Raw genomic sequence first — 288,358 nt, forward strand, 5'->3', positions numbered from 1 at the left:
AAACGAGGATTCTGGCTGACGCATCGAACTATTGGGACTCCGTGACTAGGAAAAAAGTAGAAATTAGTTGGTGTCTTAACATTTTCGGAGGAGACACCGGCTGTGTACTTAGCAACGTACGGAAGCGCGCACTCAGTAAACAAAGATCATAGGGGGAGATCTCAAGATAGATTACCACCAGGCAGGAATGACGGCGCTGCAAGCGACGCAGGACAAAGAGCACGAACGTAATTTACGGACGAAGAGCGCGCAACCGCAGTATACGCCACCTCCGTGACTAATTTCTCCATATCAAATGCCACCGTTTAGGTGTAAAAGTGGGAGGCTGGACAGTTTTACGACAGCGAAACTCAACCCCCAACGACGGTGATGTTAATCGAGAACACTTTTTCGAAGCACACCATCCTCTTGGAACCTACTTGAAGACATTTTCTTGTTTTACAGCGCACAGGCATTTTTCAGACAAATTTGCTACTCAGATGCGTGTGTCGTCCATATACAGTCCCCAAGCAAAGTTATGCATCTGAAGAAGAGCCGCATTCATGTTGCGTTGCTGTGCCTCAGCATTCTCTAATGTAGTTAATACAGAAGCAAAAGATATAGAGGGATGGAGGACAAATTAGCATGAAAACAGTGATGGTACTATAGTCCATATTACTCAGCGTCACGGAGGCATTGGGACCATCCGCCAACCAGAAGAAAGGTAACGCTTCAAGTAACGGTAATACTGGTTCTGTAGTGGATTGTAAAATCTGACGTTGCTGAAGCGTAATGTTTGGAAAGAGAACTTGCTCGTCGACTTCAAGGAACGAAAATTGCAAATGGAATGTGACAAACATAAAAATCAGTTCGTCCGCCTAAATACTGCAAGGTTTCAGTCGTATTGTGACTTGTAGCGCGTGAGTACCTCACCAGGACTGGCTACTGTGGCAAGCCTTACAAAAGATGGTCCCAAACAACAATCATTTAAATTTATTGGGGGACATTTTCCTTGGCGAACAGTCAACGCTCTGCAGTGGTCAACGAACGAAAACGTGTTACAGTTCCCTTAAAACACTATGTGGTTGTAGACCGCGTCATCTTGTGAGATGAAGTGTTAGAGATCCCGATGAAGGCATTTGTCACAGAGGCCGAAACATATAATTTACAGCTGTTACGAAAATATAAGAGACTGCATCGCACATACTGAAAATTAATGAAAGAGCCACAGTTTGTATTACAAATCCCATCGCATACTAAATGATATTTATCACAGGACTTCATGCTAAAATTACCGTTTCAGTGACTGCCAAGAAAATTTTCAAAGGGGCTAGTTCGTTTTTGTTTTCACTTTTTTTATTAACCGCCCTACAGTTACCACTCTGAAAGTTACAATTATCGTTTCACATTCAAGAAGACTGCTACATAAAGGGGCGGGACAAAAGTATAGAAACACCGTGAAAAATGCTTGCTTGAACTAAAATGCAGAGGCTATCGAAACCTTCAAGGTCCAGCCGTCGTCAGAACACAGTTCTGTGTAGCTGTTAATGCATTATCTGTGAGCTAAGTGAATTATAACGTCGGGAAATAGCTGGCGTACGTATGGTGGGTGATACCATAACGAAGGTAGCCGAAATGGTTGGCGTTTCAAGAGGCACTGTATGGAAGATTTATACCTTATACAGGGAAAGCGAAAAAACATCAATGGCTACGTTACAATCCATTGCTGAGTATTGTAGTGAAAAGTGACAGGACTACAGTTAAAACGTCACTGCAGAACTGAATATAGCATTGGAAAACACTGACAGCAGCAAAACAACACACAGATAGCTGGATAAATAGGGAATATCATGGCGAGCTGGAACTCCAAAACCATAGATCAGTGAGGCAAATGCCCCGAGCAGGAATACGTAGCACCCAAGCCATAAAACCTGGACTAAGAAGTAATGGAAGAATGTCATTCTGCTCGGATAAGTCTTGTTTCATACTTTTTCCAACTTTTGACTGATTTTTGGTGCCATGATTGGAAAACGACAGAGATTCGGGGGTGATTTGGGCAGCCACATCGTGGTACTCCATGGACCACATGGTCACATTGCAATTTCATATTACTGCCAAGGTTTATGTGACAATTTCGGCGGATGAAGTCTATCCCATTGTAAAATATTTGTTCCCCAGTGGTAGTACTGTGTTCCAAGATGAGAGGAACCCTCTTCACGCAGCTCGCATCGCCCATGAACACGGGGGTTAATTGTTTCATCTCCCCTGGCAGCCCCTGTCACCAAATATCAGTATTACTGAGTGTTTGCGGTCTACTTTAAAGATGAGGTTGCGTCATATCTATCTACCTCCATCGTCGTTACCTGAAACTGTTACTATTTTGGAGGAAGAATGGTATAAGATTCACTTGAAAACCATACAGGACTGTATCAATTCCGAGACAACTGGAAGCTGTTTTGAATGCAAACGGTTTTCTTACTATATAACGCAGGGTACTTTGTTCTGTTTCTGGTGTTTCCATATTTTTGTTCACGCCATATAGATTACTTTTTGTCGCTGTTTCTGTTAGCTGTGATTTTTTTATGAGGAATATTTGAATTTCAGGCTAAGTAAGTGTGCCGACCACTTATAAAAGACAAGTTTCCGATACCTGCACTGTCTTCTCTAACATCACAGGGGACTACATGGAAACCATCTTCCTGAGGAAGCGGGAGTTTAAACGACTGAAAACAAATTAAGCGATGCAACATTTTGGGACACCTAGCTGTAGTTGTCCCTCTCAAATCCCTGTCATATGGTTACATTTTGACAATGAATTAAAGTATAACAACAATGAAAGATGGACGTGTTCTGGAGTATACAACTGAATCGATTAAATCTGCCTTTGCTAAAGTTAACTGAAATCATTTACGGGATATTGAATCGTATCATATGTTTGAAATTGCTAAAGAATAGAGGCATTCACATTTGAGTTCGGAGGAAACGTCGTCAACAAGCAAACATCTAACGCCGAGTATATTCTAACTTTAATGAGAAACTTGGGACAGCATAAAAGTGTGTGAAACCTGCTAAGACAGTTGCTCCAGGACATCAATATGGCAGAGGTTTCTGGAGAAACCTTAAACCTGAAAGGGGCAGGCCTATAGGCTGTTTAGTTGCATGGCTTATTATGGAAAAAGGTATATCTTCTGTGTGTGTGTGTGTGTGTGTGTGTGTGTGTGTGTGTGCGCGCGCGCGCGCGGAAAAACACAATCAATGCCCTCTACTTCAAACTGCCAGACCAGTGCGACATAATACGTGCCGTGTATCGCTCCCGTAGTGATGAAAAAAACGGTATTACACTAATTACAGAGTCATCCTTCCAGATTTCTGTATTCTAACGAAATGGGGAGAAACAATGTTACATGGTTGAATAGTAACTAATCTCTAGCATGGACGTAAATGACACCTGTATTGCTAGTACCACTGAATGTACCAGGACATCATTCTGAAAAATATTGAGCGGTTATTAAACATTTCGTAATGTCTGGGAGAGATGATTAAGGTCGTTCGTTCTTTGGATTTTATAAACGATATTGCCTCTGACACTAAAAAAAGTAAGTAAATAGCAGGATTGTATTTGCTATTACCTCCAGCACATTGGCTGGAAACGAATGTAAGAAAAACGTTGATTGTGCTTCAGACTGTAGTGTCTGATCCGAAACAATAAGATAAGCTATGTTATTAGAAGTATCTAGACACACCTATATAATGTGCCAGTGTTATATAACCATACTAGGAACCAGAAATGGGTAAATATAAATAAAATAGTCTGTACGGGAAATGTGTTCTAAATTTTAAGCACTTGATGAAAACGATGAGACAAACCTATGGCTCCAATCTGTCACATATTAATTGGCGCTGAAATGTAAGTAATGTCGTCTGAAAAGTGACTTTCTGGACGGTAAACTATTATGACGGATGCAACAACGGCATAAGAATTTGAAAATTCATTCTAAGACTACCTCGTGATGTCTATCAAGTGTACAAATGAATTCCATTTCCGAATTTGCATTTAAGGTTTATGCATTTCGTATCGTCTTCTTTAAGTCCACGACTTTGCACCGCAAGTACAAAGTTGTGTATTCATTAGTTACAATACTTTTTATTTTAGTATCTATCTACACTTCATTCCTAGGATCTGTGTACTGCGACACACAGCATCTGGTGTTTAATCTACTGTGTATGTCATTTTGAAGCTGGTGAGTAACTTTACATTCCACCAAGTTAAAACTGGAAACTTTGTTCTGGAACGTGACAATTTAGCGCTGTTTTGCAAAGTACTGCGTCGTTTCCCATAAAAACCTTCCTGTGACAAATTAAGGAGTGGTAACCGTCGCGCACATGATGTAGACAATGAACTGCCTGCAGAAACCGTCCGCACTCGCTCGTAAAATTATTGTATCGTGGTGGTCACGGTGTCCGCCCAGTCATGTACAATTCTATACTAATAAGTAGCTAAAACGCACACAAAATCCCGATTACCGGTTGCCTGTCTAACGCCTGTCAGGGGCTACAAAAATATGATTTTGAGTATTTCGTGTAATTAATGACCGAATTTAAAAGTTTTAAATTCTGTAGTAATCAACTGATTCAGAGGTATACAATCTTACGCTGAAGGTTTAACACAATAAATTACGTATTACAGTTATAAACTGTGTAAAATTCTTCAGGCAGCGTGGCTCATGGCGCGCAAATAACCGAGACTACATTCATCCACTATTTCACAATGAGAGTACTTAGTGACTTCAAACAAACTTTGCACATAACTTCAAAATTTTTCGAAGCTTTTTCTCGCTAACCCGAGTAATGTAAGAAAAAAAAGGCTATCGCTTACTACATTTCCGCTATTCACGCATGCTTAACGTCAAATATTTAACATACTAATTGATTCGTGAAGTAATCAGACGTTTGGAGCTCTTTTACTCAAGTGAGTTCGATTCTTTAAAGAATTGAGGCGGGCGGTTATGGTCTTGTTCTATTTTGATGTCCCTTACTTTGGTTTCCCACTGTCTTTTAATGTCGTCAGTGTAGATACTAAATGTGTGAGTGTTAAGGTACGTCATTGTCCCTCGCCTCTACAGGACTTCAGTCTTCTCTCTCCCTGTAGTTGTTATTATTTTTGTTTCTAGGTACAGGCATTTCGTAACTTTTATTAAGTGCATGGGTTCCCGCATTTCTAAAATACTCTATGAAATCTGTCGGCCGATTCATTGAAAGCCTTTTCTCGTAATCTTCATATCTAGTGTGTTTTCCATGTTAAACTCCCTCCTTTTTTCTAGGATTTGTCTTATAACAGTAATCACTATAGCACCTGCCCTTCCTAAATTCACCCATAAAAACGAAGACAATGCTGACTACACTCCTCAAAACGTGCACGTTGCGAAGGACTACAGTGTTTCAGTAACGCTGACTGGTGAGTGTGTCATGTTCAAATATCAGGAAGGTTGCACGCTCATGTAACATTTTACCTCCCCGTATCGTAACACCTGGGCCGCTATTACGATCATTTCAACAATGTTCCTGAGAGCATTACTGGCTCCGACCTCTCCCCATAGCCGGCCGCGGTGGCCGAGCGGTTCTAAGCGGTTCAGTCCGCGACCGCGCTGCTGCAACGGTCGCAGATTCGAATCCCGTCGCGGGCATGGATGTGTGTGATGTCCTTAGCTTAGTTAGGTTCAAGTAGTTCAAAGCCTAGGGCACTGATGACCTCAGATGTTAAGTCCCATAGTGTTCAGAGTCATTTGGACCATTTGAACCTCTCCCCATATGAGGGTACGTCCAGCATTTCAGAACATGATTCTTTAGGCGGTCGAGATGTTATGCTGGGGGGAGGCATGATGTTGCATGAGCGTACTGTCCTCCCAATCTATGAACACGATACACTCAAGTCATCATTGTGACACTGCACCCCTTCCCCTGGTGCGTCTTTTCGGGGGTGCATTCAGATCTGACTCCATTTTTACGAATGGCAATGCGCCACCACATCGAACGACGCAAGTGGAGGACCTCTTGGAACGAGAGGATATTCGCCGAACGGATTGGCTTGACCATTTCCACTACCTAAATCCCACCGAGCATGTGTGGGGAGCGTTGGTGAGAGGCACTGACAACCATACAGCAGGTGCTAGCTCCACGCTAGTGGAGTAAAGGTCGCCCTATAATAACAACTCCTTTTCAACTATGTGACCAGCGCGGAACCACGTTGCGGAGCATGCACTGCGTCCGTGCTGATCAGACGCACTATTAAAAACCATGTCCCGCATTTTGTAATGTCTAGGGAACCAGCATGAATCATGAGGACTTCTGCATAATTACTTTCTTTGATTGAAGTGCCATTACTGTTCGTCCCATTTCGTATTTCACACAGTTGCCTTTCGTAATATGCTGCAGTATTCAAATTCCATCGAGATATATTATTTGTCATCACGCGAAAGTTACTTTCGTACTTAAATTTCGTTCACCAGCGTACTATTGAGACCAATACAGAAGCTGGTGTATGGAGTTTTGCGGAGACGCCTCATTATCACGCAGCGGTGACCGGGTCAAACTGCGTGAATCAGACTCCTTTGGAGCGTCTCAGCTGCCACCTCCCACCAGATCTTGGCGCTGCCGTGCCAGCGGAGGGGAAGGAGGGCAGCGGTGTGAGGGAGGGGCGGTCGTGAGCGGTGGAGGGAGAAGGGGGCGTGGCCGGCCGGCGTGACGTCAGGCACAGTGGGGGGCGTGGCCACGGCGCACCGCGCCGGCGACTACTCGGAGCGTGGTTGCCCCGGCAACGGGCGGATCCTGCGGTGGGACGGGTCGTGTCCGTGGCGACGGTCGCTAGGCAACGCGTAACACCGCGCCGGCTATGCCAACAGAGGTAGACGGTGGCGTGTGCTCTCCGCAAACAGGACGAGTGCGCTGCCGCCGCGGCGAAATGAAAATCGCATCAACTGCGGCGGCGGCGGCGGCGGCGGCGAGGTGAGTGGCGGGGAGTGCTTGCGCACACAGTAGGTAACACTCGTACATGGCTGGACGCTCTTTCTGCCCTGGCGAGTAGTCATTTGCGGCGTCGGACAATGGCTAACAGCGGAAAAGGGCCAGTGAGGTGCGCGGGAGAGAGAGGTAGGGAGGAAGTGGGAGGGAGGAAGGGAGGGACGGAGGGGAAAGGAGGGTGCGTGGGAGGTCCAGTAGGAGACAAAGTGGGTGAGGGGAGGGCAGCGTCGGCGAGAGGCTGTCTCTGTGGGAGGCTTAACTCGATAGCGGACGACATCGATACTGGCGGGGTTACCAGGTCAAGGCGGAGCTGCTTCCTGTACAGAAGTGGCGTCTCAAAGCCACAGCAGAGACACGGGCCGTCGCCACGCACAGTGAGAGAGGTGGGGGCCAGTGCAGAGCTTACGCGTCCTGTCGACAGCAGAATGGAGAGAGACAAAGAGCCGAAGGAAATCAGCCAAGGCTTGCTCCAAGCAACCATCTGCATGTACGTCTAGATACAGGGCGACAATTATTGAACTGTATGAAATAAAATCGTCGTAACCTCTGAACAGTTTGCGTTAGAACGTTGAAACTGGACGGTAGCCACGCGGCGTGATGGGAACTGGTATGCGCTATATGGTTTGGTTTAGCGACGAATCTCATTTTCATTTGGATGGGTTCGTCAGTAACTGGCGCATTTAGGGAACTCTCCATCCTCAACGGGTGACTGTGTCGTGTGCAGTGTCCAGTCAGGGAATAATCGTTGCGATATTCTTCGATGGCACGGTGACTACCGAACGGTGCGTGAAGGTTTTGAAAGATGATTTCGACTCCATTACCCAAAGCGACCCTGAATTCGACAAGATGTGGTTAATGCAAGACAGAGCTCGACCCCATCGAAGCAGGAGTGTGTTTGATGTCCTGGAGGAGCACTTTGGGGAATGAATCCTGGCTCTGGGTTACTGGCGTGGGCTACGATTGGCCGCCATTTTCTCATAATCTGAACATATGCGACTAATTTTTGTGGGGCTACATTAAATGCAAGGTGTACAGCAGTAACTCCAAAACCATTGTTGAGCTGTGAACAACCATTCAAGAGGCCATCGACAGCATCTATGTTCCGGCACTTCAGCGGGTGACGCAGAATTTCGCTATTCGTTTGCGCAACATCATCGCCAACGATGGCAGGCATATCGAACATGTCATAACCTAAATCGGAATATTTGTACTGACTTTTACATATTGAATAAAGTGTATGCACGCCGTAGTTTGTAATTAATTTACATTGTCTTATATAGTTAAATAACTGTCGACCATGCACATACTCCTCAAGCAACATAATGGTGCATGGCGGAGGGTGCCTTGTCCCATTACCCACCATTTCCGGGCCTACCGTTGTGGCCGAGCGATTCTAGGCGCTTCATCCGGAGCCGCGCGACTGCTACGATCGCAGGTTCGAATCCTATCTCGGTCATGGATGTGTGTGACGTCCTTAGGTTAGTTAGGTTTAAGTAGTTCTAAGTTCTAGGGGACTGATGACCTCAGATGTTAAGTCCCATAGCGCTCAGAGCCATCTGAACCATTTGAACCACCATTCCCTTTGCTGCTCCACTCGGAAATAGAGAGAGTGGAAAGTGACTGACTGCATGCCTCCATACAAACTGTAATTCCTCCGATCTTATCTTCCTAGTCCTGACGTGGAATGTACTTTGGTGGCAGTAGAATCGTTATGTACGCAGGTTCAAATGGCGCTTCTCGAAATTTTCTCGATAGTGTTCCTCGAGAATAAGACCTCCTCCTCTCCAGCTATTCCCATTAGAGTTCCCGAAGCATCTCCGCAACACTTACGTGTTGTTCCATCCTACGGGTAACAGATCTAGCAGCCCGCCTCTGAACTACTTCGATCGCTTACTTCAAATCTTACGCCGTGGGGATCCCAAACACTGTGGCTGTACTCAACAATGGATCGTATTAGCGTTCTATATCCACACTCCTTAGCAGATGAATCGCACTTTCCTAGAAACCTCGTAATGAAGCGAAGTAGACCATTCGCATTTCATCCTGCAGTCCCTACATGTCCATTCCGTTCCATATCCCTTTTCAGCGTTTCAGCTAGACATGTAACCGACGTCGCTACACACTACTAGTATTGAATTCCAACACTTCGGGGTTGTTTTCTCTTTTCATCCGTATCACCTCACAATTTTCTACATTTAGAGCTAGATGCCACACATGACACTAACTAGGAATCTTGGCCTAGTCATCTTGTACCTTCCTACAGCGGCGCAACAACGACACCATCCCGCACACCATAGCATTATCAGCAAACCGTAGCGCACAGACCCTCATCATGCCATTCACATCATTTATGTAACGGAAAATAAGAGCGCTCCCATCACATTCTCTTGGGGCATTCCTGACGCTTTCCTTGTCAGTGATGAACACCCGCTGTCGATAAAAACGTACTGAGTTCTGTTACTTAAGGAGTCTCCGAGCCATACACGTCTTTCGAAGACCACGTGGCAGATAACGTATGCACACCGCATGCAAAGTCACGCCGAGAATACGAGGGTAAGTCAGTTATTAACCGCAAAGTAGTCATAAAATTTTATTGTAATCAAAAAGGAAACTTACAAGAACATTTTTCGACATAGTCTCCTTGCGTTTCAACGCACTTGGCCCATCGTTGTACAAGCTTCCCGATGCCATCATAAGAGGTGGTTCTCGGTTGAGCTGTAAGCCAGGAATGCACCGCTTCTTTCACTGCTTCGTCCGAGGCAAATCTACCGCCCCTTAATGCCTGTTTGAGTGGACCAAACAAGTGATAGAAGGAGCCAGATCGGGACTATATGGAGGATGATCCAGTGCTTCAAATTTGAGTTTCTGGAGCGTTTCAGCAGTGTGGGCAGCAGTACGTGGACGGGCATTGCCGTGCAAAAACACCCCTTCTGACAGCAACCCTCAGCGTTTGCTTCGAATTGCAGGCATTAGCCTGGCAGTAAGCATCTCACTGTAACGTACACTGTTTATTGCTGTGCCCCTTTCCCTATAATGTTCCAGTACTGGACCTTGTGCGTCCCAAAAAAACCATGAGCATTAGTTTTCCTGCGGACGGTTGGGACTTGTACTTCTTCTTGCGCGGCGAATTTGGATGTTTCCACTCTGCCGTTTACTCACCGGCTAGTAATGATGGATCCATGTTTCGTCACCAGTGATGATCCTGCCTAAGAAGTTGTCCCCTTCGTTACCATAGAGATCGAAATGTTTTTTTTTTTTTCACATGTCCAAGCGCGTTTGTTATTCAACTGTGTGAGTTGTTTTGGGACCCATCTTGCACAAACTTTATGAAACACAAGTGGATGATTTCGTAGGCAGAATCGTCACTAATTTGCAGAGATTTGTCACTTCGTCAACAGTTAATCGTCTAAGAGAATCATTTCAAGTGAACGCTCCACGGTTTCTTCATTTGTGGCGGTGAAAGGTCGTCCGGGTCCTTCATCGTGCGTAACACTAGTGCTACCATTTCGGAATTTTTCCATCGATTCGTAGACACTCCGTTGCGGAATAACACTGTTCCCGTACTAAACCGAAAGTCTTCGATCAATTTCGGCCCCTGATGCGCCCTCCGACCACAAAAAACGGATCATTTAACGTTGTTCTTCCTTGGTGCAAATAGACAGCGCAGCAGCCATAATTAACAGCACGGCAGTGCTAACGAAACGAACATAACAGCTTGAAAGTTGCAAAAATATAACAAAAAATAAACAAAGCATGCGTCGTCAACGTAAAGCGACAGTACAATGAAAATAAACAAAAGTATAACTAAAGTGCGGATAATAATTGTCTTACTCTCGTACGAGGTGCATTCAAGTTCTAAGGCCTCCGATTTTTTTTTCTAATTAACTACTCACCAGAAATCGATGAAACTGGCGTTACTTCTCGATGTAATCGCCCTGCAGACGTACACATTTTTCACAACGCTGGCGCCATGATTCCATTGCAGCGGCGAAGGCTTCTTTAGGAGTCTGTTTTGACCACTGGAAAATCGCTGAGGCAATAGCAGCACGGCTGGTGAATGTGCGGCCACGGAGAGTGTCTTTCATTGTTGGAAAAAGCCAAAAGTCGCTAGGAGTGGGACGGACGAGTCCATTTACTCGGGGGTAAGGCACGTATGTCAACAACGTTACCCGCCTATTGGCGCGAAGTGTTCCTGTATTGAAACTTCCAGTGACACGGTATACACCGACCGCACATCGTTCTAATAGATTATTTACTAAGGCTGTGGACGACGGTAAGCCTACAACGATTCTGAATTGCTTCTATGTCTTCCGTTAGTCCGATCTGGTCGGAAGTTCCACTAATTTTTCATACTCCGTATCCTAGTTACTCGAGTTCCATTTTTCTAGAACGCTGTCAATAAATCAAAATAGACCGTTTTCATTCTCCACAGCTGAAGTTAAACAGTCGTTCCATATAACGACGTTTTGCAACGTGACGGATAGATATTCAGTCGAAGTGACTAGGAGCAGGGTTACACGCTACGAGCGTGATGTACGAGGTGCATTCAAGTTCTAAGGCCGATTTTTTTTCTCCGGACTGGAAAGAAATAGAAACATGCGCATTGTTTTAAAATAAGGCCGCGTTCATTGTCAATACGTCCCAGAGATGGCAGCACCGTACGCCAGATGGAATTTTACCGCCAGCGGCGAGAATGAGAACTGTTTTAAATACTTAAAATGGCGACGTTTTTCTTACTTTAACAGCGTGCGATCATTCGTTTTCTGAATTTGCGTGGTGTGAAACCAATTGAAATTCATCGACAGTTGAAGGAGACATGTGGTGATGGATTTATGGATGTGTCGAAAGTGCGTTCGTGGGTGCGACAGTTTAATGAAGGCAGAACATCGTGTGACAACAAACCGAAACAACCTCGGGCTCGCACAAGCCGGCCTGACGACACGATCGAGAAAGTGGAGAGAATTGTTTTGGGGGATCGCCCAATGACTGTTGAACAGATCGCCTCCAGAGTTGGCATTTCTGTGGGTTCTGTGCACACAATCCTGCATGACGACCTGAAAATGCGAAAAGTGTCATCCAGGTGGCTGCCACGAATGCTGACGGACGACCACATGGCTGCCCGTGTGGCATGTTGCCAAGCAATGTTGACGCGCAACGACAGCATGAATGGGACTTTCTTTTCGTCGGTTGTGACAATGGATGAGACGTGGATGCCATTTTTCAATCCAGAAACAAAGCGCCAGTCAGCTCAATGGAAGCACACAGATTCACCGCCACCAAAAAAATTTCGGTTTACCGCCAGTGCTGAAGAAATGATGGTGTCCATGTTCTGGGACAGCGAGGGCGTAATCCTTACCCACTGCGATCCAAAGGGCACTACGGTAACAGGTGCATCCTACGAAAATGTTTTGAAGAACAAATTCCTTCCTGCACTGCAACAAAAACGTCCGGGAAGGGCTGCGCGTGAGCTGTTTCACCAAGCCAACGCACCCGCAATTCGAGCTAACGTTACGCAACAGTTTCTTCGTGATAACAACGTTGAAGTGATTCCTCATGCTCCCTACTCACCTGACCTGTCTCCTAGTGACTTCTGGATTTTTCCAACAATGAAAGACACTCTCCGTGGCCGCACATTCTCCAGCCGTGCTGCTATTGCCTCAGCGATTTTCCAGTGGTCAAAACAGACTCCAAAAGAAGCCTTCGCCGCTGCAATGGAATCATGGCGTCAGCGTTGTGAAAAATGTGTACGTCTGCAGGGCGATTACGTCGAGAAGTAACACCAGCTTCATCGATTTCGGGTGAGTAGTTAATTAGAAAAAAAATCGGAGGCCTTAGAACTTGAATGCACCTCGTATTCTACGGCCACTGACATTCGAGGGTTGCCCAGAAAGTAATGCACCGGAATTTTTGTTCTCAGCCGAAAACAATGCTACGAATGCGAAACGTTACGTATGTATTAGTTGAGGTCTCCTGAGTGAGCGCGCCAAGATCCCGTCACTTCCGGCAGATAGCGTAGCTGCAGGACAGTTTCAAAATGAAGTCCGTAGGTCACATAAGTTACAAGCAACGTGTCGTCATTGAGTTTTCATTGCAGAAAAGGAAACTGTGAATAATGTTCAGAAACGCTTGCACAACGTCTGTGGAGCATCTTCTGTCGACAGAAGTACAGTTAGTCGCTGGGCACGGAGGGTTCGGCGGAGCTCCACCATTTGCAGCGGTCGGGGAGACCATCCACGGCTGGCACACCTATCACACCTGACCTAGCCCCCTCGGACTTCCACTTGTTTAGGAAATTAAAGGATGCCATTCATGGAAGACAATTTGAGGACAATGAAGAGATGAAACTTCCTGGCAGATTAAAACTGTGTGCCCGACCGAGACTCGAACTCGGGACCTTTGCCTTTCGCAGGCAAGTGCTCTACCATCTGAGCTACCGAAGCACGACTCACGCCCGGTACTCACAGCTTTACTTCTGCCAGTACCTCGTCTCCTACCTTCCAAACTTTACAGAAGCTCTCCTGCGAACCTTCATATCAGCGCTCCACCACCAGCACAAGGATTGGTACCGACGGGGCATACACGACCTTGTTTCGCGCTGAAGGAAGGCCATAGAATGGGATGGAGATTACGTGGAGAAATAGGGGTGTGTAGATGAAACAATTCTTTCGTGTGAGTAATTCTCGTTAAGTCCAATAACGAATTGTCAAAGAAAAAAAAATGGGGTGCGTTACTTTCTGGGTAACCCTTGTTCATCTCGGGTAAGGACCACCAAGACAAATTAAGACACCTATGGAGGCTTAAAAACACCTCGTTGCCACAGGATAGAAAAGAAGATTGAGTGGCATAAGTTATCCTCCGCCATGCTACTTACGGTGAGTTGCGGTGAATGTGTGTGGATGTGCAAATACACTGAAGCTGACAACGCTTAACATGAAGATCACTGCTGTTTACTCACAGAGTAATAAATTGTACAGAATTACGGAGCAATTGTACCAAATTCGAAGTCAGTCTGTCTGTGTCTCTTGCAAGATCCTAAGCTCTGAAGCATACTGTATTCTCAAATATCATGTTATTCCTTGAAGAAAAACTTTTATCAACTAACCGGCACGGACTGACGAGACTCCACTTGTGTGGAGCTTGAATGTTTTCCTCCGTGAGAGTACATGACACCTTGCAAACAAGAGATGGAGACGAACAGATACATACTGTCTCGCTAGACGTGCGTGTACTAGGAGCGGGACGTGTACACCACGGCAATAAAAATAGCAACATCAAAAAAAAAATTAATGCAGAGTAATGAAACTTCAGGAATACATTTGTCTACGTAAGACATTTAAGTAATTAACTCTGCAAGATCACAGGTTGCTGTAGGCATGAGATAAGTTATTGCAGATGTGGAATGCTGGTACATTAATAATAGGTGTATCCGCCAGAATGTTGAATGCAAACCCGCAAACGTGTCTGCATAGTGGTGTACAACTGTCGGATGTCAGATTGCGGGATGAAGTTCCATGCCTGTTGCAATTGGTTGGTCAATATAGGGACCGTTAATGCTGGTTGTGGATGATGCTGGGATTGCCGCCTGAAGATGTCCCATATGCGCTCGGTTGGAGACAGATCTGGTGATCGAGCATGTCGAAACTCTGTAGAGAATTTTGGGTTACAACAGCGGTATGTGGGCGGGTGTTATCCTGTTGGAAAATATCCCCTGGAATGCTGTTAATAAATGACAGCGTGATAGGTTGAATCACCAGACTGACGTACAGATTTGCAGTCATGGTGCATGAGATAACCAGGCGGGTACTTCTGCTATCTTACGAAATCGTACCCGAGACCACAACTCCAGTAGTAGGTCCAGTATGTCGAGCAGGCAGTCAGGTTGGCTGCAGGTCCTGAACTGACCTCATGATGAACAACGGCTATCACTGGCACCGAGGCAGAACCAGGTTTCATCAGGAAGTACAACAGACCTCCACAATGCCCTCTAGTGAGCTCTTGCTTGACACGACTGCATTCGCAAGTGATGTGGATGGAAGTCGGTGGAATGCAGGCTATGGAGTTTCGTTGAAGTAACAGATTTCTTAACAGTTCGTTGTGTCACTCTGGTGCCAACTGCTGCTCAGATTGTTATGCCAGAGCCAACGTAGCCCCTTAGGGCCGGCAACCCATATTACATCTCAGAGGACAGGGTTGTCTACGTCCAAGGCGTAACAAAATCACCATGGTGTAAACACTGGCTATTTATATGCAATGGAAACAGACATTCCGAGCACAACTTCCTGGAGGGGGAGCTCGAACCACGGCCTGTAGAAAGTATCACTACGCCAAAACCTCACTGGCTGGAGACAGCTATTTAGGGGCTAGAACCAACCTCAAAGTTCAGTTCACTCCGGATGCCGACCTCGTGGACTTCGACCGCTGAAGATTACGTCTTCATCTCTGAGTCGGACTTTTACTAGTGTGTGTGCGTTACGACGAACCTTTGTGGAAAATTTAGAAGTGAACTTTTTGCTTGCCTTCTAGTGGAATCGTTATTGTTACCTTTCTTTTTTGTTCAGTCATCAATCTTGTAACCGTACATAATTGAAAGTTGTGTTTGTGAGAAATTGCGAACTGTCTGTCACTACACAGATTGCTGCTGCAGATGCAGTACGATACGACAGATCCATATGCCGAACACGATGGTTTTCCCTCTCAATAGTTAACATGGTCGTCCGGAGACCGGTCTTTATGCGACAGTACATTCTCTTGACCACCGCTACCCGCAACAATACACAGAAGCTACATTATTGCCAGGTCTTTCTGCAATATCGCAGAAAGAACACCCAGCTTCCCGTAACAGTTTTGGAGGACCTCGTACACACTCGGTGCGGTGCGGTGTTGATAATGGCACTTTTGTCGCCTTAAAGGCATTCTTGAGAAACATCACCAAGTCAGCGTTACAGTGACTGTTTAAATTGAGCCTGATTTGCAATCTACTAGCGCCACTCTTAACGACTAGAGCGAACTTTGAATAGTCATCATCTTTCAGATGTAGAAACACGCCTACAAGATTCTTTTATGTCGCGCAACTCTTGGTTGGTGTTGCTATTTTTTTTCCGTCACTGTATTTTGAACAAGAATTATTTTCTCATTTAACTCAGTACATTTTACAGCACGGTGTATGTTCCTGACAGACGGAAGTATGATGTATTGTGCGGTAAGGAGAGAGAATAGCTCTAGAGTGACAGTGATGTTGTCCACAGGGAAGTGTAATCGTTTGAAGATGGTAAAGAACTGCAGAATAGCTTCCACAAAATTTCCACTTGCTGCAGTCAATGGCAGCTCGTTCTAAATGTGTATAAGGACAAGGTAAAGTAAGTACCAAACAGAAAGCACCCGATAATATGACTAAGATCAGCAGTGAACATCTTGAATGCATCACACGGTATGGGTTTCTAAATATCTCTAAGTACGCTAGGAAGCGTGATGAAATGCGACAACCACGTGACGTCAGTATATTGCAGAGGGCGAACAGCAATCGTGAATTTGTTAGATCATTTAGGAGTAAAAGTAGTAGTGGGAGACCAAACTTTGCCTACAGCTACATCTGCATGTACATACACACTCCGCGAGTCACCACACGGTTCATGGCGGAGAGTACCTTATACCACTCCTTATCATTCCCTTTCCTGTTCCACAGCGAGGGTGGGTTCCGTACGAGCCCTAATTTCTATTACCTTGTATTCCCGATCATTACGCGAAATGTGTGTTAGTGGCAGTAGGATCGTTCTGCAGCCTGTCGTAAATGCCGAACCTGTATGCAGTGGCAATCCGCAAAAGTAAAAACTTCACTACACTGATTCCCATTGCTTCCATGTCTTCCATTATTCCGACCAAGTCAAACACTCCAGCAGTACACAAGAATGGGTCGCATCGGTCTTCTGTACGCCGTGTCCTTTATACGAGGGAAATCCCAAAAGTAAGGTCTCCAATTTTTTTATAAGTACAGACCGCTGTTTGTGTGGCAGTTGATCACACTGTTATGAAGAGTGCTTCACTCGCTGTGTGTAAACACGCGCACGCCGCGCTGAAGCGCTCAGTCTTGGCTTGCAGCCGTTGAGAATGGAGCTCCCGTTGGATGTTACCGCCTAATGCGAACAGCGCGCAGTTATTCGGTTTCTGAACGCAAAGGGCACTGCGTCGATTGAAATCCACCGCCAATTGACGGAAGTGTATCGTGAGTCGTGCATGGATATCAAAAATGAAACCTCCTGGCTGATTAAAACTGTGTGCCGGACCGAGACTCGAACTCGGGACCTTTGCCTTTCGCTGGTAAGTCCCTCTACCATCTGAGCTACCCAAGCACGACTCACACCCCATCTTCACGGCTTTACTTCCGCCAGTTCGTAAGTGGTGTAGAGAGTTTGCAGCTGGTCGGACCGAAATTCACGACGAGAAAAGGAGCGGGAGACCGTCAGTTTCTGAGGAGACAGTGTTGGAGGTTGAGCAAAGCATGCGTGAAGATCGGCGGATAACCCTGGATGATCTCTGGGAATTTTAACGGAAACCTTGAACTACCGGAAGGTGTGCGCAAGATGGGTGCCACGCATGCTGACTGAGGACCACATGCGGCAACGAGTTGACGCTTCCCGTGCATTTCTTCACCGCCATGCAACTGAACAGGACAACTTTCTGGACTCAGTTGTGACGAAACCTGGAGATACCACTTGCCACCTGAGACCAAGCAACAATCGCGCCAGTGGCGGCATCCTTAATTGCCAAAGCCGCGGAAATTCAAACAAACACAGTCTGACGATAACGTAATGACAACCGTTTTTTTGGGATCGTAAAGGGGTATTGTCGGTCGACCTTATGCCCACTGGGACCAGAATTAACGCTGACAGGTACTGTGAGACTCTGAAAAAACTCAAACGGGCAATTCAGAACCGGAGAAGAGGAATGTTGAGCAAGGGAGTACACATTCTCCATGTTGCTCTCCTGCAACAGTTTCAGGGGAACATAATCACCCACCCACCCTATAGTCCTGACTTGGCGCCCAGTGACTATCGCCTGTTCCCTAGGTTAAAAGAACATTTGGCCGGAAAGCGATTCAGCTCTAACGACGAGGTGAAAGAAGAGGTTCATAACTTTTGAGCAGCATGGCGGTGAGCTGGTATGACATGGGCATACAAAAACTGCTACAGCGTCTACAAAAATGCATCGACAGAAATGGTGATTATGTAGAAAAATAGCTAAATGTTCCAGCTGTAAACTGATGTAAACCATTGTAGAAATAAACAGGTCTATGTACTTATAAAAAAAAGTAGGTGACCTTACTTTTGGGATTATCCTCGTAGGTCACCTACACTTTTCTGTAACTATCCCAGTGAACAGAAGTCGACCCTTCGCCTTTCCACTAACCAACCTAATATGCGCCTACCATTTCATGTCCGTCTAAACGTTACGCATAGCTATTAAATCGACGTGACTGTAACAAACGCACATCGTTAATACCCAATTCCATTATCACAGAATCGTGTTTGCTACTCACCTGTATAAACCTACGTCATACACATTCACAACGAGCTGTCATTCATCACATCAAACAGAAACGCCATCCACGTCACTCTGTATCTTCCTCCACTTACTCCACGACGGCACTTCCCTGGACACTACAGCGTCATCAGAAAACAGTCGCAAATTGCTGCTCATCCTATGCATCACACCGTTTACGTATATCGAGGACAACAGCGGTCCTAACATATGTTCTTGGGGCACTCCTGACGTTACAACACTCTTAGTCGAGAACAACGTACTGTGTTTTATCACTTAAGAAGTTCATGTGCCTGAGAACCTGTTCCCATACTGGATCCTCTGACAGAGCTCTCGTTAACAATCAAACGTATTTCTCATATTAGGTTTCATCTAGTCAAACACGCCTATACACATAACAAAAAGTTTTTGGAATTCAACCTTTCTTCTGCAGCAGACGCTGTTTGTGTATGCGGTATTTTGAGTTTAGTGGGAATAGCTACACATGCAGTTAAGGTTAGCTGACAGAGGGTGGGGAGGGGGGGGGGGCGGTGGACCAAACAGCGAAGTCATCGGTACCATCGGATTAGGGAAGGAAGTCTGCCGTGCCCTTTGCCCTTTCAAAGGAACCATCCCGGCATTTGCCTGAAGCGATTTACGGAAATCTCGGAAAAACTAAATCAGGATAGCCGGACAAGAGTTTGAACTGTCGTCCAATCTGGCTCTGAGCACTATGGGACCTAACATCTGAGGTCATCAGTCCCCTAGAACTTAGAACTACTTAAACCTAACTAACCTAAGGACATCACACACAACCATGCCCGAGGCAGGATTGGAACCTGCCACCGTAGCGGTCGCGCGGTTCCAGGCTGAAGCGCCTAGAACCACTCGGCCACACCGGCCGGCAACTGTCGTCCACCCGAATTCGATGTTCAGATGTGTGTGAAATCTTATGGGACTTAACTGCTAAGGTCATCAGTCCCTACCCGAATTCGAGTCCAGTGTGATAACCACTGCGCCACCTCGCTCGGCACAAATGCAGATAAATTATGTGTTTAAAGCAGAACATGAAAACAAGGTGCTGGTCCGAACAACAGTTTAAAATGAGAGAGAAATAAGCATATCAAAATCTGTTGAAGGAATTGGTACAGCCTGAAACTAATGATTACATGGTACAGACAAACAGAATCAGTTATTAAAACTTGTTTAGATTTATTTCTCCATCACGCTGGCAAAGAAGACAAGTATCGAAAAATTTATTCTCTTTTATATGCTCCTCTAATGACAGTTCATAGAAATTCCACAACGTGGGAACATACAGCCTACATAGTGCGTGGCAGACCCGGACACCAGCGTAATATATGGGTGGTAAAGAAATGACATCTGTCATTTTTTTATCCTGTTCGTAATTTCCATATCTGTGGATACTCACGACACAGTGGCATCAGTTGTAATAAAACCATTGTTCACTAAACATATGCGGCGAAACATTGACATAAACAACGTTCGCCATCTTGTCCAATCTCTGTCAATGAAAATTTCTGTGAAACACGTTCTATGTTTGGCGAAAAGGCCATACAGCACTCCACGCGCCGCTCAAATATTTGATAAGCATTGTCAAATTTGACAAACTCTTTGAGGCAGTTAACAATCTGCAATGTGGCAATTTGACGAACGTATTCCGGAAATCTAGGATGGTGAAAGCTACCTGTTACTCGTTATCCACGGCTTCCGGGACATCGTGGCAGGAACGAGCTAAGTTTCACCCTGATTTCTTTAAAGGAAGCTTACTACACTGTTGTCCAAAAAGCAATAAACTGCTATTTCCCCGTCCTGCACATAATTCATGGTATAATCACACGAACTGTCAATAGATGTCGTTACGATCGTGCTCTACACGGAAGATGGCATTCCGACCAACGGAGAACCGCGCCAACAATGACGTCAGGGCACCTGTGAAGCGTAGTAGTGTTTGCAGGGTAGTCCCACATACACAGTCGATGGGTGCAGAGTCACAGACGGTGCGTTGTGTCACAGAGAAGACGCTGCCACACACACTGCAGTGAAGAGCCGTAGGAAGAATGGAAGCAGGAAAGTCACAAACTGATGTGGCCCGATGGCTTACAGGGAATCGTTGTGTTGTTTCTGTGATGAGGAGACAGTTTATAGAGACCGTAACAGGGCAGACATGTGACATCAGACAGAGGACCGTTGTTTGGCTATAAGGCCACGACGGTACCGCCTTAGTACTACACTGCAGTTGGCGCCTCACCTCGCAACAGCTGCTGGACGAGTTGTATTGAGCCAAACGGTGTACAGAAGGCTTCAGCAGAGTGGCCTTTATTGCTGGAGGCCTCCTGTACGAGGTGCATTCAAGTTCTAAGGCCTCCGATTTTTTTTCTCCGGATTGGAAAGAGATAGAAACATGCGCATTGTTTTAAAATAAGGCCGCGTTCATTGTCAATACGTCCCAGAGATGGCAGCACCGTACGGCAGATGGAATTTTACCGCCAGCGGCGAGAATGAGTACTGTTTTAAATACTTAAAATGGCGACGTTTTCCTTACTTGAACAGCGTGCAATCATTCGTTTTCTGAGTTTGCGTGGTGTGAAACCAATTGAAATTCATCGACAGTTGAAGGAGACATGTGGCGATGGAGTTATGGATGTGTCGAAAGTGCGTTCGTGGGTGCGACAGTTTAATGAAGGCAGAACATTGTGTGACAACAAACCGAAACAACCTCGGGCTCGCACAAGCCGGTCTGACGACACGATCGAGAAAGTGGAGAGAATTGTTTTAGGGGATCGCCGAATGACTGTTGAACAGATCGCCTCCAGAGTTGGCATTTCTGTGGGTTCTGTGCACATAATCCTGCATGACGACCTGAAAATGCGAAAAGTGTCATCCAGGTGGGTGCCACGAATGCTGACGGACGACCACATGGCTGCCCGTGTGGCATGTTGCCAAGCAATGTTGACGTGCAACGACAGCATGAATGGGACTTTCTTTTCGTCGGTTGTGACAATGGATGAGACGTGGATGCCATTTTTCAATCCAGAAACAAAGCGCCAGTCAGCTCAATGGAAGCACACAGATTCACCGCCACCAAAAAATTTTTGGGTAACTGCCAGTGCCGAAAAAATGATGGTGTCCATGTTCTGGGACATCGAGTGCGTAATCCTTACCCATTGCGTTCCAAAGGGCACTACAACAACTGCAACAAAAACGTCCGGGAATGGCTGCGCGTGAGCTGTTTCACCAAGCCAACGCACCCGCACATTGAGCTAACGTTACGCAACAGTTTCTTCGTGATAACAACTTTGAAGTGATTCCTCATGCTCCCTACTCACCTGACCTGGCTCCTAGTGACTTTTGGCTTTTTCCAACAATGATAGACACTCTCCGTGGCCGCACATTCACCAGCCGCGCTGCTATTGCGTCAGCGATTTTCCAGTGGTCAAAACAGACTGCTAAAGAAGCCTTCGCCGCTGCCATGGAATCATGGCGTCAGCGTTGTGAAAAATGTGTACGTCTGCAGGGCGATTACGTCCAGAAGTAACGCCAGTTTCATCGATTTCGGGTGAACTTGAATGCACCTCGTACTTGTTCTTGTGGCGCTTCTTCATAGAAGGGAACGTCTAGAGCGGTGTTGTCGACATGCTACCTGGACGGTCGAACAGTGGGCCGCTGTTCATCTCACCGAAGAGCCCCGATTTGGTCTAAAGAGTGACCCTCGACGTATTAGCATCTGGAGGGCACGTAGAACACGATTTCTGGATCCAAACACTGTGGAAAGAAACCGATATCTAGGAGGATCCCTAGTGGTGTGGGCAGTGATTATGTCAATTACTCGAACACCTCTTCATAAAAATTGTACTGGTGAATCAGGAAGACTTAACTGCTGTCAGGTACCGTGCGGGGGTTTTGGGATCTCACGCGCGGTTGTTGCGAAGTGCTGCGGGCCCAGACTTTATATTGATGGACGATAATGCTCGATCTCAGAGCAACTGTGGTTGGTTTTTTTGGAACCGGAAGATATTGCACCCATTGCGTGGCCTGCTTGCTCTCTCGATTTGAATCCCATACAGCGTGTGTGGGATGGACTAGGGAGACGGCTAGAATCACGTCAGCATACACCAACCCCACTTCAAGACTTAGCATCAGCTCTGCAAGAATAATGGGTGTTATTGCATCATAATGAGATTGAAGACATCAGTCACAACATATCCCTTGAGGCCTGTATTGATGCCAGAGGCGGTCCCATACTGACTACATTAATCAGTTGTCAGAATGTGTGTGCAAATACGTTCAGCTGGGAAAAAACGAAGAAAATTTTTGTCTAGCGTTATGCATGTAGCAGTTTGTTACGTCCTGTAAGCTTGACAATGTTTCTACTTTACTATCACCTGTTTCTCCTGTTTTGAGGCGAAATAAATGCAAACTTGCGAAATTTCCACTTGTTGCTTTGATTTTGCACGCCAGTGTATATCCGAAACTGAACTATGCTCAAGAATTCTCCATCAGACCGCCGTTAAGGACGTTACGTTCTTAGTTACGCAGAGATGAAGGAACTAACACGGGATGGACTGGCGTGGATAGCTCAAGGCTCAAATGGCTCTGAGCACTATGGGACTTAACTACTGAGGTCATCAGTCCCCTAGAACTTAGAACTACTTAAACCTAACTAACCCAAGGACATCACACATATCCATGCCCGAGGCAAGATTCGAACCTGCGACCGTAGCGGTCGCGCGGTTCCAGACTGTAGCACCTAGAACCGCTCGGCCACTTCGGCCGGCTCGTGGATAGCTCAGTCACATCAGTGTTCGGACTGAAGGTGGCAACAACAATACCTTGCCCTAATCATTATCTTGTAGTGTATACAGGGTGAGTCACCTAACGTTACCGCTGGATATATTTCGTAAACCACATCAAATACTGACGAATCGATTCCACAGACCTAACGTGAGGAGAGGAGCTAGTGTAATTGTTTAAAACAAACCATAAAAAAATGCACCGAAGTATGTTTTTTAACACAAACCTACGTTTTTTTTAAATGGAACCCCGTTAGTTTTGTTAGCACTACCGAACATATAAACAAATACGTAATCAGTGCCGTTTGTTGCATTGTAAAATGTTAATTACATCCGGAGATATTGTAACCTAAAGTTGACGCTTGCGTACCACTCCTCCGCTGTTCGATCGTGTGTATTGGAGAGCACCGAATTACGTAGGGATCCAAAGGGAACGGTGATGGACCTTAGGTACAGAAGAGCACATTACGTCCACATGCTAACACCTTTTTATTGGTCTTTTTCACTGACGCACATCTACATTATCATGAAGGGTAAGCTACACGTACACACGTGGTTTCCGTTTTCAATTACGGAGTGGAATAGAGTGTGTCCCGACATTTCAGGCCAATAGATGTTCAATGTGGCGGCCATCATTTGCTGCACACAATTGCAATCTCTGGCGCAATGAATGTCGTACACGCCGCAGTACATCTGGTGTAATGTCGCCGCAGGCTGCCACAATACGTTGTTTCATATCCTCTGGGGTTGTAGGCACATCACGGTACACATTCTCCTTTAACGTACCCCACAGAAAGAAGTCCAGAGGTGTAAGAGCAGGAGAACGGACTGGCCAATTTATGCGTCCTCCACGTCCTATGAAACGCCCGTTGAACATCCTGTCAACGGTCAGCCTAGTGTTAATTGCGGAATGTGCAGGTGCACCATCATGCTGATACCACATACGTCGACGCGTTTCCAGTGGAACATTTTCGAGCAACGTTGGCAGATCATTCTGTAGAAACGCGATGTATGTTGCAGCTGTCTGGGCCCCTGCAATGAAGCGAGAACAATGTTTCAAGCGTCAACTTTAGGTTACAATATCTCCGGATGTAATTAACATTTTACAATGCAACAAACGGCACTGATTACGTATTTGTTTATATGTTCAGATGTGCTAGCAAAACTAACGTGGTTCCATTTTAAAAAAACGTAGGTTTGTGTTAAACGTACTTCCGTGCATTTTTGTATGGTTTATATTAAACAATTACACTAGCCCCTCTCCTCACGTTCGGTCTGTGGAATCGGTTCGTCAGTATTTGATGTGGTTTACGAAATATATCCAGCGGTAACCTTAGGTGACTCACCCTGTATAATACTGTAAGTAGGCTGTTTACGTTTTTATATTGGTAACGCCACGTAGCGCTCTGTATGAAGATCACTGGCTGTGCTGTGTGCAGTCTGTGGTTGGTTGGACTCATTGTCGAAATATTTACTAGTGTAGTGTTGGTCAGTTGAATGTGAACAGCGCGTAGCGTTGCGCAGTTGGAGGTGAGCCGCCAGCAGTGGTGGATGTGGGGAGAGAGATGGCGGAGTTTTAAGAGCGGACGATCTGGGCGTGTGTCCGTCCGAAAAAGGAAATTTGTAAGACTGGATGTCATGAACTTATATATATATATATATATATTATGACTTTTGAACATTATTAAAGAAAATACATTGTTTGTTCTCTACCAAAATCTTTCATTTGCTAACTATACCTATCAGTAGTTAGAATCCTCTATTTAGCTGGCAGTATTGGCGCTCGCTGTATTGCAGTAGTTCGAGTAACGAAGATTTTTGTGAGGTAACTGATTCATGAAGGTATAGTTTATTGTTAGTCATGACCATTCTTTTATAGGGATTATTGAAAGTCAGATTGCGTTGCGCTAAAAAAATATTGTGTGTCAGTTTAGTGATGATCAGAATAAGTAAAGAGAGTAATGTCTGAGTACGTTCAGTTTTGCTCAGCTGTTTGAAAATCAAATAACGTAAGGGGTTTATCAGCACACTAATTCATTACTTTTTCTAAGGGGACGTTTCAATACGATGTCAGTGGGGTGTATCACTGGCTTGATTAGGGAGCTTCTGCTGGTGCACAGCCGGGAGTTCCCGCCAACGTGTACGACTTACCCCAACACCGCGGGCAGTCCATCGTGCTCCGTAACCTCGGGGCAGTTTTACGGCCAGGGGTGGTCCAGCCAACATACAAATGCCTCTACTGGGGGCGCTTTGGCGGCTTTCCGTTCACCCCTGTGTGTGCACTAACCTCGTGACTAATAGAACAGGCGGACGCTTTCACATCCCGCCGACAACTAAGCCCCTGATGTACTTGCGCTGGCTCCGGCGCCGCGCAAACTTTGCGAATTATTGAACGACTGCTAAATGGCCACTTTGTCGCTTTCAAACCACAGGATTGTTTTGGACGCTGTGCTTGGAATAGTAAATATTTGCATCGCTACAAAGGTCGCACTGTTCTGTTTTGTCTTTGTTAGCTTACACGTGACGTCACACGCCTCAACAGAAGTACGTCAAGAGTCAAAGTTCATTCCAGGGTCAACCGGACTGAATGTACTCACGTACGCAAGTGATTTTTACCCTTTTATAGCCACCGCATTACGACACCAACCGTAGTTTCCTTAAATATTACTACAAATTGATTGTTCATCATTAGAATGTAGGCGCAATCACGGAAGTCATGTGATCTGCTGGTTAGAAGCAACGAGAGCTGTAACACTCGTGTGTCAGGTTGTATACTAAACTAATGTACCGGGTTATATACTGGAATGAGCATGAGGCACTGTTCACTTTTATTACTACAGTAGTACAATCACTTCGTTGTGCAGAAATGAAGTAACAACAGGCAGTTATTTCGCTGTAATCTGCATCTACGTCTATTAGATTACTCCATAGTATGTCAGCGAGTGCATAGAATCACTGCCACACTTTCTCTAGCCATCAAACCACGAACAGGGCGTACTAACAAAGGAACCTCCCCATCGCACCCCCCTCAGATTTAGTTATGTTGGCACAGTGGATAGGCCTTGAAAAACTGAACACAGATCAATCGAGAAAACAGGAAGAAGTTGTGTGGAACTATTAAAAAATAAGCAAAATATACAAACTGAGTAGTCCATGTGTAAGATAGGCAACATCAAGGAGACTGTAAGCTGAGGAGCTCCGTGGTCCCGTCGTTAGAGTGAGCAACTGCGGAACGAGAGGTCCTTGGTTCGAGTCCTCTCTCGAGTGAAAATTTTACTTTATTTTCGCAAAGTTATGATCTGTCTCTTCGTTCATTGACGTCTGTGTTCACTGTAATAAGTTCAGCGTCTGTGTTTTGGGACCGCACCGCAAAACCGTGCGATTAGTAGACGAAAGGACGTGCCTCTCCAATAGGAACCGAAAACATTTGATCGCAAGTTCATAGGTCAACCGATTCGTCCACAGGAAAACACGTCTGATATATTCTATACGACACTGGTGATGGCATGTGCGTCACATGACAGGAATATGTTGTCGACCCACCCAACTTGCACACTTGGCGAATGGGTGAAAAGATTCTTCTACCTTGCTCGATTTGTTTTCTTGTGGATGTGATAATCACTCCCAAAAAAGTGATGAAAACATAAGAGTTTGTCACATAAACTGCAACAAATGAATGCAACAGTTTCACAGTCGCACAGTTTTCCCTGTGCTCTGTCAAAACATATGTTTTTTACGTTTTCAAATGTTTCCGTGTGTAGATCGTCAAATCCTGCATATGTCCAAACAAATCTGAACATGTCCTGGAATTTTGGAGAGCAAAGTTGGTTATGTGTGAGTGCCTGAACTTCGATAATTGTCTGAAAAAAAAAAAATTAAACTTTTCATTCGAGAGAAGATTTGAACCAAGGACTTCTCGATCCGCAGCTGCTCACGCTAACCACGGGACCACGGCGCACGTAAGCTGACACTACTTGATGTTGTCTACCTTGCGCATGGACTACTCAGTTTGCATATTTTGCTTATTTTTTTCGTAGTTCCACGTAACTACTTCCTGTTTTCTCGATTGACCTGTGTTCAGTTTTTCTAGGCCTATCCCTGTGCCAACTTATAACTAAATCTGAGGGGGGTGCGATGGGGAGGTTCCCTTGTAAGTAATGAATACATGTAAGTCTTTCTAATCGATCTCTGATTTCTGTTATTTTCTCACGATGGCCATTTACCCCTATATAAAAGGGAGCCAACAAACTATTTTGACATTCGGAGCATGTAGTCAGTGATTGAAATTTCGTGAATGTGTCTCATCGTAACGGAAGACTCATTTGGTTTGACTGCCACCCCCAAATTGGTTATAGTATACGTGACCTCCTCTCCCCTATTTCGCTGCCATTCTTTGAAACTTTTCGCTACCCTCCGCCAACACCACTATCTGCAACTGATCCCACAACCCAAGGCAATGCTGCAGAAGAGGACTGACAAGCATAGTGTAGGAATTTTTCAAACAACCTACGGGAATTCAGCCAGGTAATATTAACAGCGACCGCCGATATTTCGGCGGGAGCGCACACCGCCGCAAAGAAAACCGCCCTTGTTTCACTGACTGCCACCCTAACTCGGGTATCACATCAGTGACACTCTCACCCCTATTCCGCCATAACACGAAACGGGCTACCCTTCTTTCCACTTTTTCGATGTCCTCCGTCAATCCTACCTGGTAAGGATTCCACACCGCGCAGCAATATTCCAAATGGCTCTGAGCACTATGGGACTCAACATCTTAGGTCATAAGTCCCCTAGAACTTAGAACTACTTAAACCTAACTAACCTAAGGACATCACACACACCCATGCCCGAGGCAGGATTCGAACCTGCGACCGTAGCAGTCCCGCGGTTCCGGACTGCAGCGCCAGAACCGCTAGACCACCGCGACCGGCAGCAATATTCCAGCAGAGGATGGACAAGTGTAATGTAGGCTGTTTCTTTTGTGGGTTTGTCGCATCTTCTGAGTGTTCTGCCAACAAAGCGCAGTCTTTGTTTCGCCTTCCCCACAATATTATCTAGGTGGTCTTTCTAATTTAAGTTGCTCGTAATTGTAATTCCTAGGTATTTAGTCGAATTGACAGCCCTTTCATTTGTGCGATTTATCAAAAAAAAAATGGTTCAAATGGCTCTGAGCACTATGGGACTCAACTGCTGAGGTCATTAGTCCCCTAGCACTTAGAACTAGTTAAACCTAACTAACCTAAGGACATCACAAACATCCATGCCCGAGGCAGGATTCGAACCTGCGACCGTAGCGGTCTTGCGGTTCCAGACTGCAGCGCCTTTAACCGCACGGCCACTTCGGCCGGCTGCGATTTATCGGATTTCTTTTAGTACCCATGTGGATGACCTAGCACTTTTCTTTATTTAGTGCAAATTGCGACATTTCTCACCATACAGAAATTCTCTCTAGATAATTTTGTAATTGGAATTCATTAACTGATGATTTTACTAGACGATAAATTACAGCATCATCTGCAAATGATCTGAGGGAGCTGCTCATATTATCACCTAGATCATCTATACAAGTCAGGAACAGCGGAGGGCCTATGACATTACCTTGCGGAACGCCAGATATCGCTTCTGTTCTACTCGATGATTTACTGCGAACTGTGACCTCTCTGAGAGGAAATCACGAATCCAGTCACGCAACTGCCCGATACTCCATATGTACGCAATTTGATTAATAGTCGCTTGTGAGGAACGGTATCAAAAGCCTACTGGAAATCTAGGAATATGGAATCGATCTGAGATGCCTTGTCTACAGCACTTATTACTTCATAGGAATAAAGACGTAGCTGTGTTGCACAAGAACGATATTTTCTGAATCCGTGTTCGTTATGTATGAATAAGTCATTTTCTTCAAGGTGATTCATAATGTTCGTGTACAGTATATGCTCCCAAATCCTACTGCAAATTGCGGTCGGTGATGTGTGTCTGTAATTCAATGGGTTACTCCTATTTCCTTTCTTGAATACTGGTGTGACCTGCGCTACTTTCCAGTCTTTAGGAAGAGACCTTTCGTCAAGTGAGCGGCTGTATATGATTGCTAAGAAAGACGCTATTGTGTCTGCATACTCTGAAAGGAACCTGATTAGTATACCATCTGGACCGGAAGACTTGCCTTTCTTAAGCGATTTGAGTTGTTTCGTAACACCTAAGATATCTACTTTAATGTCACTCATGCTAATAGCTGTTCTGCGTTCGAATTGTGGAATATTTACTACATCTTCTTTCGTGAAGGAATTAAGTAAAACTGTATTTAGTAACGGTTTAGTGGCACCATCATCGGTAACATTTCCAGCGCTATCGCGCAGTGACGGTATTGACTGTTTTTTGCCACTGGTGTACTTTACGTACGACCAGAATCTCTTTGGGTATTATACCATATTTTGAGAAGACACGCTGACAGATGCGAGCCACCTGCTTCCCTTCACGCTTGATGTCTTCCCCGACGGCGATGTCATCTTTCAGCAGCATAATTGTCCGTGTTTCGAGCCATAATTGTGCTACAATGGTTTAAGGAGCATTACAGTGAACTCACGTTGATGTCTCGGTGCCAGAATTCGCTTGAAGTGAATCCTATGGAACCCATCTGTGTTGCTATTGGACGCACCGCACGCAAATCAGCACCCCGTTATTTACTCGAATTACATCTAATGCTTCATAACTCCACAAACCTACCAAACAAACAAACTTCCTGGCAGATTAAAACTGTGAGCCCAACCGAGACTCGAACTCGGGACCTTTGCCTTTCGCGTTCAAGTGCTCTACCGTCTGAGCTACCCAAGCACGACTCACGACCCGTCCTCACAGTTTCAATTCTGCCAGTACCTCTTCTCCTGGTAGAGCAATTGCCTGCAAAAAGCAAAGGTGCCGAGTTCGAGTCTCGGTCCGGGACACAGTTTTAATCTGCCAGGAAGTTTCATATCGGCGCACACTCCGCTGCAGAGTGAAAATCTCACTCTACCAACAAACTGTCTAATCCCTGATATGCAAAATCAGCGATGTATTTAATGCGAAACAGGACAAAACAAGCTACTAAGCAGTTGGTCAAAATGCCGTGGCTCACCAGTGTAATACTTCTCTACATTAGGGACTTTACAAAGTTACCCATGTCGTTCCACCCTAAGACCATTGCGCGACAAGAGTAACGCATTGCCAGAAGAGAGTGCATATTCCTGGTGTCGAGTGTGTGTAACAGGTGCACCACTGAGAACGGGTGAACTGGCTTGTCGAGTGCAAACTTACTCAAAAGTTTAATTACCCAGGACAGTAGGATTCTTGCGAACACATTTATCGTGAGGAGGAGGTGGAGGAGATTAGTGTTTAACGTCCCATCGACAACGAGGTCATTAGAGACGGAGCACAAGCTTGGGTTAGGGAAGGATGGGGAAGGAAATCGGCCGTGCCCTTTCAAAGGAACCATCCCGGCATTTGCCTGAGGTGATATAGGGAAATCACGGAAAACCTAAATCAGGATGGCCGGACGCGGGATTGAACCGTCGTCCTTCCGAATTCGAGTCCAGTGTGCTAACCACTGCGCCACCTCGCTCGGTACATTTATCGTGAAATTATTGCGGTATATAGACCGGACGCAATATCGTGTCCAGCCCCTGTGAAACCGGGCCAACAATTCGACGCGCGACACACACACACACACACACACACACACACACACACACGTGCGTGGTTCTGATGTAGAAGGAAAGCTACAGACATCGGCCACAGACATTAGCTCCGAGCAGTCGAGGAACTCTTTCACAAATATCGCAGTGTGGCTATTGGGGGACATTACTCAGTTGATGCTCGCCTCAACAGGCAGTAATCATTCCATCATCCGAGATTATCTGCGGTATTTGAAGTTGTGCTGACGCTGGGTTCCGCCATTACTGCCAACTCCACACAAAGCCGCAAGTCGATGGACTTACTGTAGCGTTACTCCGTGGGAGACAATGACTTCCTAACCTGCGTCATTACGGGCGATGAGACGTGGGTCCATCATTTCACATGTGCAACTAATACAGCGTCTATAGAATTGAGACACACCTCTTCGTCCCCACAGAAGCGTCTATAGAATTGAGACACACCTCTTCGTCCCCACAGAAGAAAAGTAAAGCTACGCCGTGAGCAGGGAAGATCATGGCCACCGTTTTCTTCGAGCGTGAAACACTCGTGTGCACAAAGTTTAGTCCAACCGTTCTTTACAGAAACTTCGTCATATATTTGTGTCACTTTTAAGCGTAGCAGAGGATTCAATAAAAGTTACATGGCGTGTCATAATAACCCGTAACTTCCTTTTCGAAATCTCCTGATAGATAATGACACAGTTCACGTTCAAGCGCTTGACAGAAGGTTGAACACATGTATTCCGCACAATTTCTTTATCAGGGCGTGGGAAGAATGAGTAACTATATCTTATTAGACTAGTTCAGTTCTCTCTTATTGTAGCGAGATGCTCATTCCTCTCGAAGCAATAGCCAATAAAATATTTTACCGTTTTTGAAACGAAGAGGTCACTTAACGTGATCAACCAGATGTGTCGCTGCAGTAAATACTGAAGGTGATATTTTAGTGCAGTTTTTCACCTGCAAATAAAGCAATTATTTAGCCGTGCTTCATGCGAAACTAAAACGTAGGGCCTGAAAATTGAAATATTGATTGATGATCTATTTTTCACTACATCTTATCTTTTTTTGAACATCTAAACAGCTATTATTGTGTACACTACGTTTTAGATGTGAATCCTCAATCACTTTTTTACGGTTATTTGAATATGTGGCCGCTACTGAACCGGAAAACGCAGCGCTTGCGTTGAAATTTTTGATACAGACTTCCCTAAAATGCAAACTTTCAGAAGTAGTACCAAAACTGAGTTGAAAGAATTTTAAAACAGTTTCCGCACATTTGGGTATGATGGAGATTTGAGCCCAAGCAATCCATAACTCAATGCATCCTCAAAAGAAGTGAAAAAATCGCAATCAAAGAGACGTCTGAAAAATAGTTACCAAAGCTAATGAAACTGCGCGTCAAAACAATGTCATCTTCGACAAGTTTATTATTGCCACGAGAATGTACGCGTGAGGTAATGAAGGGAGGAGATTTGTCTTACTTATTGTGGAATGTTTCTCGTTAGCCTTAATTCCTGAGACATATTTTCTCTAGTATTCGGAATAGCTGCCATTTTCATTTTCATTTGATCACGTACTGTTTTTTCCAGCGCCAAATTAGAAAGGCAAAATTTTACACCTTACTTCAACGTGAAGAGTTCCGAGTAAGTCGCAAGCAGTATACTGACCTAGTGAAATTCCCTGGAAGATTAAAACTATATGCCGGACCGAGGCTTGAACTCAGGATATTTGCCTTTCGCGGGCGAGCGCTCTATCATCGGAGCACATGCATGGGTAGCTCAGATGGAAAGCACTTGCTCGCTAAGGGCAAGTGTCCTGACTTCGAGTCTCAGCGTGTACGTTTTACTCTGTCAGGAAGTTTCATATCAGCGCACACCACGCTGCATAGTGAAGATTTCATGCTACTGACCTGTTGGCTAAAGTGACAGCTATCACTGAGGCCTGGCTTCGAAATTACAGCGATCTCAGGAGCGTACTCACCTGGAACACAGAAAGAAAGCACTTCGTTAGCCTCATACAGATTACGATCAGTTGCATTGTGAGAGTTTTCACGTTGCCCTTGTCTACAGAAAGTATCACAGTCGGAAGACAGTAAAGAATTTCAGAAAGACTTGTACAACATCTCTGCTCGCTGTAATGACCTGCAGCTCTCTTGATGCAATATCAAGCATATAAAAAAAAAAAAAGAGGAAAAATCCGTTGCCATCTGACCACAATATTAGTGGTTAATATGCTGAGCACATCGGATCCTATAACACTTTAAGGAATATAGTAAGATGAAACTTCCTGGCAGATTAATACTGTGTGCCGGACCGAGACTCAAACTCCGAACATTTGCCTGAAAGGCAAAGCTCCCGAGTTCGAGTCTCGGTCGGGCACACAGTTTTAATCTGCCAGGAAGTTTCATATCAGCGCACACTCAGTTGCAGATTGAAAATCTCCTTCTGGAATATAGTAAGATGCTATATGCAAAGGGATGATCATTGTAAAATCACCCCAAGACAACGCGAATGCAAGACATATTCTATGGGAGGGTTGCGAGAAACTGCAATGCATGCAAGAAACTTATGCGGCCAGTTATGGAGTACTGTGCCAGATTTGGGGGTCTTGTGAAATCTCCAAGACAGTGTTCAACCAGGAGCTAGGGCCATTCTTTCAGGAAACTTTCCTCAACCATAGAAGAAGAAAATATACAGGGTGTTACAAAAAGGTACGGCCAAACTTTCAGGAAACATTCCTCACACACAAATAAAGAAAAGATGTAATGTGGACATGTGTCCCGAAACGCTTAATTTCCATGTTAGAGCTCATTTTAGTTTCGTCCACATACGCTCAATGGAGCACGTTATCATGATTTCACACGGGATACTCTACCTATGCTGCTAGAACATGTGCCTTTACAAGTACGACACAACACGTGGTTCATGCACGATGGAGCTCCTGCACATTTCAGTCGAAGTGTTCGTACGCTTTTCAACAACAGATTCGGTGACCGATGGATTGACCGAGCGAGGTGGCGCAGTGGTTAGACACTGGACTCGCATTCGGAAGGACGACGGTTCAATCCCGCGTCCGGCCATCCTGATTTAGGTTTTCCGTGATTTCCCTAAATCACTCCAGGCAAATGCCGGGATGGTTCCTCTGAAAGGGCACGGCCGACTTCCTTCCCCATCCTTCCCTAATCCGATGAGACCGATGACCACGCTGTCTGGTCTCCTTCCCCAAACCAACCAACCAACCAACCAACCGATGGATTGGTAGAGGCGGACCAATTCCATGGCCTCCACGCTCTCCTAACTCAACCCTCTTGAATTTCATTTATGGGAGCATTTGAAAGCTCTTGTCTACGCAACCCCGGTACCAAATGTAGAGACTCTTCGTGTTCGTATTGTGGACGGCTGTGATACAATACGCCATTCTCCAGGGTTGCATCAGCGCGTCAGGGATTCCATGCGACGGAGGGTGGATGCATGTATCCTCGCTAACCGAGGACATTTTGAACATTTCCTGTAACAAAGTGTTTGAAGTCAACCTGGTACGTTCTGTTTCTGTGTGTTTCCATTCCACGATTAATGTGATTTGAAGAGAAGTAATAAAATGAGCTCTAACATGGAACATAACATATTTTCTTTCTTTATGTGTGAAGTGTGTTTCCTGAAAGTTTGGCCGTACCTTTTTGTAACACCCTGTATGGACATGAGTCCGGAAATGCTTTCTTCCAATCTATACCTCATTTTCTACTGCTAGTGATTATCACATTAATCATGAGTAACAAAAAACATAACTTAATCATAGCTAACACTTGGTTCAAGAAACATAAACGATGGTTGTAAACATGGAAGAAGCCTGGAGATACTGACAGGTTTCAGATAGATTATATAATGGTAAGACAGAGATTTAGGAACCAGGTTTTAAATTGTAAGACATTTCCCGGGGCAGATGTGAACTCTGACCACAGTCTATTGGTTATGAACTGTAGATTAAAACTGAAGAATCTGCAAAAAGGTGGGAATTTAAGGAGATGGGACCTAGATAAACTGACTATAGCAGAGGTTGTACAGAGTTTCAGGGAGAGCATAAAGGAGCAATTGACAGGAACGGGGGAAAGAAATACAGTAGAAGAAGAATGGGTAGCTTTGAGGAATTAAATAGTGAGGGGAGCAGAGGATAAAGTAGGTAAAAAGACGAGGGCTAGTAGAAATCCTTGGGTAACAGAAGAAATATTGAATTTAATTGATGAAAGGAGAAAATATAAAAACGCAGTAAATGAAGCAGGCAAAAAGGAATACGAACGTCTCAAAAATGAGAGCGACAGGAAATGCAAAATGGCTAAGCAGGGATGGCTAGAGGACAAATTTAAGGATGTAGAAGCTTATCTCACTAGGGGTAAGATAGATACTGCCTACAGGAAAATTAAGGAGGCCTTTGGAGAAAAGAGAGCCACTTGTAGGAATATCAAGAGCTCAGATGGAACCACAGTTCTAAGCAATGAAGAGAATGGTGAAAGGTGGAAGGAGTATATAGAGGGTCTATACAAGCGCGATGTACTTGAGGACAGTATTATGGAAATGGAAGTAGATGAAGATGAATTGGGAGATATGATACTGCGTGAAGAGTTTGACAGCACTGAAAGACCAGAGTCGAAACAAGGCCCCGGGAGTAGACACCATTCGATTAGAACTACAAATAGCCTTGGGAGAGCCAGTCCTGACAAAACTCTACCGTCTGGTGAGCAAGATGTATGAGACAAGCGAAATACCCTCAGATTTCAAGAAGAATATAATAATTCCAATCCCAAAGAAAGCAGTACACGGGACAGATGTGAAAATTACCGAACTATCGGTTTAATAAGTCACAGCTGCAAAATACTAATGCGAATTCTTTACAGACGAATGGAAAAACTGGTAGAAGCCGACCTCGGGGAAGATCAGTTTCAATTTCATAGAAACGTTGGAACGCGTGAGGCAATACTGACCTTACGACCTATCTTAGAAAACAGATTAAGGAATACTCTCTTTCAAATTCTGAAGGTGGCAGGGGTAAAATACAGGGAGCGAAAGGCTATTTACAATTTGTACAGAAACCAGATGGCAGTTATAAGAGCCGAGGGGCACGAAAGGGAAGCAGTGATTAGGAAGGGAGTGAGACAGGAGTGTAGCCTCTCCCCAATGTTATTCAATCTGTATATTGAGCAAGCAGTAAAGGAAACAAAGGAAAAATTCGGAGTAGGAATTAAAATACATGGAGAAGAAATAAAAACATTTAGGTTCGCCGATGACATTGTAATTCTGTCAGAGACAGCAAACGACTTGGAAGAGCAGTTGAACGGAATGGACAGTGTCTTGAGAGGAGGATATAAGATGAACATCAACAAAAGCAAAACGAGGTTAATGGAATGTATTCGAATTAAGTCGGGTGATGCTGAGGAAATTAGATTAGAAAATGAGACACTTAAAGTAGTAAAGAAGTTTTGCTATTTGGGGAGCAAAATAACTGATGATGGTCCAAACAGAGAGGATATAAAATATAGACTGGCAATGGCAAGGAAAGCGTTTCTGAAGAAGAGAAATTTGTTAACATCGAGTATAGATTTAAGTGTCAGGAAGTCGTTTCTGAAAGCATTTGTATGGAGTGTAGCCATGTATGGAAGTGAAACGTGGCGATAAATAGTTTGGACAAGAAGAGAATAGAAGCTTTCAAAATGTGGTGCTACAGAAGAATGCTGAAGATTAGATGGGTAGATCACGTAACTATTGAGGAGGTATTGAATAGAATTGGGGAGAAGAGGAGTTTGTGGCACAACTTGACAAGAAGAAGGGATCGGTTGGTAGGACATGTTCTGAGGCATCAAAGGATCACAAATTTAGCATTGGAGGGCAGCGTGGAGGGTAAAATCGTAGAGGGAGACCAAGGGATGAATACATTAAGCATATTCGGAAGGATGTAGGTTGCATTAAGTACTGGGACATGAAGAAGCTTGCACAGGATAGAGTAGCATGGAGAGCTACATCAAACCAGTCTCAGGACTGAAGACCACAACAACAACAACAACAACAACAACAAACAAAAAAGAAACAATATACCAGCTTTACATTACACGTCCGCTCGCATTAAATGTTCAAAATAGGATGTTGGCTACGGATGGTTGGAATTTACAGTGAATTGTAATTTTCAGGTTCACCGCCAAGTGGTCTTTGGTCCCATTCTATGAAGGTAACGTTGACACGTGATTCATTTCGATGCTTCTGTGGACATACGACTAACCTTTATGTTTTACTGTACAAATTAGCACATGGTAATGGCCGTGGCGCTGAAGTTTTGTATCTGGAGAGATTTTCAGAACGCCCCGACAGGAAGACATTTCAGGCAATGCTCTTTCTTCATGAAATAAATTACCAACAGCCATATGTATTGTAGAAACTTATTTTGAAAACTTCTTATGTGCTACCAGTTTCGGCATTACATTGATGCCATCTTCAGGCGCCACTCGTCATAGTCGTAAAATCGCTATACACGGAAGGAGCCATATAACTGGATCCGTGAATCAAACCGTTATGCAATAGCTCTTGGTGGCCAGGTCCATAATGGATCAACGAAGATTTCAGGCAATTTGTCGTCGTCTTAGGCAACATTGGATTCTACACGACAGCGTGTTAATGCACGTATCCTGCGAACAGAGAGTATTTCGACATTTAGGAAACTGTTCCATACTGTGCTCATAGCTTGTTTTTCTGTGTGTCTCCCATGTTTAATGTCCCGAAGAGTAGTGAAAACTGAGCTCTAATACGGAACAAAAAAAGCGTACCCGGACACACGTCCATAAAATATATTTTCTTCCTCTACGTGTCAGAAACGTTTCTTGAAAGTTTTCCCTTACCATCTTGTTACGCACCCTGTATACATCGAATAAATTCAGAGAACCGTGTCGGAGATTCCGAAAGATTCGTCTATGCCCTACGAGAGTTTATCACATATGGCCGTGGAACCTTATGGGGATCCGAAGTACGAAGGCAACACAGCTGTCGCAAAATCCTAGTGGGTAATCTTACAGAACCTCTGTTCTAAGCGTGACGCTATCACACGACTATCATACAATTCTCATGAGAATAAAACAAGGGAGAGTGGGCGTGTACAAAGACGTATAGGTAGCCATTTCTCCCTCGCTCAGTATTAGAATGGAATAGGAAAGAAAACTGATAATATTAGTACGACGTACTCTTCACCATGTACCGTGGAGAAGCGCGCGAAGTGAGTGCGAAGATAAAGCTTTACTGCCGTGGTATATCATCGATGACGATAGTCCGGTCATCGAATTAAAAACGAAAATTATACATCTCCAGGAGCTATAGTAAACAGGCTGAGATTCTCGGCTCCACAGATTGGGCAATACAATGACTGCGGCAAATGCTGACCGAACGTCTAACAAAATTCTGAAGACTTATTTCAAATTTAGAAGTTATATCCTTGGCAATTTATGTAACACATTACAAGCACAGAGAACTACTTCCGGCCTGTTTAAATATAGCAGTCTTTACTTCTTTACACGAAAGGTGAGAGGGGGGAAAAGACGGAAATGATTTTCGTCTGATTTTCCCCTTAATGACATCTCGTTCCAAAATGTTCCAGAAACTAATGAACTGAAGAGTTGTCCACGTGGAAACACCTTGCTTAGTACACCAAAGATTCAGTTCCCAAAAATGTGCTCAAATTAGAATTTTAGGTGTACAACACTCAACCAATTTACAGAACCTTGAATAACAAAATAATGCTAGCTGGTATTTTGTGTGATCCGTTCTAAACAAATTAGTGTTTTTTTAACTCCGCCTTACGCAAAAAACGCTGTATTTCTTTTTCATTAACCCAGATTTGTTTTGACATCTGTGTATCATCTTCAGTGGGTCTCGGTTTATTTCTGTAAAAAACCATACAAAGTTCATTGTTTTCTTATTTTAGGCCTAAAAACTATAACGTGTGTATTTTGTTTAATTGCTTTCGGCTACTCACTTGGAATTACTTCGCTTGTCAAACTGATTTTACAGGTCGGATTCTTTATGCTTTTCATTATTTTGACACCATGTCATATGCAAAGTAGTCATGAAGAAATTTACTTGACACCATGTCATATGCAAAGTAGTTATGAAGAAATTTACTTATTTTTTTAAATACTTTTTCGTGATTACAGAGAATAGCGTATGTCGCTATACGAACATTTTCAGTCCAGTCATTTAATTCGCAAACCAAAAGATTGTTTACGGGACCTGCCAGCCTGCGCAAGATGATTCTCAAACCCATGTCAAGCAAATGGTTGCGTGTACATGACGAAATTATTTTTAAAAAATCGTAGGGTGTACGGAATGAATGGTGTTACAAATCACTTGTGCAAATCGTAACCGACCGGAATCAACTGTAAACTAGCGAAAATTTGCGAAAGGAGACAAAATTTTAAAAACTGGTAGTTAATCAGGAATGTAGTCCCACAGTGTAAAATGTGAAAGGCCTTCCATTTAACACACATCAAACTGAGTTGGTAATATTCGCAGATGGAATTGATTTTACTCGCATAGTAATTCCTTTATACTGTAACAGAAAATACAGTTAACAGGTTTCTGAAAGAATTAATAACGAAAGAATCAGTCAAATACAGCATATTCAGTTGTGTAGATATAACGTTTCCAAAAAACTAATTTATATCGTGAACAGCAGTGAGTCAGCAGTATATAATGCTCCAAACCTTTCAATGTACATACTGATAATATACGGACAGCAAAACATACTGAACTTCTAAAGCAATTAATTCGCCAAATTTTCCTCCTCATATAATCTCTCATTTTTGAAACACTCAAGTCGGAAACTAAAACATACTTCTCATATTTCTTTTAATTAATATTCAATTTCGTTATATTCAGTCGCAATCCACCACGTAGAAATGAAATACTGGTTGCACAACACATTATAAAATGTGGTGTTATTGCAGTGTCTCTTCAAAGAGATACATTTTAACAGCACATTCACATTATTTATATCTGCTAATGAAATTCATTACAAATAATGTATTACAGAGTGAGGGGACTAGTAATAACACAGCTACAGTAGTTGGAAAAAATATTAGGTTCGTTACTCGTTGCTGGAACTGCTGCAGCTAAAAGAGAAAAAAAGAGCTCAACATACTAGTACAGACAGAAAAATCTTTTATCATTTGTTCGATAATATGCAATGTATGACAGATGGCAAGGTTAATTTTTAATCTACTGTAAAATCATTTCTTGTGGACGACTTATTTCATTGACTAGTATTTGTAAAGATGGATGTCATATATATACATTTTTATTATGAATTTGGCCAGCTATGGACCGCATACAACTTAAGACTTATGGTGTTTCTTTTGCTTCCGTTCTTCCCAGAACTTCATTTTCTCGCCAACTGCTCGTCTCTGCTCATCTGTCCACACTCTCTTGGGTCGAGGTTCTGGCGCATCTTCTTCATAGTTTGCGTTTTCTATAAGTAGCCTAAAGTTATTCCTGTCACGTATTATTTCTTCTGTAACACCTATTTTGTTGGCGTCTTTCTTTACAGCTTCTATCCATCCTACAGTGTTTTTCACCTTACTAACGTAATTAAAATTTTTCTTTGTAATCCGTGTTTCTTCCATTCTTTTTAAATGTCCATAAAATTTTAGCTGTCTCTTCCTCATTGTATCTGTGATCTTTTCTGTATTTTTGTATAGGTCTTCATCATTTCTCCTTTTAATCCACCTATTTTCCTTGTTTTTCTCAGGAGCTAGAATTTTTCTTAATATTTTTCTCTCTCTTTTTTCTAGTTCTCTTAATTCGCCTTTCTTATTCAATGTTAGGCACTCTGATCCATATGTTGCTTGTGTCCTAATAACTGAATTATAATGTTTAATCTTTGGTTGTATGGATATTGATTTCTTCTTGTAGTAGTTTTGTGTTAATTTATATGCAAATTCCAACTTTTTTTTCTTTCTTTATTTGTTGTGTTATCCAGTCCATTGGCATGGATCCACTCCCCCAGGTATTTGAATCTATCAAGTCTTTTAATTTTTCCATACTTTGTTTTCATAAACTTTTCTGTATTATGTTTGTGTTCTATATACTCGGTTTTTTCGTAGGATATTTTAACCCAGTCTTTTCAGCAATCTCGTGTAACATATCAAGCATAACTGTTGCGTCTGTTCGGATTTCAATTATCAATGCCACATCATCCGCAAAGGCTAAACATTTTACTTCAAATTTGTTCTTTCCTTGGCCCATGCTTATACCCTTTGTGCCTCTGTTTTTTAATGTGTTTTCCCATGTGTGTGTGTGTGTGTGTGTGTGTGTGTGTGTGTGTGTGTGTGTGTCAGTCAAAATCTTTTACTTGCTAACTATGCCTATCAGTAGTTAGTGCTTTCAGTAGTTAGAATCTTTTATTTAGCTGGCAGTATTGGCGCTCGCTGTATTGCAGTAGTTCGAGTAACGAAGATTTTTGTGAGGTAAGTGATTCATGAAAGGTATAGTTTATTGTTAGTCAGGGCCATTCTTTTGTAGGGATTATTGAAAGTCAGATTGTGTGTCAGTTTAGTGATGATAAAAATAAGTAAACAGAAAACTGAGTACGTTGAGTTTGGCTCAACTGTTTGAAAATCAAATAACGTAAGAGTTTTTCCAGCACTGCCATTCATAATTTTTGTAAGGGGACGTTTCAGACTGTCTTAAATTTGTGTTTCACTTCAAAAGTGGAAGTTTTGAGGATTAATATGTTTATTTCTGTCAAATACAAGCCACTTGGCTATTAGCTACTCTGCAGATCGCCAGTATGCTGTCTTATATATAAGCAACATGTATACTCAGATTATCTACCGAATCGTTTCGATTGACAATGCGTGTGATCCATTGAGTAAGTTATGTAAATAAGTACTTAGGGTATGGAAGAAACACAGCATCTAACTTTTTCATGACACTTTTCGCTAGTTGACCTTGCATATGACGTGTTTCATGAACCAGTTCGCCTTGGCAGATTATAATATGGCAACTTAAGTCATGTGGTGCAAACATTTTTTCCGAAAAAACAATCAAAATTTGCATTAGCCCCTCCCTACTCCGATGGCGATCCTATCAAGCGTGGAGAGTAGTTGACCTTGAGGCGTGGACTGTCACGGAAAATTGTGAAGTATAAACTTAATGAGGACGGTCATCCTAGGGAAATTTCAAACTGTAATAACAACACAGCTGTGATGTAGTCGATATAGCTGTTCCCAGTATTTAAGGCACCGTTAACCTAGTGGATAACCTTTGCTAAATACACAGCACGATTTAAAAGGTTGCATATAAATTGAAGGTACCCTACTTGAAAGGCTCCTCGCGAAAAACAAATGATCATAGGGCAATGAAACTTCGTGAAAATATTTTTAAGGGCATGTGGCAGAGAAGTAAAGACTAAACCATTGAAAGAAAGGTGAGATGATAACGTCTGTTAGTTGTGTACCATGTTTACGTTCCAGGGTAGAAACGTTGCTCAGGGTGGCGACCATCTTCATCCACGATACTCTTGAACGGCGCTAGAGGTACCACTCCGTCATTGCTGGCAGCGTTTCTCTAACGGTGGGCCATCGAACGTTCACCTGCCGTGACACAATTCGTTCACTTTTTTGCAGATTGTGTCCAGCATTCTCAGCCATGTCATCAGTAACTTTGAGAGAGGACAAGTTACCCGCACACCTATTTTTCATAAAGATTGTGTTACAACGTTACGCAACCTGAGCTAGACTCTAGAAAGTTAACGGCATGAGCAGGTGTTGATGGAGCCTGGTAGGCGCTAAAAGCATGAGGTATTTTTACGGTTCTTAGTTCGTAGAAACGGAATGTTGGAAGTTGGAAGCAAGTGGCGGCGAGCCCATCCCTCAGTAATTATTCCCGGACACGCCCGCGGCCGTATAAGGCAGGCAGAGCAGCCCTAGTCGAGACAGGTCTCCAGCAGGACAATGCTCAGTTATACCCACATTGGCGCAAGCCGAAGGGCGGGGTTGGGGCGACGGACTGAAGGGACGAGTCTACACAGTGGAGTCGTAGACCAGGCATTGTGGGCTGCGCTGCGCCACGCCTAATAAAATTTACAGGTTTCCGTGTTCGCCGATTCTACAAATAGGCCTGTGACCCACTTCCAGAGGCCGCCTCGGTCGTAGAAGAAACATGGATTCCGGAAACAGCGATCGTGTGAGACCCAACTCGCTTTATTTGTTCATGAGACCCAGAAAATATTAGATACAGGCTCCCAAGTAGATGCTATTTTTCTTGACTTCCGGAAGGCGTTCGATACAGTTCCGCACTGTCGCCTGATAAACAAAGTAAGAGCCTACGGAATATCAGACCAGCTGTGTGGCTGGATTGAAGAGTTTTTAGCAAACATAACACAGCATGTTGTTCTAATTGGAGAGACGTCTACAGACGTTAAAGTAACCTCTGGCGTGCCACAGGGGAGTGTTATGGGACCATTGCTTTTCACAATATATATAAATGACCTAGTAGATAGTGTCGGAAGTCCCATGCGGCTTTTCACGGATGATGCTGTACTATACAGAGAAGTTGCAGCATTAGAAAATTGTAGCGAAATGCATGAAGATCTGCAGCGGATAGGCACTTGGTGCAGGGAGTGGCAACTGACCCTTAACATAGACAAATGTAATGTATTGCGAATACATAGAAAGAAGGATCCTTTATTGTATGATTATATGATAGCGGAACAAACACTGGTAGCAGTTACTTCTGTAAAATATCTGGGAGTATGCGTGCGGAACGATTTGAAGTGGAATGATCATATAAAATTAATTGTTGGTAAGGCGGGTACCGGGTTGAGATTCATTGGGAGTGTCCTTAGAAAATGTAGTCCATCAACAAAGGAGGTGGCTTACAAAACACTCGTTCGACCTATACTTGACTATTGCTCATCAGTGTGGGATCCGTACCTGATCGGGTTGACGGAGGAGATAGAGAAGATCCAAAGAAGAGCGGCGCGTTTCGTCACAGCGTTATTTGGTAACCGTGATAGCGTTACGGAGATGTTTAACAAACTCAAGTGGCAGACTCTGAAAGAGAGGCGCTCTGCATCGCGGTGTAGCTTGCTCGCCAGGTTTAGAGAGGGTGCGTTTCTGGATGAGGTATCGTACATATTGCTTCCCCCTACTTATACTTCCAGAGGAGTTCACGAATGTAAAATTAGAGGGATTAGAGCGCGCACGGAGGCTTTCAGACAGTCGTTCTTCCCGCGAACCATACGCGACTGGAACAGGAATGGGAGGTAATGACAGTGGCACGTAAAGTGCCCTCCGCCACACACCGTTGGGTGGCTTGCGGAGTATAAATGTAGATGTAGATGAACTCTGGCGTATAAGAAACGTTGAGAGAGAAAATCTTTATGACACCTCACAGCCAGAACTAGCATGCTCCAAGGCAGATCTTTCAGATTGTATCTTTTCGCTTGTTGCTGAGGGAAGCGACGAGACTTCAGAGAAAAATATCATCTCCCTCCGCGAAAACTTAAAAAGGCCAGTAATTGGCGGTTTCTTTTTTTTCTAGAGACTCAGACTTCTTAATTCTGGCGCTGGTTCGACACTTATTTGTGCTATCGTGTAGGAGGGAATATTTAGTGCCTCTAAACCCCCGTGATTGGCTCAAGACGGGGTGAAGGTGGTGTCGTTCGTGCACCTTACAGGAAAACGGAATTTTTTTTATCTGGAGAGGTGCGAGGCACCCTGCTTCTGGACATTGGTCTGGAAGGAACTTCAGGTCGAAGCTCTGGCATGTATGGTTGGTACTTGGGACCTGTCCTGAGACTGACTTCACTTGTGAGTAGTTTAGACTGGGGAGCCTGTGGTGAAGTTACTGGCGAACGGGGGTGTGTCGCACTGAAATCTACCGTGATTTCAAGTCTATGGTAGGCAGTAAATTGCTATCCATCTGCCTGATCGCTGGATCGTGAGGTTTTGCATTCCTTTCGTGGGCGCGATCGATTCACCGGTGCTGTCTCTGTCGCACACGACTCTCCAGCTGCAAGTAAAATCGCTGCACGGAGCAAACATCGTAAAGTACTGCCGCTCTGGCGTTGTCCGGGTGAACAAATCCCAATCGCCACTTGCTCTCAGCTGCACTTTTCAAAACTTCTTGTAGATCATCGATCAAAGTCTGCTCAACGTCAGAACAATTCATACTGCGTTATACACTTGACTCACTTTTGCCATCCAAAATCGTTGTCCATTGTGGTCTTAAACAACCTCTTAGTTGTTTACAATAATCTAACAGAATTTTTTTACGAGGTGCATTCAAGTTCTAAGGCCTCCGATTTTTTTTCTCCGGACTGGAAAGAGATAGAAACATGCGCATTGTTTTAAAATGAGGCCGCGTTCATTGTCAATACGACCCAGAGATGGCAGCACCGTACGGCAGATGGAATTTTACCGCCAGCGGCGAGAATGAGAACTGTTTTAAATACTTAAAATGGCGACGTTTTTCTTTCTTTAACTGCGTGCGATCATTCGTTTTCTGAATTTGCGTGGTGTGAAACCAATTGAAATTCATCGACAGTTGAAGGAGACATGTGGTGATGGAGTTATGGATGTGTCGAAAGTGCGTTCGTGGGTGCGACAGTCTAATGAAGGCAGAACATCCTGTGACAACAAACCGAAACAACCTCGGGCTCGCACAAGCCAGTCTGACGACATGATCGAGAAAGTGGAGAGAATTGTTTTCGGGGATCGCCGAATGACTGTTGAACAGATCGCCTCCAGAGTTGGCATTTCTGTGGGTTCTGCGCACACAATCCTGCATGACGACCTGAAAATGCGAAAAGTGTCATCCAGGTGGGTGCCACGAATGCTGACGGACGACCACATGGCTGCCCGTGTGGCATGTTGCCAAGCAATGTTGACGCGCAACGACAGCATGAATGGGACTTTCTTTTCGTCGGTTGTGACAATGGATGAGACGTGGATGCCATTTTTCAATCCAGAAACAAAGCGCCAGTCAGCTCAATGGAAGTACACAGATTCACCGCCACCAAAAAAATTTCGGGTAACCGCCTGTGCTGAAAAAATGATGGTGTCCATGTTCTGGGACAGCAAGGGCGTAATCCTTACCCATTGCGTTCCAAAGGGCCATACGGTAACAGGTGCATCCTACGAAAATGTTTTGAAGAACAAATTCCTTCCTGCACTGCAACAAAAACGTCCGGGAAGGGCTGCGCGTGTGCTGTTTCACCGAGACAACGCACCCGCACATCGAGCTAACGTTACGCAACAGTTTCTTCGTGATAACAACTTTGAAGTGATTCCTCATGCTCCCTACTCACCTGACCTGGCTCCTAGTGACTTTTGGCTCTTTCCAACAATGAAAGACACTCTCCGTGGCCGCACATTCACCAGCCATGCTGCTATTGCCTCAGCGATTTTCAAGTGGTCAAAACAGACTCCTAAAGAAGCCTTCGCCGCTGCCATGGAATCATGGCGTCAGCGTTGTGAAAAATGTGTACGTCTGCAGGGCGATTACGTCGAGAAGTAACGCGTTTCATCGATTTCGGGTGAGTTATTAATTAAAAAAAACATCGGAGGCCTTAGAACTTAAATACCTCGTAATTATGTCGTTTTTATTTTTGGGAAAATAAATATTGTCACTAAACTAAATTTTGCTTACATTCTCAAACAAATCATCACTTTTATATAGTCACCCCAAGTGTTAACTTTCATCGTGGCGCCCCATCCCAGCATAACTTTCATTGTGTACCACCCTTCCAGGGTAATTTTCATTGTGTACGACCCCGCCAAGGTAACTTTGATTGTGTACGACCCTGCCAAGGTAACTTTGATTGTGTACGACCCTGCCAAGGTAACTTTCATTGTGTACTACCCTGCCAGGTTCTCAGTCAGTCATTTTGGTACAGCCCACAAACGGGATCACTTTCAACATCTTCAACAATCTGTGGGCTAACTGGCTGTTAGCCTCTCCTAGGAACAACTCCCGAATATTCAGTTATTTCGAATTTCTAAATCATGTTCTCCAACCCTCGTGCAGAAAGAGGACCCCTCCGTATTCCTTCCGTGCGTCGATACTCGCGAAAAGCAACAGCGGTGTTGCTGCTGCTTTGATAAGACAGCTTTAACAGTAAAGCCCCGCTCACCTGTGCAGACCCATGGTGAGTGTCTGCAACTGTAGTGCATACGGATGCTTGTGTTCAGCTCTACGTCGCCGTACCAGCACCGGCGTATAACTGCTAGTCATGACACTAATACCACTAACAATGCAAATACTGCAACATACAATGTGAACATAACTCATGTGTTGCTGGATACCCATACGGTTAATAGCTTCCCCTCTACACTGGCTGAGGTAGCGAAAATTTGATGATAACCTGCCTGCAATTCTGAGGCAGTGAAATGTTAGGAGTGTCAGGGAAGAGGGGCAGGGGGGGCGGGGGGGAGGGGTGGGGGGAACTGGCCATATGCAAGGAGGACTCGTCCACTGAGGGTTCTGTTACCAAATAAGCACGAAAGGGGTAAGTCCCTGTAGTCGCGCTATTCATCTGTGTTCTCGGTGATTTAGATGGATAGAGCGTCTGCCATGTAAGCAGGAGATTCCGGGTTCGAGTCCCGGTCAGGGCACACATTTTCATCTGTTCCCATTGAGGTATATCAACAATACCTGTCGGCAGCTGATTGTTTCAATTTATTATCATTTATTCTAGAGAAGCTGCACGGTCATTCGAGAACAAAAAAATGGTTCAAATGGCTCTGAGCACTATTGGACTTAACTTCTGAGGTCATCAGTCCCCTAGAACTTAGAACTACTTAAACCTAACTAACCTAAGGACATCACACACGTCCATGCCCGAGGCAGGATTCGAACCTGCGACCGTAGCGGTCGCGCGGCATTCGAGAACAGTTACTATCTTTATATATAATTTCATTTTGAAGTCGGACAACGTGTGACAAAAATATCTTTCTGTCATAGAACCACAGATAAACAATTTTCAGATTTTTTTCCTTTACATGTAGTATGAAATGTTGCTTCTAGCAAAATTTCATGGTTCTAGGTCAACAGGAAGCACCACATAGGTTTTCAGAAGCGAGCTTTCGAGTATCAGAATATAGAGTCCACTTCATTATTGGCGCTGTCATTGTCATTTTCTAGTGTACATTAGACGTACTTTAAGCGTCAGTTTAAGTACTACAGTACAGCAGCCAGTTCAATCTTTAGAGGTGTGAGCCATATTTAGACTGTATAATCTGATGGTGCTCTTATTCATTTGAGGAGCGCAACCCGTCAATAAAAATTTTCCAAGTGCGACTTGTGGCTGTTTTCAAAAACTTAAACTAATATGTGACATAAATGGCTGTATCTTTTGACTGAACTGAGTTAGCAAAGACCTTAAGACGTGGCATAAATTTGAATTTGCTACGTCTTCTTGGTCCTGAGGAGAAGGGTTCTTAACAGACAGACAGACAGGCAGACAACAAAGTGAAACTTCCTGGCAGATTAAAACTGTGTGCCCGACCGAGACTCGAACTCGGGACCTTTGCCTTTCGCGGGCAAGTGCTCTACCAACCGAGCTACCGCAGCACGACTCACGCCCGGTACTCACAGCTTTACTTCTGCCAGTATCTCGTCTCCTACCTTCCAAACTTTACAGAAGCTCTCCTGCGAACCTTGCACAAATAGCACTCCTGAAAGAAAGGATATTGCGGAGACATGGCTTAGCCACAGCCTGGGTCCCGAGTTCGAGTCTCGGTCGGGCACACAGTTTCAATCCGCCAGGAAGTTTCATATCAGCGCACACTCCGCTGCTGAATGGAAATCTCATTCAGACAACAAAGTGATCGTATAATGGTTCCATTTTTACAGATAGTGGCACAAAACCCTAAAAGTCGATGCACTGGTGGTCGTAAAAGTAAGTACTGAGATAATGGAGTGCTTCTGTGTACGTAAGGCTGGATGCAACTATTTTATCCATCGGTTTAACAAGGTGGATGAACGCTCTACAACACATCAAACGCTATAGAATGATTACAGCATAAATGTATTTATTTTCCATACACATAGTATTAGGGATACATAATTGTGTTTCCTAGAGATTATCCGCAGTCTGTTCCACCGGTGCTGGATTACAATGTTCACTGGCATTAGGAGCTGCAACAGCGAAAGGCTGTCCCTCATTGCAAGGACTGTCGTGAATTGGGCGTCGTCTGAGGTTAGCCTGAGGCGAATGCCAGAGGTTAAAGAGGCGTCCGGTCGAACAACAATTGCACTCACAAGGGGAGGCCGCCAATTGTGACATTCAGATTCGATTCATACTGCGCATAATAAAAGCTCATGGCCAGAGGTGTAATGTGGCAAAGCACCAAGATGCACTTCTCAGCCGTCGTCGAGAAAATCGACAGTTAAAAGAAACCGTTGCGGTGAAATACTCTCTACGATTAATAATTTTCTACAGCGTCGTGGCGCAGCGGTAAGCGCTCGTGTTCGTAATCCGAAGGTCGCCGGATCGAATCTCGCTCCATGCAATTTCTTTTCTTATTAGTTTTTTGTAATTCAAATATATATATATATATATATATATATATATATATATATATATATATATATATTAATGAATTGCTTATGCATGTTGGTGAAGGCGGATCGCTCTCCAATTGTACCGCCTCCATTCTTCCGTTTGTTTAACAGGGTGTGCCAAAGCTCTCCCGTCCGCACTGATTTTCGACAATGTTATAAGTTGCGCTAGGGACCGCATCTACCTTCTTTCGAAGTTAGCAGGCAACTACGCTGTTATGCGGCGGCTCGTTTCGGCCCATTCAACATCTGTCATTCAAGTGTAACGACCGAGCAACGGAGTTTATATTTCATACCTGCCACAGCAAATTTGTGTTCGTGGGGTCTCTATTCTAATTCGATCGTTTGACTTACGCTATACGTATTCGTTTCGAAATATCGTTTCTACGTCTTCCGTTAACTATATATATATATATATATATATATATATATATATATATATATATTTGAATTATGAAAAACAAATACTAAAAAAAAAAAAGTTGCATTGGGCGTGATTCGATCCGGCGACCTTCAGATTACGAACCCGAGCGCTTACCTCTGCGCCACGACGCTGTACGGAATTATTAAACGTAGAGAGTATTTCACCGCAACGGTTTCTTTTAACTGTCGATTTTCTCGACAACGGCTGAGAAGTGCATCTTGGTGCTTTGCCACATTACACCTCTGGCCATGAGCTTTTATTATGCGCAGTATGAATCGAATCTGAATTTCACAATTGGCGGCCTCCCCTTGTCAGTCAAACGATGAGAATTCGGCGTGAACTGGCGGCCCGACAAGAGCCACCTGTTGGTTTATGGCGAGTCCGCTCTATATGGCACCAGGTCATGGTGGCCGGTTTTAGGGGAGGTTCTGGACGAGGCTGATGAAAAAAAATTATTTTGTTTTACACAGTTTGAGTCACTAAAGCATACTGATAACGTCTCGAGAAAGATTTTTGGATTGTAAAATTATTTTAGAAGTTACAGCGTAGTGAATGGAACCGTGAGGCGACCGAAAACATCGGCAAACTACATGGGCTCGAAGAATAAGTTCAACAAAAGATTCGACAGCTGTACGCATTTCTGTTCAGTGGAGGTTTTCTTAAAAGATGCACCAGTGCCAAAACGCGAAATGACAACGAGGGCTTCAACGGGTGCATTTGCAAACTTGAAACACTGGAAGAATGAGACCTCTCCCCAGGTCACTACCATACTTGCTGACGAAAGTCATCCAGGCTAGCGCAGAACTGAGATCCATCAATGGACACAGTGTTACACCATTGATCAGTAGAGTATGCATCCCAGTCACCGCACCACTACCAACGCAGTAGTTTCTGTTGTACTAACAGCTGCCTACGATTGGGACGGCCACTCCGCGGCGCGGCTGCTGGTAATACCCGGAAAATAATCTGGGATGACAGTGAATGCTACATGGAGTCAATTACTTGTTCTACGACGGCAGGAGAAGGGGATGGGTAGAGCTTGGTGCACAAAATAGCGGTCCGCCGTTGGGGTGGTCAGACGTAATGGACAGCTATGTTCACGACAAGTATTCCTGCCCTCACATTCCCATGCAGTGAAACACAGGGCCACTGTGTCATTCGCTGCCGTAGGTAGAAAGGTTCAGGAGTGGAATTAAAATACAAGGTGAAAGGATATCAATGATACGATTAGCTGATGACATTGCTATCCTGAGTGAAAATGAAGAAGAATTAAATGATCTGCTGGACGGAATGAACAGTCTAATGAGTACATAGTATGGTTTGAGAGTAAATCGGAGAAAGACGAAGGTAATGAGAAGTAGTAGAAATGAGAGCAGCGAGAAACTTAACATCAGGATTGATGGTCACGAAGTCAATGAAGTTAAGGAATTCTGCTGCCTAGGCAGTAAAATAACCAATGACGGAACGGAGCAAGGAGGACATCAAAAGCAGACTCGCTATGGCAAGAAAGGCATTTCTGGCCAAGAGAAGTCTACTAATATCAAATACCGGCCTTAATTTGAGGAAATTTCTGAGGATGTACGTCTGGAGTACAGCATTGTATGGTAGTGAAACATGGACTGTGGGAAAACCGGAACAGAAGAGAATCGAAGCATTTGAGATGTGGTGCTATAGACGAATGTTGAAAATTAGGTGGACTGATAAGGTAAGGAATGAGGAGGTTCTACGCAGAATCGGAGAGGAAAGGAATATGTGGAAAACACTGATAAGGAGAAGGGACAGGATGATAGGACATCTGCTAAGACATGAGGGAAGGACTTCCATGGTATTAGAGGGAGCTGTAGAGGGCAAAACCTGTAGAGGAAGAAAGAGATTCGAATACGTCAAGCAAATAATTGAGGACGTAGGTTGCAACTGCTACTCTGAGATGAAGAGGTTAGCACAGGAAAGGAATTCGTAGCGGGCCGCATCAAACCAGTCAGTAGACTGATGAAAAAAAAAAAAAAAAAAAAAAAAAAAAAAAAAAAAAAAAAAAAAAAGAAGAAGAAGCTGTCTTGATACTGCACGATATGACCAGCCTGTTCAAATGGAGACACACAATTGGGTTCCTTTCAGTCTCTATCAGCTGCTGGCAACGCCGTCTCACATGAGTATGCGGCACCTCCGTGTCCTACACACTGATAGCTCAGCATATGGCACGGTTCACACTCATCATAGATGCAACCAGGCCTGGTGACTGTTGTACCTGTCACAAATTTGCTACTCCAAATCATTTACATACCATCCGATGACGTATTCGTGCGTCAAGTTAGTTTGACGCATTCGACCATGCGTTCTGCGTGTTTCACTATTTTATCGAGCTGTGTGTTTTTGCAAACAGCTACCTCCTGAGGGGTCCGGTTTCGTAGGCGTTTCGTTCCCGCCATCTGACTCAGCGTCTTACGGAGTGTCATGAACAGTACAAAATGTCAGCGTATGCTCTTCAGTCTCTGCGGAATTCTCGTCGTCTGAGCCATAGTTCGAAAAACACCAGAACATTTAGAAACTCTCCCGGAACCAAAATCAAATTGTCCCATGGTGTCAATTTTTTAGGAACCTAGAACTGCACCAGCGTAATCCCCGTCTCGCTACCTTGTCTCATTATTGTGCCGCATGCTAATTGGAATACCGAAGCAGCATCTCTGCAATAGCACGTGCTTTCTATTGTGTCCAAAGTAGACTTGTCTACTGTTTCTATGTTTCGCTACAGTGTATTAATACGTGCAACTGCTTCAGTGTTTCGAAACGGCTATGTTTCACTGTTTCGAAATAGTGGTGTTTCATTCCGCTCTGTGTCGGATAACGGGACTAGATTCGATCTCGAGACAGCCGCAGAAACTGTATCGGTGTTTCAAAATAACGCTGTTTCAGACCATTTGTGCTTGGAACGGAATAATTGTATCGTAACAGTGATGTTTCATTTCGCGCTGTCTCGGCCGAGATCCGAGCACGGTAAAGATACTGAAATACGTTTAATATACTACTTCATAAAACACTTTCAAGAGTGTCGAAATCTTTCTGACACACAACAGCATGAAGCTTAAGATTTCCGAAAATAAAGCTTCGTTTCTAATTGAGTGTTATATTCCGAAATGGTGTAATACATGTTTTATAAACGCTAACAAACAATAAAATAAAGCACACTATTCGCATTCAAAATAATTAAAGTGTGAAAAACAATCGGTTAAATTACACATCTCCTATAACATAAGCGCCGGCTGCTTTGGCCGAGCAGTTCTAGGCTCTTCAGTCCGGAACCACGCGGCTGCTACGGTCGCAGGTTCGAATCCTGCCTCAGGCATATATGTGTGTGATGTCCTTAGGTCAGTTAGGTTTACTTAGTTGTAAGTGTAGACTGATGACCTCAGATGTTAAGTCCCATAGTGCTTAGAGCCATTTTTTATAACACACGCTTGTCTGTTCATGTAAAGTAATCATATGGAAAACGTAATTAAACCTACAACATTTTGAATTAAAAAAGGCGTAGAGTGGCAGTTTTTAGATATATACGTAAATTGGATGTACTTTCAAGAAATGTGATTGACGGATCATTGATGATGTAATGGTGAACGGGAAGGGCTGAGAAGCATGGTGGATTTACAGTAAGGGCTCGAAACACCTTGGGGGACAAATTTTTTTCTTTTATACTTTGTTATTCATTCTAATTACTTGGCTTTATTTGTGAGTGTATAGTCAATGTGCCTATTCTCTACTATGATTTCACATGGAAATTGGCGGGACGGGTATATACAGGGTGATTCAAAAAGAATACCACAACTTTAGGAATTTAAAACTCTGCAACGACAAAAGGCAGAGCTAAGCACTATCTGTCGGCGAATTAAGGGAGCTATAAAGTTTCATTTAGTTGTACATTTGTTCGCTTGAGGCGCTGTTGACTAGGCGTCAGCGTCAGTTGATGCTAAGATGGCGACCGCTCAACAGAAAGCTTTTTGTGTTATTGAGTACGGCAGAAGTGAATCGACGACAGTTGTTCAGCGTGCATTTCGAACGAAGTATGGTGTTAAACCTCCTGATAGGTGGTGTATTAAACGTTGGTATAAACAGTTTACAGAGAATGGGTGTTTGTGCAAAGGGAAAAGTTCTGGACGGCCGAGAACGAGTGATGAAAATGTAGCCTCCAAGAAGCCCTGATCTTACCCCCTGCGATTTTTTCTTATGGGGGTATGTTATGGATATGGTGTTTCGGCCACCTCTCCCAGCCACCATTGATGATTTGAAACGAGAAATAACAGCAGCTATCCAAACTGTTACGCCTGATATGCTACAGAGAGTGTGGAACGAGTTGGAGTATCGGGTTGATATTGCTCAAGTGTCTGGAGCGGCCGTATTGAACATCTCTGAACTTGTTTTCGAGTGAAAAAAAACCTTTTTGAATACTCTTTGTAATGATGTATAACAGAAGGTTATATTATGTTTCTTTCATTAAATACACATTTTTAAAGTTGTGGTATTCTTTTTGAATCACCCTGTATTATCCACACTATGAATCCCAGTAGCGTATCCGTTTTTTCTGCAGTTTGCTCCCGCGTCCAGTTCCGTTCGTACTGGTTCTTCTGTCTTTAGCTACGGCGAAGATAAATCCTGAGAAAATTAAATGTAACTTGTGCTGGGCATTGTTGTTTAAAAGTAGTTCAACCTCTTGCTTAAGCAGACACTTGCGACATAAGCATCCAACAGTTAATATAAATGAATCTCGTTCGAAACCAGTTTTTATCAATTTTGGCAGTGACAAAGTCAGTTCAGTTTCCACAGCAGCTGTTCAGCACTCTGTCATTTCAGTGCCTGTGCATCAACATGAACAATCTGTGGAAGAAATACCCAGCACATCCATCGGTTCAGTTCTGGGTAGGTACGGTAGGCAAACAAAGATTACTGGATTTGCATCAAGACCAGTGCCTTCATCCAAACGAGCCAAAATGGACGAACAGATTTTAAGACTTGTTAAAGAATACCTTCCATTTAATGTAGTTGAGACTGTAGAGTTTAGAAAAATGACTCATTTATTAAATGAAAACTATGTACCTCCCAGTAGAATAACTCTCTCCCACTGTTTACTGTCTCAAGTGTTCGACAGTACATTAGTGCGAGTAAAATCTGCAGTGCTAGCTACATCCTACATCTCCGTAACAACTGATGGATGGAAAACTCTGAGTATTGAGAATTATATTGCAATGACTGTTCACTTCATTGATGAAAACTGCAATCTGAAGTCATACTTGTTATCTAGTCTTAAATTCCGTGACAAGCATACAGCGGCAAACATTTCCAGTGAATTACAAAATGTTACTTCAACTTGGGATATCACCAATAAAATTGTAGCTTGCACTACAGATAATGCACCTAATATGGTGGAGGCCGTGATGATATGCAAATGGTGGCATGTACCTAGTTTTGCACATACACTGAATATAATTGTGCAAGCAAACCTTGAACCAATTACAGACACAATGGCAAAAGTGAAATCAATAGTGGAATTTTTCAAAAGAAGCCATCAAGCACTTGAGAAATTACACAATATTCACAAACAAAAGGGCTTCCCTATTTTAACACCGAAACAAGGTTGCCCTACAAGATAGAATTCCATGTATGAAATGTTTGGCAGGTTTTTGAAAATCAAAGAGCCTTTGCAAAGCACCCTCGCTATCTTCAGTGCTGATTCAAAAACAAAACTGTCCAATAAAGACTGGTCAGTTACTGAAAAATCTTGTGAAATATGATCTCCTTTTGAACAAGTCACAACAGAAATTAGCAGTGAAATAAATGTAACCTTGTCGAAAGTTGTCTTATTAAGACAAGGTTCCCAAAGTCATTGCCTGAGACTGAAAAACTCAGGTCACAGCAATGAAGCCACTAATATCGTAATTGCTAAACTTAAGGACAGAATCTGTACCCGCCTCCTTCAATAGTTTGCAGATAAGGTAAGTGCTTGTAAAGCAACATTATTGGATCCTCGCTTCAGGAAGCATGTATTTCCAAAAACTGGGCATCGATTAAAAGAAACAAAAGACGCCGTAATTAACAACTGCTGTGCAATACGACAGAAACCCACTCGGTATTCTACAGAAAATCCACCACCAGCCAAACCGGTTGTGATGAGCACATTCACCTCTAGCAGGGGAAACATTTGGCAAGATTTTGACCAGACTGTCGGTGGCTTGATCCAAAGTGTAGACAATCCACGTGCTGCAAGTATAGACGAGCTTGATAAATATATGAAGATGCCACTGATACACAGGTCACAAGATCCACTGCTGTGTTGGAAAGAAAATCATGTTCTGTTTCTTACACTGAAGTAATGAAACGACGTCTTTGTATTATGGCCACCTCTGTTCCATGTGAGCGCCTATTTTCAAATAAGGGGCAAACAATAACAGACAGACAATCCGGTCTTTCAAGAGAAAAAGTATCAAAAATGATATTTCTAAACTACGACTTGGAATAGGCACAGAAATGAAACAGTAAAATTTCAATTGATTTTGTTCTTCTCTGGACAATGTGCACTAAATTTATATTTGATTGTATTTTGTTTAGTCTTCTAAATCGTGCATGTAGTTACCTTAGAACAATTTTCTGAAATTTTTTGCACACAGAAGACACGTTTTTGCTCACCATTCACTGACTAACTTTTTTGAATATGTTATTTATTCGTTTATGTGTTTAAGAATAATTATCTGATTTGTCTATGTATATGTTTGTGTGTTTAGTTTTGTAAATGTGATATGTTTAGTTATTACACTATAGGCATCTTGATACTTGTGTATCATAATTCTCAGGCGTATCAACAACGGTGCTTCGATACTTTAGTTTTTGGCGTTCAGATACTGTGATAAAAATTGCATTTCAACAGCAATTCTGATTTCCTGGGGAAGTTTATAATAAAATGATAATACAACTGCTTGCTGTGAGTACCTGAGGGAACTCCATGTACCTGTACCTCAAACGAACTTCTTTAGAAAGAACTATAAATGGTGTAGAGGCAGATCTGCCATGATATAGATATCACGAAGGCATTACGCTGTGTGAATTGTTTTGCATTATAATCTGGAATTTATACTTCAAAAAAACATATCTATCTCTGCATTTCAGTTACCTTGAAATGTTTTCCAGTTCTATCAAGTGTACTTATTATGAGATGTATCCAGCTAACTTGTAAATGTTTGATGAGAAACTGCCATACTTGACCATTGCGCTATATGCTCCAGTCAGTTATGGTATTTTTTTTATCTGTGTGCATCAGTCACTTTGCATCCTGCTCTGTGTGACAAACAATGGAAAATTTAACTCTCGTTGGTAAAAGTGTGAGTGGCACACTCATAATTGTTAATTCAGTGCCTCGCTTCCCAGAATGTTATCTCAATAAAAATATATCATGATAAGCGTTTTCAAGAGCACATACAAATTATCACTCACAAAACCTATCAAAATTATGCACTAGAATACAGGGAAACGAGTTTGGCAAAATCTGTTATGTGAAACATATTTAGTCTGACCACGGCCAATTGGAAAGCATGAAAGTCACATGACACGAAAGCAGCGCGCTTGCTACAGGAAATACGGAACTGCAAAGACGCCTAAGCGGAAGTTTCATAATTCCTGTGATACTAGAGGTAAGATAGATACTGCCTACAGGAAAATTAAAGAGACCTTTGGAGAAAAGAGAACCACTTGTATGAATATCAAGAGCTCAGATGGAAACCCAGTTCTAAGCAAAGAAGGGAAAACATAAAGGTGGAGGGAGTATCTAGAGGGTCTATACATGGGCAATGCACTTGAGGACAATATTATGGAAATGGAAGAGGATGTAGATGAAGATGAATTGGGAGATATGATACTGCGTGAAGAGTCTGACAGAGCACTGAAACACCTGAGTCGAAACAAGGCCCCAGGAGTAGACAATATTCCATTATATCTACTGACGGCCTTGGGAGAGTCAGTCCTGACAAAACTCTACCATCTGGTGAGCACGATGTATGAGACAGGCGCAATACCCTCAGACTTCAAGGAGAATATAATAATTCCAATCCCAAGGAAAGCAGGTGCTGAAATGTGAAAATTACGGTACAATAAGTTTAATAAGTCACGGATGCAAAATACTAACGCGAATTCTCTACAGACGAATGAAAAAACTGGTTGAAGCTGACCTCGGGGAAGATCAGTTTGGATTCCGTAGAAATGTGGGAACACGTGAGGCAATACTGACCCTACGACTTATCTTAGAAGCTAGATTAAGGAAAGGCAAACCTACGTTTCTAGCATTTGTAGACTTAGACAAAGCTTTTGACAATGTTGACTGCAATACTCTCTTTCAAATTGTGAAGGTGGCGGGGGGTAAAATACAGGGAGCGAAAGGCTATTTACAATTTGTACAGAAACCAGATGGAAGTTGTAAGAGTCGAGGGGCATGAAAGGGAAGCAGCGATTGGGAAGGGAGTGAGACAGGGTTGTAGCCTCTCCCCGATGTTATTCAATCTGTATATTGAGCAAGCAGTGAAGGAAACAAAAGAAAAATTCGGAGTAGGTATTAAAATTCATGGAGAAGAAATAAAAACTTCGAGGTTCGCCGATGACATTGTAATTCCGTCAGAAACAGCAAAGGACTTGGAAGAGCAGTTGAATGGAATGGACAGTGTCTTGAAAGGAGGGTATAAGATGAACAACAACAAAAGCAAAACGAGGATAATGGAATGTTGTCGAATTAAATCGGGTGATGCTGAGGGAATTAGATTAGGATATGAGACACTTAAAGTGGTAAAGGAGTTTTGCTATTTAGGGAGTAAAATAACTGATAATGGTCGAAGTAGAGAGGATATAAAATGTAGACTGGCAATGGCAAAGAAAGCGTTTCTGTAGAAGAGAAATCTGTTAACATCGAGTATAGACTTAGGTGTCAGGAAGTCGTTTCTGAAAGTATTTGTATGGAGCGTAGCCATGTATGGAAGTGAAACATGGACGATAACTAGTTTGGACAAGAAGAGAATAGAAGCTTTCGAAATGTGGTGCTACAGAAGAATGCTGAAGATTATATGGGTAGATCACATAACTAATAAGGAGGTATTGAATAGGATTGGGGAGAAGAGAAGTTTGTGGCACAACTTGACTAGAAGAAGGGATCGGTTGGTAGGACATGTACTGAGGCATTAAGGGATCACCAATTTAGCATTGGAGAGCAGCGTGGAGGGTAAAAATCGTAGATGGAGACCAAGAGATGAATACACCAAGCAGATTCAGTAGGTACTGGGAGATGAAGAAGCTTGCACAGGATAGAGTAGCATGGAGAGCTGCATCAAACCAGTCTCAGGACTGAAGACCACAACAACAACAACAACGACTGGCGCTCTCGCACCTCATTTGTGTTTTTGTGTCAATTTTTATACAGCAGACACGATGATGTAATATGAAGGCCTATACCATCACATAGCAAACTTTCGAAACAGTAGTGTTATGAAGCTTCAACTTTTCTACCCCTCTTCGGACCTCTGTCTACTCCAGCCGCATTTGGAATGAATTGCATGAAGACCACAACAACAACAACAACAACAACAACAATAAAAACAACAACGATTTGCGCTCTCGCATCTCATTTGTTTTTGTGTCAATATTTATACAGCAGACACTCACGATGATGTAATGTGAAGGCCTATACCATCACACAGCAAACTTTCGAAACAGTAGTATTATGAACTTTTCTACCCCTCTTCGGACCTCTGTCTACTCCAGCCGCATTTGGAATGAATTGCATGAAGACCACAACAACAACAACAACAACAACAACAATAAAAACAACAACGATTTGCGCTCTCGCATCTCATTTGTTTTTGTGTCAATATTTATACAGCAGACACTCACGATGATGTAATGTGAAGGCCTATACCATCACACAGCAAACTTTCGAAACAGTAGTATCATGAACTTTTCTACCCCTCTTCGGACCTCTGTCTACTCCAGCCGCATTTGGAATGAATTGCATGAAGACCACAACAACAACAACAACAACAACAACAATAAAAACAACAACGATTTGCGCTCTCGCATCTCATTTGTTTTTGTGTCAATATTTGTACAGCAGACACTCACGATGATGTAATGTGAAGGCCTATACCATCACACAGCAAACTTTCGAGACAGTAGTATTATGAACTTTTCTACCCCTCTTCGGACCTCTGTCTACTCCAGCCGCATTTGGAATGAATTGCATGAAGACCACAACAACAACAACAACAACAATAAAAACAACAACGATTTGCGCTCTCGCATCTCATTTGTTTTTGTGTCAATATTTATACAGCAGACACTCACGATGATGTAATGTGAAGGCCTATACCATCACACAGCAAACTTTCGAAACAGTAGTATTATGAACTTTTCTACCCCTCTTCGGACCTCTGTCTACTCCAGCCGCATTTGGAATGAATTGCATGAAGACCACAACAACAACAACAACAACAATAAAAACAACAACGATTTGCGCTCTCGCATCTCATTTGTTTTTGTGTCAATATTTATACAGCAGACACTCACGATGATGTAATGTGAAGGCCTATACCATCACACAGCAAACTTTCGAAACAGTAGTATTATGAACTTTTCTACCCCTCTTCGGACCTCTGTCTACTCCAGCCGCATTTGGAATGAATTGCATGAAGACCACAACAACAACAACAACAACAATAAAAACAACAACGATTTGCGCTCTCGCATCTCATTTGTTTTTGTGTCAATATTTATACAGCAGACACTCACGATGATGTAATGTGAAGGCCTATACCATCACACAGCAAACTTTCGAGACAGTAGTGTTATGAACTTTTCTACCCCTCTTCGGACCTCTGTCTACTCCAGCCGCATTTGGAATGAATTGCATGAAGACCACAACAACAACAACAACAACAACAACAATAAAAACAACAACGATTTGCGCTCTCGCATCTCATTTGTTTTTGTGTCAATATTTATACAGCAGACACTCACGATGATGTAATGTGAAGGCCTATACCATCACACAGCAAACTTTCGAAACAGTAGTATCATGAACTTTTCTACCCCTCTTCGGACCTCTGTCTACTCCAGCCGCATTTGGAATGAATTGCATGAAGACCACAACAACAACAACAACAACAACAACAATAAAAACAACAACGATTTGCGCTCTCGCATCTCATTTGTTTTTGTGTCAATATTTGTACAGCAGACACTCACGATGATGTAATGTGAAGGCCTATACCATCACACAGCAAACTTTCGAGACAGTAGTATTATGAACTTTTCTACCCCTCTTCGGACCTCTGTCTACTCCAGCCGCATTTGGAATGAATTGCATGAAGACCACAACAACAACAACAACAACAATAAAAACAACAACGATTTGCGCTCTCGCATCTCATTTGTTTTTGTGTCAATATTTATACAGCAGACACTCACGATGATGTAATGTGAAGGCCTATACCATCACACAGCAAACTTTCGAAACAGTAGTATTATGAACTTTTCTACCCCTCTTCGGACCTCTGTCTACTCCAGCCGCATTTGGAATGAATTGCATGAAGACCACAACAACAACAACAACAACAATAAAAACAACAACGATTTGCGCTCTCGCATCTCATTTGTTTTTGTGTCAATATTTATACAGCAGACACTCACGATGATGTAATGTGAAGGCCTATACCATCACACAGCAAACTTTCGAAACAGTAGTATTATGAACTTTTCTACCCCTCTTCGGACCTCTGTCTACTCCAGCCGCATTTGGAATGAATTGCATGAAGACCACAACAACAACAACAACAACAATAAAAACAACAACGATTTGCGCTCTCGCATCTCATTTGTTTTTGTGTCAATATTTATACAGCAGACACTCACGATGATGTAATGTGAAGGCCTATACCATCACACAGCAAACTTTCGAGACAGTAGTGTTATGAACTTTTCTACCCCTCTTCGGACCTCTGTCTACTCCAGCCGCATTTGGAATGAATTGCATGAAGACCACAACAACAACAACAACAACAACAACAATAAAAACAACAACGATTTGCGCTCTCGCATCTCATTTGTTTTTGTGTCAATATTTGTACAGCAGACACTCACGATGATGTAATGTGAAGGCCTATACCATCACACAGCAAACTTTCGAGACAGTAGTATTATGAACTTTTCTACCCCTCTTCGGACCTCTGTCTACTCCAGCCGCATTTGGAATGAATTGCATGAAGACCACAACAACAACAACAACAACAATAAAAACAACAACGATTTGCGCTCTCGCATCTCATTTGTTTTTGTGTCAATATTTATACAGCAGACACTCACGATGATGTAATGTGAAGGCCTATACCATCACACAGCAAACTTTCGAGACAGTAGTATTATGAACTTTTCTACCCCTCTTCGGACCTCTGTCTACTCCAGCCGCATTTGGAATGAATTGCATGAAGACCACAACAACAACAACAACAACAATAAAAACAACAACGATTTGCGCTCTCGCATCTCATTTGTTTTTGTGTCAATATTTATACAGCAGACACTCACGATGATGTAATGTGAAGGCCTATACCATCACACAGCAAACTTTCGAAACAGTAGTATTATGAACTTTTCTACCCCTCTTCGGACCTCTGTCTACTCCAGCCGCATTTGGAATGAATTGCATGAAGACCACAACAACAACAACAACAACAACAACAATAAAAACAACAACGATTTGCGCTCTCGCATCTCATTTGTTTTTGTGTCAATATTTATACAGCAGACACTCACGATGATGTAATGTGAAGGCCTATACCATCACACAGCAAACTTTCGAGACAGTAGTATTATGAACTTTTCTACCCCTCTTCGGACCTCTGTCTACTCCAGCCGCATTTGGAATGAATTGCATGAAGACCACAACAACAACAACAACAACAATAAAAACAACAACGATTTGCGCTCTCGCATCTCATTTGTTTTTGTGTCAATATTTATACAGCAGACACTCACGATGATGTAATGTGAAGGCCTATACCATCACACAGCAAACTTTCGAGACAGTAGTATTATGAACTTTTCTACCCCTCTTCGGACCTCTGTCTACTCCAGCCGCATTTGGAATGAATTGCATGAAGACCACAACAACAACAACAACAACAATAAAAACAACAACGATTTGCGCTCTCGCATCTCATTTGTTTTTGTGTCAATATTTATACAGCAGACACTCACGATGATGTAATGTGAAGGCCTATACCATCACACAGCAAACTTTCGAGACAGTAGTATTATGAACTTTTCTACCCCTCTTCGGACCTCTGTCTACTCCAGCCGCATTTGGAATGAATTGCATGAAGACCACAACAACAACAACAACAACAATAAAAACAACAACGATTTGCGCTCTCGCATCTCATTTGTTTTTGTGTCAATATTTATACAGCAGACACTCACGATGATGTAATGTGAAGGCCTATACCATCACACAGCAAACTTTCGAAACAGTAGTATTATGAAGCTTCAACATTTCTACCCCCATTCGGACATCTGTCTACTCCTGCCGCATTTGGAATGAATTGCTTAACACACCTGTAACACACACACACACACGTGTTGGCACAATATATACTACAAATATAATAGACACAGCTGCGAGAGGGATCAGCGTTGGTGGCAGCGCAGCGTTACAATGTGAACGGACAAACTTTAACGTTAGTAATGCTATGTAACTTCAATTACGTATTTCACTTGTCTCACTACTGTTACGAGTAAGTCTATGTATGGATCATCTGTGTAACAGGTACATTGCTGGCAGTGGCTATTACTGAACTTCCAATTCAACTAAAGTGACGTCCATTAGTACGACACTCAGTGTCAGAATTCAGTCGATTTGTTATTTCGTGAAATACTGTTATACTGTTACAAATTGTTTTAATATCTGCGTGTTGGAAACCATCATCCATTGTTCATCAGGGTAGCCGCACCTGCACAACGAGCAGATTCCGGGCGATCAATCGAGATCACTTAATGACGTCTTTAGAAATTCCAGATTACTTACAGCATCGTCGCCGAGCAGACTAACAGATTCTCCAGAAAGCTGCATGACGAACAAGAGCGAACTACTAGTGTTGCTACATTGAGGCACACCTTATAATTAATAACAACGTGTGCTATTAATACGAATCGTACCTAACCAAGGATTATTACCAGGTCTCAAGCAAGATTCAATGGTAAATAGCATTTGAATTTTTGAGTGATTAGTAATATACAGTCACACCCCAACAGCTCTGAATCAGTCCCTTATAAGGATCTACCAAATTAAGTATTTTAGCAGATTTCCTTTACCCTCTGACTTGAAATAAGACTAGCACTAATTAGACGTTATGGGTGAAAGATCTGTTTTACCTGAGAGTGCTGAAATAGGTCGATGCAGAATCAACAAGACACAGACAAATGGTAACCTACTGTTATGATTTCTTTACTGTCTAGATCGCAATTTTTCTATAACGATTAAAGTTCGATAACTAGTTACGGTTGCTAGCTGCAACCATAGTTATATCTGTAACACATGCAGGAAACATAGCGTGAGAAAAATAGGTGGAATTTCTTGTACTATGTTTGCTACATGTGTTACAGATCTGACCATGGTTGCACATAGCAAGCGAAACTAGTTACCGAACCTTGTGATTGGAAAATTGTGATCTAGGCATTAAAAACTATTACTTGAAATTTTTTTAAAATGGTTCAAATGGCTCTGAGTACTATGGGACTCAACTTCTAAGGTCATCAGTCCCTTAGTACTACTTAAACCTAACTAACCTAAGGACGTCACACACATCCATGCCCGAGGCAGGATTCGAACCTGCGACCGTAGCGGTCGCGCGGTTCCAGACTGTAGCACCCAGAACCGCTCGGCCACACTGGTCGGCTAAAAAATTTTTTTTTATTTTATAAACCACATTAAGACTTTCTGTCTCTCTCTTCCCATTTCCCCCCCCCCCCCCCCCCCACCCACCATGTTGGGCTTCGCTGTTGAAATTTTGGTATGTATGAAGCGCGGACAGGGCATCATGTGAAAATTGGGGGTGACAGACTGATACATACGCTGCCTCCATGCTTCACTGAAACGGCATACGTGTGCCAGAGCGTTTGAAATTGTCGAATTTGCTGTTGTAATTTCCACAGTCATGTCTGCAATTCCTGAAGCTTTTTCCCATCATCTATGAAAATTCGTTGTGATCATTACGCTATCACTTTGCAGAGGGTAAAGAAGGCTGCGACAGACCATCATAAATACACCGCTCAGTCAGGGTAACGTGACCACCACGTATGTTTGACGCCACTCACAAACGGCAGGTGGACCCACTACGAGGACGCACAAAAGTGTGCAATCGTCGTTGTCCGAAAGTGCATGATAATTGGATTTAGAAACATGGGTCAAAACATTTCAGAAACGGCTAAGTCTGTAAGCCGTTCGCTTGTCGCGGTCGAAGTATACCACGCATGGCAAAATGGAGCTACCCAAAACCGACTGCGAGCTAACTGTGGTTCATCACAGGCCATAGATGACAGGGGTGGACGCTGGCTGCGGAAATGTGTGCGGGCGAATAGATGTGCAACTCTTGAGCGGGTGACGATCCGTGGTATATGTGCCGAAAGAGCACAACGCTGGTGTACGCACAAGCGTTTGGGAGCACACCATTCACCGTACACTGTTGAAGATGGAGCTTCGCAGCAGACCACCCGTAACTGTTCACATGTCGACACAACGATATCGTCAGTTACAATATCAGTGGGCACAGGGCTATCGGGATTCGACTGCAGATCAATGGAAACGTGTCGGGTCTTCGGCTGAATTTTTGCTATACTAGTTCGATAGTCGTCTCCACAAACGTGCACCGCGCCGCGGCGTAGTGTTGTGAGAGCAATGATATGCTATGTGAGACATTCTCCTGCTCTTGCATGGGACCTGTGGCAGTAATCGAAAAAACCCTGAAACCTGTGAACCACCAGCATCCCTTCATGCTTGGTATCTTTCCCGACGGTTGTGTTACGTTTAAGCAGTGTAATTGCTCGTCTTTCGGTGCCCGAACCGCGCTACAGTGGTACAAACGGCTCTGAGCACTATGGGACTTAACTTCTGAAAAGGGAACCTCCCCATCGCACCCCCCTCAGATTTAGTCATAAGTTGGCACAGTGGATAGGCCTTGAAAAACTCAGCACAGATCAATCGAGGAAACAGGAAGAAGTTGTGTGGAACTATGAAAAAAAAAAATAAGCAAAATATACAAACTGAGTTGTCCAGGACAGTGGAGCGCCGTGGTCCCGTGGTTAGCGTGATCAGCTGCGGAAAGAGAGGTCCTTAGTTCAAGTCCTCCCTCCAGTGAAAAGTTTAATTTTTTTATATAATCAACTTCGCTCTCCAAAATTCCAGGACATGTTCAGATTTGCTTGGACATATGCAGGACGTGATGGTCTACACACGGAAAAATTTGAAAACGTTAAAAACATATCTTTTGACAGAGTACAGGGAAAACTGTGCGACTGTGAAACTGTTGCATTCATTTGTTGCAGTTTATGTGACAAACTCATGTTTTCATCACTTTTTTTGGAGTGATTATCACATCCACAAGAAAACCTAAATCGGGCAAGGTAGCCGGCCGAAGTGGCCGTGCGGTTAAAGGCGCTGCAGTCTGGAACCGCAAGACCGCTACGGTCGCGGGTTCGAATCCTGCCTCGGGCATGGATGTTTGTGATGTCCTTAGGTTAGTTAGGTTTAAGTAGTTCTAAGTTCTAGGGGACTAATGACCTCAGCAGTTGAGTCCCATAGTGCTCAGAGCCATTTGAACCATTTTTGAACCGGCAAGGTAGAAGAATCTTTCTACCCATTCGCCAAGTGCACAAGTTAGGTGGGTCGACAACACATGCCGTCACCAGTGTCGTATAGAATATATCAGACGTGTTTTCCTGTGGAGCAATCGGTTGACCTATGACCTTGCGATCAAGTGTTTTCGGTTCCCCTTGGAGAGGCACGTCCTTTCGTCTACTAATCGCACGGTTTTGCGGTGCGGTCACACACTAAACTTATTACAGTGAACAGAGACGTCAATGAACGAACGGACAGATCATAACTTTGATAAACTAAAATTTTCACTCGAGGGAAGACTTGAACCAAGGACCTCTCGTTCCGCAGCTGCTCACACTAACCACGGGACCACGGCGCTCCTGAGCACCCACCAACCTTGATGTTGCCAATCTTGCACATGGACTACTCAGTTTGTATATTATGCTTCTTTTTTTCATAGTTCCACACAACTTCCTGTTTTCTGGATTGATCTGTGTTCAGTTTTTCGAGGCCTATCCACTGTGCCATCTTATAAGTAAATCTGAGGGGGGTGCGATGGGGAGGTTCCCTTGTAAGGTCATCAGTTCCCTAGAACTTAGAACTACTTAAACCTAACTAAGACATAACACACATCCATGCCCGAGGCAGGATTCGAACCTGCGACCTTAGCGGTCGCGCGGTTCCGGACTGTAGCGCCAAGAACCGCTCGGCCATCAGGCCGGCGCGCGCTACAGTGGTTTGAAGAGCAATACAGTGAACTCACTTTGGTGTCTCGGCGACCAATTTCATCAGATGTAAAACGTATGGAACCCATCTGCATCGTTATCTGGCGCAATTATCGTGTACGCGAATCAACAGCCCGTGTGAGTAAGCATCTAATGCCACATACGTCCGCAAAGCTACCAACAAACTGTCGGATTACTGATACGGAAGGTCAGTTTTGTATTTCGTTCGAAAGACGGGCAAACAAACTACTAAGCAGGTGGACAATCTTTTGACTCCTTACTCTAGAAGTCCTAGAACAGCATAGCGGTATTTGCACGATATTGTTCACCCCGTTTGTTGTGCTTCGTGGAAAACCATCCTGGGCTTACATTTCAATGTCTGGTTACACAGTATCCTCAGAAAAAAAGACTACTAAATAATGGTTCTCGAATGTTTGTTTATTACTACTCAAATTGTTCAAATACCTCTGAGCACATTGGGACTTGACATCTGAGGTCATCAGTCCCCTAGAACCTAGAACTACTTAAACCTAAATAACCTAAGGACATCGCACACATCCATGCCCGAGGCAGGATTCGAACCTGCGACCGTACCGGTCGCACGGTTCCAGGCTGTAGCGTCTAGAACCACTCGGCCACTCCGGCCGACATTACTACTCAGACCTGACACCCGTGTAACAATTCAAAGTTAAGGAACAAAAGTAACAGCAGGGAAATGGCGGAAGAATTTCTGTACTGAGAGATTACAAATGCACATATTTAACACGTCGAGGCTTAATAGTGCGCTCTGCTGTGTGTTTTCCTTCGCCTCGACAATGACGAACTGAAAACCCGATGAAAGTTTTACAGTTCCAGAAAAAGCACAGCTAAAAATCACTGTTACGCCTGAATTAATAAAACAGAATTCTGTTGTCAAAACCGTGTAGAGGACTCCAAAATGGCTGTCGTCTCAATATACAGCGTTCAATTGTACCTGTTTGTAATGTAATGAACGCTTCTCTCTTTGTTTCTCATTAAACTCTAGGCGTTTTTGCCTTGAAAAACATAGTAACGCTTTAGACGATGACATCTGTTTCTATGCAAAGCTGCTGAGACTCGTATAGTAGAAGAGTAATGCCTGAGAATGAAAATAAACCGTTTCTGAATTAAGCAAGGAAGGCGGAAGTGATAGCAGCCGTACAGTCCGTCTAGTACAAAATATATACATATATAAAAAACATAATGACAGAGAGGAAGTTTAGTGTTAGAACTAAGGGTACTCGAGGGGACTCTTCTACATCTATACTCCCTAATCCACCGTATGGTGTGTGGCGGAGGGTACTTGTGCAGGCGTGCCGGTTCCCTCGTTTCCTCTTCCACTCGAGTACGTTCGTCGTGAAAAACGACTGGGCTCGAATATGATTTTATCTTCACCGTCTTTTCACGATACATACGTAGGAGTAAACAATGTATCGCTTGGTTCCTTTCAGACACGTACGCTTTCAGAACATTAATAATAAATCACTACGTGATGCACAATACCTGTCCTTGAGTGTGTCTCAGTGGCGTTGCCTGCTTATCTCCGTCACCGTTTCGTGTTTGCTAAATGAGCCTGCAACGAAACGCGCGCCTCTTCTTTGCATGTTCTCTAGTTCCTCTACGAATCCTGCCTGACCCGTATCCCACATTGTCAGTTAATATTCTAGTAATGACCGAAAAAGCGTTTACCTCCTTTATGGGTACACTACATGTCCTGAAGGTTCTTGCAATGAATCTCAGTACGGCTTCAGCCTAATCAGCGACTATTTTTCAATAGTGCAATCATGCCACAATGGGTGTTTCTGCCTATTTATGCGGAATAGATTACATTTCTTTGCATCGAGGGTCGACTGTCAGTGCCTCCACCAAGCAGCGATCCTCTGCAGGTCTGTCTACAATTCGTTACAATTTTCAGCGTAACCTGCTAAAGTCTGGTTTCGCAGGATAGAGCGGATCAGGTTATGGTTGTGGAGGGGGGCCGTAATCAGTTACTGTCGGTTTCACGAAACACACAAACTTTTATTGTCCTAAGAACCACTTAATCACACATTGCCTTAAAAGGGTCAGAATAATAATTAAGAAAGCTTGAAATACCTCCTGGGCTAAAGGCCCAAAACCACTCCAAAAACAAGAACGGCTGAAGGCCTGAACACGAGTTATAAAAAAATTGCTTTGAAGAACACACACGGCTGAAGGCCTTACTTAAAAGATATTTCACCTAAATACAGGGCTATTACAAATGATTGAAGCGATTTCATAAATTCACTGTAGCTCCATTCATTGACATATGGTCACGACACACTACAGATACGTAGAAAAACTCAAAGTTTTGTTCGGCTGAAGCCGCGCTTCAGGTTTCTGCCGCCAGAGCGCTCGAGAGCGCAGTGAGACAAAATGGCGACAGGAGCCGAGAAAGCGTATGTCGTGCTTGAAATACACTCACATCAGTCAGTCATAACAGTGCAACGACACTTCAGGACGAAGTTCAACAAAGATCCACCAACTGCTAACTCCATTCGGCGATGGTATGCGCAGTTTAAAGCTTCTGGATGCCTCTGTAAGGGGAAATCAACGGGTCGGCCTGCAGTGAGCGAAGAAACGGTTGAACGCGTGCGGGCAAGTTTCACGCGTAGCCGCGGAAGTCGACGAATAAAGCAAGCAGGGAGCTAAACGTACCACAGCCGACGGTTTGGAAAATCTTACGGAAAAGGCTAAAGCAGAAGCATTTCTTAAACAGGAGATTGGAAAACGGATGGATCGGTCGTGGTGGAGATCATGATCAACAATTCGTGTCATGGCCTCCACGCTCTCCCGACTTAACCCCATGCGATTTCTTTCTGTGGGGTTATGTGAAAGATTCAGTGATTAAACCTCCTCTACCAAGAAACGTGCCAGAACTGCGAGCTCGCATCAACGATGCTTTCGAACTCATTGATGGGGACATGCTGCGCCGAGTGTGGGAGGAACTTGATTATCGGCTTGATGTCTGCCGAATCACTAAAGGGGCACATATCGAACATTTGTGAATGCCTAAAAAAACTTTTTGAGTTTTTGTATGTGTGTGCAAAGCATTGTGAAAATATCTCAAATAATAAAGTTATTGTAGAGCTGTGAAATCGCTTCAATCATTTGTAATAACCCTGTACTCGGCTGAAGGCCACACACAAGACATTGAAGAACTCAAGGATAACATAACAAGAATTTCAGATAAAGCCAATTTAAAAAAATAAATTATTTTTAAACAAACGAATCTTCAAATTTTAATTTAAGTTGGCTGAAGGCCTTATTTTAAAATTAAAACAAACTGAATTAATAGACGGCTGAAGGACACGCACAGTACCTCAGACTAAAATGAAAATCACAATCTAAAACCAACAGAACAGTGGTGCTTATAAGTGTTCCAGGGGTCGGCCTTAGAAGGTAGCTCTAACGTAAGGTGAGGTGAGGTGAGACAGGCAGTCAAGAGTATGGTTAAATAATCGGATGGCAACCAGACCCAGGCATGGACCGACCAACAACCTAATCATTTCCCTTCCACCCGACCAACGGCACGACAACCGAAAGGATCAGCTGAGGACGAAGATACCAGCAGAGCTACTATGAAAGGTGGCTACACTGAGCCACAGCGCCAGAGATCACGCCAAAGAGTTTTATTCCGCCGCCTCCACTGGCAGTGCTTGTCGAGAACTCGTAGTAGAGTGCTTGCTGAGATGTCGTAGTGAAGGGTGCTTGTCGAGAAGTCGTGGTGGAGAGTGCTTGTTGAGAGGTGGTAGCGAGTCGGTGTTGAGATGTTGTAGTAGGGAGTGCTTGTTCCATGTTTTATGCAGTTGTTTGATGGGATAGACAGCCGATGTTGTTCTAATGGAGATATTGTAATGATCAGAGTGCTTTTCGTCAATATATATCAAGGTAAAAACAAAAACAAAAACAAAACAAAAAAACGTGCATGGGGGCTTAATTAATATATAATGCAAATAATTTTATTTTTTTTTTTTTTTAGTCTCTCTATGTCCGACTACGCAGGTCTCCTAAACGGTTGGCCCTGACTAGTACTTGTACGCAATCTGACTGCATAGAATAACAACAAGGAATGAAAGAAAATTTTCGTTAATACAATTAATTAATTAATTAATTAATTAAAGTCCCCAGTAACTATAAAACCTACGAAACCAAAACACAAGTGTAATTGTTCTGTGTGTGGAAGTGTGATTCAACGTACACATCTGGCACGGTTCTTCTTCAACAAGACAAGAAATTTTAAATACCATTTATACTGAAGTAATTAAAAAAAATAGAAATACTGTAATTGCGCAAGAAAACCAGAATTACACTCTAATACAAGAACACAAGCCAGATGCTTTGTTGACTGAACCTGTAATGACGCATTATTTAAGACATTGAAATGATAAAAAGAGAAGGAAATTTTGTTTTTACCTTGATATATATTGACGAAAAGCACTCTGATCATTACAATATCTCCATTAGAACAACATCGGCTGTCTATCCCATCAAACAACTGCATAAAACATGGAACAAGCACTCCCTAATACAACATCTCAACACCGACTCGCTACCACCTCTCAACAAGCACTCTCCACTACGACTTCTGGACAAGAACTTTTCACTACGACACCTCAGCAAGCACTGACTACCACGAGTTCTCGACAAGCACTGCCAGTGGAGGCGGCTGAATAATACTCTTTTGCGCAATCTCTGGCGCTGTGGCTCAGTGTAGCCACCTTTCACTACGTCTTCAAAATTGGCTTCTAAAAACATGTTCCACGAAAACACTTGCACAAACAACTCGAACAATACTAAAACCAGTGACTGTGGAATAACAAGGATTAATTCCAAGTCGACACACACAGAGAACCCAGAAGCGATCGGCGTCCGAGGAGACGACCGATGGAACGGCCACCAGACCAAGGTCGTCCTCAAGCCTGTGTGTCGGCAATGGTCGGGCGAGCCATGGCCGTCCGGACCTCACTGGTGCTCAGTCCCGACTCAACCCCTGACACACGACGACCCGCAAATTCTAGCTGTCGCTCCTATCGATAAGCGCTGCTGCTGCCACTCACGGGCAGGCAAGCCAGCAACTTAGTGACGCCAGTAAATCGAATAAGAAATGAGACGGCAGTAACGGAAAGACAAGATGTCAAGCAGTAAATGACACAAACACGAGCCATGCACGCCTCACCCAGATCTGTGTGTGGAGCAATACTATCCGCGCAAAGCCTATCCAGTAGGCCGCACTGGAGCTATGCACTATGCTGTCCTCTCTTTATTGTGCCTTTGTCCCGCATCGGTGCTAGATAGACATCGGATTTGACATGGATATTTTAGGGGGTGACCACATGCCGCTGGTATAACCACTGTTGTGGACTGGCAAGACAGCCAATCCACAGTGACGGGTAACCGAAAGGCACGCGCTTGAACTCACGCAGGCTGGCGTGAGGTCTGAAACAGGATACGTAATGAATGCGATGAAGAAAAGTACGTAGCTGCTGGAATACTTAACTTTAATCCACAACATTGGTCTTGTTGATACAGTATATGCGTCATTAGATACATAGCAAAGGATAATTGGCGCCTTGCTAGGTCGTAGCAATTGACGTAGCTGAAGGCTATGCTAACTATCGTCTCGGCAATTGAGAGCGTAATTCCCAGTGAACCTTTCCTAGCAACGTCGGCTGTTCAACTGGGGCGAGTGCTAGGACGTCTCTCTAGACCTGCCGTGTGGTGGCGCTCGGTCTGCTATCACTGACAGTGGCGACACGCGGGTCCGGCGTATACTAACGGACCGCGGCCGATTTAAAGGCTACCACCTCGCAAGCGTGGTGTCTGGCGGTGACACCACACGCACCACATTACCATCCAGAACGTAACATACTCTACGACGCACCACGAAGGAATTACCTGAATGCGACTGAAATCTGTAGACGTGACACATGTACTGACAAAGAAGTGATGACAGTTTTAGAAAAAAATTTATGATTTAAAATTCAAGAGAAAGATCTTCAGAAACTGAGCAAATCAATAATGCGTTGGTCCGCCTCTGACCCCAACGCAAGCACTTATTCGGCTTGTAGTTGATTAACACAGTTGTAGGATGTCCTCCCAAGGGATAGAGTGCCACATTCGAATTGGCATGTGAGATCGTCGAAATCCAGAGCTGGTTGCAAGGCCCTGCCCATAAGGTTCCACATCCTCTCAATGGCCGAGAGATCCTCGAGCCTTGCTGGGGAAGACTGGGTTTGGCAAGGACGAGGACAATCAGTAGAAACTGTCGCCATGCAAGGGAGGGCATTACCTTGCTGAAATGGAAGCCCCGGATGGATTGCCACGAAGAGCAACGAACGAGGCATGTAATACTGTGGAGATGCCGCTGTGTTGTAAGCGTGCTGCAGATGTCAACCGAAAGGTCCTGCAATGAAATGAAGTGACACCCTAGACTATCATTTCTAGTTGTTGGGACGTGTCTCCAGACACCTCTTCAGCCTGCAGTCTCATTGACTGGAGTGGAATTGTCTTTAGTGGTGAGTCCCGCTTCTAACTGAGCCCCGATGACCAGCAGAGTAGTATCTGTAGACGCCTCGTGGGACACCAGGCCGACTGTCACCCGACAACCAGGAGTGATGGTCAGGAGTGTCACTTCTTTTCATCGAAGGACACTTTCGGTTGTCATCCGCGGCCCCCTTACAGCATAGCGGTACGTCGACGGTATTCTGCGCCCTGTTTTGTTGCCTGTCATACTAACCGAACCTGGGCTTGCATTTGGAAAGATAAAGTCTGCCCACACACACGGTGAAGTTTCTACTACTTGTCTAACCCTATCTTTGGCAGCAGGTTTGCCCGATCTCACCCCAGTTGTTTGCAGTATAATGCGCGGGGTCTTCCAAATAGCTCGGGATTTAGGAAATCTAACGCGGGAATACAGCAAAGGACTTGGAGGAGCAGTTGAACGGATTGGACAGTGTGTTGAAAGGGGGATATAAGATGAACATCAACAAAAGCAAAACGAGGATAATGGAATGTAGTCAAATTAAATCGGGTGATGCTGAGGGGATTAGATTAGGAAATGAGACACTTAAAGTAGTAAAGGAGTTTTGCTATTTGGAGAGCAAAATAACTGATGATGGTCGAAGTAGAGAGGATATAAAATGTAGACTGGCAATGGCAAAGAAAGCGTTTCTGTAGAAGAGAAATCTGTTAACATCGAGTATAGACTTAGGTGTCAGGAAGTCGTTTCTGAAAGTATTTGTATGGAGCGTAGCCATGTATGGAAGTGAAACATGGACGATAAATAGTTTGGACAAGAAGCTTTCGAAATGTGGTGCTACAGAAGAATGCTGAAGATTAAATGGGTAGATCACATAACTAATGAGGAGGTATTGAATAGAATTGGGGAGAAGAGAAGTTTGTGGCACAACTTGACTAGAAGAAGGGATCGGTTGGTAGGACATGTTTTGAGGCATCAAGGGATCACAAATTTAGCATTGGAGGGCAGCGTGGAGGGTAAAAATCGTAGAGGGAGACCAAGAGATCAATACGCTAAGCAGATTCAGAAGGATGTAGGTTGCAGTAGGTACTGGGAGATTAAGAAGCTTGCACAGGATAGAGTAGCATGGAGAGCTGCATCAAACCAGTCTCTGGACTGAAGACCACAACAACAACAACAACAACGCGGGAATTGGACTTGATTTGGCAAGATATACCTCAGGATGGCCTCCACCAAGTCCATCAACCAGTGCGAAGCCGAATAGCTACTTGCATAAGTGCCAGTGTTGGACCAACGCTTTACTGACTTGGTCCATTCGTGAACCCGTTTCTCTTGATAAGTCATCTAATTTTTTTCTGAAATTGTAATCACTTGTTTAGCTGTAGGCGTTCGTCACATGCACAGGTCTCCGTCCCATTCATTCAGATAATGCCTTCGTGGAGTGCAGGTTTTTTCCTCCCTCCTAGAGTGTAGGTACACCCAAAGCATCAGCGTCTAGACAGTCATGTGAATGTGAGCGAAAGTTTTCTAAATGCGATTCGTTTAACTGAAGCGGGAGCTGGGTACCAGCTCGTGAGACGCCCGCTAAACCCGCTGGGGACAACAGGTAATAGGATTGTGGAAACGGCCAAGGATTGAGGTCAGCTTCTGCTTCTAATTGTCATTTATTGTAATTTCATAACCTTTACAACCAAAGTGGCAAATAGATGGACCTTTATCGAATGCAGATCTTTCACGGCTGAAGGCCTCCAACAAGAAATCTTAACAAGATAAAAATCCAATTAAGATAGCAATCAAATAATTCAAAAAACAACATACGCAAAGTGCAATACAAATGGCTGAGGGCCCCAATTAAATTCAAAAATTTTAGAAGATATTACCATAATCTTTAAAGGAAGAAGGACGCAGTGTTTAAGCTTGAAAGGTAAATTTAGAAATTAATTTTGCAAAATTTTAAGAAAAGAAGCAAATAACCTTAAGTCTAAAATTTAAAATTCCATTAGGCATAAACACAAACTCTCTATATGCTTCCCTGAATTGCCGTATTAAATCATCAAGATTTGGCTTATAATACCAGAGTTCTTCAAGTACAATTACAGCAGCTGAATAATTAATCTTGTTTCCATAAAATGTAATTGCTAATTCATCAATCCTTTCTTGACTGGTAGGAACAAGGAAGGCGAGGCGTAGGTCGTCCGGGTAATTTCTGATATGGTCCCAGTTGCCATAAAAAAACGCCAACGCAGATATTAGCTGTAAATAACAATCTTTATTCAGAACGTTACTGTACCCTTGCGTTTACAAAAGGTCATGTACACTCTATTTCTAACAACAAACGTTACATATTTAACTTCACTTTGCACTACATCGTTCTTAGCAGGTCCATCACCAGCAATTTGCAAACCAATATAAAAAGGATTAACACCTTGAAAGAGCTTATTTTTGGCTCGACATTGGGTCTCCAAATCTGTCCATGATTTTACTTTTGATATGTCAGCACTTGTCTCGGGCTTGGAATACGTTACAAACTTGAATCGATTCTTTCTAGTGGTCTGTCTGCCCTCGTTCACTTGGGTGAGGCAGGTGGTGAGCCCAACTACACTTGATCCGTCGGAACCCAACCAGAGGACAGCCGCGGACCGACCAACACAACGAATTACTTCCCACCAGTCAGTACATGAGAATTCAAACCGGCAATGTTATAAACGTGATAATCCACAATGGAGTATGTGTTAGCTGTCAAAATTACACACCATGTTGGACAGCGACAACAGGTGAGGAAAGGACGCTGCCTGAAATTACGTTAGTGGCCAGGGCAGGTAACCAGAACACTAACTGCCACAAGACAGAAAATTCAACTGGTGCACTCAAATCGTAGTCGACCAAAATAGTTAATTGCACCCATGGCGGCTAAATCTCAGCAGTACAACCACTCGGTGTTGCTCACAGGAAAACCTCCCCGACAGCAAACCATCGAAGCGAACCACTACAACAGGAATGGACGTGGCTTGGGTAGTTGAAACCACTACTCAACTTTGACGTCGTGGGTCGGCGAACCACGAAGCTCGCAGCGATCAGACAGCTCCACACACGCTCCGACACTGCGCAGGGACCGCCAGCGGCCCCAGCCGACTGCGCCGCGCAGAGATAACTTCCCTCGTGGGCAACAACCGACCGACCCACTCCAGTCCACCTTGCCGGAAACTATATGCACCAAACCAAAGATGGTACACTGCTCAAATATCGATACACATCACTGCTGCCACACGCAGAAGGAAGAAGAACCACGATGTAACCGCGACAAGGGCGGGAAACCAAACACAGATAGACAGCCAAGTTCACGAAAACGCATAGTTGGGAGAGAGCTCGGCTCAGCCCGGTATTCACGCAGCAGGCTGTGGGGAAAAACCGCATCCAAGCTGACCGTCTCGGCGAAGCTCGTTGTTACTCACCTGGGTGAACTGGATTCGGGGTCGGCGCTCTAGCAAGCACGGGTGTGTTGTTATCCTCCAGGTCGTTTATACAGGGTGTTTCATGTACTATGCATGGGCGAAGCTGGCAGCACACAAGGTAGATTCACAGACTGTTGCTCCCTGCATCTGTCATAAGACGTCTGCAGGCGCTTAGTCCAGTTGACCGTAAAACATTGATGCAGTCTGGCTAAATTAAGCTTCCTTTACTTCGGCTGCCGAAATTTAGGGAATGACTAGCCTAACCCTGGCCTCGAACTCTTCGAGTGTATGGGGAGTGTTTGCATACGCTTTCCCTTTTAATATTCCCCCAAAGATAAAAATTACACAGATTTACTTACGGAGAACGAGGCGGCCAGTCGATTATCCTATCGTCGAAAACACTTCTTATTACTGTAATAGAAGCATTGGCTGTGTATGGTATTGCTAGGACTGTTGGTACTTTTAAAAAATATCGGAAATGCGATTTATTGACGGAAAAAGTTATCGACGCACCGGCCGAAACACAGTATTGGCTGCACGTTGTAAATATACTGCCAGTTTTAGACTTGTATATTTAAGTATTGATTTAATATGAGATATTACGTAGATCAACAAACTAGCAGCCTGCTTATCCCCCTAAGAGCAAGAATTAAAAGAAAGGCGACGCACATTCACGTTGGTGATAACCACTTCGTTAACATGATAACTGCAGGTTAAGTGGCACAATGAAAAGTGTACGATGGTCCGTCTTTCAGTTTCGTCACTTAGCACTTAGATTTGTGCGGAACGCTTTATGTCGAAGTCCCTGCGTTTTTTTAGTTCTGCAAACGCCAGCGACGTATCAGTTGTAGTGTCAAAATTCCGTGGTGAAATTAAACGATTTAGTTTGGGTTAGTAACGCCGAGTGCTGATTACGTCAACATTCCCCAGACACACACACACACACACACACACACACACACACACACACACACACACACACACACACACACACACACACACGTCTCCGCCTATCGCAGAGACCAATCTTGTCATTTACTTTTTTTCATCAGTTTCAGCAACTGTGTTTGAAGGTTGCCGATGTGAAGAAATAGCACACTACTTGCGCTAAAAACGGTTTTCTTCGCATCGGATATCTTGTTACTCCATTCACACCACCACATACCAGTGCAATCTGACTACAACTCTGTGGCATCTATACTTGCTTCGCACAAAGAGAAAGACTGAACATGATGAAAGCGTAAGAAATTGTAAGATTCCTTCGCACAGTGAAAGTAAGATTATGTTCTACTTCAAATATTTATCGAAAATTGTGGAAAATATATAGCACAAAATAAAAAGATCTGTTCTTGATATTGCCATTTTGATATCGATAGTGGGTGGAATAAATGTTTCCATATTTATCGATCCTTTTTTAAAATAATGGCGATATATCGATATTTCTTCAAAGGCCCCAGATCTTGCATTTTCTGAATGAAAAATAGCATGTCTTTTCTTTGGGTGTTAGTTCTCTAGAAAAGGATGAAATATATTGTTGACCCAACTATCAGAAGTTATGTTTTCATCGAAAAAATTGGTACAATAATTCGTCTTGTAGTAATGACACACCAAGCTTCTGTTTCCTCATGCAGAGGCTACTTATGCTTCTGATGAGGAGTTTACGAGCTTAAACGCCGATTCTTATGAGAATTTATGACATGTCAGTGGCTGCCGCCTCCGATGTGGCTTCTGTCTAAGCATCGAGGTGGTTTCGCCATTACCTTCCTTATGGGAGGCGAATGTCGTGTGTCATTGGCGCCTGATAATGCGGCAATCCCGCCCAACTGCAGTGCCTTGCGGGTTGCCGAGAAGCCAACCGCCTGCAACTGTCGCTGCGCGACTTCACTGCGCCGTTAGCTGCAGTAAGGTGGACTCCACTATAATCGGACACAGCCGGCACTATTTCGTATCCGAAAAGACACTTGACGCCGGACACTTCCTGTTATTCATAAGTTGGCCGGCCTTCTGCAGGGTAACTAAAAAAATGGCTCTGAGCACTATGGGACCCAACATCTTAGGTCATAAGTCCCCCAGAACTTAGAACTACTTAAACCTAACTAACCTAAGGACATCACACACACCCATGCCCGAGGCAGGATTCGAACCTGCGACCGTAGCAGTCCCGCGGTTCCAGACTGAAGCGCCAGAACCGCTAGACCACCGCGGCCGGCGTGCAGGGTAACTATTGCCACCTAAAATAACTCAGAGTGTACTATATGAGCTGAAAAGTTCGTGGGACAAAAGTTGCGTGGGACAACGTGCCATAATATGATGTTGATTTTTTGTTGCTAGGTGGGGTGGCTCCAGAGATATGAAGGTCAACTTTGTTTTTCTAAATGAGATGCTACAGTTTGGTACCTATTTTCTGATAGCGGCAATCGAAACGAATCCAACGATGTGTAACGATGGTCACAAAGGTGGCATGAACGCCCATTCACAGAAGGTGTTCGAAGTGATGACCATTGATATCAATACAGTGCTGCAATCTTCTTATCACGGATTGAGTGGTATTCCTTATCACATCGTCACTTATCGAAGCACATGCTCTGACAATTCTCTCTCGCATATCTTCAGGTGTATTTCGAAAGTCTCTATAAACTATGTCTTTTACGAATCCTCACAAGGAAAAAAAATCCAGAGTCGTCAAGTCTGGCGGTCGAGCCGACCACGACACATCACCTTCGCGTCCAACCCAATGATTTGGGAATTGTCTCTGCAACTCATTTCTAGCCATCAGCGAAAAATGTGCCGTCCACCCATTCCGTTGATACAATATTCTGTTCCTTGTTCCTAAAGGTATTTCTTCCAATAACAGACCTAATGTCATTGTCTCCAGCGTTCTTTCTGTGCCACAACCACTGTTTACTGTCTGCCAGTATTCATTACTTTTCCGTCTCTTTTCCACTATCTTCTTCTCTCACAGCATAACAAAGGGCGAATATGTTCGTATGCTAAACTTTTTGACAAAAAAGGAAGGTAGAATGAGGCAGCTGGTGCTGCACTTTTCAGTCACACGCTTTTAAATAAACAGGAATATATTTGCATTTCTTGCTTCGATAGTATTTTTCCTCTGTATCCCGTATTTTCCCTCCTGCAGCAGAGCATATAACTCATATTAAAAGAAAAGCACTGATCAGTACAATTTAGATAGTTTTCTTACGGGAAGCTGAAATAACGCAAGACTAATTTTACGCGTCAGACCGGATATTACGTTGACAAGATTTTTGAGCTTCAGTACTAGAAGGTAGTATTCCTAAATGGTAACGGAGTTACTTTACTGCGTATCTCTCCGTGCTATTTCACTTTGCAAACTACATTATGGTTCCGTTTGGGCCTAGAATGGTCAGGGAAGCCAGTTCCTATGCAGAAAAATTTTATTATTTTCAACTTTTTTACCTCACATGAAGTCACCCTCCACTACTTCATTCATATTCCTCTTGATCCTCCACTTCATCGGACCACGTGACCTCATAAACACACACACACACACACACACACACACACACACACACACACACACCGAATACTTTCTCATATATTTTACTTCAATTTCAAATCAGTTGTGTTACCATGGAACTTTCTGATATGAGCAGATCGTTTTCGGGCGAAAGATGTATATTATACTACTTCACCGTTTTCAGTTCTTGCTTTGACTCTTTGCCGTGGAGAATACCATTACGTGGCTCCGTTTTTATTCTGCCGATGTTGCAGACACATCAGTATTTTCACTAGTACTGTCAGACATTTTTGGTTGACTGGAAATTTTTCACAATATTCTCACTGTCCTCTCACAATGTTCTTGAAAATTCACCTTGCTCGGCCGAAAGCTAGCAAGCGAAAGAGCTCCTTAGGCGCAGCTAGTTTTGTTACCAGCGGCAGATCGGTCGATTTTAGCTGCACAGGGAACCTATGGTGATTGTACAGCTGGCGCGTGCTGCTTCAAAGTCAAAATGAAATTAACGAAACACCAAATCCTGTACTCTTCTTAAAAAGTTATTTGCAGAATCCTCGCGGATGCTGTAAGTATAAGCCTCTCTTGGAAATGTATTTGCCATCCCACATTTTCCACTGCCTTTCCTTTCCATGTTTTTTTTGAAAATATTAATACACTAGCTGATTAACTCGGCACTGCTCAGGAATTAATTTTTCCGTTTTCCATTAGAAACGAAAAAAATTAACTCCTTTTGTAGTGTATTGTCGGGATAATTTCATTTGCATGAAATCGTGAAAACACGTTTGAAATTGTGGAACAGTCGTACAAAGCAATACGCACAATGTACAAATATACAGGTACAGTATCCAGATTAAGAAACAGTATCCCGGACACGCACAGTAAGCTGTTCGCAGCTGCTTCGCGTGTCTACAATGCGATCTGCTAAACGTATCTATAGCAACCCCTCTGCATAGCTCTACAGAGCTCTACTTTCGCCTATAGCTGTTTTTGTTTCGTAGCTGAAAGCTGTCAAAAGCGCTGCCAGGAATCAGGGATTTCCTTATGTTGACTCTACTGTGGGAGTGCCTTAGCAGTAGAGAATAAATGTATTAAAACTTCATGCATGATGCGGCATTTTTCCACGTATCTCAGTGTTGTTGATGTATCTCTTGAACTGCGTGTCCTGCAACGATTTTATTGTGCAGGTACAGTCAGCGGGGTATGTTGCTATTGTCTGCGAAACATGTTGCGAATAATTTCTGTAGCAAAGAAGTAATTAGTTTAAAAGCCATACATGATGCAGTAGTTCTACATGCATGTCAGTGTTTAGGATGCCGTATCTCTTGAGCTACGTGTGTTACCATGATACACTTTCGTAGGTGCATTTACCAGCGTATATGGATGTCTGCGAAATTTCTTACGAATACAGTTAGTAGAACAGAAGTAACACATTTAAACGTTGTGTATGTTGCAGCAGTTTCTCACGCATGTCACTGTTTACGTCGTCGTACCTCCTGAACAGTGATAGGTAGTGATTCTTGCTCATGTTGCCTGACAGTAAGGGATGCGTGTACGAAGTCTGGTTGAAATCGACCCAGTGGATTAGGAGAAGATGTAGGAAACACACACAAAAACACATTTTTACAATAGCTATTGATACAATGTACGAGAGCAGTTCAATAAGTAATGCAACACATTTTTTTTCTGAAACAGGGGTTGTTTTATTCAGCATTGAAATACACCAGGCTATTCCCCAATCTTTTAGCTACACAACACTATTTTTCAACGTAATCTCCATTCAATGCTACGGCCTTACGCCACCTTGAAATGAGGGCCTGTATGCCTGCACGGTACCATTCCACTGGTCGATGTCGGAGCCAACGTCGTACTGCATAAATAACTTCTTCATCATCCGCGTAGTGCCTCCCACGGATTGCGTCCTTCATTGGGCCAAACATATGGAAATCCGACGGTGCGAGATCGGGGCTGTAGGGTGCATGAGGAAGAACAGTCCACTGAAGTTTTGTGAGTTCCTCTCGGGTGCGAAGACTTGTGTGAGGTCTTGCGTCGTCATGAAGAAGGAGAAGTTCGTTCAGATTTTTGTGCCTACGAACACGCTGAAGTCGTTTCTTCAATTTCTGAAGAGTAGCACAATACACTTCAGAGTTGATCGTTTGACCATGGGGAAGGACATCGAACAGAACAACCCCTTCAGCGTCCCAGAAGACTGTAACCATGACTTTACCGGCTGAGGGTATGGCTTTAAACTTTTTCTTGGTAGGGGAGTGGGTGTGGCGCCACTCCATTGATTGCCGTTTTGTTCCAGGTTCGAAGTGATGAACCCATGTTTCATCGCCTGTAACAATCTTTGACAAGAAATTATCACCCTCAGCCACATGACGAGCAAGCAATTCCGCACAGATGGTTCTCCTTTGCTCTTTATGGTGTTCGGTTAGACAACGAGGGACCCAGCGGGAACAAACCTTTGAATATCCCAACTGGTGAACAATTGTGACAGCACTACCAACAGAGATGTCAAGTTGAGCACTGAGTTGTTTGATGGTGATCCGTCGATCATCTCGAACGAGTGTGTTCGCACGCTCCGCCATTGCAGGAGTCACAGCTGTGCACGGCCGGCCCGCACGCGGGAGATCAGACAGTCTTGCCTGACCTTGGGGCGATGATGACACACGCTTTGCCCAACGACTCACCGTGCTTTTGTCCACTGCCAGATCACCGTAGACATTCTGCAAGCGCCTATGAATATCTGAGATGCCCTGGTTTTCCGCCAAAAGAAACTCGATCACTGCCCGTTGTTTGCAACGCACATCCGTTACAGACGCCATTTTAACAGCTCCGTACAGCGCTGCCACCTGTCGGAAGTCAATGAAACTATACGAGACGAAGCGGGAATGTTTGAAAATATTCCACAAGAAATTTCCGGTTTTTTCAACCAAAATTGGCCGAGAAAAAAAATGTGTTGCATTACTTATTGAACTGCCCTTGTATTGAGTTATATTACGGTTTGTTTGCGTTGTTAAGTAACGTAGAAGTTGAAAACACAAGAATAAAAGTAATACGTTTCCACATAGGGACTCGACCTCAAGACCGTCGGATTACCGTTCTGTAGCCTTTCGTGTTCGGAAATCGCTGCCCAGAAACTACGTTAAAATAAGTCGCTCATGTCTTGCTGACCCCCCTCAAAAATGGTACTTTTCCCAAACGCTTGGGCATCCGGAGTTTCCACTACTGTCGTTTTCATTAGACCATAAAGTCTGGAGGATATGGCTGCTGTGGAGTGGGCGCGCTCTCCTTGTCAGTGCAACACATTCCAGTCCTCCCGCCAAGGAAAAAATACCTGGTCATCCACATATCCTCAAGCCACGGTAACCAAAATTACCTGTACACGGACGCGTGCGTTTGCTTAAAACGGAGAGGAAAATCTCACCGATTGTATTCATGCAGTGATTGATAATGGAAACACTTTGCGACTTGCAAGCAACGAGCTAAACATGATTTCAACATTTTCTGAAGCCTTTCAGATTTAAATGGTTAACGTCAAATATTTATCTCCTTAAGGGAGGACGTTCATGGAAATGACCGGAAGTGTTAGTTTTAAATTTATCTTTTATTTATCAGTAGAAATCATGGACAGTAAGTCCCAATGATGAAATCGCATCCGAAGTGCCTGAAAAATAGAGATAACATGTACTTCATCATCTATGCCACATAAACAAGTGCAGATATCTTCAGGTTCAAAGGGATAGAAACCCTTGTATTCACAAGGAGAGGCTCTCAAAATGTATCCTCTACATTGCATATTGTCAAGTCCACATACACGTTTCCCGACCAACCTGAATTTCTAAAACAAGTGTATTCATGGCAAAACCCAGAATCCAAGTGAGTCTCTAAATTCACTCATATGGAAACGATGCCCTGAAACCCCCATTTTCGCCTGCTACAGTTGTCAGAATTGCAACTTATTATGCAGTTCTGGTAGATGGGAACGTAGGCAGAGGGATGATATTATAGAGAATGGGCTTTAAGATAGAAAAAGTCACTCAAGACATCTTGAGAAAGTAGATTTACAGCGCGTCTCTGCAACTGAAAAGTCAGTTGAAGACCTGGTAAAGGAAAGAAAGCAAAAATAGAAGAAAGAAGAAGAGAAGTCCTCAGGGAAAGGATAACACTTAGTACACATCTGGAACTTTCTGAAGAGGTGACTAGAGAAAAAACTGTATTGAAATTTAAAATTTCTGAAAATTTTATTTTTTTAGTTTATTTACCTTTTTCTCAGATTGCATGAAAGCTAGAATTATGAGATTTTCTACACGTATTTCTACACACTGAGTAGATGATGTCTCAAGAGCAAATTTCGAAAACGATAGCATAAGCTGAGATACGGGGCAAAGTGCTTGAATTTTGCATGAAATTCGTATTATTACGTCATAATTAAGAAATTTTTTAAATTCTCCTATTCGATATATACGAAAAAACTTTATCAGAGACGTTTACTGTATGAAACGAGATTAAACAGAAAATTTGCTAGGGAATAGTTTCTGAGAAAAAGGTACATATACTATGTTCTGAAAATAAAATTCAGTAAAAAAGGTTAAATACATATAACCAAAGAAGTTCAATAAGTGTGTTAATTTAAAATAAAATATGGTACAAAATTGCATTCCTTATCTTCAAAACTGTGAATTTGTTGTATGTTTTAAACGGAGTGTGTTTTTCATGAACGTCTCCCTTAACTCACTGTTACATCTACATCTGCATGTTTACTCTGGAATTCACTCTTAAGTGCCTGGTAGAGGGTTCATCGAACCATTTTCATACTACTTCTCTACCATTGCATATTCGAATGGCGCGTGGGAAAAAGGAACACCTAGACCTTTCCGTTCGAGCTCTGATTTCTCTTATTTTATTATGATGATCATTTCTCCCTACGTAGGTGGGTATCAACAAAATATTTTCGCATTCGGAAGAGAAAGTTGGTGACTGAAATTTCGTAAATAGATATCGCCGCAAAGAAAACCACCTTTGTTTCAGTGACTGCCACCCCAACTCGCGTGTCATATCAGTGACACTCTCACCCCTATTGCGCGATAACACGAAACGAGCTGCCCTACTTTGCACTATATCCATGTCCTTCAATCCTACCTGATAAGGATCCCTCACCGCGCAGAAATACTGCAGCAAAGGACGGAGAAGTGTAATGTGGGCTGTCTCTTTAGTGGGTTTAACGCATCTTCTAAGTGTTCTGCCAACAAAGCGCAGTCTTTGTTTCGTCTTCCCCATAATATTATGCATGTGGTCTTTCCAATTTAAGTTGCTCGTAGTTGTAATTCCTAGGTATTTAGTCGAATTGACAGCCCTTAGATTTGTGCGAGTTATCGTATACCCAAAATTCATCGGATTTCTTTTAGTATCCATGTGGATGACATCGCAGTTTTATTTGTTTAGTGGTAATTGCCACATTTCGCACCATACAGATAATTTCTGTAGATCATTTTGTAATTGGAATTGATCGTCTGATGATTTTACTAGACGGTAAATTACAGCATCATCTGCAAACAATCTAAGGGAGCTGCTCAGATTTTCACCTAGATCATTCACACAAATCAGGAACAGCAGAGGGCCTATGACAGTACCTTGCGGAACGCCAGATACCACTTCTGATTTACCGTCTATCACTACGAACTGTGACCTCTCCGAGAGGAAGTCACGAATCCAGTCACACAACTGAGACGATACTCCATATGCACGCAATTTGATTAATAGTCGCTTATGAGGAACGGTATGAAAAGCCTTGTGGGAATCTAGGAATATGGAATCGATCTGAGATCCCTTGTCGACAGCACTCATTACTTCATGGGAATAAAGAGCTAGCTGTGTTGTAGAACAACGATATTTACTGAATCCGTGTTGGTTATGTATCAATAAGTCATTTTCTTCAAGGTGATTCATAATGTTCGAGTACAGTATATGCTCCCAAATCCTACGGCAAATTGAGGTCAGTGATATGGGTCTGTAATTCGACGGGTTTCTCCTGCTTCCTTTGTTGAATGTTGGTGTGACCTGTGCTACTTTCCAGTCTTTAGGAACAGACCTTTCGTCAAGTGAGCGGTTGTATTTGAATGCTAAGAAAGGCGCTATTGTTTCTGCATACTCTGAAAGGAATCTGATTGTTACACCATCTGGACTGTGTGGCGGCGCGGTTCTTTCCATCCCTTTACGACAGACCTGCACCTACCTGTGAACATTGTCTCCGCAGATCATCAGTAGGAAAGCCGATTGAAACCTACTGTGCTTCGACGTGAGCCAGGCTGCAATTTAAGTCACTAATCTACGTTTCGGGAGAAAGTTTTCACCCAAATGAAAGTTTGGAAATTGTGTCCTCAATTAATATGTTCTGAAACTTAGGTGAACAAGTATCACTGCCAAGCCCGTGCTAGTCTTAGCACAGTCACTCACAATCCCTTTCACCCACGTTAGCAAGTTTATGGTGTTGCATTTCCCGGAAACGTAATAGCTACAAAAATACTGATTGTTTTTGATTGATAATGCTCGCCAAATATTAAGTCTGTCGGTACCAAATGCAGTCACAGGTTTTAGCCACCGACCTGCTCAATACGCCAAGCGGAATATATGTCTTTTCTCGACACAAAATTCACGTAAAAATTCAGAAATTTCTACACCCCCATCGGAATAATTATGCCGTCATTTTACCACACTTTTGATGTATGAAACACTGCTAGATCCGGCAACTTACCATTTCCATCGGAACTACTACTACACACGTCCGAACTGTTTCATGGTTAGGCTCCGACTCCTCTCTAGAATACTCTTAAGTCTTCTCTACCAGCAGAAAAAGGCGCGTGCAGAAGACTGCTTTACCATTGGTCAGTTGACTCAACAGTCAACAGCAAACCAACATTCTCCCGCGTGACTCCGCGCTTTCCATCAATACCCAATCGTAAAATAGTAAACATAACGACTGCACTTTTTTACCGACGTAATTATCTAATATGCTGAAGTTTTGTTTATGCATAAACTTATTTACTATTGTAAATTCCCTTTACCATACAGTTACTTTACAAATCTATTCTACAAAAATCCCCTTTGTCCATATCCATACTTCTTCGAAATGTTCCCACACTAAATCCTACTACATAACTCGTTAAACAATTATCTTCTTGTTAACCTTAAACCACACTCACGCATCATTCATACTGCTAAAACACGTTTATAACATTTTACATACACAAAAAGACATAATAACGGTTTATGAAAAACATTCTATTACTTTAGTGCACTCTAGTGGGCACAATCGAAACTAAAATCACAGTCCCCCCATCCAGTATTGTCCTCTATCGGCTGCTACATAAACTACGTACGCGTCCAGTCTCGCCGTCACCTTCTGTCACTATCCATCTCTGAGACACATCTCCCACTTAACCGCCTCCAAGGCAGGATCGTTATGCGGCGCTACGCCTCAACTAGAAGAGTTGCCTTTCTTAAGTGATTTCAGTGGTTCCGCAACACCTAATATATCTACTTTTATGTCACTCATGCTAACAGCTGTTACGGTTTCGAATTCTGGAATATTTACTTCGTCTTCATTCGTGAAGGAATCACGGAAAACTGCATTTAGTAACTCCGCTTGAGTGGCACCATCTTCGGTAACATTTCCATCGCTATCGCTGATAAAGTAGTTCGACATCTGAAGCTCTTTTATGTAAGGGAATTCGATTCCCAAAATAATATCAGGGCTGAGGGGTTTACCCGCTGAATCTAAATGTGCCATCAGCTTTGTCGTACAATCCAAATGGACACGAGGAAATATTCTTAGTGGTAGTGACAGCATATTGACGCAAGAACGATTGTGTGCGCGTGCTGGCCGCGCTATCTGCGTTTGAAGCCACAGGCGGGGGCGCTGCTGCACTAACGCGCCTTCTCGTTCCGCGACTGAAAAGCCAGCCACTGCAGTTTCGCTCCCGGCGTCCATTAGGCCTCCCGTCTGCGGCGGTGACTGCGCCGCCGCTTGTAATCGCCTCGGGGCTGCCAGCCTCCACAAACACCTGCTGTTGCTGCCGCCGCCGCTGCCTCACCGATAGCCTAATGCTGCTGCTTCACCTGAGGTGGTCTCCCACAATGAGCTCGAAACGGCTTCTGTTAGCCACTAACGCAATACAGGTTGACAGTTCAACCTTCGGTCCTCTACAGGGTAAGCAGACACAGCATTGGCAAATGAAGCTTCAGTGCCGACTGGAATACTATTGCTGATAGCTTAACAATGGAAAATTGATGGACCTCTCAGGTCAGTTGTCGTCAAACATTTTTCCTTAGCACTCAATTTACTCATTGCAGAGCGACACTTCGAGTCCCATAGGAAAGGAGTTTGGGGGGGGGGGGGGGGGAGTAAAGAGGCCACTCCAAGAATAATTCAGTTTTTACCAAAGTGTTGTTGATAGATGCTTAAGAATTATACATGTGAATCGGCATATTGTATGGTATAACAGCCAACATTTTGAAGTGAAACATAAAATTGTATTTATTCGTATGGCAAGGGCCCCCCGTCGGGCAGACCGTTCGCCAGGCGCCGGTCTGTCAATTTGACGCCACTTCGGCGACCTGCAGTCGATGAGGATGATAGGATGATGATGATGAGTTTTTTTGGACAACATGGTTGTGGAGATGAGGCAGCGATTAGTATGATTAATCAATTATTCAAAAACAGTCTTAACCACATTTATTATTATTATACCGCCAACCGGTTTCAACCCAACAAAAGGATATAGTGATAGTTTTTTTAAAAAGACTAAAAACCCGCCTCGATTGCGAAAAAAGCACCTAGTGTTAACCCAGGTTTCGGCGTAGATAACTACACCTTCTTCAGAACAACAAAAAAACCCACAAGTGCCTAAGAAGACCTTTGTCAGTGATTAAAAGAACACCATAGCTATACATTTATAAAGGAAAAAAAAAAAAAACGATTGCTGACGCACTGCGATGTTGAAGGTTCGTATAGTGATAGTTTCCTGCCGTTATGTAGACAGGAGTGACACCACCAGCAGTCGACCAATGGTGTAAACGCCCAGAAGATAACCCCCTACGTCGGGTCGAAACCGGTTGGCGGTATAATAATAATAAATGCGATTAAGACTGTTTTTGAATAATTGATGATGATGATGACGATGATGACAGCACAACACCCAGTCCCTGGTCGGAGTAAAAATTCCGTGACCCAGTCGGGAATCGAACCCAAGCACAGAGAATAGACAATCTGTCACGCTGACCATTCAGCTATCGGAGGCGGACAGTGAAACATAAAATAATATATTGGCACTACATGCATTTTCCTGAAGGCTTAAATAGCGACCAGTCTTCCGCGTCTAAGTGGGATACCCTGTTTGCTTTTCTGATTCCCTGGAACAGTTTCTAGGTATCTCCACACTTTACTGTCTGAAAAAATACTAAGCGTCTGCAGCAGACTCTTTTTGATCCTCCTTTCGTATTAGGGCTAATAGAACAAAAGAGAAACGGTTGTAGGTAATGTAACTTAATTTATTCAACATTTTCACAAATGTATAGAATGGTGGATGATAGGTTTGTACACGGAAGTTTTCAGAAGTCAGTTTTATCTGTTGTACCATGCGCGTGTTTTGGAAGTAACTAACTCTTACGGGGATGACCACCTTCGCATGTTTTCCCGATGAGTAGTCTGGCCATTTTTCACGACCGTACATCATGCCAGCATTAGTAATCGACAGAGGAATCTACCAAACTGAAATAAATAATAAAGAACTACAGTTGTAGGCCAAAAGACATTGTTTAAACACTGATGTAAAAATTATTACTTCCCATAGACGAGAGGTAAAGTAAATCAGTTATATAAGAGTTATGATCGTCTCTACAGGGTGTAAATTTTAAGTTGACAAACCAGAATAACTGGAAAAATAAGCTTCACACGAAAAATGTGTAGAATCCAAAGTTGATTATTTTCGAGGGGGACATCTGCTGGTGCTAAAATTAGCCCGCCACCCCCTGCCTCCTGGGGGTGGGGCGGGAGGCAACTTTAAAATTTCAAATGGGAACCCCCATTTCTTATTGCAGTATCAGATTCTACATAAAAAACTACGTACATTTTGTCTTGAATATTTGTTTTGATTCTTGGTAGTTGGCGCTACAATTCAAAAACCCATGTTCTCATTTATGCGTGGAAAATGGTTACGGATAAATAAAAAATACTTATTTACTTCGTAAATTTTGATTCTCTAAAACACTCCCTTTCTCTCCATAGGGTGGGGTTTGAGAGAGAGGAATTTTTTTTTTTTTTTTTTTTTGGGTCAGCAGTCTACTGACTGGTTTGATGCAGCCCGCCACGAATTCCTTTTCTGTGCTAACCTCTTCATCTCAGAGTAGCACTTGCAACCTACATCCTCAATTATTTACTTGACGTATTCCAATCTCTGTCTTCCTCTACAGTTTTTGCCCTCTACAGCTCCCTCTAGTACCATGGAAGTCATGGCCTCATTTCTTAGCAGATGTCCTATCATCCTGTCCCTTCTCCTTATCAGTGTTTTCCACATATTCCTTTCCTCTCCGATTCTCCGTAGAACCTCCGCATTCCTTACCTTATCAGTCCACCCAATTTTCAACATTCGTCTATAGCACCACATCTCAAATGCTTCGATTCTCTTGTGTTCCGGTTTTCCCACAGTCCATGTTTCACTACCATATAATACCAGACGTACATCATCAGAAATTTCTTCCTCAAATTAAGGCCGGTATTTGATATTAGTAGACTTCTCTTGGCCAGAAATGCCTTTTTTGCCATAGCGAGTCTGCTTTTGATGTCCTCCTTGCTGCGTCCGTCATTGGTTATTTTACTGCCTAGGCAGCAGAATTCCTTAACTTCATTGACTTCGTGACCATCAATCCTGGTAAGTTTCTCGCTGTTCTCATTTCTACTACTTCTCATTACCTTCGTCTTTCTCCGATTTACTCTCAAACCATACTGTGTACTCATTAGACTGTTCAATCCGTTCAGCAGATCATTTAATTCTTCTTCACTTTCACTCAGGATAGCAATGTCATCAGCGAATCGTATCATTGATATCCTTTCACCTTGTATTTTAATTCGACTCCTGAACCTTTCTTTTATTTCCATCATTGCTTCCTCGATGTACAGATTGAAGAGTAGGGGCGAAAGGCTACAGCCTTGTCTTACACCCTTCTTAATACGAGCACTTCGTTCTTGATCGTCCACTCTTATTATTCCCTCTTGGTTGTTGTATATGACCCGTCTCTCCCTATAGCTTACCCCTACTTTTTTCAGAATCTCGAACAGCTTTCACCATTTTATATTGTCGAACGCTTTTTCCAGGTTGACAAATCTTATGAAAGTGTCTTGATTTTTCTTTAGCCTTGCTTCCAATTTTAGCCGTAACGTCAGAATTGCCTCTCTCGTCCCTTTACTTTTCCTAAAGCCAAACTGATCGTCACCTAACGCATTCTCAATTTTCTTTTCCATTCTTCTGTATATTATTCTTGTAAGAAGCTTCGATGCATGAGCTGTTAAGCTGACTGTGCGATAATTCTAGCACTTGTCAGCTCTTGCCGTCGTCGGAATTGTGTGGGAATTAGAGTTTCACAAATGTTGACCCAAATGTGCATTCCCGAATCCATGCTAGTTCCGTATGACATTTGTACCATAGCAACTGATCGGTGCTTCTCACGCTCACTTGTGAGTTGTCAGCTTTGGGAGACAAATAGTAAAATATTCCCCTTCTCACTTCTATCAAGCCCGCAGTGGCCGCGCTACATACAATTTTGCTCCTGACACAAGCGGCACACTATACTTAACTCACGGTCAAATTCACCGACGGCAATTAAAATTAACGACGTCTTGAAATGTTGCTGTCACGTATTGTGATGGTACACTACAGGGTGATTCAAAACGAATACCACAACTTTAGGAATTTAAAACTCTGCAACGACAAAAGGCAGAGCTAAGCACTATCTGTCGGAGAATTAAGGGAGCTATAAAGTTCCATCTAGCTGTACATTTGTTCGCTTGAGGCGCTGTTGACTAGGCGTCAGCGTCAGTTGATGCTAAGATGGCGACCGCTCAACGGAAAGCTTTTTGTGTTATTGAGTACAGCAGAAGTGAATCGACGACAGCTGTTCAGCGTGCATTTCGAACGAAGTATGGTGTTAAACCTCCTGATAGGTGGTGTATTAAACGTTGGTATAAACAGTTTACAGAGAATGGGTGTTTGTGCAAAGGGAAAAGTTCTGGACGGCCGAGAACGAGTGATAAAAATGTAGCACTGGCCTCCAAGAAGCCCTGATCTTACCCCCTGCGATTTTTTCTTATGGGGGTATGTTAAGGATATGGTGTTTCGGCCACCTCTCCCAGCCACCAATGATGATTTGAAACGAGAAATAACAGCAGCTATCCAAACTGTTACGCCTGATATGCTACAGAGAGTGTGGAACGAGTTGGAGTATCGGGTTGATATTGCTCAAGTGTCTGGAGCGGGCCATATTGAACATCTCTGAACTTGTTTTTGAGTGAAAAAAACCTTTTTAAATACTCTTTGTAATGATGTATAACAGAAGGTTATATTATGTTTCTTTCATTAAATACACATTTTTAAAGTTGTGGTATTCTTTTTGAATCACCCTGTATTTTTCACAGTATGAGTTAACGCAGCTACGACATATGGCAGAGTCTGGCTGATCTTATACATATTAAGTATACCAAACACAGACGATGTTTGTAGGAATTACGTTAATTTCTGTATTGAAACCTAAAGAGTTCGTGTGTGTGTGTGTGTGTGTGTGTGTGTGTGTGTGTGTGTGTGTGTGTGTGTGTGTTTAGGGGCTGGGGAGGAGGGGGGGGGGGGGGGCTCTGTTCCTTACGTTTCATGAGCAGCGGTGCTGCTAAGCGGCAGCGGAAGGAATCTTCCAGCAGCGCCGGAAATTGAAGTCACCGGTCGCAGACGACAGACACAAACGAAAATATGTTGTTACTTCAGTCCTCCGTCATAGTTCTATGTTAGCTGTTGTGAAAGAGCCACGCTTCGTGATGCCACATGTACAGTGGAATACCTGCGTAGCAGTCATTTGAGTAAGATGCTACGAAATGCGTTTGTGACTTCTAAAAAGAGAAACGTCGAAGAATTAATTAGTTTGGAAATCGATGACTGTTTATACTGAGATGTTTGTGGGGATCCGGAACAGCGATGATTTTTACTGAGGGAAAATTTATATATCTTACGACGCTAAGAGAAAGTCGTGTTTAATCTCTCACTTTTCGAGTTTACGAGAAGTTATATGAATTGTGAATCTAGCAGAGCTTTTCAAAGCATAATGATCTGATAGCGTATATCAGTTAAACATTATCAGTTTTATTACTCAAGAGACGTCGAAATTGAACTCAAATTACATAAATAAAAAATACCTGCATTTGTGAATTTTGGTGCGCTTACGAGAGATAATTGTGCCCGCGGATCGTGGTTCGCATAGTAATGGATGAACTAATAGAAGAAAGCATTTGGTTTCAGTTATACTATTCAGTGCCTGCAATTCTACCGCTATCGTGGAGTGAACCTATCTAAAGAATAATTTTACTAATCTTCGTAATTATATATATATATATATATATATATATATATATATACAGGGTTTTACAAAAAGTTACGGCCAAACTTTCAGGAAACATTCCTCACACACAAACAAAGAAAATATGTTTGGAAACGCTTACTTTCCATGTTAGAGCTCATTTTATTACTTCTCTTCAAATCACATTAATCATGGAATGGAAACACACAGCAACAGAACGTACCAGCGTGACTTTAAACACTTTGTTACACGAAATGTTCAAAATGTCCTCCGCTAGCGAGGATACATGCAGCCACCCTCCGTCGCATGGAATCCCTGATGCGCTGATGCAGCCCTGGAGAATGGCGTATTGTATCACAGCCGTCCACAATACGAGCACGAAGAGTCTCTACATTTGGTACCGGGTTTGCGTAAACAAGAGCTGTCAAATGTCCCCATAAATGAAAGTCAAGAGGGTTGAGGTCAGGAGAGCGTGGAGGCCATGGAATTGGTCCGCCTCTACCAATCCATCGGTCACCGAATCTGTTGTTGAGAAGCGTACGAACACTTCGACTGAAATGTACAGGAGCTCCATCGTGCATGAACCACATGTTGTGTCGTACTTGTAAAGGCACATGTTCTAGCAGCACAGTAGAGTATCCCGTACGAAGTCATGATAACGTGCTCCATTGAGCGTAGGTGGAAGAACATGGGGCCCAATCAAGACATCACCAACAATGCCTGCCCAAACGTTCACAGAAAATCTGTGTTGATGACGTGATTGCACAATTGCGTGCGGATTCTCGTCAGCCCACACATGTTGATCGTGAAAATATACAATTTGATCACATTGGAATGAAGCCTCGTCCGTGAATAGAACATTTGCACTGAAATGAGGATTGACACATTGTTGGATGAACCATTCGCAGAAGTGTACCCGTGGAGGCCAATCAGCTGCTGATAGTGCCTGCACACGCTGTACATGGTGCAGAAACAACTGGTTCTCCCGTAGCACTCTCCATACAGTGACGTGTCAACGTTACCTTGTACAGCAGTAACTTCTCTGACGCTGACATTAGGGTTATCGCCAACTGCACGATGAATTGCCTCGTCCATTGCAGGTGTCCCCGTCGTTCTAGGTCTTCCCCAGTCGCGAGTCATAGGCTGGAGTGTTACGTGCTCCCTAAGATGCCGATCAATTGCTTCGGACGTCTTCCTGTCGGGACACCTTCTTTCTGGAAATCTGTCTCGATACAAACGTACCGCGCCACGGCTATTTCCCCGTGCTAAACCATACATCAAATTGGCATCTGCCAACTCCGCATTTGTAAACATTGCACTGCCTGCAAAACCACGTTCGTGATGAACACTAACCTGTTGATGCTACGTACTGATGTGCTTGATGCTAGTACTGTAGAGCAATGAGTCGCATGTCAACACAAGCACGTAAGTCAACATTACCTTCCTTCAATTGGGCCAACTGGCGGTGAATCGAGGAAGTACAGTACATACTGACGAAACTAAAATGAGCTCTAACATGAAAATTAAGCGTTTCCGGACACATCTTTTCTTTATTTGTGTGTGAGGAATGTTTCCTGAAAGTTTGGCCGTACCTTTTTGTAACACCCTATATATATATATATATATATATATATATATATATATATATATATATATATATATATATATATATACGTCTGGTTGGACGCGATCTCTGTGCAGGTGATGGTAGAACTTACTGGCCTACGAGCTACGTAACATACGCTCAGCCAGTAGAGTCTTTAAGCTTCTGATCCTTAATATACATATAGAGAAATTGCAACGTGTTTTTGTTTGTTACTGAACAAGAAAACTACACTCTTAGGAATATCGTAACGTTAGTTGATGTTTCTGGAATCTGCTTTTCAAATGCGCGTAGTTGCCGGAATGCGTTACTTCCTGCAATAGTCTGATAGAAGGGGCATTGCTGAGGCTGTGTGCTATTTGCGTACTGTGCGCTGATACAAGAGCTTGTCCGTATGTACGTCTCGTTTGTAGCGCATGTGATGCTTCTCCACTGGCTTAAAATGATTCTCCTTTTACCGTGTCAAAGTGTGCGTCGTGAACAATTTAGCTTCCGAATATCAGGATATGTACCGTTATTTGTAATTATTTTCATTCGTATTATTTACCAGTTCTATCACTAATCCTTTTTTTTGTATATTCCAGGGCGTTTCTCTGCATTCTTGTTAATAGGGCGTGATACAAAAATCATTCCTCTACTTGAAATTAAAAAAAATAAAATAGCCGTGGAATACCGCAGTTTGATTTTGTACGATTGTTCCACGTAAATGATTTGTCACCTATAAAAATATCTCAGAAGTGAATTCTGAAAGCATTTTGTTTTTATGTCAGGCTCTTCGAAAGTCCTCCATGATCTTATGAAGAGATGTGGAAAAGTGTTTGTAAAAAGATTAGACTTCGTGAAAAATTGTATATAATCAGATCCTGCCTTCCCTAACGAAGAAAATGAAGATTTTAAAAATAAAATTCCTTAATAAAGTCACAATTAAAGGAATTATAGCTTACTCACACAAACTGGACAGTACCTCCTTAAAAATAATTACAACTGGCTGCAAATAACCACTAAAATTCTATGATGCAAAACTCGAGTTGATTGGCCGTCAAATTTGTTCCTAAAGCTAAGCGAACGCAGAAAAAGACGCAAGACACAGATACTGAGAAACAATTTTGAAGCCACTCAGTTGACGTGCATCAGTCAAATGAAGACCCGAGAATTTGGAAATGGTGATAGTACCATAATGGTTGAATCTATTACTTGCTCTCCGTTACGTAAGGAGCTACTTACAGAAACTATTGGATCGGAAAAAAATTTCCTACAGACAACCCTTGTCAGTCCTTGTAGAAGCCTCGCTGACAAGCAAACAATTCGAAATAATCTGAACAGCTGATAACTAGGTGTATCTGTGTTACAGTACCTTTCAAGATACTAAAAATCAGTGCTGCCCTGTGACTGAATCCTGTCAGGTGACTGTCACATTTGTGGAGGTTAAACTTCAATCCTAGTCTAGTCAGGGATGCGAGCGATTAATACTACATTTGGAAGAGGTTTTAAACGATCTTCCAAATTGGAACGTAGGTATCAAGGGGGGGAGGGTGCGGGGTGGGGAGTGATGGTTCACAGCAAATTCATGAATTCATTTACAATAGAAATTTTTAAACAATCACGATTCCGAGATTTCAGTCATCTTTAGTCCCTCTTCAAGTTATTAGTCGCACGAATAAACACAACTGTCGCGAAAAGTCCTTCCCAGACACCTCCTCGCTATTGAAGACTGAGAGGCGTCACTACTGGCCATTAAAGTTGCTACACCAAGAAGAAATGCAGATGGTACACGGGTATTCATTGGACAAATGTATTATCCTAGAACTGACATGTGATTACATTTTCACGCGATTTGGGTGCATAGATCCTGAAAAATCAGTACCCAGAACCACCACTTCTGGCCGTAATAACGGCCTTGATAGCCTGCCCATTGAGTCAAAGAGAGCTTGAATGGCGTGTACATGTACAGTTGTCCATGCAGCTTCAACACGATACCACAGGTCAGGCGTATTGTGACGAGCCAGTTGCTCGGCCACCATTGACCAGACGTTTTCAATTGGTGAGAGATCTGAAGAATGTGCTGGCCAGGGAAGCAATCGAACATTTCCTATATCCAGAAAGGCCCGTACAGGACCTGCAACATGCTGCCGTGTATTATCCTGCTGAAATATAGGTTTTCGCAGGTATCGAATGAAGAGTAGAGTCACGGGTCGCAACACATCTGAAATGTAACCTCCACTGTTCAAAGTGCCGTCAATGCGAACAAGAGGTGACCGAGACGTGTAACCAATGACACCCCATACCATCACGCCGGGTGACACGCCAGTATGGCGATGACAAATACAGGCTTCCAATGTGCGTTCACCGCGATGTCGCCAAACACGGATGCAACCATCACGATGCTGTAAACAGAACGTGGATTCATGCGAAAAAATTACGTTTTGCCATTCGCGCACTCAGGTTCGTCGTCGAGTACACCATCGCAGGCGCTCCTGTCTGTGATGCAGCGTCAAGGGTAACCGCAGCCGTGACCTCCGAGCTGAAAGTCCGTGCTGCTGCAAACGTCGTCGAACTGTTCGTGCTGGTGGTTGTTGTCTTCCAAACGTCCCCATCTGTTAACTCAGGGATCGACACGTGGCTGCACGATCCGTTACACCCATGCGGATAAGATGCCTGTCATCTCGACTGCTAGTGATACGAGGCCGTTGGGATGCAGCAAGGCGTTCCGTATTACCCTCCTGAAGCCACAGATTCCATATTCTGCTAACAGTCATTGGATCTCGACCAACGCGAGCAGCAATGTCGCCATACGATGAACTGCAATCGCGATAGGCTACAATCTGACATTTATCAAAGTCGGAAACGTGATGATCTCTCTCTCATTTCTCCTCCTTACACGAGGCATCACAACAACGTTTCACCAGGCAACGCCGGTCAACTGCTGTTTGTGTATGAGAAATCGGTTGGAAGCTTTCCTCTTGTCAGCACGTTGTAGGTGGCGCCAACGACGCCAACCTTGTGTGAATGCTCTGAAAAGTTAATCATTTGCATATCACAGAATTTTCTTCCTGTCGGTTAAATTTCGCGTCTGTAGCACGTCATCTTCGTGGTGTAGTAATTTTAATGGCCAGTAGTGCAGTATTACAACTTCAGAAGTACAGAATCTAATAACAATATTATACTTCCGTTTCATTTCATGTTACGTTGTATGTCAATACATCATTCTATAAATACGATCTACAGAAAATATAAAATACTAATTCCGGCCAACGTTTCGCGTTAAATACCTCGTGCGCGGCGGGCAGCCTACTCAGGCCTACGGCTGCTATTGGATAACCGGACTTTCCAGTGATTTTAGAACCACTATTCAATAACATTCCTTATAAAACCGCTGTCACACTGTCGCAATGGTTGCAGCTTCTGAGTACCACGAAAGAGAAATACAGAACTAAGCCAGGATTCCTGTTACAAGCTACCCTGGGCGGAGAAAAAGTTACTTTGGAAAAATGATAACTTGTATATTTCTGATTGGAAAATTCTGTAACTTGAGATTTATACTAACAAAGTACGTGCCTGCAACCCACTACAATATAATACCCATACCAAGTCGAATTATTGTTTTTCGTTTTTACGGCTTGTGGCGTCCCAGCACAGTTTTGTAGTGCGATCACCACAAGTGCCATAAAGCGAGATTCCTTTAATAGTTTTCACAACTAAACATTGTCTCGAAACTTTGTAGAAAATCCGAAGAAATTCTGGTCGTATGTAAAGACACAAGCGGCAAGACGCAACCAATACCTTCGCTTCGCAGTGCCGATGGTACTGTTACTGACGATTGTGCCGCTAAAGCGGAGTTATTGAACTCAGTTTTCCGAAATTCCTTCACCAGGGAAGACGAATGGAATATTCCAGAATTTGAAACATGAACAGCTGCTAGCATGAGTTTCTTATAAGTAGATACCTCAGGGGTTGCAAAGCAACTCAAATCGCTTGATACGGGCAAGTCTTCAGGTCCAAATTGTATACCGATTAGGTTCCTTTCAGATTACGCTGATACAATAGCTCCCTACTTAACAATCATATATAACCGCTCGGTCACCGATAGACCTGTACCTACAGATTGGAAAATTGCGCAGGTCGCACCAGTGTTTAAGAAGGGTAGTAACCCATCGAACTACAGACCTCATTCATTGACGTCGGTTTGCAGTAGGGTTTTGGAGCATATACTGTATTCAAACTCTATGAATCACCCGGAAGGGAACGATCTATCGATACGTAATCAGCATGGTTTCAGAAAACATCGTTCTTGTGCAACGCAGCTAGCTCTTTATTCGCACGAAGTAATGGCCGCTATCGACAGGGGATCTCAAGTTGATTCCGTATTTCTAGATTTCCGGAAAGCTTTTGACACCGTTCCTCACAAGCGACTTCTAATCAAACTGCAGGCCTATGGGGTATCGTCTCAGTTGTGCGACTGGATTCGTGATTTCCTGTCAGGAAGGTCGCAGTTCGTAGTAATAGACGGCAAATCATCGAGTAAAACTGAAGTGATATCAGGTGTTCCCCAGGGAAGCGTCCTGGGACCTCTGCTGTTCCTGGTCTATATAAATGAACTGGGTGACAATCTGAGCAGTTCTCTTAGGTTGTTCGCAGATGATGCTGTAATTTACCGTCTAGTAAGGTCATCCGAAGACCAGTGCCAGTTGCAAAGCGATTTAGAAAAGATTGCTGTATGGTGTGGCAGGTGGCAGTTGACGCTAAATAACGAAAAGTGTGAGGTGATCCACATGATTTCCAAAAGAAATCCGTCGGAATTCGATTACTCGATAAGTAGTACAATTCTCAAGGCTGTCAATTCAACTAAGTACCTGGGTGTTAAAATTACGAACAACTTCAGTTGGAAAGACCACATAGATAATATTGTGGGGAAGGCGAGCCAAAGGTTGCGTTTCATTGGCAGGACACTTAGAAGATGCAACAAGTCCACTAAAGAGACAGCTTACACTACACTCGTTAGTCCTCTGTTAGAATATTGCTGCGCGGTGTGGGATCCTTACCAGGTGGGATTGACGGAGGACATCGAAAGGGTGCAAAAAGGGCAGCTCGTTTTGTATTATCACGTAGTAGGGGAGAGAGTGTGGCAGATATGATACGCGAATTGGGATGGAAGTCATTAAAGCAAAGACGTTTTTCGTCGCGGCGAGATCTATATACGAAATTTCAGTCACCAACTTTCTCTTCCGAATGCGAAAATATTTTGTTGAGCCCAACCTACATAGGTAGGAATGATCATCAAAATAAAAAGAGAAATTAGAGCTCGAAGAGAAAGGTTTAGGTGTTCGTTTTTCCCGCGCGCTGTTCGGGAGTGGAATGGTAGAGAGATAATATGTTTGTGGTTCGATGAACCCTCTGCCAAGCACTTAAATGTGAATTGCAGAGTAATCATGTAGATGTAGATCATGTAGATGTAGATCGGAACGTTGACGACAATCAGAGGGTTGTTTGAGTGCCCACCTTTACTGTCGGAGGTAGAGGGAGAAAGCTCTCGGAGGTAGAACTGGGTGGTTACTGTTTGCAGTGGTAATCTTTTTAGGATTAATGGAAGGATGGGTATGCTGAAGACTGCAGTATTTATTTAAGTAATATCTTAATTCTCTTTTTTAACTTATAAAAGAGGTGCCAGTTCCTAAACCCTTTCTGTATTACTTGTCAGACTCAATTTATTCTTCTGAACAGGCCACTCGCTTAAGCTTATAAAAGGCAACTACTATTCTGTAAGTTGTTCTTGTTGATTTCGAAGCTACAACTGCTAGCTGTTCCTTGCGACAAAGACAGATCGTCTACTTTCAGAGCTATTCCCCAGAATAGATAATGATAACTTATCTTGCAGTTGATGTGTGTGTCTCCAGATCTGATCACCTACATCTCGCTGCGAATATTACTTCTGCATACTCAGGTTGTGGCTGACTAGCGTAATACTGCTCTCGGACTCTTCCGTCAGACTACTCCATCAGAATTCTCCATCAGACTGACTCTTCTCATTTTATCTCTTGCTTATATACCGTCTCCGTTTCGTTTGGCGTGTGGCCCTATGCGGATGTGAAACTTGGACAATTGGAAGAGAAGAGAGAAGACGGCTAGAGGCCCTGGAGATGTGGTGCTATAGAAGGATGATGATCAGCTGGAGAGACAAAGTAACAAATGAAGAGGTGCTTACAAGGGAATCTCCCCACCGCACCTCCCTCAGATTTAGTTATAAGTTGGCACAGTGGATAGGCCTTGAAAAACTGAACACAAATCAATCGAGAAAACTAAGAAGTTATGTGGAACTATGACAAAAATAAGCAAAATATACAAATTGAGTAGTCCATGCGCAAGATATGCAACATCAAGGATAATGTGAGCTCAGAAGCGCCGTGGTCCTGTGGTTAGCGTGAGCAATTGCGGAACAAGAGGTCCTTGGTTCAAGTCTTCCCTCAAGTGAAAAGTTTATTTTCGCAAAGTTATGATATGTGCGTTCGTTCATTGACGTCTCAGTTCACTGTAATAAGTTTAGTGTCTGTGTTTTGCGACCGCACCACAAAACCGTGCGATTAGTAGACGAAAGGAAGTGCTCCTCCAAAGGGAACCGAAAACATTTGATAGCAAGGTCATAGGTCAACCGATTCCTCCACAGGAAAATACGTCTGATACATTCTATACGACACTGATGACGGCATGTGCGTCACACGACAGGAATATGTTGTCGACCCACCTAACTTGTACACTTGGCGAATGGGTAAAAAGATTCTTCTACCTTGCCCGATATACGTTTTCTTGTGGATGTGATAATCACTCCCAAAAATGTGATGAAAACGTAAGAGTTTGTCACATAAACTGCAACAAATGAATGCAACAGTTTCACACTAGCACATTTTTCCCTGTGCTCTGTCAAAACATACGTTTTTAACGTTTTTAAATTTTTCCGTGTGTAGACCATCAAATCCTGCATATGTCCAAGCAAATCTGAACATGACCTGGAATTTTGGAGAGCGAAGTTGATTGTATAAAAAATTATACTTTTCACTCGAGGGAAGACTTGAACCAAGGACCTCTCATTCCGCAGCTGCTTACGCTAACCACGCGACCAGGGCCCTCCTGATCTCACATTATCCTTGATGTTGCCTATCTTTCGCATGAACTATGTATATTTTGCTTATTTTTTTCATAGTTCCACACAACTTCTTCCTGTTTTCTCGATTGATATGTGTTCAGTTTTTCAAGGTCTATCCACTGTGCCAACTTTTAATTAAATCTGAGGGGGTGCGATGGCGAGGTTCCCTTGTTAGAACAGTGCAGGAAACCAGATCTCTGTGGAGGCTTATCCAAACAAGAAGAGACAAACTTGTAGGGCACATCCTACGACACAACAACATTGGAACAATAGCAGAAGGAGCTATTGAGGGAAGGAATCGGCATGAGCGACCAAGGATACCATACATGCAACAGATCATGAATGACGTTGAATGTAACACATACGTGGAAATGAAGAGGGAGGCAGACAGAAGAGAGGAATGGCGCTCTGCTGCAAACCAACCTCAGGGTTGAACACTACAAGAAGAAGAATTTACCGTCTAAGTTGCGGTTGACGCTCGATAATAGCCTATCGGGATATTTCCATTAGCTGGCTCCCCTGACACGTAAATACTTTAATGTTGGATTCCTCCTAGAGGTTTCCGTTCGATGTTCCCACTTGCGTACACTGGAGAGCTTCCGTTGACGTCAGGGCTTGTATCCCTTGGCGCAAATAGTTCCATGACGTGTTTAGTCCGTGATCTGACGGGCTACTAGAGGTCCCTACTTTATATAGCATACGGAAAACTTCTGTTGTCGTCCAACTGCGGTTCAAATAATGTCTTAATGTGCGTGTTTTGATCGTATACGTCTTCTCTCTCTCCCCTTCACAAATATCCTCCACTAAGGTTTCTCAGTGCTTAACCTCTGAGGCTTGTAACTTCATGAAGTGACATTTGTTCTCCGCTCATTTCAACTGACAAGTACTGCTTGTTGTTGTTGTGGTCTTCAGTCCAGAGACTGGTTTGATGCAGCTCTCCATGCTACTCCATCCTGTGCAAGCTTCTTCATCTCCCAGTACCTGCTGCAGCCTACATCCTTCTGTATCTGCTTAGTGTATTCATCTCTTGGTCTCCCTGTACGATTTTTACCCTCCACGCTGGCCTCCAATACTAAATTGGTGATCCCTCGATGTCTCAGAACAAGTCCTACCAACCGATCCCTTCATCTAGTCAAGCTGTGCCACAAGCTCCTCTTCTCCCCAATTCTATTCAATACCTCCTTATTAGTTATGTGACCTACCCATCTAATCTTCAGCATTCTTCTGCAGCACCACATTTCGAAAGCTTCTATTCTCTTCTTGTCTGAACTATTTATCGTCCACGTTTCACTTCCATACATGGCTACACTCCATACAAATACTTTCAGAAACGACTTCCTGACATTTAAATCCATACTCGATGTTAACAAATTTCCCTTCTTAAGAAACGCTTTCCTTGCCATTGCCAGTCTACATTTTATATCCTCTCTACTTCGACCATCATCAGTTATTTTGCTCCCCAAAAAGCAAAACTCCTTTACTACTTTAAGTGTGTCATTTCCTAATCTAATTCCATCAGCATCACCCGATTTAATTCGACTACATTCCATTATCCTCGTTTTGCTTTTGTTGATGTTCATCTTATACTCTCCTTTCAAGACACTGTCCATTCCGCTCAACTGCTCTTCCAAGTCCTTTGCTGTCACTGACAGAATTACAATGTCATCGGTGAATCTCAAAGTTTTTATTTCTTCTTCATGGATTTTAATACCTATTCCGAACTTTTCTTTCGTTTCGTTTACTGCTTGCTCAATATACAGATTGAATAGCAACGGGGAGAGGCTACAACCCTTTCTCACTCCCTTCCCAACCATTGCTTCCCTTCCATGTTCCTCGACTCTTGTAACTGCCATCTGATTTCTGTACAAATTGTAAATAGCCTTTCGCTCCCTGTATTTTACCCCTGCCACCTTTAGAATTTGAGAGAAAGTATTCCAGTCAGCATTATCAAAAGCTTTCTCTAAATCTACAAATGCTAGAAACGTAGGTTTGCCTTTCGTTAATCTTTCTTCTAAGATAAGTCGTAGGGTCAGTATTGCCTCACGTGTTCCAACATTTCTACGGAATCCAAACTGATCTTGCCCGAGGTCGGCTTCTATCAGTTTTTCCATTCGTCTGTAAGGAATTCGCGTTAGTATTTTGCAGCTGTGACTTATGAAACTGATTGTTCGGTACTGTTTAGTAAAATCATTATTAATTTTTTGTTGTTTTTTCTTAGGACTGTAAAGGCTTCCCTTGGTGAGAGGGTAGCGCACAGTAACATCACAGATGTTGTTCTTCCTTTCTGTTGTGTACTGTAAGTGCCTTCCATTGTGTACCTGTAATTCTTTTGATCCACCGCGTTGCCTATGTCCGTACCTGCCACATTGCGAAACGACATCTGCGTAGTGCAGTTACATGTTCGTTATTGTCCAACAGGATCGCGATGCAGTTTATATTCCTCACCCACATTTCGGTGGTAGACAGACTGCAATTACTCACTGTCCACCCTGCAACAGGTCGTACATGGAAGTGTTAACTAGGAAGTTAGCAAGGCGATTGTCAGACAATATTCCCCTCTGAATTCTTACACTGTATCGTACAAACCCAATAATTTTATGAAAATGGCGCAATGAATCAGCACGAAAACCAAACGTCCTGTGCTTTAGGCTAAGGCGAACGATGAACTGGGAAAAAGTAAAACTTCAGTGGCATCATTTGCGAACAGCCTAAATGAACTAAGATGAAAGTCATTGCATAAAAACGCCATAGTCTGTAGACATAAAACTTCTTTATTTAAATTTATTTGATAATGAAGCCTTTTGCTCATGTCTACCGATTTCGGTGTTTTCACACTATATCTTCCATCAGCAAAAGTAAATTGTAGAGTATTCTACAGAAGGAAGCAAGAGAGAGTATGTTATCGGTGCCCTGTATCTTCTTTCAAAACACCTCTACATCTACATCTACATAAATACTCCGCAATCCACCATTCGGTGCGTGGCGGAGGGTACCTTGTACCACAACTAGAATCTTCTCTCACTGTTCCACTCCCAAACAGAATGAGGGAAAAATTACTGCCTATATGCCTCCGTACGAGCCCTAATCTCTCTTATCTTATCTTTGTGCTTTCCGCGAAATGTAAGTTGGCGGCAGTAAAATTGTACTGCAGTCAGCCGCAAATGCTGGTTCTCTAAATTTCCTCAGCAGCGATTCACGAAAAGAACGCCTCCTTTCCTCTAGAGACTCCCACCCGAGTTTCTGAACCATTTCCGTGACACTCGCGTGATGATCGAACCTACCAGTAACAAATCTAGCAGCCCGCCTCTGAATTGCTTCTATGTCATCGCTCAATCAGACCTGATTGGGATCCCGAACGCTCGAGCAGTACTCAAGAATAGGTCGTATTAGTGTTTTATAAGCGGTCTCCTTTGCAGATTAACCACATCTTCCCAAAATTGTACCAATCAACCGAAGACGACTATCAGCCTTCCCCACAACTGCCATTACATGCTTGTCCCACTTCATATCGTTCTGCAATGTTACGCCCAAATATTTAATCGACGTGACTGTTCAAGAGCTACACTATTAATGGAGTATTCAAACATTACGGGATTATTTTTCCTATTCATCTACATTAATTTACATTTGTCTATATTTAGAGTTAGCTGCCGTTCTTTACACCAATCACAAATCCTGTCCAAGTCATCTTGTATCCTCCTACAGTCACTGAACGACGATACGTTTCCGTACACCATAGCATCATCAGCAAACAGCCGCACATTGCTATCCACCCTATCCAGAAGATCATTTATGTAGATAGAAAACAAGAGCGGGCCTACCACACATCCCTGGGGCATTTCAGATGATACCCTCACATCCGATGAACACTCACCATCGAGGACAACGTACTGGGTTCTATTACTTAAGAATTCTTCGAGTCACATACTTGGGAACCAATCCCATATAGTCGTACCTTAGTTAGGAGTCTGCTGTGGGGCACCGAGTCAAACGCTTTACGGAAGTCTAGGAATAGGCCATCCTTCTGATACCCTTCATCCATGGTTCGCAAGGTAACATGAGAAAAAAGGGTGAGTTGCGTTTCACAGGAGCGATGCTTTCTAAAGCCGTGGTGGAGCATGGACATCAACTTCTCTGTCTCAAGGGAACTCGTTATATTCGAACTGAGAATACGTTCGAGAATCCTGCAACAAACCGATGTTAAGGATATTGGTCTGTAATTTTTTGAGGATCGGTCCTTCTACCCTTCTTATATACAGTCGTCACCTGCTCTTTTTTCCAGTAGCTTGGAACTTTACGTTGGGCAAGAGATTCGTGATAAATGCAAGCTAAATAAGGGGCCAATTCAGTAGAGTACTCTACTGAATTAATACGGTTCTTTATTTACATGAAGCTGCTACTTGACTTGAGTAGAATCTGTGTTCGTGGTACAAGCTCATCAGTAATAGTCTCCTTGCAGACAATATAGGTAATCTTGCTATTACAAACTTGAGTCACTAATCTAGTCGCCATTCACGGTCGCAACCTGAGTCAGTGAGGCTCTCCGGTCAGCGGCGTCGGCCTAAATACCTGCTATCGAGAGGGCGTTGGCGGAATGTTGCTTGTCAGTGTGTCTCTGGCCTCTCTCGCGGAATGCGCCCGTGATCCAGCGCCTGCTATCGATCTTCGCTGTAGATGTTTGCCGACTGGTGTCCGCGAGAGTAATTACATACCCTGGAGCACCTTTTTGACATAATGTTCGTTTAAAACGTTGTCTCAAGGACAGACAAAACACACCTACTGCAACAGCGAAATCACGAATTTCATTGCTCGTGGTCTGTTTTGTCATCAAGACGAAGTTCGATTTGATGGAGGCCTTGAGCCCTGTCACCTGACAGCGTTTTTCTTCAGCTGGCCACACATAGGTGGATTTCCTCGACGGGCCAGAACCGTGGGCGACTTCTGCGTGCATCTGTAGCGGACCTCGCCCGCTGATCTGAGCGAGGTCCGTCGTTTCCCATTAACGTGCAGTCCCCGCCAGTCGGATCAGGCTCTCCAATCTGTCCACAGGCAGCGTCCGTTTGTGTGCATGAGTGAGCAAATTGCGGGGTATCTGCGATTTATGCACTGACTCAAGGGCCGGGGGCACCAGATTTCAGGAGTTGCCAATGTATCCCATCGAAAGTACGTTGTACAGTGCTGCGTTTTACAGGGTGCACCAAAAAGAATAAACCGATTTTAAAAACACATCACTGTTACGACATTTGATATGTGTTTGTGGATAACGTACTGACGCAAAGAACAAACTCTACAGTTCTCCATGGTTCCCGCTAGGTAGCAGCAGAGTGCGCCCACTTCAGTTCCCGTAAATGGTCTCGGGGCAATAGAAAGTGTTGTATGTTCCACATTTTCCGCAGTGCGAGTCAGTAATAATTGTTCAGCGTGACTTTCGTACTAGGTATGGTGTGGATCCTCCTACAGCACAGAGCATTATACGATGGCACGAACAACTTCGAGAAACAGGTTGTTTGTGTAAAGGCAAATCGCCGGGCCGTCCCCGAGTGTCTGACACAGACGTCGAATGCATCCGCCATAGTTTCACAAGGAGTCCGCAGAAATCCGTTGGCCATGCAGCTCGACACATGAAGGTTTGAACGCTATTGACAATGGATTTCAGATCGATTCCGTATTTCTGGATTTCCGAAAGGGTTTTGACACTGTACCATACAAGCGGCTCGTAGTAAAATTGCGTGCTTATGGAATATTGCCTGAGTTGTGTGTCTGGAATTGTGATTTCCTGTCAGAGAGGTCACAGTTCGTAGTAACTGAGTAAAACAGATGTGATTTCTGGCGTTCCCCAAGGTAGTGTTATAGGCCCTTTGCTGTTCCTTATCGATATAAAGGATTTGGGAGACAATCTGAGCATCCGTCTTCCGTTGTTTGCAGATGACGCTGTCGTTTATCGACTAGTAAAGTCATTAGAAGATCAAAACAAATTGCAAAACGATTTAGAAAAGATATATGAATGGTGCGAAAATTGACAGTTGACCCTAAATAACGAGAAGTGTGAGGTCATCCACATGAGTGCTAAAAGGAATTCGTTAAACTTCAGTTACACGATAAATCTGTCTAATCTAAACCCGTAAATTCAACTAAATACCTAGATATTACAATTACGAACAACTTAAATTGGAAGAACACACAGAAAATGTTGTGGGCAACGCTAACCAGAGACTGCGTTTTATTGGCAGGACGCTTAGAAAATGTAACAGACGTACTAAGGAGACTGCCTACACTACGTAATGTAATGTATTGCGAATACATAGAAAGAAGGATCCATTATTGTGTGATTATATGATAGCGGAACAAACACTGGTAGCAGTTACTTCTGGAAAATATCTGGGAGAATGCGTGCGGAACGATTTGAAGTGGAATTATCATATAAAATTAATTGTTGGTAGGGCGGGTACCTGGTTGAGATTCATTGGGAGGGTCCTTAGAAAATGTAGTCCATCAACAAAGGAGGTGCCTTACAAAACACTCGTTCGACCTATACTTGCGTATTGCTCATCAGTATGGGATCCGTACCAGATCGGGTTGACGGACGAGATACAGAAGATCCAACGAAGAGCGGCGCGTTTCGTCACAGGGTTATTTGGTAACCGTGATAGCGTTACGGAGATGTTTAATAAACTCAAGTGGCAGACTCTGCAATAGAGGCGCTCTGCATCGCGGTGTATCTTGCTGTCCAGCTTTCGAGAGGGTGCGTTTCTGGATGAGGTATTGAATATATTGCTTCCCCCTACTTATACCTCCCGAGGAGATCACGAATGTAAAATTGTAGAGATTCGTGCGCACGGAGGCATTCCGGCAGTCGTTCTTCCCGCGAACCATACACGACTGGAACAGAAAAGGGAGGTAATGTCAGTGCCACGAAAAGTGCCCTCCGCCACAGACCGTTGGGTGGCTTGCGGAGTATAAATGTAGATGTAGATACGCTTGTCTGTCCTCTTTTAGAATACTGCTGCGCAATGTGGGATCGTTAACAGATAGGACTGACGGAGTACATCGAAAAATTTCAAAGAAGGGCAGCACGTTTTGTATTATCGCGAAATATGGGAGAGAGTGTCACTGAGATGATACGGGATTTGGGCTGGACATCATTAAAAGAAAGACATTTTTCGTTGCGACGGAATCTTCTCACGAAATTCCCATCACCAACTTTCTCCTCCGAAAATATTTTTTTGACACCGACCTAGTTAGGGAGGAAAGATCACCACGATAAAATAAGAGAAATCAGAGCTCGTACGGAAAGATATAGGTGTTCGTTCTTTCCGCGTGCAATACGAGATTGGAATATTAGAGAATTGTGAAGGTGGTTCGATGAACCCTCTGCCAGGCACTTAAATGTGATTTGCAGAGTATCCATGTAGATGTAGACATGCCCCCGATGTCCGTCTGGTGTGTGTTGCGTCGAAGTTTACGTATGTAAACTATATAAAATTCAGCTACTTAAGACTTCGTGAAGGTGGCAAACAACAACATGTGGAGTTCTCTAATTTCGTTCTTGGCAAGATGGAGCATGACAGTTTTCTTCCACGCTTTGTGTTCAGTGATGAGGCAACATTCCATTTAAATGGAAAGGTGAACCATCATAATGGGAGAACGCCTTGTATGGAACAACGACATGAAGTTATACAACATAAGAGGAACTCTCCAAAATGTGATGTTTTGTGCAGCATCATGTGAAAAGGTGTATAGACCATTTTTATTTGCCGAGAGCACATATCTCGATATGCTTGAGAGCTCTTTTTCCTGCTGTTGGAAACTGATTCGAACGACTTCATTTACCAACTGGATGGGACACCGTCATACTGGCATCTGGAAGTACGGGAATTTTTAAATGAAAGGATTACTGAACGATGGCTCGGTCGCACTGGACAATATGATTCAGCCTTACATCACTGGCCTCCAAGGTCACCGTACCTGACTGTATGTGATTATTTCTTTTGGGGGAGGGCTTATAAAAGACTCTGTTTATGTGCCTCCGTAACCAGCAGCTATGAAGGAACTAAGACATCGCGTAACAGAAGCTATGGAAGCGGTAACTCAAGGCGTGATCGCTGCAATGTGGGAACGAAATGAATACCGCATTGACACATCCTGTGCACCTCAAGGGGGGCATATTGAACCCATATGAAAAGGTATGAAAAAAACTTTTTAGTTTCCTGTTTCTCAAAAACGAAATTCATTGCGTATGTTCACTAGTTTCAGAATATACACCCTGTATATTTTGGCATTTTGAAAGTAGTTCATATTTTCAAGAGAAAGTATGAACGATACTAGACAGAAAATTGTGGCAATTGTGGGCTGTTTGAGCCTTCGTATAATAAAGTATTTTACAATACCTTTTAAATAATGGACATAATACAGATAAGAGTAATAGCGTACATTGGCGAACACAGTATAGGCGACATTTAACTGGTACTCAATATATTGTAGCTTTATAGAACTCATCCCCGTCTCTCCCTTACACTTCTTTGGAGAGACCTACACCTTTCTGAGATTATCTCGGAAATCATTGAATGTATTTTAAATTCGTTGTTGCAGCTACAAGAAAATTAGTGCTTTTGACAAAACATGCCTTCCGGTTTATTGAAATGAAGCATCAGTGGTCCGTAATGAAACATTTTGACACTCTGGCTTGCTTTCTTCGCCTGAAAAAAGTTTGTTGGAAAAGATGTTACTTACGATATATAATGTCCGAATTTCTGTCACACCAGGAAACTATGCCTGCTTCCTTGTTTTTGAGGTATGCCATCCTTTGGCAACGCTGTTACTTTGTACAACACTTTGGTCTACAGTTTGAATATTGTCTAGAAAATTTCAGCCGTCTCATTCCACGCAGTATTTTTTACATTCTTGTTTGTGTAATGCTCATGTTTCAGTTTTCATAGACAAGGTACACTCCTGGAAATGGAAAAAAGAACACATTGACACCGTTGTGTCAGACCCACCATACTTGCTCCGGACACTGCGAGAGGGCTGTACAAGCAATGATCACACGCACGGCACAGCGGACACACCAGGAACCGCGGTGTTGGCCGTCGAATGGCGCTAGCTGCGCAGCATTTGTGCACCGCCGCCGTCAGTGTCAGCCAGTTTGCCGTGGCATACGGAGCTCCATCGCAGTCTTTAACACTGGTAGCATGCCGCGACAGCGTGGACGTGAACCGTATGTGCAGTTGACGGACTTTGAGCGAGGGCGTATAGTGGGCATGCGGGAGGCCGGGTGGACGTACCGCCGAATTGCTCAACACGTGGGGCGTGAGGTCTCCACAGTACATCGATGTTGTCGCCAGTGGTCGGCGGAAGGTGCACGTGCCCGTCGACCTGGGACCGGACCACAGCGACGCACGGATGCACGCCAAGACCTTAGGATCCTACGCAGTGCCGTAGGGGACCGCACCGCCACTTCCTAGCAAATTAGGGACACTGTTGCTCCTGGGGTATCGGCGAGGACCATTCGCAACCGTCTCCATGAAGCTGGGCTACGGTCCCGCACACCGTTAGACCGTCTTCCGCTCACGCCCCAACATCGTGGAGCCCGCCTCCAGTGGTGTCGCGACAGGCGTGAATGGAGGGACGAATGGAGACGTGTCGTCTTCAGCGATGAGAGTCGCTTCTGCCTTGGTGCCAATGATGGTCGTATGCGTGTTTGGCGCCGTGCAGGTGAGCGCCACAATCAGGACTGCATACGACCGAGCCACACAGGGCCAACACCCGGCATCATGGTGTGGGGAGCGATCTCCTACACTGGCCGTACACCACTGGTGATCGTCTAGGGGACACTGAATAGTGCACGGTACATCCAAACCGTCATCGAACCCATCGTTCTACCATTCCTAGACCGGCAAGGGAACTTGCTGTTCCAATAGGACAATGCACGTCCTCATGTATCCTGTGCCACCCAACGTGCTCTAGAAGGTGTAAGTCAACTACTCTGGCCAGCAAGATCTCCGGATCTGTCCCCCATTGAGCATGTTTGGGACTGGATGAAGCGTCGTCTCACGCGGTCTGCACGTCCAGCACGAACGCTGGTCCAACTGAGGCGCCAGGTGGAAATGGCATGGCAAGCCGTTCCACAGGACTACATCCAGCATCTCTACGATCGTCTCCATGGGAGAATAGCAGCCTGCATTGCTGCGAAAGGTGGATATACACTGTACTAGTGCCGACATTGTGCATGCTCTGTTGCCTGTGTCTATGTGGCTGTGGTTCTGTCAGTGTGATCATGTGATGTATCTGACCCCAGGAATCTGTCAATAAAGTTTCCCCTTCCTGGGACAATGAATTCACGGTGTTCTTATTTCAATTTCCAGGAGTGTATTTCAAGGTAGAAGTTTCTCGATGTGTCAATTGTGCCCCCCCCCCCCCCCAATTTATCTGTAAAAAATAAAAATTGCTGTAACATGAAAACAAATCATTCATCAGTGACGAATTCCGAGTATCACCTACATCTCTCTTGTTGGCCTGTTGAAATTTCTTTGTTTTCAGAACAAAGCGAAGTTTACACAGTCACAACGCTAACATCCTAATGACGTTGAAAATACGCCAGAATCATGAAACAATGGTTTATTGAACGAGGAACTGAGGACAGATCAGGTCTGAAGGTTATGAAAACGCACATTCTCGGTATAAATATAAACGTGTAACTTCTTCACTCACCTTGTCGCAAAGTGACAGTAATTCTCATTTCACCAGCTTCCGACGACTCCCAAAAAATTGCATGATTCCATTGCAAAAGTCTGCAATCACTCGTATATCGCTGTGTAAGAAAGTTCCGCTACTTTGGCATAAGACAAATTAGTCTTATCTTTCTGCTCTATCATTTGCCAAAATCTCGTTTCGAAATCCCAAACCGTTTCTGAGGTATGAGGAGCGTTAAGAGTATGTCATTCTAGATCTATTGCTGGTTTGCGCTGGTATGTGATACTTTACATCAGTTGAAAGTGAACACACTTCGAACTTCGCCATTGCAGTGTAAACACTTCTATTGTTACAAGATGACCGGTTTCAACAGCCCTACGTTGGCATCATTTACTCTTACAGAACTTGTTACGAAATTGATTCCGTAAGATCAGATGATGGCGGCATAAGGCTGTTTAAGTCGGTCATCTTGAAACAACACAAGTGTCTCCACTGCGATGGAGGCGTAATAATTGTGTTTATCTTCAACCTTACTGATCGCCCCCACAGCACGTGTACCTTAAAAATGAACATCAATTTATCGAGATTGGTGATAGACACGCCTCCTCCCAAGTCTAAACAAAAATTCAATGTGTGTGCCAAATTTCACCGTCAGCAATATATGGTCTACCATGCACCAAAACCAAATTCATAGCGACACCTTTTTTTTTTCACACCACTTCACTTCCGGAATTTTTCTTATGTACGAAATATCACAGTAATTGTGACCGTTAGCGAAATGATACTCTTCCCCATGAAGCTGACGTATAAAGCTGTAACTGATGTAGAAACTACTTTTTTTTTACCCTACAGTTTGTTTAAAATCGTTTGAGAAAGATAGCGGGGTAGCCTACGTGAGCGCGCCGATTTGCGAGAGTAGCGCATTAGCCAGTGGCTCGCGGAAAACTTCCAGACTTCGCAGAGGAAGGGCAGTCGCAGAAATCCGCCCTTGTGTGTACCTGCTCAGATTCCGGATCGCGGTTTTCCCGAAGTACGGGTTACGTTGTGAAGATCGTGTCTCCGCCACCTCACGGGCGGTGACTGCAGTTATTCATGAATCCATCTGAAATACCTGCAGGAATACGTTCCTGTATGGCCAGGTAGTAGACAACATTCCATTAGAACTACTGACGGCCTTGGGAGAGCCGGTCCTGACAGAACTCTACCGTCTGGTGAGAAAGATGTATGAGGCAGGCGAAATACCCTCAGACTTCAAGAAGAATATAATAATTCCAATCCCACAGAAAGCAGGTGTTGACAGATGTGAAAATTACCGAACTGTCAGTTTAATAAGTCATAGCTGCAAAATACTAACGCAAATTCTTTACAGACGAATGGAAAAACTGGTAGAAGCTGATCTCGGGGAAGATCAGTTTGGATTCCGCAGAAATGTTGGAACACGAGAGGCAATACTGATCCTACGACCTATCTTAGAAGCTAGATTAAGGAAAGGCAAACCTACGTTTCTAGCATTTGTAGATTTAGAGAAAGCTTTTGACAATGTAGACTGGAATACTCTCTTTCAAATTCTAAAGGTGACAGGGGTAAAATACAGAGAGCGAAAGGCTATTTACAATTTGTACAGAAACCAGATGGCAGTTATAAGAGTAGAGGGACATGAAAGGAGAGCAGTGGTTGGGAAAGGAGTGAGACAGGGTTGTAGTCTCTCCCCGATGTTATTCAATCTGTATATTGAGCAAGCAGTGAAGGAAACAAAAGAAAAATTCGGAGTAGGTATTAAAATACATGGAGAAGAAATAAAAACTTTGAGGTTCGAAGATTACATTGTAATTCTGTCAGAGACAGCAAAGGATTTGGAAGAGCAGTTAAACGGAATGGACAGTGTCTTGAAAGGAGGATATAAGATGAACATCAACAAAAGCAAAACGAGGATAATGGAATGTAGTCGAATTAAGTCGGGCGATGCTGAGGGAAATGAGACACTTAAAGTAGTAAAGGAGTTTTGCTATTTGGGGAGCAAAATAACTAATGATGGTCGAAGTAGAGAGGATATAAAATGTAGACTGGCAATGGCAACGAAAGCGTTTCTGAAGAAGAGAAATTTGTTAACATCGAGTATAGATTTAAGTGTCAGGAAGTCGTTTCTGAAAGTATTTGTATGGAGTGTAGCCATGCATGGAAGTGAAACGTGGACGATAAATAGTTTGGACAAGAACAGAATAGAAGCTTTCGAAATGTGGTGCTACAGAAGAATGCTGAAGAATAGATGGGTAGATCACATAACTAATGAGAAGGTATTGAATAGGATTAGGGAGAAGAGAAGTTTGTGGCACAACTTGACCAGAAGAAGGGATCGGTTGATAGGACATGTTCTGAGGCATCAAGAGATCACGAATTTAGTATTGGAGGCCAGCGTGGAGGGTAAAAATCGTAGAGGGAGACCAAGAGATGAATACACTAAGCAGATTCAGGAGGATGTAGGTTGCAGTAGGTACTGGGAGATGAAGACGCTTGCACAGGATAGAGTAGCATGGAAAGCTGCATCAAGCCAGTCTCAAGACTGAAGACCACAACAACAACAACAACAACAACAACAAAACAATGGCCAGATGTTTCAGCATATCGCGTCATTGGAGATCTGCGTTACCTACTATGACACAGAACTGCAGCCGGCCTCCTTAGGTTGGTTAGGTTTTGAACCGTATCATCCTCATCTTTGCCTAGGTGTGGTGTGTCGTCTTCCGGAACCTTGGTTTTGCTCTGCCGCAACTGGTCCGTTTGCTTTTAAATTTCGGAGGGCGCTGCGTTATGGGGAGAGACCTGCTGACGACGAGAGTATCGAGTGCTGCTGCCGGAGTGAGGCGGGGAGTTTAGTTTCCGGTTGTGTGGTAGCGTAATGTTACGGGAAAGCTGGTATAACTTCCTCTGAACGCACGTGATTGCTACGAGCGTGTGTACTCGGGACGGCGGCAGTCGTTCTGGACGGGCTGCGTGATAAGGAAGCTCGGCGTAGCAACTGTTGACGCTGCGTGTCCGCGTTGCTATGGCGGAACTGGGGCGATTGACGTAACTCGAGTTGGTGCTGGTTGCAACCTGTCGCCGAATGCTTGTCTGCCTTCTGGACTAACGGTGAGGATTTCTTGACTTGATGTGTCTCACTCAATTTCTGCCCGTGTCGTCGGGTGCGTTTTGCTCTAAGGTCGTGTGCCATGGTGTTTCGCAATTTTAGTAGGCTCAGGTCTGCTCGTAATCCTGATTCAATGATCTGCTGTTATATTGTCAACTGTAACTATCACTAGGAAAGTGTTAACTCTGTGCCTTAATGACTGAACCTAAAATATTATCTGTGGCTGAAATTTTATTCTGACCCCAAGTGCAATAACGATCTTGTATTTTACAATTTGTTGAGTGGTATTATTCTTTAGTACTGGCCGTCACATTTACTAAGTCGAAGATTTACAAAGGTCAGGGGGCGTCATTAACAGTTCCTGCGTAGATAGGCGTTATATTTTGAACCATGTGTTTCAATGTTTAGTAATTTTTATTTTGTGTGCTATACAGAGTTGCTGTCATGCCCTATGTGGACGATTCGCCACGCTGGTGAAGTTTCTAGTTGTTCTGCAGATCTGTGCCATATTGCTAAAGCAGGCAGTCCTAGCACAGCTGATTGTAAATTTTTCCTAGCGTGAGGAGAACGAGCTAGTTTTAAGTGCTAACTCACTAACTTCAACCATTCTCAAATATTTATTACTACTGATATTCAGGCCCTTCAGGCCGAGTGGCGACGTCACTACCCCTTTTTTGGTTATTCATTTTATCTTTTTAGCTTGTTTCATTAGGAAAAAACCTATGATATATGAATTTGTCTTTTGGTCTTTACTGCTCCTTTGGACGAAGTAAATTAACTGTTGGTTTTGCATTCTTGTAGCATTATCAAAACAGCATTTATGGTTATATTTGATTGGCTCTTCTGGCCGAATGATTAAAGTCATTCCCTTCGGTAACTTATTGTACTGGTCAATAATTAATCGAAAGTGTTGGGTCAGTCAGACAGTGATTATCTCCTTACGTTGAATCTTAAGGTTGTCATTCTGACGTTACATTTGTGAATGTTCAGCGGCCCTTCAGGCCTGGAGTTTAAAAAATTTTATCATGTTTTGTGATATACATATACATACACATTTGTACCAGTGAACAAGTGTTTTTTTAATGTTTAATAAAATTAAATTCTGTTTGAAACTGTAACCTCCTTTGCGTCTACGCTTTCACTCCCTGCAGCCTTTGAGCTCTGCTTACCTTACGTATTGATTAAGTTTTCCCATACCACGACGTATCAGGTTTAAGTACTTCTGGGGGACTGATGACCTCAGATGTTGAGTCCCGTAGTGCTCAGAGCCATTTGAACCATTTTGTCCACGCGGCAGCGAGCGTTGCTGACAAACTGCACGTATTTTGCTTGACTACTTGCCTTTGGAAATATCTGTTACATGAGTTGTGCAGGATAGTTCATGCCCTTTCACGGTGTGTATCTTTATATCACTTGTACTTTGGAGCTCTGAAATCAAATTTCAGGTACTTGACCGTGCATGCCGCTTTCTGCACCGCGCGGCGGAGTCTGTGAATGAGAAGCTGCAAGTATTTTCGTGCAGTGTTCGCCTTTTGTAACTTCCGATACGCCAGTTAATCAAGGTAATATATGCACTTCGGATCAAAAAGTCAGTATAAATCTGAAAACTGAATAGATCACCGAATAATGAAGATAGAGAGGTACAAATTGACACACATGCTTGGAATGACATGGGGTTTTATTAGAACCAAAAAAATACAAAAGTTCAAAAAATGTCCTACAGATGGCGCTTCATCTGCTCAGAATAGCAATAATTAGCATAACAAAGTAAGACAAAGCAAAGATGATGTTCTTTACAGGAAATGCTCAATATGTCCACCATCATTCCTCAACAATAGCTGCAGTCGAGAAATAGTGTTGCGAACAGCACTGTAAAGCATGTCCGGAGTTATGGTGAGGCATTGGCGTCGGATGTTGTCTTTCAGCGTCCCGAGAGATGACGGTCGATCACGATACACTTGCGACTTCAGGTAACTGCGACTTCAGGTAACCCCAAAGCCAACAATCGCACGGACTGGGGTCTGGGGACCTGGGAGGCCAAGCATGACGAAAGTGGCGGCTCAGCGCACGATCACCACCAAACGACGCGCGCAAGAGATCTTTCACGCGTCTAGCAATGTGGGGTGGAGCGCCATCCCGCATAAACATCGTACGTTCCAACAGGTGTATATCAGCCAGGCTGGGGATGATGCGATTCTGTAACATATCGACGAACCTCTCACCCGTCACGGTAGCAGTTACAAAACCAGAATCACGCATTTCTTCGAAGAAAAAAAGGCCCGATAACGGTAGATGTGGTTCTAATAAAACCCCACATCATTCCAAGCGTGTGTGTCAATTTTCACTTCTCTGTCTACATTATTCCGTGGTTTATTAAGTGTTCAAATTTATACTGACTTTTTGATCACCCGGTATATTTGTGTCATCCGTCTTGTATACGTTAGGAAATCAAATTGCATCTATTCGATCGACTCGTAAGCTGAGAACATCCATGAGCAGATGAAAACGGTAGCGTTTTGCGACATTACAAAGACGAGCAGATAGTGACAGCGCTGGTAGGAACGATGAAATGCGGACAACGGCTTCTCGCCCTCTATTGTGCACGTTTCTCTGTTCCCGCACTCTGCCGGGGCGTAAACGAATACCCGCATCCGTCAGGGCGCTCTCCATGCCCGCTATACACGTATACCCATAGCCGCGAAAGGGTTAATGTGTCCACCGCCTATGTTTCATTTCAACGTGCAATAACCACTCGCAGACGGCAGGTGGCAGCACTAGCAGTGAAGGGTATACAAAGCGTGGCGGGTAGACGCTACTGAACCGTGAGGATTTACTTTCAAAACCTTTTCTTCAGAATTTACTTTATTTACTAGCGATTCATCAAGAACATTAATACATTTAATCACACTGTGTGAGTAGTTGCCAGTGGGTAACTGAAGAAAATAATTTTTTTCCAATAAATGGAAATTTTATTTCTAAAATCCTTTTTTTTAAACAGATTTAAAATTATAATCAGAAAGCACCCTGTAAATATCAAGTTACAATTTATTCAGAGGCAGAAATAACAATTTTTTTTTTTTTTTTGACAGTATGAGCTTTCGGGCTGAGAACCTTGTCGCTCTCTTTTAACACGGCCGTAGACACGACCGCTCACAACCACCTCTGAAAGACTACACTGGTGCAAATCTTTAACACACCAGATTATTTTAAACTAAAACTTTTAACAACTCACACAAACAGAAACTATGCACCCAGTAGGAAGGATGAAAATGGTACAAAACACTCACATTAAAAAAAAAAAAATTACTTGCCACCAAAAGTGTAACTTGTTTTTAAAAGAAAACTCTTACGGTGGAAGGGTGGCAACTTCATATACTAAAATGACCATTTAAATAAAAACCCGTGAAATGGAGTCTTCCATAAAGTGTACAAACATGCTCTACATTACACATATTCCGCCTCTCAAGATGATAGGCAAGATAAAAACATATTTCAGGAATTCGGTCTTTACACCTTAAGCTATAATTTCGTTAACACCGAATCCGACAAACATGACAGAGGCAGTTGTTAACGTATGGCAGACCGACAGACACACAGACACTAACTGCCTAACAAATGCGGACGAGAGACAGACGAGCAAGCTGGGGACGAGAGGCTGGCCAAGAAAACAAGTAGAATTTAACAAGTAAATGAGACAACGTATCACGAATCACTTAACTTCTAATAAACTGCTATGTCTGGCGAAGACCTGGCGCAGTATCCCCAAAACGCTCTCCCGAACCGTCCGTTGCCAGCCGCTTCAACGTACGCAGGAAGGCGCGCCGATCTCCCGTCTCACGGCGTCGCAGCTCGCACCGGCCAGACCCAAGTCGTGGGTTGACTCCTGTCGCCCTCGTGTCGGCCGCGAAGTCACTACTCCTCGCTATACGCCGCGGCCCACTGGACTCACGTGGCGACCTCACATGCACCGACGCTCAAGGCGCACAAGTCATCTCGTGTCTCAGGGCGCGACCGACCGATCGATCCAACCGCCAATGACCGTTGCCTGAGCAAACACGAGCAGACTGGCGACCTAACAGATACTAGCACTCTGGACGACACACAGACAGTGACTGACACGGCTGACCCGGCTGACCAACTGACCAGACTCCCGAAACTGGCCGACTGGCGAGCTCGTAGCGCCCCTTAAATGCACGTGAACAGGCAATTTTTGCCCCTTTTCACCAGAGGGAGACACCAAAGCTGCGATGGCCACAGCGGCGCCACCGCAGAAACGGTGGGCGACTGCTTCACACTACGCGCTGAGGCGCGCTCTTCAAAACAGCAAGTTTTACCACGGCGCAGCTATAAACACTGCAGTCCTTGTCGTAATGCGGAAACGGAGAGATTTATCTGACGTACAACCGCATTATCATTGGCATTCGGGCCAAGGGTGCAACCATTTCCTAAACGGCTAAGTTCGTAAACTCTTCGTATGCCGCTATGGTTAAAGTATACCTCCCAATTAGTCCATAAAGGACCATCGGCACCGACCGGCCGCCATGTCATCCTCAGACTATAGGCGTCACTGCATGCAGATATGGAGGGGCGTGTGGTCAGCACACCTCTCTCCCAGCCGTATGTCAGTTTCTGAGACCGGAGCCGCTACTTCTGAATCAAGTAGTTCCAAAGTCTGCCTCACAAGGGCTGAGTGCACCCCCCTTGCCAACAGCGCTCTGCAGGCCGGATGGTCACCCATCCAAGTGCTAGCCTAGCCCGACAGCGCTTAACTTCGGTGATCTGACTGGAACTGGTGTTACCACAGCGGCAAGGCTGTTGGCTGAAGTATACCTCGCATGGCAAAACGTCGCTACGCAAAAGCAGCTCCGAGGCGATTGTGGAGCCCCACGGGCCATAGTTAAGAGGGGTGAACGCCGGCTGCGGAACCAAGGGGGTGAAACAGTGCGTCCTCAACGACCGTTCACTGAACGTTGCTGCGTACCGACCTCCGCCACAGGCACCTCGTTCATGCACACATGTCGAATTCTGTTCATCGACCACGCCAATGATGAAACTGGACTTCCACTGACAAGGGAGTTAGCGCAAGTTGCGTTCGCCATTACACTTGAGTTACGGTCTCTGTGAATATACTTGAGGTGCTGATTAAGAAACGGTATACACTAACAAAGGGAGGCCACAGCATTTGGGACGCGGATTTACTGCATACTTTGTACACTCGTAGTACTCCATGAGGACAACAAAATGTGTAAGGAGTAGCGCGTACTTCTCAAGCGTTATTGAGAAAATCGCAAGAAATGATTCAAATGGCTCTGAGCACTATGGGACTTAACTGCTGTGGTCATTAGTCCCCTAGAACTTAGAACTACTTAAACCTAAGTAACCTAAGGACGTCACACACATCCATGCCAGAGGCAGGATTCAAACCTGCGACCGTAGCGGTCACGCGGTTCCAGACTGAAGCGCCTTTAACCGCACGGCCACAACGGCCGGCTAATCGCAAGATAATTTGGGTCGTCCAATATATACCTGTGCGTGGCCATTTTTACCATGAAGCAGCGGCAGCCGAGTTGGTAGCGTTGAAGCTCCGTAATCGCTGGATCGAGACCCGTTCGTCAATTTTTTTTCTATTTTCAGCACAGCCATTTTCTTTATTATTTATATTACAGTATAATGGGAAAAATACTTGTAATCGGACGAATTTTTATTAAATTTACAATGTTATTTGGCAGTCTACAAATTTTTATTATCACAAATACTATAATATTCTTAACTATCGACTAGTAAACGACCAAACGCATGAAGTGATACTGAGAATGATTGCTTGTCCGTGTCTTCTAAACTGTTCGTATTTAATCGAAAGAGAACGAGAAATAGCTTCTCGTGAAGACGCTATTAAAATACACTCGATAGTTCATGACCAATTATCAGCGCCGATATTTAAGGAAATACTGCGTTATGCATGGTTTGCTTCCAAATTATCGGCTGAAAGGGAGGTTTTTGAAAACGTTAACGAGGTTTATGTATCCACGGAAATCCTCAAAAGACCTTGCGTATGCGGAAATATAGCATTTATTCAATGCTGCTGGTGCCGTTTAACTTTATGTTTTCCATTTTTTTTTTTACGAAAAATACCATCCTGCAACTTGCACTCGTAATGTCAAAAGCGACGATTAATTGTACATCTTTCGAAAGCCGTCTGTGCCGGTCAAAACTTGGAGGTAACAAGTAGTTTCGAACTCCTCCTAGGTATAACGGATTTCTCAAATCATGGACAAGCATACATTTTCAGTATCACTTTATGCGTTTGGTCGTTCACTAGTCGACAGTTACAAATATTACATTATTTGTGATAAAAATTTGTAGACTGCCGAGTAACATTGTAAATTTAATGAATATTCATCCGATTAGATGTATTTTCCCGTTATATCAATTGTAATATAAATAGTAAAGAAAATGACTATTGAAAATAAAGAAAAAAACTGACGAACGGGACTCGATCCAGTGATTATGGAGCTTCAACGCAGACCACTCGGCTCCCGCCGAGTGAAAATGGCCACGCACAGGTGTAATATTTGCCAACCGCGCTTGAGAAGTACGCGCTACTGCTTACACATTTTGTTGTCCTCATGGAGTACTACGAGTGTACGAAGTTTGAAGTATGTCCGTGTTCCAAACGCTGTGGGCTCCCCTTGCAAGTGCCGTCACCAATCACACTGTACGCTACGAGGATTCCACATTCCGCTCACAGTGGAAAGTATCTAACGCGATATGGTGACTTTAGTAACTGTAGCCATTGTAAAAAGTGTTCCTCTAGCTATCGCAGTAATCTGCACGGTATGCTATGGTAGACACACGCCGCGCCGTACCTAAGGTCACCTACCGAAGTGTCCGAAGGGACGTCTAGGGGAACCAGACTGACATTACGCATAACAGCAAGGGATACACTGTAATAGAGAACGTTGTCTATGCTGCATCAACCTCGGCAGTTAATCTGTCCGTTTGCGGTGTTACTGATTTAGTAGCGCGTCACCTCACTCTTATTGTCAATGTGATCCTGTGATAATGAACGCTACACGACCGCAGAAAATGGTGTATGGAGTCAAGACTCCCTCCTGGGTGCACCACTGACATTCAGCCCCTTCATGTGCTATGCAGGGGAGTCAGCACAATTGTTAACCATTACAAATACTATACAAGATCTGCAGCGATTACAGTAAAGGAGAAAAATGCAGCTCCATTCATCATCACTGTGACAGATGAAATAGCGGCAACCAATGTTAATAATGATACATCATGAAAATACAATACACTATATTGAAGAATACGAGCACGCAGAAAAAGACTTGTCTGGCTGTGAAAAACGTATGGATGATGCAGATCCTGATAGTGTTGTTGAGCTCCTACTAAGTGATGGAAGGCAGTCGTCTGTGTATCTGCCAAGCCCACCGAAGAGCAAGAAATGAAGTGATATGTCTTTTGAAAAGGCAAAGGAAGGAATTGTTTTCCAGGATTCTGGGAAACTAAAAATTAAGCTTCAATACAGTAGAGAAATGATATCGTATGGTACAAGACATGCATCATTTACGATATTTACGTCACGTGATAGAGAAAGGCGAGGAATGCCAGCGCTCAAAACTTTACGTGCTTAACAGTGACGTAACTGAGGAGATAACTGATCTAGGCGCTGATATTCAAGACAGTAGTATTTGTGTTTGGAGGTTGGGAAAGACCCGAGATGTAGGACTGACTCGATACGGATACAGATCTATCATCGCGAGCACTGCATTTTAAGAGAGAGAGAGGTCGGTTGGAAATTGGGTGCGGAGTGCTTATGCAACACGTCATTCTTACGCCATCCAACTCGTTACGTCGGAAAGCTGACACGTGTTTCCCAAGGTCTTGGTAATTTACTGGGAGTGCGAATAGTGCAACACATGCTGAAACCGGAAAATGTGAGACAAGTTGCCTCAAAGTCCTGACGGAGTCATTTCAAGATGCGTATTTCCCATATCCAGTGGAGGTGTCTTTTCTTCTGGCTGATTCGGTTAGGATTTTTTTTTTTTTTTTCATCAGTCTACTGACTGGTTTGATGCAGCCCGCCACGAATTCCTTTCCTGTGCTAACCTCTTCATCTCAGAGTAGCACTTGCAACCTACGTCCTCAATTATTTGCTTGACGTATTCCAATCTCTGTCTTCCTCTACAGGTTTTGCCCTCTACAGCTCCCTCTAGTACCATGGAAGTCATTCCCTCATGTCTTAGCAGATGTCCTATCATCCTGTCCCTTCTCGTTATCAGTGTTTTCCACATATTCCTTTCCTCTCCGATTCTGCGTAAAACCTCCTCGTTCCTTACCTTATCAGTCCACCTAATTTTCAACATTCGTCTATAGCCCCACATCTCAAATGCTTCGATTCTCTTCTGTTCCGCTTTTCCCACAGTCCATGTTTCACTACCATACAATGCTGTACTCCAGACGTACATCCTCAGAAATTTCTTCCTCAAATTAAGGCCGGTATTTGATATTAGTAGACTTCTCTCGGCCAGAAATGCCTTTTTTGCCATAGCGAGTCTGCTTTTGATGTCCTCCTTGCTCCGTTCGTCATTGGTTATTTTGCTGCCTAGGTAGCAGAATTCCTTAACTTCATTGACTTCTTGACCATCAATCCTGATGTTAAGTTTCTATCTGTTCTCATTTCTACTACTTCTCATTACCTTCGTCTTTCTCCGATTTACTCTCAAACCATACTGTGTACTCATTAGACTGTTCATTCCGTTCAGCAGATCATTTAATTCTTCTTCATTTTCGCTCAGGATAGCAATGTCATCAGCGAATCGTATCATTGATATCCTTTCACCTTGTATTTTAATTCCACTCCTGAACCTTTCTTTTATTTCCATCATTGCTTCCTCGATGTACAGATTGAAGAGTAGGGGCGAAAGGCTACAGCCTTGTCTTACACCCTTCTTAATACGAGCACTTCGTTCTTGATCGTCCATTCTTATTATTCCCTCTTGGTTGTTGTACATATTGTATATGACCCGTCTCTCCCTATAGCTTACCCCTACTTTTTTCAGAATCTCGAACAGATTGCACCATTTTATATTGTCGAACGCTTTTTCCAGGTCGACAAATCCTACGAAAGTCTCTTGATTTTTCTTTAGCCTTGCTTCCATTATTAGCCGTAACGTCAGAATTGCCTCTCCCGTCCCTTTACTTTTCCTAAAGCCAAACTGATCGTCACCTAGCGCATTCTCAATTTTCTTTTCCATTCTTCTTTATATTATTCTTGTAAGCAGCTTCGATGCATGAGCTGTTAAGCTGATTGTGCGATAATTCTCGCACTTGTCAGCTCTTGCCGTCTTCGGAATTGTGTGGATGATGCTTTTCCGAAAGTCAGATGGTATATCGCCAGACTCATATATTCTACACACCAACGTGAATAGTCGTTTTGTTGCCACTTCCCCCAATGATATAGGATATTTCGTTACAGAACTCTTATAGTGCTACACGACCGCAGAAGATTGTGTATGGAGTCAAGACCGTCCCTCCTGGGTGCGCCACTGAGATTCAAAATGGTTCAAATAGCTCTGAGCAATATGGGACTTAACATCTGAGGTTATCAGTCCCCTGAAGCGTCTAGAACCGCTCGGCCACCACGGCCGGCCCACTGAGATTCAGCCGCTTAACGTGCTATTCTTCCGACAGTTCAAGGCGCTTCTGTAGCGGATTGAAGATTACAGTATCCTTAACTATTATCATTTCATACCACAGACGAATTTAATTGCACTGTCAGTTCTGTTCTCCAGTCTTCGCAAACTCACTCGGTAATCCCGGACAGTAGCGGGATATGACGACTTCAGACCAGACCGGTTTCGAACACCGCCCGAACTTATTTTTTATTTTCAAACGCAGTGTGACTCGGAAGATTGTCTCAGGTAGGCATTTATGAAGTGCCCATACAGTGATAAGCAGCTCTGTTTCCGGTACTCTGTGCTCATAGTCATACTCGTAATCTTTTGCCAACAACCCATTTTTGAACATAGTGACTAAACATCGCATGACTATGAAGTGCAGGGTAAGTGTCGATGACGAATATTGTGAGCAATGTACATGAAAAAATCTTACAAGCAAACCAAATTTTTTTTTTTTTTAATTGCTATCGCAGCTTGCGCTAATTCACTTGTGAGTGGCGACAGGTAACCTTTCCAGACGAATCACGTTTAATGCGCGATCGGGCAGACGGCGTGTAGGCCCTGGAATAGTCACCCGAAGGGTACAACTGCATGAGGGTGCTTTATGATATGGGAAGGTTTACGTCGCATTCTCCCGGTTGTCTCATGATTCTGAAGACACAGTGGCTCAACAGAAGTATGTATCTATCCTGGGGGTTCATGCATTTTCGTTTATCTCGACACTATGCAATCTTCCAGCAATACAGTGTAACACGGCACACAGCTCACAGTGCTGTGGTTGGAAGAACACCAGAATGAGTTTACCGTACTCCTATGGCCACCAAATACCACAAATTTAAACCCAATCTAAAATGTAATGGACAACCTCGATCGGGCTGTCCACGCCATGGATCCTAAACCGAGAAGCCTACAGCTCCTGACCACGTCACAGCAGTTTGCATGACTCCACTTCCCTGTCCATACCTTCCAGAACCTTACTGAAAATGTTCCTGCACGTTTCGCCGCGGACCGCGTTGCGAATAGTGGTTATCAAGGCTACTAACATGCAGTGACATTAATGTGGCTGGACAGTGTAATTCAGACACACATGAGAGGGCTCTGAAGAATCTCTAGGAACTGTGTGCTGTCCTTTCCACAGATTTCGGACAACCCACACACAGTGTGATATCGGACAACTCTTCGTCGGTATATCTCTCTGTAGTACAACTGTGTATCACTGATACAACTGCAGCAAAAGAGAACCGCAGACAGAATCGAGCAGTACTGAACGCAAACGTCAGGGAAACAGCAATTGTCGTGAGGGAATGGAAACAATATAGGGATGGTGTCTGTTTACTCGGACATGTGAGAAAGGACAGACACCATGCAGTTGTGATGGTTACTGTCTCCGGATGGCTCAGTGGTTAGAGCATCTGTATAGCAAGCACGAGACCTGGCTTCGAATCCCGGTGCTCCACAAATTTTCAACGTTCCCATTGATTTAAAACAGTGCCCTTTGGCAGCTGATGACTAATTTCTTTCTGTATTGAATGGAAACGAAACACCTGGTGAAATTGAAAGAAATTAAAAGCAAGGGTGATAAAATTAAGAGTGCAATGGGGATTCCAATAGTAAATGCAAGGGAGAAAGCGGATAGGTGGAAACAGTACATTGAAGGCCTCTATGAGGGAAGGTAGGGCTTGTCTGATGACGTCAGTAGACAGGGGATTCATTATTAGAATCAGAATTTAAAAGAACTTTTGAAGGCTTAAGATCAAAATGGCTCTGAGCACTATGGGACTTAACTTCTGAGGTCATCAGTCCCCTAGAACTAAGAACTACTTAAACCTAACTAACCTAAGGACATCACACACATCCATGCCCGAGGCAGGATTCGAACCTGCGACCGTAGCAGTCGCGCGGTTCCGGACTGAGCGCCTCAACCGCGAGACCACCGCGGCCGGCGCTTAAGATCAAATATGCAGAAAGGGTAGATAACATTCCATCAGAATTTCTAAAACCATTTGGGTAAGTGGCAACAAAACGACCTTTCACGTATTTGTGTAAAATATGAGACGTGCTATATACCATCTGACTTTCAGAAAAACATCGTCCACGCATTTCCTAACAATCCGTTTAACAGCTCACGTATCTAAGTTGTTGACAAAAATTATGTATAGAAGACTGGAAAATATACTTCGTAATCTCTTAGATGACCATCAGTTTGGGTTTAGGAAAGGGAAAGGCACCAGATACATAATTCTGATGTTGCGTTTGTTAAAGTAACACTGAAGAAAACTCAAAACACATTCATAGGATTTGTCGACCCGGAAAAAGCTTTCGACAGTATAAAATGGTTCAAGATGTTCGAAATCCTGAGTAAAATATGAATAAGTGAAAGACGGGTAAAATGCAATATGTGTAAGTTACAAGACGGAATAGTAAGAGTGGTCAACCAAGAACGGAGGGGCAAAACAAGGCTGTAGTCTTTCGGGAATCCTTTACAATGTATACCTCGGAGACACATTGACGGACATAGAAGGAAGATTGAAGAGTGGGGTTAAAATTCAGGGTGAATGGATATCAGTGATAAGATTAGCTGATGACTAGTTAAAAACAACTAAGTGGTCTGTCGGAATGGCTCTGAGCACTATGGGACTCAACATCTTAGGTCATAAGTCCCCTAGAACTTAGAACTACTTAAACCTAACCAACCTAAGGACATCACACACACCCATACCCGAAGCAGGATTCGAACCTGCGACCGTAGCAGTCCCGCGGTTCCGGACTGCAGCGCCAGAACCGCACGGCCACCGCGGCCGGCGTGGTCTGTCGGATGGAAGAAACAGTGATGAATAGAAAGCATTGATGGAGGATAAATCGGAGTATGGAAGTAATGTGAAGTAGCAGGAAAGAGAACAGCTTAAAACTTAACTTCAGAATTGGTGATCACGAAGAAGCTGGAGTTAAGGAATTCTGGTACCTCGGAAGCATGATGGATGGAGCGAGGGGGACAAACAGCAGACTACATTGTCCTTAATTAGAGAAAGAAATTTCTGAGAAAATATGTTTGGAGCACAGCATTCTATGGCAGTGAAACATGAATTGTGGGAAAACCGGAAGAGAAGAGAATCGAAGCATTTGAGATAAAGTGGTGTAGAAGAACATTGATAATTAGGTGGACTGAGAAGATAAGGAATGACTAAGTTCTCCGTAGAATCGGTGAGGAATGTCATATGACACTGACAAGACGAAGGGACAGGATAGTACACCTGTTGTTGGAATCACGGGGTAACCTCAATGGAAATAGAGGGGTGTGTATTGGGGAAACTATAGAGAAAGATACAGACTAGAATACATTCAGCAAATAATTGAGGAAGTAGGTTGCAAGTGCTGCTCTGAGACGAAAAGGATGTCACAGGAGAGCAATTCATAGTGATCATCAGAAGACTGACGACTGCAAGAGAACTATCTACATACATGTCGGGCCTGGTGGTCTAGCGGTAAAGCGCGTGCCTAGCCACCGAGAGGTCGTGTCATCGAATATCGGTCGGACGACCGATTTTTCTGGCTTAATTTTGACCTGTTTTCACCTCTCAACGATGTGAGTAGTCGCCAGAAACAACACGTGGTTTGGAATGCACATTAAACTGTAGGTCCCCTTTCCTCAGGTGAGTAACTGAGGTAGGTTAGGGACACCCAAACGCCAACCAGGTGTCCAAAAAAATACTTTTACCAATACACAAAATTATTATTCGTATCTATAAATACAGGGTAATCCATTGATCGTGACCGGCCCCAGTATCTCACGAAATAAGCGTCAAACGAAAAAAACTACAAAGAGCGAAACTTGTCTAGCTTGAAGGACGAAACCAGATGGCGCAATGGCTGGCCCGCTAGATGGCGCTGCCATAGGTCAAACGGATATCAACTGCGTTTTTTTTAAAAATAGGAACCCCCATTTTTAATTACATATTCGTGTAGTACGTAAGGAAATATGAGTGTTTTAGTTGGACCACTTTTTTCGCTTTGTGATAGATGGCGCTGTAGTAGTCACAAACATATGGCTCTCAACTTTAGACGAACAGTTGGTAACAGGCAGGTTTTTTAAATTAAAATACAGAACATAGGAACGTTTGAACATTTTATTTCGGTTGTTCCAATGAGATACATGTACCTTTGTGCACTTGTCATTTCCGAGAACGCATGCTGTTACAGCGTGATTACCTGTAAATACCAAATTAATGCAATAAATGCTCAAAATGATATCCGTCAAACTCAGTCCATTTGGCACCACGTGTAACGACATTCCTCCGATCAGCGAATAGTTCGTCTTCCGTAATCTTCGCACATGCATTGACAATGCGCTGAGACATGTCAGGCGTTGTCGGTGGATCACGATAGCGAATATCCTTCAACTTCCCCCACAGATAGAAATTCGGGGACTTCAGATCTGGTGACCGTGTGGGCCATGGTATGGTGCATCGACGAACAATCCACCTATCATGAAATATGCTATTCAATACCGCTTCAATCGCACGCGAGCTATGTGCTGGACATCCATCATGTTGGAAGTACATCGCCATTCTGTCATGCAGTAAAACATCTAGCAGTAACATCGGTAGAACATTACGCAGGAAATCAGCATACATTGCATCATTTAGACTGCCATCGATAAAATGGGGGCAAATTATCCATCCTCCCATAATGCCGCACCATACATTAACCCATCAAGGTCGCTTATGTTCCACTTGTCGCAGCCATCGTGGATTTTCCGTTGCGAAATAGTCCGTATTATGCCGGTTTATGTTAACCGCTGTTGGTGAATGACGCTTCGTCGCTAAATAGAACGCGTGCAAAAAATATGTCTTCGTCCCGTAATGTATCTTGTGCCCAGTGGCAGAACTGTACGCGACGTTCGAAGTCGTCGGCATGCAATTCCTGGTGCATAGAAGTATGGTACGGATGCAAACGAATGCGACGTAGCATTCTCAACACCGACGTTTTTGAGACTCCCGATTCTCGCACAATTTGTCTGCTACTGATGTGCGGATTAAACGCGACAACAGGTGAAACACCTACTTTGGCATCATTTGTTGCTGGTTGTGGTTGACGTTTCAGATGTGGCTGAACACTCCCTGTTTCCTTAAGTAACGTAACTACCCAGCGAACGGTCCGGACACCTTGGATGATGTCGTCCAGGATAGCGAGCAGCATGCATAGCACACGCACGTTGGGCGTTTTGATCACAATAGCCGTACATCAACGCGATATCGACCTTTTCCGCAATTGGTAAAGGGTCCATTTTAACACGGGTAATGTATTACGAAGCAAATACCGACCACACCGGCGGAATTTTGTGTGCTACCACATACTTATAAGTTTGTGACTATTACAGCGCCATCTATCACAAAGCGAAAAAAGTCGTCAAACTGAAACATTCATATTTCTTTACGTGCTACACGAATATGTAATAAAAATGGGGGTTCCTATTTTTAAAAAACCGCAGTTGATATCCGTTTGACCTATGGCAGCGCCATCTAGCGGGCCAACCATAGCGCCATCTGGTTTCCCCCTTCAAGCTAGAGCAGTTTCGTTCTTTGTAGTGTTTTCGTTTGACGCTTATTTAACGAGATATTTGGCCCAGTCACTATCAATGGACCACCCTGTATAATTAAGTTTGCACGGAACACTTACAGCCCGATTCCTACTCGCACTTCTACAGGCTACTTCTATCTTCTTCTTCTTCGTCGTCGTCGTTTGTCTTGTGACTATTTTGATGCGTCCCGACGTGATGCTTTTCTCCTGCGCCGACCTCATAATCGGTGAAAAGTTCTTGCACCCGACGACTTCAGTTACTTGATGTGCTTCTTCCTCTAGTACCATGGAACCTTCTCCGCGATGTCTAAACGCGCTTGCTATCATCCTGTCCCCCCCTCCTCGTCAGTGTTTTCGGTATCTTTCTTTTATCGCCTATTCGGGGAGAACCACCTTGTATCTTATCTTACTAGTCCATTTAATTTTCAACATTGCTCTGTAGCACCACATCTCAAATGATTCCATTTTATTCTTTCCGGTTTTCCCACTGTTCATGTTTCACCACCACTCAATGCTGTGCTCCAAACATATTTTCGCAGAAATTTCTTCCTCGTGCGAAACTTGATCGTTGATACTAGCAAAGATCTCTTTGTCTGGAATGCCCTCTTTGCCTATGTTAGTCTGTTTTCGATAGTTTGTTCCCTTCATCCATTAAGTGTTATTTTGCCTTCGAAGTATTAGACTTCCTGAACTTCGTCTTTCTCCAATTTTGATGTTCAGTTTCCCGTTATTCTCATTTCTGCTACTTCTCATCACTTTTGTATTACTCCGGATTACTCTCAGTTTATATTTTGTACTCATTAGACTGCTCGCTCCGTTCGACAGAACCTGTAATAATTCATTGAGGATAGCAGCCGTCATGGAATCTCACCACTGATATATTTCAAACATGAATTTTAATCTCACTCTTGAATCTTCCTTTTATTATATCCGTCATCATTTCTTTGCTGTTTAGATTGAACATCGAAATAAGTGTCCAAGGAATAGAAAAGCAACTGGAATCACTCAACAGAGTAAAGTCCACTGGACCTGACGGGATACCAATTCGATTCTACACAGTACGCGAAAGAACTTGCCCCCCTTCTAACAGCCGTGTACCGCAAGTCTCTAGAGGATCGGAAGGTTCCAAATGATTGGAAAAGAGCACAGGTAGTTCCAGTCTTCAAGAAGGGTCGTCGAGCAGATGCGCAAAACTATAGACCTATATCTCTGACGTCGATCTGTTGCAGAATTCTAGAACATGTTTTTTGCTCGCGTATCATGTCGTTTTGGGAAACACAGAATCTACTCTGTAGGAATCAATATGGATTCCGGAAACAGCGATCGTGTGAGACCCAACTCGCTTTATTTGTTCATGAAACCCAGAAAATATTAGATACAGGCTCCCAGGTAGATGCTATTTTTCTTGACTTCCGGAAGGCGTTCGATACAGTTCCGCACTGTCGCCTGATAAACAAAGTAAGAGCCTACGGAATATCAGACCAGCTGTGTGGCTGGATTGAAGAGTTTATAGCAAACAGAACACAGCATGTTGTTATCAATGGAGAGACGTCTACAGACGTTAAAGTAACCTCTGGCGTGCCACAGGGGAGTGTTATGGGACCATTGCTTTTCACAATATATATAAATGACCTAGTAGATAGTGTCGGAAGTTCCATGCGGCTTTTCGCGGATGATGCTGTAGTATACAGAGAAGTAGCAGCATTAGAAAATTGTAGCGAAATGCAGGAAGATCTGCAGCGGATAGGCACTTGGTGCAGGGAGTGGCAACTGACCCTTAACATAGACAAATGTAATGTATTGCGAATTCATAGAAAGAAGGATCCTTTATTGTATGATTATATGATAGCGGAACAAACACTGGTAGCAGTTACTTCTGTAAAATATCTGGGAGTATGCGTGCGGGACGATTTGAAGTGGAATGATCATATAAAATTCATTGTTGGTAAGGCGGGTACCAGGTTGAGATTCATTGGGAGAGTCCTTAGAAAATGTAGTCCATCAACAAAGAAGGTGGCTTACAAAACACTCGTTCGACCTATACTTGAGTATTGCTCATCAGTGTGGGATACGTACCAGATCGGGTTGACGGAGGAGATAGAGAAGATCCACAGAAGAGCGGTGCGTTTCGTCACAGGGTTATTTGGTAACCGTGATAGCGTTACCGAGATGTTTAATAAACTCAAGTGGCAGACTCTGCAAGAGAGGCGCTCTGCATCGCGGTGTAGCTTGTTCGCCAGGTTTCGAGAGGGTGCGTTTCTGGATGAGGTATCGAATATATTGCTTCGCCCTACTTATACCTCCCGAGGAGATCACGAATGTAAAATTAGAGAGATTCGAGCGCGCACGGAGGCTTTCAGACAGTCGTTCTTCCCGCGAACCATACGCGACTGGAACAGGAAAGGGAGGTAATGAAAGTGGCACGTAAAGTGCCCTCCGCCACACACCGTTGGGTGGCTTGCGGAGTATAAATGTAGATGTAGATGTTGTGGGGAAAGACTGCATCCTCACTTAAACCCCTCGTTCTTGGTCGCACAGTCTTATTGCTGCCTCTTGATTCTTTTACCTATTGTATATTGCGTGCCTTTCCCTACCGCTTACTCATGTTGCCCTCAGAATTTCGGACATCTTGCACCATTTTACATTGTCGAACGCTTTCTACACGTCGACAAATTCTACGAACGTGTCTTCATTTTTCTTGAGTCTTACTTCCACTAACAACAGCAATGTCAGAATTGCTTCACTGGTGTCTTTTTCCCACAGTCGAAATGATCGCCTTCTAACAGATTGTCTTTTCCATTCTTCTGTGTATTATTCTTACCTGCATTTTGAATGCATGAGCTGTTAAGTTGATTGTCAGTTCTCGCACCTATCTGCCCATGCTGTCTTTGGAATTGTGTGGGTAATAGGTTTCAGAATGTCTGATCGAACTTCCGTCAGGCTCGTACATTCTACACTCAATTTAGATAGTTGTTGCCTTTTCCTTCAGTGAATTCAGAAATTCCAGTGGAATGATGTCTATCCCTTCATTTGCTCTGAAGTCTTCCACAGCTCTTGTAAAAAATGACTCTCATACTGCATTTCCCACTGACTGGACATTTTTGTTGTTCTTTCGTGGATCACTAAGTATTTGTTCTATTACTCAAGCTTTCTTCGCATTTACCTTCCTTGTACCTACGTTTATCTGTGCAACATCTGTGGCACATCTTTGTATAGATGTCCACTCCTCTTCAACAGAACTGCCTACTTTTGGCGATTCTTGTCACATTATCCACATCCTTAGCGAACTTGAAACGCGTCTCATAGTTCCTCAGTATCCCAGTTCCGTCCACATCGGTTCTTCCACACGATTCTCGTAAAGATTATTGCTGAAGCAACTATTTTATTAAATTTCTGTTGTACTGCCAGTGTCTATAGCATGAAACCACCTATTCTGTTGCAAGAGAGACACATGCAGTAGTGGAGTGAGGTGCTTCTACGAATGTAGTGGATTGCTGGAGTCACTCACGGCATTCAGAGCAATTTGTAGTCTCATGGAATGTGCCACGTGATTGTACGAGATTGTAACATTCGTGGCCATACTGAGGCAATGTATTGACGCTGACAATAAGTATATCTGAAGTTATGGCATCGTAAGTGTGAGTCCTTAATGTAGGTTTTAATGCTTGGTTTCGAAGTGAAACCACTGGGGCAGTATGTAGTTTCGAAACAAAATTTATTATATTGCAGGTCCATTTTTGTTATTTAGGACTACAATCTTTTTTTAGGTGCTATGACCTCCGAGATGTGGGATTTTGTCTAGAAAAATGCAAATTTGGTCACAAATGTACCAAATGAAATAGTGAGTGGTTGAAAACTGTATGTCCCAGTGGTTCCAAACTGAAATCACCTGAACACCACCTTAAAACATTGTTTACTTCTTATCAGTTTCTTCTTGCATTCGTTATGCACTATGATGAAAAAGATTAATTTTGTGAAAAATTCTGAAATTATATATTTTTATTCACATCGTTGGGGTGCGAAGGATTAAATATCCATTTACTCTTCATTCTGGGTATACCGTACAATCCGGAACTTGAATTCGGAAACACCGTCTCAGCATGTTGTAATCGAGCTAGAATCTTTTCTTGTTTCCTGTTTTTTTTTTTTTTTTTTTTTTTTCCAAGTATACCTCAGACACTCATGATTCTTGAACAGAGTATGAACTGAAATTTTTTAGAGATTCAATTACTCATTCTCCTATCTCATTCCTACTGACAAGCCAACGTCCTTCGTAAACCTTCCGTCTGTTCCTTCCCCGCAACCGTGTTTGAATCTCCCATAATTATCATATTTTCCTCTGCCTTACATACTGAATTATGCGTTTGGTATCCTCATATATGGTCTCCATCTATTTATCTTCTGCTTCTCGCGTCGGCATGGGTACTTAAACTATAGTTGATAGCGTTGGTTTGCTGCCGAACCTGATAACCTTATCACGAAACTTTTCAAAAATGTTCAAATGTGTGTGAAATCTTATGGGACTTAACTGCTAAGGTCATCAGTCCCTAAGCTTACACACTACTTAACCTAAATTATCCTAAGGACAAACACACACACCCATGCCCGAGGGAGGATTCGAACCTCCGCCGGGACCAGCCGCACAGTCCATGACTGCAGCGCCTCTGACCGCTCGGCTAATCCCGCGCGGCGAAACTTTTCAAAATAGATCAATGTCTGCCCTATGATCCCGTTCGTAACGAACCCTACTTCCCTTATACCATTTTCCGCCCTGTTGGTATTACCCTGACCTGAAATCCTTGTCTTCTTTCCATTTCAATTTACTAACTCCTACTATATTTACACTGAGGCTTAGCCTCCCCTTTTCAGATTCTCTAGCTTTCCTACTACATTCAAACTTCTGATATTCCATGCTCTGTCTCTGAGAATGTTACCCCCTGGTACACAATTACTTACATATGTACATACTTTTATGTGGCGATGAAACGTCGACGATAAACATTAGACACAAGACGAGAGCAGAGGCTTGGTGAAACTGATGTGAAACAAGTATACTGAAGATTGGATAGGTACATAGTGCGACTAATGAAGATGTACGGAATCGAAAGGAGAAGAACAGTGCTTTGCAGCACAACTTGACATAAAGAAATGAGAGCTTCATAGGAAACATATTGAAGCATAGAATAACAGTTTTTTGGTATTGGATTAAGGTACTGGAGGCAAAAATTCTGCAGGGAAATCAAAGCGTTTACACAGTAAGCAAATTGAAATGAATGCATATTGTAGTAGCTATCCAGAAATGAAGTGTAAAATAGTTTCTCATGGAGAACTGTCCCATGCCAGTTTTTGCTCTGATAACTCTAGAAACAACAACAACATTCAATGGATGGTTGTCTTTTTCTTTAATTTTTCATTCCCTTGGAAAGTTCAATTGCCGCTGTATATGGGACGCCCGGTTCTCTCGAGTGTAACTACGGCTAATTCGGAGTGGGTCGACAAGTTCCAAATTTGGATTATTTTGTGTTTCTGATATTTTCTGATAACCAAGGTAAACCACCGGTAATTCTTGGTCAAAAGAAGGCGAGTGATATATAAGATTTGTTAGAGACGTACAATGTGATTAAATTCATGATTGCAGGAGACTAATATTACTTTAGAAAGTACCTGCTTTGCTAGAAAGTACCTGCTTTGCTAGAAAGTACCTGCTTTGCTAGAAAGTACCTGCTTTGCTAGAAAGTACCTGCTTTGCTAGAAAGTACCTGCTTTGCTAGAAAGCAGCGAACAAACAATTTATTAGAGCAATTTTGGTAAACATTTTTGGAAAGCAGTGATCAATAAATTGTTATATTTTGACTAAAGTTCAGTCTTGATCACGTCATGTATGTTTTAATGATACAGGTGACCGGTTTCGGTTCTTTCTACAAAACCATCATCAGACCCTGGCTCCTTTAGGATGGTAGGCGGAGCTCTCCTCGCTGCTATGCAGTCAACTGATCAGTTAAGTCGCATAGTGCTCAGAGCCATTTCAACCATTTTGATTCTTGCTCGGTACGAAACTGACCGTGACAATCTTTCTGTCCGTCACAGACGATGAAACATGGTTTGATCAATCCTAACCGGAAAGGAAACGGCAATCATCGAGTGGCGCTACACCACCTCTCACCCGAAGGGCAATTTCAAAACCGCACCCTCACCAAGTAATGTCGTTGTGACGGTCTTATGGCCCTCTGAAGGAGTTATTCTGTTGGATGTCATTCCTCATGGTGTATCAATTATGAAGTCGTATTGCGCTACTCTGAGAAAAGAGGAGAACCGACTACAACGTGTTCATCCCCACAAAAATGCAAACGAACTTCTACATACCAACTCTAGACATCACATGTGTGCTATAGTCTCTCTCAGAAATTGGAAAAATTACTGCGGAAAAGTAAGAGTTTTCCAAATAAGGAAAACCGTTCCAAGATACGACATATGATATACCTAGCAACAAGTATTGTATTCAAATGTAAAAGTGTTTGCAATAGAAAAAACTTTTGATGCTGTGTTTAATCTATGGCGTAAACGCATACAGTTGAAAGTACACGATACTAGAAGCAAAAAAGTCTCAGTAAACACAGGGTCGAAAACGCATATATAGTAAAAAAAACCTTTACTTTAGAAAGATGTTTGTCGGCATCGAGAAGGACCAAACGTAATGATCCACCTGAAAGCCATAATAAAACTTCTCGTCTTAATGCAATTTTTCATTCGGAAATTTTTCTGTGTACTAATCAGTTTGCCACATTCGCTTGTTGTGGACACTTACAGCTAATTTAGTACTCTTTTCCTGTTTAGATCTGTGACATCGGTGATACTGCTACATGATGCATAAAAGAAACGAACTTGTTGAGAAAAGCGAGTGCAGATAAAGCTTTTTGCATGAGCAAGGGAAATCTCAGGTGGAGTTTTTGAAAACTGTGAGATTTTCAAGTCAATCTGTGCAATATACTTCTGAGTGATTAGCCATGATCGGGTCACCTATTGATATGGCCAGAATCTGGCGCAAGCGGATCGCAAAAAGATCACCCGATAGAAGCTCGGGACTGTGTTTCCTCATCTCCCGGATCTCTCACCTTGCGAGTTCCACCTGATTGGGCCAATGAAGGATACACGCCGAGGGAAGAAGTATTTAGATGTTGTGGAGGTTGCTGATGCAGCAAGATGTTGGCTCCGACATCGGCCAGTGGAGTGGTACCGTGCAGGGATTCAATCCCTCCGAGTGTGATGGCGTAAAGACCGTCGCATTGAAGGGAGTCCATCTCGAAAAACATGGTTCTTCTTTTGACTGCGCTGTGTAACGCGTGACTTTGCTCTTCAATAAGCCCCATAGATGCTCTATGGGGTTCAGGTCCGGCGATTGGGCTGGCCAGTCGAGAACCCGAATCCAAGTCATTGTGCGTACACATTAATGGGAGATTGGGTAATCGTGCTGCAATATAATGTCGTCCGTGTTTGTATCGCCACAAACGGTTGTAAAAGAGGGCAGTAAAGCAGATTCTAGGACGTTTGTGTACTATGTGGACTCCATGCGGCCTTCAAATACGACCATTCGTCTCAGTTCTGTGGCGCTGATGTAGCTCTAGATCATCACCCTCCCTCTTCGTGTTTCACTGTAGGTACTACCGCACACCCTAGTTTATATTCCTCGCCCATACGGCGATGGACAAGGTCACACCATGAGTACAAAGAATCTGAAACGTAAATAAATATTTTAGAGAATCCTTTCATGAGTTTTGAAATTAATACATCTCTTCTACCACAATTCGTATGTGTTGTTAGAACATCAAGTTGAAAAACCTAACTGAATGTTTGCTTCGTCAGATCAAACGAAATTTGACCAAACTCGTACGGTGAACGTTTGGTATTTCAGATACCACTCATACGGTGCCATTCTATTCTTGTCGGAGAGCCACGGCTTCTTCCTCGCTTTACATGCTTTTGGACAAGCTTCTTGAATTCTTCTATGAGTCGTGCGAGCAGATGGTATTTTGTTGAAGCTATCAGAGTACTCAGCAGCGAGGTCTAAAGAGGTTTTCTCCCTATTTTTTTAACGACTCTCTTACTATCATTCGGTCCTCATAGTCTATTGTGATCCGCTTGCGCCCGATTCTGACCGTATCAACATCTAACCCGATCATGACTAATCACTCAATAGTATATTGTACAGATTGACGTGAAAATTTCACAGTTTTCGAAAACTCCACCTGCGATTTCCCATGCTCATGGAAAAACCTTAGCTACACTCGTTTTTTTTTCAACTAAGTTCGTTTCTTTTACGGTTCATGTAGCAGTATCACTGATGTCACAGATCTAAACAGGAAAAGAGTACTAAATTACCTGTAAGTGTCCACAACAAGCGAATGTGGCAAACTGATTAGTACACAGAAGAACTTTCAAATGAGAAATTGTGTTAGACGAGAAGTTTTATTATGGCTTTCAGGTGGATCATCCATACTTCGCGGGTCGTAACCCATCTTTTACATTGAAACAGGAGGTCCTTTACCATAGAACTCATATTTACAAAGGTACTGCGTTTCTCTGTTCTATTAATTTTCGAATATAAAAATGAAAACTTGTGTAAATGACCAGTCCATTTCAAAATGTACTTAACCTATAACCGGTTTTTGATAATACTTTTGCTTCATTTGATTTCCCTTGCAGAATTTGGAGTGAAGTAATAATGTAACACAGAGAGATTAAATACAGCATTAAAAGGTTTTCTATTGCAACACTTTTAAATTTGAATACAATAGTTGTTTCTGGGCTTATCTTCTTGTCGTACCTTGTAACGATTTTTCACATTTGGGAAACTCTTACTTTTCGCAGTAATTTTTCCAATTTCAGAGAGAGAATGCAGCATCCATGAAGAGAATAACACCATTTAAAAATGGAAAAGAAAACTTATTATTCTTCAGTTACAATGCTAGCTAGACTCAAACGTCTAAAAAGTGTTCCAAGTTACAACAGCTTCTACCCCTACTAATCAAAGAAGGCAGACGTATCTCTTGTGGCGACTTATTCGTAATGAGAGACTGTGCTGAAATTTAAATTTATCCTATACTTGTGCGCCATAATTTTACATTTATTTTCATGATCTGACAATTTCCGACCAGTATTTGATCATCTTCGCATCTATGTTGCTATGTAAGTAACCTGTCATACCTATATCGCAAGGGTTCCCAAACTGCGTACCTGGGAATACAGGCGTTCCGTAGGAAATGAAAAGCTGTTCCGGGGTAGAGTGTTAGCAACATAATGGATATTATGACGATAGTATTTTTTTTTTTTTTTTGAAATTTCATTATGATGTCTGTGTTGTTACTGAAAATGTGAAATGCTGCTTTTTTTTTCATGTGTACCTATATCGATAAAACGGAACTCTTGTAGCATCACGTTGTTGTCCAGCTATCCGACTGTTAAAGACACTTTTTCCGTAACGGGTAGACGTATCAAGATCGATTTTTTTCGGCTGTAACAAATGTAATCTTTTAAGTCAATGCAACCGAAAGATACGACCATTTAGGCCGCATATGTTGATGCTGGCCTAGAACAAATGATTCATAACCCGGGGGGCAATTACCCTCTGAGGGCTGAAACGAAATTTTCTGAGGGGTAGGAACTAAACGATTAGATTCTGTTTCAGTGACAAAACTAAATTATTTTCGAAAGATCACTACTATTATCACAATTTTGCAGGACTCTAATATTGATTATGTAAGTTATCAGTAATACCTATTTCACTGTCAGTAGCGTTAATGCAGTGGAGGTCACAGGTTCCTCACGTAGTCGACCCACTACACACATATGCAGCCATCAAGTGATTTACGAACAGGAAGTATATTGTACGCACTTCCGCTTGATGGATTGATTTTAAATGTGGTTGCTGTGTGGGTCAAGTAAGTGCCGCAATGGAGGTAAGTAATGCAGGGGAAGTATGTTTTGTAACAAGTGTCCACACTCTTTGTAGATAGTTAGCTTTCTTATCTGAGAAGGAGTTGTGAGTAGCACTTCCGACGCCACGAATTCCTTCACCATTCATTCTCACCACTTCCGATGCACCAGTACTTCCTCCACAATTCATTCCAACACACACACACACACACACACACACACACACACACACACACAAACACACAAACTAAATATTATCCGTCTTTTATAATTAAAAAAAAAGAGTTTTCCAAGGAATGTCCTTCATTCTACAGTTTGTTAGGTGCTCAAGTTGGTGATAACGTGGCGTAGGACCGGCGGGGGAGGGGGGGGGGGGGAAGAGGCAATAGACGACGGGGGTAGGGCGTAAAGCGGGGTTACTAGTTAATTTCTGATCGCACTCAGGATAAAGATCTAAGAAAAGTTGGTAGCCACTGGCCTAGAATCATCAAATTTGGCAACAAGCGAAGTTTCACGGTACAAGTAACGGAAAAAAATCCGAAATCTCCAATTCTTAAAACATCAAACGAAAAAACTATTTCCATAGTCATTTGTTATCCGACGTCAAACGTGAAATTAAAACAATCAGTAGTTCTGCATTCAGGCTAAAAGGATCGCTGTGGTAAAAGCGAAACATCAGACAAATATAGTTCAAATGACTCTCAGCACTATGGAACTTGAAATCTGAGGTTTCAGTCCCCTAGACTTTGAATTACTTAAACCTAACTAACCTAGGGACATCACACATATCCATGCCCGAGGCATGATTCGAACCTGCGACAGTAGCAGCAGTGCGGTTCTGGACTGAAGCGCCTAGAACCGCTTGGCCAAAGCGGCCGGCGAAACGTCAGGAAAGGAATGATTATATTACCCATATGACGCGTTTCTGAATTCATACGTTATCACACATCCGGGAGCGATTAAAGCATGAAGATCGGTCTGCGAATGTTTCATTTACATACAACTTGGAACGATATATCTACGTGCAGTGATCGCTCTGATGATGAACGAGCTTCGTAACGCGTCATAGGAACGATAAAGTCATTCCTTGCATGATGTTTCTGGGACCGCGGGACCGTTACGGTCGCAGGTTCGAATCTTGCCCCGGGGATGTATGTGTGTGATGTCCTTAGATTAGTTAGGTTCTTAAACCAGTTCCAAGTTCTAGGGGACTGATATCCTCAGATGTTAAGTCCTATAGTGCTCAGAGCCATTTGAACCATTTTTTTGCCTGATGTTTCACTTTTAGCGTTGCTACCAAGTCAGCCTGAATGCACAACTACTGATTATTATAATAAAGGTCATATACCTTCTGCATGACTGTCCCATTTATTTTAGTGAAATAAAAACATTCGGGAAAATCGTGGAATCCGCGGGAATGATATCGATAACGAGCAAAAATGGTTGAGATTCTTGATTTAAGGAACGAATAAACCGAAAATAATTAGGTGTGTACGGAACCCTCAGTGCGGGAGGTCTACTCTCATGTCGCCATTTTTTAAAACTTTAATAACATTAAAATCAGCAAGAAGTTCCATCTAAGTACCAGGATTCTTAAAGTGTTCCGCCAAAGGAAAAGTTGGAAACATCTGCCATAAGGTACTAAAGGAATTTCGCAATTATTTCTCACTCCTGCGTCCAGAATGTAGAACAGAAGGGTATCCGGATACGTGAGTGCAACGAATGACTACGCAACTGCATGGACATGGTGATCAAATACTGATCGAAAGCCGGCTTCATAAAAGTAAGTGTGTAACAGATAGAGTTAAATAAGGAGCAAACGTAGACATTTGGTGATTAGTGAAAAAACACTGCAGTTGCTAATTAGAACTTTTAGCCTGCGACCCGTTTCAGCCTTTACGTCAGTCCTTTTTCAACTGGATCTGAAATTACTATTGTCACGGCATAATGTGACAGATATATAAATACTAGTATCTAGATCCGTGATTGAGTACCAAGGAACACAGTTTCACATGCAGCCTGCCTATGCAACAGATTCCAGCTGCTACAAAACTTTGCCTGTCAATATGTCGCCTGATTATTGACGGAGCTTGTTGTTGTTGTTGTGGTCTTCAGTCCTGAGACTGGTTTGATGCAGCTCTCCATGCTACTCTATCCTGTGCAAGCTTTTTCATCTCCCAGTACCTACTGCAACCTACATCCTTCTGAATCTGCTTAGTGTATTCATCTCTTGGTCTCCCTCTACGATTTTTACCCTCCACGCTGCCCTCCAATACTAAATTGGTGATCCCTTGATGCCTCAGAACATGTCCTACCAACCGATCCCTTCTTCTGGTCAAGTTGTGCCACAAACTTCTCTTCTCCCCAATCCTATTCAATACTTCCTCATTAGTTATGTGATCTACCCATCTAATCTTCAGCATTCTTCTGTAGCACCACATTTCGAAAGCTTCTATTCTCTTCTTGTCCAAACTATTTATCGTCCATGTTTCACTTCCATACATGGCTACACTCCATACGAATACTTTCAGAAATGACTTCCTGACACTTAAATCTATACTCGATGTTAACAAATTCCTCTTCTTCAGAAACGCTTTCCTTGCCATTGCCAGCTTACATTTTATATCCTCTCTACTTCGACCATCATCAGTTATTTTGCTCCCCAAATAGCAAAACTCCTTTACTACTTTAAGTGTCTCATTTCCTAATCTAATTCCCTCAGCATCACCCGACTTAATTAGACTACATTCCATTATCCTTGTTTTGCTTTTGTTGATGTTCATCTTATATCCTCCTTTCAAGACACTGTCCATTCCATTCAACTGCTCTTCCAAGTCCTTTGCTGTCTCTGACAGAATTACAATGTCATCTGCGAACCTCAAAGTTTTTATTTCTTCTCCATGAATTTTAATACCTACTCCGAATTTTTCTTTTGTTTCCTTTACTGCTTGCTCAATATACAGATTGAACAACATCGGGGAGAGGCTACAACCCTGTCTTACTCCCTTCCCAACCACTGCTTCCCTTTCATGTCCCTCGACTCTTATAACTGCCATCTGGTTTCTGTACAAATTGTAAATAGTCTTTCGCTCCCTGTATTTTACCCCTGCCACCTTTAGAATTTGAAAGAGAGTATTCCAGTCAACATTGTCAAAAGCTTTCTCTAAGTCTACAAATGCTAGAAACGTAGGTTTGCTTTTCCTTAATCTTTCTTCTATAATAAGTCGTAAGGTCAGTATTGCCTCACGTGTTCCAGTGTTTCTACGGAATCCAAACTGATCTTCCCCGAGGTTGGCTTCTACTAGTTTTTCCATTCGTCTGTAAAGAATTCGTGTTAGTATTTTGCAGCTGTGACTTATTAAGCTGATAGTTCGGTAATTTTCACATCTGTCAACACCTGCTTTCTTTGGGATTGGAATTATTATATTCTTCTTGAAGTCTGAGGGTATTTCGCCTGTTTCATACATCTTGCTCACCAGATGGTAGAGTTTTGTCAGGACTGGCTCTCCCACTGCCGTCAGTAGTTCCAATGGAATATTGTCTACTCCGGGGGCCTTGTTTCGACTCAGGTCTTTCAGTGCTCTGTCAAACTCTTCACGCAGTATCATATCTCCCATTTCATCTTCATCTACATCCTCTTCCATTTCCATAATATTGTCCTCAAGTACATCGCCCTTGTATAGACCCTCTATATACTCCTTCCACCTTTCTGCTTTCCCTTCTTTGCTTAGAACTGGGTTTCCATCTGAGCTCTTGATATTCATACAAGTCGTTCTCTTATCTCCAAAGGTCTCTTTAATTTTCCTGTAGGCGGTATCTATCTTACCCCTAGTGAGATAGGCCTCTACATCCTTACATTTGTCCTCTAGCCATCCCTCCTTAGCCATTTTGCACTTCCTGTCGATCTCATTTTTGAGACGTTTGTATTCCTTTTTGCCTGTTTCACTTACTGCATTTTTATATTTTCTCCTTTCATCAATTAAATTCAATATTTCTTCTGTTACCCAAGGATTTCTACTAGCCCTCGTCTTTTTACCTACTTGATCCTCTGCTGCCTTCACTACTTCATCCCTCAAAGCTACCCATTCTTCTTCTACTGTATTTATTTCCCCCATTCCTGTCAACTGCTCCCTTATGCTCTCCCTGAATCTCTGTACAACCTCTGGTTCTTTTAGTTTATCCAGGTCCCATCTCCTTAAATTCCCACCTTTTTGCAGTTTCTTCAGTTTTAATCTACAGGTCATAACCAATAGATTGTGGTCAGAGTCCACATCTGCCCCTGGAAATGTCTTACAATTTAAAACCTGGTTCCTAAATCTCTGTCTTACCATTATATAATCTATCTGATACCTTTTAGTATCTCCAGGGTTCTTCCATGTATATAACCTTCTTTCATGATTCTTAAACCAAGTGTTAGTTATGATTATGTTGTGCTCTGTGCAAAATTCTACCAGGCGGCTTCCTCTTTCATTTCTGTCCCCCAATCCATATTCACCTACTATGTTTCCTTCTCTCCCTTTTCCTACACTAGAATTCCAGTCACCCATGACTATTAAATTTTCGTCTCCCTTCACAATCTGAATAATTTCTTTTATTTCATCATACATTTCTTCAATTTCTTCGTCATCTGCAGAGCTAGTTGGCATATAAACTTGTACTACTGTAGTAGGTGTGGGCTTCGTATCTATCTTGGCCACAATAATGCGTTCACTATGCTGTTTGTAGTAGCTTACCCGCATTCCTATTTTCCTATTCATTATTAAACCTACTCCTGCATTACCCCTATTTGATTTTGTGTTTATAATCCTGTAGTCACCTGACCAGAAGTCTTGTTCCTCCTGCCACCGAACTTCACTAATTCCCACTATATCTAACTTCAACCTACCCATTTCCCTTTTTAAATTTTCTAACCTACCTTTCCGATTAAGGGATCTGACATTCCACGCTCCGATCCGTAGAACGCCAGTTTTCTTTCTCCTGATAACGACATCCTCTTGAGTAGTCCCCGCCCGGAGATCCGAATGGGGGACTATTTTACCTCCGGAATATTTTACCCAAGAGGACGCCATCATCATGTAATCATACAGTAAAGCTGCATGCCCTCGGGAAAAATTACGGCTGTAGTTTCCCCTTGCTTTCAGCCATTCGCAGTACCAGCACAGCAAGGCCGTTTTGGTTATTGTTACAAGGCCACATCAGTCAATCATCCAGACTGTTGCCCTTGCAACTACTGAAAAGGCTGCTGCCCCTCTTCAGGAACCACACGTTTGTCTGGCCTCTCAACAGATACCCCTCCGTTGTGGTTGCACCTACGGTACGGCTATCTGTATCGCTGAAGCACGCAAGCCTCCCCACCAACGGCAAGGTCCATGGTTCATGGGGGGCTTAAAAATATAAAATTCTCACGTAACATATTCGTTAAGAGGTATAATTTTATATTAGACGTTTGACCCAATATTATGAAAAGCATAGATTGGTAACACATCGAGGACATGTCGAGTAGCAGACAGGCACAACGAAAAGACTGCTATTACATTTTAATGTAACACTATCTACGAGTACATAAATAAAAATTAAAATTTTGTTCGCTCAGAATCTTAAGTCTCAGGAAGTTCTTCACCGGCTGCTTTTTAACTTTGACGAAATGTTGCACTCTAATATGCGCCTGTTTATATACCTACTAGGGCACCACATGTAACACAAATATATACGTATTAATTATAACAGAAATCTATATAAAAACGTATTTATTTTTTGTTCAAGATCTTAAATCTTCGAAAGTTTTTCATCGATCGCTTCAAAATTGTGACAGCGATTGTCGAATGCGAGTGTTTTTTATACACATTTTTTAACATATTAATAAATATGCAATATATGAAGGGGGATGTTTCTACTATAAATCTTGACCGATATACTTCAGACTTTTACACACTCCTCTAATGAACATATTGGAGAGTCATCGCCTACATATTTTTAATGTTATACATGCAAAAGAGAAAGTTCTATTTATGGTCTTAGAATATTAATAGAGCATCTGAAGTGTGATAACGATTGAGAAGGCTGAAGGTCAAAGAGACGGGGGAGAAGAAGATAAACAGAGGGGTGGGAGGAAATGGACACAGAAAGCGAAAAGAAGAAATTGACAAGGAAAGGGGGCAGGAGTAGATGTATGGTGAGGGGGAGGAGAAGATGGACATGAAAATGAGGTGGAGGAGGGGGGAGAGGAGTAGGGGGCAGGGAGGCGGGGGGAGAGAGGGGGGGGGGAGGCGGCAGGAGGAGATGTAGAGAGAGGGGGACGAGAAGGTGAACAAAAAGAATGGGGGACGATGTGATGGACAGAGAGAGTGTGGAGAAATGGAGGAGATGATGACAGACAGTGGGAAGGAGGAGATGATGAAGAGAGACATGGAGGAAAAGGACATTAGCACGTATACCCCATTCCCATACACACTGGAAACTTGTACTTTGTATCTGTTTCCTTTCTTTTTCATTTAAACAGACTGAACTCAAACGACGCACTGCTGGAGACTGCTAGTAACATAATAAGACAAGTATTACACTTAAAAACTGTGTCTTCAGACAGTGGAATTGATGTGCAAATACCCGGGCTTCATTCATCTAGTATCTGAGAATGATAAAAGTTAGCGACTTCCTACTGACTTTACATGTAATTTCAAAACTTTATGAAACTTTTTTCGCTGACACCCCACAGAAAACGATGAATAGAAAAATATTGTCGCCTACTATATTTTCGCTATTCATGCAGTCAAAGATTAGTATCAGGCAGGAAGTTTTAATTTATTGCTTCTTTATTATTACACTCTTCACAACAGTTTTCACATAGTATCCAAGTATATCACCGACAGTACTTGCAAAATTGTATCACTGTGCGACACATGGTTCAAGAGATTTGAAGTCAAATATTTAGATGAATGAGAAACTAGTCCACGCTTAAACTGGCACGCAGTAAAAGCTCAACATTAGGTTTGACGTTTTGATTTATTAATTTATTACTTTTTTACTTCTAACTCTATGCTGAACACACTTTGCAGACAGTATCTACATATACTACTGCATTGAGATGCTAATTTATATCATTATCCAACTCACAGTTCAGGAGATATCACGGCATAAACATAGAGACGCGTGAAAAAACTTTCTTTTGTTTGAAATGAAGAACAAGTTACCCTGACACTGTTCACCCAGCGTTTCATAATGAGGGCACTTAGCGACTTCCAACAAACTTTATGCCTAAATTAAGACTTTTATGCACTTTTTCCTCTTTTTCATGCTTAGTATCAAATATTTAACACATTACCTCATTTATAAAGTATTCAGACCTTTCTCCAAAAATGTTATAGCTAGTATACTGAAACTTCGGACTATTATCTACAACATAATTCTTGATTTTCCATGCAAGTTTTATTTGAAAATGCGCATCGACATACATTTGATAAGGAATTGTGTGTGTGTGTGTGTGTGTGTGTGTGTGTGTGTGTGTGTGTGTTGTCCTTAGCTAAGGTAAATTAGATTAAGTAGTGTGTAAGCTTAGGGACCGATGACCTCAGCAGTTTGGTCCCATAAGACCTTACCACAATTTTTTTTAATCAAGCAGTAAAACTGGAATTTCACGGCTTACATCTGCATAGGAGGCAAATAAGAAGTGTCGATCAGATTTTTGTTTAAGATCGTAGTGGCTTTGAAATTAGTTTTTCCGTTTTGCATTATCCACGAATGCTATTTTTCTCAAATTTTAAAGGATAATTTTTCTCAGAGAAAAGATAAAAGAAAAGTGCTCCACAGGATTATTCAGCAAGTAATTCAGAAGAAGTGTGCCAAATTTCTGGATGTTACATTTTCTAGTTCCTGGGTAAAGGTACATCATAGCTCAAAAAATAGGTTTACAGGAATTCGCATTTCTAGTTTTTATTTCAATTTTTGGCAATTTGCTATACCTCCAATGACTAATGCTGGCCACGTCCATAATCTTTGCTCTCTTCCCCGTCTTCCAGGTGTACTCTCATCCCCTGCCTCCTTTGCCTAGGAAGTTTTTTCATTTTTTCTTCTGCTGCCTGAGCTTAGTCCAGTCACGCTTCATCAGTGCTTCAAAGTACCTTCAGTATGAAAGCACCTGTATGGAAGCCTAGTCCCCGCAAGCAAATAACCCTACCTACATTTCCACTATAGAACGCTACTCAAGGCATCACATGCAGCAATCTTCACAACAATTAGGGACACAAATGCTGTTTCCGAGTGTAGCTCTCATTTGTATTCTGTGTTTTCCCATGTACGTATTTTTTCAGCAGTTCAGCATTAGCTATCTACCAGAAAGTTGGTTTTAACCTAAATAAACTGGAAAACTCGTCTTTGGCACTGTACACAGCATCATTAATTTCTTCACTAATTTCCTTCTTCGATGAATTCAGTGACCTTGTCGAAAAGTGTTTTTCACACTTAGGAGCTGCATCTGTAACACGTATTTAAATTTTCTTTACCATTTACATTCGATATTTCTTCACATTTTGGACATGCGTCCACTGGAACGACCCATTTCGTGGAAAACAGGTTGATATAGGCAGAAAACTGAAATAAGTTTGTAGCACGTACTATTAAAAAAACCGCATTATGAACAAAGGAACAAGCAACGATAATTTTTCTCAAAGACTTCGAGACTCATCTGCAGTTCGTTTCGATTGTGTGAACAAAAAATTAACAGACAAAAATCTTATAGAGTAGAGAAGGTGTTGATCACATTATAGAAAGAGGGGGCACATTAGGCGCAGACATCCAAGCAAACTTTTTAGAAATTTATTTCTGGCCAGAATTCGATTACGAAACTTTGTGACGTTATTCTTAAGGAATCAGTCCAATAAACGAAGCAGTACCAAATTCGCATTTTCTCGCAATTTTGCCCTACATCTCCCCTTAAAGAATCGACTGTTTACCAGCTTCACATAATAGGAGTTAAAAAACAAAGCTTAGATATACACATTGTTAATACAGAAAGAAATGACTTAAGCTCTGCTGTAGAGAAGCAAAGCAAAGTGATAAAAATAATGTGAAAGTCAGGTAGTTTTAAAGAGATAAGAACCCAACGACATCGCGGGAAATATGCATGTGCTATGATTATAGAAATTACCTACTTCGATACATTACAAGTTTTGGGATTCTTTAGCTTTAGGAAGAGTTGTATTTTGACATGTTGGAAGTTACAATTTGCGTGCTTTACCAATAGAAGGCTGATGGTGATTTTTCAGATGTAATAAAAAGTGTAAAATAATTCTATTTAACGGAGCATCCTAGCTGAGTATAAAGTTATTTAACGTAGCGTACAAAATTTGAAACACAGCCAACAGTAGAGGGCGCTAGCGTAGCTTGGTCGCATCATGGACTGCTTACAAAATGATGTTAAGAGACATCTGGCTATAGCTATGAACTTATAGAATCTCTTTCCAGGAATCTGTTAGTACAAGAGAATCAGGTGACCAAGACAGCGGTGTTTCTGAGTGTGTATTGCTCGTTTTTTGCCGAGTTGATTTCATATTAAAAGACTTAAGTGTAGAGGGGGGATATATGAGTATGTATATGTGACCAGTTTCGTTCACATAGATTGTATGGCCTACGCATTTTTTAATTGCTTTTATGTTGTTCAGAAATTGCAACACCTACTAAATTTTTCGCGCTAAGTAAAGCCATGGTGTTTTCCGAATTTACTTCCGATCAAAAGGCGATTCTGGTAGCTGTCGTCCAAGAATTCTGCTAATCATGCCTTGTGGTGATACTTCCAGAGAATCTTTCATTTCCTAACACGTATTTTTTTTATATCTTACAGCGAAGTGAAATACTGATTTTCATACATTTAGCTTTATAAATTGATTAATGTGACGAAATATTTTCTTAAAACTTTTTATCGCCTATTTCTCTCACTCAGGGAATTGAGTTTCCAAAACAGTGAAACATGTAATTTTTGCTTCTAACCATGAAGTCATATACCCATTTTCAGAAATGTAGCTTTAAAAAATGCTTTAGTTGTTCTTTAATAATGATTAATTTTGGAAATAATTTTCACCCACTGTTCACGCTTAGTGGTTTAATTTCAAAAATGTTGAAACAATTTTTTTTTCCTTCTGTATGAGGTACCAAATATCAATTTTCGTAGTTGTAGCTTCAAAATTGCTTTAACAGAGACATATTTTGGAAAAGCCTTTGGTCCTCTATTTCACCCCCTTACAAGTGAAATTTCGAACAATCCCTTCTTAAACGATGCTCACAGTATGATACCCACATCCTTTCCAAATTTCTAGTTTCTCTCCTTAGCGGTTTTGGCTGAGCGATGTTGAGTCAGTCAGGACATAGCCTTTTCTACTACATGTAGTTGTGTACATCACGTTTTTAAAAAAGCCTGCTCTGTCTATATGAGACATGGCTGTAGAAAGGAAACGAAACAATTTTTTTTATGTAGGACGTCATTTGGTGTCAGGTCACTGCATGAAATTACAAACATCGAGCATTGGCGTGATAGCCGCTATTCCGGCTTGTATTTGAATGTTCTTTTTCTACTTATGTAGTATATTCTGTCAACTATTTAGTCCAAAACGAAAGAAGGTCTTTTTATAACGAGCATCATGACATGTCCCAGTAGGAATAATGACGTCATAAAATGCAAGTTTATGATAAATTACAGAAGCGTGTCTATGATCATTCGCAACGAGGAGAGTATCTCGAAACTTAATACTGCTATCCCGATGTTGCTCGACTGTAAATGTAATACTAATATGCGTTTTTCTAAATGAAGTAGCAAATAGCTTAATTTATAGTTGTCAACTCAAAAAAATTAGATCATCAAAGGAACGTTTGTAGTACACTATACAGGCGTTAATTTCAGAGTGATCTTTGAATCATTTGTTTTCCATAGAACTGAAAAATATATGTGCCAATGTACCCACCGAGAGAAATCCCATAGCTAACCCGTCTTTTTGAAGGCAGATTTTGTAAACTGACGTAATTGTCCTTTTTAGTAACTGAACATATATTTGCTGAACCAATGCCCTCCGGATATGGAAAAACTAATACTATCTGATAACGAATACCTAGTTCAATCAGTCTACGAAATCAAACACACCGGCATTTCTTTTGAATTTTTTGGGGCCGTCGTTTTTACTCCTTTGAGACAGAACGTTTGTTCCATGGCAGCACTGGGCTGAGGATTATATCGGAGGAGTAAGTGGTTTCATTTGTAACAATCTTTATTTTAGTTTGGAGATCTTGGCTATATAATTATTTACCTTTTTTTTCCTTTTTTTAATGGACTTTGGGATCCGCTCCCATTGTCTTGCAGCACACAATTTTTTATTATTACAGTTTACTCTTTTATTATTACAGTTTACACCAAATGACGAAAACCGGTTGTGTTTGCAACACAAGGTGGTTGATTTGGAACTGTTGTGCAATTTCTTTATTGTAGAGAATAAAAGGCTGTTCATAGTGATGCGATTCCGATACTTTTATTGCTACGACTTGATGATAAAGTGTATACACGTTTTAAATAAAGAATTAAGTGAATTGATAGTATGTTTGACTACTCCATTCGCTATACAACTGAACCAACTTCAAATAATTTAAGGTAATGCAAAAATTTAGTATTACGCGAATTGATAAGCAATACTTTTGGTTTTCTGATTTCGCGTATGGTTATAAAAAGTTCTTGAAGATACTGCTTTGGAAAAAGCAACTTACATTTTACCATTATAAAAATATGGCATTGTTAAATTGAATCCGGCAACGCGCAATGTCTGGCCTCGAGCTTCGTTGATCGTCATCGCGTAAGGAAGATGCACAGGAAACTGTAGCAGTTTGTACGATAAGGGAAAATCGATGGCAATCTGTGGATTGCGTGGAATCATTCTGTCTTCTCTTTTACATCTGCCGTTAACTACTGTTGCTTCAATCACATTCGGCATCAGTTTTTTTCACGGAAACTGTAGTTCGGTAGCACAACTGTGATGTGTTTAGATTCTGAAGGAGCAGTACACGTGACCCAACTTCCAATGTAAATTCGTGCGGTGGCATTCTAGCAGACTTCAATTAACTGAGAATTCCTGCTCGATGATTAAAAATTTGATCCTTTCCTGTAACTGTACCAATGTATTTGTATTTCGTAACCGCACCACATCTTTATACACAAAAATACATGATGCTGTATCTGTTTGAGATTAGCAGACTTCGACATCGTTTGAACGATCACCATGAAAGTTGACACACACACACACACACACACACACACACACACACACACACACAATTTCCAATTACTGAGGACCGAGGCTTCTATATTATTTTTGCGACCGACAGAGCGACCTAAAAGGTGATATTCTGCAGTGCCATCTGGTGGCAAGTTACAACAAAGTGGGCAGCGCGAAAATATTCTCCTTGTTCAAATACATAGCTACACCTATTTAAGCGAGAACAGAAGCTGCATGCAGGGGAAACAGCGACTGCTGAAATTAAGTTTATCGGGGCTGCTGCAAATCGCAAACATTATGTTTTATTTTTACCGGTTTCTCTCTACAGTTTCACAAGAGCATCATCAGAAACTGTTTAAAGTACAGTACTTGGCTGATAACATTGCGAGCACCAGAGAGTAAGTTGGCTGTACACATTGAGACTTGTTGCCGTCTGATAAACTTTGTACAAATTTCCAAGGCGATCGATTGAGCGGTCTACAAATCGATGTGCTGGAGCGCAATGTGGTGACGAGTTAAGGAATGACAACTTTCTCTATGACATACATTGATATGTGTGTCAGTTTTTAGGGAGTCAGTGAAGAGGTGTCTCAGACAGACATACTAACGCCCAAGGTCCCGTACCACAATAAACAAAACTTCAATCCTTGTAGGATCACTTCATTATCCCTCCGCCTGTCCGACTGTTCAAAACCTTTTTTCTGACGAACGGGTAGGCATATCAACTCGAAATTTATGTCACATATTAAGTTCTACGGTGTCCTGGCTATGTAAGAAATGTTGGCTTCTACGTCCATGCAATCGAAAGATACGCCTATTTGTATCGCACATTTCGATGCTGGCGAACTCAGTCATCAAAAGAAACAGCGCACCTCCGGTTGACCTACTATCATGAAATTTGCGCAGGAGCAAGGACTGACACGACAAACAAAGGGAAAAAAATCCCAAAACTGTTAGTTTCTGGTTATATCACAAGATTTCTTTTTTGTGATGAAATTGTCTGTCAGTCCGTTCATCTGTTAGGACTCATTTCTCTCAGGAACGGGTAGACGTGTTAAGTTCAACAGTTCAACTTTACGTCACATACTAAAGTCTATGGTCTCTTGGTGGTATAATTCTTCTAGCTTCCCAGTCAATGCACTCAAAATATACGGCCATTTATGTCACATATTTCGATGCTCGCTAACTCGTACATCAAAACCTACAGGGCACTTCCCGATGACGTAACATCAGAAATTTGACAAGAATAAAGGTTTCACAGTACAAGTAAAGGAAAAAGATCAAAACAGTTAATTCGTAATTATATAATACCAGATCATACTGCTTTCCTCACTTGTTACACTACTTTAAACTTGATATTAAAACATCCACTAAAGTCTGAATCCCTGGGACAAATAACAAGCCGATATCAATATCGATGAAAATTCTCGAGATCTCGATTGCCAGACTGTATGAAATATCTATATACATAATTAAGTTTGTACGGAACCTTCAATGTGAGAGAGCTACTCGTACGTGGGAAATCTATTATGTGTCAAGATAAATAATCGCCGATACTACCTGAACACACGCCACCGTTTTGACAGCTGACAACAGACTCAACATCCGATATTGTTAACACTCTACAGTATTCTTCCAGGCACCGCTACCAACATAGGAAGTTGCTGAAATCTAACTAATAGAACATTATAAATTACAAAATTCCCGATACTTTTTGAATCCATTTCGTAAAGCTACTATGCAAATCACGCTTTCTTTTTAGTATTTAGAAAGAGAAAAATCACTCCCTCATTAAAACTAATTATCTCTCATAATGTAGAGGAGGTAAATTGGAAATAACTGCGTAAACAAACCGACCTTTTTACCTCTAGGTAGCCGGTTGGCCCTGGAGTTTGGCGGAACAACAGCTGCAGCAGCAGCAGCCGCGGCGGCGGATGGAACAGCCGAAGAGTGTAGCGGATGCGAAGCGAATTACCCGCGCACTGGCAACGGACGCCACCGGCTCTGCACAGCACGGCACAGGTCGGGAATGGGACGGGGCGCGTGGGTAGAGCAGAGGCGAGGGGAGAGGGGGGACGGCAGAGAGAGAGAGAGAGAGAGAGAGAGAGAGAGAGAGAGAGAGAGAGAGAGAGAGAGAGGTGGGGGAGGAACGGAAAGAGAAAGAGAGGGCGGGCCCGGTCCAGCCAGCCGTCGCCATGGCAACGCCACAGCAGGTATCAAGGAGAGCGGAGGCAACGGACAGGTAGCGCTCGACAGGTAGGCAGCCCACGCGCGAGGGACGCTTCGTAGGTTGCCTGCATGCCAGGGGCTTCGCTGTGCGCTATCGCGTCGCTTGCAGTGGATGGTATTATTACTGACAGAGTGGGGCATTCGTATCTGTCAAATCACGTTTCAAAATCACTACCAGACAACGTCGGCAGCTTTCTACATCTCTAAAATTCAATAAAAGTTTGTTTTACGCATTAAAACAGTCTGACTTAGTCAAGACATGTTTGAGGACCGCATGAAATAGTACTCAGTTTTACGTAACACAGACGAGTGCATTGCAACGGTGCAGTACACACATTTATTTTATTCCTTCTAAAATATTAAAACGAAAGAGGATACGTAAGAAAGGCGTCAGTTGTTGACTGACACACGAAGGGGAAAAAGTGGGGCAATTCCCTTTAGTGATCCTTGTGTTAAAACATGTACGCCTTACCAGCTGGTAAAGGACAACTTGAGCTATCAGCCAGTTTCACATATCGCATGTCTCAGACCCTGGCAAACTGAAGTATGAATAGAAGACTTCAATTTATACTAGTTCTAGGACCGAGCGGCTCAGCTATCAAGACTACCGCGTACGAATACCAGTGCCACCCAATACTGAGTACTGTTCTCGAGTTGGGGATCACTAATAGGTCAGATTAAAGGAAGGCATAGGAGCGTTTCAAATGCGTGCTGGTAGATTTGTTACCAGTAGGTTCTATCAACACGCGAGTGTGACAGGAATGCACCATAAGCTCAAACAGGGATCCCTGAAGGGAAGACGACATACTTTTCGCGAAACACTATTGAAAATCGCAGAGGAAAACTTTCCGCACTTTACCTCCTGATTCAAGGGATGGCGCTGCAAGCAACGCGGGATAGAAGCTACATCTATGGAAGTAGTGGGCACCACTTCACTACGCGCCATATCGCTGTTGCCATGACGTATTCCAGCCAATCAGAAACCTGCACTTTGCATATAAAAGTGGGAGCGTCGTTAGTTTACGACAGTCAGTTTTAGCCCTGACGACGACCATGGAGGTAGTGGCCGAAAGCTTGGAGTTTCATCCTGAATTGACGCGGCATGTACACCGAGAGATTTTTATTCCAGAAATACGTCGCGAAAGACTTCGTAGCCACACTACTGAAAATGTTTGGAGAACATGCACTTGCAGCTCACCGCAGAATCATTCTACTGCTAGCAACTTACATCTCTAGTAAGAATCGTGAAGAATAGAAAAATCAGAGCTCGAACAGAAACAACCGTCTTTCCCTCGCTTTGCTTTCGAGTGGAACAGGAAAGAGAATGACTTGCTCTAGTACAACGTATTCTCTACTGTGCTTCGTAGGTCGGCTTCCGGAACAAGTATATAGAAAAAGAGTAACGTCAGTCGTTGATATTTATTCCAGCTGAACTACGGAACTTTGGTTGCGGCCGTTTAAAATTGATTGAATTCACTGCGTTTTGTTGTGAAGGTCTGGTAATAAAAGGATGCGCACAGTTGAGTACCAAATGCTTTCCCCTTCCTACTGTTTTTGTACATTATGAAGTGTGAACTAATGAGATACGTGAGTTTCCAACAGCTATATGTCATCTAAAGTGATATAAGGCTTGTACTAAAAACCATAACCGTCATCTGTCATCTGAGAGCGTCATTTATTCTTTCGAATGTAACCTCATAGAGCAACAGTTCCAGGAGGAACACCGGAATATTAACATTATTTAAACAGATGCTTCAGAAGGATCCCAGAACGTACTTTGTTTGGTAATAATCTTTTTCCATAGGAGTTTTAGTCACGTCCCGTAATGGCGTTGGTTTACTCAAGCATCGTCATATAGACAGAACTATAGTTGTGTTTTCCTGGCTATCTGTAGAGCACAAGCGACCTAAAAGGTTTTATATTTTATTTACAATATGTTTTTATTTACAATATGTTTCAATAGTGCAGATCGCAGTTGTGTAACAGTCAATTAGTGCTGACTTCGGCTGAATATTTAGCCATCTTTCCATTTTCGGATCTGAAATGGGAACAGGAAATTGTCTTAAAATGAAATAATTATGAAAAATTAATTAAAATCACAAAATGTATAAATTAGTCCAATAAATGTCAGTTATCATCAGTCAGAGCGCAGTCTCTGATGGCAAAATTAGTTGAAGGCACAATATCATCAATACTGACGTCATGCTTCGACACGTGTTGGCTGGACTTTCTGGTCCAGTACTCGCATTTGTTTATCTTTCCTCAATCTATGAGCTTAGATGTGTGCTATGACATACTTCCAATGGACGATAAGTTTTGGGCCAAGAAGCTATCTTTTTGCTGGAGTGTAATTTTTATATTCATTTTACTATGTACGTTTTTGCTGCATTCTTTTTATGTAACTTATGTTTTTCTTTCCGTCCTCTTTGTGAAAAATTGTGTTTATTTTATATTGTCTGGCATAGATATCGAGCTAAACTTACTTTTCAATTATACACATACGCTCTGGACTCTGACAGGCTATTCGATGGAATGATATTTTCGTTTTCTTTCACATTAATGTTTATTTTTTCTGGTAAATATTTTTTCTGGTAACTATTTCCCTCCTCTCTCGGACTTATTTCCACCCACATACATACTGGATTTTATTGAACAGTCTATCCAATTCGTTAGCGTGCATATTAGCATGTATTATTGGAAACATAATTTATGCCTTTAAGACGTAAATTTCAATGTTTTATTACTTCCTGTAAACTTTCTTCATCTATTGTATTTATCTATTTGTATTACTTTATATTTTAATTATGTCTCATTAAGTGCCACCTATCAACAGTTCGCTTTCCTGATACAAGCACACGCTGCCTGTTACTCCGCCTATTGCTCTGAATTTGCTACATGATAAATGTCGACAGGTTCTAGTATGGTGATACTGTATACATAATGGTATTTTTTAGTTTATTTAGATCAAACTTTTATTCGTGACAGCGTTTGCGATCACGGCTACCTACGAGTATTCCCGTCAATTAAGAATACTTTGAATATTAGATGGGGACGAGGAAGCGAAGTGAAACTTAATGAATATATAAGTTACCTCGTTTTTGAACCAATATTTACAAAATCTACATAAACATGTCGGTACTGGACTTGGGAACTTGTTCAAGTCCGAGCTGTTCCCACCCATGTTCTGTTGCGCATCGATTTGGGGATTAGAGTGGCTAACTAGTATGACATCATTCAGGGAGTTAATAAAAACAATGTCGGGTGTGGAGGAGCGTCAGGCTGTTGAAAGGCAGCACCTGGATATTGTCTCATCAGGAGATTCACATGCAGGGCAAAATACTTGGACATATTGCTATGCTGTCCTAGTTCCCTGCATCCCTACCAATGACGACATGAAGTAGTAGCCTACGGTTCCCTATAGCTTGATGCTATCAGTAACTCTGGTGTGCTTTTCCTAACTTTGGCAGGAAAAATCTTCTGCCTCGAGACCGGCACATTCGCAATAAAGTTCACATATTGGAAGGTCGGGTACTGCAAACATGTAAGCTTTTTCGAATTATAACATTTTCTTAAGGTTGCGTCAGAACATTCCTCACAATAAACAATACTATGGTATGTTACTTCAATTGCTAAACTTTATACCGTAAGAATTTGCCTTCGAAGATTTTTTAATATTTTTTCCCAACCTTTGTATTTTGTTCGTTGAAATTTTTGGAGGGTTGTATCTCACATCAAATAGTTATGATTACAAAAGACAGCGTTAAGTTTTCATTTTTTTTTCATAAAACCACAATAGAAGTCTGCCCGCTTTCATTTTTCTTGTATTGAACCGGTGATTTATTTTCAGTTGCACTGTATGCAACTGCACTAGATTTAAGAAGTCATTTCTACTCAAAATCACAAGCTGGTTATTTAAATTTTAACATAATTTTACAGTACTGTTTTCTTTTCATCGTTGAATGTTCTACGATAAAACGTATTTCCTAAAACAGGTTCCACGACTACATCTTCGTTGGCCCATAAGGCTTGAATTATATTGAATAATTTAGTTCTCTGAAGTGAATACTGCTCAGTCATTTCCCTGACTGTCATTTCACTAAGTCTGGCTTTTACTAAAGCTTTCTTCATGTTATTTCCTTCACAGTCATATCGCAATTTCTCCATATTTCCCTGTTTAAGACAAAAAGAAGGTAAAAATTCAAGTTTTTCAGCCGTCTGCTTCGACCAATACCACCCGAAGCAACCCCAACGTATCACTATGGTTGACCTTGTTCTACACCTTGTCACAGCTTACAGTACGGACACTGATCCACAGGACTTGGATGTGACCGTTGGTAAGGGCAAAGTTGGTTATTTAGACAAACTGTAGAGGTAACTTCCAATAAAATCTCGCAAATAAGATATTTCAAGGACATAGTCATATTTTTATTTAAATAAGTCACTTATTCACGTATTTCCAGAGTAATGAAATTTTTGAAATAGTGAAGTCCATCCAAAACTTTATTCTTGAAATTATGTCAATTATGTCACTGGTTACTTGTGGACTGACTTCACTTCACACGGGTTACCATTAAGTGATCACTCTTTAATTGCAGGGGAGTTGACGAACCATTGCTGTAGAATGTCTCAGAAATACGATTTCAAACGGTCCGAATTGTTTCAATTTGGGATACTAAAATTTGCATAGCCAATTTTTGAATTAATAATGACGTGCAACAACCTCTATCATAACCATACGATGCAGCAAAGTATAAAATTATTGTCACCCTACTAAACCATGTAAACAACGTTAAGGACGGCCTTTAACATGTCTGCGATCATACCGTCACCTAAATTCAAGTAAACGATGGTAAGGGACAGAACATTGTTTACTTTCTATAAGAATTACCCCATTTATCTCATCAGAAACAACTTTTGAAGCTTGTTTACGTCAAAGGACGTATTCAGTATCTGTAACCGAGTCATAATGTGAACGAATCACCAAAGAAATTATTTTCAGAACGACTGACTCAGCATATAGGAAAATCAAAATAACCTTCGATGAAATTGAAACCAATGGTGGTAACATTAAGAGTACAACGGTGATTCTACTGTTGAATGCAGAGGACAAAGCGGATAGGTGGCAAGAGTACACTGAAGGCCTCTAAGAGGGAGAATATTTGTCTATTGTGAAGGAAGAAGAAACAGGAGTTGTTTTAGAAGAGACAGTGATCCAGTATTAGACTCAGAATTTGAAAGAGCTTTGGAGGACTTAAGATCAAATAAGGCAGAAGGGATAGATAAGATTCCATCAGAATTTCTAAAATCACTGGGGGAAGGGGGCAACAGAACGATTATTCACATTCGTGTGTAGAATGTGTAAGTCAGGAGACATACCACCTGACTTCCAGAAAAATATCATCCACACAATTCCGAAGTCTCCGAGAGCTGACAAGTGGGAGAATTATCGCACAATCAGCTTAACAGCTCATGCAACCAAGTTGCTGACCAGAATAATACACAGAAGAATGGAAAAGGAAACTGAGAATGTGTTAGATTACTATCAGTTTGCTTTAGAAAAAGTAAAGGCACGAGAGGCAATTCTGACGTTGCGGTTAGTAATGGAATCAAGATTAAAGAAAAATCAAGACGATTTATGGACATGTAAAATGCATTCAACAATGTAAAAACGGTACAAGGTGTTCGAAATTTTCAGGAAAACAGGGTAAGCTATAGGGAGCGATGAGTAATATAATATGTACAAGAGACAGACGGCAATAGTAAGAGAGGGCGACCAAGAACGAAGAGCTCGGGTTAGTAAGGTTGTAAGAAAGGGCTGTAGTATTTCGTCCCTGCTGTTCAACGTGTACGTCGGGGAAGCAGTGATGGAAATAAAAGAAAGGATATGAATGATATGATTCGCTGATGACATTGCTATCCTGAGTGAAAGTGAAGAACAATTACATGATCTGCTGAATGGAGTCAACAGTCTAATGAGTACGGAATATGGACTGAGAGTAAATCGAAAAAAGACGAAAATAATGAGAAGTACCAGAAATGAGAATAGCGAGAAATTTAACATCAGGATTGATAGTCACGAAGTAAATGAAGTTTAGGAATTCTACTACCTAGGCAGTAAAATAACCAATATTGGATGTAGCGAGGAGGACATCAAAAGCAGACTAGCACCCGCAAGAAGGGCATTCCTGGCCAAGAGAGGCCTTCTAGTATCAAATATAGGCCTTAACTTGAAGAAGAAATTTCTGAGAATGTACGTTTGAGCCACGGCATTGTATGGTAGTGAAACATGGACTGTGGGAAAACCGGAAGAGAAGAGAATCGAAGCATTTGAGACGCTGTGCTATTGATGAACGTTGAATATGGTGGACTGGCGAACAGAGAAATGAGGAGATTCTGCCCAGAATTGGAGCGGAAAGGAGTGTGTGGAAACACTAACATGGTGAAGGGGCAGGATGATAAGACATCTGTTGAGATATCATGGAGTGACTTCCATGGCACTAGAGGGAGGTCTAAAGGGCAACAACAGAGATTGGAATACATTCACCAAACAATTGAAGCAGGTTGTAGGTGCTCTTCTGAGATGACGAGATTGCCACAGGAGAGAAATTCATGGCCAGCCGCATCGAACCAGTCAGAAGATTGAAGAAAAGACCAGAGACGAGACCAGAGACGAGACCAGAGACGAGACCAGAGACGAGACCAGAGACGAGACCAGAGACGAGACCAGAGACGAGACCAGAGACGAGACCAGAGACGAGACCAGAGACGAGACCAGAGACGAGACCAGAGACGAGACCAGAGACGAGACCAGAGACGAGACCAGAGACGAGACCAGAGACGAGACCAGAGACGAGACCAGAGACGAGACCAGAGACGAGACCAGAGACGAGACCAGAGACGAGACCAGAGACGAGACCAGAGACGAGACCAGAGACGAGACCAGAGACGAGACCAGAGACGAGACCAGAGACGAGACCAGAGACGAGACCAGAGACGAGACCAGAGACGAGACCAGAGAAAAGACCAGAGAAGACAGAAAAACAAAACAAAAAAAGAAAAAAGTAAGTTACCCTAATCCTGGATTTGTACAAATCGTCACGGATTTGTACAAATCGTAGCCTTTTCAAAGCAATCATCCCTGCATCTGCGTGAGGTGATTTAGGGAAATCGTGAGAAACAAACTGAATGGCCGGACAGGAATTTGAACCATTGTCCTTCGGAACGGAAGTCCAGTGTGGTAACAGCTGCGCCACCTAGCTTGCTGACTGCATTATCAGCACCTGACCACATTATGGGTACCAGATTCGAAGGCTGGTAAAAATAGTCAATATTCACTTTTGTCGGAACCTCGGATGTGCTAGTTGCCCGTTGTTGGACTACAGGGAACGTACAGACATGCATACGGATCGCCGAAGCTGCAGCCGACCACGTCTGACCACTCATAACTTGTTCATGTCTGCTCCTGGCATCCGAGAGCAAGTAATGGACTCCTTCCAACATACAATGTCATTTCGCAGCACTAGTCGGACACTCTTCTCTAAGCACGTCCGACATTACCTGACTGGCATCATTCTAGGACGCTGGATTGGAAGAGAAGTAGCAGAAGATGAACATCTCCTGTGGCCTCCAGGGTCTTCAGACATCACACTTCGTGACTTTCACCTCTGGCGTGACGTAAGAGACCGCGTTTTCATCCCCTCCCCCCCCCCCCCTCCCTATGCCTGACATTCTAGAAAGTCTGCGACATGGCATTGTTGTAGCTTTAAATTCGATGACGACAGCTGCTTCCTGTGTGCCACAAAATGAGCCACCGTTTCAATATTTGTCGTGTTCCACATGTTGCTCACATTAAATTCATAAAAATTTGAAGTCTTCTCTTTCCAGGAACTTTGGTATAGTGTTTCTATCTTTTGTAGTTTGGAAGCAATAAATCTTAGAATTCTATTCCTTGTTCTTTAATAGATTTGTGCCATTCTTCCTCCGAAACAGACGATAATTTACGTGGATAGCGATCACATGCCCTCCACTTCACTTCATAGTAGACCACAAAAGTAATGAGATCCAGTGACGTTGGTTGCCAAGCAAGATCCGACAATTCACCCTCGTGTTCACAAAATCAGTGCTGGACGATGGGAACTGTGTGAAGAGGGGACATGTCTTCTTGGAACACAGCATCAGCATTAGGGAACAAACGATGTACACTGTGATCAAAAGTATCTGGACAAGCCCAAAAACATATTAAGTGCATTGTGCTGCCACCTACTGGTAGTTATTCCATATCAGGTACCTCAGTACTCATTAGACATTGTCAGAGAGCAGAATGGGGCGCTCCGCGGAACTCACGGACTTCGAATGTGGTCAGGTGACTGGGTGTCACTTGTGTTATACGTCTGTACGCGAGATTTCCACACTTCTACACAACCCTAGGTCCACTGTTTCCGGTGTAATGGAGAAGTGGAAACGTGAAGGGACACGTACAGCACAAAAGTGTACAGGCTGACCTCGTCTGTTGACTCACAGAGACCGCCGACAGTTGAAGAGGGTCGTAATGTGTAATAGGCAGACATCTACCCAGACCATCACACAGGAATTCCAAAATGCATCAGGATCCACTGCAAGTACTACGACAGTTAGGCGGGAGGGAGCGACAACTACAATTTCATGGTCGAGCGGCTGCTCACAAGCCACTCATCACGCCGGTAAATGCCAAACGACGCCTCGCTTGGTGTAAGGAGCGTAAACATTGGACGATTGAACAATGGAAGAACGGTGTGTGGAGTGACGAGTCACAGTAGACAATGTGGCGATCCGATGGCAAGGTATGGGTATGGCGAATGCTCTGTGAACGTCATCTACCAGCGTGTGTAGAAAGATGTAGATGTAGTGCCAACAGTAAAATTCGCAGGCCGTGGTGTTATGCCGTGGTCAGGTTTTTCATGGAGGGGGCTTGCACCCGTTGTTGTTTTGCGTGGCACTATCGCAGAAAAGGCCTACACAGATGTTTTAAGCGCCTTCTTGCTTCCCACTGTTGAAGAGCAATTCGGGGACGGCGATTGCATCTTTCAACACGATCGAGCAACTGTTCATAGTGCACGGCCTGTGGCGGAGTGGTTCCACGATAATAATGTTCCTGTAATGGACTGGTCTGCACAGAGTCCTGATGTAAACCCTATAGAACACCTTTGTGATGTATTGGAACTCTGCATTAGAACCAGGCCTCGCCGAGCAACATCGATAACTCTCCTCAGTGCAGCACTCCGTGGAGAATGGCCTGCCGCTAACCAAGAAACCTTCCAGTATCTGAGACTGAACGTATGTCTGCGAGAGTGGAAGCTGTCAACAAGGCTAAGTGTGGGCCTACACCATGTTAAATTCCAGCATTGCCGATGGAGGGTGCCACGAACTTTTAAGTTATTTTCAGCCAGGTGTCCGGATACTTTCAATCAAATAGTGTACAATCATATAGAACTAATAAGCCAAAATAGTCATCTAAACCTTGGCAGTAGTGCAGCCTGGAGAACAGCCATGGGCCTCCAACGGAATACCACGATATGACAGTGCAAATCGTCACCTAACACCGGCCACGTTTCACTACTGGGATGTAAACACGGCCAAAAATTGGTAACAGTTTGAAACATGACTGATCCGACCGTATTACGTCCATCCGTTGATCCATAGTCCAGGGTCTAAGGATTCAGCACCATGTTTTGGTGTTACAGGTGTAATACACTAATGAGCGTAAGAAAGATTCCAGTGTCAATGCTTATAAAATTTGTTGATTATTACGAAAGCTGTTTCGGAAGATTTCTATTTTCAAGTACGTCTACGTTGTCCTGGCGTAAATGTAACATCTGGTGTGACATTATCTGGTGACTCTTCTTTTATTCTTCACGCGAAATTCTAAAATACCGATTTCACCCCAATTTTGTGCTGTTTTATACAGAGCGGAGTAATATTTTTATGTAATATTGTACATGTCCTTTGCAATTTTCCGACAGTTCACACAATAGGTGTTTTTTATTTACCCAGTAACAGACTTCACTGCAGGCCGTTGGTCAAGAAACCAGTGATCAGCGTTTTTGGAATCCCAGCTTGTGCTTCAATTCCCAGTTTATGGAGTTCCGTTCGCGCTGTTTTGTTGCTGAGAGGGTTCGCGAATGCAACGTTCAGTTCTACTCTTACTTTTCATCACAATCCTCTTCAACGCGCGCCCGCCACTGTCACACAATACGCACTTTCGTCCGCTCCGACATGATTGATTGATTGATTGATTGATTGAAAGGGGTTATTGGACCAAACGGCGACGTCATCAGTCCCGCGATTCCGAAGTTAGTGACAGATAAAACAAACACAGCAAAAGGCATAAACGGTGACACCGAACCTAGAAACTGCAAAAAAGGCTGCGGTCATGAGAGCTCAGACTACTGTAAAGTAAGTCCCAACCACACAACCAACCTGCCCCTGCTTCAAGACTGAAATAACAACCACTTTCATGTAGGAAACTGAGGACCCCTTCAACCATCCGTGGATCGTCTGCTAATATTAAATTTAAGGAATCTGGAAGACTATACTTAACACGAAGGGCCGAAAGAAGTGGACATTCCACCAATATCTGAGATGATATCAGCCTGGCTCCACATTGTGGGGGTGGACCGTTACGTAGGAGGAAACAATGGGTGAGCCGGGTATGACCAATGCGTAAACTGCATAAAACAGTGGTGGACTCCTTCCAAGAGGAGCGGAAGGAAGAGCACCCAACTGCAGTACACTCCCTGACTGCGTGGAGTTTATAACCATGAGTAGTAGCGCTCCAGATGGCATTCCACTCTTGGGCAGAGAGAGATTCGACGTAGATCTGCAAATCCGCAGCTGGAATCATGCAAGGAAATGGGGGTAACTACCTGCTTCTCTGGCCAAACGGTCAGCCAATGCATTGCCTGGGATGCCCACATGACTTGGGATCCAGAGAAAGACTACTGAACAGGCGGCACGCCTTCAAGGGCAGAGAGAAGGTCATGGATAGCAGAGACCAAAGGGTGATGAGAGTAGCATTGGTAGATAGCCTGCAGGCTGCTCATGGTGTTTGAACAAATTAAAACACTATAGAGGGAGGCCTGAGCAACGTAAAGGAAGGCCCTGCGAACGGCTAGGTGGTCTGCTGTGAACACGCTACATGATTATGGCAATAAATGGTGTTCGAACCCAGTAGGAGACGTGAAAGCGTATCCCCAAGTTGGCGATGTACACTCCCCGGTTAATGGCTGACGCTACAGATCACACTTTGTTAATACATGGTTACATCACCAGTCAGAGTTACATTTTCAGCAAGTACACCAAGTCCTTTCATCCATACATGTATTTTTTCATCATTAATAACTTTACGACAGGAGCGGATATAGTCTAGATTGGGACTTAGCATCTATTCCACAATGTCAGGTCTTGTAAACGATGACATCTTGGTCGGCGAATCATTCCAATCCAGGCAGAGAGGCATTCTCACATCGGACAATAACTAGAGTAAACCATCCATTTAGAACAATCCGTGTAAAAGATGGTGGCACCCTGGAACTCTGCAAGGACGACACATACACGACGCCAGAAAACCAAAGGAGTGACAGAAATGTTAAGACCCTGGGACAGATAGGTCCAAATCCGTGGTCTAGTCACCATCCAGGGGGGGGCGGGGGCAGGGGGGGGGGGGGTTAAACATACAGGGGGGGCAGTCCTGAGAGTGGACATGAAGATCCCGACGAAGGGAAGTGAGACGCATGCTAACCCGCAATTCCACCCGTGGGCAGATGTTAGGAGGAAGACTCCCTCGTTGGCAAAGAGCAAGGGCCGGCACAATGCACTCATGACCACACAGAACACTGTTCTGACCACGACCACTGACCACGACATGTTAAGGACATTGCAAAGGTGCCGTTCGTCGTCAAATGCAACAGCACCACCAGCTAGCTTCACTATCACCTGCATTTATGTTCAAGCGTATATTTCTCGCGGCTTTTCCGTACTTCTGTTCTGCGCCTGTATTTATTATGTCTTGCTGACAATATATGTACGACCAGAAACACTTTGGATTTTATGCCAGATCTCTGAACAGCATTTCCCTGTAGAAACTACTAATACCATTTCGCATTGACCTATAACAACGCCCACACCTGTTGTGTGTACTGTGGGGAATCTGTTCCAGCCCTGTCACCTTCCTGCAATCAAGTACGTCGCCTCTGTACAGCCTCCGTGGTCTAGGCCTCGTACTTGCTGGATCAGGCAATTTATACACACCAAAAGCGGCGGTCCTAGCACACTGCCCTGACTTACACCAAACGCCACCTCTTCTCGCGATGCCTCCCCATTTACGACAACGCTCTGTGTCTGTTTATTACCGAGTGTTTTATTCAGTCGCAAGTCTCTTCATAAATTTGGTAACTACATACAGTTCTATACCGCCTCCCTGTACACAACATACACTACGTGCTCGAAAGTATCCGGACACCTGGCTGAAAATGACTTAAAAGTTCGTGGTGCCCTCCATCGGTAATACTGGAATTCAACACGGTGTTGACCCACCTTTAGTCTTGATGATAGCTTCTGCTCTCGCAGACATCTAACATTCTGCGTGGTGTCTGTTTGTTCTAAGTCGTGTCTCCGTACCACTTTGGCGCAACGACGCTCTGAGCGTGTTGTTTAGGGAATTGACTAGTTTGAACCTGGGACCTGTTGCTGGTAAGGAAACGCCAGACCACACGACATGTTGAGTTCAGAAGAGTTCAGTGAGACTAGCGATGATATAAACAAATACTTAATGATTTCAGCGTCAGCTCCACTGCACTCCCTGTAAAAGAATCTTAATACTAACTAAATTTAGTGGAAGGGGTTCAAGGCTTTCCTATTTTTAGTTAGCTGGTAAAATAACGTCGAAAGAGCTGTTAAGTTTACCATTGGAAATTTTATTCTACTCACAAAACATTGTTTAAAAATTGCACTATTGATAAAAGGAAATATTTTAATACAGGGTGACAAAAACCAACTGCGTTTTACAAAAATGTGAACGAATATTCCCTGAGTGGGTTTCCAAGTTCTACAATGGATCGAACGATGACCTATGCCATATCACATCTATAATCTAGGTTTAAATCAAGTTTTACAAAAGAGAAAACTATCAAAATGGTCTACAGTGACCCTCAATTATCTTTAATTACTTATCTAACTTGTAAATTACAGTGGCTGATGTGGCTTCTCAATAATTATATAACAGAAAAATCATCGCGTTTTAGATTTTAGCTCACGTAGGAAATGTGAATACCATGAGCCATAATTGACGATCGACACTAGTATTACGCAAAAAGGGGATGTAACAGATGAGACTTCTGCAGTTCTGAGTGAAGCCTTATGCGCTCTGTGGTGTCACCGCCAGACACCGCACTTGCTAGGTGGTAGGCTTTAAATCGGCCGCGGTCCGTTAGTATACGTCGGACCCGCGTGTCGCCACTGTAAGTGATTGCATACCGAGCGCCGCCACACGGCAGGTCTAGAGAGACTTCCTAGCACTCGCCCCAGTTGTACAGCCGACTTTGCTAGCGATGGTTCACTGACAAATTACGCTCTCATTTGCCGAGACGATAGTTAGCATAGCCTTCAGCTACATCATTTGCTACGACCTAGCAAGGCGCCATTATCAATAGCTATTTATCTTGTGATGCATGTACCGTCAGACCGATGTTCACCAATTATGGATTAAAGTTAAGTATTCCAGAAGCTACGTACTATTTTTGCTACTATAAAGGCCTTGTCCTGTTCCAGACCTCACGCCATCCTGCGTGAGCTTAAACGCGTGCCTTTCGGCTACCTGTCATAGTGGATTGGCTGTCTTGCCAGTCCACAACACGCTCAAAAATGCGGCATCGCGTGCGTTCATTACCTTGTCGGTGTTCGTCAAGGGGCGGCGAGCGGCACAGCTCCACGCACCTCGCCGTCTCGGAAGCAGCTCTCTCCTAACTTCTCCTTACTACAATTTACCGAAGTTGGTTTAAAAAAAACTGTCTGGCTGTGTTTTCATCTGGCCAATCAGGGTCTCAGAGTTAACCTTAAGCCCCGCCTACAAAAATTCTGTCCATCCAATGAGAAACGTTATACTTTTCGTGGTGGGGCAATGACGTTTGCAACATAACAGAGACGCGAAAAAGTCTCACGCTAAAACTTGCAGCTGGTGTGGCCCTTTTAGTGTTATCGTAAGATCTATACTGTTCTTCTATCTTTTAACATGGGTTAGGGGGTGGTCCTAGCGGTTACTTTTCATGGTGGGGCAATGGGGTGTCCGTCCCTTATCGTAGGGCCTTCCAGCTTAACACGGTTCTGCTCTCGGCTTCTGTTCTCGTTTCTTCCCTCAGAACTGCGTCTGTTTCACGGTGGGAAGGTATGACATGCATTTAGGCGTTCTTTTGTTAGTCTGTGGTATTCCCTTTGCTCACTCGTTGATCCTATTACTTTGGTTAATTTAATATCACGATTTATTCGGAGCTATGTGACATACTACTGGATTTGCTTATCATGTCAGGGTTTTCATAGAAGGTGTTGGATTTGCCTGACACCTTACAGACATACGTTCAATCAAATGCTGGAATATTTGTTGGGGAATGACAGTCCTTTTTTCAGAGAGTGCTGTACTGAGGAGAGGTATCGATGTCGGTGGGTGAGGCCTTGCACGAATTCGCCGTTCCAAAACATCCCAAAGGTGTTTTATAGGATTCAGGTCCGGATTCCGTGCAGCCCAGTCCATTACAGGGATGTTATTATCGTGTAACCACTCCGCCATAGGCTGTGCATTATGAACAGGTGCTCGATCGTGTTGAAAGATGCAACCGCCATCTCCGAAATGTTCTTCTACAGTGAGAAGCAAGAAGGTGCTTAAAACATCAGTGTAGGCCTGTGCCGTTATAGTGCCACGCAAAACAACAATGGGTGCAATCCTCTTCCATGAAAATCCCGACCACACCATAACACCACCGCCTCAGAAATTTACTGTTGGCACTACATACGCTGGCAGATGACGTTCACTGGACATTCGCCATACCCACACCCTGCCATCGGATCGCCACATTGTGTACCGCGATTTGTCACTCCACACAACGCTTTTCCAATGTTCAATTGTCCAATGTTTACTCTCCTTACACCAAGAGGGGCGTCGTTTGTCATTTACCAGCGTGATGTGTGGCTTATGAGCAGCCGCTCGACAATGAAATCCACGTTTTCTCACCTCCTGCCTGTCATAGTACTTGCTGTGGATTCTGATGCAGTTTGGAAATCCTGTGTGAAGGTCTGGATAGATGTCTACCTATTACACATCACGATCCTCTTCAACTGATAGTGGTCTCTGTAAGTCAACTGACGTGGTCTGTGTCTACGCTTTTGTGCTGTACGTACCCCTTCACGTTTCCACTTCACTATCGCATCGGAAACAGTGGACCTAGCGATGTTTAGTTATGTGAAAATTTCAGTTACAGACGTATGACACAAGTGACACCCAATGAAATATATGTTTTTTGGGGTGTCCGTATACTTTTGATAACATAGTGTGTCAGTCTCTTCCTGAGAATACATAACACGGCGTGAAATTCAGTTCCGCTACCTACCGACTGCTGGCTCATTACGTAGGAGTATCCCAATGAGCAGAAAAATTGTCTTATGCGAGCACAACATTTGAGCTGTAATAAGGGGGAGAGCCAAAAGAAAATTTTTTTACTAAACAAAAGTAGAACACAGATGCATCGTTTTTCGATAGTGTTTCCCTGTCGTTCAACACAATTCCTACAGCGTGTAGCAAGTGCACGGATTCCCCAGAATAGAAAAAAAAAATGTTTTGGACGTGTGCGCAGTAATTCGTGCATCGCCTGCTGCACCTCTTCATCGTAAAGTGGCAATAAGTCGGTTTGGTATCTTGTAAGGTGTCAGGCAAATCCAACACCTTCCATGAAAACCCTGAATTGATAAGCAAATCCAGTAGTATGTCACATAGCTCCGAATAAATCGTGACATTAAATTAACCAAAGTAATACGAGTAACGAGTGAGCAAATGGAATACCACAGACTAACACAAGAATGCATGTCATACCTTCCCACCGTGAGACACGCAGTTCCGAGGGGAGAAACGAGAACAGAAGCCGAGAGCAGAACCGTGTTAAGCGAGAAGGCCCTACGATAAGGGAAGAACACCCACGTGCCAGCTAACCGCTAGGACCACACCACCCGCAAGTTTTAGCGTGAGACTTTTTCGCGTCTCTGTTACGTTGCAAACTTTAAAAACATTGTCCCACCACGAAAAGTATAACGTTTCTCATCGGATAGACAGAATTTTTGTAGGCAGAGCTTAAGGTTAACATTGATTCAAATGGCTCTGAGCACTATGACACTTAACATCTCAGGTCATCAGTCCCCTAGAACCTAGAACTACTTACACCTAACTAACCTATGGACATCACACACATCCATGCCCAAGGCAGGATTCGAACCTGCGACCGTAGCGGTCGCGCGGTTGCAGACTGAAGCGCCTAGAACCGCTAGGTCACCAACAGCCGGCAAGGTTAACATTGAGACCCTGATTGGTCAGATGAAAACACAGCCAGATAGTTTTTTTTTAAACCAACTTCGGTAAATTGTAGTAAGGAGAACTTAGGAGAGAGTTGCTTGAGAGTTGCTTCCGAGACAGCGAGGTGAGTGGAGCTGTGCTGTCCGCCGCCCCCTGACGAACACCGACTAGGTAATGAAAGCACACGATGCAGAATTTTTGAGCGCATATAGCTTCACTCAGAACTGCAGAAGTCTCATCTGTCACACTCCCTTTTTGCGTAACACTAGTGTCGATCGTCAATTAAAGCTCATGATATTCACATTTGCCACTTGAAGTAAAAATCTGAAACGCGATGATTTTTCTGTTATATAGTTATTGAGAAGCCACATCAGCCACTGTAATTTACGACAAGTTAGATAAGTATTTAAAGATAATTGAGGGTCCCTGTAGACCATTTTGATAGTTTTCTCTTTTGTGAAACTTAATTTAAACCTAGATTATAGATGTGATATGGCATAGGTCATCCTTCGATCCATTGTAGATCTTGGAAACCCATTCAGGGAATATTCGTTCACAATTTTGTTGAACGCAGTTGGTTTTTGTCATCCTGTATTAAAACATTTCCTTTTATCAATAGTGCAATTTATAAACAATGTTTTGTGAGTAGAATAAAATTTCCAATAGTATAGTTAACTGCTTTTTCGACGTTATTTTACCAGCTAACTAAAAATAGGAAAGCCTTGAACCCCTTCCACTAAATTTAGATAGTATTAAGATTCTTTTACAGGGAGTGCAGTGGAGCTGACGCTGAAATCATTAAGTATTTGGTTATATCATCGCTAGTCTCACTGAACTCTTCTGAATTCTACATGTCATGTGTGGTCTAGCGTCTCCTTACCAGCAACAGGTCCAAGGTTCAAACTAGTCAATTCCCTAAAAAACACGCTCAGAGCGTCGTTGCGCGAAAGTGGTAGGGAGACACGATACAGAACAGACAGACACCACGCAGAATGTTAGAATCTCTTGAGTATGAGTGAGGCAGAACATGAAACTGCTGGTTCTGGAGTGAGCTGCCATGGCACGAACGTTGCAGACACATTAAGCACCTCATGAATGATGTGATGTACTGAGTCGTAACTGATTTTTCGTATCTGCGGCTATTTCACCCACCGCCCCATGGCAATTTTGCATCACAGTGGCTTCAAATGATGCAGCAGACTCTGGTGTCACAAGGTGGTGTGTGCGACTTGAGCACTGAGCGTCTGCCACAGGAGTCACGCAGTTTCCGAAGCTGCTGCTCATCCCACAGACTTGCTTCAGTAATACACTAGCATCACCGTAGTGAATCTTCAGTCGCCGGTGGATTTCCGTAGGTTTCGTTCCTTCGCCGCCCAGAAAACGTATGACAGAGCGCTGTTCGGCCTATGTGTGTATGTCTCAACTGGGGCAGCCAGCCAGTTTGAAGAGGAATTGTGGACGCGTTTCGCTTGTCTGAAGTATGCTTCTGCCTGCAGGGCACTCCTTACATCACTGGTAACAGTACTGCCAACTTACAAAACAACTGCGTGATATCTCATGTTTTAATTACACTTTTGAAGTTTTCATTTAACCCCCTTCCTTCGGGCTAAAAGAAACTGTCATCATCGTTCTACGCCAGTTGTTCCTTCATATTTTCGATGCAGACTCTGTCACAACCTTTGATGTTAAATTAAACCGAGTATTCCTCAATACTTGGATAAATATTTTTCGTTTACATCAAAGCAACAGGTTTTATTATAATCTCTAAGCTTTCGAAAACTTCCTCTGGCTTTGTCGTGAGATGCTAACAACGGCCACACAACTTTACACCTACATCGATACTCTGCAAGTCACATTTATGTGCGTGGCAAAGGGTTCATCGAACTACCTTCACAATTCTCTAGTATTCTTATCTCGTATAGTGCGCGGAAAGAACTAACACCTCTATCTTTCTGTACGAACTCTGATTTCCCTTGTTTTATCGTAGTGATCGTTTTTCCCTATGTAGGTTTGGGTCATCAAAGTATTTTTCGCTTTCGGAAGAGAAAGTTGGTGATTGAAATTCTGTGAGAGAATTCCTCCGCAACGAAAAACTCCTTTGTTCTAATGATGTCCATCCCAAATCCTGTATCATTTCAGTGACACTCTCTCCTCTGTTTCGCGCTAATACGAAACGTGCTGCCCTTCTTTGAACTTACTCCGTCACTCCTATCTCGTAAGGATGACACTCCATGAAGTAGTATTCTAAAAAAAATGGACAAGCGTAGCATAGGAAATCGCCTTAGTAGATCTGTTACATTTTCTAAGTGTTCTGCCAATGAAACGCAGTCTTTGATTAGCCTTCCCCACAACATTTTGTTTGTGTTCCAATTTAAGTTGTTCGTAATTGTAATTTCTAGGTATTTAGCTGAAGTTACGGCCTTTAGGTTCTTTCCGCGTCGGTTATAATTATCTGTATCTGCGAAGCTAATGGCAAGTTTGCATGTTTCTCTGTTCTCTTTGTACCAAAAGCGAAACTGAAAATTTTATCATTAAACTGACAGTAGTATGTGAGCCGTCACTAAAACATTCATTGTACACCATCTCTTTCCCTCCATTTTCGTTAGCGTTTCAAATGCAAATATTAACATATTAATAGCGAGTTTGTAAAATACAAAGAGCTCATAGTGGAACTGCAATAAAGGTATCATTATGTGTGACAGCAATTCCACGCACAAACCTCATACGCAATTATCCACGTATCACTCTAACCCAGAAATTTTAAAAAAGAACTTACGCAGCAGTATTCATCACGGCACTTTCCCACATTCAAACCACGTAATGTGAATTTCAGAACGTGTGCCGTTCCATTACTACTTATACGGATTACAGAAACTAAGCTTTTATTAGAGAATCGGAAAGGACATTTTAAAGCAGAGCGAACCTGTTATATATTTTTCCCTAGTTTCGATCTCAAATCATCAGGCTGCGAAGTATTATTCATGTAACACCAGAGGAGCGGTTCGTTGATGTCGAAATTATAAGCTGAGAGGAGGAGTCCGCTGTAGCAAGCATCATGATTTCTAGTACAGTTGTTCTCTTGACATCCTCACACTATGTTATAAACAATGGTGCTTGATGCAATGGACTCACATGTTGCATTATTCATATTTACTAATCTGATGTTGATTTATGACCTTAACTGGTCAAAAAGTTAAATATTGTTGATATTACAATTTCTGGAGGTTTTAAGGGGATGACACCCTGCTTATCTAACACATGTTAATTAGGCAAGTATTTGACCCATTTCTGAAAAAAATATTTGATGCAGGACCTTAATATTTTTACTGTATGTTATTTACATGATGCTAATAGAGTCAACTGTACTAAAATCGACTTTATCCATTATATAGTTTTTAAGAAATACTTTTTTAAATTTATTAACAAAAAAAATTAAGTTTTTTCTTCAGAAAATATTTTTGTGAAATTCCTAATGCAGGAATATTAATGAATGTAGTACCAAATGTGGATTTTTATGTTATGCAGAGTCTCTGAAAATTTCAGTCATTTATCTATGATTGTTTCTGATATAACCGGGCACATCTACTGAAAATTTTAGTCTGCGGGAAATTGACTTTAAAGAAAAAACTTTTGAAATTTGTTACAATTAATTAAAACTGTCCTGCTGCATATGATGGCCCTTCTTTGGTCTCTAGCACGCCTTCGAACTTCCTTTTTACCTTCCTGGATGTTTGTCTTGCTTTCTTGTCCATATTAGATGCAGCGCTGTTTGCATCGGCTATCCACATTTTATCTCAATATTGCAGCCCAGGGGTCATATTTTCACCAGGATTAATTCACAGCTTTTTCAGTACGCAACACTTCCCAATATTACCACAACTGAATGTAATAGCAGCATCATGAACTCCTAGTTTCATTGTATGCATGCCTACAAATACAGTTTTAGGAAGGCGGTTCCAAATTACGCTGTTGAAACATTCATTTGGGTTCTGTGTTTGTCCATGCAGCCATTTCCCTAGAAGGCCTGGATGAGCCAAGTCTCTGAAAATAGGTTTAATTGCTGTAATAACACCACAGGAACAGAATGCTGCTGAGAATAAGATTGTCCAGTTGTATTTTCACCACGAATTTTCTCCTGATGGACACAATCCATGACATGGCTTATCATCAGCAGAGAACTTATGGAGGAATATGGCCCAAACATCTATCTTCATTGTCTTCAGATTGTCTTTATTTCTCCTAATTGCCTGCCCATAGCATAACTGCAAGTTTTCTATTCCAGTTGTAGTTAACCCACCCTGTCCGGTCAACAATTTTCCATCTTCTAATTTTTTTACTCCCCTATCAACAGTTTTCTCAGCCTTTTTCGCAAACGTTTTTCAACATAGCCTACACATTCTATTTTGCTAGTAATGCCATCTCCATATGGCTTAGAGTTCACGATATTGTTGTATGCCTTACTGTCACCACCGCCCAAAATATTTGGAATACCGTAAGACTCTTGGTTCTCCGGAGCGATGGAATATTTGTTGTACTCAATGAACTTCCATACCACCACTTGTTCCTCTAAAATTAGCCACAAAGTTGTTTTCTTTATGTTCACTGCCTTTACAACATTTGCAATATTTAGACATTTTCTTCACATCTAACACTTTACCGTGTCTACACCCGTGTCAGTCACTACTCCATTTGGAGAAGTATGTCCCGTTTTCTGCCAACTTCCATCACGTGCAACTGCAATATCCGAACATCCATCATTTTCTTCCACTGCTTCCCTAGCAGCCAGTTTCATGGTTTCCTGACTGACCTCACACACAGCTTTCCCTAATATTGCAGTCAGTTTTTCAAATTTATTTGGTGGTTGATGTAAGTTCATCACTGAACAAAATGTTCTCCCTGCAGCCATGCCCTTGCCAATGGATCGTAAGGCATAAACTAATCTAGTACTGACTTCATAAGGGCCACTTCCATCTGGCTTTGAAGAACTCATAAATGAAATCACGGCTGTGCATTTAGTGCAAATTAAATCCAAAACAATTGCTAGGCCTTTTCTCTCACTGGCGCTCTCACCAATTTTCACACGCTGCCTCACCACACTGTCTACATTGTACAGACTTAGAAATTACATCTGATAATATTCTCAAATTTATAATAATGTTACAGTAAATTCGTGTAACTCTATTGAAATGGGGAGAACTTCTTTGATGATGTACTTGCTGAAGAAATATAATTAGAAACATCGTTGTCAGGTGACAATCTCTTGTACAGAAAGCTTTCTAAACTTGTTTGCTCTAAATTGTCGTTTTTTGAAATTGCCTTTCGTTTCGTCATCTTCAATAAACAACAAAACACAAACAAACAAGCACTCCAAATGTAATTATAACAGCTACTCGCGATCACAATTCAACAGAACTAACCGCGTGTTTGAAAGCGTGTTGTTCACAAACTGCAGAAACAAAAGAATACTGACCGTTGCATTCCAAGGATAGCCAACACACTCGGTAGTAAAAACAAAAACGTGCAACGTAGGGGATATAAAGATCCAAAATATTTGCAGAAAAGTGGGTGACAGAAAAGTGGGCATGGCACATAAACACATGTGGTAGGAAAATGCTCTTTAAATGATCGAAAAATTTTTTTTCAGCAAAATCCTTTCCAGAGTACTTAAATAAAACCTTAATCTATCGAAATATGATTAAAACCGAAAATCGATTTTTTTTCGACCTGAACCACTGTGTGGTCCCCTTAAGACGACCTTTCTGACCCATTTAAGAAGTTCAAATGGTTCAAATGGCTCTGAGCACTATGGGACTTAACATCTTAGGTCATCAGTCCCCTAGAACTTAGAACTACTTAAACCAACTAACCTAAGGACATCACACACATCCATGTGCGAGGCAAGATTCGAACCTGCGACCGTAGCAGTCCCGCGGTTCCGGACTGCAGCGCCTAGAACCGCACGGCATTTAAGAAGTGCTAAGCAATTTAATTAGAGAGTTGGCAGTTTAGCAAGACAGTCCCAAATTATGTCCACACTTTACAGAGAGTGGAACTGAAGATTTCTGAACACACGCATCATGGAATGCGACAAGCGATTAACGTCTGGATAACGGCGGCTTCATAGAGGACGCAGGTTTAAGTCACGTGAAGGGCAAGAGTTTAACAAACCTACTATACGTATTATTCATTCATTGATGCATATGTTTTTCATCGTTCTTCTGACTGGTTTTGGTGCGGGCCGCCTCGAATTATTCTCTGGTGCCACGAGCAGCAATTGCACGATAGATCCTCAGTTATTTGTTACATATACTCCAACTCCGATACGTGTCTTTCCCCACAGCTTCTACCCTGTACAGCTTCCTCTGCTACCATGGAACTTATTCGTTGATGCCGTAACAGATGACCAGTCATCCTGTCCCCACTCCTAGTCAGTGATTTCCGTACGTCCCTTTCTTCGCCGATTCTGCAAAGATCTTCCGCATTAATCTCCTTATCAGTCCACCTAATATTTCAATATTCTTCTGTAGCACCAAATCCAAATGCTTCGATGCTCTTCTGGTTTTAGCATCGCCCGTGAACCGTTGTGTTCCAGACGTACATTCTCAGAAATTTCTTTCACATACTAAAGGCTAGTTCTGATACTAGTGGAGTTCTCTTGGCCAGGAATGCCCTCTTTGCAAGTGCTGATCTGTTTTTTATGTCCTTGCATCGTCCATAACGAGTTTTCTTCCAAGGCAACACAATTCCTTAACTTCGCGTGCTTCGTGGGACCGAAATTTGATGTTAAGTATATCGATAATATTATTTTACTACTCCTCATTACTTTTCATATTTCCTCGGTTTACTCTCAGTCACTATTCCGTACTCAATGGACTGCATTTCGTCTATCACAACCTCTATAACAATTTTTCACTTGCAATGTCACGAAGTCAATGAAGTTAAGGAATTCTGCTACCTAGGCAGTAAAATAACCAATGACGGACGGAGCAAGGAGGACATCAAAAGCAGACTCACTATGGCAAAAAAAGGCATTTCTGGCCAAGAGAAGTCTACTAATATCAAATACCGGCCTTAATTTGAGGAAGAAATTTCTGAGGATGTACGTCTGGAGTACAGCATTGTATGGTAGTGAAACATGGACTGTGGTAAAACCGGAACAGAAGAGAATCGAAGCATTTGAGATGTGGTGCTATAGACGAATGATGAAAATTAGGTGGACTGATAAGGTAAGGAATGAGGAGGTTCTACACAGAATCGGAGAGGAAAGGACTATGTGGATAACACTGATAAGGAGAAGGGACAGGATGATAGGACATCTGCTAAGACATGAGGGAATGGGGAATGACTTCCATGTTACTAGAGGGAGCTGTAGAGGGCAAAAACTGTAGAGGATGACAGAGATTGGAATACGTCAAGCAAATAATTGAGGACGTAGGTTGCAAGTGCTACTCTGAGATGAAGAGGTTAGCACAGGAAAGGAATTAGTGGCGGGCAGCATCAAACCAGTCAGTAGACTGATGACCAAAAAAACCAATGTCATCAGTGAATCTTATCATTGATTTACTATTACTCCGAATTTTAATTCCACTTGTAAACCTATTTATTTTTGTCATTGCTTTTTCGATTTGTAGATTGAACATTGAACAGCAGGGGCAGAAGACCACATTCCTGTCTTACACCCTTTTTGCCTAATGTGTATTACTCGTCTTTCTCTTTAGCTTACACTGATTTTTCTGACAGTTCTGAACATTTTTCACCTTTTCACACGACGAATGCTTTGTCTAGTCCGACAGAGCCTACAAAGATACCTCTATTTTTATTAAGTCTTGCTTCCAGTAATTTTTTTTTTTTGTTTTTTATTAAGTTTTGCTTCCAGTAGTAGGCACAACGTCAGAATTGCCTCTCTTCTCGCACTTCTCTGCTTTTGCTATCTTCTGAACTGCGTGGATTATGTTTTTTCCCGGATTTCTGATGGTATGTCGCCGGTACCATACAGTCTACGCACATACATGAACGGTCTCTAAGCTGCCACTTTCCCCAATGTTTTCAGAAATTCCGAAGGAATATTATTAATCCCATCTGCCGTATTTGGTCTCAAGTATTCCAAACCACTGTAAAAATCTCATTCCAGTACTGGATCAGCAACGTCTTCATTATCGACTACCATAGAGGCCTTCAGTGTACCCTTTCCAACTACCCACTCTGCTTGTAGAAGTAGAATTCTTATTGCACTCTTAATGTTACCTCCCTTGCTTTTAATTTCACCGGTGTCTGTTATGACTTTCCTGTACGCTGAATCAATCCTTCCGATAATTTTTCTTTCATTTCTTCACATTTTAGTACGCCAATTCGCCTTGGCTTCCTCGAAGCTCCTACAGATATTATTCCTGAACGATTTATATTTCTGTTTTCATGAATTTCGCTGTAATTTCTGTACTTCCTTGTTTCGTTAATCAATTGAAGCGTTTCTCCTAAAACTGAACGTTTCTTCATTGGTAAATTCCCTATAACGATGTCTATCACGCTTTTGTGAATATCCTTGTCAGGTATGTCCATTCCTGTTCACATGAACTACCTGTTGAGATACTCATTATTTCAGCCTTGAAGAACTTGAAACTCAACCTTCTCATTCACCAGCACTTCAGCATTCCACCTCATTCGACACTGATTCTTCCGAACGATTCTCTTGAACTTCAGTCTACTATTCTTCATTACTAAATTGTGTTCTCAGTCTGTATCTGTTCATGAGTACATCTTACACCCATTATCTGACTTCTGTATCTATCTAACCATGATGTAATCCACTGGCAATCTCCAGGCCTTTCTGAAGTATACCACGTCCTCTTCGGGTTTTTGAACAGTGTAGTCGGTATTACTAGCGGACATTTATTCCAAATCTCGGTCTTTTCCGTCTCTTATTCCTGTTACCAAACCCATTATCTCCCGTAACTCTTTCTTCTGTTCCAAATCCTCCATGATTATTAGATTGTCATTCCTTGCATATACTGGATTACCTGTCCAGTAACTTCACATACTTTCTCCATCTCTTCATTATCTGCTTCTGACATCGACGTGTATAGATGAATTGTTATAGACGTCGGTTTGATGTCGGTTCTGGTAAGAAAACCCTATCACTGAACTGTTCACAGTAACTCTCCCTCTGCCCTAACTCCATATTGATAACGAGTCCTATTTCCATTATAAAATTTTCTGATGCTGTTGATATTATCCTATTCTCGCCTGTCCAGAAATCCTTGTTTCCATTTCTCTTCACTGAGCATCACTGTATCTACGTTAAGCCTTACAATTTTCCTTTTCAAATTTTCAAGTTCCCCCACGACGTTCAAAATTCTAATATTGCATACTCCGACGTTGCCCTTTTGTTGGCTATTCAACCTTTTTCTCATGAACATCTCCCCCTGGTCATTCCCTCCAGGAGATCCGAATGGGGGACTACTCCGGAATCTTTTGCCTATGGAGAGATGATCATGACACTTTTTCAATTACAGGCCACACATCCTGTGGATACACATTCGGCGTCTCTAAGGCAGTGGTTTCCACTTCCGTCGATCATTGCTCCTTCTTCCGTCTTTCATGGACAATTTCTCAACCCAGACGCAAGAGGTTGCACTGAAAGTCTGTCCGTTCCTCCACCCTCCTTGCCAAGACTGTTGGAAGAATGGGGGTTATATCTTACGTAACTGGTCTTCGGCGGCTATTGCTGCTAATTTTTATTCAAAATTTAAGCAGTGGAGATGTTCGAACCCGGGACGTTTTGATTGGTAATCAAAGATGGTACCCTCAGACCACGGGTCCACTCTTACAGTACAATGTATTCAGAGTTGGAGCGTTACACGCGAGTTACTTCCAATGGCATCAACAGTTTTCCAACTGGAACCATATTCATAAATAAACACTGAGGTGCTAAAACATTCCGGATTCACTGCAGGTGGTAGGGACAGGCAGTATTGTGAAGTACTTTTGCACATGGTATCTAAATACTATCTTGAAAAACTAGTTAGATCTTGTTGTTATAACCAGACCTGATCTTATAGACAATTTCAGCATAAGAGGCATGGATTAGTGATCACGATATAGCGACGATGGTTTCTGAAGTCAATAAATCTGTCGAGAAGGCTAGGAGAGTATTCACGCCAGAAAAAGCAGATAAGCACATGTTACCATACCACTTAGGTAATGAATGGACATCATTTAGCTCCTGTATGACGGACACAGAGGAATTGTGGGCAAACTTGAACTGATTGTTAATCGCGCCCTGGAGTCGCATGTGCCAAGTAAGTGGATTATGGATGGCAGGGAGCCTACGTAGTTTAAAATAAAATTAGGAATATACTGAGGAAACGGATTGTTGCTAACCAGCAAATGTCGACAGGCAAAAGTGAGAGGAATTCAGCGTCCCTAAAAGATCAACGTGCGAAATATGTAACGTCCACCATCATACCTTAGCTAAAGATCTCGCTGAGAACATGAGAAAATTCTGATCATACCTAAAACGCTAGGCGGGTCGAAGGCATCTACCCAGTCGCTCGTCGAGCAGTCAGGTGACAATAGAAAACTCAAAAGGAAGGCTGAAGTTGTGTCTTTCACGCAGGAACATCGAACAAACATACCGTCGATTTTGAAACTTCCTGGCAGATTAAAACTGTGTGCCGGACCGAAACTCGAACTCGAGACCTTTGCCTTTCGCGGGCAAGTGCTCTACCAACTGATCTACCAAGCACGACTCACGACCCGTCCTCACAATTTTAATTCCGCCAATACCTCGTCTCCTACCTTCCAAACTTCACAGAAGCTCTCCTGCGAAACTTGCAGGACTAGCACTACTGGAAATGTCCTCCAGGCTGTGGGTAAGCCATGTCCCCGCAATATCCTTACTTCCAATTAAAATTTTGAGGACGGGTCGTGAGACGTGCTTGGGTAACTCAGTTGGTAGAGCACTTGCCCGCGAAAGGCAAAGGTCCCGAGTTCTGGTCTCGGTCCGGCACACAGTTTTAATCTGCCAGGAAGTTTCAAAATCAGCGCACACTCGGCTGCAGAGCGAAAATTTCATTCTGAAAAATATCATCGTTTGACCATGTCTCTACCTCCAGCAGCCGCGGATTGTAGGCGCCTTGCCACGGTTCGAGCGGCTCTCCCCGTCGGAGGTTCGAGTTGTGTGTGTGTGTGTGTGTGTGTGTGTGTGTGTGTGTGTGTGTGTGTGTGTGTGTGGTGCTTAGCGCAAATTAGTTCAAGTTAGATTAATCAGTTCGTAAGCCCAGGGACCGACGACATCAGCAGTTTGGTCCCATAGGAACCTACCAAAACTACCTCGTAAATGGAGTACAGAGAAACAGCCGTCCCTGGCGTAGAGAAGTAACTAAAAAGAGCTGGAAACAAGTAAATCGCCAGGTCCAGAAGGAATCGCAAATCGGTTTCCTAGACTGTACTCTGAAGCATTGGCCCCTAGCGTAGGTTGCATTTACCGCCAACCTCTCCCCAGAGCAAAGTCCCAAAGGACTTGGAAGGAACTATAGATTGCTCGTGTATTTACGAAAGGTAAAATAATGGAACCGCATAATTACAGATCATTATCCTTAACATCAGTTTGCTGCGAGGGAGCAAACCTTACCCACTGTCAAAGCTGTCGGTGCCTGCCTCAGGAAGGAATTCAATAAGCAGCAACAAAAACCTTTCGTCATTTGCCGAACGACGTGTAACGTCTGACAGGTAGCGAACCAAGTTTTAATGTCGTCGTAATGCCATCTATATCTTTTATTGAACTGGAGATGTAGATTTAACTTTCAACTGTCATCAGTGCGTTGTAAGTAATCATGTAGACTGAACGCAATTACGACACACATTTCAATCTACTTTAGAAATGTAGAAGCATTATGGAAGTTGCACTAACGGTTGTACACGCGTGAGTTAGATTGGAATATGTGTCATTATAATTACGTTCACACTGCATGACTAATTATAACGCTCTGCTGATAGCTGCAGTGTCAATTGAAATCCATATCTCCAATGCAATCCAGCCTCGTCGTCGAATATGAGGTTTCTAGGAAGCCAGCTTACTCAGATCGCTTGACAACATTCAAACAAATCGTATTAATGAGTTTTATTACGAAAAATGACAATACTTAATTTTGACAACTACACAGAAGTGTCGCACGCAGATGGCGACATACAAAACAATGAATCTTCTTCAGTGTAAACAGTTCCAAGTCTGTGCTACGTACATAGCATAAGCAAAATAATTGTAATTAGCGCTTCTAACCAAGTCGCTTGCTTCTGATTGGTCGACACATTCCGGTACTAGGTGCCAAAACGCCTCAATTCTCTTATTAATTGTTCATATACTTTTAATTGTATTTAACCTATTTTTCAGTATGACGATCTCTCATCGTTACCCTGAGTCCACCGGTTTTGTTTATTAAATTTCACTGGTTTTGAAAAACGTAAGAGTAACTATAGTGCAACCGAAGTGGTTCGGACATCTTCGGGTCGCTTCGGCGCGCCTGGGAGACAAAGTATTTTGGCTGCGCTAGTCAGATTGTTTCGGGCGTTCTGAAGGTCCGATCACGAAACTGTTTCGGTCGTTCGGAGAGCCAGACGTGAAAGATTATTTCACACGTTCTTCAGAGCCGGACATTTATCTCTATTTAGGGGCGGACATGTCGTACTCTATATTGGTAGTTGTTAGGAAAGTTACCGTACGATTAAGAAAGCTATGTCGAGCGTTGTAAAAGACAGTGTCGTAGAAAGGGTGATTAATTAAAATATGACAAAACAGGATACAGTAATGAGTATTGTCGCCTACCATTATTGTTAGTACTACAGATCAGATCTTGCCATCTATAGATACGAAGACTAACCTGGCCAAGTGGCATCCCATAAAAAACACAATCACAGGTTCAAATTAACAGCCTAGCAGCCTCCGCCGAAGAAGATACAACGAGCTGTCTTCTGCGCTGGGGACACAACTTTAGAAGGCGACAGGTTTGTGGAAAGAACTGTTAGGGACTCTTACTCAATCTTTACAGATCTCTGCAGCTTCCAGATCCGACTTCCAAAGGACACACGTAATTTATAATTCCCTTGCGAAAGAACATGAAGAAGTTTTAAATCTAATTTAAAATCATTTCTTCTGGGCAAGTACACCTATTCCATTGACGAATTTCTACCTAAAAACTGACAGCCAATAAAAGAAAGTACAGTTGCACTAGTAGGACTAAAAATGATGTGTTCATCAATGTTAACAATAATATCCTGTAAACTGACTCGTTCCACACCTTTTGATTAAGAGACTCGTTAGAATGATCTATGGAACACGTAATGAAGTAACTAACTAGCTAAGAATAACCAACTGGAGTAACGCGATATCAATGCACGCGGTCGGAATAGGGTGCTAATTGAGTGCGCGCTGAGAAGACTCGAGACTTTTGAGATAGTAAGAAAACGATGCTTCGAGTTGTAATGGGAAAATCTCATCTAACATTATCTTTTTTATAGAAATAGTTGATACTAAGCAACTTGTATAGGTGAACATTATCTCAGCTTTTTAACTAAATGTATTTCAAATGATTCCGTGTACCGTGTATTATACCTAAGGCTAAAACGTACAGAAAGAAATTATTTTGTGAGTACCCTGTAAGTACAGTAAAAATTACTCTTCTTTTAGAAATATTTGAAACTACGAAATGTCTGGCATACCTCAAATTGATATTATTAATTGCACAATCTAACGCTAAATCTTAAATTTACACACATAAACAACAGTTTTGCATCACTCCGGTTCCCACAACTTCTGAAGATAGACGTTGACTGTGGATATTGTATCACAGACACACTCCCTTTGACTGTTCAGAGATGTCACTAAACTGCCCAAAGATGTAAACAACCATACATGAGCAGCGCTATTAGACGGAGGGGGTCCGACTACCGATCATTCCAGTCATTACACCAGGAAGGAGGTACACGGCTCGTGTTGTCTGTAGTTCAACCATGCCTAGACGGTCAATTCCGCGGTTCGATCGCGTCCGCATTGTTACTTTGTGCCAGAAAGGGCTCTCAAGTGTCCAGGCGTCTCGGAGTGAACCAAAACGATGTTGTTCTGACATGGAGGAGATACAGTGAGACAGGAACTGTCGATGACATGCCTCGCCCAGGCCGCCCAAGGGCTACTACTGCAGTGGATGACCGCTACCTACGGATTAAGGCTCGCAGGAATCCGAACAGCAAAGCCACCATGCTGAATAATGCTTTTCGTGTAGCCACTGGACATCGTGTCGAGACTCAAACTGTGCGCAATAAGCCGCATGATGTGCAAATTCACTCCCGACTTCCATGGCAAGATCCATCTTTGCAACCACGACACCATGCAACGCTGTACAGATAACCCCAACAACATGCCGAATGGTCCGCTCAGGATTGTCATCACGTTCTCTTGACCGATGAGTGTCGCATATGCCTTCAACCAGACAATCGTCGGAGACCTGTTTGGAGGCAACCCCGTCAGGCTGAACGCCTTAGACACACTGTGGCATTGTGGGGCCGACGGGCGCCGCTAGTGGTCATGGAAGGAGCCGTAACGGCTGTACGATACGGAATGGCATCCTCCGACCGGTAGTGCAACCATATCGACAGCATATTGGTGTGACATTCTTCTTCATGGACGACAATTCGCGCCTCCATGGTGCACATCTTGTGAATTCCTTGAGGATAACGACATCGCTCGACTAGAGTGGCCAGCATGTTTTCCGGACACGATTCCTATCGAACATGCCTGGTATATATTGGAAACCAATATACGAACCACTGTGAGGGATCCACGGCAAATGGTCGTTGAGGAGTGGGACAATCTAGACCAACAGAGCCTTGATCAACTTGTGGATAGTATGCCACAACGAATACAGGCATGCATCAATGCAAGAGGACGTGCTACTGGGTATTAGAGATACCGATGTGTACAGCGATCTGGACACCATCTCGGAAGGTCGCGCTGTATGGTGGTACAGCATGCAATGTGTGGGTTTCGTGAGCAAGAAAAAGGGCCAATTTTCTGTACAGGTTCCGGATCTCTCGGAACCGAGGTGATGCAAAACGTTTGTTGATCTCTGTATTTCTAGTCACTTATAATGATGTGACTCGGTGAAAATTCTTCTCATGTCAAGTAAGCATGTAAACTCTTTTGCTTTATGAAGTCTTTGAAATAATGTGAGTTCCGCAGGAAGGTGGGAGTAGTGGGTGTAATGCCACTTCCTCGGACGAGAAATAAAAATTAAAAATTAGCTCCCAATACCCCAAAGATTTCCCCCCAAGTCCCAAATTCCCAGATAAGTGAATAAGTGATCGAAGTTCCATTTATCACTATTATGACAATAACAAGAAATTAAATCAGGAATCTAAGACTTGACAATTTAGCAATCTACGAAAGAAAGATTAAATTTCAGTAAAATTAAAATCAAAATCATAATAAATCCCAAAATTAGCATTAATTAACATTCGCAAAGTAGAACCAACGATCCCAAAGAATACTCCGTGTGAGTACTCTTTGGGAATCGTGAGTAATGACTAAGTATAATTCAACGCATTGTCACTACGTTACGAGAGTTAGCCGAAGCAGGTCATATATTTGAATACTCGTACATGTAGGCGGGCTTAGATTGTTTTTGACATTGAATAATTGCGATCTATTATGACGCAGTAATACGATCTTCTACTTCAAATATCACGGCATTAGAATTCGAACGGAGGACTTTTACCTACTAGAATAAAGTGAACTTTTAACTAGATAATTGAACTAAACATTACTTAGACAGTGATTTAGGCAACGAACACTGATAGACAATTTTCATTCATAATAGGCAGTGGTTTATGGAACTTCAGTGACAGGTCCGAAGCATATAATTTAGATACCCCCAACACCTGGGAAAGTTTTCTCCTCAAGGCTCGGTTAGGAAGTGACTGATATTGTGCAATGAAACACCCTCTACTGCCAAGTCGTGCATTTGTGATCTAAAATTCTATCAAATTATTGACATGAAACTCCCGAGTAATAATTACGCGCAGCGATAATATTTGACTGTAGTGCTCGGCGCTTGTGTAGAATCTTTCACTCAAATAACAAGCCCACTGTTACGATTTCTTAGACACTTGAAATTACGACCAGCTTTTAAGGAATTTGTTGTGGATGTGACTGTATTGGTTTTATCATTAATATTTCATCATTAATCAGTTAAACATCGATTACGAACTATTAATTACGATTCTCGGTGAAGTAAATATCTCACGCACGTCGACATTTCGGTTCAGCACTGTTATTTTGTGTAACGTCGTCTTCGTAACTTGATAACAATCTCAACACTCTACCGACTGTCGCCGAGTTTTAGCCGAGGCCAAGTACAAATCAAACCAAATCATCAAGAAGAAGAGCCGTTATATGGGTATGCCTCTGATGAGACGGCCGTGTTTTTATTATTAACACTAACTATGAAAAATGGTTCAAATGGCTCTGAGCACTATGCAGCTTAACTTCTGAGGTCATTAGTCGCCTAGTACTTAGAACTAATTAAACCTAACTAACCTAAGGACATCACACATATCCATGCCCGTGGCAGGATTCGAACCTGCGATCGCTCGGCTCCAGACTGTAGCGCCTAGAATCGCACGGCCACTCCGGCCGGCACTAACTATGTAATTTGTGGTGTTATAGAAATGGAAATTTTGAAGTCGGCGTAATATTGAAAAATGTAAAAAAAAACAAAAATTCGAGAGTAAAACAGGCAAATCTTCAAACATTATTCAGATCACCAGGAAACTACAAAATCAAAATTTCAGCCTCAAGACGCGAAAACTGCATCCAACGACAATAAAATATGAAGTAAAACTATTTTTTTTTAATCTTACGCCTCTTGAAGCCTTTAGAGAGAAATGTAATGGTGATGTGTGGGAGGGTAAGATTACACAGTCTCGCGGAGGACCCGCTACTCAGGAACACACACACACGGTATGCAGCGGCGCTAGCAATTAACGCTGGAGAACTGTAGGCGGGACCGTTCGTTGGCTCGAGCGATGTAATCTATGCTGAAGGAACGACACCCGGTGTGCACGCGTCCGCTGCGGAGGCGGCCTGTGCCCTACACTTGACGGACTTCCCGCGCAAAGAGGGGAGCAACAGTTGTCTCGCGCGGACTTAGCACGTCGTCCGAGCAACAGGTAAGGCACGCGCACGGCTGCCCAAAGGCGGCAGCAACAGCAACAGGTTAGGTCGGCCCGGGCCACAACACACACACACACACACACACACACACACACACACACACACACACACACACACACACACACAAGGCACGCTAAACCACCATCACCCACTCACAACTCCTACACACTGCCCAGAGATTCCGAATTCCTTCTCTGCCACGCACTTCCTGCTACACCCAACAGCTCCAGAGACGTAAAACGCCAGACGTTAGCAGCACCCACGGTGGTCCACAGGTGTGGGAACACCCTTCTGAAGCAAAACCAGATATCTGAACCGAAATTCAGAGTCGCATAGCATGAAATGTATCTAAAGGAATACCTGTGAGGCTATGTCACCAAAGTGGCGGTCATTTTGTGAGCTCCAACCTCGGCTGGAACCCGTGATTTTAAAATGTGGCGTGATAGTCAATTGACGTATCGAACAGATTATGCGGAGAAAGTAATGGCGTCTATCAAATGGTTCAAATGGCTGTGAGCACTGTGGGACTTAACATCTGAGGTCATCAGTCCCCTAGAACTTAGAACTATTTAAATCTAAATAACCTAAGGACATCACACACATCCATGCCCGAGGCAGGATTCAAACCTGCGACCGTAGCGGTCGCGCGGTTCCGGACTGAACTTCTAGAACCGCTCGGCCACGGGGGCCGGCAATGGCATCTGTCATTTGAGCATAGCTTTACTCAAATGTCGAAGGGGGACCGACTCGAGTCGGATCCAAGCACTGAAATACACTCCTGGAAATGGAAAAAAGAACACATTGACACCGGTGTGTCAGACCCACCATACTTGCTCCGGACACTGCGAGAGGGCTGTACAAGCAATGATCACACGCACGGCACAGCGGACACACCAGGAACCGCGGTGTTGGCCGTCGAATGGCGCTAGCTGCGCAGCATTTGTGCACCGCCGCCGTCAGTGTCAGCCAGTTTGCCGTGGCATACGGAGCTCCATCGCAGTCTTTAACACTGGTAGCATGCCGCGACAGCGTGGACGTGAACCATATGTGCAGTTGACGGACTTTGAGCGAGGGCGTATAGTGGACATGCGGGAGGCCGGGTGGACGTACCGCCGAATTGCTCAACACGTGGGGCGTGAGGTCTCCACAGTACATCGATGTTGTCGCCAGTGGTCGGCGGAAGGTGCACGTGCCCGTCGACCCGGGACCAGACCGCAGCGACGCACGGATGCACGCCAAGACCGTAGGATCCTACGCAGTGCCGTAGGGGACCGCACCGCCACTTACCAGCAAATTAGGGACACTGTTGCTCCTGGGGTATCGGCGAGGACCATTCGCAACCGTCTCCATGAAGCTGGGCTACGGTCCCGCACACCGTTAGGCCGTCTTCCGCTCACGCCCCAACATCGTGCAGCCCGCCTCCAGTGGTGTCGCGACAGGCGTGAATGGAGGGACGAATGGAGACGTGTCGTCTTCAGCGATGACAGTCGCTTCTGCCTTGGTGCCAATGATGGTCGTATGCGTGTTTGGCGCCGTGCAGGTGAGCGCCACAATCAGGACTGCATACGACCGAGGCACACAGGGCCAACACCCGGCATGATGGTGTGGGGAGCGATCTCCTACACTGGCCGTACACCACTGGTGATCGTCGAGGGGACACTGAATAGTGCACGGTACATCCAAACCGTCATCGAACCCATCGTTCTACCATTCCTAGACCGGCAAGGGAACTTGCTGTTCCAACAGGACAATGCACGTCCGCATGTATCCCGTGCCACCCAACGTGCTCTAGAAGGTGTAAGTCAACTACCCTGGCCAGCAAGATCTCCGGATCTGTCCCCCATTGAGCATGTTTGGGACGGGATGAAGCGTCGTCTCACGCGGTCTGCACGTCCAGCACGAACGCTGGTCCAACTGAGGCGCCAGGTGGAAATGGCATGGCAAGCCGTTCCACAGGACTACATCCAGCATCTCTACGATCGTCTCCATGGGAGAATAGCAGCCTGCATTGCTGCGAAAGGTGGATATACACGGTACTAGTGCCGACATTGTGCATGCTCTGTTGCCTGTGTCTATGTGCCTGTGGTTCTGTCAGTGTGATCATGTGATGTATCTGACCCCAGGAATGTGTCAATAAAGTTTCCCCTTCCTGGGACAATGAATTCACGGTGTTCTTATTTCAATTTCCAGGAGTGTAATTCAGTGGTGATGGTTGAAAATTTGTGGCACACTGGGAGACGAACCGGATCTCCCGCTTCACGCGGCCGATTGTCTTAACCGCCTCAGCCATCCGGAAACATTCCATTTCACCCGAATTCTCACTCTTTGGCACGCTAATAGCGTCACCTGTCCATTAATCCATTTGCTCGTAGCGACACCTCAATTCCGTCAAGAGGCACGCACCCTGTCGTGAATCGGAAGCTATTAAGGCGCTCATGCCGACAAATACACTATATACTGTACATGTCCGACAGAACAGACACCACACCACACTGTTGCCCTTCAAACACAGGCCGTATATTTTCATCGAGAATTAATATTAAAGCTCACTGTACCAAAACCAACGGTGTGGAGTCTATTCTGTTGGAACTTCTCAGAGGACACACACGCGCACACACACACACACACACACACACACACACACACACACACACACACACTCACATTATACAGGGTGTTACAAAAAGGTACGGCCAAACTTTCAGGAAACATTCCTCACACACAAAGAAAGAAAATATGTTATGTGGACATGTGTCCGGAAACGCTTACTTTCCATGTTAGAGCTCATTTTATTACTTCTCTTCGAATAACATTAATCATGGAATGGAAACACACAGCAACAGAACGTACCAGCGTGACTTCAAACACTTTTTTACAGGAAATGTTGAAAACGTCCTCCGTTAGCGAGGATACATGCATCCACCCTCCGTCGCATGGAATCCCTGTTGCGCTGATGCTGCCCTGGAGAATGGCGTATTGTATCACAGCCGTGCTGCTATTGCCTCAGCGATTTTCCAGTGGTCAAAACAGACTCCTAAAGAAGCCTTCGCCGCTGCCATGGAATCATGGCGTCAGCGTTGTGAACAATGTGTACGTCTGCAGGGCGATTACGTCGAGAAGTAACGCCAGTTTCATCTATTTTGGGTGAGTAGTTAATTAGAAAAAAAATCGGAGGCCTTAGAACTTCAATGCACCTCGCAGTAGCAACACGATGGATGTCCAGCACATAGTGCCTCGCATGCACGTCGCTTTCTGAACCGAAGGTACCCTGTCAGATGGATTGGTCGAGGAGGAACAGCCATCCACAATACGAGCACGAAGAGCCTCAACATTTGGTAACGGGGTTGCGTAGACAAGAGCTTTCAAATGCCCCCATAAATGAAAGTCAAGAGGATAGAGGTGAATCGAGGAAGTACAGTACAGTACATACTGACAAAACTAAAATGAGCTCTAACATGGAAATCAAGCGTTTCCGGACACATGTCCACATTTGTGTGTGAGGAATGTTTCCTGAATGTTTGGGCGTACCTTTTTGTAACAAACGTTGGCGCCGGTGGCGACACCTACAACGTGCTGCCATGACGAAAGTTTCCAACCGATTTCTCATACACAGCAGTTGACCGGCGTTGCCTGGTGAAATGTTGTTGTGATGCCTCGTGTAAGGAGGGGAAATGCGTACCACCACTTTTACGACTTTGGTAAAGGTCGGATTGTAGCGTATCACGATTGCGGTTTATCGTATCGCGACATTGCTGTTCACGTTGGTCGAGATCTAACGACTGTTAGCAGAATATGGGATCGGTGAGTTCAGGAGGGTAATACGGAACGCCGTGCTGGATCCCAACGGCCTCGTATCCGTAGCAGCCGAGATGACAGGCATCTTATCTGCATGGCTGTAACAGATCGTGCAGCCGTGTCTCGATCCCTGAGTCAACAGATGGGGACGTTTTCAAGACAACAACCATCTGCACGAACAGTTCGACAAGTTTGCAGCAGCATGGACTATCAGCTCGGAGACCATGGCTGCGCTTACCCTTGACGCTGCATCAGAGAGAGGAGCGCCTGCTATGGTGTACTCAACTACGAATGGCAAAATGTCATTTTTCGGATGAATCCACGTTCTGTTTACAGTATCATAATGGTCGCATCCGTGTTTGGCGACATCGTGGTGAATGCACATTGGAAGCTTGTATTCGTCATCGCCATACTGGCGTATCAACCGGCGTGATGGTATGGGGTGCCATCGGTTACACGTCTCGGTCACCTCTTGTTCGCATTGACGGCACTTTGAACAGTGGACGTGACAATTCAGATGTGTTACGACCCGTGGCTCTACCCTTCATTCGATCCCGAGGCCTAAGTTACGATTTCGAAAGGAGACGGGGACTGTTTTTAACTAAAAGTTAAATTAAAACAAATATCTTTGCTAGTCACGTCCTCATTTTTCGAAGACTCTTTTCCAGACCGCATCACTCGTGTGCCTCCAATCCACCTGCTGGTGAGGTTGAAAGCCCTCTGGACGTGTTGCGGAAGAAAATTAATTTACTGAGAATGGTGGCAGTTTTTATTCCTGTTCTGTATCAAGACATCTCTCGCACCCTCCGAATACCCAACAGTCTACGTATTTAAACCATCATCCAACATACCAGCCTGTCCACGTGGTTTAGGTCTAGGGTTACACACCAGAGTACTGAAGCCGGAGAGCCAATAATAGCTCTATGTAAGGTATCTAAAATACACGGTCCTGTCACATTACACTGACCACCACATGCCGACCTGCAACTACATCTACATCTACATGGATACTCTGCAAATCACATTCAATTGCCTGGCAGAGGGTTCATCGAACCACCTTCACAATTCTCTATTATTCCAATCTCGTATACCGCGCGGAAAGAATGAACACCCATATCTTTCCGTACGAGCTCTGATTTCTCTTATTTCATCGTGGTGATGGTTCCTCCTATATAGGTCGATATCAACAAAATATTTTCGCATTCGGAGGAGAAAGTTGGTGATTGAAATTTCGTGAGAAGACTCCGTCGCAACGTGAAACGCCTTTCTTTTAATGATTTCCAGCCCAAATCCTGTATCATTTCTGTGACACTCTCTCCAATATTTCACGATAATACAAAACGTGCTGCCTTCCTTTGAACTTTTTCGATGTACTCCGTCAGTCCTATCTGGTAAGGATCCCACACTGGCAGCAGTATTCTAAAAAAGGACGGACAAGCGTAGTGTAGGCAGTCTCCTTACTAGGTCTGTTACATTTTCTAAGTGTCCTGCTACTAAAACGCAGCCTTAAGTTAGCCTTCCCCACAACATTTTCTGTGTGTTCCTTCCAATTGAAATTGTTCGTAATTGTAATACATAGGTATTCAGATGAATTTACGGCTTTTAGATTAGACTGATTTATCGTGTAACCGAAGTTAAACGAGTTCCTTTCAGCACTCATGTGGATGACCTCACATTTTCGATATTTAGGGCTAACTGCCACTTTTCGCACCATTCAGATATCTTTTCTAAATTGTTTTGTAGTTTGTTTTGATCTTCTGATGACTTTATTAGTCGATAAACGACAGCGTCATCTGCAAACAACCGAAGACGGCCTTTCGGATTGTCTCCCAAATCCTTTATATAGATACGGAACAGCAAAGGGCCTATAACACTACCTTGAGGACCCCCAGAAATCACTTCTGTTTTACTCGATGACTTTGTGTCAATTACTACGAACTGTGATCTCTCTGAGAGGAAATCACAAATCCAGTCACAAAACTGAGACGATATTCCACATAAGTACGCAATTTCACTACGATCCGCTTGTGTGGTACAATGTCAAAAGCCTTCCGTAAATCCAGAAATTCAGAATCGATCTGAAATCCCTTTTCAATAGCACTTCATATGCATAAAAAGCTGGTTGTGTTCTACAAGAACGATGTTTTCTGAACCCATATTGACTGTGTGTCAGTAAAGCGTTTTCTTCGAGGTAATTCATAATGTTGGAACACAATATTTGTTCTAAAATCCTGTTCCATATCGAAGATAACGATATGGGCCTGTAATTTAGTGGATTACTCCTACTATCGTTCTTGAATATAAGTGTGACCTTTGCAACTTTCCAGTCTTTGGGTACGGATCTTTCGAAGAGCGAACGGTTGTATATCATTGTTAAGTATGGAGCTAAAGCATCAGAATACTCCGAAAGGAACCTAACTGGTATACAGTCTGGACCAGAAGACTTTCTTTTGTTAAGTTGATTCACTACTCCGACGATATTTACTTCTACGTTACGCATGTTGGCAGTTGTTCTCGATTCGAATTGTCGAATTTTTACTTCGTCTTCTTTTGTGAAGGCATTTCGGAAGGTTTTGGCAGCACTGTCTTCGACAGTATCTACATTGCTACCGAGATGACAGCAGGCGGCAGCAGTAACAGTGTGGGGTATGCAGGGTGTCCCATTTAACTTGACCACACTAAATAACTGTTTGTCCAGATGAAAATTACAAAATGTTTGCAGCAAATTTTCTTTAGCCGTCAGGGAGACAACAACCAACATAATTACTCTCATTGTAGCTTTGTTTTTTTACGAAGATATAAACAGCCGTGTATTTTTTATTCGGTAATTATTTTTCTCTCCCACAGACCTATTCCAAACTCTATGACAGTGTATCATTCACTGAAACACAGCGTTATTAATTACATAACACAACACTGACTTCCAGCCCGGGGTCACAAACTGCCAGGAAACAAATAAAAACCAAGTAAAAACATACCACAAAATAGACTTTGACTCTCCTGTGCCACTGCCCAGGAGTAAAACATCCAAATGCGCTCAAAGTGGTGACCCTGGACACCGACACACTGGTGCACTCGTTGAATGAAAGAATTATTTACTGCTTCCGGTGTTGCCTGCTGAATAGAATTACAAGCAAGCACGATACATTCTGCATGTCCTATGGAGTTGTTATAATCTCGCTATAGACAACATCTTTAATGCATCCCCCCCCCCCCCGAAAAAAAGTCCCGAGGATTTAAATCGGGAGACCTAGCAGGCCAAGTAACTGTTCCTCCTCGACCAATCCACCTGACAGGGTACCTTCGGTTCAGAAAGCGACGTGCACGCGAGGCACTATGTGCTGGACATCCATCGTGTTGCTACTGCGAGGTGCATTCAAGTTCTAAGGCCTCCGATTTTTTTTCTAATTAACTACTCACCCAAAATAGATGAAACTGGCGTTACTTCTCGACGTAATCGCCCTGCAGACGTACACATTGTTCACAACGCTGACGCCATGATTCCATGGCAGCGGCGAAGGCTTCTTTAGGAGTCTGTTTTGACCACTGGAAAATCGCTGAGGCAATAGCAGCACGGCTGGTGAATGTGCGGCCACGGAGAGTGTCTTTCATTGTTGGAAAAAGCCAAAAGTCACTAGGAGACAGGTCAGGTGAGTAGAGAGCATGAGAAATCACTTCAAAGTTGTTATCACGAAGAAAGTGTAGCGTAACGTTAGCTCGATGGGCGGGTGCGTTGTCTTGGTGAAACAGCACATGCGCAGGCCTTCCCGGACGTTTTTGTTGCAGTGCAGGAAGGAATTTGTTCTTCAAAACATTTTCGTAGGATGCACCTGTTACCGTAGTGCCCTTTGGAACGCAATGGGTAAGGATTACGCCCTCGCTGTCCCAGAACATGGACACCATCATTTTTTCAGCACTGGCGGTTACCCGAATTTTTTTTATGGTGGTGAATCTGTGTGCTCCCATTGAGCTGACTGGCGCTTTGTTTCTGGATTGAAAAATGGCATCCAAGTCTTATCCATTGTCACAACCGACGAAAAGAAAGTCCCATTCATGCTGTCGTTGCGCGTCAACATTGCTCGGCAACATGCCACACGGGCAGCTGTGTGGTCGTCCGTCAGCATTCGTGGCACCCACCTGGATGACACTTTTCGCAATTTCAGGTCTCTATGCAGGATTGTGTGCACACAACCCACAGAAATGCCAACACTGGAGGCGATCTGTTCAACAGTCATTCGGCGATCCCCCAAAACAATTCTCTCCACTTTCTCGATCATGTCGTCAGACTGGCTTGTGCGAGCTCGAGGTTCTTTCGGTTTGTTGTCACGTGATGTTCTGCCTTCATTAAACTGTTGCACCCACGAACGCACTTTCGACACATCCATAACTCCATCATCACATGTCTCCTTCAACTGTCGATGAATTTCAATTGGTTTTACACCATGAAAATTCAGAAAACGAATGATTGCACACTGTTCAAGTAAGGAAAACGTCGCCATTTTAAGTATTTAAAACAGTTCTCATTCTCGCCGCTGGCGGTAAAATTACATCTGCCGTACGGTGCTGCCATCTCTGGGACGTATTGACAATGAACGCTGCCTCATTTTAAAACAATGCGCATGTTTCTATCTCTTTCCAGTCCGCAGAAAAAAAATCAGAGGCCTTAGAACTTGAATGCACCTCGTACATAAGCATTCTGGTTCCTAGGGGCCCTTCATCCAGAACAGGAGGAAGAATTCGTAGCCGGCCGCGGTGGTCTAGCGGTTCTAGGCGCTGAGTCCGGAACCGCGTGACTGCTACGGTCGCAGGTTCGAATCCTGCCTCGGGCATGGATGTGTGTGATGTCCTTAGGTTAGTTAGGTTCAAGAGAACTGATGACCACAGATGTTAAGTCCCATAGTGCTCAGAGCCATTTTTTGAAGAATTCGTCTGAGGAAGTTGGCTTAGGCTGTGCCGTTTAGACTACCATTGATGAAATAAGGGCCAATAATTTTAGTACGGAACATCCCACACCAGACTTCAACTCTTCACTGATGCTGATGTTCCACCTGTCTAAGCGATCGTGGGTTGTCGCTGGACCAATAATACATATTCCTTGTAGTTAACTGTCCTTTGTTTGTGAAGGAACATACATCGGTAAACAGAACATTGGAGAAGAAGTTCGGGTTGGCGAAGGTTTGCTGCTGTGCGCACTGACAGAACTGTACACGATTCTGGAAATCATCCCCATGCAATTCTTGATGTTGGTGTACATGGTAAGGATGGAACCGATGATTTGTAAGAATACGATGTACACTGGTTTTAGGAATGCCAGTCTCGTGTTCAAGCTGTCGTGTGCTCCCATGTGGATTCACAGCAAGAGAAGCGAGAACAGTAACTTCGGCAGCTACCTCTGTGCGAGTGCTACAACGATTGCGTTGTCGAGGGTTGAAACTTCCCGTTTCCTGAAGCGTCGCAACAAGACGAGAAAACATCCGCAGGGAAGGTGGGTTCTTGTCAGGATATCGCTCTCTGTACAGTTCCGCTGCCTGCGTAGCATTTCGCCTACCTTGAACAACAACAATAGAACAAGAGTTCAAAAACGGTTCAAATTGCTCTGAGCACTATGGGAGTTATGGGAGGTCATCAGTCCCCTAGAACTACTTAAACCTAACTAACCTAAGGACATCACACACATCCATGCCCGAGGCAGGATTCGAACCTGCGACCGTAGCAGGAGCGCGGTACCGGATTGAAGAGCCTAGAACCGCTCGGCCGTACCGTCCAAAGTGCATTATAACTGGCTTTCGAGCCAAGGGTGGAAGCAGTTCCGAAACGGCTAAGTTTGTGAACTGTTCGCATGTGCGGTGGTTAACGTTTACCGTGCGTGGTAATATGGCGCTATCCAAAACTGTAACAGCAGGGCAACGCAACGGGTCACGCAGTTTGTTGTGACTTGGCAAGACAGCCAAGTCACTATGAGAGGAAGCCGAAAGGCACGCGTTTAAGCTCACCCAGGCTGGCGTGAGGTCTAGAACAGTTAAAGGAATTGAGTCTAGTAAAAAAAGTACGGAGCTTATGGAATACTTAACTTTAATCCATAATTTGTGAACGTCGGTCTGACGGTACATGCATCACAAGATAAATAGCAAATAATAATGGCGCCTTGCTAGGTCGTAGCAAATGACGTAGCTGAAGGCTATGCTAACTATCGTCACGGCAAATGAGAGCGTAATTTGTCAGTGAACCATCGCTAGCAAAGTCGGCTGTACAACTGGGGCGAGTGCTAGGAAGTCTCTGTAGACCTGCCGTGTGGCGGCGCTCGGTCTGCAATCACTGATAGTGGCGACACGCGGGTCCGACGTATACTAACGGACCGCGGCCGATTTAAAGGCTACCCCCTAGCAAGTGTGGTGTGTCTAGCGGTGACACCACACAGTTTACAGCATACGTCGGTCGTTGCAAGAGCACCAGGATGGGTTTGCCGTACTCCCTGAGCACCGAACTCCCCGGATTTAAACCCAGTCGAGAATCCTTGAAACCATCTCAACCGGGGTGTTCGCGCCATCGACCCTCGGCCGAGAATCCTACTGCATCTGGCCACGGTACTGAAGCCTGCAAGGCTCCAAATCCCTGTCGGTACCTTTTAGAACCTGACTAACTCTCTTCCTGCACGCATAGCAGCAGTGTAAGCTCCAAATGTTGTTATTCAGGCTTTTGACAGATGGTCACGTTATTGAGACTGGACAGTGTATCTCTAACAAGGGAACCTCCCCATCGCACCCCCCTCAGATTTAGTTTTAAGTTGGCACAGTGGATAGGCCTTGATAAACTGAACACAGATCAATTGAGAAAACAGGAAGAAGTTGTGTGGAACTGTGAAAAAATAAGCAAAATATACAAACTGAGTAGTCCATGGGCCACATAAGCAACATCATGGACGAAGAGCGCTTTAGAAGTGCCGTGGTCCCGTGGTAGCGTGAGCAGCTGCTGAGCGAGAGATCCTTGGTTCAAGTCTTCCCTCGACTGAAAATTTTACTTTCTTTATTTTTGCATAGTTATTATCTGTCCGTTCGTTCACTGACATCTCTGTTCACTGTAATAAGTTTAGGGTCTGTGTTTTGCGACCGCACTGCAAAACCGTGCGATTAGTAGACGAAAGGACGTACCTCTCCAATGGGAACAGAAAACATTTGATCGTAAGGTCATAGGTCAACCGAATCCTCCACAGGAAAACGCGTCTGATATATTCTATACGACACTGGTGACGGCATGTGCGTCACATGACAGGAATATGTTGTCGACCCACCTAACTTGTACACTTGACGAATGGGTAAAAAGATCCTTCTACCTTACCCGATTTAGGTTTTCTTGTGGATGTGATAATCACTCCCAAAAAAGTGATGAAAACATAAGAGTTTGTCACATAAACTAAAAATAAAAAATTAAAATTTACACTCGATGGAAGATTTGAACCTAGGACCTTTCGTTCCGCAGCTGCTCACGTTACCACGAGACCACGGCGCTCCTGTGATCCTATTGTCCTTATTGTTGCTTATCTTACCTTGAACTACTCAGTTTGTATATTTTGCTTATTTTTTCACAGTTCTACACAACTTCTTCCTGTTTTCTCGATTGATCTGTGTTCAGTTTTTCAAGGCCTATCCACTGTGCCAACTTATAACTAAATCTGAGGGGGGTGCGATTGAGGTTCCCTTGTAAGTGTTGTGGAGTGTCAGTGTGTAACATGGAAACTACGTCAAGGACTGTGTTCTTGTTTGTGTTATGCATATTTATATCCTGCTGCTTGCACTTCTATCTACCTTGAGTTTGCATGAAACAGCTTCAGTGCAAAATTAATTTCCGTATTTCTCCTCCTGTCCTGTAGGTAAGTCCTTTGCGTGAAGGATAAGCTTAGAAATGGACAAGAAGTAGCAAAACATTTACGATACTGTCCGTACCCATACAATGTCAGGAATTGTTATCGATTCCGTTTTGTGTATTTGTAAAAATAGCTAACATTGTTCTGGAGCGGTGACGAGAGGGATTGATTGACTGAGAGGGGTTATGGAACCAAACGGCGAGGTCATCAGTCCCGCGATTCCAAAGTTAGTCACAGGAGAAAGAGGGTCCTCTAAAAGTGGACGGATCCAGTCAGGGGAGTCAAATTATAAAACACTGAACTTTAAACAGAAAGGCATAAAAGCTGAGTCCCCATCACAACCAACCTGCCCACTCCAAGCGTGGAATAGAACCTTATATCTGGAAATAAAAACCACTTTCACAGAAGAAACTGAAGACCAATTCAGCCATCCGTGCGTCGTCTGCTAATATTAAACCTAAGGAATCGGGAAGACTAGACTTAACACGAAGAGCCGAAAGAAGGGGACATTCCAGGGATACTTGAAATATCGCCAATCTAGCTCCAGAACGAGAGAGAGGGGGAGATATGTTGGTTGTTTTTCGGGGAAGGAGACCAGACAGCGAGGTCATCGGTCTCATCGGATTAGGGAAGGACGGGGAAGGAAATCGGCCGTGCCCTTTGAAAGGAACCATCCCGGCATTTGCCTGGAGCGATTTAGGGAAATCACGGAAAACCTCAATCAGGATGGCCGGACGCGGGATTGAACCGTCGTCCTCCCGAATGCGAGTCCAGTGTCTAACCACTGCGCCACCTCGCTCGGTGGGGGGAGAGAGAATTGGGCGAAATGGAACCCATAATCTTTCTTGAGCACTGAAATAGTTTCTGAATAACGCATTCCATTTTCATGGCTCTGAGCACTATGGGACTTAACATCTATGGTCATCAGTCCCCTAGAACTTAGAACTACTTAAACCTAACTAACCTAAGGACATCACACAACACCCAGCCATCACGAGGCAGAGAAAATCCCTGACCCCGCCGGGAATCGAACCCGGGAACCCGGGCGTGGGAAGCGAGAACGCTACCGCACGACCACGAGCTGCGGGCATCCATTTTCATAATTTCGCTGTTAGATCCTCCGTTTCGGTACGAATAAATGACGTCACTTGGTTACATTTAATAAATGACGTCACTTGATTTACATTTAATAGCTTACTTCCCTTCTTAACAGAAGTGTTGTAGGTGATCGTGATAGTACAATCACTATTCTAAAATGATATACACAGATCCGTTTTAAGGGCGAATAGAATTTGTGAATTGTTGCGAATGTACAGAACAATATCCTTTATAGCACCTTGTAAGAGGTTGTCTGTGCAATGCTCAGGTCGGAGAATGTCCGATATCCCATTTTTTTGTTTTTACCTAGTGATTTGTCTCCAATATTCGTTGTTTATGTAGGTTCTGGACCAGCACAATAACTTTCTTATGTTCCCCAATTACGAAAGTAGAGTGAGAGGCATCGCAAGAAAGAAATGGATTGTGTACAGAACCGTGGAGGTACCAGTTTGCTTTTGTGTACCGTTGAAGAGAGTGTCAGTGACATTCGGGAATATTCAGTATTTATTTTGTGTCTCCCACATCTGTTTGGTAACTGGTGTGTTGCCCATTCCGGGAGCGAAGTGAAGGACGTGCGGCTCTGATCGCAGTTAGATGTGGGACTCCTTGAGGAGTTTGAAACGAGAAACACTGCAACACAGTAGTGGAGAAATGGCTAAAACGTACCGCTGTTGAGATTTTATTTATTACAGCCGAAACAGTAAGTTACAAAGTGATTTAAACACCGACATCTTCAACTGCTGGCTCCTGTTCATGATATCGAATTAAACAAACACACCACACTTAATTTTACGAACGTCTGCAAGTGGTACAAATTCGGAATCTCTTTTCTGATTTGTACCAGTCGGTGCATAATATATACCACTCCTAGTAAATTATGTTCCTGAATTTAAAAAATTGGCACCTGACTACGTTTAAGGAATTGTTCCATACTTTAGTTTTGCCATACTATTTACTGGCATGGGGGTATATATTTTCATTCCTTTCCCCACCCTTGGACTGAATGTGTGCGTCCGCATTTCGCATTCCATATAGCTAATCACCTTTTCAATTTCTTCTTCCATGTGCAACAGGCTGTACCATTCTTCTGTTTTACAAGTGAGTTTCTGTTGCATATTTCATCCTCCGCAAGTAGAGCTATAGCTCAAGATTCATTTCGTTTGCTTTTTTTTCTGCTCGTGAACTCTCTGGTCCCTTGCCTAGGCCTTGCAGTTTTGGTTATTTTTGTATGGGCACTTTCAGCCCACATTTTGCCTGTCATGGCTTCTTTTGAATTAAAATCATGCGGCATTCCATTTCGTTCTACTATGCCTAACGCAAGTTTCCTTACGTTCCACATGCATAAACTTAACATCTCTTCAAATGCAAGAATGTGGTTTTTCAAAACGTTATTATCTTCGTTGCAGAACGCTTCACTGCGGCCAAACAGTTTTATATACCCGTTTTCATTTTGTTTTTATTTCGAGCTTACCTCTTAATTGTTGGCTTAGGCATATTTTACATGAGCGCTCGTTGATGTAATACACGATCCCCATATAGATTACTGTCACTGCTAAACACACTTCATCTGTGCTCCACTGTCCATAAGCCTTTCTGATAGCATACGGTAATACAAAACAGTCATTTAACTAGTAACTTTGGATTAAGAACGTATCAGAAAATTCATCACGTCACTTCTACACATCACAATCTCTAATAATGCTAAAGGCGTTTTTTAAAATCACTACAGGAGCAAATTCCTGAAACTCTACATGTGCACAATCGTAAACAAGCCGTATATTACAGGCGTTGTTGGTTTCGTACAGAAGAATCACGAAGAATATAGATTCGTAACAGTCTTTAATCTAAGGTCATTCCATGTAAATCCATACATAAATAATGCATTAAGTTGCCATTTCAATGCAAAGAGCAGTCGAATAAGAATCGAACTCGCACCACAACGGGACCATGGAATGGTTCCATTTAAATCTAATTACCACATGCGTTAAGGTATTTTCCTCATTGTTAGACGAGACGATCAGTCTCTATTTCATGGAAAGCAATCGGACGGTGGGGGATCCACAACGACACCCACTCTTTCACTTCCTCTGTGGACTGAAACCGAGCCAGCCTCTGTGGCCGAGCGGTTCTAGGCGCAGGCGCTTCAGTCCGGAACCGCGCTGCTGCTACGGTCGCAGGTTCGAATCCTGCCTCGGGCATGGATGTGTGTGATGTCCTTAGGTTAGTTAGGTTTAAGTAGTTCTAAGTTCTAGGGGACTGATGAATTCAGATGTTAAGTCCCATAGCGCTTATAGCAATTTCCATTTGACTGAAATCGACGTGTCTACGCATGTCTTTCTTCAGGTCTGCAGAGACATGAAAAATCACAAGGTGAACGACGCAGGCTGTACAGAGGATATTGCAATGTTTCTCAAACACTTCCGATAGACCGACGGCAAATGTAAGTTCATGATTCCTCCTCCTCCTCGTCAATCTGAACGAATGCTCTGCTCGTCAGTTCCTCAAGGGTGCCAACACAATTAACGAGCATCTCTATCAAAACACTTTGCAGAATTTGCGACCCGCCATAAAATCAAAACGCCCAGGAATCATTTCGGACGGAAGCACCTTGTTGCACGATAATGCCCGCCCCCACACTCCCAATTGGACCAAGGCTCCGCTTCAGCCATTTATTTGGGAAACACTGCAAAATCCTCAGTACAGCCCAGATCTTTCACCGTGTGATTTTTACACCGCTGGTGACCTGAAGAAAGACACGCGTAGACTTCAGTTTAGTCGCAAGAGCAAGTGCAAGAGAGTGTCTAATTGTGGATCCATCAGCAGACGACCACTTTCTGCAAAACAGGAATTGCCACTTGTCTCCCAGTGGCATAAATGTCTTAATGCGTGTGGTGATTACTTTTCAATGGAACCATCCCATGGTCCCGTTGTGACAGGTGTTCGGTTTTAATTTGACAGTCCCTCTCTTCACCATGTATATACAATGTTACATGAAACTACACGAAAATTGAAGCTGACTAAATAAACTACTGGACATTAAAATAGCTACATAGGCGTGTACAGGTGCAGCTACCCATGCAGCTTCAACAGCATACCACAGTTCATCAAGAGTAGTGACTGGCGTATTGTGACGAGCCAGCTGCCCGGCCACCATTGACCATACGTTTTCAATTGGTGAGAGATCTAGAGAATGTGCTGGTAAGGGCAGTAGTCGAACATTTTCTGTATCCAGAAAGGCCCGTACAAGACCTGCAACATGCGGTCGTCCTTTATCCTGCTGAAATGTAGGGTTTCGCAAGGATCGAATGTAGGCTAGAGCCACGGGTCGTAACACATCTGAAATGTAACGTCCACTGTTCAAAGTGCCGTCAATGCGAACAAGAGGTGACCGAGACGTGTAGCCAATGGCACCCGATACCATCACGCCGGGTGATACCCCAGTATGGCGATGACGAATAAAAGCTTCCAATGTGCGTTCACCGCTATCTTGCCAAACACAGATGCGACCATCATGATGCTGTAAACAGAACCTGGATTCATCCGAAAAAATGACGTTTTGCCATTCGCGCACCCAGGTTCGTCGTTGAGTACACCATCGCAGGCGCCCCTGTCGGTGATGTAGCGTCAAGGGTAACCGCAGCCATGGTCTCCGAGCTGATAGTCCATGCTGCTGCAAATGTCGTCGAACTGTTCGTGCAGATGGTTGTTTTCTCGCAAACGTCCCCATCTGTTCACTCAGGGATCGAGACGTGGCTCCACGATCCGTTACAGCCATGCTGATAAGATGCCTGTCATCTCGACTGCTAGTGATAAGAGGCCGTTGGGATCCAGCACGGCGTTCCGTGTTACCCTCCTGAACCCACTGATTCCATATTCTGCTAACAATCATTGGATCTCGACCAACGCGAGCAGTAATGTTGCGATACTATAAACCGCAATCGCGATATGCTACAATCCGACCTTTATCAAAGTCGGAAACGTGATGGTACGCATTTCTCCTCCTTACACGGGGCATCATAACAACGATTCACCACGCAACGCCGGTCAACTGACGTTTGTGTATGAGAAATCGGTTGGAAACTTTCCTCATGCCAGTAAGTTGTAGGTGTCGCCACCAGCGCCAACCTTGTGTGAATGCTCTGAAAAGATACTCATTTGCATATCACAGCATCTTCTTCCTGTCGGTTAAATTTCGCGTCTGTAGCACTTCATCTTCGTGGTGTAGAAATTTTAATGGCCAGTAGTGTAAGTTTTGTTCGGCCATACACCTAACATAGCTGACAATATGGCTCCAAAAATCTAGTTGTTCACGCTGACTTCATTAAATGTCTGACACCAAAAGATGTATCATATTTACAGCACTTGTAGAACTTAGAAAACGGTACAATACAAGCCACTCAGAACCACATGGGCCCCAAGGGCGTGTCGCCCCAAGTCGTAGGAGGAGGGTTTCCGATACTGAAAATTTATGCAGAGTCTAGGATAAGGTATTCGGTAATTACACCGTGTTCTGCCACTACGACAGCAAAGAGTAAAAGGAAGAAGCCTGTTATAATCAGAGGTAGAGGAGGGGAGTTCTTAGAAATGTCAGAGTCTGCCGAGCAGCTGCTGTTGTGTACTCTGCGCAACCCGGAGGCACAGGGAAGTTGAGCAGACGTCGCGACGCTCCTGAGCAAACAGCGAGGGCCGTGGCTGCCGGTTTGCGCTGCTGAATAATTCCGTGTTTACTGGGAACGGACGGCCTGCAAGGGGCCCGTTGTCGCCTCAATAATGCACCGCCATACACGCGTCCCCTGATCTGAGGCGCTGCCACTTGCTGTCTCTGATTTCTTCTCGCCATACGCACACACCAGCGGAGTCTGAGGAGTTTCCCGAATTATTATATTATATATAATAATTAAATCGGGTGATGCTGAGGGATTTAGATTAGAAATTAAGACACTTAAAGTAGTAAATGAGTTTTGCTATTTGGGGAGCAATATAACTGATGATGGTCGAAGTAGAGAGGATATAAAATGTAGACTGGCAATGGCAAGGAAAGAGTTTCTGAAGAAGAGAAATTTGTTATCATCGAGTATAGATTTAAGTGTCAGGAAGTCGTTTCTGAAAGTATTTGTATGGAGTGTAGCCATGTACGGAAGTGAAACGTGGACGATAAATAGTTTAGACAAAAAGAGAATAGAAGCTTTCTAAATGTGGTGCCACAGAAGAATGCTGAAGATTAGATGGGTAGATCAATAACTAATGAGGAGGTATTGAATAGAATTGGGGAGGAGTTTGTGACACAACTTGACTAGAAGAAGGGATTGGTTGGTAGGACATGTCCTGAGGCATCAAGAGATCACAAAATTAGCATTGGAGGGCAGCGTGGAGGGTAAAATCGTAGAGGGAGACCAAGAGATGAATACACTAAGCAGATTCAGAAGGATGTAGGTTGCAGTAGGTACTGGGAGATGAAGAAGCTTGCACAGGATAGAGTAGCACGGAGAGTTGCATGAAAGCAGTCTAGTGACTGAAGATCACAACAAGAACAACAACAACAACATATAAAACAGAATGAATATTCGAACATGTATGTATGTATGTATGTATGTATGTATGTGCATCTCTCAATTATCTCCTCCAAAATCACTGGGTCGCTTTCAACCTAATTCTGTATAACTGATGCTTGTTATGTAGCAATCAGCACTGTGGGGGTTAGAAATCCTGTCTCCCACAGGAACGGAGGTACAGGCAGAAAAGGGTTTTTTCAACTCCTGACATGTAGGCTGCCATTTATGACAGTATGTTGTGGGTGATACAGGTGTGTCTTGCAGTTTCTATGTGTGCAGTTGGACATGGCTCAGCGGGAAGAAGCTGAGGGGATATGAATATAGAGATGGAGGAAAAGGGAAGCGGGAGGTCAGGAAGGACAGAGACAGGAGAGGATAATAGACAGAAAGAGGGGAAGATGGGATGGACAGATAGAAGGGCTGCACAGAGAGAAAGGGAAAGGTAGGCAGAGATTGAAGAAGAGGACGAGGAGGAGGACACAAGGACAATAGTGGAAGGGAGAACGGAGACACAATGGTAGGAAAAGAGATGAACGGACATGTTGTGCATGAATGAGATTTTCACTCTGCAGTGGAGTGTGCGCTAATATGAAACTTTCTGGCAGATTAAAACTGAGTGCCGGACCGAGACTCGAACTTAGGACCTTTGCCATTCCCGGGCAAGTGCTGACAGAAATGAAGCTGTGAGGGTGGGGCGTGAGTCATGCTTGAGTAGCTCAGATGGTAGAGCACTTACCCGCGAAAGGCATAGGTCCTGAGTTCGAGTCTCGGTCCGCCACACAGTTTTAATCTGCCAGAAAGTTTCATGTTGTGCATGTATTAAATGAACCATGGATACAAGGTAACTTGATGGTCGATACGGCGTAAGAATAGTCCTGAAGTTCGAAAAGCTTCTGACAACTATCAACTGCAAAGCGCTATCAACCACAAAATCAAAACGATAGCCATCCAAATTGAACCATTTTGTTCATATGGCACTGCAAGGACAGTTCAGATATTTCATTTACAATACAGATTGGAATAAACAAAAACTCCCATCTCCTGCAGAGAGAGAGAGAGAGGGGGGGGAGGAAGAGGTGGACAGAGAGAGAGGGGGGAGGAAGAGGTGGACAGAGAGAGATGGGGGGAGGAAGAGGTGGACAGAGAGGAGAGAGAGAGAGGGGGAGGAAGAGAGGGAGAGAGAGGGGGAGGAAGAGGTGGACAGAGAGAGATGGGGGGGGAAGAGGTTGACAGAGAGAGATGGGGGGAGGAATAGGTTGACAGAGAGAGATGGGGGGAGGAATAGGTTGACAGAGAAAGATGGGGGGAGGAAGAGGTGGACAGAGAGAGAGAGGGGGAGGAAGAGGTGGACAGAGAGAGATGGGGGGAGGAAGAGGTGGACAGAGAGAGATGGGGGGAGGAAGAGGTGGACAGAGAGAGATGGGGGGAGGAAGAGGTGGACAGAGAGAGATGGGGGGAGGAAGAGGCGGACAGAGAGAGATGGGGGGAGGAAGAGGTGGACAGAGAGAGATGGGGGGAGGAAGAGGTGGACAAAGAGAGATGGGGGGACGAAGAGGTGGACAGAGAGAGATGGGGGGAGGAAGAGGTGGACAGAGAGAGAGGGGGAGGAAGAGGTGGGCAGAGAGAGAGGGGAAGGAAGAGGGGGACAGAGAGAGAGGGGAAGGAAGAGGGGGACAGAGAGAGAGGGGAAGGAAGAGGGGGACAGAGAGAGAGGGGAAGGAAGAGGGGGACAGAGAGAGAGGGGAAGGAAGAGGGGGACAGAGAGAGATATGGATTTGGATGTGGATGACGTCATGCTCAAAGTCCAGGGGTAATGGCGGAGAGAAAAATGTGCCTTAGAGAAGCTGGCAATTATCTTTTTAAGGAAACAGCCCAAAGAGAACTTCAGTCATCAATGAAATTGCAAATCCAATCATTGGGTTCGTCACTATGTTAAGTCTTGTTATTTCTCTGAAGTATCTGTTTGATACCTTCAGGTAGCTACAGTATGTACTGATGCGACATGAGTTTTGTTGCATTAACTTCCGTAACTATCTGAATGTGTCGAACAGTGCTTTTAACAAAATACTGAAGATAACCACTAACTAACGAAGTCATTTGAAGATGTTTAAATGTAGGTTCGAATGTATACTTAAGGGCTAACAAAACATGTGCGGAAGCATATCGTTGGAGGTCTCCCAGTCGTGCACAAAAAGCTGGGCGTCACATGGGGTGAGGTCAGCCTGACTATAGCACCAAATGGGACTGTCCAAACAACATCGAGGCAGTCGAAGGAACGGGAGAAGACAGTGAGTGTCAGTCAATTGGCGAGCTGTTACGGTGCAGTATGATGGTTGTCTTCATTCAATGCAATATGACCGGAAACAACATCTGGACGCCTTCACATGGGGAAGAACCATCAGGAAACTGGAGGAGAGGGGGGAGAGGGGTGAGGGTGAGAGGGGAGAGGGGGAGAGAGGGGAGGGGGAGAGGGGGAGGGGAAGATGGGGGAGGGGTGAGAGGGGGAGGGGGAAGGGGAGAGTGGGAGGGAGGGGTAGAGGGGGAGGGAGAAGGGAGGGGGAGGGAGGAGGGAGGGGTAGAGGGGGAGGGAGAAGGGAGGGGGAGGGAGGAGGGAGGGGGAGGGGTGGCAGCGTGTTCCTTTCAGTTGCCTACTGAACTATACTGTAACATTTCATTCCATTTATGGTCGAAATTTCATCGAGCTATATTGCTTAAGAGTGACGCATCGTACGTCGAAGGGGTAGAGAGAGAATAGAGGACATGCTTAACGTGAGCATGTGGTATTTCATTAAAACTATGTAAACCAACGTGTGAGAAAGTTTTTGTGCAATAGGAGAATTTGCGACATATGTCCGAGAGAGCTTGATTTTGTAAAGGGAGACAGAAGAGGCGTTGAGTATTAAATTTATTAGTAGTTTATTTTGTGGGAAGGACTTGTATTTTGTTTTCATTAAATTTCATTTAGTTTCGGCATTCCTAGATTTCTAGTCTAAATTACCTGTGGTAAATTACCTGTGACGTTAGAAATACCCGGTGTATAGTAATTCTCGGGATGATCTGATTGAGTGCTTAACATACCAGCCAACGGGAATTTAGCATTTCCCGCACGTAGAGTAGGACTTTGCGCCCAGACCTATAAGTCGATAAAGTCGCTCGGGAGCCGCCTTCTAGTAAACACTTACACAGCTGTGGGCCAGTGAAGACAGCGTCTTAATACAGGAATCTTTTCCTCGTAACGTCTCACATATGGCTTGCACTGTGTCGTCCAATCGGAGTAGATGTTCCATTACTACAGTTCTGTACCCTGGACAGACCCCTATTAGCGTGTTGTTCTCACGTGCCCTTAGTGTCGGGACCTCGTTAATTCGAGATGACCCCAATTCTACCGGGCTCCCAAATTCGATTACGGCAGCCCGCTGCCCGTCCCGGTGGAGAGGCCCTCCCGTATCACGAGCCGGCATCGACTTGGCCGCCGTCCATGCCACGTCACGTCACGTCACGCCCTGTGATGGATGACACACTCACCCCCCTGCGTCAGAGATGGGGCCGCTGCGAAGCCAATCTGCAAAGTGGACCGCCCGCTGCCGTGTCAGTAGTCCTCCTACACCCCACCTTCACCTACCACCCAGTTCTCCCTATATCTATCTACTAACACGTGGATCTGTAACGTCTACACACTCCCATTGTCCGCATTCTGACTTTGAAAACCATGTTCGAACTGGAACAGAATAACCTCCATTGAAATCTGCATGGGCCCCTAATAATGAGAGGGCGTGCTGATGAGGCAACGTCTCCGAGTTCATGTGAAAACTCAAAATCTCTTTAAACAAAACCCAAGTTATTAACATTCAAGAAATGGTTAAAATTGCTCTAAGCACTACGGGACTTAACATATGAGGTCATCAGTACCCTAGACTTAGAACTACTTAAACCTAACTAACCTGAGGACATCACATCTATCCACGCCCGAGGCAGGATTCGATCCTGCGACCGCAGCAGCAGCACAGTTCCAGACCGAAGCGCCTTGAACCGCTTGACCACAGCGGCCAGCTATTAACATTCTACATCTATATTCTTCATGTCCATGTCTTTAAATATAGCCGCTCTGGCAACGACACATTTCGTGCAACGAGGAACCAGTTTGTTGATACCATCACTGTAGCAAGTCAGACTTCTTTGACAGTACCACAACCACACCACTGCTAGCACTGCTTCATTGCTATCAAATTGAAGTCGAAGTCGTTCTTTAAGTTTTGAAAACACATGAAAATATGATGGTGCTAAGTCAGAAATGCATGGAGATGATCGATGATAGTGAGCCCAAAGCATCAGTTTGTAGCAGCGATGCCCGAGGTCAACTAAGATATCAACTTACTTCCCAGTGTCAGTACCCAGGGTATCATGTACGCCAGCTTGCCTCAGCAGGGACTACAAGAACTTTACGACGCCCTACCCAGTGGAACAAGTGCATGTATCGAGATCAGGAAGGGTGCAACTCAAACAGATAACTGAATTCATTGTACCAAGTTCTTCGTAAACTACGAGGTGCATTCAAGTTCTAAGGCCTCCGATTTTTTTTTCTAGTTAACTACTCACCCGAAGTCGATGAAACTGGCGTTACTTCTCGACGTAATCGCCCTGCAGACGTACACATTTTTCACAACGCTGACGCCATGATTCCATGGCAGCGGCGAAGGCTTCTTTAGGAGTCTGCTTTGACCACTGGAAAATCGCTGAGGCAATAGCAGCGCGGCTGGTGAATGTGCGGCCCCGGAGAGTGTCTTTCATTGTTGGAAAAAGCCAAAAGTCACTAGGAGCCAGGTCAGGTGAGTAGGGAGCATGAGGAATCACTTCAAAGTTGTTATCACGAAGAAACTGTTGCGTAACTTTAGCTCGATGTGCGGGTGCGTTGTCTTGGTGAAACAGCACACGCGCAGCCCTTCCCGGACGTTTTTGTTGCAGTGCAGGAAGGAATTTGCTCTTCAAAACATTTTCGTAGGATGCACCTCTAACCGTAGTGCCCTTTGCAACGCAATGGGTAAAGATTACGCCCTCGCTGTCCCAGAACATGGACACCATCATTTTTTCAGCACTGGCGGTTACCCGAAATTTTTTTATGGTGGTGAATCTGTGTGCTCCCATTGAGCTGACTGGCGCTTTGTTTCTGGATTGAAAAATGGCATCCACGTCTCATCCATTGTCACAACCGACGAAAAGAAAGTCCCATTCGTGCTGTCGTTGCGCGTCAACATTGCTTGGCAACGTGCCACACGGGCAGCCGTGTGGTCGTCCGTCAGCATTCGTGGCACCCACCTGGATGACACTTTTCGCATTTTCAGGTCGTCATGCAGGATTGTGTGCACAGAACCCACAGAAATGCCAACTCTGGAGGCGATCTGTTCAACAGTCATTCGGCGATCCCCCAAAACAATTCTCTCCACTTTCTCGATCATGTCGTCAGACCGGCTTGTGCGAGCCCGAGGTTGTTTCGGTTTGTTGTCACACGATGTTCTGCCTTCATTAAACTGTCGCACCCACGAACGCACTTTCGACACATCCATAACTCCATCACCACATGTCTTCTTCAACTGTCGATGAATTTCAATTGGTTTCACACCACGCAAATTCAGAAAACGAATGATTGCACGCTGTTCAAGTAAGGAAAACGTCGCCATTTTAAGTATTTAAAACAGTTCCCATTCTCGCCGCTGGCGGTAAAATTCCATCTGCCGTACAGTGTTGCCATCTCTGGGACGTATTGACAATGAACGCAGCCTCTGTTTAAAACAATGCGCATGTTTCTATCTCTTTCCAGTCCGGAGGAAAAAAAAATCGGAGGCCTTAGAACTTGAATGCACCTCGTAAAACCCAGCTTTGTAATCAGTGAAAAACATCACATAATGTATCAACTTCGGAAGTTTCATTTCGTTTACACCTCCAGTTCTGGGTGCTAAATTCTCGTATACCGTTCACATCAGGCGTCTGGTGATTTCATCAGTCTCCTAAAATAACGGAATACATTCTTGTACACCCCAATCGCCTCAAAGAAGAAATCCGTGATGTGACTAGGACTCTGCTGTGGGACTAGAAGCTGGAGTTCTTCCCTGATGTCTTCCTCAAACATGCCTATCACTAGCGAAATTTCTGATCAGTGTCTAGGAACCAAGTCGAAAAAAAGGTGTATGGCTATAGATGTTACTTTGTGTGTTTCCTTTTACAGAAATATCCATAACACATTGTTAGCACTGTCCATAGAAGCAGTACTTACCATTCAGCTCCCATGTAGTTCGCCTGAGTGGACAGCTCACTGGCTTGTTATACTAGGGGGCCGGGTTCGAATCCTAGCTGGTTTGGAGATTTTCTCAGCTCAGGGACTGGGTGTTTGTGTCGCCATCATCATCATCATCATCATCATCATCATCATCTTCCTCATCGACGCGTAAGTCGCCGAAGTGGCGTCACCTCAAAAGTCTTGCACCAGGCGATCGGGTCTACCCGCCAGGGGGCCCTCGCCACACGACATTTCAACTCCTGAGTGTCCTCAGAACCATGACAGCTGAGCTCAAATAATTAGCGCTCTATACTGGACCCAGATTATTTTTACATACAAACGACAACTGATAATACACACCGAGTGGTCAGAAGCAGAATAACAAAAAAGACAGGAGGTAGTCACCTTTTGCTGTTGCTGCTCTTCTTACTTTCTGAGCTTCCAAAGAAAAGTTGGAATATTGCACTGTGCGAGATACAGTGTGCTTATTTCCGCTGTACCGATACATGTGTTACTGTGTGCTCGGAATTTTGTGTGTGATCTATGTTCTAGAAGTCACCAAGATTTCTGACAGTGTCTTTTTTTCATTTGATTTGCACTTGTTGAAATACTTACATTCTCACCACCTTTCTTTTAGCTGTTATATACATATTTTATGTCTTTTACTATACAACACGAAGTTTCTCTCTGTGAAGGCATCACACTGTGTGGCACACTTAAAACTACCAGCGCTAAACGACTGACAGCGTAATGTGACACAGAACTATACAGAGCAATTCAGCTAGACTGTTGACCTCATATTTGAAGATTTCCAAATTCTGTTCCCATATGAGGATTTATAGGCTCCTTTTATTCCTGTATTAAGTGAAACACGTATGTAACGCAGCAGCGATGGCGAGGCATTGTAGCATCTGTGACCAGAGAGTATGCGCTTGACCGCGCGAGTGTTGCGAGCGGTTCTCAGTCAGTAGCAGTCTTTGCGAGTTAGTTGTCGCTATGCAGAGTAGCAGTCAGTCAGTCGTTGCGAGTCTGTAGCTCTGTCTAGTTGAGAGCAGTACTCAGTCTGTAGTCGTCATGCAGAGCGGTCGGTCAGTAGTAGCAGCCCAGTGCGGTTGTGTGATGTAGGCGGTCGGCAACAATGGTCAAGATGAGGAATAAGGTATACTGTTAATTAATATAATCATTAGATAATGAAAATTTTATTTATTGTAATTATTCTCCAACAAGTCTCCCAATAATAATTTTTTATTTCAAAAGCATTTTCTCAAAAGTTTAATTTTTTTTGAACTAAAGATCTCGTTGCACTTCCCATTTCATTCCGCTTCTTTTTGAAGAAAAATTTCACTAGAATTACAAAAAAAAGGAGAATATTATTATTTGCAATGTAGTTCCTCCAAGTGGTGCGCAACAACAAGAGCAGATATGTGACATCCATTTATTCTGAGGTAAGACTTTAATTCTGATTGTTTTTACACAGGGCCAGAAACCGATATTTCGGTTTAATTGAATTTTCTTGTCACTGAATGGACTTTAATTTTTTGAAGGATTTATAATTGAGTCAGATTGCGAATTTCACATTTGTTGCCATTGTCAGTACATTTGATTGTAGGCAGGTTACGCATAGAGCCATGTCCATTAGCATTTCTAATTAGTATCGTTATTTTTTTTTTAAATTTTTGTAGGGAGGTTACACTTGGCTCCCATTTCTATTAAGTATTGCTATATTTTCTTTAAAAAAATTGCGGTGGGGAGGTTACACTTGGCGACACCCAGTCCAGGATCGTATTTCGTTGAGAGTCTTTTGAGCGACAGTCAGATATCTGCTCTTATTTGCTTAGATAATTAGGATTTGGCGCAACGCTTTTAATAATATTGTGACTTTCTTTCTACAGGTCAACGGCAATTTGCTGCTTTGTTGTATTTGTGTGTTGCTTTTGCATTGTGCTTATTTGTTTTGTGAAAAATTTTGACTATTGTAAAAATGCCGCGAAAGACTGTGAATAGTGTATCGCGAAGTATTGTGAATGAAATTACCGACTTAAACAACGTGACCGATAGTAATTGTGATACGCAACGTAATGATGACAATCCTGCGTTCACTAACAATCAGTGCATTCCAACCACTAATGATGACTTTCACCTTAATGATGAACAAACGAACTCAATTGTCTCGTCTGTTAACTTGACGACAATTGATGACGCAGAATGCTCTATGGTAATGAGCGCTGTAGAGCTTAACACACCCGATTTGGAAAACTCAAGTAACGTACAGACGAATTTGTGTAATGAAAATGAACAGGATACACAAAGTACGACGGATTTATTTAATTCCGAAATAGTGAGTGACAGTGTAGGTCCGACTGATAAACCTTTCTGTAAATTACAGAATGACCAAATGGTCACGCAAAACGAGAAAATTCCAGATCCACCACTAAACAGCACAGAGAATATAAACGCTAGTTTTGACTTGGTACGAATTATGAGAAGTTTGCTACAACAGCAAAGTGAGAAAATAAACAACAGTAATAAAGATCTCAAACAACAACTTAGTGCAGATATCAAACAACAGAGTGAGAAAACAGACAACAATTTCAGACAACAGAGTGAAGATTTTAAACAACTTAGGGAACAGAACAGACAGCTTAGTGAGCAAATTAGAGACGTTGCCGCGCAGTGCCATGACACTAAGGAACAGTTGCGCGTGGAAATTGAGGCTTGTTCTCAAAAAAATAGCGAAGAAATTAAGACTGTAGCGCAAGAATTAAGGGAAATGCAGACAGCCGCAACAGAAACACTCAGAGACGAAATTAGCGGAGTCGCCAAACAGTGCTCTGAAAAAGCTACACAATTACGGGACGAGTTTAGAGCAATGACGGTAGAACTTTCGCGCACTATGGACGCAAAGATAGACGCGAAATTCGAACAGCAGAACACTCAGATTAACGAGCGCTTTAATCAGCACATACAGAACAGTGATACGCGTTTCCGCAGATTTATTCAAGATCAAAACAAAGTAAAACGACAAGTCATGGAAACAATCACTGCACAGAGACAAGAGGACAAACGTAAAATATTCGCGAAAGCGAAGACGTATGTAGACAATAATATTACTACAGTGTCCGACAAAATTAATACCATAGAACAATTGAACGCGGAATTACGGGATGAAATTTCTGATCTTAAAGCAAAAACGGATACATACACAGTAAATATTCAAACAGTGACAGATAGATTTGAACAACTAGATCTAACACAGGATTGCGATGTCATCAAAGCTGATGTTAAAAAACTGAGCGAAACTACGCGCAAGTTGCAAAAACAGATTAATGCGTCTGATTCTAGAACCGATGATCAGGTTAAAATACTGACTGAAAAATGTGATGAATTGGCCAGTCGTATTGATGTTATCGAAAATACTAATGACAATAAATCAGACGATACTGCACCGGTTTCTTTTATCCAAACACCTGAATTTCAAAATTTACAGCTGACAATTAATGAAATCGATTCATCTAACAACACGTTACGTCGGAAGTTATCAAATTTACAACAAGAAGTAACAGAGATGAAAAACATGTCAGTTAATAACATACCACAACAGACGCCACTTTATGAACATGTGTCAGACTCACGCAGCGCGTATAATTTGGGTAATCTACAGAGAGTACGGGACTTAGATTCCGATCGACCGCAGTTCAATAGATTCTCTTACGATCCTGAACCTGTTTCATTACACAGAGATGATAATTTCGACTATAAACATTTTCTGTCAGTAAGAAAGTTCAAAATATTTAAAAACGATAGAATGCAGATTCACCCACTGGATTGGATTCAACAGTTTAGCTTTGCTCTTCCACCGACTTGGCCTGTAACACATAAACTTGAATTTATTTGCAGTTTTTTGGAAGGCGAACCGGCAACTCGTATGAGACCGATCGCGAGACAGTGTTACTCGGTAGAGGAATTTCAGAATGCTTTTCTGTCAGCGTACTGGTCGAAGACGACACAGCGCGGAATTAAAGATCAACTAATCAGTTTGCCAAACTATGAAAACTCAAATTTTCCCAGTGTAACGCAATTTTTTGAGCACATGGTACAACAAAACCAGTACCTAAGTGAACCGTACAGTGAATCCGCACTTATACAACTATGCATCTCTAAATTACCACGGTCATTACGAGTGTCACTTCTAACGGGCCAGCAAAAAGAAAACATTTCAGCATTCAGAGATCTTTTACAGCTCTTGGAAGTACAGCAATCCGATTATTCTTTTGTAAACAAAAACTTTTCGAGTAACAACCAAGGTCAACAACAGTACTGCAATTATGATCAGGGACGTAATTTCAATCGGAAAGATAACAGACGCTTTAGGAACGATAACTACCAGAAATTTAATAACAGGCAAAATTCTAATTATCAATACCGTCAAAATTTTCAGCAACAGGAACAACACTTTAGTAACAATAGAGGTGTTTCACAACAACAACATCAAAACCAGCCGATTAGGATACCTAACCAACAATGGAATACACAAGGTCAACCAGGCTTTAATGTTTCGCCGCGTGCACGCATAGTCCCTGGTCCAACAAATAGTAACGTACGTCAGCAAGGAAACAACTACGTACAAAGAAGACAGTATTTCAATTCCTATCGTAATGCACCGTATAGGAATGACTATTACGACAGACGTAAAAATAATGAAGACAATTTTCAGCGAACGTCTAACAACAGTCGGTCATACCAACAGCAAAATCATACGCAAGAACATATTCTCATGAATGAACCCGACAGTAGGTACCATCCAGAGCGTAACACGCCTGGAAGAAGTAATAGGACAGTTCAAATAGTCGAAATGCCACAGAATCCTCCTAATAATAATAACACGTCAGATAGAATCTGACTAGATAATGTACAGGACGCATCTTGCAATAATACAAGCACTACCTTAGACACGCAAAATGTTGTTCACGAAAATGTAATTACTTTTGACGACATCAGAGACACTCTTTTACAGGAAAGACCAGTTATTCAGAAAACCATTTCACATCCTGTTATCGAAATTAAAATTGGTTCATCGAAATTCTCAGCAGTAATTGATTCCGGATCACCTATATCAGTAATAAATGAGGAGACTTTTAATGAGTGCAACAAAGAGAATACTTATCCGACATTACCTTTAGGCAAAACAAAAGTGAAAGGAGCAGTATCGAGTAAAGGAGTAGACGTTAAATTACAGACACATTTATCATTTTGTATCGCAGGTCACACGTTTCACTCTAATTTTTGGATTGTTCCTTTATTGACAACAGACGTTATTTTAGGCACGAATTTTCTGGTACAACACGAAGCAGTCATTGATTTTCAGAATTCTTATTTAATGTTAAAGGATGAAAATGTACAACTTGCTTTAGAATTTCAGCACTCATTATCTGCGGAAGAACAAACAATTAACCGCACAGAGGTCATTTCCGCAACACGTGACATAGACTGTAATCCCACATTGTTAACGGATACGTACGTACACAACTATAATACTCCAGACGAAATGGACTACGACGTAATACAAATGATTTCCGATAAAGTTAAAGAGAGTAGTGCAATTACAGACGACGAACGAACGCAATTACACAAAATTCTTTTACAGCAAGCTCCAGTTTTTGACAACATTCCTGGTACTATGTCCGGCTTTATGTATGAATTTCAAGTCAAACCGCATGACACATTTAAAGCAAAGCATTATCCTATTCCATACATTCACAGAGAACAGGTTAAAAAAGAATTGCAGGATATGCTCGACCAAGGAATTATAGAACCAGCAGTTAGTCCGTACATAAACCCGCTACATATTGTTAAGAAAAAAGATGGCTCACTTCGCCTTGTACTTGATTCACGTCACATTAATGACATTATTATTAATGAAACAGATCGACCACAGACATTAGAGGAACTTTTACAGAAATTTCACGGTACAGCTATTTATTCCACATTAGATTTGAAATCGGGATTTTGGCAAATTCAACTTCATCCGAATTGTAGAAAATATACAGCTTTTCTCTGTTTCGGCGACTGTTATCAATTTTGCAAACTACCGTTCGGCTTAACTATTTCTTCTGCAGCTTTTATTCGCGGTTTGAACACAATACTTCCGACAGAACTTAAAGACAGAATTACGACGTATGTAGACGATATTCTTATCGCAGAAGCTAACTGGTCTGAACACAATATGATTCTTGAACAACTGTTACAAACTTTTCATGCACAAGGACTCACAGTTAACCTCAGTAAATCGCACTTTGGCAAAACTTCTATAAAATTTCTTGGACACGTAATTTCAGCAGAAGGCATTGCACCTGATCCGGAAAAACTTCAAGCTCTACGTGACATTACTGTTCCTACGACGAAGAAGCAATTACGCAGTTTTTTGGGCTTAATTAACTTTTTTCGTAAATTTATTCACCATTCTGCTTTAGACACGCCTAGACTATGCCAATTAACGGGTAAAAACACTATTTGGTCTTGGGATAAGCAAGCACATTTTGAATTCATGAACCTGAAACATGCTCTGTTGAATGCTCCACTGTTATCGCATCCAGATCTTACTAGAAATTTTTCCATTGCTACCGACAGTTCCAACACCGCTTTAGGAGTACACATTTTCCAGGAAATAGAAGAAGATGGTTCTACAGTAATTAAAAACATCGCATTTGCAAGTCGCATTTTGTCACCTGCTGAACGAAATTATTCCGTCACAGAACTTGAAACATTATGTGTTGTATGGGCTTTCACGAGATTTAGGCACTTTCTTTACGGCAGACATACCACCGTCTACACAGACCATAGAGCGATACAATTTTTACTTTCAGCTAAATTCACTCACGACAGGTTAAGCAGATGGAAACTATATTTACAGGAATTTAATTTTACAATAGTTCACATTCCCGGTACGCAAAATGTTATAGCAGACGCACTATCGCGTTCTCTCAGTAACAATCAGCAAGACGTAGCAACCAACTTCTGCAAAGCAAATTTCAGCGTCATGTACATTCAACAAGTTGCATTTGAAAATTTTATTTCATCGTCATTACAGGACATAGCACAAGAACAAAATAAGGACAATGTGTGGAAAGAAATTAAACACCTTTGGCAAGATAGGAAAAATGTTACGATTAGGAACCACTACACTGTACGCAATGACATTCTGTTTCGCCGCTCTCATCCTGACAGCAACATTTGGTTATTATGCATTCCTGACGAACTGGTTAACAAACTAATTTGGTACACTCATTTAAGTTACGCACATTACGGAGCACGAAAATGTTTTCTTATACTGAGACAGAACTGTTATTTTACCAACATGGAAAAACGTATACGACGAGTTTTAGCGTCTTGTAAAATTTGCCAGAAAGCTAAATCAGACACCACTTCACATATTCCTCCTTTATATCCCATTATACCTGTGAAATTAAGACACATGGCCGCAGTAGATATTTTTGGTCCGATTCCGAGAACTAACAGAGGTTTTTGCTACATTTTTGTCGCTGTTGAGCTCACTTCAAAATTTGTTACTTTCACTCCGTTACGCAAAGCTACTGCTAAAACTGTTTCGAAAGCATTTGTAAAACATTTTCTATTTCATGTAGGGCATGTAATGAAAGTAATTTCTGATAATGGATCTCAATTTCGTAGTAGTGTATGGACACGCATGTTACGAGCTAGAAACATTTCTCCGATCTATATATCCAAGTACCACGCTTCTTCGAACCCTTGTGAAAGATTAATGAAGGAAATTGGTAAGCTGTGCCGAATATACTGCCACAAAAGACATATTGATTGGGATACACACATACTCTCATTCCAAGATGTAATTAATTCCATTCCAAATGAATCCACTATGCTATCTCCGACTGTTATACTGAAAAACGTTGAACCACCGAACAAAATTAAAGAATTAATAGAATTCCCCAAAAGTCGTCGCCTGCGACACCACGAAATAATTGACATTGCGCTGAACAACATCAAACGTGCCGCAGAGCGCCGGAGAAGACAGCAAAAACAGGTTTGTACACGCCGCGTCTTTCACGTTGGACAGAAGATACTAGTACGTACACACTATTTATCCAGCAAATTAAAAGGTAAGTGCAGTAAATTTGAACTTCTATACGCAGGTCCGTATCGGATTCGCAGCATCCCTCACCCCAATGTTGTACACGTCGAAACTTTGAGAACCAGAAAATCGAAAGGCAATCACCATATCTCAAACATTAAACCGTTTATTGAGTGAAACCACTGTATGATTCAACACACTATGATGCCATTTACTAATGCAATTAATTCACCTGACTAATTATTGATGATTATCGTATTTTTTTTTCTTGGCAAGTGCCCGGCAAGGTAAGGTTAGCAGGTCGCTTTTCTTGTCGTTACACATCAGACCGTGCACATTTTCCATTTTTTTTTGTGTATGTGACTGTACTCCAGTTTTGTTTGTATGCACTATGAAATAGTTAAGATATAACACACACCAGTCGACTTTGACATTTTTTTTTTTTTGCCTTATGACATCTCAACATCGTGACTGTTTCACATTTTTTTTGCTACTGCATTGTATTATTCTGTGTACATTTTTTCGCATCCGAACACTGTCAATGTCTTGGACATATTACGTTTTCTGTCATGTTATGCTGTATGGTTAATTGTGTCACCATAAACCAGTCATTATTTAGTGGGTATAGGATTTAAATGCAAGACATTAATCTTTGTTCATCAATTTCAGAAAGGAATGATGATTCTAAGAAATAAATTTAACATAAATGGGAATTTCACCTACGGAATAAACGAAAGGAGATGCAATAACTTTATGAGGAAGAGTAAAGGGATCAGGATTAACAAGCATTAACAAGACTATACTATACTCATCACAGAATAGCAGTCTTAACTAATTTTTTCTTTCAGAATACAAGGTGATTGATGCAGGCTGTCAGAGAGAACTACACATCTTAGTTTTAGTGATGAAATATGCTAGAGATAAGGAATAGTTATGTAATGAGTAATGAAGTGATTTTTTGCAGATGATAGTGAATACTGATGAATAATGATGAAGGAAATGGTATTATGAATAATGAAGTTTTTCTTTACAGGTGATGATAATGGTGAAGTTATGATGATATGGATAATGAAGTTTTTTTTCTTTATGCCACGTAGTTATTTAAGTATTTGTTGCGGTTTGCTTTGACAGCAGGTGTTACATTGCATAGTAGGATGACGGAAAGTTTTGGAAAGGACAGCTATGGAACACATTTTATACACATTTCACTACTTGTTAATTCGAAGTTCACTACTTTTCAGCATAGTGTGCGTTTCTTCTTTCAGGTCAATAATCCGTTTTTGTATTTTTTCCAGGAGAAGTTTTTCATGACACTTACTAAACCTGTTACTTATTATACCTGTTCTAGTACTTGCATTTTTATATTTTTTACCCATTTGTGTTTATCATTTATAAATGTGATCACATGTACTGCCTTGTTACATAATCTTGCTACAGCTGACTCATGACGAATGACGTTACCTATCCTCATTTGCAGCAATAGGTCAAAAGCAAAAAGTATTATGCCTCAGCAATTAATTATCGATCCCAACGCAATGCATTGCTACCAAAAAAAAATGTATTACCAGTCCCACATAATGTCACTAGTTTATGATAATTCTGAATAATACTGATCAACTCTGAATAGCATGTCACTCGAGTAATGACCTCTTAATGAGACTATATTCAAAATAATGCTTTGTCACTAGCTAATAACTGCCACTGTTTATTGTAATGCCTGTGATTACTAATGATTTGACTGTAATTAACTGATTTTTAATAATGACTTTGTAATGATCTGAATAATACTGAATGATGAACTATGTTTTATTCTATTCAATACTTGATGGCCACTGAGTGCCAATAATTAATGTCAATCAACGAAATTGTTATTAATTATGCCATTAATTAACTCTTGTTTTCAATGTTCATACTTTGTAATTGGAAATAAATGTGATTGTTTAATAATGCTTTGTAATTAGAAGAAGGCTAATGTTTCTTAATAGATTGGAATGACAAATGATTAATTAACTGTAATTAGGAGAAGGTTAATGATTCTTAATTATACTCTGTAACTGAAAAGAATGCGATTATTTCATAATATTTTGTAACCAGGAAAAGAATGCTACTGATTCTATGTAAAACAATTAATGAACATTTTTCTGTAATACTACATACTTGGTACAGAAATGTTCAATAACTGGGCTATGAATGCCACGAACTATCAATGAAGACTGTAATTGTCAATATTATGTGACTTGATGTCCTTCACCTCATAAGCTGACTACCCTGAATTACTGCAATGTCCATTGTCCTGTTTATCCCAGTTATCATGGAGCACTATATTTGGTTTTGCACTAATTCTACGTTGGTGTGCCTTGTAGGAGTGTGGTGTTGACACGACATGCTGTCCACCACCATGAGCGATGAAGACATTATTATGGTCCCACTGTTTGGTGTACCTAACGTACTGCCAAAATGAAAACATGGAACATTACTACGACAGTTCAGTGTCTTGGATACACTGATAAATTCTGATGGGAAAAGAACTTCAAGTTGTGTCACTTGGTGTTGTACTACTGTGGAAAGATATGGACTTTCAGAGCAGCTGTGTGCAATCTAAAGTGCTACAACCATGATGCAATCCTTCCCTTTCCTATCCTGATTCTTGTCACATAAAGAAAAAATTTTTTTGGTAACATCATTTATGTTCATAGGTTATACATTTTTCGATTCGCTAAACTCCAGTGTGAGTACACTTATGTCACTGGTCGACATGATGTTTGCCATTATGTTTATTTGTTGTGAAAATACTGAAGACATTTTTCAGTGCATGTGCACTTTGGACATGAATTTTTTTTGCCATTATGTTTATTTGTTGTGAAAATGCTAAAGACATTTTTCAGTGCATGTACACTTGTCAACATAATATTTTTTGCCAGTCTGTTTATTTGTTCTGAATATGCTAAAGAATTTTTTTCAGTGCCTGTGCACTTTGTTATCTGTCAAATAATTTGTATATACTTTTCTGATTTGCTAGTATGTTTTGTACTCACATTTTGTCTTTGTCTGATATATTTTGTACTTATTGCGTGTGCACAACATTTACTTTATGTACTACATCTAATTATTCTTGCCAGTCTGTTTATTTGTTCTGAATATGCTAAAGAATTTTTTCAGTGCCTGTGCACTTTGTTATCTGTCAAATAATTTGTATATACTTTTCTGATTTGCTACTATGTTTTGTACTCACATTTTGTCTTTGTCTGATATATTTTGTACTTAGTGCGTGTGCACAACATTTACTTTATGTACTACATCTAATTATTCTTGCCAGTCTGTTTATTTGTTCTGCATATGCTAAAGAATTTTTTCAGTGCCTGTGCACTTTATCTGTCAAATAATTTGTATATACTTTTCTGATTTGCTACTATGTTTTGTACTCACATTTTGTCTTTGTCTGATATATTTTGTACTTAGTGCGTGTGCACAACATTTACTTTATGTACTACATCTAATTATTCTTGCCAGTCTGTTTATTTGTTCTGCATATGCTAAAGAATTTTTTCAGTGCCTGTGCACTTTATCTGTCAAAAAGTTTGTATATACTTTTTTCTGATTTGCTACTATGTTTAGTATTCACATTTTGTCCTTGTCTGATATATTTTGTACTTAGTGCGTGTGCACAACATTTAAATATTCTGTAAGTTGTAGGATTTTGTTAATTAAAGAAAAATTTTGCCGCGCTTGGCAAGTCCAAATGACTCACCATCGCTGCCAAATTTTTGCCCCCCGAGTGGAGGGTTATGAAACACGTATGTAACGCAGCAGCGATGGCGAGGCATTGTAGCATCTGTGACCAGAGAGTATGCGCTTGACCGCGCGAGTGTTGCGAGCGGTTCTCAGTCAGTAGCAGTCTTTGCGAGTTAGTTGTCGCTATGCAGAGTAGCAGTCAGTCAGTCGTTGCGAGTCTGTAGCTCTGTCTAGTTGAGAGCAGTACTCAGTCTGTAGTCGTCATGCAGAGCGGTCGGTCAGTAGTAGCAGCCCAGTGCGGTTGTGTGATGTAGGCGGTCGGCAACAATGGTCAAGATGAGGAATAAGGTATACTGTTAATTAATATAATCATTAGATAATGAAAATTTTATTTATTGTAATTATTCTCCAACAAGTCTCCCAATAATAATTTTTTATTTCAAAAGCATTTTCTCAAAAGTTTAATTTTTTTTGAACTAAAGATCTCGTTGCACTTCCCATTTCATTCCGCTTCTTTTTGAAGAAAAATTTCACTAGAATTACAAAAAAAAGGAGAATATTATTATTTGCAATGTAGTTCCTCCAAGTGGTGCGCAACAACAAGAGCAGATATGTGACATCCATTTATTCTGAGGTAAGACTTTAATTCTGATTGTTTTTACACAGGGCCAGAAACCGATATTTCGGTTTAATTGAATTTTCTTGTCACTGAATGGACTTTAATTTTTTGAAGGATTTATAATTGAGTCAGATTGCGAATTTCACATTTGTTGCCATTGTCAGTACATTTGATTGTAGGCAGGTTACGCATAGAGCCATGTCCATTAGCATTTCTAATTAGTATCGTTATTTTTTTTTAAAATTTTTGTAGGGAGGTTACACTTGGCTCCCATTTCTATTAAGTATTGCTATATTTTCTTTAAAAAAATTGCGGTGGGGAGGTTACATAAGTGCAGGGGTGTCGGATCGATGACGGCTTTTCGAATGTTATTTTGCTTCAAGTATCATTGGTCTAAAACCGACGAAATGAACGTCTCTTCACTCCTCGAAAACAAATTACTGCACTGGGGTGTAAAACTTCAGGGAGAGAGTAAGCAAGGCAGCTCACTGAAACTTCGACCGTACATAGAAAGAACTGATGTAATATAGTACAGAAGGTAACTCAAAGAAATACGCGATAACGCGCCCAGAAATCGCCCTTTTACAATACAATAATTACATTCAAGTCACCGTGATTGATGATGATCCGCTAGAAATTACATGAGGCGATACGTGTATCTTAATGGGGTGTATTATCACCACTGATGGCCATATATGGTCTGCAACGTGCTCCCAGGATGGTCACAAGTTTGGTGTGTTCTAGGGGTAGAGCATTCCTTCCCACCACTAGCGACCAGCCCAGTTACCATCAGCTGGATGGTGGTTGGTGCACGTGGACGTTCTGCAGTACGTTGCCCCCAACGCATCCGTAAGTGCGATGGGATTTACGTCTGGGGAACGGGCAAGCCAATGCATTCGCTGCATACCCCCCCCCCCCTTTCCAGGAGATCCTCCACCTGAGGTCCTCGGTGTGGTCGCACGTTGTCTTCCATAAAAATGAGTTCAGGGCCGGATAACCCCCGAAAAGACGCACTTGGGGAAGGAGTATGGCGTCACAATAACGTTGGCCACTGAGTGGACGGTATTCAGAGATTTGCGATGTTGTTGACAGCATACGGTTCCACCAAAGAGCGACCGTGTGCTCTTCTCGGATGAGAACGTAATCATTCTGCGTAGCGATTATGGAGGCACCCGCATATGGTGAGATGATGATGACGATGATGATTGGTTGGTGGTGCGCTCAACTGCGCTGTCATCAGCGCCGATAGAAAGTCTCAACTTCTTCGCAGCCCAATTTCTTACAAAGTTCAGTGTATTCATTGTCAAGAATGATGATGAAATGATGAGGACAACACAACTACGCAGTCCCCAGGCAGAAAAAAAATCTCCAACCTAGCCGAGAATCGCACCCGGGACCTCATGATGTACTTGGCGAGAGTTGACAAGATGTAATTCACCCAAGACCGTGGTCAGACCTGATAGGTTTGGTGATCCAGTTGTTACGGTGTGGGCAGGCATGATGTTTTGTTGGTGTAATGAACTCGAAATCAACAGGTACGGTACACTCACCAGTGAATGTTACTGCGGCACTGTAGTCTTTCTCAATGTGCATCATTTCAATGGTGCTTTCAGCCCTGGCTCCATTTTTGTGGATGACAACGAGCGACTCCATTGAACAGCGCAGGTGCAGCAGCTTTTGGAACGAGAGTGTATTCGGCGAACTGACTCGACTGTCGGGTCCCCCAACTGAAATCTCAGCTAAAATGTGTGGCATGCGTTGGGGAGAAGCTTTACAGTACGTCCACAAGCACCAATGAACCTCCAGCAGTTGTCAACCGCGCTGGTGGAGGATTGGAACGGTCTGCCTCAGAAACGTACCGGCAAGAAACATTATTTATCCTACCAGGCAGCACTTTTCCGTTGACCTGCGGTCCAGTGTCGATGGTCCCATGCCTACTCCATTCGTAACTGAGCATGTCGTTGAGTCAACATGTTTGGTTGATTGGCTGATTTGGGTGAGGGGACCAAACAGCGAGGTCATCAGTCCCATTGTACTAGAGATGAATGGGGAAAGTAGACGGCCGTGCCCTTTCAAGGGAGTCATCCCGGCATTTGCCTGAGGCGATTTAGGGAAATCACGGATAACCTAGATCAGGATGGCCAGACGCGGGTTTGAACCGTCGTCCTCCCGAATGCGAGTCCGGTGTGCTAGCCACCTCGCTCGGTAAGTCAACGTGGGAACACGTAGGGTTCGTCTGGTCCCAGAGTCCCATCATGTACAACGTGCTCCGAACAGTGTGCTCCAACAGTGTGCACCAGCATGGCACTCCGCCGTCCAGTCTGCCACAGATCGCCGTCTATCCTGCTTCACGGAGCGGGGAAGCCTACGACATTCGAGTCCTCTGACGAGGCGTGGCGTGGACGTCCAACACCTCGGCGCCTACTGGCCCATTCACAGCCCTCCAATTTCGCTCCACACATGCCGAGGACAGTATCGTCCGACCAATTTAGCCATTTCCAAGATACTCGTTCCCTGGCGCCGGGCCTTAACGGTTTGCCCGTTGTAAAAGACTTCTTTAAGTGTATTTCCCCATTGCGGACTGTGCTGTAGCTAGAATGACTCCCCATTCGTCTCAGCTCCGCTCATATTCTTTCCTTACCGCGTTATGTGTCCGCAACACCAACGGGTGACATTCTATCTCCCAATGGGCAGTGGTCATAATGTTATAGCCCGCCGGTGTAAACACGCTAGGGAAGTTTTTGTTTGTCCATCCTCATGGCTGTAGGTCTGGGGAACTACAGCCGTTCACTAACGTAAGAAAATGAAACACCTACAGCCGTCCTTAAGATGTCATTTATTGCGCAGTTACCAGTTCCGGCTCTTCAATGCACCATCTTCTGGCCTCAGTTGACGCTGAAGTGGGTTATCGCGACACATATATGCGACGCATCAGTGACCAACGTGACTGATTCACGCAGACTACTTGTAACTGTGGTGTCGTCTCTCCACCAATAAATTGTAAACTTTACGAAAGTGCTGAAACATGTTCGTGTGAACTAAAAAGTTAATAACATAATGTGTCTTGCACTAAGTGGAATCTATCTCCAAAATACAATTATACTCCGTTTTTTACACTATGTACAGATTACCATCACTCAAGTGACAAAATAGAAACGATATGTCCCATTTAAGAAAAATAAAAAATTTGCGAGGTGCGAGTAGGAATCGCGCTGTAAGCGTTTCGTAGGAACACGAACACTCTAAGAAAGAAAAAAGAAAAAAAACCGAAGGAATTATCCGAATGGGATGAGATTCATTAGATGTGCAGTGTATGTGCAGACAAACGAATGATTTCAATTTCAGAAATCGTTTATTTATTCAGGCGGAAGAGCTTCACCAGCTGAGAAAGTAACACCTAGGTCCATTTCTGGCCTTCCCCAAGGAGTTATTAAACATGGCACTGATTAATCATTAATAGAATTTTTGTATGTCCTACTCATCGATGTTGTTGTTGTTGTTGTTGTTGTGGTCTTCAGTCCTGAGACTGATTTGATGCAGCTCTCCATGCTACTCTATCCTGTGCAAGCTTTTTCATCTCCCCGTACCTACTGCAACCTACATCCGTCTGAATCTGCTTAGTGTATTCATCTCTTGGTCTCCCTCTACGATTTTTACCCTCCACGCTGCCCTCCAATACTAAATTGGTGATCCCTTGATGCCTCAGAACATGCCCTACCAACCGATCCCTTCTTCTGGTCAAGTTGTGCCACAAACTTCTCTTCTCCCCAATTCTATTCAATACTTCCTCATTAGTTATCTGATCTACCCATCTAATCTTCAGCATTATTCTGTAGCACCACATTTCGAAAGCTTCTATTCTCTTCTTGTCCAAACTATTTATCGTCCATGTTTCACTTCCATACATGGCTACACTCCATACGAATACTTTCAGAAATGACTTCCTGACACTTAAATCAATACTGGATGTTCTCTTCTTCAGAAACGCTTTCCTTGCCATTGCCAGCCTACATTTTATATCCTCTCTACTTCGACCATCATCAGTTATTTTGCTCCCCAAATAGCAAAACTCCTTTACTACTTTAAGTGTGTCATTTCCTAATCTAATTCCCTCAGCATCACCCGACTTAATTAGACTACATTCCATTATCCTTGTTTTGCTTTTGTTGATGTTCATCTTATATCCTCCTTTCAAGACACTGTCCATTCCATTCAACTGCTCTTCCAAGTCCTTTGCTGTCTCTGACAGAATTACAATGTCATCGGCGAACCTCAAAGTTTTTATTTCTTCTCCATGAATTTTAATACCTACTCCGAATTTTTCTTTTGTTTCCTTTACTGCTTGCTCAATATACAGATTGAACAACATCGGGGATAGGCTACAACCCTGTCTCACTCCCTTCCCAACCACTGCTTCCCTTTCATGTCCGTCGACTGATCGATGTTGAGCGAAATTCTGGCCAATTGGGGAGTTAGATCGTCAAAATACCAAGCTGGTGGGAGGGCCCTGCCCTTAATGCACCGAACAGTTTCAGCTGAGGAGATATACGGCAACCTTGCTGACCAAGGTGGGGTATGCCAAACACGAAGACATGCTGCAGGAACTCTCAGCGCGTGGCATGGGCACTATCTTGCTGAAATGCAAGAACGGGACGGCTTCCCATGAAGAGCTACGGAACACGGCCTAGAATATCGTCTATGCATCGCTGTGCTGTAATGGTGCCGCCGATGACACCCAAAGAGGCCTGATATCAAAATAATTGGCACCGCAGACCAACATTACTGGTTGTTGGACCGTACGGCGGGCGACTCTCAGGTTGGTACACCTCCACTGTCCAGGGTGTCTCCAGAAATGTCTTGGTTGGTCATCGGGGCTGAGTTTGAACGTGACTATTGGCCGCCAACCAGGCCATAGCTGGACCCCTTTGGCTGTCATCCACAGCACCCTTCCCGCACAGCAGTTCATCAACGATATTCTACGCCGTGTTTCTTTGCGATTCATGACAAGCCTTCCTGAGCTTACTTTTCAGCGAGATAATGCGCGCCCCAAACGATGGTAGTCTCTACTGCATTTCGTCGCGCTTGCCATAGCCTACCTTGGCCACCAAGGTTGCCGCATCTCTGTCCAGTTGAGAACGTTTAGTGCATTATGGACAGCGACTTCCAACCAGCTCTGGACAGTCAGTTGGAGATAATTTGGCACAATATCCCTCAGGAGGGCATCGAACAACTCTATGAATCAATTCCAAGCCGAATAACTGCTTACTTAATTTGTGAATTTCTAGCTGCTGAAGAAATCATCCTATTTTTTCTGAAAATGTAATCACTTGTTTTACATTAACATCGCATCTACCAATTTTTGACCCATTTGTGTAATTCCTGAGTAGTGTCTCTCTTTTTGTCTTAGAGGGTATATAAACACTTCATCCGTCCCGGCACTGGCCGGCCCCTGTGCCCGAGAGGTTCTAGGCGCTTTAGTCAGAAACCGCTCGACCGCTACGGTCGCAGGTTCGAATCCTGCCTCGGGCATGGATGTGTGTGACGTCCATAGGTTAGTTAGGTTTAAGTAGTTCTAAGTTCTAGGGGACTGATGAGCTCAGATGTTGAGTCCCATAGTGCTCGGAGTCATTTTCGTCCCGGCACTCGAGAATCTTTACGATTTCTGCCTGTTATCGACATTGATACTGGCATGGATATCGGTCCTGGGAACGTTTTAATTTCAAATTTGAAGTCGAATGACAAAAATGGTTCAAATGGCTCTGAGCACTATGGGATTTAAAATCTGAGGTCACCAGTCCCCTAGATTTATAACTACGTAAACCTAACTAACCTAATGACATCACACACACACACACCCATGTCCGAGGCAGGATTCGAGCCTGAGACCGTAGCGATCGCGCGGTTGCGGACTGAAGCGCCTAGATCGCTCGGCCACAGCGGCCAGCTAACAATTGGCAAAGGAAATATCTTTCTTCTCACACACAATTACTGAATAACAGTTTTCCGATTTCTTTCCTATATCTGTACTGTGAACCTTGATTCTTTCCAGATGTCATGTTTCTTGGGCCAACGGGAAGTGCACTATAGGTTTTGTGAGCTCACGAGTACAAAAATGTGTGACATAAATGGTTGTATCTTTGGACTGCACTCACGTTAAAGTTCCAATTTTTTACATCTCCAAGGGTCCGTATACCTTACTGTGCGACATACGTTTCAACTCGATATGTCTGGTCGTTCCTGAAAAAAGGAGTCTTAACGGTCGGACGGATAGGCAGACAGACGAAAAAGTGATCATGTTAGGGTTCGGTTTTTCTGATTGAGATACGGAACCATAAAAAGGAAACTCGTTGAAATATGTCGCTCAGAGTTTGTCGGTGATGTCTTGTGCATTATGCATGTTTATGTCTCCTACCAACAAAAAATGTGGGTCAAACACCGTTTTTCATAGAAAAATTCGAGTTTCCTTTTCATATTTCATGCTTCCGCAGAGTGTTCGTGCTCCATTAAAGCAAACTGCTAGGAAGCTAGAGTTACGTCATTACTGATATTTAGGCTGGTAGGGATTGCTCAAACCGGGCCGGAAAATTACGCGCAGCCATTACACGCTACGAATTTAATGGAGCTATCCGCGCCTGCGTCTAAGACGCTGCGGCACTCGCCTTGATAAAGAGACGGGCAATATTGCCAACTTGCCGGCAGCCGCAAGGCGAAGCTAGCTGCCGCGCCGCGCCGGTTTAATCTGCCAAGTTTCGGCCGAAATTCGTTTAGACCTCGTTACACCGTCTGACAGGGTTCGTCTGACGAGGGCGTATAGGGGCGGCGAAATACGGTCTAGAGCAAGTTCCCCGCACGATGAGTAATGCGAGGCGAAACGTTCCGGCCTGCTGAGGCGGTTAGGCTAATTGTTTTGAGCGTGTACGTGCGCGCGCTCTCGCCGTCGTACACACACACAAACACACACACACACACACACACACACACACACGCACACGCACACGCCACAGGCAAGAATGGAGATATCGGAGAATCTCTGGTGAAGACCTGGCCTTGGTTTCTGTCAGAGAGGGAAGGAGAGGTTTTTAGATACCGCTGACAGGTAGTGCTGACAAAAACTCGAATGATTCATTTCCGATAATGGACTATCTGGCATCGCTTCAGCAATATGGCTGCTTTTCGCTCAGTTGTCACAGGTGGCAAAACAGTTAAGATACTGAATATCATTGTGGAGAGCAAGGAGAGGAATAAGGGGAAAGAGAGGGGGAAGAGGGGGGAGGGAGGAATGGAGGAAGAGAGGAAGAGGGAGAGAGGCGGAGAGAGAGGGAGAGAGGCGGAGAGAGAGGGAGAGAGGCGGAGAGAGACGGAGAGAGAGGCGGAGAGAGAGGGACGGAGAGAGAGGGGGGAGAGACAGAGGGAGAGAGACATAGAGAGAGAGAAAGAGAGAGAGAGAGAGAGAGAGAGATATGGGGAATATGTACAGAGCATGAAGAGAGAGAGGGTGAGGAAAAAAGAAAAGGGTGTGCGCAGTGTGGTTGAACCTTGTATACGTAACAGGTATTTCATATTAATAAGAAATTTCATTATCAGTCTCTTTAATACAATGGTTACTCGGTGTAGTACAATGGTTACAGAATAGATCAATCACAAGTTTCGGTTCTCGCTGTTTGCCATATTCCAGATGGGCCAGATACGTAATCTCTTTGCGACTTTTTTTAATTTCCTTTTCGACACTGCCGTAACTCTCCCATTCGCTCCGCACTGGACTTTTTTTGCTTTTCGAATTCCTTTCGACATGAGCTTTCCTCTGACTGGTGTTCTGCACTGGGTGTAACAAAAACGTACAGCAGACGTTTCAGGGGACATTCCCCGCACATAGAAGAATGAGATGTGTTGTATGGACCTAGGACCGGAAATGCTGCATTTCCGTACCATAGTTCGTTTTCTACTTTTCTTCATGGTTAGAGTAATCACGGGAAACAGAACGTACGAGCTTCGTATCAAACGTTTCCTTACATGAAATGTTCATAATATCATCCTCGTTACGTTTGGTTACAATGTACAGGGTGTCCAAAACGCCGTAGAAAAAGAACAGCTGCTCAGAATGACGTCAAATTTGAACAGCGTGTTATTGACGCAGGGAGAAAGTCATGGGACCATATAATATAAGGAAAATATGATAAACGAATGGCGGTGTAAGCCGCAGAATATTCAGCCCAACAGACGGGCGGCTCACTGCAGTTCCTCAGTCTGCGTTAGAGTCCACCAATGTGGATGCCTCCATGAAGGATCGCACGCTGCTGGTAAAGCTTAAGAATGATCACCATGCGCCATTAGCACGGCAGAAGTCACGAACACTGAAGCGTTTGAAGAAAGATATTGGTCCGATTCTGCTAAGAACTAAAACTAAACTCCGGCCGAACAGGCCATGAAGGCCCCAACGGTACCGACCGGCCGCCGTGTCATCCTCAGCCCACAGGCGTCACCTGATGCGGATATGGGGGGGGCACGTCGTCAGCATACCGCTCTCCCGGCTGTCATCAGTTTACGAGACCGGAGCCGCTACTTCTCAGTCAAGTAGCTCCTCAGTTTGCCTCACAAGGGCTGAGTGCACCACGCTTGCCAACAGCGCTCGGCAGACGGGATGGTCACACATTCAAGTGCTAGCCCAGCTCGACAGCGCTTAACTTCGGTCATCTGAAGGGAAGCGGTGTTACCTCTGCACCATGTCATTGGCCCCGATTCTGCTACGGGGCTGAAGGAAATGATCACAAAATTCGAAAAGACAGATTCTTTTAAAATGCATTGCGGCAGAGGGAGAAAAGCCTCCCGTCCGACATTTCAGCTTCAAGTTTCCTCCCGTCTTACCAAAATGCTGAAAACGATTGTGAGGATCATTGCTTTGAAAAAAATTAAAAAAAAATACATATTCCATATCTATCACCACATTTGTCTAAACTGAATACGAGTTTTCCACACACACACACACACACACACACACACACACACACACACACACACACACACACATTCTTACTATTACCACCACCACCACCACCACTACCTTCTTCTTCTCCTGAAGCTCCCCCGCTCCTCTCTCTCGCTGTGTGTGTGTGTGTGTGTGTGTGTGTGTGTGTGTGTGTGTGTGTGCGCGCGCGCGCATGCATTCTGTCCCCTCTTCATCCCATTCTGATTCATCATCTCCTCCATTCCGTTTGCCAGTCTCTAGATGCTGCCTGGCTGTGGTAGTAAAACTGTACATATAGAACCTGCGATTCTTCTGAAAATTTTGCTTGGTTCTGCATCTACTGTCCTGCTATTACATTATCCTGCGTTTTATTCCCTCCCCACTGTATACATCGCAAAAAGCAACCTACCATACGGCATGTGGCGGACTGTACTTGTGGTACCGGACTATTTTTCCTCCTTTCCAGTTCCATTTCAGAGAGGTCAGTGGGAAGACTAACTGTAGTAACGATGTCAGAGTTGCTGTTACCCTCGTTCTCTCTCTCTCTCTCTCTCTCTCTCTCTCTCTCTCTGCGAGATACGGTTGGGATGAAATAATATTCTGCCCGACGGTTCTTGGAATCAGCTGCGCTCAGGAAAATTCAACGGAAAACCTCTCCGTGAAGCACAAAGTATATCATATAACATCTACCATCGGAATATTTTTAACATATCCTAACGTTCTCACGCTTTCTAATACGATCCCGTCACGAAACTTGCCGCCCTTTGTTGGAATTTTTGTTTCCCCTTGCACTAATTCCTTCTGTTATTGCTCCCAGATCGACGATCAATACACAAGAACCAATCGAACGATGGTTTCGTAACCATATTCTTATAGGTTCGAAGGCATTTGTTCTGATTCTTTCAGTGAAACAGCCTGTGCCCTAATTTTATGTGGTTATTCCACTCCAAGTTGCTCTGTACGGTTCCTCCCAGGTATTTTATTGTTGTCTCCGAGTAATGCAGGCGACCATGTATCAACTTCTTTTCATGTAACTGTCTCATTCTTGTGGTTTCGAGTGTGCTATACAGTAGTGTCATAACATTATTTCATTTAATGAGAACTCAGTATTAATTATATACAAAAATATGCCCTCGCTGTCTTTCCAGGACGGTAGGAGTAATAAAAAGCTCTTAGGCTGCATGACTTTTTTTGTTTTTTGCTTTGATTCTGTCTTGAGCTTGTGGTTTAAGAACAATCAGACAAATGTTATAGATTTCTTGGAAAATTTAGAAGAAAATTTTGTCTCTGAAAGAAGTGTACCTCAGGACACGTGATTTTTCCTGCTCTTCGTTTCAGTGTAGTGACTGATTTTATAAGGGGCAGTCAAAACGTAAGGAAACAGATCGAAAAAAATCGGATAACAGCGGCTAGAGTTCGCGCACCGAGGGTACCGTAATTACTTATACAGACAGATCATCCATCCAGGGAATCGAGTATCTCTTCGATTTTTCCCTGTTATCGATACTGGCAAGGTATCGGTGCCGCGAAATGCAGGACTTTCGAGAATGTTTTAATTTCCAGTTTAAAGTTAAAATTTTTTGATTAATTGACTGTTTACCAAGCAATTTCTCATTTATTTTACTAATTTTGGAGTTACATTAACATGCCATGCTAAATGACAATTGTAAGTATCTTAAATTTTTTGCTTTTCGCGAACTCATTCACCAAAACCTAGAGGGTATTTCCCGTTCACCTAGAAACGTGTAGTTCAGCAAGAAGCAAGGTTTCATATTAAAGGTAAGCGGAAAAAATCCTAAAATTGCTGATTATACCGCCAAGGGACCGTACGACTTGGTACGTCACATGAATTCGAACTTGATACGCCTGAAAGCTCCTGAAAAGTGGTCTTAGCAGACAGACAGACATAGATAACAAGTTAAAATGGTTCAAATGGCTCTGAGCACTATGGGACTTAACAGCTGAGGTCGTCAGGCCCCTATAACTTAGAACTACTTAAACCTAACTAACCTAAGGCCTTCACACACATCCATGCCCGAGGCAGGATTCGAACCTGCGACCGTAGCAGTCGCGCGGTTCCGGGCTGAAGCGCCTAGAACCGCTCGTCCACCGTGGCCGGCAGATAACAAGTGACAAAAAATTTCTTTTGAGTATGATGAAATTAGATATTAACAATTTACGATTTTTAATTTTCTTGTCCTGCGAAAGACTGCTACCTGGCTAATTTCGTGATTCTAAGTCAACAGTAAATACCCTATACGTTTTGTTAAGTGAGTTTACGAGAATCAAAATATGTGACATAAAGAGCAGCGTCTTTTGATCTCCGTTAACTTAGAAACTTATATGATTTACACCACCAAGAGACAGTATGCCATTGTATCTGACAAATTTGAACTTGATACATCTACTAGTTGCCGAAAACAAGGGTGTTTTTACAGTCTTCCCGAAAGAGGACAAACTAAATGTTCCAAAATTCGAATCAAAAACGGCTGCCACCACGAGTAACTTAGAAGTAGATATCCTCGGAGAAGTGAAGCAACATATATGACTGAATAAAACCAAGGTTCAGACTGTATACCAATTAGGTTGCTTTCACAATATGTTCATGCAATAGCTCCATACTTAAATATATACAACCGCTCGCTCGACGAAAGATGCGTACCCAGAGACTGGGAAGTTACACAGAACGTAGCAGTATTCATGAAGGCAGTAGGAATAATCCACTGAATTAGAGGCCTGTATCATTAACGTCGATACGCAGAAGGATTTTGAAAAAAAATTGTTCAAATGGCTCTAAGCACTATGGGACTTAACATCTGAGGTCATCAGTCCCCTAGACTTACAACTACTTAAACCTAACTAACCTAAGGACATCACACACAACCATACCCGAGGCAGGATTCGAACCTGCGACCATAGCAGCAGCGCGGTTCCGGACTAAAGCGCCTAGAACCGCTTGGCCACACCGGCCGCCAAGGATTTTGAAACATATATTGTGTTCGAACATTATTATATACCTCGAAGAGAACGGTCTATAGACAAAGTAAACAAAGATTTAGGAAACATCGTTTTTGTGAAACCCAACTATCTATTTAGTCACACGAAGTGTCTAGTGCTATTGTTAAGGTATTTCAAATTGATTTCGTATTTCTAGATTTCCAGAAGGCTTTTGACACTGGACGACACACACATGGCTTGTAGTGAAATTGCGTACTTATGGGATATCGTCGCAGATATGTCGCATAATACATGATTTTCTCTCAAAGAGGTCACAATTCGAAGTAATTCACGAAAGTCATCGAGTAGAACATGTTTCTGGCGTTACCGGAGGTAGTGTTGTAGGTCCTTTGCTGTTCCTTATCTGTATAAACGATTTATGAGACAATCTGAGCAGCGGTGTTTGCAGGTGACGCTGTATCGTTTATGGTCTAGTAATCAGACGATCAAAACAAACTGCAAAGCGATCTAGGAAAGGTATCTGTATGGTGCGAAAATTGGTAATTGAACCTAAATAATGGAAATTGTGCGACATTCACTTGAGTGCTAAAAGGAATCTATCGAACTTCGGTTACAAGATGAATCAGGCAAATGTAAATGCCATAGCCGGCCGAGGTGGCCGAGCAGTTCTAGGCGCTACAGTCTGGAACCGCGCGACCGCTACGGTCGCAGGTTGGAATCCTGCCTCGGGCATGGATGTGTGTGATGTCCTTAGGTTAGTTACGTTTAAGTAGTTCTAAGTTCTAGGGGACTGGTGACCTCAGATGTTAAGTCCCATAATGCTCAGAGCCATTTGAACCATTTGTAAATGCCGTAAATTCAACTTAATAGGTAGGAATAACAATTACCAACAACTTAAATTTGAAAGAACACATAGAAAATGTTTTGGGGAAGGCAAACCAACGGCTTCGTTTTATGGGCAGAACACGTACATAATATAACGCAACTACTAGAGAGACTGTCTACACTACGCTTGTCGTCCTGTCCTGGAGTAGTGCTGCGCGGGACGGGATCCTTGCCAGCTATCCCGAAGTATGGGCAGAAAGTGTCACGGGTGTGATACAGGATTCAGGGCGTTCATCATTGAAACGAAGCGGTTTTACATTGAGGCGGGATGACGTCACGAATTTCAATCTCCAATTTTCTCCTCCGAATGGGAAAAATATTTTGCTATCGCGGACCTACATAGGGAGAAAAGATCATCATAATAAAATGAGGGAAATCGGAGCTCGCACGAAAAGATATAGGTGTTCGTCTTTCCCACGCGCTGTTCGAGTGTGACCTGATAGAACATTGTGAAGGTGATTCGATCAACCCTCTGACAGGCACTTAAGTGTGATTTGTAGGGTATTCATGTAGATGTAGCTGAGTCGGACAGACGGATAACTAAGTAATCCTGTAAGGATTCCGTTTTTACCCACTGAAGTACGGAACGCCGTAATTGTCAGTACATTTATTCAACTGTTAGATGAGACAGTCAGTGGCTTTATGGAAAGATGTGAGCAGTTGCCGACGGAACCATGATTATACGCAGGCGTGCAGCCCTTCGTCCGAAGCAAATCTACAGCCTCTAACCTCTTCGTTCAGGGCTCCAAAAATACGACAATCGCGAAACTTCTTGTTTGCGTTCCTCTGTTGCTTTTTTTGACCGTGGTCGAGTACCGCCTATCTTTCGGCAGCAGTGCCTGAGTTTCGGAAGGTTCCTCCTCTACTTTAAACAGTGCTGTTACCAGGACCAAAGTCCTGCGTTACACTCGTCACATACCGTCCTCCTCCTACTTTCCCGATGATTCTTCCCCGTGTGAAGCAATGCAGATGTCTCCGGGCAGTGTAGAGATGATGAACTTCAAGACAGCCCACCATTCCCGCTCACCGATTAACCCACATGCTAATGCAGTATTCTACACTGTTTTGTCATTTGACTTGACTGTTTAAAAAATAATATTGTCACATTATGACGTATTCTGCATTATGTCTCTACGCCTAGTTCCTTCTTGGTCTTGCATTATCTAAGCCAAATATTAAACCAATTTTTTTTTCAAACTTGCGTTTCAGCCACCTAACAGTCTCATCGGCAGGTATAAAAAAAATATTTGTTTCTTATTTTGCTCTGCACTACTAGACATTCAAAGCCGATTAAAATCGAAGTGTATCCTTTGAGTACGTTTTTCTTGCAAGAAACCATAAGAACTTTGTAAAAATTTCTGGCACCACAGTAGCAAACCTCGATCGCGAGGTAACTGGGAGGGGGGGAGGGGGGAGGGGGGGGGGGGAGAGAGAGAGAGAGAGAGACACCGCAGGAGCGGTGGGCGAATTACGGTGGAGGCGCGGTCTTTGTAACACGTCCGCTCTGCCGCAGGCTTCCTTATCTGCGAGAAACCTGCGCGGACCGAACTCCCCGCGATGTTTTTTGCTTCCCTTTCCGGGAAATTTCCTTACGGCGGCGTCCGCGTCTCGACGGCCGCGCGCGAGCTAACCTTTACTTTGTTTTCCCTGGCGGGACGCGAAAATATGGAGGCAAATCTTTTAAAGGCTCCCGCGTCGTCTTTATTTCCTGTGTTTTTTCTTTTTTTTTCCTTATCTTCTGCGATGGGCCGACTTCTGTGCCTGCCTCCCCCGGCACCATCTCTTAGCAAGAATCGCAACTGGGCTACAATTTACATAGCTAAGTGCACGGCGGGCGATGAATATTTTATTCACGGTGACGCTAGCGGACCCACCCGCTGCTGCTGTTCGGTTGCTCGGTGTGTGTGTGCTGCAGGGGGATTCAGCGGGAGCAGAACGGCATTGGAAAAGCGAACGGAGAGCTGTTTCCTGCCGTATGTCACTGCCCTCCGTACCGCCTGTTGATAAATAATTCATGTCGGCGAGAAACCTTCGATACGCAAGCGCTAGACGCGTTTTTAATAGCAGGTCTAGGGCCCGACAAAACAGAGGTCGCTTGAACCCTGTTGCGTGGTGGCTGCCGACCTGTTAATTAGCCAGGTCGTATCCTGACGTAGTGAAACTCTGCTGGCCTAAGCTGTCGACAGCTGGCGAGAGAGCGTTATGGAGATGATAAACGAACTCCACTGGCAATCATTACAAGAGAGAAGTAGTGCATCACGGAGAGATTTACTACTGAAATTTTGGGACAGCACTTTTCTGGAGGAATCGACAACGTATTACTTCCCCACACATCTATCTTTCTTCTTTCACTGGCGCCTGTGTCTCGCAATGTTCGCAGGGTCGGCGTGGTTACAACGGATTTGGCAAGGTTAAATTAAAAGGGTGGCCAGATGCCCTTCCTGACGTCCCCCCCCCCATCCCCATGACGGAATCAGTGTACTCCAGCTGCCTGAGTGTAGTGTAAAATAGTGCGGAAGTGTTATGAATGTCTGCGTGTCATGTAACTGAGGCGGGATGTGGGGACCAGCCCGGTAGTCACATAGCAGGATGTGGAAAACCGCCTAAAAACCACATCCAGGCTGGCCAGTACACCCGCCCACGTCGTTAATCAGCCAGGCGGATTCGATCGGGGGCCAGCGCGCCTACCCGAGTCCAGGAAGCAGCGCATTAGCGCTCTCAGCTAACCTGGCGGGTTTACTTCCCCCAACATACATCTCGAATATTAACCACAAGGAGATAATTCGAGAGACTAGAGCCAATACAGAAGATTGCCGACCATCATTCTTCCCACGCGCTGTTCGCGAGTGGAACAGGGTTGGAGGGATCAGATAGTGCTACCGAAAGTATCCTCTACCACACACCATTACGTGGCTTGTGGAATATGACATAGATGTAGATGCAGTACAGCGATCGGCAAAGATGTAGCCAGAAGATCGATAGTAAGCGCTGGATCAATCACGCCTGTCAGGAGAGATTCTGAAGACAGATTCGCAAGCGACGCCCAAGCGACGCCCAAGCGACGCCCAAGCGACGCCCAAGCGACGCCCAAGCGACGCCCAAGCGACGCCCAAGCGACGCCCAAGCGACGCCCAAGCGACTGCAAGTATTTAGATCGCCGCCGCTGACCGGAGAGCCCTGTCTCAGTCAGTCTAGTGTCAGTCTTAGTTACTAGCTCAGTCACTGGCGCACGTACTCGCATCCTAGTTTGGCGTCTGTCATTCATCTCATAGTGGGACTTGCACTTAACTAGCAGTGAGGCTAACGTGGACTAATTTGGTTGAGTTTGTACCACAACACATGGACACTGTTAAAGTTAAGTAGCACCTATTTAAGTACATAAGGAACCCTGTAAAGGAGACATTGTATGTCCTATGCCGCTAATGTTAAATTACCGAATTTTGTGACCCTTTATCTTGGAAACATTTTAAGGCACCAATTAACAATTTTCCATAATTATGGAATGCGCCCACCTACATACTCTGAACTAGAATAATTACTGAAATTGTATTGTGGGGCATGTTTTTTTTTTTTCAAACACTCAATCTGTTGAAAGAATTTTGTAAATAAATGAACATAAAAACAAATCCACACAGAGAATATTAATTATTCTAGCGCCACATGTGTTGAATCTCAGACTTAGCATGCTATGAAAATTTCATATCTCCACCATCAGCTCTCTGCTGCTCTTACCCGATATAAGCAAATTTCTAGAGTCTGAGCAGTCCCCTTTGACTCTTTGCACAAAATTATGTAATCATTTACCGTATGATACATTCATCAGTGTCAAAACCAATTGTTACATGGTTCAAATGGCTCTGAGCACTATGGAACTTAACAGCTAGGGTCATCAGTCCCCTAGAACTTAGAACTACTTAAACCTAACTAACCTAAGGACAGCACACAACACCCAGCCATCACGAGGCAGAGAAAATCCCTGACCCCGCCGGAAATCGAACCCGGGAACCCGGGCGTGGGAAGCGAGAACGCTACCGCACGACCACGAGATGCGGGCAATTGTTAAATGATTTAGGTAAGTTGTGTGTATGGTGCGAGAAGTGCCAATTGATTTTAAACAATAAAAACTGTGAGGGCACTCACTCGAGTACTGAGAGGAATCAATTACATTTATTTTATACGATAAATCACATAAATACCTTGGGATTACAATTACGAGCAACTTTAATTGGAACGATCACAAAGGTAATTTTCTGGATTAGGGAAATCGACGCTAGCGTTTATTGGCGGAACACTTAGAGGATGAAATAGCTCTATTAAGGAGAATGCATGTATTTATGTTTTTCCTCTTTTTTCTGGAGTGTTTCTGCGAGGTGTGGGATCGTTGCCGAACGGGATCGACGGGGGACGTCAAAAAACTTGGAAGGCCAGTTAGTTTTATAATATCGTGAAAGAGGGGAGGAAAGTGTCACGAATACGATACGGAAGGTGAGGTGGCAATCATTAAAACAAAGATGTTTTCTGCCGCAGCAGGGTTTTTTCTCAAACATTCTCCTCCCAACGCGAAAATATTTTGCTGAGGCCCAGTTACTTAGTCAGATATAAGTATCGAAATAAAATAAGAAAAATCAGAGCCCACACCAAAAGATTTAAGTGTTAGCTTTTCCTACTTGCTAGTCTTGAGTGGAACTATAGGTAAATCGTCTGGAAATGTTTTGATGACCACTCTGTCGGCACTGAAGTGTGAATTGGAGAGTAGTCCTGCAGATGTAGACGAAGATTGACCAAAGTAACCAGGTCAAAATGAATATAGTCTTAGAACAAAAATATGGCATTTCGGCCTTTGATCGCTATTTTTTTTATTTTCAATGACCGGTTTCAGGCTCGCTGCCCATCTTCAGATCATATATTGCAGTTACAGAGTAACTTGTCAGTACAGAACTATCGGTTCACTGTCATATGACAGTGAACCGATTGTTCTGTACTGTCATATGACAGTGAACCGATTCTTCTGACAAGTCACTGATCTGAAGATGGGCAGCTAGCCTGAAAACGGTCGTTGAAAACAAAAAATAGCGATCAAAGACTGAAATTCCATATTTTTATTTAAAGAATGATTACGGCAATCCCATTAAGACAATCATGTCTAGTTTTGAAACTTCCTGGCAGATTAAAACTGTGTGCCGGCCCGAGACTCGAACTCGGGACCTTTGCCTTTCGCGGGCAAGTGCTCTACCAACTGAGCTACCCAAGCCTTGATAGAGCACTTGCCCGCGGAAAGCAAAGGTCCCGAGTTCGAGTCTCGGGCGTGCACACAGTTTTAGACTGCCAGGAAGTTTCATAGCAGCGCACACTCCGCTGCAGAGTGAAAATCTCATTCTCGAAACATCCCCCAGGCTGTGGCTAAGTCATGTCTCCGCAATATCCATTCTTTCAGGAGTGGTAGTTCTGCAAGGTTCGCAGAAGAACTTCTGTAAAGTTTGGAAGGTAGGAGACGAGGTACTGGCAGAAGTAAAGCTGTGAGGACGGGGCGTGAGTCGTGCTTGGGTAGCTCAGTTGGTAGAGCACTTGCCCGCGAAGGCAAAGGTCCCGAGTTCGAGTCTAGGTCCGGCACACAGTTTTAGACAGCCAGGAAGTTTCATATCAGCGCACACTCCGCTGCAGAGTGAAAATCTCATTCTGGAAACATCCCTCAGGCTGTGGCTAAGCCATGTCTCCGCAATATCCTTTCTTTCAGGAGTGCTAGTTCTGCAAGGTTCGCAGGAGAGCTTCTGTAAAGTTTGGAAGGTAGGAGACGAGGTACTGGCAGAAGTAAAGCTGTGAGTACCGGGCGTGAGTCGTGCTTCGGTAGCTCAGTTGGTAGAGCACTTGCCCGCGAAAGGGAAAGGTCCCGAGTTCGAGTCTCGGTCGGGCACACAGTTTTAGACAGCCAGGAAGTTTCATATCAGCGCACACTCCGCTGCAGAGTGAAGATCTCATTCTGGATGTCTTTTTTAATATAGGCTTGGAAGTTACGCAGAGACGAACAGGTTTCCAAAGGACGGACTACCGTGCAGACCTGTATCAAACCTGCGGACTGAAGACAACGATAAGAACATCGTGGCACAGACGCGCGAACGGTTGCTGTCCACTACGGTAAACTTATGACAACGGCATTGCCTGAGCTTATCACCGCATGGCGTCGCTGTGTGCTGTCGTGCAAGTTTGTACTTTGCATCAGATCTCCCGCTTTCGCGATCAGTTGGCGTCCACCCACAAAGCAAGTGCTCGGCTCGTACCAGCTTATTGCAGGATTTAATTTCGCTCTGTACCACGCACACGCAGAGACCCGTATTTGTGCGCGACCGTGCGTCTATGGGCGACATATGGAACAAAAACAAAAAGACAAGATAAAAGAGAGCACCATTCAATAAGGGGGAAGCGCTGTTCATTGCGAGGGGAACACGGAGCGCGCGGCACTAAAACTTTCTTTTTTTGTTGAAAAATTTTGCTCTGAAAAATAACTGTAGCCAGCAAAGCTTAATTCTTTGCCGTGTGCGCGAGGGGCTCTTTATTCCGCGCGACCAATGGGAGGCGCGCATACGTTTTTAATGAGAATTTCATTCCCATTCAGAGCCGGTATGTATCCGTTTTTATTAACATTTTATTGAGGGTTGCGCGGCGTGCGTTTCATCGGCCGAGCGGACGTCCATTTGATATTGGAAAATTTCCCGTCGCTAATCGTATTAGTCACGTGATCCCGGGCACGCGGGTTCGCCCGGCCTTCCTTCGCGCGCTGGCCAGACCTTTTATGCTTCCGTTCGCGGACGTAATAACTGCGTTTTCCATTACACCCGTCGCGAAATTGCCCCGTCACTGAAGGAGTATCTGGTAATCTGGGTACGAATAACGGCTCTCTTCCCATCCCCCTACCGACCCCTTCCTCCTCCCGTAGTAGTGCTCGGAGCCAGCCAAATCGTCTGTGTACAGTTTCCGAGAATCTCCGTTTAATTGCCACCGCTGCGCGCGGACAGATCGAATATTGCGTTTTGATTGTCGTCCGATTGCTAGCAAATTGCACCAGCAGTTTGAGCCCATTTATGAATAATTCCGCTTTGCTCGTAACACTTCTCCCGCCGAATTGCTACATTAAGCGATGTTTTTGTCTTATGTGAGCGATAAAACTCAGACATTTTCCACCCAATCTAGGTCTGAACATAAGCTTCCTCATAGCACATTACTTCCGATCTGCGACCAAGATCTTCGAGTTGTTCGCAGCTGCTTGCGGTACCTAAGTAACCAACACCCTGTTTCTCGTCCCTTTGTATACCATCAGCCTGCTATACTGTAAGTCCCAAGATTCCCAGAATATTTGTTTCACGTCGTTACAAAGTTCTCAGTAATACAGTGCCTGTAGCATGCTGTTTTGCTGCTACCACAGCGTTTAGTCTGCGGCGGAATATTTACAGCTAGTGTTAGCGGAGGGGGACGTTCGAGATAGATGTGGGGGACGCTGGACAGTTCAATGAGAGGGACAAAAACGGCACAGAGGAGAAAGAAAAAGGACGAGTGCAAGGAACTATGTGAGGATATTATGTAGACAGAGGACAAGAAAAAGAAGACAGGAAGAAGAGGAGCAAAACCTCCTAAAAGAGAGATTTTGAATGACTGGGGAAAGGAGGAGGTCATAATGAAACAGAAAGGGCCACGCACTGGAAAACAAAGTTTGATTAACCACTAATGTAGTGTCATTTTTCGGTCCGAATAACTCATTACACGAACAATTTTCTCTAGTTGTGGTTAGGAACGGCTTACAAATTCTACCAAGTTGACATGTGTTTTTGGAAACGATGACACTAATATTTTGAAAATTCCTTTGCGGTGTACGAGAAATACTCTACATTATTACCGCAGATGATACGGTCATAAGCTATGAAGGACAGTGATCATATACTCTCATCTTTACTGCTTTGCTAGAACCGTTAATATACTGCTGAAAGTGCGCCGGCGTAGCCGAGTGATAACGCGCTTGCCTCGTATGCAGCGGGACTGGGTTCGATTCCCGTCCGGGTTGGGGGATTTTCTCCGCTCGTGGACTGGGTGTTCAGTTATCCTTTCATGCTCATCACCGACACGCCAGTCGCCCAATGTGGCGTCCACTGAAATAAGACTTTCACTTGGCGGCCGAACCTCCCCGAATGGGGCCTCCTGGCCAAAGGTGCCATATAATCATTTCATTTTGCCGCGCGGGGTAGCCGCGTGGTCTAGGGCGACTTGCACGGTTCGCGCGGCTCGCCCTGTCGGCGGTTCGAGTCCTCCCTCGGGCATGTGCGTGCGTGTGCGTGTGCACCAGGGAACAGCCGAAACCTCAGGAGCAGCACCAGGCGGGCGCGGACTGCGAACGGAGCGCCCGACAAAGGACGGGCCTCAGAAAGCAGCCACAGATGGCGACCAAGTCGGGCGCGGACGTCCGAGGGAGCACCGGGGAAGATACATTACAAGCACCCCCAGGTGGGCGCGGACGGCAAAGAGAGCACCCAGCGCCCTCTGGGCATAAATACTGGACAAGATCCTCTAATACGGCAGTCTCAGGTAGCACCTGAAGAAGGCAACGAGTTACGTGGCCGAAATATTGTGCCAGGGCGACACAAACATCCGGCAGTAGACCCGATTATTCCATGTGTTAAGATCTCGCCGGGAAAGCCTGAAGAGTTACATCAAAAACTATCTTGCTGATATGTAAGCCGAGGATGGCTTACTACGAAAGACAACACTACGGAGTGAAGACGTACCGCTGTGCTGTAGTAGTCCCGCAGATGAAAACCAAAAGGGTCCTGCTGTGAAGTGAAATGGCAAGCCATACTTGACTTACATTTCAGCAAGATAATACCCGGCGGCACACAGCCAGCGTTTCTAACATTGCGTTCGTGCTTGGAAAACCCTACATTGACCAGCAAAGAATCCAGACAGCTCCCAAATTTAGAACGTTTGGAGAGCTACGGGCACGACCGCCAAAGAGCTTCCGATTTTGACGATTTCATGAGCCAGTTGGACCGAATTATGAGCCATATACTTCAGGACGATATGCAACCACTTTTTTTTTTTTTTTTTTTTTTTGTCATCAGTCTACTGACTGGTTTGATGCGGCCCGCCACGAATTCCTTTCCTGTGCTAACCTCTTCATCTCAGAGTAGCACTTGCAACCTACGTCCTCAATTATTTGCTTGACGTATTCAAATCTCTGTCTTCCGCTACAGTTTTTGCCCTCTACAGCTCCCACTAGTACCATGGAAGTCATTCCCTCATGTCTTAGCAGATGTCCTATCATCCTGTCCCTTCTCCTTATCAGTGTTTTCCACATATTCCTTTCCTCTCCGATTCTCCGTAGAACCTCCTCATTCCTTACCTTATCAGTCCACCTAATTTTCAACATTCGTCTATAGCACCACATCTCAAATGCTTCGATTCTCTTCTGTTCCGGTTTTCCCAGAGTCCATGTTTCACTGCCATACAATGCTGTACTCCAGACGTACATCCTCAGAAATTTCTTCCTCAAATTAAGGCCAGTATTTGATATTAGTAGATTTCTCTTGGCCAGAAACGCCTTTTTTGCCATAGCGAGTCTGCTTTTGATGTCCTCCTTGCTCCATCCGTCATTGGTTATTTTACTGCCTAGGTAGCAGAATTCCTTAACTTCATTGACTTCGTGACCATCAATCCTGATGTTAAGTTTCTCGCTGTTCTCATTTCTACTACTTCTCATTACCTTCGTCTTTCTCCGATTTACTCTCAAACCATACTGTGTACTCATTAGACTGTTCATTCCGTTCAGCAGATCATTTAATTCTTCTTCACTTTCACTCAGGATAGCAATGTCATTAGCGAATCGTATCATTGATATCCTTTCACCTTGTATTTTAATTCCACTCCTGAACCTTTCTTTTATTTCCATCATTGCTTCATCGATGTACAGATTGAAGAGTAGGGGCGAAAGGCTACAGCCTTTTCTTACACCCTTCTTAATACGAGCACTTCGTTCTTGATCGTCCACTCTTATTATTCCCTCTTGGTTGTTGTACATACTGTATATGACCCGTATCTCCCTATAGCTTACCCCTACTTTTTTTCAGAATCTCGAACAGCTTGCACCATTTTGTATTGTCGAACGCTTTTTCCAGGTCGACAAATCCTATGAAGGTGTCTTGATTTTTCTTTAGCCTTGCTTCCATTTTTAGCTGTAACGTCAGAATTGCCTCTCTCGTCCCTTTACTTTTCCTAAAGCCAAACTGATCGTCACCTAGCGCATTCTTAATTTTTTTCCATTCTTGTGTATATTATTCTTGTAAGCAGCTTCGACGCATGAGCTGTTAAGCTGATTGTGCGATAATTTTCGCACTTGTCAGCTCTTGCCGTCTTCGGAATTGTGTGGTTGATGCTTTTCCGAAAGTCAGATGGTATGTCGCCAGACTCATATATTCTATCACTCAAAATCAAGCACAGCAACTGCTTGCATTAGAGCAAGAAGTGGACCGACGTGTTATTGACTTGCTCAGTTTGAAGAGCTCTCTCTTGAATAAAATACCGAGATTTTCTACATCTACATACATACTCCGCAATCCACCTGTTGGGAAGCAGCCTACTCACGCTATAGTAAATTCACATCAGTTTCCATTGTGTGCCAGCCAGTCTGCTGTAACTAGCTCTGACGTCATAAATGTTGCGCAATACCTTAAAAATCAAGCAAATGACCTAAAACTTTTCTAGCATGTCAGGAATAATACTAAATTAATGTGTGTTAAATATCAGTTCGAAACTTCAGCCATTTTCGAAATTTGGACGTTTTTCTAAAAAATTCATTGGCGCAACAGAAAAGAGCTAGAGACTTCAAAATTTATATTTAGATTCATCTTTCATAATGATTTAATAAAAACAGTGCTTGGGATTTCACAAATTAAGATTTTAGTGGAAATTCATGATTTTGTGGTTTTCGTCTCAAAACTGAAGGAAGCAAGATAGATTAAGTAGGCTAATAAATAAGGCTAGGATGTTTAGATTTAAATAGGTCGGAGGTCCGCTATGACTATGAAGATGTGAAAAGTTTCTTTTGAATACCTATAAAATTATAGCGATAGCGGATCTCAAAACGGCCAGTTCAGAGCTCATCTACTGCGTGCAGTGTAATTAAATTAATTCTCTCGCCTAAAATATTTAACTTAGCCACGTCAAAATTTTATTATCAATACTTACCTGCGTGCTGAATGCACGTTTAAATTAAGAGCTTCATCGGTCATCAGCAAAAGAAGCTATAAATTATTATGTAACTTGAAGTGGTGCGTTACTAGCCCAGCAGCTAGCCGGGAGAGCCGATTTGATCAGGCGTTCCCTTAGTCGTCGGCACCGCGGCTTTATATATAAGAACGCTGCGCGTGGAAGCGAGGCCCCAGTTCTCTCCAGACGCTGAATGACACGCCATCTGTGTCGGGAGTCGCGTCGCATCGGTATCACTGCTACAAACAGCCTCGGGTGCCGTATTAAGTTACTATAGATACGCGGAACCATGAAAACATTTCAAGTGAAGTGTTCATTCTGGGATGATTTTCATTATCTAGCTTCAGTTTGCGTATTGTCGTATTTTCACGTGCCGTCGCGGGACAGACATTCTACCAAATATTTAGCGTGGCGTTTGATGAAATATTTTCATCAAATTATGGCGAGCATTCTTTTTAACATTTAATTCGGACATTTATAGTTGTATCAGCGCATTAGACTCTGAACTGCTCTGTTAGTTAGGTTGTAGGGATACTTGTGTTTTTTATCAGTGAATTTCAGAATATACTCAACTATTTTGGAAAACCGTTTTTGATTAGAAATCCCGGACAATCTCCTAATTCCTCAGAGCTATAAGCTGCAGCTATAATGGTATTCTCAGATGAAGTGGGCACTAGGATCTCTAATTACTGGCTCCACGTTTTGTTAAATCACTTTCTGGGTGCTAAAAAGTAAATCGAGAGCCAGTGTTGAGAACGGCGAAAGACAGCATTAACAACATTCTAAAAGCCAGAAACTGATTCAACATGCAAGCATTTATACAGCAATTAGATTTTTTCAATAAATTATTCGCCGCCCCACATATGGTGCATCGGCCGGGATATCAACTAAGTGAAAGTGATTTTTAACTATTCGGATTCGCGAGTGGAATGCGACACGCAGCTGAGTAATAGAACAGTGAAAGTGTTACGTGTGCATGTGGACGACGCAATTGGATTATCAACACATCTGGATTGACGGAGCTGGCACTGAGTCTAGCGGTGCTGCCGGCATCGCGAGAAGCCAGTCTCGCCGCACCGCAGTCGTCCGCTGGAGCAGCCGGCGCAGCGCCTGCAATTGCGGGCCACGCAAACACACAACAGGCGTCGGAGAGCCGTCTGCAGTTCAACGTGCCACGTCGCATCAGGAATCCTGGTACGCCGCGCCGGCAACGCCATACGTCGTGCAGAAGGAACTAAGTTAAGTGAAAAGCTGTTAAAAATTTTACTAACCTGCACTAAAAGACTGTTGGCGATGGAACCGCCAAAAGAAGCTGAGGTTAAACTTAAATCAGAACCTATGTCTGTTGAGGGAACTGTAAATCCAGACAACGGTTCAAGTGTAAACATGCATGAAAGCAGTAATGTTAAAGTGAAATATGAAGTATTGTCTCCTGACAGTAGTGTGGGAAGGGGTAATGATTCAATAATAGAGACCCCTGTAGTAAAGCAGAAAGTAGAAATTGTAAATTTATTGAATGATAGTTTCTCTGATGAATTACAAATGAAACAGTCATCAGAGATGGTAGAGTTTAAGAAGGAGCAGTTAGATATGACTAATCAATCAAAAGTTTCATTTAGTTTTGATGATTCTGGTGTTGGAGCTAGTTTTTCGTCACCTGAGTGTGATAAAAAGCCAGCTAGTGAGCAACCCAAAGATGCTGGGGATGTTGATCTAAATGTTATGTTACAAGCAATAGCTGCCAGTCAAACAAATTTTAATATGCGGTTTGAGGCAATGAACAATAAATTAGAATCCAATAATGCTGAATTAAAGTATGAGATTATGGCCAGCCAAACTAATTTTAATAAACGATTGGAGGTAATGGACGATACCTTCGAGGCTGGTTGCAATAAGTTGAAAGAGGATCTAGACAGTTTGAATTGTAAAATTGATTACAATCATGAAGATATTAAGAAAAAGGTTGCTCAACAGTTTTCTGAAATGTATAAAACAGTTAAATCCGAAGTTGCTGAGGTTCGCAAAGACTTCCAAATGGAAGATGCGAAGCTGGAGCACAAGTTAACAGAAAAGATCGAGGCGGAGTCTGAACTGTGCTCAAATAGATTTAAAGATGTTAATATAAAAGTAAACATATGTCAAGCAGACATAGATGCAATCAAAACTGATACTACTCATATTGTACAAAGAGTAGATAATGTGGAAATGAAAGTAGAAAATATAAGTACCAACATTGAGAGTAAAGTAGCTTCAGTAACTTCTGGTAATGGTAGTATACAGCAAGTGGTAGCTGCAAATGCCGCTTTTATCGGGTGTCGGCAGTTCTTGCGGTTTGATCCAGATAAAAATATCCACCCGCTAGATTTCTGGAACGATTTTGAAGAGGTGATTCCACCGACTTGGTCTGAACGAGAGAAAATCTCATTTATTAAAAGCCATTTAGCAGGTGACGCCATGCGTTGGTCAGCTGATGTTATGTTAAAGTGTAAAACATTAGCGGAATTTAAAACAGCTTTTATTAATGAGTATTGGTCTAGCAATAAGCAAAATGAAGTGTTGAGAGAATTTTGGAGTGGAAAACGCTTCAATGCAGCCAAGGAATCAATTAAAGAGTTTGCTAGGTCATGGATTTCACGTTTATCACATTTGGACGAAAAGCTAAAACCTGAAATGATAATACTGGGTCTTGAAGCCAAACTGCCATGGTATTGGCAAACTAGAATTATATCAGCCCCTAGAGACAATCTGGATCGTTTCATTGAGTATTTGGAACGTGTAGAACGTGTTGCTGCCAATGAGGAGCAACCACGTAATAACCGAAATGCCAATAACAATAATAGTAATTTTAGGAACGAGCAAAATGGCAATGTAAACATCAGAACAGTAGGTGTTCGCCATCCTAAGAGAGGTAGGAATTGGGGAAATAATTATCAGAACCAACAATGGCGTCCAAGGGATAATAATTTTGTTCCAAACAGAAATATGCATGTAAACAACAGCGCGGGAAGCAATGCTATGCCAGCTAACTATAATGAAAATAAAGGAAACAGTAGTAGGCCGAGGCAGGAAAACTAGTTCCCGTCTATGAGGATACTGGCGCTCACCAGGCGGTTACTTTTCCTAAGCCAGTAGTTACAGGAATTGGTAAGACAAATCAGAATACTCAAACTGAACAGGTGGATGAAGTGTCGGTAGCATCTAAGGATACAACAGAAATATTAGACCACTCACAGTATTTGATAGATACCGTGTTAGAGACGCTTTCTAAGTGGGAAGAGAAAGAGAAGGCGCAGCAGTGTAACAGTAGGGAAGAGCTACAAAATATTGAATTGTCAGGTGAAGAAGCAGAAGAAATTCATGCTTATATTTACGATGAAGATGATGTGCTCTTATCTAAAGTGCCTGTGCAGGATGTTGATAATGTACTAATAGATTTAGGACAGGAGATAAGTGAGAATGTAGAGGGTAGGCTGTTGAGGGTCGATGAAGCCAGTAGCTGTGACCAGTTGTCACTTGAGAAGGAAACCGACGATAATGGTGAAAGTGGTTTAGCTGTAACTAATGTTATGCCCGTTCTGGAGGCGCAGAATCGCTCAGACTACAGTAATTTGGGTTATGTTCAGCAAAGTAAATGTAATGAAGTCGTGCGGTGTTTCGATTTAAAATTAATAGGCCGACTGGAAAAGACAGCTGAAAATGTAATTCAGGAAACCCCTACACACTGTGACCTAAATGTAATGAAGACAGATGTTGATCACTTTAGTTGGAGACAAATCCAAAAGGAACTATTAGATGAATTTGAGGAACCACCTGTACAACCTAGAATAAGCCACCCTATAATAATAGTGAATATGTTGGGTATCAATGTACGTTGTCTCTTAGACAGTGGAAGTGAGGTGAGTGCAATATCTCAGTCCTCCTTTGATGCATTACCTGGTAAAGACAAGCTTACAGTAATGAGGGTATCAGGACTAAGAATAATTGGTGCTACTGGCAAGGTTTCAAAAACGGTAAAGCAAGAAGCTTTACTACCCTTTAACATTAATGGTAATTTAATTGATCATCCATGTTTAATTGTAAACAATCTCAGTATTGAGGTTTTAATTGGCGTAGATTTCTTGTCAAAATATCAGAGTGTTGTTGACTTTGAAAGAAGCCAGTTAAAAATGGTCTTGCCAATAACCGGAGTAATTACAGTCCCTTTTCGTGATAAACATGTAGTAACTGATCATGAAACTTGGGAGCTGCCTATACGAGTTCTGAAAAATAGGAGGTATTGGGACGAAGGTGTAAGCTAAACACAGAAGAAGAAGAAGAAGAAGAAGAAGAAGAAGAAGCAATTATTGTGGACAAAATAGAAGCTAAATTCCAGGAAATCGATAAGATTTCAGACAATCAAAAGGAAGAACTGAGACAGGTTCTAAAAAGGCATCATAAGGTATTTTCAGATCGACGTGGCGTGGTCAAAGGTTATGAATGAATGCTGTAGGGAGGAGGTTGTTCTGTAACCTCTACACAGTGTGGCAGCTGTGCAGTCCCAGCTGTGTGATATCTTCTTTCCCATTTCAGATCTCACTCATTCTTCCTCTTTCCTGTCATCAAATATTTCGACTTCTTCTTTCATACATTAAATTTTCCGGTATGGTTATCAATACAGCATTAAACCAATGAACGCTGTAGGGAGGAGGTTGTTCTGTAACATCTACACAGTGTGGTAGCTGTGCAGTCCCAGCTGTGTGAGATCTTCTTTCCCTTTCAGGTCTCACTCACTCTTCCTCTTTCCTATCCACTAAAATTTTCGACCTTTTCTTTCCAAATACTAAAATTTTCTGTCATGGCTATCAAGCCATGAGTTATGTAACCATTCTATCTACCGATTAGTGAAGAAAAATACCTAATGTGACAAACCTAATAGTGACAAACAAGCAAAATATACAAACTGTGTAGTCCATGCGCATGATAAGCAACATCAAGGATAATGTGAGCTAAGGAGTGCCGTGGTCCCCTGGTTAGCGTGAGCAGCTGCGGAACGAGAGGTCCTTGGTTCAAGTCCTCCCTCGAGTGAAAAGTTTAATTTTTTATTTTCAGACAGGTATTATCTGCCCGTCCGTCCGTCCCATGCGAGGTAACTGTGCCATAATATGGGGACGCTACACCTAAACGGAAAAATTTGAAAACGTTAAAAACATATGTTTTGACAGAGCATAGGGACAACTGTGCGACTACGAAACTGTTGCATTCATTTGTTGCAGTTTATGTGACAAAGTCTTATGTTTTCATCACTTTTTTGGGAGTGATTATCACATCCACAAGAAAACCTAAATCGGGCAAGGTAGAAGAATCTTTTTACCCATTCGCCAAGTGTACAAGTTAGGTGGGTCGACAACATATTCCTATCATGTGACGCACATGCCATCACCAGTGTCGTATAGAATATATCAGACGTGTTTTCCTGTGGAGGAATCGGTTGACCTATGACCTTGCGATCAAATGTTTTCGGTTCCCATTGGAGAGGCACGTCCTTTCGTGTAGTAAGAACTACTTAAACCTAACTAACCTAAGGACATCACACACATCCATGCCCGAGTCAGGATTCGAAGTGTACAAGTTAGGTGGGTCGACAACATATTCCTGTCATGTGACGCACATGCCATCACCAGAGTCGTATAGAATATATCAGAAGTCTTTTCCTGTGGAGGAATCGGTTGACCTATGACCTTGTGATCAAATGGTTTAGGTTCCCACTGGAGAGGCACGTCCTTGCGTCTACTAATCGCACGGTTTTGCGGTGCGGTCGAAAAATGCAGACACTAAACTTATTACAGTGAACAGAGACGTCAATGAACGAACGGACAGATCATAACTTTGCGAAAATAAATAAAGTAAACTTTCCACTCGAGGGAAGACTTGAACCAAGGACCTCTGATTCCGCAGCTGCTCACGCTAACCACGGGACCACGACGCTCCTGAGCTCATGCTATCCTTGATGTTGCCTATCTTGCACATGGACTACTCTGTTTGTATATTTTGCTTATTATTTTCATAGTTCCACACAACTTCTTCCTGTTTTCTCGATTGATCTGTGTTCAGTTTTTCAAGGCCTATCCACTGTGCCAACTTATAACTAAATCTGAGGGGGGTGCGATGGGGAGGTTCCCTTGTCAGTGTACTACTTTCATGCTGCAAAAACGGAGGATCCGTGCTGCCGCTTCTGTTGGTGCTGTTTGTAGGTTTCCGCCCTCTGTTGCAGGCCAGACTGTATCATTTAGTTTGCATGGTTGCGGTTGTTTGTCGTCTTCTTCTCGTGTTGACTGGTGCCACTCGGTTTCGGAAGAATTGTCTGCCTGCTAGTGGCAGCAGCGGCGGTTATCGGTATGTAGTAACTGCTTCCCTGTCTTTGGGGCGACGTCATCGTTTTGCCGAGTCGTGTGAGTGGGCCAGTTCGGTTGGGGACTCAGGAGGAGCCAGGTCCGCGCAGTATCAGAACACGCTGCGACTGCTTGCGGCACGCGTGGACTGCCAGGTGGAAGTGCTGTGGTCACCAGAGTGCACGACCTCGTCGTAAACCGGATCCAGCAGTCTTTAAGATGAGTTCATTTCAATCCAAGTAGAGAAACCTCCACCATTGTGGTATCTCGCGATTCTCCAGTGACTTGGGTTCGTGTTGCTGTTCGTAGTGTCGCCGAGGCGAAGAGCAGCGAGTGGAGTGCTTGGGGAAGGCGGATCTGATTAGCTTTCCTCGACTTCTTATTACTATTTACTGCGTTCAGCTTGTTACATTTGTTAAGTTCAACCAGCGGTAATTTTTATTGCCTGCCCTGGGGGTTAGTGTACGTAAAGTCAGTGTACGTTTCCTCGCCTTGCCGCTGCTTTCCGGTAAGGCGTGTTGTTTTCACAGCTTCCTTGATTGTAGGCCGGTCGGTGAATCTTCTACTCGGGTTGTAGTGGTTCCGTTCTCGTTCCGGCGCTCTAAGCACAGTACTCTGGGGACGCAGTGCAGACCGCCGGTTCCGGCTTTGGCGTATTGTTCCATTGTTGCATTTGATTTATCGGACGTCAGGTAGCTCCAGCAAGATCATCATTAGTCATTCGTTAGACTGCCACTAGTCTGAGTCACCATCTTGTGAAGTGAATGCAACTCGTGGCTGCCTATGTCATCGCTAGCGAAAGTGTTTGTTGCCCGACCTTCTCAGAGGTCGATTCCCAGAGCAACAGAAAAAACTATCAGGAAAAAATAATCAAACTCAATAAGAAAAACAATAATCAACATAAATAAAGAAAGTGGCCCCTTGGTTCTTGTGAGACGTTTGTGTTCTAAAAGGAGGTCTGATGGCCAATAGTTCAGTGTAACTGAGGGTATAATCTGCCTCAGTACCCTTTAACGGACTTATGTACCGGTCCTTGCGTTCTATTATTGTATTATTTATTACAATACCTTGTAATGCTTACATTAAAGGTTACATGTGTCCAGTTAATACTTCTAGTAACCTTCGGGAATAAACCTAGCAGCCGGCCTCGGTGGCCGTGCGGTTCTAGGCGCTCCAGTCCAGAGCCGCGCTGTTGCTACGGTCGCAGGTTCGAATCCTGCCTCGGGCATGGGTGTATGTGATGTCCTTAGGTTAGTTAGGTTTAAGTAGTTCTAAGTTCTAGGGGACTGATGACCACAGCAGTTGAGTCCCATAGTGCTCAGAGTCATTTGAACCAATAAACCTAGCAGCGTGGTGTTCAGTGGATTTAAAGGGTTGTGTTAAGGAGTTTACCATCATCTTATTTCACCCGTTTGGTGATCAGTTGCTTGCCTTTTATTGACCTTTGCTATTGTATTTGCTATTTTACAGCAGGTTTCTAAATTTTTTTATATTATTGCCGTTCCTGCCGTGTAAGGCCTTCAGCCGTGATTGTGGTCATTTGCCTCAAAATTCAAGTTTGTTATGTGTATTTTAGCAGTAAGCCTTAAAACCTTATTAACTGCCATTCCTGGCGTCTGATGCCCTCTGGTGTGTTTGTGACGATTTGCCTTTAATATTTCAGCATCTGTAATTTTAAGTTGCACCGAGTTTTAAACTATTCTCAATTTATTGCCATTCCTGGCGTGTAAGGCCTTCTTCGCAGATCACAGTGGCTTGACTTTAAAACATTATCTGCTGTATCTGTATTTAATGGTGATTTGCTAAATTGTAACTCACTGAAAACACTATTATTTACACAGTTGTTTATTCCTTCATTAATAACGTATGGTATTTTTATTCATTGTTAAGTCTGGAATTGAAAAATTGTGTGTAACTGTAAAAGGCAACCAATAGTAATTGATTACGGCCCCGTCCACAATGGTAACCGAATCCTGCACTCCTTCGACTACCAGGTTTCAACGGGGTTTCTTTACTAAAGTTGCATGCAACAAATTTGATTTTTCCCTGTAACACCATTGTGTCGGATAGCTATAAGACGTAGATTCACTCTGTAAAGTACCGGCCGGTTTTTTCGAGTCTCCATCCGGCAATAAGAATTACCTTAGCGCCAGAGTTAGTGCGCGGAAGCTGTTGCGGTTAGCTAAGCACCTAACGGCACTGAATGGCGGATCCCTGAATGGTCACAAAGGGATGCTGATGGTGTCGACGGTAGAGTGTGAGAACCGGACGCGACGAGGAGAGAGACACGCCGAAATCCGGTCGGCCGATTAAGCGTACTTTACTGCCTCGGAGACGGGCCAGAAATCCCAGAAAGCCGGTGGGGGAAGGAAAGGGAACGCAGAAATTCACGTGAAGTGAGACGCGAAAAAGCGAGGTAAACAGGAGACGCGGCGCTGCGGCAATTAAACAACAATTTATTCCGGTCATTTCGTTGCGTCACTGCGAAACAGACACAAGCAAACCGTTATGTACCGGGTCTGTGCGTCAGGGAATTCTGCCGCTGCAACAACTAGGTGGAAACGGTGCGACGGACCTGCGATCGTAATGGTTGCTATTACACCGCGTATCCTCCCCGTAAAGCAGCAAAACAAAAACAGCACTATTAAAAAGACGCGGCCACCTTAATGGGTTTACGTGTGATGCAGTTAAACAACTTAACTGTTCTCACCGACAGATGCCTCCTTATCCAGTGTAGGCATTATGGGGGGAGAGAGAAACGGATGAGATTCTGGTGTTGAGGAATCCGTCTGAATTCTGGTTTAAGATTTATGAATGACTTGAAAGGCCGTCAGAATGAAACAGAATGCTTCATTCGTTCTCCTATGTGTTGGAGGTGAGGAACAGACCGAAGCAGATATCGCAGTGCATTAGCGGTCGCATTGATGTCTATGATTTTGAAGATAAAGACGCGGCTCCAAACGGAATTGCGTTGCTCTATCTTCTTGGTTGTCTTGTCGACCAGCGTCTGTCTATTTCAACGCAGAATGCAAAATAAAATACTTCCAGGCCAAGAGTGAAAAAACAAGAAGATGACAGCAATAACGTATAACCTAGATTAATAACCACCACATGGGTCAGTTTTGGAGACAAAATACTCTGACAGGAAAATAAATATTTAGGTGAGTTACAGGGAATGGAGAAAAATACTCAAATACCAAAAACACAATACATTACCATGCCCAGTATAGCGTAGGAACATGGTTGGTATTCTAAATAGTTTGGAGTCACCTCATAATACATTAATAAAGGTCCTGTATCGCTTTCAATGGAATCTTATACCATTCTTCCTGCTAAATAGTGCCATATTCAGTTAACGACGACGGATATGGACAGAGCACCCATATATCCAAGAGACAACACAGAGGCTAAAGAATACTGAGATCTGCTGACTGTTGCGGCCAGGGTGTAAGGTTTTGAGAACAGAACAACAACTGCATAAGCTGTAAATATTTTTGGTGTAATGTTGCAGTCTTATCACAAAAATACACGCATTTACACAGTTTACAATGTGACCATGTTACGACATCAGGTTACCTTCCATTCGGGAAGTGGATACACTCAGCGACTGTTATGTGACATATTATGGAGTGCAGTAATCGGTCGTCCTTTTTAGATTTTATTACGCAAATCCAGATTCCGGCTAGTAGCTACCCATTCTCAATGAGCTATTTTCTATTGTCAATGCATGTAAGTCCCTGTTGTTGGGGCGTTAGTCACAGTTGTTTGAATAGTATTAAAGGAACTGTGACTGACCATCCATGGACAATGACAGAGGCATATGTTCTCATTTATTTACTGCATTCCGCAAAGGACATCAGAGAGAAATTTGGAAAGGTAGTAGATTTCCGTGAGGACAAATAAAAACGTTTAAGTTCCGCCATAACACTAAACGTCTCTTATGAACAGCAAAGCACTTGGGAAATAAAATGAACGGAATGAAGAGTCTTTTGGAAACAGATTGCAAGATGAACATCGACGGATGTAAAAGAAGAGTAATGAAGTATAGTCAGATTGAATCAGGAGATGCCCATGAAATGAGTCAAGTTAAGACAAGAGTTTTGCTGTTTGAGGAATAAAATATAATGGCAGAAGTAGAGGGAGCTTAATATGTACATCTGCAACGACAAGAAACTTTTCTGAAGAAGAAAAACATTTCGACATCAAGTATCAATTATTAACCACTAGGAGGTCGTGGAAGTATTTGTCCGGACTGTGGGCATGCACAGAAGTAAAACGCAGATGATGAACTGTATGGGAGTGTGTGGTGCGTTGAGCATCGTGTGCCTGGGAACGTATGTTCCCGGGTTGGTGTTTGATTTTAGAATCACACGAATCTATGCGCACTAGGTAACGTCTTAGGCAGATGTGTGTATTTTCTATTGTTTTGTTGTGAGACATGAAGTTGTTTTTACGTGTAGACAAAATGAGAATAGAAGCTTTCCCAATGCCTTATTACAGACGAAAGCTGTAAGTTAGATAGGACAACAAATCAAGATGTTACGAAATAATTTCAGTCAGGCGAATATCTTTGCTTCAGTTGTATTAAGCATAGATATATTACCTACTAATGGATGAAACTTTGTGACGAATCGGTTATAGCGAGCGGTCGCGTTACCAACTTCGGCTATCCGTGCACGCCTCCCAGATAAACCAAAACTTCCAAACGTCACGCTGTCTACACACTTGGTAATATATATTCCCCTACACTGATCACTTAAAGCTCCCAGTTTTACTCTGTATTACCGGACTAGGGGGAACGAGACGAGGTATATCCACGCCTAACTCAGATGAAGCCAAGATATTAGCATAAGCGAGATTTATTTCTTAATAACTTCGTACCGCTGTCTATCGACATTAATGTCTGACTCTTTCAGACATGAAAATAAAAATTAATGTAGAGTAAGGGCACTCAGTCGAATTGGGTGAAAAGATACTCACAGCAAAGTTTCTGTAAAAGAAGATATTCTGAGGCATGGATGAGTCGACAGTTTACTGGACGGACGCGTGAACATGTTCAAAAGATGTCGTAGGCTGCAGTCGTTATGCAGGAATGAACAGCCTTGCACGGGACAGACTAGCGTGCACAGCTGCGTCAATTCACTCTTGCAAACGATTACCGCAAAAACTAACAAATGGTCATCCAGAAAGTGTGTTTCCCATGTACTCGTTCGATAATGGGAGAGGAAAGTTGTGTGTGTGTGTGTGTGTGTGTGTGTGTGTGTGTGTGTTTTGGGGAGGAGGAAACATTGATTAGTGCCTGTAGCACCCTCCACTACACACTGGGGGCTTCGCATCAGACTGGAGAAGAAAGATTCCCTGGGATGCCTATGCACTGACACACTATTGTGGCATTATGTCAAACACGATATCTTTTGCACGAGGTAGACTGAATATCGTCATTAAGCATATTCATTACTGCACGTGTCTCAATGCACACGCATGTGCACACGTCTCTAGAAACTTTGCGCTTTTCATGCATGTTTGTAATCTGAAGTTCACCAGCAAGCAACAGTAGCCTACGCCTCTAAACCGAAGTATAGTATCTTCGTTTCATATATGCAACAGCTCCCCCTCTGCTCAAGTGAAAACTATAAGGCCTACGTCTATCGAAGGCAAGGGGCCGTACAAGTGAGCCACTGACTACGGTAAAGCAGATAAAGAAATGAATGAAACCGTAATGACTTTGAAACATGGAACGTCGTAACAGCGTCAAATTTTAATTCAAAGCTAACGACTCCAAGTTAACTGCATCCTCCACGCCGAGACAAGAATCTCCTGGACCATATGTACGTGCTTTAGGGTTAATCTGTCTCGATATTTCCCTGTGGACCACTGAGATTTCGGTAACAGTGAAGAATCTGTTTACAGGTGGAACTAATCAGGATTAAGTCTCAAAATTTTATTTTTTTCAGGTGGACATTAAATTTCGCGAGCGCGTAATTTACTCAGCGAGAGCTAGTGCTGCTGGTTACGAGTGCAGGGAAGGGAATAGTTACCGAGAGATTCCGTCTTCCTCCCTTTCCTCTCTCCCCCCCCCCCCCCCCCCACCAACCTACGGAGACGGTGCTAACATTTAATTGTTGTTTTAGTACCGGGGATTCCCCCGTCGGCGCTTTACGGCAGTTAGTTGTCCAGCCCCTCCTCTCTCCCCCCCCCCCCCCGCCCCCCATTCGCCTACCGCCCACCACTCTTACCCCTGACAATTATTGTTTAGCCATTCTCCCATAACCCCCACCCCCCTACCCAACCCATCGCACGTTGTCGTAAAACGGTCTCAACTCGCAGTGGGGCAATCCTAGGATCGAGCGGCGCCGAGACGATTAAAACGCATCGCAACGCTACACGACCTAACGTAGCGGAACGACTCCTCGTCAGCCTAACGGGGGGGGGGGGAAAGCAGAGTGGTCAGACGAGATACAAGTAATGATGCGGGGAAGTAGGGGAGACGTATTTTCTTTTATTATCTTAAAAATTTTAATTTAACGAAGCAGACAGAAGAACAATACAGACGAACACCGAAAAGCGACAATACGTTGAATATTACAAATCCCTTTGATATTCAGATGGACGGACGGGCAATGGTGAAATGGAATACACAGGCTGTATCGTAACTAATGGCGTAAACGCACGGGCAGAACACGATGCTAGAAGAAAAAGTGTCTCAGTAAACATGGGCTCTACAACACATACCTTACGAGCTAGGATCACTACATCTTCTGTAGTGTGAAACATCTCTCTTCTGGTGCAAGATCATTGTTTTCCATATTTTGCAAGGAGGTAGTATGGACAAGGCATACATGGCCAGTGAATATGTGCTCTAAAATGCATACCTTAGAAGCTGTGAGCACCTGTTCAGTAGAAGAGATCTGCTTAACAGCAGCGACGATGTGCCGTAGCTCTTAAGGTGTGTGTTGTAGAGCCCATGTTTACTGAGAATTTTTTGCTTGCTAAACTGTATGTGTTCAACCCACTGACTACGATGCACATCGTACGGACTCGCAAGATGTGGACGATATACGCATATAAGAAATAACGAATTACCAGGTGATCAAAAAGTCAGTATAAATTTGAAAACTGAATAAATCACAGAATAACGTAGACAGAAAGGTACAAATTGACACACATGCTTGGAATGACATGGGGCTTTATTAGAACCAAAAAAATACAAAAGTTCAAAAAATGTCTGATCAGAATAGCAATAATTGGAGTAACAAAGTAAGAAAGGCAAAGATGATGTTCCTTACAGGAAATACTCAATATGTTCACCATCATTCCTCAACAATAGCTGTAGTCGAGGAATAATGTTGTGAACAGCACTGTAAAGCATGTCCGGAGTTATGGTGAGGCATTGGTGTCGGATGTTGTCTTTCAGCATCCCTAGAGATGTCGGTCGATCACTATACACTTGTGACTTCAGGTAACCCCAAAGCCAATAATCGCACGGACTGAGGTCTGGGGACCTGGGAGGCCAAGCATGACGAAAGTGGCGGCTGAGCACACGATCATCACCAAACGACGCGCGCAAGAGATCTTTCACGCGTCTAGCTATACGGAGTGGAGCGCCTTCCTGCATAAACATCGTACATTCCAGCAGGTGTATATCAGCCAGGCTGGGGATGATGCGATTCTGTAACATATCGGCGTACCTCTCACCCGTCACGGCAGCAGTTTTGCTGTCCAGCGCCATCCGTCGGACATTTTGTGAACTTCGTTTTTTTTTTTGTTCTAATAAAACCCCATGTCATTCCATGCGTGTGTGTCAATTTTTACCTCTCTATCTACATTATTCCATGGTTTATTAAGTTTTCAAATTTATACTGACTTTTTGATCACCCGGTGTATGATCACCGTGAAGAAACACGAACTATAATGCAACTTCTCAACTGGTTCAAATGGCTCTGAGCACTATGGGACTTAACTACTGAGGTCATCAGTCCCCTAGAACTTAGAACTACTTAAACCTAACTAACCTAAGGACATCACACACATCCATGCTCGAGGCAGGATTCGAACCTGCGACCGTAGCGGTCACGCGGTTCCAAACTGACGCGCTTAGAACCGCACGGCCACACCGGCCGGCTGCAACTTCTCTCCAGCTCAGACTGGTAAGCATATTCAATGTGTTTTGGAAATGTAGAGTCATTTCAAGAGTATGGCAACAAACAAAAGTTACCAGTACATAGCTGTTTGACGAAAGGAAGTACAATGTGTGATCAAAAGTATCCGGACACCCCATGCTTTGTGCTGCCACCTACTGCCAGGCACTCCACATCAGCGACCTCAGTAGTCATTAGACATCATGAGAGAGCAGAATAGGGCGCTCGGCGGAACTCACGGACTTCGAACGTGGTCAGGTAACGCGTTTCACTTCTGTCATATGTCTGTAAGCCAAATTTCCACGCTCCTAAATATTCCTAGATCCACTGTTTCCGATGTGATAATGAAGTGGAAACGTGAAGGGACGCGTACAGCACGTAAGAGCACAGACCGATCTTGTCTATTGACTGACAGAGACCTCCGACATTTGAAGACGGTCATAATATCATCAAACAGGAATTCCAAAATGCATCAGGATCCACTGAAAGTACTATGATAGGCGGGAGGTGAGAAAACTTGAATTTCGTTGTCGAGCGTCTGCTCATAAGCCGCACATCACGCCGGTAATTGCCAAACGACGCCTCGCTTGGTGGAAGGAGCGTAAACATTGGACGACTGAACAGTGGAAAAATGTTGTGTGGAGTAACGAATCACGGTACACACTGCGGCGATCTGATGGTAGGGTGTGGGTATGGCGAATGCCCGGCGAACGTCATCTGCCAGCGTATGTAGCGCCAACAGTAAAATTCGAAGGCTGTGGCTTTATGATGTGGTCGTGTTTTTCGTGGAGGAAACTTGCACCTCTTGTTGTTTTGCATGGCACTGTCGCAGCACAGGTGTACATTGATGTTTTGAGCCCGTTCTTACTTCCCACTGTTGAAGAGCAATTCGGGGATGGCGATTGCATCTTACAGCACGATCGAGCACCTGTACAAAATGCACGGCCTGTGACGGAGTGGCTACACGACAATAATACTTCGCCACGAACGGTCCAGGAAAGCTGTGTAGAACACGAAAAACACACCCGTCTGCGGCAACCTTTAAAATCAGCAGTAGCAAAACATTGCATTTCCATGGGACATTCAATGGAATACAATAATACCAAAATTTGAGCACCGGTTTCCAGCTTCTGGGACTGTGTGACTAGAGAATCCGTGGAAATACTAATGAATAGTGATAACGGCTTTCAGCTGGATAAAAAATGGAATCCGGTTATTAAACTTATGTGGTCACAACGGGATGGACATGATCAGTCGATACTCGCCGATTAGATTGTTCCTACTTCACCACTGGGGGCAGCATACGCAAGTTGGCTGCCTCCCGTATGTAACCCCCTACTTCATGCGCCGTAAACCGCCAGTACGATTCGCATGCGCGGAATTCGCTATAAATACCATAACTGCATCGGCTCTTCAGTACCTCGTCTACTCACCTGAGGACAGCCGGACGCCTCTGGGCCGAAATATCAGGGCAGAATGTTGATGGGATCCGGCTGCAAATCAGAAGAGTACTGGAAGAATATTAATGATAATGACAGTGAGAATGGTGATTACACATGGATATTAACATGAAGGGAAACTCTCCATCTGTCGGAGGAGGAAAAAGAAGTTCAGATGAACTACTGTAGGTACACTGATGGTTCGCTTTTTGTACACAAGAGAATAAAAAGAAAACAATGGCAGAGTATCGCCAACATCTAACAGAAAAACAAGAATGTGCTTTCCGTGTAAAATGTGAATACCGACACCACTGAAACAACTGCTCAAAATAGTATGTCTCTCTTGACGTCATAGTACAAACAGCAGTTGCATCACGGGCGGCTATCTAAGCACACAGTCGCCAGTAAAAAAAAAAAGTGGGTACTGCATGGTAGGCAACTGCGGAAAGGACAGAGAAAAATTGTGACTGGCAAATCAGCGATAGTGTTCAACGACCGCAGTTTGGGGTGTACATTTTGGCCTCCTTTGAATATCATCCTGATCTTGCCATGTCTTGAGGATTATGCCTCTCCTAAATGCCCTTTCGTAGAAAAGCCATCGACATGCGTGAGGAGCCGGCATTCTGCGTTTCACATCTATACGTGTACCGAAGGGAAACAGCTCTATTAATAATTTCTCGCTCTGTTCACGAACATGAAATTACTTTTGGCTAGAATTATCATTAATGAAAATATTGAAATTTAATTATGTAAAATTTTTGAATGATTGTATTGATGGGAGAAATCCAGTGGATTCTAAGGTGCCTTTCTTAATAATTCTTTCTTTTATTCCGACCGACCATCGAGAACAATGATGATTTCGTAATGGAACAGATTGTTGACAAAATAAGATAATGGAAACGTAGAACTTGGATGGTGTTTGTTATTTATGTTGATGGCTTCTATAGAGGACTGAGAAGGAACTGAGGGATCACTGATAGGAGAAGGATTCCCATACACCTCACGGAGATACTGCAAAACTTTGTAAGAGGTATGCGCTATATGCGCTGCCTGCAACAGGCAAGACTTAGAAGAGTTTCTGACCAGTATGTAGTTAGTTGTTGCTTGTCGCTAGTCTGCAGTAGTCTTCTGTAGTCTGCGCGAGTCGGCAGTAGTCGGCGCGTGTCTGCGCGTGTCTGCAGTCTCCTCTGGTCGGAATTCTGGACGATGAATATTATTGTATAAGGTAGAGAAGCAGCCTTGTGCATATCTACTAATGTATGTGAACTGTCATCCAATTTCTTTTAAAAAATGCCCCAATAATAATTTTTATAATATAAAGTAATTTTTTTTAAAAAAGAAGCATTCATTTCAATTTAAAGAATATATCCAATGCATGATCATTCCTTTGACGAATCAGAAAAGTATAGGCCAGCATTCCACGGAGCTGTGCCAAATTTTTTTTTAGGTAAGAGCAGATATATTCGCCGTTTTTTTTCATTGAGGTAAGAATTTTTGCTTTTTTATTCAGAATGCAGGGCCGTGGCGCAGCGCTGCTGTCTTCATAAAATTTACCAGGTTACTGAATTTTCCTTTTTTATTATTTCTGGGTTTAGGAATTGAATTTTGTGAGTACATCAAATGTGAATGCATTTCTGCACAGAGATTATGAATGGGAACCAATTTGTTCAGAGGTTACAGTATTTAAAATTCATTTAATTATTATTTTTGTGGGGAGGTTACAACTTCTACAACAAGAACCACGTCTCGAAATTATTACCCTGTACTATATTTTTATGTGACCTTCAGTTTTCCGTTAGATTGTATCATAACCCCCTGATACTTGAAATATTTACATCCACTGATCTTATTGGCACCCACCGCTATATCCCATATGGTATTGTTGCCAACCTCCAGATATTCGGTTTCTGTGAAGCTGATTATTAGGCCCCATGTGTCGACTATTTTCATCAAAGCAGTTAAGCTGTTCCGTGTGAGTGCCATAAAACTAGAAAATTCAGGGTCACTGCAGCTTACTGCTCCAAAAGGCTAGTCTACAGGTGTACTATAGTAGCGACACTATTGAAATCTATGTGGAGGAAGCACTTAAAGCCTGGAGGAACAAATGTGGAGTCATGGAGTCATTTGGGGCGGGGGAATGGAATCTTTTACACACCTCTCTCAGCTGGTGACCAGGTGATCGTAGCAGGAGATCGGACAGATGCTCGGTATATGCTTCGGAAATTAAAACAGGAGTATGAAAAACTTTGGTTCCAACTAGAAGAGGGATTCAGGGTAAATAGAATGCATCCTGAGGCCTCAAGCAACGGTCCGTTTGGTAACTGAGGGAAGTATGTGTGATAAAAATTGTAGAGGGAGGCCAGGGTTTGACTGCAACAAGAAACTGAAAATGAGTGTATGTTGCTGTAATCATTCAGAGATGAAGGGGGCTTGCACAATGTAGACTAGCACGCAGCTCTTCATCGGATCAGCCTTCCGACCGAACATCATAAATATAATTACAATTACAGGAGTCTGGTATGGAACAACGAGGGTATCCTACATAATCTGCTGTGTAAATCTGTTTGATAATAAGGTTGCGGTTATTTCCTCCACCATATTCATTCCAGCATTCACCTTTTCCGTACGTAATTTGCCCACCAACACCTTAATAACCATCTGTAAATGTGCATTTCAAACGCTACAATTTCCGTCAGCTCCAGTGCTACAAGGGCCCAACAAGATGCAGTATTATTTCGAAATCACGAATTCAGTTATTGAACAGAATACTACTTGTCATCTTTATCTCTACCACCACGCTCACTCATACACTACGCAAAGATGTTTATTATTCCATCACTTGGGCTTCTTTCTACGACTTTGTCTCGAAATATACAACAGCGATGATTGTTTCCGTTGGCAAAGCGGACATGCTTGTTATTGCAAATCTGCATCGTTCTGTCTAAGAGTGTATGGAATATGCTTAAGCATACGTCGAGAAAGATGCTTGCACCAACTCTCATACCCCTTCTTGTGTGTGATGCGCAAAAAGGACGCGCAACAACTAGGAGCAAGGCGCATATGTGTGAACGCTCCTTTGAAAACTGTACCTAATATTTTGAAAAGCAGACTTACGGGAGTTTTCAGAGCGAGAGTATTGTAAGTCACCAACATTCATTTCTCTTCTCCACCTCTCTTAGTTCCAGCGCACATCATTTGAGTTTCCGATGCAATAACAGCGGATAAATAGTGACGCTTGACACGTACCTAACACAGGTAAGTGGAAGAGACATACGTACTAGTGTTAAGTTCGCTGACGTATCCTGTCAACAAACTGTTTACCTCGAGAATAAACTACGACGCACCCACCAGATCATTCGCTAGAGCGCAGCGATTAAATAACGGCAACCAAACAGACAGTGTTTACAGTCTAACATGGGAACACAGCTTTACAGAATGCTAAAAGCGTTTGGCTTCGTCAGCCATCCATATCGCACACACATTACAGGGCTTTGAAAATGCATTCATTGTAAAACCTTGTCAATATTTCAGCGTGGTCTCACTAAACCACAGCAGAAACGGCTTAAATTTGATGTCATTGAATACATATGTTGAATGGAAGAGTAAAAGATATTAAAAATCGGTATGTACCAGTTATATATCACAGTCGAAATCCTGGAAGTATTACATTCTGGCCTTTCACTCAGTAACAGTGCAAAAAGTTGTGCATGTGAAAATCACTAATACCTACATCACAATAGGTTAACACGGACCGTGGTTCACGGTACCCATTGCAAATTTTCTTTCTAATGACCTCCAAAAGAAAATAAAAATTGATTTTCAGTATCCCATGTAACTACTGTCCAAATTTTAAGACTTAAAATGCTAATCTACTCATTTAGAGTCCTAATCTTATTTTACAGTTTTAAATAATAAGCCAACTGCTACAGTTAGAAATTGTGTGTGTGTCCCGAGGCAGTGTACATCTTAGGGCACTAATTACCGGATTACATTAAATCAGTATTTAAGAATGGGAGTACAAAGAAACTTCTAAAGGACTTACCACTGAATTTCAAACGTTTACGAAACTTTTTCTCGCGATATCCCCTCTCCACATGCACACAAAATTACGAAATGAAGAAAGCTTATCGCTTGTTACGTTTTCGTTCTCCTTGCAGTAAAACCTCAGCATTAGGATCGACGTTTTAATTTGTTACCTCATTTCTATTGATTCAATTCGCAACACGTTTTGCAGACAGTATTCACACAGACCACAGAGGACCTGCAAAATTATATCGCTGTACGACACGCACACACACACACTGGTGTCCAATTAAAGCAACAACCCGCTATTTCACTATGCTTTGTCTAATCCGCGATATAATCACAGAAACGGTGAACCAGTGTCCGTACGACAGTGTTACGCACAGAAGACGGCATTCCGGTCAAAGGACAACCATGCCAACGATGACGTCCGGGCACATATGAAACGAAATAGTGTTTGTCAGGTAGTCCCACATCCACAACCGCTCTATACATAGTCACAGACGGTGCAGTATTGCACAGAGAACACGCCTCCTGATCCTGCAGTGGAGAGGTGTAGGAAGAATGGAAGCAGAACAGTCGCAAATTGATGTCATCCGGCGGCGTAAAGTCAATCGTTCTGTTGTTTCTCGGATGTCGTGCCAATTTACACAGATACACTATATGACCAAAAGTATCCGAACACCTGGCTGAATATGACTTACAAGTTCGTGGCGCCCTTCATCGGATATGCTGAAATTCAACATGGTGTTGGACCGCCCCTAGCATTGATGACAGCTTCCACTCTTTCAGACAGGTGCAGGAAGGTTTCTTGGGGAATGACAGCCATTCTTCACGGAGTGCTGCACTGAGGAGAGGTATCGATGTCGATCGGTGTGGCCTGGCACGGAGTTCCAAAACATCCCAAAGCTGTTCTATAGGATTCAGGTCAGGGCTCTGTGCACGCCAGTCCATTACAGGGGCATTATTGTCGTGTAACCACTCCGCCACAGGCCCTGTATTATGAACAGGTGCTCGATCGAGTTGAAAAACGCAATCGCCATCCCCGAATTTCTCTTCAACAGTGGGAAGCAAGAACGTGCTTATAACATCAGTGTACGCCTGTGCTGTGATAGTGCCACGCAAAACAAGGGGTGCAAGCCCCCTCCATGAAAAAGACGACCACAGCATAAAACCACCGCCTCCGAATTTTACTGTTGGGGCTACGCATGCCGGCAGATGACGTTCACCGGGCATTCGCCATACCCACACCCTGCCATCGGATCGCCACATTGTGTACCGTGATCGTCACTCGATACAACGTTTTTCCACTCTTCAATCGTCCAATGTTTACGCTCCTTACACCAACAGGGGCGTCGTTTGGCATTTACCGGCGTGATGTGTGTCTTATGAGCAGCCGCTCGACCATGAAATCCAAGTTTTCTCACCTCCCGCCTAAGTGTCATAGTACTTGCAGTGGGTCCAGATGCATTCCGGAATTCCTGTGTGATGGTCTGGATAGACGTCTGCCTATTACTGAACGCACCGATATGAATGACACCTCTAATCAGGACCACAAATGATGCCTTAAAACAAGTATTTTTGAGAGTACATTGATTTTATGCTCACCCAATATTTCCGAACATTATTTTGTTGCTGTTATCGTGTTCTACAACAGCAGTGTCAAAGACTTCCTTTGGAAAATTTTACGGTGTAGTTAGTAAAGAAAGTTCAAATACGTAAATAAATGTGAACATTTCAAGATTGGATGTCAGGCATCCTGAAATACGAACACCGACAAAAATACACGCCTATAAAACCTCCTGCTTGACACTAATTCATTATAAATTATCTTCAGTTTAAATAGAGTATTCTGGTACGTCCACAATGGGCGAATATAGTTTACTAATTACGACGAGAACGAATGGAGGAGCAAAACTCGGAAATGAGATAAGCAATCACAATCGACAAGTAACTGCAAGAGTGTTTACGGTTTCTAGTCACTGATAGGCCTTTCGAGCACTTGGAATTTAGTGTTCACACTACTAGAAAGCATTTTTTAAATATTTATCCGCAAACGTTTTTAGTGACTTGTGACACAAGTGGTTTGTTTCTTTAACGCTAAAAAAGTTAAGCCATTATTTCTTCGTTCATTTTAGTATAATAGTTGTAACCACTTGCACTTAGCATATATCTGCTGTGTTATACAGAAGCTAGAGCGAAGGAGTGTCAACTATGAGTAGTAAGCATCATGAGTTGCGAACTGGAGGCGAAATGGGCTTCGGCTGAAATATCCGAAAATGCGTCCACGGCGGACAATTATGCGGCCGTCTCACTCGTTCTCCAACGAATTTCTTCTGCGGGCCTGACTAAGAACCATCGTGTGTCGGATCCGACGTGCGGGCCGCCTGTTGCCCACCACACTCCTACATGTCTCCCACCCTCCTCCATGTCGCATCCCTTTACCTCCCCCCTTCCCTAGGAGGGATTACGTGCACCCTAGCAGTCAGTGTGCACCGTTTATCACCTCATAGTGAGCGAAAGTTTTCTTAATGCTTGTGAACGGTTTAACTGTGGTGGGACTTGGGAACCAGTCAGGTATTCACGTAGTGGGATGTGGGAAACCGCCGAAAAACCATATCTAGGCTGGCCAGCATGTCAGTTTCCATCGATAAATCGCAGAGCTGATTCTATCTGGGACCGGCACATCTGCCCGCTCGAAAGTAGCGCTGTTAACACACGCAGCCATCCATTTGGCTTTTATACTCCCCAGCAAAATATTAATTTCAAATATAACACCAGGAAAATTAGTATCGAACTGTTGCTGAGTGATGAGTGACAGAGATAAAAAATGTCCATTTATAAATTTTTTGAAAACCGTTGTTTCACGTAAGTGGAGTGGCGATCGGTACTTCAAATATTTCGTTTAAATTTGTGACGTCACTTGCACACGTCAGAGCCATACCGATGACGTCACAGTCCGCACACCCATTATCTGACATCATCGTCATAACAAGCCACGCCCCTTTTATACGACGTAAGGCGCTGGTGGGAACTTAAAAACTACCGACGTAGCAGCGGTTTGTTACTATCCAGTATGTTCAAAATATTGTGCAAACGGTCTGAATTTTGTGCACCATATCAAACCAGATGGCAGTTATAAGAGTCGAGGGCCATGAAAGGGAAGCAGTGGTTGGGAAAGGAGTGAGACAGGGTTGTAGCCTCTTCCCGATGTTATTCAATCTGTATATTGAGCAAGCAGTAAAGGAAACAAAAGAAAAATTCAGAGTAGGTAATAACATTCATGGAGAAGAAGTAAAAACTTTGAGGTTCGCCGATGACATTGTAATTCTGTCAGAGACAGCAAAGGACTTGGAAGAGCAGTTGAACGGAATGGACAGTGTCTTGAAAGGAGGATATAAGATGAACATCAACAAACGCAGAACGAGGATAATGGAATGTAGTCAAATTAAATCGGGTGATGCTGAGGGGATTAGATTAGGAAATGAGACACTTAAAGTAGTAAAGGAGTTTTGCTATTTGGGGAGCAAAATAACTGATGATGGTCGAAGCAGAGAGGATATAAAATGTAGACTGGCAATGGCAAGGAAATCGTTTCTGAAGAAGAGAAAGTTGTTAACATCTAGTATAGATTTAAGTGTCAAGAAGTCATTTCTGAAAGTATTTGTATGGAGTGTAGCCATGTATGGAAGTGAAACATGGACGATAACCAGTTTTGACAAGAAGAGAATAGAAGCTTTCGAAATGTGGTGCTACAGAAGAATGCTGATGATTAGATGGGTAGATCACATAACTAATGAGGAGGTACTGAATAGGATTGGGGATAAGAGGAGCTTGTGGCACAACTTGACTAGAAGAAGGGATCGGTTGGTAGGACATGTTTTGAGGCATCAAGGGATCACAAATTTAGCATTGGAGGGCAGCGTGGAGGGTAAAAATCGTAGGGGGAGACCAAGAGATGAATACACTAAGCAGATTCAGAAGGATGTAGGTTGCAGTAAGTACTGGGAGATGAAGAAGCTTGCACAGGATAGAGTAGCATGGAGAGCTGCATCAAACCAGTCTCAGGACTGAAGACCGCAACAACAACATCTTAAGGAAAAAAATGATACTTACGAATTTTATTATTTACGGCAGTAATGTTAAGTCCGTTAAGAAGCTTATGCATTATGTTATTGAATGTCTAATATATCGTTTAATTACATTCAGTCTGCGACCTACCAGTGATAACATATTTAATCACTGTCATTACACTTTCCACCATTTCAGCCCAATAAACTATACTAAAAAAAAGCATTCATACGAGGTCATTAATGTGTTGCGTAATTTAAACTGCATAATTTTGTGTTATGCAAGTACAACTTTGTAATGCAGCCAAGCATCTCCTCCCCTCCTCTCTATCGACGGCCTCCCCTCCCATCTATGTTCATCTCCTCTTCCACCCCGCTCCCCCGACCACCCTTATCTCTGGCCTTGAGCCTTGATTATTGGTCTAAAACAAGTCGCTTACAATGAATGGGTAAATCGGTTGGGATCATACCAGTTCTGGTGTAAATGCTTTGATATGGAGTTAAAACTGACAGCGACAGTATAGCATTTTCTTTCGGTGTGGACAGAAAACGTGTGCATTGGTGTTCATAAATATATGTAGACACTATCTGTCTGAATCTATCTCAATCGAGAACTTCGAGATTTTTGTTAAAGTTTCCCTCATATGACAATTTTTTCCTATTATACATTGAAGAACCAAAAAACTAGTACATATGCCTAATATCGTATAGGGCCCAGAGAGAACGCAGAAATGCCGCAACACGACCTGGCACGGACTTGACTATTGTCTGAGGAACACCATGAACCCTGCAGGGCGGTCCGAAATCAGTAAGAGTGCGACGGAGTGGAGATCTCTTCTGAACAGCATGTTGTAAAGCGTCCCTGATATGCTCAATAATGAACTTGTCTGCGGTGTTTGGTGGGCAGCGGAAGTGTTTATACTCAGAAGAGTGTTTCTGGACGTGTGAGGTATCATTGTCCTCCTGGAATTGCCGAAGTCCGTCGGAATGCACAGCAGACATGAATGGATGCAGATGATCAGACAGGATGCGTACATACCATGCTTTATGTTTTACCGGATACCTCATATCCACGGTACACTCGTGATATGGTCGTACGGGAAAATCCGAACTCCATCGCTACGTCGGCGACGCTGTGTCACATCGCTTGTGTCCCAACTGTAACACCACGTTCGAACTCTCTTAAATCTTCATACTCTGCCATTGTAGCAGCAGCAACCGATTTAACAACTACGCCAGACACTTGGTGACGTATATAGGACTCGCCCTATTCTGCCTGTGTATTGGAATACACGTGCCTATACCAGTTTCTTCGGCTCTTCCGTGCATATTCTATATACACTACTGGCCATTAAAATTGCTACACCACGAAGATGACGTGCTACAGACGCGAAATTTAACCGACAGGAAGAAGATGCTGTGATATGCAAATGATTAGCTTTTCAGAGCATTCACACAAGGTTGGCGCCGGTGGCGACACCTACAACGTGCTGACATGAGGAAAGTTTCCAACCGATATCTCATACAGAAACAGCAGTTGACCGGCGTTGTCTGGTGAAAAGCTGTTGTGATGCCTCGTGTAAGGAGGAGAAATGCATACCATCACGTTTCCGACTTTGATAAAGGTCGGATTGTAGCCTATCGCGACTGCGGCTTATCGTATCGCGACATTGCTGCTCGCGTTGGTTGAGATCCCAGGACTGTTAGCAGAATATGGAATCGGTGGGTTCAGGAGGGTAATACGGAACGCCGTGCTGGATCCCAACGGCCTCGTATCCGTAGCAGTCGAGATGACAGGCATCTTATCCGCATGGCTGTAACGGATCGTGGAGCCCCGTCTCGATCCCTGAGTCAACACATGGGGACGTTTGCAAGACAACAACCATCTGCACGAACACTTCGACGACGTTTGCAGCAGCATGGACTATCAGCTCGGAGACCATGGCTCCGGTTACCCTTGACGCTGCATCACAGACAGGAGCGCCTGCGATGGTGTACTCGGCGACGAACCTGGGTGCACGAATGGCAAAACGTCATTTTTTCGGATGAATGCAGGTTCTGTTTACAGCATCATGATAGTCGCTTCCGTGTCTGGCGACATCGCACAATCGAAGCGTGTATTCGTCATCGCCATACTGGCGTATCACTCGGCGTGATGGGTGCCATTGGTTACACGTCTCGGTCACCTCTTGTTCGCATTGACGGCGCTTTGAACAGTGGACGTTACATTTCAGATGTGTTACGACCCGTGGCTCTACCCTTCATTCGATCCCTGTGAAACCCTACATTTCAGCAGGATAACGGACGACCGCATGTTGCATGTCCTCTACGGGCCTTTCTGGATACAGAAAATGTTCAACTGCTGCTCTGGCCAGCACATTCTGCAGATCTCTACCCAATTGAAAACGTCTGGTCAATGGTTGGCGAGCAACTGGCTCGTCAGAATACACGATAATGAACTGTGGTATCGTGTTGAAGCTGCATGGGCAGCTGTACCTGTACACGCCATCCAAGCTCTGTTTGACTCAATGCCCAGGCGTATCAAGGCCGTTATTACGGCCAGAGGTGGTCGTTCTGGGTACTGATTTCTCAGGATCTATGCACCCAAACTGCGTGAAAATGGGATCACATGTCAGTTCTAGTATAACATATTAGTCCAATGAATACTCGTTTATCATCTGCATTTTTTCTTGGCGTAGCAATTTTAATGGCTAGTAGTGTATTTAAAAATAACATAGCCGATGTCCGTGTTAATGTTTGTAATAGCATAGCATAAAAATTTGATGCGAATTGGCCATGAACTTTTCGAAATTTTTAGCAACAACGATAACTATACCTTGGCTTTTTTACAGTTGTTCAGATGTAATAGAGAATGACTTTCATCACGGACTAATATAAAATTTTGGTATTCTAACAGTGTGTTGAGAAAGGACTCACGTGACTGTGTGCCGGCACAGTACTTTTTTTCTCGAGACACTCTTCTTTCCACCACGCGGCCTCCACCTTTTCGATCCGGAGGACTCGCGGCGTGTCAGTTCCCGACAAATAGGCGGCGGTGCGGTGAATGGTGTTGACCGGCGGCGCGTCCGTGTCCATCAGCGCCCGCGGTCGGCGGACAATGGCCGCGGCGGAACAGGCTCTATTATGTCGGACACCTTGCAAGATACACGGCGCCTCTAACAGCCGCAAGGCGGGAGCTGTTAGCCGCCGCGTGGGCGCACAATGTGTGCTCAGCCGGCCCATAGCCCTAACTCAGCCGGCCGCGACACGTGTTACCCGGCCGCCATTGGCGCACTGAATAATTACCCCCCCCTCCTCCCAACCCTACCTATTGTATGCAATCGCAAGTGACGTCTGGCTGATTGGTACTGTGCGGATTGCCTCATTATCATGTATTTACTGTAGCAACAGACGTTGAAAATATGGGGTCCCCACATCATTAAGAGGCTGTACGGTAGTTTTCTAACAGACAGGGAACAGTGTGTCGTACTGATCGGGGTAACTCCAATAAAAACAAGAGTAACTTCAGGTGTGCCCCAGGACAGCGTAATAGGTCTTGTGCTTTTACGATTTACATAAACGATCTGGTTGATGGTATTGACAGCGGCCTTAGACTGTTTTCCGATGATGTTATGGTCTACAGGAAAGTAGTATCACACAAAAGTTGTGAACAAATCAATGAGGGTTTGCAGAAAATAAATGCGTGGTGTAATGACTGGCAGTAATCTCTCAGTATTAGTAAGTGTAACCTACTGCGTATAACAAGGCGAAAATCCCAATTAATGTGCGAGTACCATATAAATGCCCTGTCTTTAGAAGCGTTAACATCCGTTAAGTATCTGGGTGTGACTATTCGAAATGATCTCAAATGGAACGATCATATTACACAAGTAACGGGCAAGGCGAAGTCTAGATTGCGGTTTATTGGTAGAATTCTGAAGCGATGCAGTCCTTCAACAAAGCAAATAGCTTGCAATACGTTAGTTCGTCGAGTCTTAGAATACAGTTCGTCTGTATGGGACCCCTGCCAGTTGGGTCTGATTCAAGAGATTGAGAAGGTCCAAAGAAGAGCGGCAAGATTCGTGACTGTTACCGTTACCTTTAGCCATCGCGATAGCGTTACAAGTCTCATACAAAGTTTGAAGTGGGACACACTTGCAGATAGACGATGCGCTAAACGGAAGGGGCTGATCACTAAATTCCGAAATCCGATCTTCGCCGAGGATGTAGAGCATATATTATTACCACCAACTTTCAAATCGCGTAATGATCACCATTCAAAGATTAGGGAGATTAGAGCTCGTACTGAGGCGTTCAGACAGTCGTTTTTCCCTCGCGCTATCCGCGAGTGGAACAGAGGGGGGGAGGGGGGGGGGGAATATGACTTTCGCGCGAATTGCGCCCTCCGCCACACACCACTTGGTGGCTAGCGAAGTATATATGTAGATGTAGATACTCCACTCCCTCAGGCAGTTACAACGTCAGGATCGCAAAACTGTTGCTGTCTATGAGCATTTTTTTTCCTTTCTGTGCTTAGACATGCAGAAGTAATTGAAAGTAGTAACACAAGCACGAGAGCGAGCTCAAAAATAGTGTCTCCGCATTTTTTTACGTGAAACTTCTTAAAGCGTTTTAAATAAAACTAACTATATTGGCATTCTAAATCTTCACTATTCGGGTCTACATACGTATTTCTCGACAGTCACCCTGGCGATGAACATATTTCTCCCGAGAGACCAGTTGCTCTATACCATCACCTTGTAAATACCACTGTCTAAAATACCTGCTTCACAGGTGATGAAAAAAGGCAAATAAGTTACTCTAATTTGAAACTTAATTTAGCTTTGATTACCAGCAGGAACAAAATTTTGAATTCAATTAAGCTCAGTGCTGAATAATTTGCCTCGAAATGTAAAAACGAACTACCTCAAGTGAAGCTAAGAATTAAATTTAGTTGAATTGAATTTTGCTACTGAAAGAATCAGGGTTTGACTAGCGATACAGTGTCAGTTTATCGGTCCCCACCGTATTATTCTCATGTTAGAACGGTAATTGGAATATTATTACTACTAATGAAATCTGATACACTTCTATAAATGGGAGCATAGACAGTGTAATTGTCGAATTATTTATTTTTATCTGTGGTATTTGTATGTCAGTTAATTCAGAACTCCCTCTTGCCCAAATTTAGTTCAGCACTAACAGTAACAGTAACATTTCAGTACTGATCCAAGTAACAATCTTTAGTGTAGCTCTTATTTGGTACAAATTTTGCTTTCTATGATTACTACTACGCGCAGTATTGGTGTACTATTCAAAGGGGAATATTAATGAAAGTAACTTCAACTAATATTCAGTTTTCTTAAAAATATATTTTCACGTTAAGGTGTCTAACTGGGCTGGCGACCGTTCGATTTTTCATTCGTATATCAATTTTACTCCTTTCATTAACCTCAAAGTTAAATCCTATTTACTTTTTCTGTTAAATTCACCATATTCAAAATTACTGTCCGATACCTTTATCCGTTACACATACACGCACAGCTAAAAGTATAAAACCTCTCAGAGAGTAACATTAGTTTGTGTCACGACAGGTTAGTGTTATAAGAAGTTAGACATGGTAATGTATTCTTTTCAGTGTGTCCATATTTTTGTCCATCCCTGTAGTTATTTTCGACCCGTCGATCTGAATCTGAATTCAGTGTTGTTCTAATAGCTGGATCTTTATACACATTTCACAGCTCATGATTGTGCTTCCTCTTCCAACTTGCTCTTTTACAGCCAGGGCCAACGATTCTGAAGCTCCTTTCTCTCAAAGGCATCTAGCAATCCAGCAGGAGCAATCCGCTGAATTACAGGCCTATATCACTTACGTCGATTTGCAGTACGGTTTTAGAACGTATACTGTATTCTAACATTATGAAGTACCTCGAAGAAAACGATTTATTGACATATAGTCAGCACGGATTCAGAAATTATCGTTCTTGTGAAACACAACTAGCTCTTTATACTCGTGAAGTAATAAGTGCTATCGACAGGGGATATCAAATTGATTCCATATTTTTAAATTTCCAGAAGGCTTTTGACATTGTTCCTCACAAGCGTCTTCTAACCAAACTGTGTGACTATGGAATATCGCTTCAGTTGTGCGACTGGATTCGTGGTTTCCTGTCAGAAAGGTCACAGTTCGTAGTAACAGGCGAAAAGTCATCGAGTAAAACAGAAGTAATATCTGGCGTTCCCCAAGGAAGGCCCTCCATTGTTCCTGATCTGTACTAACGGCATAGGAGACAATCTGAGCAGCCGTCTTAGATGGTTTTGCAGATGATGCCGTCATTTACTGTCTTGTAAAGTCATCAGATGATCAAAACGACTTACAAAATGATTTAGATAAGGTACCTGTATGGTGCGAAAAGTGGCAATTGACCCTGAATAAAGTCAAGTGCGAAGTTACTCACATGAGTACTATAAGAAATCAGCTAAATTTCGATTACGCGATAAGTCACATAAATCTGAGGGCTGTAAATTCAACTAAATACTTAGGGATTACAATTACAAATAACCTAAATTGGAACGATCACATAGATAATATTGTGGATAGAGCAAACCAAAGACTGCGATTCATTGGCAGAACACTTAGAAGGTGCAACAGGTCTACCAAAGAGACGGCTTACACTACGCTTTTCCGCCCTATTCTGGAGTACTGCTGTGCGGTGTGGGATCCACATCAGGTGGGACTGACGGATGACATTGAAAAAGTACAGAGAAGGGCAGCTCGTTTTGTATTATAGCGAAATAGGGGAGATAGTGTCACCGACATGATACGTAAATTGGAGTGGCAATCATTAAAACAAAGGCGTTTTTCGTTGCGACGGGCTCTTCTCATGAAATTTCAATCGCGTTTTCTCCTCCGATTGCCAAAACATTCTGTCGGCACCCACCTACATAGGGAGAAATGATCGTCATGATAAAATAAGAGAAATCAGGGCTCGCACAGAAAAATTTAAGTGCTCGTTCTTCCCGCGTGCCGTTCGGAACGGTAGAGAGACAGCATGAAGGTGGTTCATTGAACCCTCTGCCAGACACTTTATTGTGAATAGCAGAGTAATCCCGTAGATGTAGATCTCGCTAATACTGAACCTGGATGTCACAGTGGGCTTGCTTGTATGTTGTTTTAATTCTTCATGGTAATTGAGCCGTGGTAAAAATTGTTGTTTTGAAGAGCGCGCCGCAGCGCGTAGTGTGAACCAGTCGCCCTCCGTTTCTAGCGGTGGCGCCGCTGTGTCAATCGCAGCTTTGGTGTCTCCCTCTGGTGGGAAAGGGGAAAGATTGCCTGTTCACGTCCATTTAAAGGGCGCTATGGGCTCGCCAGGGGGTCAGTCTGGGGACAGTCTCTCGTCCCCAGCTTGCTAGTCTGTCCCTCGTCCGCATTTCTTAGGCAGTTGGTGTCTGTCTGTCTTTCGGAGTGCTAGTATGTCTGTCGTTCGGGTCAACCTTTAAAGCTGGCAAAATGAGAGTCTTTCCACTCCGCCAGTAAGAGAACTCAGCGAGTGGTCGCCCGGTCGGGGCTCAGTTCCTGCATCTGAGTCTGCGCGTTAGGCCGCCAGTCTGCTCGAGTTTGCTCAGGCAATGATCATTGGCGGTTGGATCGATCGGTTGGTCGGTCGCGCACTGAGACACGAGATGACTTGTCCGTCTTGAGCGTCGGCGCATGTGAGGTCGCCACGTGAGTCCAGTGGGCCGCGGCGTATAGCGAGGGGTAGTGGCTTCGCGGCAGACACGAGAGCATCAGGAGTCAACCCATGACATCGGTCTGGCCGGTGCGTGCTGCGACGCCGTGAGACAGGAGATCGGCGCGCCTTCCTGCGTCCTTTTAAGTGGCTGGCAGCGGACGGTTCGGGAGAGCGATTTGGGGGTATTGCGCCAGGTCTTCTCGAGAAATCGCAGTTTATTAGAAGTTAAGTGATTGGTGATATGTTGTTTGATTTACTCTTGTTAAATTCTACTTCTTTTCTTGGTGGGGTCATCAGCCGTTTTGCTTTGGGGTCGTCCCACCATTCTTCTCCGTTTGCCCACCCGCGGGAAGGTGGTTGTTTATAAATTACGTGGTCCGTTTTTCCCTTGTGGAGTAGGGGCGGGTTACAGCAACCTGCGGTTTGGCTTGTTCAGTTATCTCCCTATCAATCTACCGTACGTTAATAGCTGCCTCTGTCATGTTCATCGGATTTGGTGTGTTAACGATTTTATTGCTTGGAGTGTAATACCTGAAATATGTTTTGATCTTTGGAAACTTTGATATTATTGCCTATGATCTTGAGAGGCGGTATCTGTGTACTGTAGAGCATCGTAACTATTGTTTGGCCAACCTTGTAGGATTTATATAAGGTTACTTTTCATGGGCTTTTATTTAAATGATCATTTTAGTATATAAAGTTGCCACCCTTTCACCGTAAGACTTTTCTTAATAGTTAAAATCACGTTGCACGTTAATATTTTAATTGTTAGTGTTTTGTACCATTTCCATCCCTCCCACGTAGGGTGACCGTGTGCTTGTGTAAATTGTTAAAACTCTTAGTTTAAAGTTATCTGATGTGTTGCAGATTTGCACCAGTGTAGTCTTTCAGACGCTCTTGTGAGCGGTCGTAACTACGGCCGTGTCAAAAGGGAGCGGCAAGGTTCTCTGCCCGAAAGCTCATACAGTCAAAACTTGTTTCTTTCTGCCTCTGAATAAATTGTAACTTTGATATTTAGAGGGTGCTTTCTGATTATAATTTTAAATGTTTCTTTTAAATATCCTTTAGGCACTAATAAAGTGAATAAAATTCTCATTTGTTAAAAGGAATTTGGTTATGATTTCATCAGTTACTCCCTGGCAACTACTTCCATGCTTACATAGCGTGATTAAATGTGTCAATGTTCTTGATGAATCGCTAGTAAATAAAATAAATTCTTAAGAATATTCATTGAAAATAAATCACGGTTCGGTAATATAGACTACGAAGCTTCGTTAGTCTCTCTCTCTCGCGCTCTCGCGCTCTCGCTCTCTCGCTCTCTCGCTCTCTCGCTCTCTCGCTCTCTCGCTCTCTCGCTCTCTCGCTCTCTCGCTCTCTCGCTCTCTCGCTCTCTCGCTCTCTCGCTCTCTCGCTCTCTCGCTCTCTCGCTCTCTCGCTCTCTCGCTCTCTCGCTCTCTCGCTCTCTCGCTCTCTCGCTCTCTCGCTCTCTCGCTCTCTCGCTCTCTCGCTCTCTCGCTCTCTCGCTCTCTCTCTCGCTCTCTCTCTCGCTCTCCCCCCTCCTCCTCCCCCCCACCCCCACCCCCCTACCCGTACCGAGTACAGGGTAGCGCTTTCAAATAATCCGGGAATCCCCAGTTGCTAACATACAGGCGCCAATCGCATCAAGCGAGTTAAAATCTCGACTCCCGCCGGTCTGAATAGCACGTGTACGACCTCATTTGTTCCTGCGGTTTTGCATTATAGACGCTACACCGGAGAGGCGCCACGTGTGGGGCTACTCTATGCAGCCGACTCTTCCGATGGCAGAGTTCCAGAAAATTGGCCGGTTCCAGCGCGGCGGAAGTGAAGTGCGGACTGGAGGCGATTTCTGGAATAGTTGTCAGCCGGTGTCGGGATCGCCCGACTGGAGCAGTAATTGGCTGGCGGTGGCAGAGGTCCGCCGAGTGGCCAAGTTTTGATTGCAGCGGACGCCGCGCGGGCAGAATCGCAGGGGGGAGGCGAATAACAGCTGGGCCGGTTTTGCCGCCGCCATTGGCGGCAAGTCGGCCGCTTGCGGCTGCGCGGGATTTTAGTGCAACAACGTCCACAGCGCGCCCTTCTACGACAGCCGGGTCGTAAGGCCAATGTCGGCCAGGGCTTCTGTTTTCCCCGGCGGTCTGCCCAATGTCAGCTACGTCGGCGCCGGATGGCGTTCAGTAACGCTTTGTGTTTAATAACTACTTGCCCAACAGCAGCTGTATCTTGAGCGCACAGATACAGACGCAAGTTGTATCCAAATGCATCACTGTTTACTAACGAACAATAAGGAGCCACTTCACTCAGAGACGGAAGAGCGACCTGCTAAACCCGATACTAGTATTTCATTCGGAATAACCAGTAATTTTATCTTGGAACTCCTCCATTTGGACCGTGTTTGCGTAGAAAAACAACAACATTGATGCAAGACATCTCGTTATTCGTTTATTTCTTAATTTTCCCAAACTAGTTTCGGCGACAAATATCACCATCATCAGTTGGTGTTTTAATCTAAAACATGCAAAAAATAGCAAGGTTATACAAACACAGTGGCACAAAATGGTTCAAATGGCTCTGAGCACTATGGGACTCCACATCTGAGCTCATCAGTCCCCTAGAACTTAGAACAAGTTAAACCTAACTAACCTAAGGACATCACACACATCCATGCCCGAGGCAGGATTTGAACCTGCGACCGTAGCGGTCGCGCGGTTCCAGACTGAAGCGCCTAGAACCGCTCGGCCACACCGGCCGGCCACAGTGGCACATTATTACATTTTTACTAATAGTTTTTTTAAATATAGTTTTCTATGGGTACTTTCATACTACCTTACTTAATTGTATGTTACAGCATGGTTTTGAGAACTATTGTCGCTGTTTGCGACATATTTTCTATGCGCTTTTTTTGTTGTTGCCGTTTTTACTCAGCGAACATCATGTCATCTGCTAGTGTGTGAGCGGCTGTTAGTGAACAAAATACTAAAAGGTGAACGTATGTCAGCAATATACACTTGGGGTTGCGGCAGAGTTGTGAAATCCAGTTATTTGGTGTCTACTGAGCTGTTACTTAGCTATTCGTGTACTCACGGTCGTTGGATGGTATGTAAAACTGTAATAATGTGCCACTGTGTTTGTATAACCATGCTATTTTCTGCATGTTTTAGATTAATAAAAACCACTGATGATGGTGATTGTCACCGAACGGTGAACATGCTAAGTTTTCCTGTATTTCCGTATGTAATATTTTCATTCTGTGTGTCTTGAAGGTCGGCCGGAGTGGGCGAGCGGTTCTAGGCACTATAGTCTGGAACCGCACGACTGCTACGGTCGGGAAAATAAAGAAACAAACGAATAACAAGTTGTTTTGTAACAAGGCGGACTCAATTTCTGATACTGTTGCTCAATAACCGGTATATCTCGATATTTGTTTTGTCTCAGTTATGACAGGCACTTTTTAATTTTTACTAATACCAGGAAAAAAACGAGAATATCAGTCATAACAGCAGCGTTAAACTTTTCCGTTTTTAAATATAACTTTTTTTTTAAAAAAAAAGAAATTTTATTCGTAAAATTTGCACTGGTTTGAAATATTCCGTTATTATTGAAGACAGGATAAGCGATCAGTGCTGTTTTAATAAACATGCCGACAAATAAACAAAACAGACACGTGGCATAAGACAATGATTTCCCTGTTTCCTTGTTTCGTGGCTTAAGTTGCGCAAGTAAGAGCTGGGTACGGAACTTGTACACATGGTCTTGCTATCGTCACAGACATCCGTAGTACTGCAGGAAGGCATAAACTGAAGTGGGGACTTATTTTTACAAAATGACATCGCAATGAAGTGCAATGCTTCATTTGGCTTTAATAGATCAAATATTTGTCTGTCGTTTGTATGAAATAACAAGAGGAAGACAATAATAACAATAATAAATTACAAAATTAACAGCAATTCACGCATAGTATACAATGAAAATATATAGCAGCCGATCTGGTGCCTGTGTCTACATAATATGCTTCTGTCTGCTTGAAGCGTCTAAAAACGGAGTTCGTCAGCCTGTTTTCACCCTGTTTACTATTCATAATGCCCAAATAGTAGTATATTTTGAACGAAGTCTCAACAATTTTGAATCAATAGTAGACTACTGGTTATTTTTTATAATATTCAACGACCTTTTTTTAGAGAAAAGCAGTGAACGGTGAACATGCTAAGTTTTCCAGCATTTTAATATTTATTATTTTCATTCTCTGTATCTTGAAACAGAGGTCAACATTTTTCGATCTTTTTCTGGATTTCTACGTTTACCGAAAATCGATTATTTCAAAAAAAAAAAAAAAAAAGGTTATTTTGAGCGGTTTTAACAGACAGGTTAAACTGGCGTGGAAAAGACCTATATAGTCGCAAACTGGCTATTTCAGCGATAACCCTCATCCCTACCCTCTATTCATTTTTGTGAGGATTTTGTAGGCTCCGCGGTTTGTAGTGCTGCAGTATGCGAATGATTCATGGGGCCGCGCCCGAAAGTGCACTCCACCAGTATGTTCCAAACAGCCGGGCAGGAAAGTGTCATTTTACGGGAGCTTCAGATCTCGGGTCCTATTTGCCACAGAGATAAGGGGTCAAGGTTGCCCTGGGCTTAGTGATTGTTTGTATACCTATTGGAAGAAAGGACATATTGTAGTTATTCTACAGTAAAGTGTGAACTTTACGCACTTCCTCCAGCCCAGGCGAACTGACAACATTGGTCGGTTCTTTGGCATTAGGA

At 43.3% G+C, this 288,358-nt stretch overlaps 1 protein-coding gene across 1 annotated transcript; it reads left to right on the forward strand.

Annotated features, from left to right (window-relative positions):
- Window positions 1-7,079: 7,079 nt before the first annotated feature.
- LOC124718687 (protein TsetseEP-like) lies at window positions 7,080-163,986 on the forward strand. The gene is made up of 4 exons (XM_047244311.1): window positions 7,080-7,108; window positions 46,779-46,905; window positions 156,564-156,714; window positions 163,553-163,986. Exons 1-4 carry the CDS (start codon window positions 7,080-7,082, stop codon window positions 163,984-163,986), a joined length of 741 nt encoding a protein of 246 aa, XP_047100267.1.
- The last annotated feature ends 124,372 nt before the right edge of the window (window positions 163,987-288,358 follow it).

The sequence above is a fragment of the Schistocerca piceifrons genome, chromosome 10 (assembly GCF_021461385.2).
Source record: "Schistocerca piceifrons isolate TAMUIC-IGC-003096 chromosome 10, iqSchPice1.1, whole genome shotgun sequence".
In the NCBI taxonomy this organism is placed as follows: Eukaryota; Metazoa; Arthropoda; class Insecta; order Orthoptera; family Acrididae; genus Schistocerca; species Schistocerca piceifrons.

What these genes read in the sequence shown, in the direction of transcription:
- LOC124718687 (XM_047244311.1), top strand. Translation starts at nt 7,080, where the DNA reads ATGGCTAACAGCGGAAAAGGGCCAGTGAG. An exon ending in AGCGGAAAAGGGCCAGTGAG is followed by an intron (nt 7,109 to 46,778) that starts GTGCGCGGGAGA and finishes CCACCCTTCCAG; the next exon opens with GGTAATTTTCATTGTGTACG. An exon ending in ACTACCCTGCCAGGTTCTCA is followed by an intron (nt 46,906 to 156,563) that starts GTCAGTCATTTT and finishes TTTTACCTCTAG; the next exon opens with GTAGCCGGTTGGCCCTGGAG.